This window comes from Panthera onca, chromosome X (assembly GCF_046562875.1).
Source record: "Panthera onca isolate mPanOnc1 chromosome X, mPanOnc1 haplotype 2, whole genome shotgun sequence".
Classification (NCBI taxonomy): Eukaryota; Metazoa; Chordata; class Mammalia; order Carnivora; family Felidae; genus Panthera; species Panthera onca.
The window spans coordinates 95,418,329-95,706,686 of record NC_138357.1 but is presented as its reverse complement, the minus strand read 5'-3'; the positions used below and the strand labels follow the sequence as shown (position 1 = coordinate 95,706,686).

The 288,358-nt window shown below is 45.6% G+C and overlaps 1 protein-coding gene and 2 long non-coding RNA genes across 7 annotated transcripts in view; all 3 read left to right on the top strand.

The window, feature by feature from the left end:
* The first annotated feature begins 47,710 nt into the window (after nucleotides 1-47,710).
* MID1IP1 (MID1 interacting protein 1) lies at nucleotides 47,711-50,046 on the top strand. Its single transcript, XM_081794316.1, has 2 exons — nucleotides 47,711-47,983; nucleotides 48,239-50,046. The coding sequence occupies exon 2, from the start codon at nucleotides 48,507-48,509 to the stop codon at nucleotides 49,056-49,058; it is 552 nt and encodes a 183-aa protein (XP_081650442.1). The 5' UTR covers nucleotides 47,711-47,983; nucleotides 48,239-48,506; the 3' UTR covers nucleotides 49,059-50,046.
* A 4,467-nt stretch (nucleotides 50,047-54,513) lies between these two features.
* LOC145714257 (uncharacterized) lies at nucleotides 54,514-276,320 on the top strand. 4 transcript variants are annotated; one of them, XR_014136816.1, is made up of 9 exons: nucleotides 54,514-54,580; nucleotides 55,100-55,182; nucleotides 133,406-133,531; nucleotides 146,371-146,421; nucleotides 190,879-190,963; nucleotides 242,928-243,034; nucleotides 244,747-245,510; nucleotides 272,432-272,640; nucleotides 272,748-276,320. It is a non-coding gene; the product is annotated as an uncharacterized LOC145714257 (long non-coding RNA). The 4 variants fall into 4 exon arrangements; XR_014136818.1 differs by lacking the exons at nucleotides 54,514-54,580; nucleotides 55,100-55,182; nucleotides 133,406-133,531; nucleotides 146,371-146,421 and adding an exon at nucleotides 160,041-160,257; XR_014136819.1 differs by lacking the exons at nucleotides 54,514-54,580; nucleotides 55,100-55,182; nucleotides 133,406-133,531; nucleotides 146,371-146,421; nucleotides 190,879-190,963 and adding an exon at nucleotides 211,596-211,755.
* Nucleotides 276,321-278,368: 2,048 nt separating this feature from the next.
* The window catches only part of LOC145714258 (uncharacterized), a 22,772-nt gene continuing 12,782 nt past the window's right edge, over nucleotides 278,369-288,358 (top strand). Inside the window, exons 1-3 of one of the 2 annotated variants that reach the window (XR_014136821.1) lie at nucleotides 278,369-279,478; nucleotides 285,917-286,005; nucleotides 286,113-286,368. This is a non-coding gene — a long non-coding RNA (uncharacterized LOC145714258). Of the gene's footprint in view, nucleotides 279,479-284,238; nucleotides 286,006-286,112; nucleotides 286,369-288,358 lie in introns of those variants that run through there. The other variant, XR_014136820.1, reaches the window with a different exon arrangement.

The following is a 288,358-nucleotide window of genomic DNA, read 5'->3' as shown; positions in this document are numbered from 1 at the left end:
AGATTGTTTGGACCCATGTTGATAATGATTTTTCAGTCTTTCTTTTTAATACCACTTTTCAGTGCACTTGGTTTCTAGGGTCAGTTGGGTGATAGTCTTATTTGCCAATGAACAGCTCTAGGGCTGCAGAGATAAATAGATGAACAAGTGGCTTCTGAGACCCCAGAAGGTGATTTATTGAGCAATCTAACTTTATGATAGCTTAATGAGGTAAATAATGTAGTGCACGTGAAGGTGCCTAACAAAGTGCTTAATGCATGCCTAAGAACTCAGTAAAAGTTGGATCTAAATGTGGAAGACACTGCTGATTATAAGCACAAAGGCCATTTCCATCTCCTTTCTTGATGGCAGAGAACATCCCATCCCAGAGACAGAAAATGCCAGCTTCTTGCTTTCCATCCTCCCTTGCAGTTCATGGACACGTGACCCAATTCTGGCCAATAAGAACTGAGGAAGGGGCTGCTGGGGAAGCCTCCCTCCCTTACAAGAAATCTCTCCTGTGTAGAAACATCTCCCTTCCTTAGCTGGACACTGTTGTGTTTCCATTCAATGCTTGGGACCCAGACAGCCACTTTGCAACCATGGGAGGTAGAGACAGGCTTAAGTACCTAGCTAATACCCAGAAGAGGACAGAACAGAAAGACGGAGGGGATCTGGGTCCTCAGTGCACTATGGAACCACTGAACCAACATCTAGATTTTTTTGTATATGAAATAAGAAGTATCCTGATATTGAAGCAATTTTAATTGGTTATTTCGTCGTATGCAGCCCCAAGCATTATAACCACTATATTGAGGAGCTCTCTCCTTTTCAAATATTTCAATAGAAACGAAACCCAGTTTTCCTTTAAGGTGCCTGACAAAATGTGCAACAGTAGGTTGCCACTGTGGGGGGGGGGGAGCAGGTCTTCCCCCCACCCCAAGTCCCTTTCTACACTCACCACTACTTGTCCTCAAATCTTCTTCATCCACAAAATGGAGGTGGTTCCTGTTGCTCAACTCACTGAGTGTTTATGGTGACTGGTAACCTAATTGATTTGTGGTCCCCAAATTAAAGGCACTAGAAAAGATTTTCTAAAATGGTAGTTTTCCGTATGAGTTCTGCCCAGGCTGTGCTGTAAATTTATGGATGTGCTAACAGGCTAAAGGACAAAGTGATCTGTAATTCACCAGCGGAGCCCTGAGAGGCTGCATAATGTACGTTCCTTCCCATCATCACACGAGTAATAACCATCAAACACACTGTGGGCAATGAGTGACTCCCTTGCTTCGGAGCTTGTACCCTGCTTTGGATCCGAGCCCGGTGCCCAACAGCCTTTGGTGATGACATCCCAAAGAGACCAGGAGTCCAAGCCTGAGGAGAGCAAATCAGCACAGTGCCTCACACAATCCAGCCCGGATTGAAAAGTAATGAACAATTACAGGGTATCAAATTAATATTTAATGAAGATGTAAATGATGAGAGTCAATACCGAATTGCTCGGTGAAATCTATTCCAGCAAGAGAAAGCCGCAGTGGTCTGTAGAGGAGAACTGTCTTTCTTATGAGCCATTGTTCTTTAACTTCTCTCCAGCTCTAGCTGAGGCCTTGGCCCAGATTCCCCAAACAGCTGACAGTTGCAGCTCGAGTGAAATCAATCTTAGAATCCTCCTAGCCATTTTATTCCTAATTTCCCTCCTTTGTCCACCCTTTCTCTCTGTTCAGACTGTGCACTCAGAAACAAACTCCACGTAGGGTTTCTGATATCAGACTTGCCTATTGCCAACATCCTCTCTGTCCCTCTGTCAGCTGGGGGTCTGCGCCGCCGAGAGGGGCATGATGACAATTCATCACCTCTCGGAGCGCGGATTGCTGCTGAGCTCACTTGTGTCAGAGGAACCTGCCAATTCCTCAGAGTGGGGGGGGGGGGGAGGGGTTGGTTTGAAGGTGCTGGTCCATGAAATAACAAGGGAGAAAGGGAGAAGGTGCCAGAAGCAGGGGAGAGAGGCTCATGGGCTACCAGGGTAATGAAGAATGATGGCTGGTTGCACAGGACAGTAAGCCCCTTAAGGGGCCAAAAGGTTCCAGGGGCTATCTCTGTTGCTCGTTTACTCTTTGGCCCCACCCACAAGAGGCAGTAACAGTGCTGGGGGCTGGAAGCCAAAAGTTTCTGAGAAAAAGAGTTCCCCAGCCAACAGCCTCTGCTCCTGACCAAGGAACAGATCGAAAGATGAGGAGCCAAGCCCAGAGGCTTCTTTTCTATTTTCCCAGGTTGGGCTAGGAAAGAGCAGCTCCTTCGTCCAGCAGGGAAAAGAAAGCATCGCGCTTGCTGGTGCACCACAGCCCTCGAGCAGTCTGTAGAAACTTCTTCACCATGTTAGGGGCTGAACTGCATTCCCAGAGCAGCCAGGCTCTGACCTAAGCAGTGTGGAGCCCTCAGGGAGACTGCCCAAGCCCTAGAGGAGGTGGGCTTGGCTCTCTGCTCATGATCACGTCTGCCCCTCTTGCAGCTGTGGACCAGCCCCCCACCCCCACCCCCTGCCCCGCTGTGGCCCCAGGGAGAGTCTGCAAAGAGGAATCCCAAGTACCCAAGTACGGCCGCTGCCACTGGAGAATACACACTCTTGCTCACACACCCGTTCTCCCTGCTCGCGAATGCTCACCACCGACTGGAATGGTGAGAAGGGCCGCTCAGTCACCCTGTCATCACCTTTCAGAGCTGTTGCTGTGCTATCTGGTAGCTCAGCGGGTGGCTTTCTGTCTTAACCTATTTTATTTGTGAAGACTGATTCTAGGACCTACAAGACTCTTGGTCCCACGCTAATTTTTTTCTTTCTCTAAACAGACTTGTGAAGGCTCAAGTGAGGCTACATGTCATAGAAGATGAACTGCTTTACCCTGCAATGCTAGAAACAGAAACCACTCTAGGTATTTAAAACAAAGGGGGATTAATACCAGCAGCTGGTTACATGGGTCAGAGAAGAGTAAGAAGTCAAGGAAGGGCCCATAGGCAACACGGAGATTAGCCACAGCAGGAAGGTGCTATGCCCCTAGGACTAGGGGGACATGGGAGAAGGTGGTGTTACCAGAAACCAGAAGCTATGTTCATATGGCAGGAGCTAGACCCATGCTGGAAGCTGCCAGCAGGGGTGCTTGTATTTGTAAGTAACAAGTTATCTAACCCCACGCTTAGCAGCTGTAAACAAGTTGATCGCCTTACAGTCTCTGCAGCTCAAGAACTTGGGAGCAGCTTAGCTGGGTGGTTCTGGTTCAGGGTATCTCATGAGGCTGAGATCAAGGCGTCAGCTGGGGCTGCAGTCCTCTCAAGGCTCAACTGGAAAGGATCTGTTCCCAAGCTCATTCATAAGGACATTAACAGATCCCAAGTCTTCACTGGCTACTGGTTGAAGACATCAGTTCCTTGCCACGTGGGCCTCCCCTAGGGCTATTCACAGTATGGCACACTCGCTCCCTGTCGAGCAAGGGCTCTGAGAAAAAGAGCATCTGAGAAAGGGAGAGCTGGATGGAAGAAGTCACAGCCTTTTTGTGACCCAATCTTTTTGTGACAGCGCCCCAACACTTTAGCCACATCCTAGTCATTAGAAGGGGGCCACTTGGTACAGCCGACACTCAAGAAGAAGGCACTACAAAGGCTGTGAATACCAGGAGGCAGGATCACGGGGGCCCTCTTAGAGGCCTCCTGCCACAGGACGGTAGCCACAGAGGCACGGGCAGCTCTAGGTTTTGGGGGGCCCAAAGCTCAGGCAATCTGGAAGACCCTTTTTAAGATAAAGAAAGCAAAGTTACAAATCCAGAATTACACTCAAGACCAGCAACTGGTGAAGGTACAAAGGAAGTGAGGCCTATCCATACAATGAAATACTATCTGGCCATAAAAAGGAATGAAGTACAGACACATGCTATGGCATGGATGAGCCTCAAAGACATAGTGCTCAGTGAAGGAACCCAGTCACCCACTTACTACACGATGCCATTGATATGGAATGTCCAGAACTGGCAAATTCATAGAGACAGAAAGCAGATTCCTGGTTACCAGGCCCTGGGGTAGGAAGCCAGGACTGACTAAAAAGACATGAGGGAACCTTTGGGGGTGATAAGAAATGTTCTAAAATTGGACTGTGGTGATGGTCGTACAACCCGATACGTTTACTAAAAGCCATCGAAGCATACACTCGCAACGGGTGATTTTTATGGTTTGTAAATTATCTTTCAAAAAAGCTGTTACAAAATTATACACACAGGGCCCTGGAAGGGGCTTGCGTAAGTGAGAGGCCCTGGGGGTTAAGCTTCATTAACTTTTCAGGAAACTTGTCTCAGCAGAGGAGACAGAGCCAGGGCGGGCGCTGCCTGAGGCAGGGAGAGAATGGAAATGGCCAGGCTTCTCCCCTCCGGTCTCTGTCTCTGCCTCCTGCTGGCCCAAACCTGCCCAGAAACTGGGGGAATGGAGTGCATCGTCATACAGAGTGGAGGAGGCGTAGGGCTGGGAGTAGATCTGAGAGCCAAGAAGCAAATGACAGGCTCATGGACCAAACCCCGCGGTGGTACCTCCGCACCCTACTGCCAAGACGACTCAGAACAACTCTGCTCTTTTGGTGTTGAGCGATGTCTTGAGGGGAAATCCAGAGAAAACCCACGATTCCAAATGAAGGCCTAAACTGTTGATCGTTTATCATCGGACAACACAGAACACTGGATTTGTTGGTTCCCTTGTCATTCACTACTCACCCGAAGGCTGGAAATCATTTACTTGTGCATATTGGAGGGTGGAGAGCAGGCTTTGGGTTGGTAGGAGGAGGGGAAGGGGGAGATAACTCGAGCAAGAATACTGGATATGTTAAATATTCACTATTGAATGGATTTCCCTGGCAGCCCTTCTCGTTTAACTCTTGCAGGCAATGGGGGCCAAGGGCAGGGTGGGGGGCACGGTGGGCCCCAGGTGCAGGCAAAGAAGGATGCCTTGTTGGTGGAGAAATCAAAAACAATAATAAAACCCACTACAAGTTGGTAGCTTTCATTATCAACATGTACACGTAATTCTTTTTTTTTTAATGTTTGGATTTATTTATTTATTTTGAGAGAGTGATAGAGAGCGAGCAGGGGAGGGGCAGAGAGAGAGGGAGACGGAATCTCAAGGGCTCCGCACCGTCAGCACAGAGCCCGACGCAGGGCTTGAACCCACAAACTATGAGATCATGACTTGAGCCGAAATCAAGTGGAAATTAACCGACTGAGCCACCCAGGGGTCCCCAGGAGCCCCTCAACATGTGCAAGTAATTCTAAACAACGTCAGTGATAATACTCTTCCCTTCACCCCCCAACTCTCTTATCAGGCCCAGTTCTAACATTGCGGAGGTCACTGTTGAATTTGAAATAACGTGTGTGTGAGCTTTGAGTGAGCATGTTTTCATTACTTACCCATTAACAAAGATTGTTTGCGGCATGGAAGATGATGCAGAGAAGCCCCAAGGATACGTAGACAGCCGACCCTTGTGGACTCGGTCACGCGCCTTCAATCCTATGGTAAGTTCGAGCGGGTTGGATACCATTTGCACTCACTTTGGGTGCAGTCTGTGTCTCTAGTCGCGGCAGCACTGCACGTTCCTGCCTTCAGATGGTGGACCAGAAACACACAGGTAGCACGGTGACTGCGAACACAAAGAAATAGCACTTGAGATGCTTCCATCTGCCGTTCTAGGTACAAACCATTCTTTGAACCATGTGGTGTTCACTGCATTAGGGGTGTGTCTTCGTGTGGCATCCCCATCTTTAAAATACATATTAATACAGACAAAAAAATATGAGTCCAGTTTTTTTCCTTTTTGGCATGATGGTATTGATCTCTATTTTATTTTATGGTTACTAGAATGGAAGTCAGATAAAAGAAAATGTTTTCACTGTGTTTCTTTGCTGGCCGTTCTAATCATTCGTTTCATTTCATGATTATTACTGAAAAAGATTTTGTCATATACAGGAAGACAGTGTTAAAAATGATCTGCTCTAGGGCGCCTGGGTGGCTCAGTCAGTTGAGCGTCGGACTTCGGCTCGGGTCATGATCTTGAGGTTCATGGGTCTGAGCCCCGCGTCGGGCTCTGCACTGACGCTCTGTCTCTCTCCCTCTCTCGAAAATAAACATTAAAAAAATTATTTTCAAAAAATGATCTGCTCTGGGCGGCAAATACACTAGGTATGCTACAGCTTGTAACCAAAAGGTGTGACCTCCCCACAAATAACGAAACTGAGGCTCAGAGAAGTTAAGAAATTTGCCTAAATCCACAGAAGTACTAAATCATAGACCAAGGATTCGAACAAATATTGTGCAGTCAATAGCACGCATGCTTTATATTTGTGCCGACAGCCATACGAGTGGGTAGTATCATCATCCCCATTTCGCAGATGAGGGAATTGAGGTACAAAGAGGCCAGATGACTCAGCCAAGGTCCCACGGCTGCAATGACAGCACAAGGATGTGAACCCTGTGGTACTGCTCCGGATGCTGTCTGTGTAAGCTTTAACCTACGCTCTTTCCTCACGAGCCGAGGTTTACTTCTACAACCCTGCTCAATTCTACGGCCGCTGCAGCTGAGCACCTTGGACCCACTTCGGTGGGTGCTGTCGTCTACCGTGCACTCCCACCAAGAAGGAAATCGCCCCGCAGATGCCTATGGGTGCTTTCTAAGGACACAATTGCAGTATGTTCTGAATTTAGCTCAATTCGGTGATTTACCACAAGCCTGGAGAAGGGAAGGATGAAAAGGAAACCCGACTTTTAAGAAATTAGGATCCTTGGGATTCGAAGATCCGTTTAACTGCCCCAGATGTCTTTACAAGCTTTCCTAAAGGTGAAGAAAATTGCATGGTGCTTCCCTCACAGGTAATACTGCCCCGCAACACTAGATGGCAAAATGGTGCTATGTTACTGTCCTGTGAGCCGGAAGAGCCTGGTATAAAAGTCTTCCCCAAAAATCCAAATCCACTGAGCTGTCCTTTAAGAAAAAAAAAGTTTATTTTTGGAAAACGAAGTTCTATATGAAGTTGGTATCTGAATCATTGTTTAGAAATGGACCGTTTTGAATTGCCCAAGTCTCCCAGGCTCTATCAAATAGGTAAATAGATGTCTCTTTGCCTAATGGCCAGCTGGTCAAAAGCTACCTCCTAATTGATCAGATAAAGACGGGAAGATAACAGAAGATAATGGAGATAGTATGAAATGTACTTTCAAAAGCTGCATGTTAACATAAATGTGACATAAATGTGACAAATGTATATGGCACAGATGTCATCTGTCATGGCCTCTTCTGTTTAAATAAACTTAGAAGCAAATAACAAATTGGACGTGCTGCTGTTTCTCATTGCATTCATTCAAGAATAAGCACCTCTCTTATGTACGAGGCAGTCACAGCACAGAATCCAGAGTTCTACTCTGGCATTTTAAGAACCCTGTGTTCTAGAGGGGGACAAAAGACATATGCATGGGTACTGGCAGCCATCGGCCCCCCTGAATCACTCTTTCTCCAGAGCCTCACAGTTAGAGCCGCTGGGCCCCCTCCCCTCCCCCACCCCGCAAGCCTTGGGACCACCCAGGGTCCCGACGGGGGCAGGCAGCACATGAACATACGACGACTGGCCCCATCCAGCAGGGGCTCAGGGCCAGCCCAGTCCGCAGTATTGCTCTCAGAATTGCCTTGGCAGATCAAGTCCAGCGGAGTCCCTGCCTTATCAGAGATGCAGAATACCTAGTAGCAGAAGGGAGAAGAGAATCACGGTGTATAGCCACCGAGGAGGAGAATTGGTCCAGAAAGTTTTCTAGAACCTTGCCTTGGGCAACGGGGAGAAGGTGGTTTTCCGGGCACGCAGTATCATCCACAAAGACGCAGAGGAAGAGAACTCTGTCCTGGACAGGGGAGTCTGCGAGGCTTAAAGCAGCGGTGCTTGAATATGGTCTGGCCAGCAGCAGTTGGAGGCAGGGAACTGTTAGAGATGCAAACTCTCAGGCATCACCCCAAACCCACGGAGTGAGAAGCTTTGGAGGTGGGGCCTGGCCATCTGTGTGTGAAACAAGTCCCCCCAGGTGATTCTGATGCAGGCTCAAGGTCCAGAAGCACTGGGTTACAGCACAGGCCCTGCCAGAGGGGTTCATAGACAAGGTAAGCTACCCAGGGGTTAGAACTTGAAGGGCCTTGCGCTAAGGAGATTGTTTTTTCTGTTTGTTTCATCTTGTGCGGTATGGGAGCCACTGAGGGTTTCCAAGCACAGGAGCGATCACAGATCTGTGCTTCGAACCCGCCAGTCTCATGCCGGTGTGGAGGAGGCGTAGGGGGTGGGGGGAGAAGCCCTCCTTCAGGGAATCTCTAGCTTCTCCTCTGCCTTCACTGCAAAGCTCTGGCCCTGGCTCTCTCCCTTTTCGCTAGCCTTGTCTCCCGGTGAGCCTACCACCCTCCCAGTGTCAGCCACCCCCCATCAGCAGGTGACTTCCAAACCTACCTCTTTAGTCTGTGACTTACACCTAGCGGACCGGCTCCACTTCCTGGATAACCTAGCTGCTTTCTCACACTCAGCACAGCCACATCTGGACTCACCGTCCCCAGATTCATTTCCTCTCCTGCCTTCCAGACTTCTGCCAGTGGCAAGACTGTCTACACTGCCTTTGGGAGCATCCCCAGAGCTTCGTCCACCCCAGACTCATTTAATCACTGCCTATTCAGCATTCCAGAGTCTTGGGCACGTGCTTTTATCCCAACACACAGACATGAGTGTTGGTGTCCGGAGGGGAGCAAAAGTAGGCCTCATTCGTATATGTGTGGAGCAGGTGCCTGGCAGAGAAGCTGGGTCGGGTAGAACACGGGTGTTCGGTGAATGAAGGAGTGAATTCTGCCCCTCAAAGGTGAGGGAGGAAGCAGAGAGATGCATGCAATGCCAATTGGTCTGCGGGCCGCAAAACCCACAGAGGGTCCCTGGTAAAGCTTGAGGTGCGTGCGGCCGGGTGGCACAAGGGGGATTGCTTATGAGGAAGTGGAATTAGGTCATAAGAAATTACAGAGGGAGTGGCACAGGCAGCAGGTACAGGTAGAGCTTTCTAGAAGACCGGAGATGAAGGGAGATGGGTTAGCATCTCATAGGAGTAGGGAGGTAAAGGGAAGGGTATGGAGGGTGATTGTTAAAGGTAGGGGAAACTTGAGTATGCAATTCAAGAAAAAGCAAAAACAAAAACAAAAGACACAAAAAATCAGTGGAGTAGGAAAGACTTAAGATGACAGAGAAGGAGGGGCGCCTGGGTGGCTCAGTCAGTTGAGAATCTGACTTCAGCTCAGGTCGCAGTTTGTGAGTTCAAGGCCGACATTGGTCTCTGTGCTGACAACTCAGAGCCTGGAGCCTGGACCCTGCTTTGGATTTTGTGTCTCCCTTTCTGTCTGCCCCTCTCTCTCTCTCTCTCTCAAAAATGAATAAACATTAAAAAAAAAAAAAGATGACAGAGAAGGATTGAGGCAGCGCTCAAACATCACAAAGACAAGGGGTGGCTGAGGCCATGGACAGAGGAAAGGGCTAGTCTAGGAGATTTGGCTCAGAGGTGTCAGCAGGTGGGCCGAATTTATGGTTTCTGAACCATTTTGGTGCTGAGGAAAAGATGGAAAAAGATCCAGAGGCACAGAGGTGACGAGAAAGAGAAGTCAGCAAGTTCACAGAGGTGTCTGTGATGCCGAGGAGAGGTAAATGGAGGCAGGACAGGGGCGGTGGCCTTGGGGAAAATGGAAAATATTTGGCACATGCAGAATCTGACTGTCCGTCGGCAAACGGCCCCACACACGAGCTTCCAGGCTCTCTCCCCGCTGGGCTCACTGCCTATATTGCTTTTGCTCCTCACCTTGCCTGTTGAAAGCCTTCTGGTCTTCAAGGCCTGGGACAGAAGTCACTTTCTCTGTGAAATCTTCCTTGACCCCCTTCCTCGCCCTTGCCCAGGTACAGCTGTTCCCAACACTAATAGCATCTGGGTAGTGCTTCACAGGTTAAAGGCGATAATACATACCTTCTCTTACATACGTTATCCTAATTAACCACTCTCTCCTCTGTAGCTATATAGCGCTCTGTTCACTACAGGGATGCAGTGCTTTATCAGTTCACGTTCCCCCAAAACTCCATGATAGTTAACGAGAAGCCAGGGTCGTACCTGACTCACCTTTGTAACCCCTGTGCCCAGCATAGCACCTGACCCATATTAGAAATGAAAAGTCACGGGTTGAGTTAAATAAATAAATCTCTATTTCAAATATACACTTCATGGGGCGCCTGAGTGGCTTCAGTTGGTTGACCGTCCCACTTCAGCTCAGATCATGATCTCGCAGTTAGTGAATTGGAGCCCCACGGTGGGCCCTCTGCTGTCAGTGCAGAGCCGCTTCAGATCCTCTGTCTGCCTCTCTCTCTCTCTCTCTCTCTCTCTCTCTCTCTCTCTCACACACACACACACAAATAAGCATTTTTGTTTAAGTTTTAAAATATATCCTTAAAACAAACCTACTGATTCTTCAAGACCCAGCCCGATGGCAATTTATTCTCACCCCCCGTTAGTAGTATCTTCTCCAGGTTAAAGAAACACACTTCCTTCTACCTGATTCCTGAGAAAATGTATCTTCATTCTTTAGGTTTCGACGTAATTTTGTTCTCACTTCTCGAAATTCTTCTGAAACCTTCCAAGTTGTGGGGCCAGAAACGGCCTCAGTGAGTTCTCAACCACCAGTGCTTCATCGCTTCAGGTTTGGCACCGGTTTGGCATTGGCTTTGGAGAGCTTTTCCTTCTAGTTACTCCAAGGTATTAACAGGCACAACGAGGTTTTTGCCCTTAAGTTCCATTAGCATCCCTCTTCGTTGTCAAGCACCAAGGGCTTTTGTCTTAAAAGACATAGTAAAGAACCATTCTTTTGCCTGAGATCAACCAGTGGAAATTCTAAATACGCATTCTGTTTTAGGTACAGCCCAGCGACTTCAGTCTGTCAGCTTAACCTGTGGCATCCACGTGGGGAATGAAACAAACAGAATGACCTCCTGAAAGTCTAAAAGTACGAGGACAGGCTGCCCTAATCTAAACTTCACCTACGATTTCCTAGAGTTTGTGCGATTCCCAACAAAAAGGTGATGGAAGCCATAGGGGATTTTTGGTTAATATTTTTTAAGTTTATTTTTATTTATTTTGAGAGAGAGAAAGAGAGAGAGAGCAAGCAGGGGAGGGGCAGAGAGATAGAGACAGAATCCCAAGCAGGGTCTGCACTGTCAGCACAGAGCCCAATATGGGACTCGATCCCACAAACTGAGATCGTGACCTGAGCCGAGATCGAGAGTGGGACGCTTAACCAACTGAGCCATCCGGGTGCCCCTGGAGGCCATGTTTTAACACTGTGAGTACCACTTCACTGATGGCCACCATGTTCTAGAAGCCATTCTTGCCTCCCCTTCTTACTGTTGAAATCTGCTGGGAGAGAGGGTTTGTGGTGAAAGGGTTCTCAGTGTTTCCCAACCAGCCACACATGAGGCTCACTTGCATATGTTAAAAATCTGCATCTCCTGACCCTCACTCCCCTGAGATGCTGAAGCAATTGATCTGAGGTTGAGCCAGAGAACATGTATTGTTTTTTTAAATCATTTAAAGTTGGATTCTCTCAGAATCGGGCCTTGGGACAAAAGTGTGAGAGCAAGTTTGTTTGGGAGAGAATTCCAGAAAATACTGATAGGAGAGTGAGGAAGGGGAGAAGTCCAATAAGGCATATGTTGTTGAGCAGGCCACCACAGTGGGAAACCACAGTTCAATTCCACTAGAAACTTGTGGGGACAGTGAAGATCACATCTTAGAAATATTTCACTCACAGTGCAGATAAGCTGGGATGTATGTCAACTTCCATTGTTGCCTCCCTGGCACTCCCAGCCTGACTTACAGGTAAACCAAGGGGGGCTCTCTCTGGCAACCAGAGAAAGCCCAAAGGCAAAGAGATGGGGATGTGGTCGGTTGGATGCCATCTGGTTGGCTTGCACAGAGACGGGGAATGTCTAGGGATACAGGTGGGCACTAACAGAAGAGACCAGATTCAGGATATCTCATGAAGATTTTATGCAAAAGCTCAGTAGGTTTGTTTTTTTTTTACCCTTTTTTCCATGATCTTGCTGACCACACTGCCTCCTTTGACGACCATCAACAAAGGTGACAACTCCAACATTTTACACTGAAATGGATTTCAATCCACTCTAAAATTTCAGCTGCAACACTTATTACCAAGCAACTCATGTGAACAATGCTCAGTTGACAAGAAATGGTTAGATTAGAGGGAAAGATAAAAGCACAGTGTCTCATCTACTGCTAGAGGAGAAGGAGAGAAGGGTCATAGTCCACATCGAGGTGTCTCAATTGTCTCAGCGGCTTATGAAGCCAAGGACACTGACATTTTCTATGCATCAGGACTGCCTGGGATGCCTTCCAGCTGCAGCATTGGGACCTTAATAAACGAGCCATATTATGTTTATACTTTACTGTTTAAGTAATGCTATTTCACTCTGTGTAAAGCCACTTAAAACACCAGTGGAAACACATGCATGGACCATGAAACAACTTTAAATGGATAATCAATTTTTATCACATATTGAGGGTTAGACTGGTATATCTGAGTGAATTATGAAAGTCTGTATGTGCTCTGGCTAGGAGTGTTTGCATACCAAATCTTTTTCTTTGTCACAGAACAAATGTATTGTAAAGGATTTGGGAGTTTCCAAAATCTAAGACTGAGAATCTTTCATTCTGAAAGAATTTTCAAAGTTTTAAAAACATGGGTGTATTTTATTTGGGCTAACAGGTAAAGGACTGTACTGAAATGTCTTAATTCCTTTGTACAACGATCTTCCCCTAAAGTAGATGGGATGGGATCAAGAAGTAAGACACCAAGAAGGGACGGCCAGCATGCACATGAGCTTATTGATAAAAAGTCTAGAGTGCACAGTGTGCCCTAAAACTTATGGGCATTGTGTTAGAACAAACATGAAGAATTTGCTTGTACAGTGCTGGGCAGGATGAGAAGATGAATGTGCTCAAGGAGAATTTGGATCGATTCGTGGCTAGCAGAACCTTAGCAGTTCACTAAGGGCAAATTAGGCAGGTTCAAGTTACATCCCTAACTTCTGAAGATGATGTCATGGATGCAAATTGCCAAATTCTTACAAAAGAGTGGTACCGCCTTCCGATCCGAACCCAAGGTTGGGGAACTACTGACAGGTTGTGACATTTCATAGGTTAACTAGTGAATGTCGAAAACGTCCTAAAACCCGAGTGCCCTGAACCACCAAGAAGCTATCAGCTCTTTGATTTCCCAGGTTCCCCGAAGCACTTGTCACCGCTTTTCAGGTCCCAAAAGTAAATGGAATGGAGAAGGTACCCTGTGACTACTGCCCTCCCCACACATCCCACAAAACACACACCAACTGTGACCTAAGACTTTCTGAAGCACTTCCAAAACCAATTTTATCCTCTCTTCGTAAACGAGGACCCAGAATTGTGAAAGGCAACAGGCTAATCTCAATTCTTCAATTAATGATCCATGCCTCATCCAAACATTCATTCATTCACTCATTCACTCAGTATGTTTGACCATTCCAAGTGCTAAGCAAGGTTCAGGATCAGTACTCCTGCCAAAATATCCTAATCACGGTTTGGTTTCACTTTTTTTTTTTTTTTTTTTTTTTTTTTTTTTTGAGAGAGAGAGAGAGAGAGAGTGCATGTGGGCGAGGAGGACAGGGACAGAGAGAATCCTAAGCAGGCTCCACACACAGCGCAGAGTCCAATGCGGGGCTCCAACCCACAAACCGTGAGATCATGACCTGAGCAGAAATCAAGAGTCGGACACTTAACCGACTGAACCAGTCAGGCGCCCCTATAAACCCAATATTACATAAAGTTTGACTACATGGCATATCAAGGGAGACTATTTCAATCCAGTCCCCATTTGATATTTACCATGTGACACATTCACACACTCAGGCAAACCACAGGAGCTACGTGTGTTCCTTAAATCTGAACTTTAACATCATGACACGTTCCTATTAAGAGCTCTGATGCTTTAAGATAGGATTTTGTGACAATTTTAACTTGCATTAATGGATTGCATTAAATTGTGGGATACTTTTTTAATCATAGTCTGACCTGTGTGCTGAGGTGAATAAACATATGTCTTAATGTAAAGCACGCTTACCTGAGAAAGAACATTCTGGTTTTATTTTAGGTCATCATTCACACAGATCTTTTCTAACTCATACTATTTTTCAAAATGTTCATAATCCTCTGATAATTTATTTCTATTACCTCTGCCCCCTTTATGATTTGCAGGTCAAAAAGAGGAGGAGGAGGAGAGGGAAGAGAAAGAAATTTAAAGGGACTGAATTTGTTATCAAAGAAGAAATAATTTGTGCATAACAAATGTGCATTTAGCCAACAAATGACTTAGGTCAAACGTTTATTTTAAGTGACAAGTGTACCGGGTTCATTAAAAAAGTAAATGCCTGTACTATTCATTTAATCTATATAAAATTCATTACCAATAATTTATAGATTGGGCTTTTGAGAACTAAAAACTTCAATTAAAAAAAAGTTGCTCTCAAATGATGAACATTGTGATACTCTATAATGATTTTTGTTAAATCAAGGAGTATTTTGAGTACAAAAGTAATGCATCAGAAGTACTTTTTTAAGGTTTCATTTTCAAGCAGTCTCTACACCCAACATGGGGCTCGAACTTACAACCCCGAGATCAAGCGTTGCACCCTCCACCCACTGAGCCAGCCAGGCACCCCTGCATCAAAATATTTTTAAAATGAACATTGGAATAGCTCATTCCTGCTTAGTAAATGTCATAGAAAAAGAGCAGTTATATTTTCATTTACTTTCAGCCTGAAACTTCGTTTCAGTGCAAAATTGGCATAAAAAATATAAGAAACACAGAAGGATTTTTTTCTTTAATTTGAGAGAGAGAGAGAGAGAGAGAGAGAGAGAGAGAGAGAGAGAGAGAATTTCAAGCAGGCTCCATGCTCAGCACATAGTCTGACACGGGGCTCAATCCCAAAACCCTGGATCATGACCTGAGCCAAGATCAAGAGTCAGATGCTCAATTGACTGAGCCACAGGTGCCCCAGAAACACACAAGGATTTAAAGAAAATACTAAAATACGAAAATGATTACTGTTACTAAAGCCAACAAAGTATAACATTCTAAAGTTGTTTTTAAAAATTTTAAGGTTGTTTATTTATTTGTTTGTTTGTTTGTAATGTTTTATTTATTTTTCAGAGAGAGAGAGAGAGAGCATGAGCATGAGCATGAGTGGGAGAGGAGCATAGAGAGAGGGAGACACAGAATCCGAAGGAGGCTCCAGACTCTGAGCTGTCAGCACAGAGCCCAACTTGGGGCTCGAACTCATGAACATTGAGATCATGACCTGAGCCAAAGTCTGATGCTTAATCAACTGAGCCACCCAGGGACCCCTGAGTTTATATATTATTTATTTTGAGAGAGACAGAGACAGTATGAGTGGGGGAGGGGCAGAGGGAGAGGGAGACAAAGAATCCCAAGCAGGCTCCGCACTGCTAGCACGGAGCCCAGTGTGGGGCTCGAACTCACGAAATCACAAGATCATGACCTGAGCCAAAACCAAGAGTGGGATGCTTAACCAACTGAGCCACCCAGGCACCCCGAAAGTTGTTTTATATCCCACGTCAATTCCTCAAACTCTGAGTCTAATCTCTTAAAATAACTCACTGGTAGATAATGGCAAATAAATAAATTCATTCATTTGTTTAAAAGCAATTTTAAGTACTTCCGTGTCTTGTGTATTAAGCACTTTGTGGGCACAGTTGAAGGGGGGTTACAAAAGAAGTTACAAACCATTTCTAAGTTGCAATTAAAGTGGGAAGCAGTACACAGAAAACAATCAGAAAATTATAAAGTAACACATGGATAAGGACAAATAAAATAATGCGGCATACCCTGCATACATAAAGGCAGAAAGGACATAGATGGAAGTGTCTGATTTGGGGTTAGAAGGAGAATTTACAAACTCTAGTGATTGGCCAAATGACAAAAAGACGAATACACACATACTCTATCCACACATACACACACATACATATCATCAGACATTCCTGTTGCTTCCACATTACACTGTAACCAGGTATTTTTCTAGCAAACACTCTATCCGCTGTTGTTTCTATTTCCGAATTCTCCAGTTGGAGTTGAATAGCAACTCAGCAGTGCTCAACAAATGGTGAACTAAGAGAAAATATCGGAGAGTCTTCCTAATGGGGAGATCCCCATGTACCCCAGAAATCAACTTCAGCCCTTCCAAATTCATGCAAAAGCCCTCAGTATTTGTTTCCAATTATTCCACACTAGGCAAAAATGCACAGTATTGATATGTTCTACCTTAATAGTCTTCTTCCTCGTGTCTCTAAACCCTAACACATCTATAACATTCATTTGATGAATAATAACATTTCAGTGCACTAGGTAATACATATGTTTTTTATTTGCCACAAAGAACTGTATTTCCTCAACTGATTTATGTGCCACCTGGACAAAATTATTTTTATTATGGTTTATTTCATTTTCTCCAGCATCCACAACTGAAAAACACTTGTAAACTTCCAATGACAACGCTAAAGAAAAAAAAAGTCTTGACATTCAAAATCAAAACCCCACATTTCTTCAGAGAACCCCAATGAAAAACGCAGCTGCAGCACTTTTAAACTAGCAAATTCAAGGTAAAACCGAACAGCCGCCTATTTTTTGCTGTGTCTCCTTATGGACAACTGGATAAAGTTCACAGACAGTTCCAAATTTTTCCCAAACATAGATAACTGGGTTTACAGCTTACATAAGGGACTTGTAAAGAAACTATCCAAACCATAAAAAATTATCATGACATAATAACAAAGAAAGTTAATGATATTTTCTAATCACATGACTTCATTTCCTGAGTTCTACTTCATCTAGGACCTGAGGAAAAACACAGGGAGTGTTCTCTGATTTCGAAGTTAAAAGTATTTCTTCACAGATCATTGCGTGGGACATCATTTCAATGCCTTCTACTGAATTTTCTTGATAATTTTTTAACCGACAACATTGCAACATGTTAAAGCTAACAATTCACAGAATGTTTGTAAAATATCAAATGTTGGAGGCCATTAGCCTAATGAATATAACATGGACTCATTTTATTCCTCCTTTCCTGGAATAGCTTTGGATTTCCAACATTTGTTAGCCATTAACTACACTTCGCATCTAATACTTCATATGTGTATAATGCATTTTAGAGTCCACATGCAAAACTAACTTATTTGTGATCCTGTAACTCTACTAATGGCCCTGCCCAATAACCACTAAGGTCAAACCCCTGCTCCCCCCACCACCATTCTGAACAATTACTTCTGACTTGAGCTAAGCAGATTAACAGGACTCCTCACCCAAGGATACTTTCTGTGCCTTTCAAAGTCACCCAAGCAAAGTTCTCCAGAATCTTCTCTCAATGGTTCATTGTTTTGTTTTTTCTGTTTAGCTCCTACCTAAGTCAACATTTGTATTACTATAATCCATCCTTCAAAACCTGGTGACACTTCAGTTATTTTTGCATGATTCTGTGAGGTCAACCAAAATAGAGATGCTCATTTGCTAATGAACAGGCTCCCAAATATAGGCCACAACACAGACACACAAACATGCATACTCACAATGTCGGTGTTTTGTGACTCAGGAATGCCTAACTTATGAATGTCCTTATGCATACAAACAGCTAACCGGTAATGGCATCAATTTGCTTTGTAAGTAGCCCGAAGAGTCTTCTCTATTGCCCAGTCTCGTTCTGTACTCAGACTGACCCACAGACTGTGGGAAGGGGAGAAAGAGTGAGGTATTCTGAATTCCACCAGGTCACACGCCCGTTTGTAAGTTGTGGATTTACAAAGTAACTTACAACGTAATTACACATGCCATTGCCCACTCCCACTGGCACACACACTCATACCCATGCTCACAAAATGGTGGCTATCTGTAGGATCTCCATAAAAGCTCACTTACATGCAGGGTGTCTTCCTATGTACATTATGAATTACCCAGTAGCTTCTAGAGCCTTCCAGATACATTCCACAAACTGATTTGGGTTAAAAACTAGAAACAAACAAAATCTGGGTCACAACTCCAGGACAAGCAGTATCCAGTCACCTGGTGGGGGGCTGCAGGCCAGTTCCCAGTTCCCAGAACGGCACAACCCAACTCTCATAACAGCCAGTAAACTCTACTGCATGGGTTGAGTCATTCCTCAGTGTGCCTCTAACAAACAATGACCCTTTCTTTGCAATCAAGCCTCTGTGAAGGTATTTTAAGTCCCAAACCGCCAAATGGATAATCATTCTCATTCATCTATTGAAGAATGAATTTATTCTACATCTATTAAGCACCTACTGTGCTCAAAACTGTGTTTTGTCTATGGACAAAGAGGACACACACTCACACACACACACACACACACATACAGACACATGACCAGACCACAGAAAATATAATAGTTGCTGTAAGAGAGGCTGAAATGGAAATGAGAATTCAGAGACATAAGATATTGCTTTGATAAGCCGAGGGATGACTTCACGGAAGAAGTCTTGGTTTGGCTATGCCTTGAAAGCTGGGTGTGAATTCAAATGTGTAGAAATGGGGCTGGGAGAAGGGGGGTGGGTGTTTAGGCACCGAAGTGGAGAAAGTACAAAGTCACTCGAAGAGAATAACATGATCAGAACACGGTGTACATGATGGGGCAAAGAGTGAACCAGACAAGACCAGGAGCTGAAAGCAGATGTGGGGAGCACTCATTAACAATATGAGGAAGTTGGGAGGGGCAGTGCAGTCACAAAGCAGGGTTTTCATCATTTCTCTTTAAACTGTTATTGTAACTGTGAAATATACCAGCATTTCTGAGAAGTGTGTAAATCATAAGTGTATATAGCTAAGGGAATTATCATAAAGCAGGCACCTATGGACCCAACCCAACCCCAGGTCAGGAAACAGAACACTGCCAGTGCATCAGAGGCCCACTCTTTATGTGTCCTCCTAAGTCACTATATCACCCCCTCAAGGGCAACCACTAGCCTGACTTTTACGATAATGACATCATTGCTTTTCTTTCTGGTTTTATCACCCAGGCATGCACCCCTTAAACATAGTTCAGTTTTTGCTTGTTTTGTGAGCTTTACATAAACAGGCTAATGTAGTATACGTTCTTTTGTGTATCTGGCTTCTTACATTCAGCGTTGTATTTGTGGGTTTCATCCACGTGCTGTGGTATCTGTATTTTCATTCATTTCCATTGCTCTAGAGTATGCCTTTGTGTGAACATACTATTTACTGTTTATTTATTTACTGTGGATAGATATTTGGATTGTTTCTGGCTTGGGGCTGTCATGAACAGTGCTTCTGGGAAGCTTCTTGAACCTGTCTCTTGATGCATAGGCTATCTCCCAATGTCTACAGGGTCGCAGCAACACATGAAAATGGAATCGCTTACAGAGAGGCTAGTGACAAGGAAACTCTTCTGAAGATCAGGAGACTAGTTGAGCAACTCCTAAGTAGTGTTGAGGAACTGACGGGGGATGTTCCCTCGCTGGTCAAAACATCACTAGGCAGAAAATCTTTGGTTTCCAATACTCAAACCGAAGTAGGAATATTTTCTCACTCTTTTTTTTCTTTTAACATTGGATTGTAGGAGCAAGGAATTGGAGTCATCATAATCCTAGGTCCGTGATAGACTCTATCTTTGGTCCATTCATGGCTTACTTCAATTAATTTTCCACTTTGTTTATTTGGTTAGTTTGAATAATGTAATAATCACCTGCAAGCCCATAGCCACAAACAAAACCTAGGACCTTGGTAATAACTCCAGCTAACTCTATGTTTCCCTTATCATTCCATCCTCTGGATTCTCCCTACCTGGAGTAGAGGTGGGTTTGAGCATTACATAAAGCCCTCAAGAAAGACTATTGACCCCAAGTAAGTAACCATTTGTGCTAGGCAAGTAGAAAAGAATATTGATTTCATTCTCTTTATGTCCTGTTATTTCCAGAGAGGCAGATAAATGATAAAACAATAAGTTGTGTGAATCATGTGAACACACATTCTTCCAGGACAAAGCAAGCAATTGCAAAGGCTTCACAGTTTTGTCGTATGTAACTACTCATTCCTTTTAGAAAGGTTTCTAGCAGAAATATAGCTTACGCCACCACAACAGACTCCGGGGTAAGCCAGAAAATCTGAGAACCCTGCTCCTGGATGATAAAATTGAACAACGCCATGGAGTTCAGATTCCCTTTTACGTGTTGTGCCGCCGAAATCGCTTGGTTTTCACCATGAGTACATAGCTTTGGTGGAATGAGTAAAGCCGGGACAGAGTAAAGGAATCTGAACATTGTGGTTTCAAGAAAAGGACGATAAACCCAATATTACAAAGTTACAGTAGATGGTGCTAGACGGGTGCAAAAGATTCCAACAGTCATTTGGGCCACCTTCAAGATTTCTCCTGAGCTTAGCAGTTTAGAAAATGTGCAATTTAGACTTATCAATTCAGGAGAGGCACTCAGATAAAACAGTTGAATTAGTGAGATCAATGAATGCAGAACCCTATAATTAGACAAATGTTAAGGTTTTTATGGAAATTAACAATGGAGACAACTTTAAAGCCGAGGTCAAATCGTCTATCTTTCTGGGGTATTGGTGCCAATGTTAAATTACTAAAAGAATGATTTCCCATTCATTTAAAATAATGTCATCTGTAAAGTTAATTTTTAAGCTAATTTGTTCTTGGGCTTAGTTATTTAGTATTTATAAAGTATTTGTACACTTTGTAGGTTGGCTTTGAGATTTAAATGTCCTGTATAATGTATGCAAAGTGATCTATGAAGACTTACCTAGTTATAAATTATTCTATACGTGTAAATTATTGTTTTTATTATTACTGGCTAAAAGTGCTTTCTGAATATTTGTGTTCTTTACTTTTTCACAGCTACTTTGTGCTGGGTCTTCTTATTCTTGTAGCTTTGCAGGTGAAATGGTGGAGACGTAGGATAATGAAGTGAAGAGCTTCGAACATGTCTATTTTCCCCTTGCAGCCACCGTACAAGATGACTCAGATCCGTGAGCCAGAGATCAGGCAAACGCCTGCCCTCGATGAGAGGATTATCCAGGGTTAAGAAAAGAGGTTCCAAACCATCTCACTGGGCACATCTCTGTAACAGATGCTTCCCTCCCCTGATGTACTGAGCACTCACTGGACAACTTGGTCCCCGTCTCCCCCTTGAGAAAGGACCAACACGACTGTGCTCACCACCCTCAGGATGTGACTTATCTCAGCATCTGTCGGTGACGGCAGGAAAATGTAGGCTCTAGCGTAAGTCACCCCTTGTCTCTCCCCGGAGCCAGGTTCCGACAAAATTCCTCTTTTGCAAGGTAACCCACATTCTCCAGCTTTCAGTGATATGTCCAGCCTAAATACTCCCTTCAATGCATATGAGCAAATCCTTGGAACTATAAACACTCTGTCAGAAGCTGGGAAGGTCATACTTTTAAGTGAACTCTTTCTCTATTGATGAATCATTATGGCCTATTGATTGAATGTGTGAGATACAGTTCTAATACATCCGTCTGCCTTATCTAAACAGAATATAAAATGTCCTATGAGCAGGGATATCTATCGTGATAGGGTTTTGCTTCTCATAGAACCTGGCACCCACATGCTTGAATAAATATAATATTAGGATTCGTATTAAGTAATTCGAGTAATACGAATATTTCTTTTACTCATTTTCCAATATGTGTTTAGTGATTATTGTCCCTGAAAGAACTCATCCTCGCTGTGATCAATAGTCACAGTGGTCATGGTGGAGAGATGGCTTCTTCAATCGCCCTGACAGTATATCCAGAAACTAATATGCAATAGGCCTGTCCAGTAACAAGGGGGAGAAAAATCCATACTTTTAAATGTCATAGAAGCTATTCCTGCAGTTGCCCCGGAGCCGACTTTCAAATGTTAATAATTAGGCTGTGGGCCAGGCCTATTGCTCAGCAGCTAATGCGCGCCATGCGGGCTACACGCGGGAGACGTCGACCCATCCCCGTCGCTCGCTCGCTCGCGCTCGCTGGAAGCTCCCCTATCTTCCAGCCGAAGCGGGGAGCACCAGAGAGGTGACACTGGGAACCTTTAGAGGAGAGAGCCGCGTGGCGTATGACCAATCACCAGCCCTCGCCGGACACCTGTGTAGAGTGAGATTACAGTCACAGCAGAGCCTCTCTCCTGGTCACGGGGTTACCAAGCACTTTACAACTTGTGCTACGGGAAGGCAGGGAGGGATTTCACTGCGCGGCTGGGAGGGCCCCTACGTAAACCCCAGGCGAGCAGCCCTGATTCACAAGAGGTTCCTGCTTCCTCCGCCCCAGCTGCAGCCAGTTCAACATCTATAGAAAAATGGAAACTTGAGGGGCACCTGGGTGGCTCAGTCGGTTAAGAGTCTGACTTCACCTCAGGTCGTGATCTCACGGTTTGTGAGTTCGAGCCCCAGGTCGGGCTCTGTGCTGACAGCTCAGAGCCTGGAGCCTGCTTCAAATTCTGTGTCTCCCTCTCTCTCTGCCCCTCCCCTGCTTGCACTCTGTCTCTCAACAATAAAAAAATATTAAACAATTTTGTTTTAATTTTAGAAAAATGTAAACTTGAAACATGGAATGGAATGGGAGTTGACCATATTCCATCTGATCACAGATTTCACAGACAATTTGAGAAGCTCTGAAATTCTGGCAAGGAAATGGCTCCTTCTCAGAGTCAAGGTATCTTTACTACTGATCTCTATGGAGCACCTACTAACACTGATGGGGGAACAATCCTAATAAGGTCAATGAAAATGTTCTTGTAATAGTGTTCATTAACAGCGCTGCTCGGTGGCTGTTTAAAATTGTTCCTGCTACAGTCTCTCCCATGGATGAAATCATTTGTTTCATGTTTAACCATTGCTTGGAATTCTGTGATTTCCAAATCTTCACCTTAACTCATTACCTTTAAGCCATGATTTGGCATTATTGTTTGTATTATTTTAAATGGACGATTTCTGGGAATGGTTTCAGTGGTTTTGGAAAGTCAATCTGTCAGAAAATGAACTGGTATTCATTTCTTGAAACTGCTATCAGTACAACCGTCAAGGGGTCCATCAGCTTCCCAACTTCATAACATCATCATTTCCCTTCCCTCCTCTTCTTTGCCTCCTGCATACAATTTACCACAAAGCCCAGCTTTTAATTTTTTTCCTCCACAATATCTCTAATATCTATTTGTTAATTCATGAAATATGTATTAATTGACAGGAGCAATGCTACAAATGAGGATTCTGTACAAGAGCTAGTCCTGGGATCTGCTTATTTACGTAGTCATTATCCTGGACCAAGTCTCTGGTGGATCAAAGATGGCCACCAATTCCTTGACAGTTCTCCCATTGAGAGGTTTTATATATCTCATGAGATTCTAAGTCTATGAAGATATAGACTGTGGGCTCTATACAGGGACTAAATAGGTCACCCAACACAACGAACATTTGTTGACCCACCAAAAATACTCATATCAATTAGAACTTGACAGCATCCCATCAGTGTTGATGTGACCTTTTGGGTCTTCCAAAATATCTAGAAAGACTTTTGTCTCTACAATCAGAGATTTTGTACTATATTGTCTTAATTTTGATAAAATTCCCTTGAGGGAGCTCATGAGGACTCTTTCTGATGATGCTTAATAAAATTTGTCGGGGGGGGTGGTGCGCTTGGGTGGTTCAGTCGGTTGAACATCCAACTTTGGCTCAGGTCATGATATAGCGGTTCCTGGGTTCAACCCAGCATCGGGCTGTGTGCTGACAGCTCAGAGCCTGGAGCCTGCTTTGGATTCTGTGTCTCCCTCGCTCTCTGCCCCTCCCCCACTTGCTCTCTCAAAAAAATGAGTAAACCTCAAAAAATTTTTTTAAAACTTTGGGGGTTTTGTTTCTCTTACAACAGAAAGAAGCAAATCGAATATTTCCAAGGATTTTCTACTGGATTCCAGGAGGTCAGATCTGTACACCTATTAAAGAGGCCCCATGAATGGTTTGAATTTGCCATATCAGTGTCATAGGGCAATGATAATTCGTGTCCTTAAATTTAAACATTGATTTTAAGGTATCAATAAACCCTTTGAACTCTGCAAGTGCTTGGCAGTCGTTCTGAGTAGGACCTAACTAACTTAATTTGAAATTTAGTGTAGTTGGCAAAAAGCTATTAAGAGGAAGGTTGATGTGTCAAGGCATGGTAATTTTAAAACTCCATAAATATGCTGTACAAACACAACAACAACCTTCGGTTGTTCAGAGAATTCTTATTTCTTCAGGACACTCATTTGGCTTTCAAAGCCATAAGCAATGGTGGCCCTAGCTATTATGTGTGCTTTATTTTTACAGACATTTAATAAAAACAAACAATTCAGCGAGTATGTATTGAGCACTTAACCATGTAAAAGCTCTGTGCAGGAATCATTTTTCCATAATCTACTTGGGAGGGGGGAAATGTACATAAATAACCAGAGAACACTGCATGATGTAAATTACAAACATGAAATATAAAAATACAAGCACAATGCTTTGGGAATCCCATGGTGAAGTGATTAATTTCACTTGGGGGAAGGTGTCAATGAGGACAGGACTCAGTGAAGGAGTCCTGGAAAGATCGCTTTTCTTCTAGGAACTGAGCAATAGTTTCAACCAACATGGACACAAGAAGTGGAAAGGGAGAGATAAGAGGAAAGAGTAACTTCAACTGAGGGAACTGCACAAGCATTGCACAGGGTAAATTTGGGGAAATAAAATTGGGGAACAGAGAGGACAGGTTCCACTGTGGCTGCTACACAGGGTACAGGTGGATAGGGGAAAAACAAGTTGCGGAAGGTAGATTGTTACGGACTTTAGAAGACTTCTAAGGGCATCTGGTTTTGCAGGCCACAGAAAACCATAGAGGTTTTTGAGCAGGGGAGCGATGTTGTCGCTAAGATTATTTTTTATTAAATTTGTCACCAGTAAAAGGATTTGAAATAACCCAGGCATTCTATACAGAGACTGGTTGGAAAAAGAATAGTACACCCCCACGATGGAGTATTAAGCCACCATAAAAAGGAATGAGGACAATTTCTATACATAAATACATCTCCCGAGTTTGTCGTTCAGAAAAAAGATACAAAACATTATATTTAGCGTGCTAGCTTATATTTAAGAAAGGGAGAAAACACTAATAAACACATGTATGGACACACATTTTTGCTGTGTTTGCCAAAAAAAGAAATCACTGGAGGGGCAAAGGAAAAACTAATAAACATATTAAACTAGAGAGGAAAGGGATGGGGGTGGGGAGGAGACAGTGATTGGAGTGAAACTTTTCTGAACAGAACTTGTTATACTGACTTTGGAAATACAGATGCATTTTAGTCAATTAAAAGCAATCATAGGGGCACCTGGTGGCTCAGTTGGTTAAGCATCCGACTCTTGATTTTGGCTCAGGTCATGATCTCCCGGTTTGTGAGGTCAAGCCCCGAGTTGGGCTCCAGGCCGACAGCACGGAGCCTGCTTGGGATTCTCTCTCCTTCTTTCTCTGCCCCTCTCCGTGCGTGTGTGCTCTCTCTCTCTCTCAAAATAAATAAATAAATAAATTTTTTAAAAAGATAAAATTTAATGTGTTAAAACTGTCCATGTCTGTTAAAAAAATAAAAGCAAAAGCAATTGGAAAATGAAACAAATTGGCAGCAAATCTGGCAGACAGACAGGGAGCAAGAATGCTGCTTAGACACAAGATATGATAAGGGTCCTGAACCACATCGCCAGGGGCGGTGGGAGGCGGAGAAGAGGCCCAGACAGTGGCGTGGCCAAGTCCACCTCAGCATGCTGCTTTCCTGTGTCTGTTAGAAGCGTCTGTCTGATTGAGGACGATTTGTGCAACTTTTGAGTTTCCCCCTCGGTACAACAGAAAATGGCGGGAGGGCCACCGAAGTTGAACGAAGCAAGTGGTCTGGGCAGTGAAACTTGCGTTTTATTAAATATTGATTAATCCTTACTTGCTCAGCCCACACGAATCAGGAGGGTGGACAGATGAGGGGATGGGTAAGGATGGCTGTAGTCACAAAAAATCCTTTGGCGCTGAGCCCCCTGAATCTCACAGGGTTCCTAAAACCTCAATGTCCTTGGACTTTTCCCAGAATGACTCAGAGTCACCCAATTAGGTAGCGATTCAGGCTGTGTCCTCACCTTAGCTGCTCAAGGTACCTCCTTCCTCCACAGGTGCTGTCGCTGTTACACTGGCTCCTTGCTTTGTCCACCTAGAGTGTTCATTGCGAGCTGATCTTGCAACCAGCAGAGACCCCACTCATCCCCTAGTCACAGCCCACTTTTTTTTTAAGTTTATTTATTTATTTTAAAAGAGAGAGAGAGAGAGAGAGACAGAGTGCAAGAGGGGAAGGGGCAGGGAGAGGGTGAGACAGAATCTCAACCAGGCTCCTCGCCATCGGCACAGAGCCCAACACGGGGCTCGAACTCACGAACTGGGATATCATGACCTGAGCTGAGATCAAGAGTCAGATACTTAACCGACTGGGCACCCCAGTCACTACCCACTTTGATGCCATTGCTCCCAAGGCTGCTCAGTCAATCTCACCCAGGGTGGCCTTGTTCTAAGGGCTCCAGCCCCCCTCAGTGCAGAGGCTAAGGCTAGGGAAGGGAAACCTAAGAAGCATCCACCAGAACTGGACTCACAACAACCAACAGATCTTGATTCTCTCTAGACCGCAAGGGCCTGCTGTATCCCAAGGGATCCCCGTATCCCAAGGGCAGGCATCGTCTCCTTTACGTGGAGGAATTTTCATCCTAGGACCTGTATGTGTGCCAATTCTAATCTTGATCGTTTCATTGAAGGCCACATTGAAGAACTGTCAAAAGCAAGCATATTTGCCTTAAACTGGGTGGTTGGCAACTTTTGTTCCATTGTATCACAGTTCTTTATACTTTACATATAGGCTGTAATTATTCATCAGTATCTATTCAATATTTAATTAATGTTTTTTCTTTTAATTCTGTTAACACCTCAGGAGAGTTTTGAGGTTTTCTTCACCTGCATTGAGGTCCCAGCTCCAACACTGAGCAGCTATGTGACTTTGAGCAAGTTACTTAACCTCACTAAGACTTGATTTCCTGGGATACCTGGGTGGCTCAGTCGGTTAAGCGTCATGATCTCACAGGCTCAGGTCATGATCTCACAGTTCATGGGTTCGAACCCCTCCTTGGGCTCTGCACTGACAGCTCAGAGCCTGGAGCCTGCTTCAGATTCTGTGCTTCCCTCTCGCTCTCTGTCCCTCCCCCGATTGTGCTCTCTCTTTTTCTCTCTCAAAAAAATAAATAAACATTAAAAGAAATAAAGACAGAAAAGACTTGGTTTCCTAATCTGTAAAATGGGACTATCACAGTACCTATCTCATAGATGGTTACAAGGGATTAAATGAGAAAATGCATGTCAGGTGCTTAGCCACGTAGTACTGGGGCATAGTAAGTATTTATTAATATTCACTATATCTTAAAATATGATGGTGAGGTAAGAGAAAATACTCATAATAAAATGTGGAAGGGTAGGAGTCTGAAAGACTAATTGCCTTAAAATTACATATATAAACTATGTAACATATAAAAGTAATATCTGGCTGTTACATAGAGAAATAATACTGGAATAAAAGAAGACAAAAGGGTATCACGGGTTATCTTTTAGGAAGTGTGATAACAGGTGACTTTTTTCTTCCTTTTCTATACTTCTCGCTATTTTCCAATTCTCTATCTCTGAATACAATTACTTTCATAAATTGAAGAACAATAAATGTTATCTTAAAGCATAAGAGAAGGTGAAAATGACTGGGGCATCCCAGATTTGGGGAGCCAGAAGCAAAAGGAGACTGAATTGCTAAATAGAAGGCAGGCTACATAGAGCCTGCTGAGCTACCCCAGGGCTTTGAGACTATCTTTGCAAGGCAGCGGCAGTGGGAGGCCAAAGGCATTAGGCATGGCTGTGGCAGAACCACGTTTGGATCTCTAAAAGCTCACACTAGCATACGATTTCACTCATATGTGGAATTTAAGAAACAAAACAGATGAACACAGGGGAAGGGAAGCAAAACTGAGATAAAAACAGAGAGGGAGACAAACCCTAAGAGACTCTTAAATACAGAGAACAAACTGAGAGTTGCCCAAAGGGCGTTGGGCGGGGGGGATGGGCTAAATGGGGGATGGGCGATAAGGAGGGCCCTTGTTGGGATGAGCACTGGGTGTCATATATAAGTGATGAATCACTAAGTTCGACTCCCGAAATCATTATTACACTATATGTTAACTAACTTGGATTTAAAGAAAAAGAAAAGCTCACACAAGACTCAAGGTTTCCAACAAAAGATGGTGAAATAAAGGTATATTTGTTACACTCTTTCACTCCAAGCCCACAGACCTGAATGAAGGAAAACAAAAGAAGATTCCACCCACAATGAAACTAAGAAATGGCTAGACAACCCACATAGTGAAGCCGATCTGCCAAGTACAGTGGAATTTGGGTAAAGTTCTAGGCTGATGCTGGGAGCTACCAAATAACTCTCCAGATCTCAAGCGGGTACAGATACGTCTGCACGCAGGGCACCTGGGTGGCTCAGTCGGTGAAGCATCCAACTCTTGCCTTTGGCTCACGTCATGATCTTCTGGTTCGTGAGTTCGAGCCCCGCATGGGCTCCACACTGATAGCTCAGGGTCTGCGTGGGGTTCTCTCTCTCCTCTCCATGCCCCCCCCCCAAAATAAATAAATAAATAAACTGAAAAAAAATATGTCTGCATGTAGGTGAGAGGGTTTGGAGGCATCGATAGGCAAGCCTCTTACTGTTGAGGATGGGCTGGGGGAGTGAGCGAGCCATGGTGGAATAGGAGCCATCCCTGTGTAGACTTCTTTCCACCCTGAAGAACTACAGGGAAAGCGACAGCAAGGAAAAGACACGGCGGGTTTGCCATTTTTGTTTCACCAGGCTCAGATAAACTTCCTCTGGAGAAGGCAGAGGTGACAACAGAGCCAGAGAGCAAAGAAAAACAAAACCAATACATGACAAGACAAGATAAACATATATATATATAAAATGTAGAAATATATAAAAATATATAAAAATATAAATTTAATAAATATATTTATAAATAAATATAATAAATATATAAATAATATATATTTCCCTGAAAGTATAAATATACATTTATATATATTATAATATATTAAATATATTATATTTATATAAATAAATAAATATAAATATATAAATATATAAATATATAAATATATAAATATAAATACAGAGGTGATTATATATTTATATAAATATATTAAATATATTATATATTATATATTATATATTATATATTATATATTATATATTATATATTATATATTATATTATATAATATATAATATATTATATATTGTATAAATATATAAATATAATAAATTTAATAAATATAACATATTTATAAATAAATATAATAAATATATATATATATATATGATATACATATATTATATATATATTTCCCTGAAAAAATTCCAGGGAAAAATTAAACAATCAACCTCCCCTGTGAACGAGACCTTCCCCTTAAGGGCTATGCCAAGAGCTGATGAAGATGGGGGCACCCACAGGGAAGAGAGACAGATTTGACCACAGAGTTTTCTAAGCCATCATACCTGATTTAAAGCCACAGGCCACCACAGATTACTTCCTTTCATCTCCCCCACCACAGTGTTCCTTCTAATCACCATCCCCCATCAAGAACAAAAGAGAACATTTCCATCACTCAAGAGAGCTGTCTGTGCCTCATTGCCATTAATCATCTGTTAACCCCTCCCACCCTCCCCCTTAAACAATCACTGTTCTCATCTCTATCACCATAGATTAATTCTGCCCATTCTTGAACTTCCCATCGAGGTGATTACAGAGTCTGTACTCCTTTGTGTTTGGCTTCTTTTGCTCAATGCGTCTTGGAGATTCATTGTTCTGAGTGGAAGCCATTCACTCATTTTCGTTGCCGACTAATATTCCATTGTGCGAATATGGCTCATTTATTTACCCAGGCTGCAGTTAATAGATGTTTGGATGGTTTCCAGTTTTGAGTTGTTATGCATAGAGGTGCTACGAACATTCTTACACAAGTCTTTTTGTAGACGTACATTTTCATTTCTCTTGAATGAATTAGAGTGGGATTAATGGTCATAGCACAGGTGTGTGTTTCACATCACAGGAAACTGAGTTTTCCAAAGCGGATGGACTATTTTATACTCCTGACAGCACGGTTGAGTTTCAATTACTCCACATCTTCACCAAAAGTGAGTTTTATCAGACTTTTAAATGTGAGCCATTTTAGTGGGTGTTGAAGCAGTGCCACACTGTGGTTTTATTTGCATTTTTCTGATTACTGATGATGTTGACTCCCTTTTCATGTGTTTATTGGCCTTCATATGTTTTCTTTTGTGAAGTGTCTTTTGAAGTATTTTATGCATTTTAAAATTGGAGTGCTTATTATTATTGAAGGCCTTTTTTACGAATTCTGGATGAAGCACCTCGTGAGACACATACATTGCGAATATTTCCTTCCAGACTGTGTTTGCCTGTTCATTTTCTTAAATGACCTTGGGTGACTGGAAGCTTTTTACTTTTGGTGAAGCCCAATTTACAATGTGTAATGATACATTTCTTTTGCATCCTGATTGGGAAATCCTTGCTTCCCTGAAGTCAGAAAGAGTCTCCTGATTTTTATTCCAGAAGGTTATAATTTTAGCTTGTGTGCTTAGGTCTGTGATTCATCTAGAAGTAATTTCTGTGTATGGTGTGAGGGAAGGTTGGTTGGTTTGTTTTTAACATAAGGATAACCGCTTGTTTTGGCGGGACTTTTTGAAAAGACTTTCCTTTCTCTCTTTGAATTGTCTTGGCCTCTTTATCATAAATCAATTGATTGTGTATCTATATTAACTTCATGTATTACATGTTGTTTCATCAAACTATTTGTCCTTCTCTATGCCTTGATTTCTGTCTTGATTTTGGTAGCTTTATGGTCATCTTTGAAACTGGGCAGTGTGAGTCCCCCAACTTTTTTTCTTAAATCCTGGTACACTTTCAAAAAATCCCATATGCTCCAGCTACCCCAAACTCTGATATCCTCAGCTCAATGAGACTGGCATATTCTGCTTGGTTGGCACCATGATCCAAAAAGTACCCCAAGGCAGAAAAATGATGTGAATTTAAGGCTCATCTCCTTGGTTTCCAGCCTCTGAATGGTCACACTCTTGTACTGCCTATTGTCCAAAGCCTGAAAGCAGTCGTCTCCTGTGGCTTTTTCCAGTTGTGCAGTATTTTATGGTGGGAGGGTAAGTCCATTTCCAGTTATGCCGTCATGAATGGAAGCAGAAATACTCTTCACGCTATTATCAGGTAGTGGCCTTTTGCAGAAGTGGCACCATTTAAAGATAAGCAAAATGAAGGAAGGATACTACATAGCCTATATGTAGATACTCGTATCACCACCAGTCCCCACCTGCACATGTAGAAGAAGGGAAGTAAATAAACATGTAACAAAAACTGGGGGAAGAATTTACATCAGAAGAATCATCCTCAAAAACAAAAAAAGCCAGATACTTTAGAGTAGCACTGTCCAATGGAAGGTTCTGCAACAATGGGAAGGTTCTCTTTCTGAACTGTTGGATACAGTAACCACCAGCCACATGTGGCTGTGGAGCACTTGAAATGTGACCAGTACAACTGAGGAATTGAAATGGTTTTTAATGTTTATTTATTTATTTATTTATTTATTTATTTAGAGTGAGTCAGGAAAGGGCAGAGAGAGAAAGAGAGAGAAGAGTGAGAAAGAGAATCCCATTCAGGCTCTGAAGCACAGAGCGCAACTGGCTGCTTGATCTCAGGAACCGTGAGATCATGACCTGAGCCGAAATCAAGAGTCAGACCCTTAACAGACTGAGCCACTCAGATGTCCCTGAGGAATCAAATTTTTAACTTTACTTATTTCATTCAGGTTTTGGGTAATTTTAATTTTAATTCACTTTAATTAATTTATTTTTAATTAATTTAATTTTGGCTAGTGGTTACCAAATGTTTAGTGCAGCTGTATACTTTCATTTTGTCCTCTCACATGAACTTTTTGGAGGATAAAAAGAGACACATTCAGCAAATCAAGTCAGTGAGGGAAGTCTTTTCTTACTAAGTATCAGAATATATTGAAAAGCCACTTTTATCAAATCAATATAATATTGACATAGGAAGAGAGAAAGTAATCGGTGTGAAACAAGAGCCAAGAATTATATCCCAATATATCTGAGAAATTAATAAATGGCAAAAGTCATAGTTCAAACCACTTTTTGGGAAAAGGATGGATTTGTTAAAATAGGCAGTACATTACAATAGAATATCCATCTGGAAAAAATTCAAATGGACTCCATCTCCCATGATATGACAAATAAATTTCAGAAGCTCTAAAAAATGTAAACACAAAATTAGACAATTAAAAAGGGGAAACATTTTTAACTCAGATTAAAAACACAGAAGCTGTATGGGGCGCCTGGGTGGCGCAGTCGGTTAAGCGTCCGACTTCAGCCAGGTCACCATCTCGCGGTCCGTGAGTTCAAGCCCCGCTTCGGGCTCTGGACTGATGGCTCGGAGCCTGGAGCCTGTTTCCGATTCTGTGTCTCCCTCTCTCTCTGCCCCTCCCCCGTTCATGCTCTGTCTCTCTCTGTCCCAAAAATAAATAAAAAACGTTGATAAAAACACAGAAGCTGTAAAGGAAAAGATAGATTTGTCTACACATATTTGAAATCGTATCTACTTTGCAAGGACAGTTGTTGAAGGTGGGGCCGACTGAACCACTCTGGGCCAGATACCTCAGCCTCAATGGCGGAGCCTACAGATTCAGGCTCTCCACTGAGGCGATCCTAGATTCTGTGACCACTTTCCCCCTTTTGGGATGGGGATTTCTATCCCATACCTGTCTTGTCGTTGTATTTTGGAAGCAGATAACTTATCTTCTAGTTTCACAGGTCCGCAGATGTGAAGGAAGTTAGCCCCAGGGTGGATCATGCCCCAAATCTTACCCATCCCTGATTTAGATGATTTACGTGATGAGATTTGGAACTTTTTGAGATTGTTAAGCTTTTCGATAACTCGATATTTAGACGAGATTCTGGATTTAAAGCTAATGCGGGGATGAGTCAAGACAGTGGGGATGTATTTTGCACATGGTATTGATGTGATTGGTGGGGGAACAGCAGGCAGAGAGCAGACTGTACCGGGTTGAATAGTGTCCTTAAAAAATTCATATCCACCCGGAACCTCAGAATGTGACTTTATTTAGAAATATGGTCTTTGTAGATGTAATTAGTTAAGTTAATAGGAAGTCATAATGGATTATAGTGGGCCCTAAATCCAACGACTGGTGTCCTTTTAAGAAGGCCATGGGAAAACACAGGGGGAAGAAATCCACGCAATGACGGAGGCAGAGATTGGAGTCAAGTGCCTACAAGCTGAGGAATGCCGAGGATTATCAGCAACCACCAGAAGCTAGGAAAGAGGCATAGGACAGATTCTCCCTCGGAGCCTTTAGAAAAGGACAGCTTTGCTAACACCTTGACTTCACTGTGAGACAATGAATTTCTCCTGCTTGGAACCATCGAGTTTGCTGCAGTTTGTTAGAGCAGTCCTAGGAAATAAACACGGTGGGCTAGCTGAGCTCCTCCTTCGGTTCTAGTTAACCCAAGTGGGTTTTTTTTTCTGTTAAATAACAGTTGTTGGGGCCTCAGTCACATGTCACATGTTCTTTACCTGTGACTTCTCATTTATCTCTCTCCTTTTTCAATTTTGTAAAGGTATAATTGAAATGCCCTATTTCATTTCTCTTTTGCATGCACTGAGGATTTGCAGGAAGCTCCAGGCTGTGTCAAGAGATGATCCCTCTCCCCCCCCCCACCTCCTGATGATTACACCAGCTTAGCTGACATAGCAGTGTTTCTAAAACCATTTAATTTGATAAACATTCAAACAGTAACAACAGCCTTGAACAAAATGTTTGCATGGCAAAGGATACCATAAACAAAGTCAATAAACACACAAAGACCCGGAAAGAGACATAACCCATAAGACAATCAAAGGCATACTTTCTACAATATACAAAGAGCTCTTACAAATTGACAAGAAAATGAGAAGCAGCTCAATAGGAAACTGAGAAAAGGGTATAAACACACTTGTAATTGAAATGCAATCATACAAAAAGATGCCAAAATTCATGAATAGTTCGAGAAATGGAAAGTAAAGAAGCCACGGTCACTTTATGCACAAGTGGCAAAGATTAATAAAGAGCACAGCCAGCACTTCTTGTCAGCAATGTTGGGGGGGGGATGTCATAAATTGCTGGTAAAAGTGAAGTATCACAGCTTCGTTTGAAAAGCCGCCCGGAAGTTTCTACTAAAATTAACAATAAACATATCTTTCGGTCCAGGACATCCATTCCTGGAAAACTACCCCAAAGGGATTTTTTTTTCTGTACTGTTCAAAATGAATGAGCACAAAATAGGAAACTAACTGAATACCCATCAAGAAAGTTATATATATATATATATATATGTATATATATATATATATATATATATATCTGTATATAGTAACTGTATTATAGTTATATATATATAGTTTAAAAATATATCTTATATAGTTAAATAATTATAGATTCACAAGATGGAATAATATGCAGCTAATTAAAATTGAATCAGAGATAAAAAGATGATTTAGAGGTATTTCCATGGTTACATTAAGAAAAACAAGATGCAAACAAATTACATAATATGGTCCTATTTCTGTGAAGCAAACACTCCCCGAATGAAGGCGGATGTGTTTATCATATCCATATATGAGATAGATTGCATTAACGGACCCCATTTTTGCTCCTTCCCGGATCCAGGCCCTTGCCATGTAACTTCAGTTTCTTCCATCAGGAGATGGAATGGATTTCCATGCCCATTGATTATGATTTTAACCCATGGGATGTAAGCTGATGTGACACAAGCAGACACTTGAAAAAGAGCCTGTGTGGTCGGATCTGCCTGCTTGTACTTCCGCTATCTCCATGGGAAGGATACTCTTGGGCTAACCCACTGGTCCCAGGAGGAGGTTGAGAGATAGAGAAGCAGAGCCACTCTCGCAAAACTAAAAGCTACTCCAGACAAACCCAAGCTAGAACAGAGACCTCAGCTGATCCTGAGATACATGAGCAAGCCCAGCCAAAAGTAACCAAATTCCAATTTCATGCTTTATGAACTATAATAAGTAATTGCCATACTAAATCACTGAGTTTGGGAGTAGTTCATTATGCAGAATAGCTAACCCATACTCTGTGTGTGTGTGTGTGTGTGTGTGTGTGTGTATAAATTCTGTCTGTATGGGATTAGATGTCTGTAGTTAAGAACAGAAAGATACACAATACATTAACATGAATTAGGGGTGTAGTATAATGTAGGCTGATGTGGGAAGACAGAAAGAAGAATCAAGTAAAAAAGTACGATATGAATAAATACAAACATAAATAAAAGGACTGCCCTAAAATAAAACTACGTACATACTACCCCATTTATGTGCATACAGGCACACTTAGTGGGTTAAACGGTGCCCCTCCTCAAAGATACATCCACTTGGAATCTCAGCATGTGACCATATTTGGAATAAGAGTCTTTGCAGATGTCAAGAAGATAAGGATCTCTAGATGAGATCATCCTGGATGAAGGTGGGTCCAAAATCCAATGACTGCTGTCCTCACGGGAGACAGAAAAATGACAAGACAAAAAAACAGAGGGGAAGGTCATCAGAAGACCAAAGCGGGGATTAGAGTAATGCACACGCAAGTCAAGGGGTGCCAAGGGTCGCTGGCAGCCAGTAGGCACCAGGAGAGAAACATGGAACAGATTCTCCCTCAGAGCCTCTAGGAGAAAGCAACCCAGCCGATGCCTTGATTTTGGCCTTCTGGACTCGAGGGTAGTGAAAAAAAAAATCAATTTCTGTTGTTTCAAACCACCAAGTCCTTGGTAGTTTGTTATGGCAGGCACAGGAAACTAATAAATACTGTATACACGGTGTTCATCAGTCAAGATGGTGTTCAGCTGCATGTACCAGAAAGCTGACCACAGTAGCTTAAATAGAAATTTATTTTTCTCATGTAACAGGAAATATGTAGGTAGACACTTTATGGCTGATAGAGATGCTCGTAGATGTCATCCACAGCCAGCTTCTTACAGATTCATGCTTTAATACTGGTATATGTGGCCCTCTTCCTTATGGTGATAAACGGAAGCTGTATCTGAAGCACCAGCTGCTTTTCCAACAATACGAAGGGACGAAGGGCAGTGAGAAAAAAGCAAAAGGCACTTGCAAGTGTCGTCTGTCCTCTTTTAAATAAACGTTTTTCCTGGGGCGCCTGGGTGGCTCAGTCGATTAAGCTTCCGGTTTAGGCTTGGGTCATGATCTCATGAGTTCCTGGGTTCCAGCCCCCTGCATCGGGCTCTCTGCTGTCAGCACAGGGTCTGCTTCGGATCCTCTGTCCCCCTCTCTCTCTGCCCCCGCCCCCACTCCTGCTCTCTCAAAATTAAAATAAGCAACAATCACACAAAAGTTTTTCCTGAAAGCCATGGAGAAGTTTCCTCTTTCATGTCATTGACTAGAGCTGACCTCTCCTAGCTGCAAAGAGGGGGTGGGGATGGTGGTAGTAAAATGGGATCATATCTTGGAGATATTTTGAAATTCGAGCCAGTACAACTTATTGATGGGTCCTATGTGAGGGTAAGAGCGATGTAAAGAGGAAAAAAAAAAAATGTGCAACTGGAAAAATGCAGCTGTTCTCAATTAAGAAGAAATGAACAATTATAAATAAGTTCCCCAGAAAGTTTGTTTTTGAAAAAGAAAATGGCTCAAGGAAGAGATAGTAAGGGATGATAAGATGCTGAGAAAAAGATATAAAGTGTGCTGGAGGGACTCAGGAAATAGAGATAATAACAAAACCATTACAGATATAAAGACTATATCTGTAATGTAAATTATGGACTTTGGGTGATGACGATGTGCCAGTGTAGGGTCACGAATTATAACAAATGTACGGCTCTGGTGCTAAGTGTTGATAGTGGAAGAGGCTTCAGATGTTTGGGGGCAGGAGGTATACAGGAGCTCTCTGTATTTTCCTCTCAATTTTGCTGTGAAGCTAAAACTGCTCAAAAACATAAAGTCTATTTTTAAAATACCAAGCTCACAGAAAAATATAGAGAATAATGAACAACCCAATCCAATTTTATCAAATATTGGCATATTCACCATGATTTTTAAAAATCATTTTTGAGGGGCACCTGCGTGGCTCAGTCGGTTAAGTGACCAACTCTTGGTTTTGGCTCAGGTCATGATCTCACAGTTTCGTGAGTTTGAGCCCCGAGTCAGGCTCTGCACTGAGAGTGCAGAGCCTGCTTGGGATTCTCTGAGGCTTACATAGAGTATGTGTTTTCTCTCCCTCTCCCTCCTTCGTTGCCTTTTCCCCCTCTCAAAATAAATAAACATTTTTTTTAAGGTCTTTTTTTTCATGAAGTATTTGAGATTGTTGGAAAAAAACACATATGAAAGACAAAAAGTAGAATAGATATTACTAATACCAGAAGTGAGTAACATGGAGATGGGCTCAGAGAAACTATTCAATACGAACTGAAAAAGGACAAATAAATGAAACTTTTAACAAAGTGACAGCTATGAGAGGCAAAAGCAGACATTAAACTCCAGAAGAAGAGGATAGAGAATCCAGAGGAAACAAAAGACGTTCAGTGATAAAATCACGGGAAACTTACTTGAACGTAAGGAAGACATGAATCTGGAGATTGAGAATACATTCATAATTCTCATATACATCCATGTGATATAGACATGCAATATACAGTGGAGATGTATCACTGTGGGGTGACATACTTACTGCCGACCCTATGCCTGATATTCTGTAAGCTGTGTACTGCATTTTTTTTTTTTTTTTTTTTTTTGAGAAAGAGAGAGAGAGAGAGAGCACTAGCAGGGAGGAGGTGCAGAGGAAGAGATAGAGAGAGAGAAAGAGAATCTTAAGCAGGCTCCACACTGAGCGTGGAGCCCAACATGGGGCTTGATCCCACAACCCTGGGATCTTGACCTGAGCTGAAATCAAGGGTCAGATGCTCAACAGAATGAGCCACCCAAGCACCCCAGGTGTATACCTCATGAGGCTGGTGAGGAAACTGAGGCTTACATAGAGTATGTGTTTTCTCTGAGCTCACAAGGTAGGAAGTGGCAGAGAGGTGATTTACACCCTGGGGTTGAGGGGTGTGTGCGGAGCGGCGGGGGGGGTGGGGGGGGTGGGTGGGGGGGCGGGCAGCAGATAGGGGACGGACGGGTGTGACTCCAGATACTTGGCTCTTTTCACATTATGTGGCCTGCCACCTTCTTGAGTAAGTAGAGAGTTTGTTAGAGAAAACTTTTTTCTACCTGACTTTGGCATTATAACACAAATTTACTTGGATGTTTCTATGGCCTTTATAAGAATGCAGTCATAATTTTAGAATTAATCACTTACTTTGCAATGTTTGGTGGGTTTATTTTTTCTGTTTTGTTAATTTATCTTATCCCCTTACATGGTATCTTGTAGGTGAACTTGACCTCCTAACACAGCTTACATTTTCTGAGTGGGTTCCAGAAGGGTTCCAAAAATGGTTAGGGATTGGGAGAGCATCATCTTCCCATTAAGCATTTCTCTATTTCAATTTCTGGCCCTTTTGAGGGGGAAAGAGAGAAGAGAAGGAAGAAGGGGAGAAGGAGACTGTTTCAGTCTGGGGACATAGGTCAAGGATTGTATTCTAGAAGGAAGGCAAATTAGTGCCTTTGCTTGAATAAATAAAAAATAGAAATTTAAATAAACATGACATTAGGTGGTAATAATACAAGCACTCTATTTTCTGGCCATGGAGGAATTACACAAATGGAACAAAGACGTGTGAAGTACTTGAACCAATTGGATGAACATACAAAAGGCATAGTCCCTACAGTAGGTCAAGAACAACATTTATAAAAGCAGCTGAACTGGCCATTCTTAATGGCATCCAATTTGCTTCAACCTGGATCTAACAAAGGTGATTGTGCTGTGTAAAACTAAATGGAAAAAAAAAAATAGGATGGAATGAACAAACACTAAGCCCACACTCAGAATTTCTTAATTCAGTGTTTCACAGACTCCCAAGAAACTTCAGTTTGGAATATTCTGGATTCTGAATCCAAAGCCAGGTGGTGTGGGTAATCTCCTTCTAGTGAAGGAGACTAAACAGGAAAAAGATGTTTTAACACCCAGCCCTGATGTTTTCTCTTACACTTGTTTTGTTATGTAAATGAAGGTTGTTCTTTCTAAACCCCCCAGATCTAATCATTAAAGTGAACCACTCCAGCATTATCAGTTACATTTGCTACTGTTTTAAAACAGGATTGAAATGATGTTTAAGTCCCCTCAACAGAAACCAAGAAAGTCATTTCTATAGACACTACGTAGCCCAAAATAAACATTTATGACGAATATTGCTGGCTGAACTCTACACCACGAGCACACACTTTATAATTCCAGCCAAGGTAATGACCTGCTTTGCACACAATGCAATGACACAAGACACTGTATCTTAAAGATGGAAAACACGTGTTTCCTTGTTTAATATTTTCCTGGGAAGGCAACAATAATTATAACAAAGTTCAAGGTGGTCATTAATGGTGTACACTGAGTTTATTTCCAAATTTCTCCTAGTTGCGAAGCCGCTTAGGCAAAAAGGAAATTGACCATGTGCCCCAGTTGGATTTTGAACTTCCCAGGAGCAATGGTGACCTGAAGTCCAATCCTGGCAGGCCCAACTGGCAGGGATAATCTTTGCACAGTAGTGTGATAATCAATATATACGCTATAGATAAATACTATGTTCCTCTGGCCAGGGTCAGGGTGTAGATGAGTGCACAGGCGACTCTCAGAACTCCACTAACATGAACTTTTCTATCTTTAGGGTTAAAGAAATGCAGACTTCACAGACAGAATGGTAGATACCATGTTTCCAGTTTTTCAAATCATCTGTCATAGATGGATAACAAAGAACAGCATAACAGAAGCAGATACGCATCCATAAATGGGCTGTGTGACTGCACTTTTAGAAACAGTATTTAAAGGGTTTATAGAAAAATACTGTTTTAAATTTTTTTTAATGTGTATTCATTCTTTGAGAGAGACAGAGTGTGAGCAGGGGAGGGGCAGAAAGAGAGGGAGACACAGAATCCGAAGCAGGCTCCAGGCTCTGAGCTGGCAGCATGGAGCCCAACGTGGGGCTCAAACACACGAGCCTTGAGCTCATGACCTGAGCCAAAGTCAGATGCTTAACTGACTGAGCCACCCAGGTGCTGAGAGAGAGAGAGAGAGAGAGAGAGAGAGAGAGATTCTTAAGCAGGCTCCACATTCAGCATAAGGCAGGATTCAATCTCATGATCCTGGGATCATGACCAGAGGGGTATCAAGAGTCGGACACTCAACCGACCAAGCCACCCCCGTGCCCCTTGAGAACATTTGACTCCAAACCAACTCACCAGATCAGACTGTTGACAATCTCTCTTTCGCTCTCAGAAAATTCTGTATACATGAAATTTCTGAGCAATTATTCAAGTACAACATCTATGAAGAAAGTGTTCAAATGTGTCAGCTTAACAAATTGAACACACCTATGTACATGGCATCTAGCACTCAAATGAATAGAGCATTATTATACATGCTACTTGAAATGAAATGTTACAATTAACTTTACTTGAATTTTGAGGAGTGACTGAAGTGACACAAAAAGAAATACTGAATTTTAGAAAAGAGAGTCTGCAATAGAAAATATTAGTTCCTAAAAGATTCTTCTAAGTCAAGAAAAAACAGCTTGAAAACCATGAAGATGTTGGTGTCTTCCTTTGGTAAACGGCACAGTTTGGTTTTAGACTTCATTGACTAACCTACCGATTAGCTCCATTGTCTCCTGTTGTGGAATGTTTCTGTAAAGCTGGCTTGGTTCTACCCTCCCCGGTAACCACCGTCTTTTTGGCAACTTCCTTTCCTGCTTGGATACTCGAAGACTTTGTTCTTCTTCCTTGAAGTTGAAAAACGTAACTAGCTTGTTTTTCAACGTCAACTTGTCAGAATAATTTTGCCTGGTATGCAGTGTGCCTATTAAACCTACAGATGAACACATTTTACGAAGGACAATTTTCTGTATCACATCTGAATTGTTTTCTATTTTACTTGTTGAGATCTCTACGTCAGTGACATCAGTTATGATCATGTTGTGTTGTCTTTGCCTCCTATTCCCAACATTCCCCCTCTATTTCCTTTAACTCTTTGTGGCTTCTCTCTGTGAGGATCTAAACCCTTCGCTCTATGGCAGTAATTTAACATTCCATCATGCCTGTTTTGTTTCTGGTTCATTTGTTCACTCTCCAGTGGTGTGTTTGGTTGGTATTTTGTTGCTGCTGTTGTTCAAATTTTGCTTTCTTTGCGCTGCAGTTTCCTTTTTTAAAATCTTCCCGGTGGTTTATTAATTTTCCTATTCTTGTTAAGGTCTTCTATGGCTGGAGGGACTTATGGGTTGTATTTGCTTCCAAATGTATCTCTTGCCGACTAATTTTGTGGGGGCTTTAGTTTGCCACACTATTCTTTTCTTCTTGCTCAGGATTATGAGATTAGCCTAAGTGCTCTGTCTAGACCTAATATGATATAGGTGAATTCAGCTCAATGTCAGTGTACCTCATCCAGGTCCAATTTCTTTTATTAGTAGGGTTAGAAGAGTAAACTATGGTGTGAAACTATTGACACATTCTATCAGATAATATTGTATTTATGATATTGTAGCTTCAATAAAAGGGGATGTGTATGTATTTATAAGAATATATAAAAATGTATATATAATGTGTATATATAACTTTTATATATGTTTATATGTAACTTATATAAATGTTTATATGTTTATATAAAATTTATGTAAAAGTTACATATATAAAACAATAAATTGGGATATATATATATATATACACACACACACACACATACACACACATACATCACTCAGGTTAGGACTTGAACTTATGAAATATTGACACTTATATCTTTTTTTTCCTATGTTAATTTAGCATTATAATTTATAAACTTTGAATCTAATTTCATAATTTAAACTCACCAAATGGACACACTTAAACAGGATAGAGTGAAGGAAGAACACTCTTCATGGTTCTTTCTATGTTTTGCAGTCAAATGTTCTACCCCCTTGCCTGTGTCCTCCTATGCTAGTGGTACAAGAAGGTCCTGGAATTCTAAGAGTTCCAAGAATAACCCAATTGAGATGCTCCTAGATGGTAGGCAAGCAAACATAAAATGAGTCATGTACTCTTCTTATGTACCATACTCAAATTAAATGATTCATTTTCTATAGAAAGTTCTCAAAGATAGAAATGCTGAGAATATAACAAAAGGTAGTCTTTAGTATTCTCAACCTTTCTTGTGCTCTACGCTTCCCGGATTCAAAGCTAAAGAGGTTTGTTTTTTTTTTTTTAATGTTTATTTATTTTGAGAGAGAGAGAGAGCAGGAGAGGGGCAGAGACAGAGGGAGAGAGAGAATCCCAAGTAGGCTCTGTGCTGCCAGCAGAGAGCCTGACGTGGGGCTTGGCCCCTCAAGCCACAAGATCATGACTTGAGCCGAAATCAAGAGTTGGACTCTTAACCGATTGAGCCACCCAGGGGCCCCTAAAGAGCTTTTCTGTTTTTTTTTTTTTAAATGAGATGTAACAAAAATGCTAACTCCAACATATTTAGACATGCCAGAACCTGAAAGCTTAAGGCTTACAGCCAACAGACTCATTACTGCCATGTTCCTGGGTTTTAGCACCTTCCTGTCTCTCTTCTCCCAGCTAAATCTTCATAAGGGTGTTTCCTATAATGACAGTTACAATGGGGTTATCCTTTCCTCCCTATTTTAACTCAGAATATTATTATGTTATTTCTGCATTTTTGTACCTTGCGACAGTGGTTCCTCCATGGGCAGATGACAAAAAATACCTTGCTTCTTGACTCTGATCAGAAGAAAACCGGCCATTAACTGGGGACTGTAGCAAGGCCTTTAGCAAAGTCTCTCATAACATTCTGTCGTCAAGAAAAAATATGTAGGCTAGGTGATTGTACAATTAACATGATTCATAGCTGGCTGAAACAACATACAGCAAAAGTTGCTAATTAATGGACTGATATCAAAGCTGAAGGAGCTTTCCAAATATTCTATAGAACTTTGCCCTTTACCGAGTGCTGCCTTTTTCCTATTATCAATAACTTGGATGAATATATAGAATAGTGATCAAGTGTACGGGTACGATCTGAATGCATTAGAGCATAAAATTAGGACCTAAAATATTGAAACAGGCTGAAGTAATGAGCCAAATCTAATGAGATAAAGTTTAAGTAAGATACATATAAAGTTTTGTGCTTTGGTCCAAAAAGAGCTGCACAAAATTTTGTTAACCAGCAGCATATGGGTGTAGCTGTTAAAAGAAGTCCATTAAAGTGGAATTAGGTGGAATTGTAAGGAAATAGATATTTGTTGGGTAGTGTAGAAGGAACATTAATTTTGGCATCAGAAAACTAGGTCAAATCCCAGCGCTGCTACTTTGGCCATGTAAACTCTGTTTCTCACTTCCTCTGTTGTTGTGAAGTTAAATGCATTGACATGTCTAAGTTCCAAGCACTTGTGTGCAATAAATGCAGCATAGAAAGTTACCATTTACAATAAAATAGGTGGCCAGGCCACTCCGTTTAGAAAAGACGGTGCTTGGAATGAATTCAAGATGCCACCCTTACAGGCAAATTGCAGCTACTTCCAAAGACTGACCAGGATGGATGAGCACCTCAAAAGAGAAGGTGAAAAACCACTGGAGGACCTGGGGATAGATGGCCAGAAGAAGAATGGATTTAAGGGAGACCGAATCTACCTTCAGATATGTGATGGTGTGCTGCACGGCCTCCTGGGGAGGCTCCAAGGAGGGACAGCTAATACTGGAGGACAGAAATGACAAGAATGTGGGCCAGGGTGACCACTGGGTGGGGGTGTTGGGAGCGATTTCAGTATAAGTGGGTGGTTGGAGGACATGCCCTTGAATAAGAGACTGACTGTTGTGTTTCTTGGACACTTTGCATTAAGTGGTTCCTTCTAAGGTCTGCCTCAAAGTAATCCAGAATCTCCACTACCTTGACTTGGGCTGCTTCCTAGCCTTAGAATTATACCACCTTCTCTCCAACGTTTGGCTGAACCTCTTATTTCTCCAATCTGCCTACTTTGAGCAGTTGACTCTTGCTCTCTATTTTATTTATGAATTTCTCATCGTTTAAAATGCCATTCCTCCCAACTATCCAAAGGACACAGAAGGAGTAACTGGCGGACACTTTTTGGGAGATGGGCCAGCAACGCATGATTTTCTGATTGCTGAAGTTAGAAGGTAAAGTGCAAATTAGGAAGCAGAACTTAAGAGCTCCAGAGTTGGAGCTGTGGACCAAGAAGCTGGGGTGGGCGCCAGACCCCAGACAAGGTTACTGAGATTTTAGCGTATTGGGAAGGAAGCAGAGACCAGGGGCTGCTAGCCTTGAGCCTGTTGGTGGACTACAAGTACTCAGAAGTTGTCAAGGACGACTTACTCTTCTCCGGAGGCAAAATAAAGCCTGGGCAGGTAGCTCAGCATCTTCAGCCAGTTCCAGATCTCGATTTGGGAAAATGCCTGGGGCAACCAGAGAGGCTGGCCGCCTCCGGCCGGGCCAGGGCCCGCCCGCACCCCTCCCAAGCGACCCCAGGGAACCATCTTTTTTTTTTCCAGCCGCGTGTGAGGGAAAATTGACTGCGCGCCAGTTGCCAGGGACGCGGCCGCCAGTTCGGCGCGGCTGGGGTGAAAGAGGACGCTGGGGGGAGGGGGCTGTGGCTTCTCACTGGCTGGGGCGCGAAGGCTTATTTGCATAACATTCTCAGACGGCATCTGATTGGCTGAAGCTGGAGGGGCGGTGGTGGGGTGATTCTAAGGGCCCGGAGCCCTGGCCCGGGGACTTTTTCGTTCTGGAGTTACTCCGGTGGGCGTGAGTTGTTGCGCTGGCACCGGGGAGCTGAGGAGGCCCGGTTTGGGAAGTTTTGCAGGCAGGTGCATGAGCCATCTTTCTCTTACAGTATTTAAGAAATGTAAAAGAACGGGGACTGGAGTAAAAAACTGGAGGATTAAGAGTGACCTCGAGACTAGAGGAAGGAAGGAAACGGATCGGGGGATGGGTGGAGGCCAAAAGGGCGGCTTTAGAGGCCTTCTTTCAACCCGGGCTTGTTTGCTGCGATCTCTGTGCTAGATCACTTGGATTTCCGTTTTCTGTTAGTTATTATCACACCTTGTTGGAACTGGGACGAAGACAAAAAGAGGCAGGATTCCAGCATTTAATTAACTCAATCTGAAGTTTTCTTCCAGAGGCGTATGTACTTAAAATATCAAGAGGGTCTGTAATGGGGGGACAAATATGTTTTAATTAATGAGAGGATCAGCTACTGCAAACCGGATATGTGTTTTTCTCGAGTTTTCCTCTTGCAATGCTCTTTGTAGCTCACTGGTTGTTAAGGTTTAAAATCAACCTGAACTGTTTTGTTCTCTCCTGCTGCCTAAGCAGTAGGGGAAAGGGTCTGTGGCTCATCATAAACCATTTCCACATTTTTAAAGTTTCTGACTCTTCACATAAACACTTCTTAGCTATGATGAGGTCCTTCAGTAAGTACAATTAATCTTTGGAAAGTAGTTTAAAATTTACATAATTTTTACATCCACTGTCTTATTTAACCTTAACCAAAATTGCCTATAGCTCATGGGAGAAGCTCCATTTTGTTGATAAGGAAACTGACCCTGGAAAAGTTTCTAAGTCTCCATGGTGCAAGTGGGAGGATGAGATTTTCCCAACGCTTCAAATTTATATAGTTATTTTTTGCCCTACATTTTTCTTTCCACTGATTCTCCCAAAGACTGCTAGGTGAGCAGGTGACATTACCTCAGTTTTATCGATAGAAAAACATGGGCTCTGATCTGGCAGAGCTAATAAGCCCTGAAAGTGGAGGTCAGCAGGCTAGGCTCTGTCTCCAGAGGTCACTGACTTGGGTCCTGTTGCCCACAGGTCAGTCCTAGTAGCACCAAGTCTGATTGTTTGCTGTGGAAAAAATTTAAATATACATCTCCAAAGTGAAAGAAAGAGTGGAAGAAATAAACTCCTTTATTAGGTGTCTCCCCCTTGTTTTGGCACTTCTTGTCCTGTGAGAAAACACTCTAGTAAAAGCACCCCTAAAAGATTTTAGAGAAAAGCAATTTAAAATTAGAAACTTGATCGTGCTGAGTTACCTGTAGGACTGTTGGAGATCAGCCAGTGAAGGACATGGCAAGGGAAGCGAGATGGTAAAAAAAACTAAATGAAAACGGGTTGTGGTTTGGAGTCCCAAAGTGTAATTTAAGGTGCAATGCTCTTAAAAGTTAAATTCAAAGATTTAGTACATGGCTTAGGCCCTATTAAATGACCCTGTGTCTTAAGAACTATCTTAGGAAAGGAACATTTCAAGCTCCCCACCCCCTCCACCACCAAAAAATATTGGATACCTGCCTGCTTTTCTGTTAAATGATGAAAGACACCCAACACCGGACCTAACTACTGTCACCCTCTTCTAGCCCTTTGGCAGCCAAAAAGCCACGTGGCCAGGGCTCTCCACCATCTCCGAGTAGAGGGACTTGGAAAAAAGTAGGTATTTGGCCACTGCTCCCCATTGCCACATCTGATCTCTTGGGAAAATGTGCAAATGGGATGGTGAGTTGCTCTTCATCCCTGGCAGCAGCTGTTACAGAAAAGATTGGGAAAGACCCGGCTTGGAGGGAGGCAAAAGCCTCCGAGGCTCCCCTCCCCCAGCAGTTGGCCAAGGCCAGAGCCACCGCGGGAACACCACGCGTCCACGTGCACCAGGCATGCCCAGCCACCCTTCTTACATAAGAGCCCGGAGATGGAGTTGCCGCCGCTGCTGCTGCTGGTCCCTCTTCCCCGACGGCTAATAATAAACCAGGATCGTAGTTTCTGGGCCGTGGCCACTATCGATTCAGGGTTGGGGGCTCTGTTTGCAACCAGGGCTGTGCGTTTCAGTCATCCCACTTTGGGAGCATGTGCAAGGCCCACCCAAACCAACACGCCATCCCGCCCCCTGACCGGTCCGGACGCCTGCATCTTCACCCGAGCAGTGTCCGGCCCTCCTTCAGCTGTCCTGCTTGGGGCTGGCGGGGTGCGGCTGCCCCATCCCTCCTCTGCCCTGCCCTGCCCTGCCCTGCCCGACCCGGCCCGTCCCGGCCTGGCCACTGCGCCCTCCCTCCGCCCGGGTATCAGGCGAGAGGCGGAGCTGGCCCGGAGCGCCCCGCCCCCACTCTAGAAGGGGCCAGGAGAGTGTTACTCGCGGTCATCCCGGCCCGGGCCTTTTATCTTGGCGCTGCCGGGAGGCGGGAGGAGGAGACACCGGGGGTGGCCCTTGAGCGCCGGCGACACCTTTCCGGGGCTCTATAAATTGAGCACCTGGAATGGGCAGGGGGCCGACGCCACTACCGCCGCCCGCAGTCACAGTCCGGCCACTGACCGCAGCAGCACCCGCAGGCCGCCGCCGCCAGCAGCGGGAACGCTGAGCTACCCAGCAGCAGGGGATCTCGAGGAGCAGCAGGAGGTGGGTGCCCCTGCCCCATCTCTGCCCGGTCGGCGTGGGTGCTGGGACTCAGGCGGCTTTTCCGAGGGCGAGGGGGGTGGGGAGGCAGCCCCTTTCTTCTCTCCGCGGCTTAGGCGGGCTAGTAGGTGGGACCGCCGGGCTGTGAGGGGAGCTCCCGGTGCCCGGGTGAGCAGGCACCGGGGAGGGCGCTGTGCGCGGGCGGGGCCGCCGGGCACCCTAGCCGGGTGAGTAATCTCTTTCGTCCCCGTCCCCCAGCCAGGCCTGGGCTCGACCCGCGGACCACGCGCCGCCATCGCGAGCTTCCGGGAGTCTAAGCTCCGAGCAGCTGCGTGTCCCGCAGGGCCGGGTTGCGAGCGAGACGAGAGTTGGAGAGGGCGGAGCAGGAGCCGGGAATCCCCGCGCACCGGCTCTAGCCAGGCCCCCGGCGCGGGCCGCGGAAAGCGCGTGAAGGCGGGCAGCCCGTCGCCCCAGCCGGCCACCCCGTGCCCCTGCGTCCCTGTGCCTCGGCGCTCGCCCGGCCACCATGATGCAGATCTGCGACACCTACAACCAGAAGCACTCGCTCTTTAATGCCATGAACCGCTTCATCGGCGCGGTGAACAACATGGACCAGACGGTGATGGTTCCCAGCCTGCTGCGCGACGTGCCCCTGGCCGAGCCCGGGCTGGACAACGATGTCGGCGTGGAGGTGGGCGGCAGCGGCGAATGCCTGGAGGAGCGCACGCCCCCGGCCCCCGGCCCGGGCAGCGCCAACGGCAGCTTTTTCGCGCCCTCCCGGGACATGTACAGCCACTACGTGCTGCTCAAGTCCATCCGCAACGATATCGAGTGGGGGGTCCTGCACCAGCCGCCACCGCCGGCAGGGAGTGAAGAGAGCAACGCCTGGAAGTCCAAGGACATCCTGGTGGACCTGAGCCACCTAGAGGGCGCGGAAGCCGGCGAGGAGGACCTGGAACAGCAGTTCCACTACCACCTGCGCGGGCTGCACACTGTGCTCTCCAAACTCACGCGCAAAGCCAACATCCTCACCAACAGATACAAGCAGGAGATCGGCTTCGGCAATTGGGGCCACTGAGCCGGGACGCCCCCGCCTGTCCAGCACCCTTACCGGCCCCATCTCTCACCCTCTTTCCCTCAAAGCTATTTTCTTTCTGGCTGTAGGGCGCGAAGGGCGATGGGCGGACTGCAAAGTTAGGCTTGGGGGGGGAGGGGTGCTGCGTACTTGCAGGGGGCGCGGCGGGGCCGCCGAGAGGAAGGGGCCTCTTTGGGAAGTGGGGAAGAGAGTGGTGATGGGAGGCAGGAGTGGGGGGCTCAAAGACCGCCCCTCCCGCCAGTGGGTGGTGGGGGGGCTTGTGTTCTACGTTAGTGGGGATGGGACTGGGCTGACGCCCTGCATTCAGCCTGTGCCTTTCTTGGAGTTTCTTTTCTGTTCTTTCTGGAGGAGAGGAGTGGAGAAGGGGCCATGCCGGGTGCGGCGCGGGGTTGCCACACTTGGGAGCGCCCGCCCGGAGCCGGGCGCTGGGGAAGGCGGGGCGCGCAGCCTCGTACCGCCCTGCCGTTGGGCTGGTGGAGGCCGCAGCGTTGCTAGGATTGCATCAGTTTTCCTGTTTGCACTATTTCTTTCTGTAACAGTGGCCCTGTCTTAAAGTATTTCAAATCTCCTCCTTATTCTGAGACTTCGGCGATTCCATTGTGATAAGCGCACAAACAGCACTGTCTGTCGGTAACCGGTACTACGAGATTAATGATTTTCTGTTACACTGTATAGTTGTCCTGTGGCACCCCTACCCCATCCATTCCACGCCCTCCCCGCCCCCACCCCAGTGTGTGTAAGCTGGCACCGTGCCAGCTTGTACGAAGCTTGCCGCTCAGCCAGTGAAAATAATAATGTTATTATGAGAAAGTGGACTTATCCGAAATGGAACCATCTGACATTCTATCGTGCTGTACGTAGAATGATGAAGCGTTCCACTGTTGTTATATGTCTTAAATTTATTTAAAACTTTTTTTAATCCAGATGTAGACTATATTCTAAAATAAAGAAAGCAAATGTGTTAACGAAACTCGACAAAAGTTTGTTGCTTTTTCATCTGCCCGTGAATGGCCTAGTAGTGAAATAAAAATAAATTCAATTGATTCTTTTTTTTTTTGTTTGTTTTTTGGCAAAAGTCAATTTTATTTCCTCTCTGGTATTTCAGACTGGTGGATAATTGGCTCTGTAAGTACTCAGTTTGGTTTGGGAAGTAGCTACCACAAGATTCACTTCCAAGCTTTTTATTTGTAATTCAGTGCCCCGGAGAGGCCCGTACACCTCAAGAAGTTTATAGATACTCAAAGTATCTGGGAAGGGACATACATTTTTCAACCACCTCGACCAGCTTTTTGCAGTGCTTAATTAGCATTCTAAACGTTTTAAGAAGCCCAAGCACTGACTGAAGTGTTTAGAGGCATATAAACTAATTTCAAAGGCAGAAATTTCACTTGGCTACTGAGAAGTGAAAACTCAGAAAAGAGACACCAGCTAATATTAGTGCACGCACCTTGCAGGTCTTTATTTACAAGACTTTTCATGTGGGTCTTAAGAGATACTGAAATGTGTTCTAACGTGCACTGTGGCCTCTTTTCACTAGTTCCCAGGGCAGTGCTAAGTTTTGCTAAGCGGTGCCCAGCAAGGCTTCCAGGTTTTCAGTGAGCTAGCCTGCAGCTGTGGACAGCAGATCCGATCTTTCTTTCTTTGTTTAGGGGGAGTAAGTGTCCGGTCAACTTCAGGTTTTAATCTTGAAGTCGGGAGACATCTCCAAGCTCATAGAGCTTGAATTTAAAATACACAGAATTTTGCAGCACAAAAAAAGCAAAATGTTTTCTGTGGTGGGGGCAGCTCAAGTCTATTATCAGCTTTCAGCAGCCGTGAAAAAATGGGGAAGTGTCAAGACCCTGTCAAGACCGGGGTGCTTGCCTTTGCCAGAGAAAGTCAATCATTAATATGTACAGATAAGGGGAACAGCACCCAAGGCAAGGCATACAGCCTCTCGCTTTGTATTCCCTTTAAAATATCAAAGTGCAAGCAGCAAATAACAAAGGAAGGAAACTACAGAAGCCATGTGGTGGAAGGAAACACCAAGACTTTGGAACCAGAGAGTGGTGTGTTCAAATCCTCTTGTTACTACTTATTAACTAGGAGTATTTAACCATCCATGCTCGTTGCCATGTTTGAAATTAGGGAGAATAGTAACTACAATGCTTATTTTGTGGGATTGCAGTGAGGATCACATAAGATGATCTGTTGAATGCCTGACGCCTCGAAGTGTCTTTAGGCACTGCTGAAGGGGGGCTTCCAGGTTTCTCTCTTGCTCTAAATGTTGGTTCATGTCTCCCTTGTCTCCCTTGCCTCTCTCCAGCAGTATGGGAAGAAGGGAGAGCATAATTTGCGTTACATCCCTAAAACAGCAGGTCAACTCTTTCCTTTCTCAAAGTCTCAAGGGAGAACCTGAAATCGAAGCAAAAAGGCATAGCTTGGGCAGATAATTCGCAGGAATTTTAGGAGATGCTAACTGCAGGTTGTTTCAGAATGTTCTTGTGGTATATAGAACACAGATAACAAAACCAAAGAGGATTGGGTTTTTTTGTGTGAACCCGTAAGGTTTCTCAGGCCCAATAACTACCAGCCCACTGATAATAACTACTGTTTCATTCAAGATTAGTTGATGAGACAGAACAAGGCCAAATCTCCCACAGATTGACCCGGTAAAACTCAAGAAATTTAACATTAAAAAAATTTTTTTTTAATGTTTACTTTTTGAGAGGGAGAGAGAGACAGAGAGAGACAGAGAGAGAGACAGAGAGAAAAGACAGAACACGAAGCGGGGGAGGGGCAGAGAGAGAGAGAGAGCGGGTGCGCGTCTGCGCACGCACGCACGCACTCACGCAAGTGGGGCGAGGCGTAGAGAGGGAGGGAGACAGGATCCGAAGCAGGTTCCACGCTCTGAGCTGTCAGCGCAGAGCCCGACAGGGGGCTCAAACCCACCAACTGTGAGATCACGACCTGAGCTGAAGCCAGAGGCTTAACCGACCGACCGTGGCACCCGGGCGCCCCAATTTCTCGCGCTATTTAAATTCGGCTTACGTTCGGAGGTAAACTGAGAGAGTGACTTGATTTTCAGAAGGTCTTTCCTGAGGAAGCTCAAAGGACTTGATAGATTTTTCAAGTCGCAGATACCGCGGGGCAGCGCCCTCAGAGAGATCACGGGTGTGTGACGGCGCCCTTCTCCGTGGCAGTTGGTGGCCAAAGGGAAGGCACAGGTAGATGAAGCAGGCAAAATGGAACAGCTCAGATTACAATCGATTACCCTCCAGATGGTTACATTTGATGAGATGTTCTACATCAAAACTGCACACCAAAGCCTTTGAGAAGGCCTGCTTTTGCTGCTGAGAAACAGCTTTCTGCTTTGCTCACGTGGGGTCTGTCGTGTTTTACGTTTACACGGTGTTCCTTAGGGGTCTGGCCTAATCTACTCTTTTCTCTGAGCCTGAACCCGATTGTGAGACAGCAGCTGGGGTTATGATTGTTGGGACCAGCTTGAAAATTCGCCCCGGGGTCAACAATTTTTTCAAAAACAAAAGTTGTTGTCGTTTGTGCATGCCTCATAGTCTCCCCTTAGTTTTACTTGCGGAGCAAAATTCATGTGGGCAATAGGGTCTCCCCTCCTCCTCCCCCCGCCTTCTCCCCGTACCCTCTAGTTCTTGTTGCAAATTGGACACAGTGCTGGTGGATTGAGGGCTCAAATCTTACATACCTTTATTTTTTATTTTTATTTGTAATTTTTTAATGCTTTATTTTTGTGAGAGAGAGACACACACACACACACACAGAGTGGGAGTGGGGGAGAGGCAGAGAGAGAGAGAGAGAGGGAGACAGAGAATCTGAAGCTGGCTCCAGGCTCTGAGCCATCCGCAGGGCCCCATGTGGGGCTCCAAGCCACAAACCATGAGATCATAACCTGAGCAAAGTCGGATGCTCAACCGACCCAGCCCCTACGTACTGTTTTTTTTTTTTTAAAGGTAACTATCTTTTTATGGGACATCTAGTACATGGATGCCAATCATTACGTCCTTGTGTAATTTATTTTGAAGAGTTTTGAATGAAATAGTGACAGAAGGGATGTCTTCCCTAAATTTTAGGGATAATTTTTACCCCCAACAGATTAAAAAAAAAAAAAAAAAAAAACTGGACCAGAAGCTCATGAAGACTTGAAACATGTGGACTATTGGATTGGTCTCTTAAAATTAATGATTAATCTTTTTAAAATTTCAAACGTTATGTAGTTTCTGATCAAGGCTAAATTGCTTTAATAAGCAAAATAATTTAAACTTAAAGTTATTTGCTTTTGCTTTTAAGATTGGGTCTGATTTTTTTGTTGTTGTTTTTAGTAACTCAGGGAAATTTAGAGGTTGTTCTTGAGTTACTGTAAACACCTTATTATGTCTCTACTTAGTTCATTTGGAACTGTGTAGAACTTTCTGGTGAGTGGCGGAGATAATGATAGTGTATTACCAGTAACCATTTCTGTATCTAGAAGCCAATACCATCCTTTGTCTCATGCAACCGGGGCTCCTTCCCTGGGTCCCCCCATGCTGATCTCTGTAAGGCCTTGTGACTCCCCTTAGAGCCAAGGAATGCCCAGAGCTTGTGTGCCCCTGTATCTAGACCACACTTGGGTACCTGGGTCCCCAGAGTTCCTCGTCCAAATGGCCCTGAGCCCAATCCAGGGACTTCCTAGACACTTGCCCTGAGTTTATTCTCCTGATGGTGGACATGCTTAGATGGTGGATGGGGCTTGGATGCAAACTGGGTGGTCCAAGGATGGAGCTGGAGGGGGGGAAAGATAAGGGGATGGAGTGGAGATTGGAGGTCCCCCCTGGGTTTCAGGATGGACAAAGGGTTTGAAAGCCTACAGAAAGGAAATAAGACGTGAAAGCAGCTCAAGCCTTAAAATCTCCTCCAGTATTGGCAACTGAGGATTCTAGGGTTTTTCTCCATGTTTCCCACATTCCTCAGGAGTCTCCCTGCTCCACTGAAAGAATGTTATTTAATTAATGAAATGTTGGTTAAGGAAAAGGAAAACCACATCTGTACACAGAGCTTTTCCAGCTGCTTGCTATTCAGGGCTTGAATGGCGCTGATTATAGCAAATACCCAAACTGATACGCCTTCCATACAAACCATGAAGATTTCGCCTCCTCAAATTTTCTTTCATCTGTTGTTGTTGTTGTTGTTGTTGTTAATTACTGCGTTAGCTGTTTTCTCCTTAATGTCAAAAGTCTTGGTCAAGTTAAAGCAGAAAACTAATAGTTGCGCATCTGTCTAAACAAGGCCCACTGAAACCACAACTGTCTCATCAGCCCTTCCTGTTCTGGCATTCTCTGTATTAAGGAGAATGTTTTGTTTTGTTTTGTTTTGTTTTGTTTTGTTTTGTTTTTTGTACCTTCCCATTCTTTTTCTTTTATTTGATTACTTCTTTGTCTATTGTTTCAGAATGCTTTGCCTAGCAGTTCTAAAATACATCTGCCGGTGTGCCCTACTTCAGTAAGCCCAAACTGGTAAGAATTTTGATTGCAGAAAGTTTTTTTTTTTTATCATTTAGTTAAGACCAGGGTGATAGAAGGCAACTTTCTGTCTGACCTTGAATTGTCTGGAGAAAGTGCTTTCCAGCATAGGAGATAAGACTGCAAAAATACTCGCAAAACATGGAGCCCAGTTCTTTATTTTAGCTAAATAAACAATGTTGGGGGTGGGGTGTTTTCTACCCTCTGTTTTACTCTTCAATACCCGCCTTACTAGTGTTGATATGTGCACTTTTATCAACGAACGTTCGGTTAACAGGATGAAACCGAACATGATTCATTTGATGTTTTCAAAGGTAGAAACTAACTTTGTAGTTTTTTTTTTTTTTTTTTTACCTTTTGAATACCACACTGCTGAGGTAAAGAATGTTGTAGCTTGTGGGTGAGCTCAATAGGGCCAATTAAAACCTCACTACTCTTCCACCATGTTGAAATACCTGACAGAACTTGCTGTGTCCTTGGATAATGGCATTTTTTTTTTTTTTTCCTTCTTAGCAGACATCTAATTGAGGAGATTTCCTGTTTGGTAGTCAAGCAAAGATGAAAACGAAAGTGCCACATTGTTGGTTGTGACCAAAGTATTTAAAATGTTCCAGTTGTTCACAATGGGATAATCATTTTAAGCCCTGCTTTTTTTTTTTTAATGAAACATATGCGTTGTGAAAGAACTCGTGTGTATACGATAGCAGCCAAGCTATGTGTAGAATGCGCAGTGTAGTTAGCATACTGTGGTCATTCAAAACAAGCTGTAGTATTTCGTGACATCTAATTGACATTGCAGCTTGTAACTCATCGATGCTTTGAGGGTATAATTTAGTTTCTGTTGTGATAAGTACTTGCTGACAGTTCCTTCATAGCTTAAATGTTTGGAGGGAGAGTGCCAGAAATTTCGATGTTTCACCCAAGTGTTGGGGGCTGGGAGGGATCTCAACACCAGCCGCCCTTTCCAACCAGTGGGTTTGAAAGCAGAGGAAAAGGCCTACTCCCTGGAGCCAGTTTAGTCTCGAGTAGAAACAGGGAGGTGCCAAGACAAGCCTGCCGAATTGCGTCTTTCCAAATTTACCAGATGTCACCGCACCGTCCCTGGGTCAACATGATAAGGGCAGTGATGGAGAAAGGCAGTGTGTGTTTTGGGACACTCCCACCCATTGGAAGCCTGAGGAGTGGGGAAACAATCCTCCTTTTTAAATTTATTTTTATTTTTTATTTTTATTTGTTTTTATTTATTTATTGTTTTTAAAGATTTTTTAAAATTTTATTTATTCATTTTGAGAGAGAGAGAGAGAGAGAATGCGAGCAGGGAAGGGGCAGAGAGAGAGAGAGAGAGAGAGAGAGGGAGAGAATCAGAATTGTAAGCATGATCTGCAGGGTCCACGCAGAGCCCAATGTGGGACTCGAACTCACGAACCATGAGATCATGACCTGAGCCGAAATCAAGAGTCAGACACTTAACCGACTGAACCACCCAGGTGCCCCTCGTTTTCTTTTGATAGCAGATTGGTACCTTTTTCGCTGACTAGAAAGGCAGCAAATATTAGGTTGAAGCATATGAAATTGTCATTTTTGCCGGCGCAAAATGGTCAGATGATCCCCAATTTGAGCAATGAGATGTCCCTCTGTGGATGTTCTGTAGCCCTTTCCTATCACCTTAGGAAACTATTGTTTGCAAACTCAGGGTTGGCCTGATTTCTATCTAGAAGGAGTGGGTGACCAAAAAAAAGGGGGGCCAAGGGGGACAATTGTATAAGGGAGACAAATAGAATAAAAGAAAAAGGAGACTTAAAATGAAGAGAAGAAATGAAAAAGTGGCAGAGAAGCTGTGGCACACTGTGTTTTCTAAAAAAGGTTGCGAAGTTATTTCTGGCCCTGAATACTCTTCCACAGCCTTGCCACCTTCCAGCAAGAGGTAGAATCTCCCTTTCCTCACCCTGAATTTAGGGGGAGCTCTGCCGCTGCCTTGATCAAATAGACGTGGCTGTCACCTCCAAGGCCAGGCCATAAAGGGTGATACATACTCCTCTTGTGTGAGATCCATGGCTGTCTCTTAGACGCTCGCCCTTGGAGCCTAGCTGCAGTGCTGTGAGGAAGCCCAGGCCACATGGAGAGGTCACCTGTAGGTGTTCCAGCTGACAGCCTCACCGAGGTCACAGCCAGCAGCCGGCATTTCACTGCCGACCATATGAGCAACACTTCGATTGATTCTAGCCCCCAGCCTTCCAGCCACTCCAGCTGATGGCAAGTGGAGCAGAGACAAGCTGTCCCTATCAAGCCCTGTCCAAATGCCAAATTTCAGACTTGCATTGCAAAATATTTTCTTTTTTTAATATGTTTTTATTGATTTTGGAGAGAGAGAGAGAAACAGAGCATGAGCAGGGGAGGAGCAGGGAGAGAGGGAGACACAGAATCTGAAGCAGGCACCAGGCTCTGAGCTGTCAGCACAGAGCCCGACTCAGGGCTTGAACCCGTGAACTGTGAGATCATGACCTGAGCCGAAGTGGGACACTTAACCGACTGAGCCACTCAGGCGCCCCGTGTTGCAAAATATTTTCATTCTCCGAAGCCACTAAATGGTGTGTTACACAGCAATGGATCTCTGGAACTCCAAATTTTAGGACATTGTAGAACTAGGTGCAAACACTTGAAAATAGAATGTAATTCTGTAGGACGGGGTTGATTTTATCACATTTGCCTGCATAACAGCTTCTAACACACCTCGAACCTTTGGAAACATTCACCTGATGGCTGATGTGGAGAAGGATTCAAAGTGACATTTTACAGTGAAAGTTCAGCTTGGTGGGCAGAGTGATGGTCCCCCAAAGATGTTTGTGTCCTAGTCATCCAAACCTGTGAATGGATCTCCTCACATGGCAAGGGGTAATGAAGGCTGCAGCTGGAATGAAGGCTCCTAATCGCCTGATGGAGCGATGGAGAAATTAAACTGGATTATCCAGATGGGCCCAATGTAATCACGAAAGTCTTTAAAAAGGGAAGCAGGAGGGGTCACCTGGGTGGCTCAGTCGGTTAAGCGTCTGACTTCGGCCCAGGTCATGATCTCATGGTTTGTGAGTTTGAGCCCCACACCCAGCTCTGTGCTGACAGCTCGGAGCCCGGACCCTGCTTCGGATCCCATGTCTCCCTCTCTTTGCCCCCCACCCCCCCACCTCTTGCACTCTCTCTCTCAAAAATGAATAAAAAATTAAAAAAAAAATGGAAGTAGGAGGCCAAAGTGTCCAAGGGTCAGAGTGACACAGCACGAGGAAGTCACGATTTGCCCTTGTCAACTTTAAAGATGGACAAAGGGGTCACGAGCCAAAAAGTGTTAGGCAACCTTTAGAAGCTGGAAAAGGCAAGGAAACAGATCATCCCTAGAGCTTCCAGAAAGCACACAACCCTTCAAACACCCCAGTTTTAGCCCAGCGAGCCCTGTAGACTTCTGACTTCCAGAACTGTAACATGATAATTTTGCATTGTCTCAAGCCCCTAAGTTTGTGAGAATTTGTTCCAGGAGCAATAGGAAACGGAAACACCCGGCCTCGAGCATGTGGCCAGAAAACAAACAGGTTAGATTCTTGACACTTAATCCATTCGCTGCCTTGGGCTGGCTGGAATATAGAATTTCGAGCACAACAACTTGTTGAGAACAGTATTGAAAGGTTCTTTTTGCCTTCTTTTGTGAAAGAGACTTTATTTTTCTTTTCAGCTCTAACCTTGGTGACAGTAGCCCTGAATAAATAGACACTAGTTGTGGGCGTGGCCACCATAGAACTAGAAAGGCTTACTTCAAATATAGTGGCGGTCTTTATTATGGATTTTTTGGTTAAGATCCCTCTCTCCCCATTTTTATTTGTTTCTCACTTCTTTCCCTTCTAAAGCTATTTTGTGACATGTCTGTGTAGCATTCATTTCTGCAGCCCCACACGTCTTTATTAGTTTTGTTTTTTATTGAGAGAATTGCATGCGATGAAATCTACCGATCGTAAGCACGTAGTTTGAGTTTGGACAAGTGCACACACTGATGTAACTGGCACCTCACTAAAGGTACACAGAGTTCCCATCACCCTACAATGTTCCCCATGCTCCTTTCTGACCCCATCTCCCCTAAGACCCAAGCAATCACTATGCTAATTTCTATCCTGATATGTAATGTGGCCTGTTTTTGAACTTCATATACATTGAATCACACAATATTATATGATTGGTGATCTTTGGGGCCTGGCTTCTCTCATTCAATGTAATATTTCTGAGATTCACCCACGCTCCTGCATAAGTCAGTAAGTGGTTCACTCCTTTTTATGGCTGAGTAGTGTTCTATCTTATAAATGTCCACACTATGTTCATCTGTTTTCCTGTGAATGGATATTTAGGTTGGTTCCATTTTTTAACTTATTTAATTTAGCTTTTATTAATAAAGTTATAAAGAACATTCTAGTTGAAGCCCTTTTTTTGATAAATGCATAGGAATGGGATTACTAGTTCATAAGATAGGTATATGTTTAACTTTATTTTTTTAATGTTTATTCATTTTTGAGAGAGAGAGAGAGAGAGACAGAGTGTGAGTGGGGTAGGGGCAGAGAGAGAGGGAGACACAGATTCCGAAGTAGGCTCCAGGCTCCGGGCTGTCAGCAGAGTCCGACATGGGCTAGAACTCATGAACTGTGAGATCATGACCTGAGCTGAAGTTGGACGCTTAACTAACTGAGCCACCCAGGCCCCCCAATTTTTTTTCAAGTTTCCTTATTTACTTTGAGAGAAAGAGACAGAGAGTGAGGTAGAGGCAGAGAGAGAGAAGGAGACTGAGAATTCCCAGCAGGTTCTGCGCCGTCAGTGTAGAGCCCGATGCGGCGCTCGAACTCATGAACCGTGAGATCGTGACCTGAGCTGAGATCAAGAGTCCAACACTTAACTGACGGAGCCATCCAGGCGCCCCCAGTATATGGTTAACTTCATAAGAAACTGCCAAAGAGTTTTCCGCAGTGGTTCTACCATTTACCTCCTCACCAGCAATGAATGAGAGATCCTGTTGTGCGGCCCCTTTTGATTAGCCGTGTCTTCACACTGGCTCCTAGTACTCCCAGTTCTGACTGAAGGATGACAAGTTAGTGCCGGGGTAGAGTATAAAAGATTCCCGAAGGAGAGAAGCATATTAAATGGTGTCTTGGTGAACATGAGGGTCATAGTAAGAGACATGGTATGGTTAGGTGAGGCAGAAAGAGAGGTGGTACCAGGAGTGAAAGAAAACCAGGATTCAGAGTCCCAAGAATCTGGATTTAGCCCCAGTTCCACCAGTTCATTCTGTCTTTCCTGGGGGTGGGGGGACGGGGCTTAATTAGCTTCTTGGAGTCTTGGAGTCCTTCTCCTTTTGCAAACTGGGGTTAATATCTCACTGGATTAATAGTAATAGCAACGGATTACCACTCGGTGCACACTTAGTGCACACTTCTTTCTTCGAAGGAACTTCAAAGGAAGAAGGAAGTCATTACTACTATCACTAGTGCAAACCTCATGCATTATCTCATGTTTCTCCTCACAAGGGCCCTAGGAAGTAGGTATTACTATTATTCTCATTTTACAGAAGAGTAGATTGTCTTCAAGACTGCTTATTGTTTCCCAGTATCTGTTCTCTCCTTATTCCCCCAATTTTACCTGGGAACATGGTCACCCCAAATGAAGCTGTAATTTTCTGCTTCCCTCGCAGCTAGGGGTAACCACGTGACAGAGTTCTAACCGATAAGCTAAAAGCCTAAGTTTCACCTCTGACTTCCAGGAGGTATCATTAAAGGATGGGAGCGGACCTCCATTCCTTTCATCTTGCTGTGAAATAGACCAACCTGGGCTGGCAGGAGCTCCAGCAGCCACGTTGGATATATAAGGTGGCAGCACTGTGTTTAGAACAGCAGGACAGGAGAGATAGGATCTGAGTTTCTGATGGTCATGGATGGCCTACCTCTGAACTTTGATCTCAAAAGCCAGAAATACACTGTCTCGTTTAAGCCACTGTCATTTATGTTGCTCATGGCCAAATCTAATCCTCACTAATACTGAAATAAGGGCTTGAAGAATTTGTTATAAGGAAAACCAAGTCTTCAAGATATTACAGTGATTAAATCATATCTTGTAAAAATCTTGAAGTAAGTGTTAGTTTGTTAATTAAATGTGATGGCCAGGGAAAGTATAAAAAGGAAACCTTTGAGGAAGGAGAATCTTTTCTTTTACCTGATTTGTTCCTTAAGGCTTTATAAGACAATGCAATCAAATTCTAGACTATTCTGACTATTTAATCTGTGAATTTTCTTGTCCTCTTTTTCTTTTGTTTCTTTTTTCTTCCTTCATTGACTTCATTGCTTATTAGTATATGCACTGATGAGAATTCACACTAGAAGCTTTAGGTTCTTGTTAATAACTCTCATAAAGACTGTGAAAGAGCATAAACTCAACCTCAAAGCAATCATTCCTGAATTGGGACCTACAGGGAGTGAGAAGGCGGATAAAGGAACTGGAATGGTTCCCACCCCCACCCCTCCCCAGTGTGATGTTGGAAGGCAGAATAAACAGGAAGTGGGGTGTGGGGGGAGGACTAGCTGGGAGAGAGACTCCAAAACAGTCTGCACCTGCTCAACCCAAACTCGGAAGGATCAAAGTTCTAAAACAAAAGGCCCAATCTCTCCCTCTCTCCCTCCCCTCTTTCTTTCCTTCCTTCTGTGTTAAGGTGTACTGGAATCAAATGCAAGAGCTCGGATGTGGCTCCAGGAATTTCCAGTCTAACAGGAAAGACCAAATGTAGTAAACAATCCAGCAACACCAAGAGAGAGAAAATGGTGTTAGGCAGGGCTCTGGGAACACTCAGGAGGAAGTTTGCATGGAAGTGATGCTTCATTCAGTAAATATTTATTGGGGACCTACTGTGTGCCAGACACTGGGCTGTGTGCTAAGTGATGATAGGGAACATTCCACAGTCCCCGCCATCAAATAAACAGACAAATAAACAGGCAGTTACAGTGCAGCTTAACGTGCTATGATAGGTGGGTGCAGGGTGCTACGCGAGCTCAGAAGAGAGGCTCTTACCCAGATCTGGGGTTGAGGACCAGTCCCTTAGACAAAGTGACCTCTATGATGGGATCTGATGGAAGAGTGTGGATTCGCCAAGGGAAGAAGGGGTTGGGATGGATTCTCTGGGGCTGTCTGAGAGCCTTGGAGCAAGGATGGGGGGAGGGTGACACATAAGCAGAAGCAATGCTATGAAGACATTGTTTATTTTTTTAATGTTTATTTTTGAGAGAGAGAGAGAGAGAGAGAGAGAGAGAGAATGAGTGGGGGAGGGGCAGAGAGAATCCCAAGCAGGCTCTGTGCTCAGTGTGGAGCCTGACTCGGGGCTTGATCCCATGACTCTGAGATCATGACCTGAGGCGAAATCAGATGCTTAACCAACTGAGCCACCCAGGTGCCCCTGTGAAGAGATTTTTAAAGCATGCTGAGGATCTGCCTCCTGATGTGATACACTGAGAAGGAAACCTCACTTCCGTGATCATCTTGCCCAACATACACAAGTTCTGTCCAACCATGAGCAAGCCCCAGACACATCTAGATTGAGGGGCATTCTACACGATAGCTGGTCTATACTCTTCACAAGTGTCAAGGTCATAAAAGGCAAAGACTAAGGAACTGCTCCACAATAAAAGAGATTAAAGAGACAGGATAAGTGAATGCTACATATGATCCTGGACTAGCTCCTGGCCCAGTAATGTTGACAACATCTATATCTACGACTATATCCCTTTTGCTATAAAGGGCATAATCTGTTCAACCAGGAAAATTTAAATGAAGTCTGTATATTGTAGAAATGTTCACTTTAGGATTCTGATTATTGTATTGCAGTTATATGTTGTTAGTCTCATTCCTAGAAAAATATACCCTGAAGTATTTAATGGGAGGGGGGTGTGTTTTCAATTTACTCTCAAATGATTCAGAAAAAACAGAGATATAAAATGAGATATCTGGAGGAGGGGTATATGGAAAGCTTTTGAACTATGCTTGCAACCTTTCTGTAAGTTAGAAATTATTTCAGGAGTGCCTGAGTGGCTCAGTTGGTTAAGTGTCTGACTCTTGACTCGGCTCAGGTCATGATCTTGTGTGTTTGTCAGATCAAGCCCTGTGCTGGGCTCTGCACTGACAGTGTGGGACCTGCTTCGGATTGTCTCTCTCCCTCTCTTTCTACCCCTCCCTCTCTCAAAATAAATAAATATATTTTTTTAAAAGAAATGATTCCAAAACAAGGAGTTAAAAAAAACCCCACATGTTAGCATTTGGACTTTATCTGAGGACAATAAAAAATGGTGGTCCCTGGGAGGGTTTTGTGCTTTCAGATGAAGCCTGCGCTGCAGTCCAGTGAATGGTTCGATCCAGGGTGCACTCATGGCCGGTTCAGAGGCTCTTGTGATAATTCAGATGACCAATGACGGTGGCCTCCGATAAAGCGTTGGCCAAGGAGGCGAGAAGTGGGTAGATAGAGGAGGTATCTAGGAAGTAAAAATCAGAGGGTGTAGTTGGATGTTGTGGAGGTTATGGAGAAGGAGGGGTCAGTGGTGACCTTTGGGATTTTTTTCTGCAGTGTTTAAGTGGTTCCGTGTGGAATTTGTAAGATAAGCACCAGAGGCAAAGGAGCAGATTGTAGGCAGAAGACTGATGTGAATTTTAGACCTACCTACCAAGCCGGCTACGGCTACTGCATTCCCCACCTCAGCTGATGGCAACTCCAGCGGTTGCTCAGGCCCAGACTTTGGGGGGACTCTTGACTCTTCTCTTTCTCTCACACGTCACATCCAAACTGTCTGGTAGGCTTGTTGGTTCTGTCTTCAGAAAATACCGACTACCTGACCGCTTCTCACCACCTCCATTGATACCGTGCTGGTTCAAGCCACTGTGATATCCCATCTGGATTTGTTTGTCGCTTCTTGACGGGTCTCTGCGCCTACCCTTCCTCTCCACGGTAGCCAGATGGATGTTATTGAAACATGCCACTCTTCTGCTCCAACTTTGCAAGGAGTCCTAATGACTCTCAGTGTAAAAGCCAGTGTCCTTCCAAAGGCCTTTAACACTCTGCACGGAATGCTCTGTAGCACTACTCTGATCTCCCATCACACCCTTCTCCTTGTGCGCTCTGTCCCAGTCACGCCAGCCACTTGGATTCTCCTTCACCTTGCAAGACATGCTCTAGCCTTGGGACCCTTGCTCTTGCAGTCTTCTCTTCTGGAATGCTCTTTCCCCAGATATCAGTGTTAACAGAACATCCCGAAATGACAAGATCTTAAGTAAGAGACTCATTTCTCAGTCTTGCATAAAGGAAATATGAAGGCGAGGTGTTCCAGGATGCTATTGTGACCCCGTTGTAGGCGTTCTGCTGGGCCTCGGTGTGAAATGCAGCCACATTCAGAGTTTCTCATATTTCCCATTTTCATTTTTATTTCAGCATAGGGCACTGGTAATGCATTTTAGCCGCATGCTATTATCTAACGCGACCCGTACCAAGAGCCCCAAGTGTGAGTGAAGCTTTGCTACAGATGGAAAGGACTTAAAATGACAATAAATAACAGTGATATACTCTCTGACGTGTAAACTTCTTTGTGAAAGGAATGTATATATCAATTTATCTGGTTTAATAAGCCAGCAGGATCGAAGGGTTGCAAGAGTTAAAAAAGAATTTAAACAGCAGGAGATCACTTCCCAGAATTTGACATGTTCACAAACGCCTTTTAAGAATCAAGGTAAGCAAAATATATGTATTATAATATCTCCCATAGAGAAAAGGCCTTTAGGGATATGCAATATTCTGTGACTACTGGTTGTCTCTGCATGAGCGATAGGGGAAAGTTTATTTTTTATGATCTCTTTTTAAAATGATTGGTTTGCTTATTTTTTTTTTAGTGTACATAAAACCCTACCCTCAAACCCAAGGCAGAACAGAGACCCAAGGGGTGATGTGTATTACTCAGTGAGGAGGCTGCTAACGCATGAATAGTCCCATGTGCCCTGAGTGACGCAGCCGTGGCACCACAGTGGTGGCACATGTGTCAGAGGTGGGGGGAGCCCCTACTTACGCCAACTCCTGAGTTACCAAGAAATTCTGTTCTAACTTCCTACAAACAAAAGTTCCTTTGGGGGAAGTGCGGTATGGTTGAGTAGTTTCCTATTCATTTGTAAGAGTCTTGGCTAAGCAGGAGTTTGCTTCATTTAGAAACCCAGGACACAATAATGAAACCATAGTGAACACAAATGATTTGTTGTGACATTTCCAACTCCTATCAAGATGTACCATGTCAATTTGGGGGAAAGGTTGGGGAAAGGATAGGCATCCTTTAGTTGCAGAACACTGGGAAATCGGGATTATTCCAAACCTTTCACCCAGCAGTGATATGGACATTTGGCAAAACATTTAAATGCGTGTTGTATATGTAGCAAAAGAGAAAGGTAGGGGGTGGGGGCTTGGATACTTAACAGTAGAGAAATGGAACCAAAGAAGATGAGATCATAACCGGTGTGGAAGGCACCTCTGTTGATGGTAAGGAGACCGAAAGGAGCACGGCACAGCTGGGCAGGACAAGCGTGCTGTTGAGAGGGTGGCAGTCCACGTGCAAGGTCAGAGCCAAGGTCTATGAGAAGAGAGGTCAGGAGGAGTTAATCTCAACATTTTCCCTCTGGAAAATGAGTCTCAGAAAGGTAGAAATAAACATTTTGGTATCAGTGCTTTGTAAGACCAGATGCATTCCCGCCTCAGCAATCTAATTCCTTCTCCAAAGACGTCTTTGTAAATCTGTAAATCTAACTCTGTAATATAACGCCTGGTAGGAATTCTAGCCCTTTCTCCACAAAGGTCAATTTCTTACTAATGACTCTTCTCTCCTGGAAACACCCTATTGTCTGAAGTGGGTTACAGAAATTTGATGATTATTCCAAGATAAAATAATTATCTACATTTGTTGATTTACATGTTTTTGCCAAAAGAAACCATTTGTTCATTCAATGGAGACAATAATCCTATCTGAGAAGGTATGTTCTTATTTATGTTGGAAATTCCCTTTTCAAGGCAAGCTTATGGCTCTGTGCAATCATGGACACCATGTTTTGACAGTTCACAGCATCAGGGGCATCACTGTTATCAGAAAGCAGCCCTGTGGGTAAGTTTTACTTCTTAGCTCAAGTGATGTTAGTTACCTTTATATCAGTGGCAGGGCAATCTATTAATTTTGGTCTTCACCCGTACAATGCCCTGTGCTCATTCTGAACATTATGGTTTGCAAAATACGGTTCATTCATATGTGTTTGCAGCTATTATATTTTAATTCTACTCAACTTGAAAAGACCGTGTCTTTTGTTCTTAAATCATGTAAATTAAAGTGCAGAGGAATAGCCACTGTGATATTCAAATCTGATTTTTGAATCACCTAAGTCAAAGAAGTCAAGTTTCCATTTTCTTGGCAAATGCAGCTTGTAGACCTTATTGTTTCTTTGCTTTTTTCCCTAAGGTGAATTAGGGGTCTTACAGAATCTTCTCACCAAGAGAGCTTCTAAAGTTCATACTATCAGGCTGACATCAGAAATGTGCCCTCCATCGGGTTTTTCCACAGTAGAAAAGCAGATAGTTTTATAACCTTAAAACGATCGCCTGAATAAGGGCTGTACCTCATGGAGGGATAGAGTGGGAAGAGATGTGTAAAATACTGAAAACCCAGGTAAAAAGAATGACATGATGCATGGATGGTAATCCTGAGTATATGAAAGGGAAGCACCCAGGAGATAACCTTATTTGCTCCTTAAAACAGTGGTGAGATGTCCTGCTAGAAACCTGCTTGGACTTCATGCTTCTCATGATACTCACAGAATAAGGTGGCATCTCTTCCCTTCCAGGTTAACTCCATTTGTACATAGTGTTTTTCCCAAAGCGGTTTCTTTCCGTTTAAATAACCCACGCTGCCTTTAAAAAGTCTTGCATGAGAATTAACTTGCATATGATCCTTAACCACTCAGTAAACATTAAAGTGTCATGTGAATGCTTAATCTTACAACAGGGGGACATAAATCTACCTGACAATAAAGATGTAAAAGGCAATGCTAAATTTCCATCATATTGTAACTAAAAAGAAATTAATGAAGACGTTTTAGTATTATAATTCTTGTAAGGCAAGTAGTAACTCTACAAAAGACTTTAACAAATGCTTCTAGTCTAATCCTCCCCCCACCCGATTACTTTGAGGTGAGTGAAAACATTCCGATGAAACAGTTGTTTATACAAATATCTGTGGTCTATTATTTATGTGTATATTGAAAACCAGATAATGGGATTCCTGAAAGATTAGAGCTGAAAAGAATCTTTGAAATCTATCTAGTATATTTCCCATTAACTAGTCTGTGACACAGGCAAGATTTGAGTTTAGGTCTCTCAACTTCTAGATCGTTGTTCCTTTCATCAGGCTGAGTTCTTTATTGTTCTTTAAATTATTTAATTTTTGAGAAAATTAATAATTTTACCAATACCCTTTTAAGGTTTTATCTTTGGATACGAATTTCTAAAATTTCGGCAATATCGCTTACCAGCCTCTATGGGAAAGCTGGGGAAAGGATTATTTCATAATGCATATTAGAAATAATTTTTAAGTCTAAGAAATAGCTCTCTGTGCCTCAAACATGGGTCAAGAATGCTTATTAGCAAAGTAAGTCTTTACTTTGAACATTGAAAAGATTTCGTTTTCACTTATGAATTCTGTAAACTTTTTCTTCTGTGATGGTCACGTTGAGTCCCTGTTTAAATCAAAGATTAAATGCCCAAACTCACTGTAGGAAAATAAACGTTCCAAGTTTTGGTTGTACAACTTTAAGGAAAATCTAAAGTCCTTTTTTGTTGTTGTCTCATTCAGATCATAATAAATATTTCATTTCCAACCTAATGGATTTGGCTTGGAGGTACCTTACATAGCCATATTGTGATGTTAGGGTTTGGTTTGTTTTAAAAATTTATAGCAATTCCAAGCAGAAGTTAGATCTGTTCTCACAACTGCCAATACCGCAGGCCATTTTCTATAAACATCTTCTCAAAAAAAAAAAAAAAAAAATCAAACACACATTACCCAAAGAACCAGAGACATGGCTGTTTCTGGTTCTGATCTTAAGAGACATCAACTTTTGCTTGGCCAAATGCAAGTGAGAAGAGAAGTGATGAAAGCTGATCACCTATTCCAAGGAATTCTGCCTGGGGATGGAAAAAATTGAGGAGGATGTCTCTGACATCACTTACTTATTTAATTTAAAGCTTATTTCTGAGCTGAGATAAGAAAGCAGAAGTAGTGAGAGAATCCATATAGTCCAAAAGAAGTTGAAGAACTATTTATTTTGTCTTTCTTACTTTAAAAATATAAGCCCTTTGAGTTAAATGCGTACTTACCATATGACCTAGCAATTCCTTTCTTAGGTATTCATCCAAGAGAACTAAAAACATAGGTCCACACAATGACTTCTACACAGTTTTCCTTTCACTCCTGAAACCTCCAAGCTGGAACCAACCCAAGTGCCCGTTAATATGGTATAGCCATTCAATGGAATACTATTTGCTAAAAAGGAACAAACTACTGAGACATAAAACAACATGGATGAATCTCAACGTTCTGCTGAGTGAAAGAAGCCAGGCACAAAGGAGAAATAAAGTATTATTCTATCCTTACGAAGTTCCAGAATAAGCAAAACTACTTTATGGTAGAAAAACATCAGGAAAATTGTTTCCAGGGACAGGTCGTGGGATATTGACTGCAAAGAAGCCCAAGAGACTTTGGGGGTACTGCTAGGTCTTGATTGGGAGCAGTGGTTACATGAATGTATATCAGGCTTTCTGAGTCTTGTTGCTACTTATCCAGCCCTATTTTGGGCTGGATAATTCTCTCCTAAGGAGATGTGTTATGCACTGTAAAATATTTAGCCATGTCCTTGGCCTTCATCCACTAGATGCCAGTAACACCTCCCCTTATCTCAGAGGTGACAACCAAAAATGTCTCCAGACATTGCCAAACGTTTTCTGGGTGCCAAAGTCACTCCTGTTTGAGAACCACTGGTATGGTTCATCTGTCCTTATCCTCATTTTATTGTGTACAAATTATACCTCAATAAGGTAACTAAAAACAAGCCCATTGGGGGAAAACAAAGAGTAACTTGATGATGGAGAACCCTGACAAGCTCTACCTCAGCCAGGCGATCAAGGTCAACATCAACAATGATAAGTCATGCTGACAGCATGTACCCTGGATAGGATGTGTGAGAATTGCACTTTACCTCTGTGGTCTTCCTTCCACAAACATATAACACTAGTCTAATAATGAGAAAAACATTGGACAAATTCCAGTAGAGGGGCAATCTATAAAATACCTGACCAGGACTCCTCAAAACTGTCAAAAACAAGACAGTTCTGATAAACTATCACAGCCAAAAGGAACCTAAGGAGGCAGGACAACTGACATAATGTAGGATCCTGGATGAGAACCCGCAACTGAGAAAGGACAGTAAGTAAAAAGGAAGTCTGAATGAAGTTGGGACTTCAGTTAATGATAATAACATATTGATCTTGGTTCATCAGTTGTGACAAATGTGCCACACTAATGTAAAATGTTAATAATAAGGGAATCTGTGTGTGAGGTGTATGGGAGCTCTCTACCATCTCTGCAGTTTTTTCTATAAACCTAAAACTTTTCTAAAATAAAGTGTCTATTAAAAAATAAGCCCTTTTGGGCCACCTGGGTGGCTCAGGCGGTTAAGTGTCCAATTCTTGGTTTTGGTTCAGGTCATGATCTCACGGTTCTTGAGTTCGAGCCCATCGTCAGGCTCTGTGCTGCCGGTGCAGAGCTTGCTTGGGATTATCTCTGTCTCTGTCTCCCTGCCCCTCCCCTGCTCTCTCTCTCTCTCTCTCAAAATAAATAAACTTAAAAAAAAAATAAGCCCTTTTCGTATCAGCACTGACTTTATAGAGCATTCAGAAATCTACTGTTTTTTATTGTTTGTTTTCTTGGTTTAGTTTGTTGCCCAAGACATTTTACTGTCATTGTCAGCTACCTCTAGATCTCTGATCTCATAGATGACCTTAAAATCTGTTCAGGGCATGTTGGAGCTAAATACGATTCAATTAAATTCGATAACAAATTTTTTGAGCACTTACTATATGCCACACATTGAATTAGTTACCAGGGACACGAAGATGAATGGGATCTTGGTCCCTGCTCTCCAGGAGCTCCGTGTCTCGAAGGAGGGCACCATCGGGTGTAATGGTGGAGTTCTTTACTACAGGAACATCAAGGTGCAAAATATTTTATGTGAGAGCCTTTTCCTCTTCCACAAAACAGATTGTAGTGATTCTGGCCTAGGGAGGGCCCAAGCCTGGGTTAAGGTTGTAAAGGGCTATTTTGAAGAAGAGAGAAATGCAGGTCGATGGGAGGTAGGAATATGTTATCAACATGCCCCCACTGTCATCATTACTCTTGCAGTGTTGGCCAGTGGGGGCAGGTGGGAGAGTTTTGTGAGCTATGATACTTGCTTTATGTATTAATAGCAGAAGAACAATTGTGTTTTGCCAGATGGGCTTTGCTGCCTGATCGTGGGCTGACCTCCAAGTGTTCCTATGGCTGTGTTTATACCCAAGTCTCTGCATCTGGACAGATCTGTGGAAAGTTCAGGCCAGATGTTGGATAATTCACTGAAACTTCCTGAATCTCCATTTCCTTATCTGCAAAAAAAAGGAAACCTCAAGCCTCATGGAGTGGTTGGGGTAGGGCAAAGGAAAATTTTTTAATATAAAAAAAAAATTTGTTGGTGGTTTTTACCATCCAGATCTCTATCTTGACCTGACACTAACATGGACACTTTTATCCTGGGCTCCTTGGCAGTTTTAGAAAATTGCCTATAGGGTGAGGGAGATGGTGTAGCTTGGTGAATAAGAACATGGACTTTAGGGGTGCCTGGGTGGCTCAGTTGGTTGAATGTCCGACTCTTGATTTCGGCTCAGGTCATGATCCCAGGGTCATGGGATCAAGCCCCTGCGTCAGGCTCCATGCTGAGCTCCATGCTCTCTCTCTCTCAAAAAAAAAAAAAACCAAAAAAAAACAAAAACAAAACAAAACAAAAAGACTTTGGAGTCAGTGAGACCCTGGATTTAAATCTCAACTTGGCGGTTTGCCAGCTGCGTGGATACTTCCGTTTCACATTCCAGTGAGGATTAGATGAAATCATGTACAGTTACGTGCTGAGTATCATGCCTGGTGGGCAACAGCCCCACGTGATAATGAAAATTATTTGAACCTGTTTCTTCATTGACTTTCTGAATATAAACTCCATGAAGGCAGAAATTTTTATTTCATTCACAGATGTGTTCTAAGCACCTGGAACAGTGGCTAGCATATGGAAGGTGCTTATTAAATAGTTGTTAAATGAATGAATGAGACTGTGGGCTTTACTTCAAGGCCCTGTCTGCCACACACACTATGGAAGACACGCTGGTGGGGACAGAAACCTCTGGGTTCCCGGGTATCTGTGCAATTTGTTAATGTCCCAATAGTCCCATTGCCTCAGGCAGGCAGATAAGCCATTCAAGCTCCCCAGGGGTGGTGGGCCAAACATGGCCACAAGTCTTTGACATCCTCCCATAGAGAGATGGGGTCCGTGTCCCCTCCCCTTGAATCTCGGCAGGCTCCGCGACTGCTTTGACCAATAGAATATAGCGTCAGTGAGGTTGTGCCAGTTTTCAGGCCCATACTATGTGAAGAGGTAGCCTCCACTTTGTGTCTCTTGGAAGCTAGCCACCATGTAAGAAGTGTGACTACCTTGAACCACCATGCTGTGAAAAGCTAAATATACATGGAAAGGCCTTGAAGAATAATGCAAATGATACCATGTGGAGATAATAGATAACTGGAATGCTAGCCTTGGAGAAAATTTCCAGCTATGGAGAAAGAAACTCTAAACTGTGTGAATGAAACTTGGAGTCAGAGGAGCCAGTGACTGGTTTTCATCTTCCCCTCCCCTTTGTTCCCAGAAACGAAACCAGTGACCTGCTCACTTTGGGCAGAGAAGAGAAAGAGGCAATTTGCCACATCAGTGAACCCCACAGTCTTGGGGGGGGCATTATGAAAATGGTGTGCCCACAAGATTACCATAATACCTTTAATGGCCAGTGTGGTAGTCAGCCACCAAGATACCCCGATGATTCTCATCTCCTGGTGTTCACATCCTTGTGTAGTCTTTTCCCAAGTGAATAGGGCTGACCTGAGTAACTAATAAGATAGTGTGGGAATGATGGAGTGTGATTTCTGAGGCTAGGCCATTATTGACATCACAGCTTTCATCTTGATTCTCTTGGATCGCTTGCTGGGGGGGGGGGGGGGAGGGAAGGGGTAGTGAGCTGCCGTGTTGTGAAGACACTCAAGCAGCCCTATAGAGAAGTCCATGTGGTGAAGAACCGAGGTTTCCTACCATCAACCAGATGCCTCTGTGTAAGTGAGCCGTGTGAGTGAGTCACCTTGGCAGTGGATCGATCCTCCACCCTTTTCGAGTCTATGGACGAATGCAGCCTGACTGCCGACATCCCAGTTGCAATTCCATAAAAGACCATGCATGACCCTGAATAACTTAGTCGAGCTGCTTCCAGATTTCTAACCCACGGAAACTGTTAGATAATAAATGTTAATTTAAAGTTTTGGGGGTAATGTGATAGACAGCAATAAATAACATAGCCACTATCCTAGTCCATAGTGTATTTATTTTTGTTTCTTTGCTAGGTTGTTGCTACATTTACTCAGGTGTAGCTTGTATTTGGAACTGAAAGCTTTAACAACAAAATTGTTTTCTAGCCCTGTAGTGTCTCATGAAACTAGACCCTGCTTTCTCGATATTCTGTACTTCCTTTAATGGTAAGTAGACCCCACCTTGTCATGTGCCTTACAAAAGCCAGGCTCTTAGAGGTGGTGATGCTTATAAACCAGCCCAAAGTTGTCTACTGGACCCATTGTTCAGAACCATATTACTAATACTCCTTTTTCAGCCTTATGCAACTCTTATTTATTTACTTTTTTAAAAAATACCACTGTTTGTATGGGGAAATTCATGCTGAGGTCCAACTAGGGCCATATCATCAGGGCATATATCTCCCAAGATCATGCATGCGCAGACCTACAAAGAAAAGGGATGATGGAGGAATGAGATAGGCAGAGGCTCTTATCTTTAGCCAATAGAAGAAGAAACTCCCAAGACTGTGACTTGGACCCTCCTTTTCCTGCCCTCTTCCCAAACAGTGTGTTGACAGTCATACCAGGAACTTCTCACCCAGGCTTTCTAGAAGTTGCTTTTCGAGATGAGTGCTTCTTCAAGATTCGGAATTAATTAATCCGAGCATGAGGTAGTTGTCTACACTGTAGGGAGGAGGCTTTTTACGTGTCCTTCCTTACTCCCATCAGTCTGTCCGACTGCTTTCAGAAGTTGGTGACTGCCTCAGTATGAAGCGATTAGGGAGTGGTGAATAGGACCCCCGAAAAGTTCTGCTCTCCTCAGCAGGGGGAGACAAGAAAGAATAGACTTTGATAAGGCAGAGAATAATTTCAGCAGGTCTCAAGACTTTTTGTCAGCTGGGGCCGGAGAACCCAAGAATGGGTTTCTGAGCTCGGAGTGTGTTATTACCGCTCCATGGGAATTTTAAGAGGAGAGTTAGCAATGGTCTCACCTGACTGGTTTATATTTCTTGTCCTATAAGTAGGACACTGGATCATATGACCTCAAAAATATTTTGGTCCACCATGAAGAGTCTACCCGGTGTAGTTTGTTATCTAGAGAACATACTGTTTTCTCATTTGGATGAGAAACTGGGAGTCTTTATTTTTGTCCTGTGTGGATGTTGTTCTAGTAATGCAAGTCAATTCTGTTGTTCTACATCTTCTTTCTCATCGTACAATTTCATAAAGCAGGTTTATTCCTAATTTGAATATCTCATGAATATGTAGGGAAAAGTAGTTAATTATGTTTGCATCAAATAAGTTCAATAAAGCTGAGCGGGAACAGCAGTAGAGGTTAAAAGTTACTCCAATTCATGGACTAGGAACAGGATGAGGAGGGAGATAATTTATAGCCAACTGGCAGCTGGAAGGGTAGTGAATTGATAAGGCCACAGTCGCAGACCTTTAATTGATGGCTCTACCATCTGTATAGAAACCATGTGTAAATAAGAACGAGTAGTTAGGGCACAGAGCTCAACGTGACTCTGCGATTGAGTCACAGAAAAAGTAATAGCCAAAAAAAAAAAAAAATCAATTTAATCCTCATAGTTTATGTTGCTCAGTCTCCTACTAGTTGAGAATGTTTTCTCTGCCACGGCTTAATGAATACCTTATTTTTATGATTCAACTAGAGAAGCTTCTACAACTCGATAACAACAGGACCGCAAACCTTTACCTAACAATTATCCTTTGCTGTCATGTTCTGGTCAAGTCTCTCAAGCAAGCAAGGAAACAACAACCATAAAAATGATCTGTACGCATTTGTGTGAACTTGACTTCTGCCCATGTGTCCACACTTCTTTAGCTCGGGCTGTATTCAGGGTGCAGGTGCCAAAGGCCCTGTATTTTCAGAAGTCTCCCATGTGGTGTGTCTGCAGTGATTCAGACTGAGGATTATTGTCTGCTTAATTTGGCCCTGTGGGTAAGGTCACCACGTGGATCTCTGACACGTGATGATTGCAGAGGGTTGAGCATTTTCACAAGCACCTGCAGGTGTATGACACTTGCCAGTTGAAAGGAATGGAGATGAGGCATATCTGGTCGCCTCTTGCACTCCGTGCCGCAAGGCAGGGTCATATAGAAAATCCCACCTTGACCCATCCATCTGATGCTGCGCTCATAGATAAAGATAGAGAAATGAAAACAAAGAAACCTGCGTTACTTTGGGACCCCCGCAAAGCAAGTTGTGTTCCTATGACCAGACTCCAGAGTAAGCAAAGGGTCTTTACTGTTGTATAAACCTATGTTGATCTGTGTGACATGGATGCCTGTCCCATGTTTTTTCTTAGTGACATTTCTGTTTTTCTCTTTTTAAAAAGGAACTTATTAATCATAGTAGAAAAGTAGGAAATATACCTCAGTTATAAACTAGAAAATAATAGTTCCTCATAGCGCATCCCCTCAGAAATAACCACTGCTAATATTTTGTGCATTTCATGACAACTCTTTTCCAGTGTGTGTGTGTGTGTGTGTGTGTGTGTGTGCGCGCGCACGCGTGCGTGCACGCATGTGCGCATTTCACATTAAGATTAAATATGTACAGTTTTCTATCCCGTCTTCACTCAACATTAAATTTTTACCCTCTCACTAAAATTTAATTTGCATAATATTCCATAGTATAGAGATGCTGTGTAAGTGCTGTGGAGTCCAACAGATCCCAATTCTGCTACTCATTCCCTCAGTGTCCAGTTCTGTGAATGGGCAAATGACCTCAGTTTCATCATGTATAAAATGGGGATAATATGAGCTACTTCATCTGGTTTCTGAAAGGATTAAATAAGATAATATCTGCAAAGCCCTGACATAGTCTCTGTAGATAATAAATGTGAAATATATGTCAGCTAGTACAGAATCATTGCTCATTTTTGGAAATGTTGACCGTTCTCAATATTTTTGCTCTTTATAGTGTTGCCACATTTGCCTATGTCCAAAATTATTTCCTTAGGATAAATTCCTAGCCGTGGGATAAAGGGCAGAAACGATTTGAAGGCTTGATCTGAATGCCTTCGTAGACCAGTTGTATCTATCTGTGCCCATACTGACGTTGCCTAACACTGGTCATCTGGCTCCACCCTTGAGATCACTATATACTGCCTTTTGTAACTGTGCTAATGTAATAGTCAAATAGTGATATTTCACTTAAATATGAATTTTGTTGGTTACCTAGTGACATTTAGTATTTTTCATACATTTGTCTTCTTTTATGAATTGTCTGCCCCTCAATCAATACACGTTACCACATGCCACTTTTGTGCCAGACACTGCTGGGTGTATTGTGAGAACACATATGTGTCAAGACAGACGTGATCCAAGCTCTGGTAACACAGCATTTGTTGAAGGTGCTCCTCGTGTCAGGCACTAGACTAAATGCTTACCTTGCTAATGTGAAGCATTGTGGTTTCCTGGCTAATAATTAGCCTCCTTTGGCTAATCCAAAGTCTCTTTGGCACTTCCTGATTTGGGCCACCTTTTCAGAGTCGAGGATGCTATGTTTATATATTCCGGATAAGTAAACTGCTGTGATATGACTAAATTTCATACACATACATGAAACACACATGGGTGGATGGACTCACTACAAAAGGCACAGAGAAGGGATTGTATAGTGATAGGTTAATAACATTTAGCTGGCCAGAAGAAGCTAAAGAATACCACATAAACCAAACGGAACATGTTTTGAATGTGTGAAGCTGGTGCACTTGATTGAATTAAGGTAGTGTTCTTTAAATCCTCGGGTTGAAGAGCCTGTCCTACATTTGGCAACTCAGGTGGAGGCACCCTGTGGCAGCCACCCACCCACACACCCGTACACCCTTTGTCCAGTTATATCCTACAATGGAAGATCAACTTTGCTTTGACAACTGTACAGTAGCAGCTTTCTCACCTGTGGAGGTGAACTTGAAGAGCCCAATGGGAGGCACAGGTGAAAAGGTTTATCCTGGGGTGCGTGGGTGGCTCAGTCGGTTGAGCATCCCACTCTTGATCTTGGCTCAGGTCACAGTCTCACAGTTTGTGGGATTGAGCCCCACATCAGGCTTGGCGCTGACAGCATGGAGCCTGCTTGGGATTGTCTCTCTCCTCCTCTCTCTGTCCCTCCCCCACTCACACTTTCTCTCTCAAAACAAATAAAGAAACTTAAAAGTTTCTCCTTACTTCCAGTGGTAGGAGTAGGAGTCCCCAGCATCTTACAACTTTTTTGGGGTGGTGGGTGTTTACATCATCTTCTGGTATACTGGCGTCTTCCAATTTAGCAGGGTAGTATTAAATTTTTTTTAATGTTTACTTATTATTTTTGAGAGACAGAGTGTGAGTGGGGGAGGGGCGGGGGAGGGGAGCCACAGAATCTGAAGCAGGCTCCAGGCTCTGAGCTGTCAGCACAGATCCCGATGTGGGGCTCGAACCCACGAACCATGAGATCATGACCTGAGCCGAAGTCGGACGCTTAACCGACTGAGCCACCCAGGCGCCCCTAGCAGGGTATTATTTATTGCCCTCTGCTTATGGCCATTCTGCTAAATCATATTTTCGTGGCAATTCACAGCATTCAAATGATGTTCACATATGTTATCACAATGATTCTGGGAGGTGTCGAAAGCCGGCTCCTCAAATATCACCCACGTATGATAAGACAAAGCTGAGCTGCTTGCTTTGGCACTGTCTCAGTGGGATGAGGGGTAGGTCAGAGTTCATTGAGAATGGAAATTTGGTTTAAGGCAAGTCTTTCGATGCAGGGGACTTGGTTAGGATTGGGTGAGAATCACCCATATATATTCAGGATTGGGGAAGACAGCAGGATGAGGACTTTGAGATGAGGGGTTCAGAGAATATCAGGGTGCAAATTGTCCGTTGATAATTTCCACTGAAGAGCTGATATTCTGTTGGCAAGATCCTAGAGTAAACAATCAAACCATTTGCTTGGGCAGAACAGTCCTGGAAAGGTAAAGTAATAGTGATGAAGACAGTGGACTAGCAAAGTCATGTTAGCATAGACACTAAGGTGGGGTTTGGGTTCTCAGTGTCCAGCCTGAATGTGGGGTAGACTGTTTTGGTTCCCGGAGGAGACATATTCACGTGTCAATTTTATAGGTGGGGAAACTGAGGCACGGGAAGGCTAAATGGCTTCCCAAGGTCACATATCTTTTTAGTTCTGGAGCGAGAACTAGCCCTGTGCTTTTTTCCATCTTGTCCATTAAGAACTGCCCCTCAAGTTGTTCACCTTGCCCTTTGTCTCAAGTCTCTCTGGGCATCGATCAGGTGCTATAGCAAAAGGAAGTTTGAAATTGATTTTAGGGATTAAGCCACACAGTCTTACTTGGACAAACGATAAAATGCTTTGCTGAGAATAGGTTTGTCCGATGAGTCTAAATGCATTCCACTCTCCATGTTTCAAAGATAATTTGTGGAAAAAGAAGAGGGAATTGTGTCCTTACCAGAAGTTTGATGTGACATGTTAATCATTAACCAGGCACTGGCTGCTGTGTCAATAGTATATAGGAGGCAGAACTCCTTCATTGTGTGTTCGTAGGGATGTCTTTAAGTGGGAGTGAAGGAAGGAGAGAAAGAGGGAAAAATTGAGAGAATGTCCTATTCTCTTTCCCTCTCTCTCTCTCTGTCTCTCATTCATACTATGTACATATGGATTCCCTTCTGTTCACTTCATCGCCCTGGCTTGTCTGCCCTCTTAACCCCCACTCCACCTCGCCCTCACCTCCTATGTGGTTCAGCTGCTTCTGTGGATCTATCCCATGAAGGGAAAATGTCCCCAAAGCAAAATGACTGGAGGAGAAGAGAGTGCTGAGGAGCCATGGGAAAGCTTACTAGTGGGAATTCGAGTCTGAGTGGAGTAAATGAGATACAGGTTATTTTTCTGTATGTCCACTAGAATGGAAACTTCAGATGTGCAGAGGTATAATCACTTCAAGATTGGGTCACCAGGGCTAAAAGCATTCAATGGGCACTTGAAAACATTTGTTGAGTGAACAAATGAACCAACAAGTGGCCACTTACTGCCATTTTGCTTCCGAGCAAAATTCACAATGCAATTCAAGCTGACGTTTTTGGTTTTTGAACTCTGGTCCTGGACATGAGAGTAAGAACTTATCCTAATGCAAACCCTAAGAGACTCTTAACGATAGAGAACAAACCGAGGGTTGATGGAGAGACATGGGCAGGGGATGGACTAAATAGGCGATGGGGATTAAAGAGGGCACTTGTGATGAGCACTGGGTGTCATATGTAAGTGATGAATCACTAGATTGTACACCTGAAACCAGTTTTACCATATATATTAACTAACTGAAATTGAAATAAAAACTTAAAATTAAAAAAGAGGATCTTATCCAAATGTCAGTGGTGTGTGAATCAGGTCACAGGTAGGCAAGCAGCACAAGGGTTTGATGGGATGTCTGTCCTGCTGCTGCCACCAGGTCCTTACCCATCCTTATGCGGGTGGAGATGGGATTAGGGAACCAGATGCTCAGAGAAGAGGAATCCTGGATGAGCACCAGAATGAAGGCTTCAGCTGAGGCTGGGGGGACACACGTAAGAGGTGGGGTGACACCGGGGAAGCAGAGCTAATTTGATTGGAACCTGAGTGGATTTTTGACAGGTTAGCTGGTTCTAAGGTTTTCGGTGAATCATGCTCTAATGTTATTCTCCATGAAATGACTTGGAATAAATCCCTGAAATCCCAGTGGAGACTCGGGCACCACGGCCCTTCCGACAGCTGATCCGATCTGGAGAGGGGACATTGCCTCTCAGGGAAGTGTGTTATTAACTATGGTAGAACATTTTGAACTATTTTCTGTAATTTTTGCAACTCAGACCAGGGTGGCATGTAGACAGATTTCTCACAAGAGGAACAAATCCTACCCCTTAAAACCATAGGGAGCTCAGTTGTAAGCACAGTACAGCCAAAGCTTTTTGTTTTAAAGCTCACCTGAGCCTGGGTGGCTCAGTCGATTGAGCCTCTGACTTGGGCTCAGGTCATGATCTCATGGCTCATGAGTTCCAGCCCTGCATTGGGCTCTGTGCGGACAGCTCAGAGCCTGGAGCCTGCTTTGGATTCTGTGTGTGTGTCTCTCTCTCTGCCCCTCCCTCACTCGTGCTCTGTGACACACACTCTCTCTCTCTCAAACAGTGAAAAATTTTAAAAAAACTCATCTGAAGATACTTGTAGAAATATTATAGGTTTCATTAAAAATTATGAACCCCTCAAATGATCTAACAAATATTTCAAAATTTTCCAAGTAGGCTGTTGTTACTTTTGATATATATGTTTTGATATCCTTACCTGTGTGTGTGTGTGTGTGTGTGTGTGTGTGTGTATATGTGTGTATATATATATATATATATATATATATATATAGTACTAAAGACAATCCCACTTAATGTGTGTTACATGGAACAACAATTTTCCAGTTGATTGTAAATTCTGTTTATCTGTTGAATTAAATATTTATTAATTGAAGGGCACATTTCTCAGAGTGTTAGTAAGTGAAACTATCTAGTTGAGTCTAGTTAATTTGAATACTTCTGGGGCACCAAATGAAATATTAAATGCAAATATACGCACAATACAAATACACAAAAAAGCTGATAATATTGCTAATTGCTTTGCCTTTTTAAAAAAGCTTCTGTGTGGCAAGTGTATGTAAGAAAATATTGCTACTAGCTATAAAGTTTGTTTCAGACTTGATGCAAGCAAACTAGGGATGTAATCTGTCACATACACACATGAAAAGTTGGATTTTTGCAGGCAATGACTGTGATGAGCTTTTCTTTAACCTGTCTCTCTGGTATTGTGCTTATATATAATTAAAAAGTAAACCCTTTTCATTTCCTTTATAAAAAGAGTCCCGAGGTTGGCAGAATAATGGAACGGCCAGTAGAATAGCATGATTTAAGCCACTATTTGGTAGTCATGATGTCTTTGTGGGCAATATAGAGAAGGAAAGGCCAAATGAGTCTTTGGTTGGGGAGTGTCAAGATAACCAGAACATTAACAAAAATTAGATCAACTTAGAATGAGGTTTTCAGTTGTGGGTGCCAGACCCTTGACCGTGGCCTTTTATTTTGTTCACTTTTATCAGCTATTTGAAGGTTAGATGATGAAATTAATTAGGAAACAAAAGCAACAAGATTAAAAGGGACAGAGACAAATGTAAATTTCTCATTAAGGGTTCATACTTTAATTATGTGGGTATAAGATGGAGGGGGTCTCAGAAGTTCTTATGAAAATGACCCCGGAGATTTAATTGGCCCCCAGCTTAATATGAGCCAGTAGGTCCAGAAAGCTGTTGAAAAGCTATGATTCCTTTGGCTATAGAAGTTACCAAAGGAGCAATGTCCTGTTTTCCGTCCTCCCTTCAATCTACATCTGGGGAGGAGGAGTATTATTTGGATTCATCAGATTCTGGGACACGATTATGCCATATTCGCCTGTGGGCATAGTCACTGTTAACAGGTCAGCGCTAGGATATGGCCTTCTTGCTGCTCTCCTTGAAACATTGCTGGAGTTGAAGGGTCAGAGCCCTGAGCTTTCTCTCTCTGGGAGACTCTCTTCCTCTCTCTTCGTTCTCTGCCATCCATATGGCAGAAGTGATAAGCTGATGCAGGGCCTACTGCTTTGGAGCATATCCAACCAAGTAACTTACTTTTCTTTTTTCTTTATATAGGGCTGGGGCATGGTAGGATCCAAAACTTGGGGGCAGGTGGAACATTAGCAGGCCTCGCTCACAACCTGCTTTGGGCTGAAGGCATTTAGGCTAAGGAATCTAGGATAAGGTTACATGCCACATGGCCTCATGTTCCATTTGGGACCGCCAAATATGGCCCTCAGTATCTTTTGGGGGACTTGATGTCCAAGCCCAGAAAGCAATAAGGATCTACTTAATTTTCTTTGTCTGTGTGTGTCTATGTCTTTCATGAACCTCTCAAGGGAGGATGGCAGTGTCCAGACTAGGATATACATATTCTTTGCTTCTGTGATAGTAATACCACTCAAGAACACAGCACCCTAATCTCTCCACTGTCTCTAACAGCTGGATTAAGAGGACAGTGGAGGAATTAATGTGCCTCTATACTCCAGACATATGGTTTTTAAAAAATTTTTATTTATTTTTGAGAGAAAGAGATAGAGTGAGAATGGGGGAGGAGCAGAGAGAGAGGGAGACACAGAATCTGAAGCAGGCTCCAGGCTCCGAGCTGTCAGCACAGAGCCCTACACGGGGCTCAAACCCACGAACCGTGAAATCATGACTTGAGCCAAAGTCAGACGCTTAACCAACTGAACTACCCAGGCATCCCAGACATATGTTTTTGACTCTCTATATCCCTTTTTGAGTGTCCTATAATCACCTCAAAAATTTAGTTTCAAAATTTAACTGACCTCTTTGCACCCTCCTCTCCTGATTTCCCCCTGCTACCACTGATTTGCGAATGTACTTCTATGGCTATTGGAGCACTTCCTGATTCCCTGAAGATATCACCACCTACCTTGTTGCCTGGATCCTCGACCCTCCATGTTTAGTTGCCCACTGAATTTAAAAACAAGAAAAGCCTTCTGAACATGTGTACTCCTGCCCTTGCCTGGTTTACCTTCACTGTCACTTGGATTATTTTAAGTCATGACCTATGTTTTCATTCCTGCCACAGTGCTTGGCACATAGTTTGTGACTGACTATGGAAAATTAAGCCTGCGTGTTTATCTTCATATATTTGATGGAACATGATATTTGAAGGATAATACATTTATTCTGGGTTGCTCCAGATGTCAGGGAGGCAGATTTTGATTAATATAAGATAGAACGTAAAACAGAATGACTCCAGATAATGGAGTCAACTATTTTGTAAGGCTTTGAGCTCTTCATTATGGGGAGCATTCAAGAAGAAGCAGAAGCAGGGTAAGTGTCAACGTGGCGTGCTGTGGAAAGGGTTTAGACTTTAGTATAATGATGGACAATATGGCTACTAGGGTCCCTCAGAACTCTAAGATCTGATTATTTCTTTAAATTCCTTTTAATGTTCATTTAGTTTTTTTGAGAGAGAAAGAGACAGGGTGCGAGTGGGGGAGGGGCAGAGAGAGAGGGGGACACAGAATCGGAAGCAGGCTCCAGGCTCTGAGCTGTCAGCACAGAGCCCGATGCGGGGCTCGAACCCACAAGCTATGAGATCATGACCTGAGCTGAAGTCGGACGCCCAACTGACGAAGCCACCCAGGCACCCCTAAGATCTGATGATTTCTATATTAATTTTATACGTTTGTGTAAAATCCAAAGTATGAATAGCATTTTTTTCTGATTGATACAAATAGATGTGTAATTTTCCTCTTCCTGCTTTTCTGTATTTAAAAAAATTTCCAGACTAGAAAGGTATTACTTTTATAATCAGAAAAAAAATGTATTATGAGTAAGCACAAAACAGTTTACTTTTTTAAAATGTTTATTTATTTATTTTGAGAGAGAGAGTGTGAGCAGTGGAGGGGCAGAGAAAGAGAGGCAGAGAGAAGGAATCCCAAGCAGGCTCTGTGCTCCCAGCGCAGAGCCTGACTCGGGGCTCAAACTCACGAAGGATGAGATCATGACCTGAGCCAAACTCAAGAGTCATACCTGACTGAGCCACCCAGGCGCCCCCAAATTGTTTACTTTTAAAAAGAATATTTGATCTTTTTCAAATATGAACACAACCTTTTGTTATAGGTATCAAAGAAACATCTTTGTTGTTGTATATATACGCCAATTGTTACCTTGCTCTCGGTTTGGCTGCATATAGCAGAAACTAAAAAATTAACAGTGGCTTAAGCTAGAAGTATAGTTCTCTTTTTTTAAATTAAGCTTTTTATTTTAATTCCAGTATACTTAACATACAGTGTTATATTACTTTGAGGGGTACTATATAGTGATTCAACAATTCGATACATTACTTAGTGCTGATCCTGATAAATGTATTCTTTAATCCCCATCACCTAGTTCTTTTTTATGTGAAAGTATTTAGGATGTAGGCAGCCAGACGTGGGATGGTGGTTCCCCTGTGTCAGGCACCGGCACCCCTTTATCTCGTTCAGCTTTGTATGGTTTCAATTCCCAAGGTAACCTCATGATCCAAAATGGCTGCTGAATATCAGCATTACGTATGTTTTCCAGACAGAGGAAACAGGAAGGAGAAGTAAATGGGCCTGCCTCGTTCATTTTAGAGATCTTCCCAGAAATACCATTCAACACTTATATATAAATTTCATTAGCAAGAACTTAGCTGTAAGGCCAAACCTCACTACAAGGAATTCTGGGGAAGAAAATCAAGCTTTGTTTCTAATGAAGAAGAATAGAATGGATATTGGGAAGCTATTAGCTGTCTCTGTTACACCAAATGACTGAGGGCAATCATTTTTTAAAATGTCCCTGGCTACAGCTTCTTTGCTAACCATTTCAGGAACTTTCTATTGGGTTCCATTTATTTAGATCAGTCAATAATTATTTACTAAAAACTTACTTGCCTCGTTTTTTTTTTTTTTCATTTGTAAAATGGATCTGTACCTTCCCCATGGGGGTGTAGTAAGTATTAAATGAGATGATACGTGTAAAACACTTGGAACAGCATCTTGGAGCAGATATATATTAAGTGCTCAATAAATGTTAGCTGTTACCCTCATTAATATTACTATTTGTGAAAGAATGTAAGTGAAATTAAAGACGTAGTTCCTGCTTTATATTCCTTCTTTTTGGGTTGGGAAGGTAAACATGGACGTGAAATAACTTCAGAATAAGTGTGCAAATAAGAGCCAAATATTATGGAAAAGTCCTTACAGGGTGTGTGGGGTATGTGTGTGTGTGTGAGAGAGAGAGAGAGAGAGAGAGAGAGAGAGCTAGAGAGTCAGACAAAAAGAGGCAGAGAGAGAGAAAGAGATCAGGGAATATTTTTGAAGATGCAGGCTTTAGGTTTCATGATGATGACTTCTTAATTTTCCGCCGTGAATGGTCATATAATTTGGTTATACCTCCCAGAGAAGCGAACCACTGGCCTACAGCATCTCAGGCTGGGAAGGATCTTTCTAATTCTTAAAAGTTCCATGGGAGATGCTACAGGTGCCCCCATTTCCTTTTATGCCCATTTGTGAAATTATTAGCATTAGGTTTTTAGGGCAAAAACTCACGAATTAAAGTAAGAATTTTTTTTCTTAGTCTAAGAATATGCTACCTACTAAAAATTGCATCAATTGAGCAAACAACAAACAAGTATGGGTGAGAATGGAAAACCTATTAGAACAGATTTTGCCTGCTTTTTTTTCCCCCCCGAAGGGAAGTCTTTCCTCGCATTGCATTCTATTTTATGCAGTACATTTGCTAAGAGAATTCAAAAGGAGAGATCGGGCCCATTGTCCTTCATTCCAACAGTATTGAAGGCCCAATTTCATCTTTTGAGGCTCTTAAGGAACATACTACATAAAAAGGAATGGACTGCTTGCTATTCAACCATAGCTGGAATAGCAATACCAATCATTATACTGTTATCTATTTGAAAAATGTGGATTTTACTTGGAGATGGTATTTATTGAAGCTTGCAAGAAATCCATTTTCTGTCTACCTGGCAAGAGCAATTTGAAATGGAAAATTCAAGCTCAGAGATCAGTTGAAATTTGACCTTCTCTATATCGCCTGGATTTTGGTATGATGATGTATGCAGGGGTGGGGGTGAAGGGTGTCCACTGGCTTCCAATCCTGTGCTGGGTTTGTCTCCTGCTGTACAATAGGGCAATCTAAGAGAAACCTTCTCCAGCTGTATTAAAATGGGGGAGGGCGTGGGATGCTGGGCTGATGCACTTAAAATGCACTTTGAAGCATCATGGAAATTTTGCAAAAGACTTTTATGTAGCAATAATTCTATTGATGGAGTCAATGAGAGTTTTGTCTGTATAAGAACGGCGGGATAGGACCCCAAGTCACATGCTTTCAAAATTATTCTCCTTTTGTTGGATATCACAAAGGATATTTTCCCATGAAAACAAGATCTTTTGTTTCTTATGAATTCATTCTAATTTTGAAGCCGCCTGACAGGGTTACTGCGCGTTCTTCTCAAACTGGCAGGTGGCCTGAGGGAGCTGGTGAAATGGGCTCAATCATCTATTAAGGCTTTTCCTGGTCGTAATGTCGTTCACTTCTCATCTAAAACCATAGTCCTTGATGTTCACTTCCAAAGGAGATAACAGTGAGGTCACGGATAGTGATTTGTTCCTCTTTGGATTTTAAAGGCAGCAGGCAAGATACGTCTGCCTTCCTGGTTTCCCTACCTTTTTGCAAATGTGTATGGCTAGCAAAGAAAAATGCATAGAAAATACAGACAGGTAGTGAAAGTTTAGACACGTCAGAGCATCCGTTTTCAAAGGCACTTACTTTGTTGCACGTGCTAAGTTCCATGCAGAAAATAAAACAGATACAGTTCCCTCATCCTGAGGGCTCCTGCTTGATCCAGCCCTCGTGATGTGGGAAAACATTTAACAACAGTTTGGCAAACATTTATGTAAACGATCTGTAGATCAGTGCTAACTACTGAGGATTCAAGACAGGGAGGGCCTAGGCCTGGCCCTCAAGGAAGCCCTGCAGACAAATGTGGCGTAATTATGTGGCAGGTCTACAGCAGAGAGATGAATTTGAAAGGGCTGTAGGAACTCACATGAAAGAAAATTCAGCATACGTGCATGAAAAACCATAGTCAAAAGTTCACAATATACTAGCGTGATAGAAGGAAGATATATTCCTTTTTTAAAACATTTTTTTCATGTTTATTTATTTTGAGAGAGAGAGAGAGAGAGAGAGAGCGCACAAGCAGGGGAGGGGCAGAGAGAGAGGGAGAGAGGATCCCAAGGAGACTCCAAGCTGACTGTAGGAGCTCCTGTGACTCAATCCCGCAAACCACCAGACCATGACCTGAGCCGAAATCAAAAGCTAGACACTTAACCGACTGAGCCACCCAGGTGCCCTGGGAAGATAGATTTCTAAATTTCCTATGCAACCTATTGTGGAAAGCCTTCACTGGGCCTTGGCAGTGAGTTCTTCAGTAAGCCCAACGCTGCAGGGAGAAACGAGAAGGTGGAGGCAGCGCTGTGTTGCAAGAAGGGGGTGCAGTGTGGTGTACACATCTCTAAATAATTCCATGGACTGTGCCTGTGTGACCAGCAGACTTCCAGAGATCTACATGGAGCAAAGGAAGGCGGGGTGAGGGAGTCTCAGCCATTCATTTTGTGTCTTTGATCTTGAGAACATTTATTGTACCTTTTGTGTGCTGGCTCCCTAGGCGGCATGAGTTATCACTTTCATCAATCTTGGAATGTGCACTGGCCTTTAATGCCCAGAAGGGCTTATCCGTAGTGGCTTTTAGGGGACAGGGTGGGACAAGATAGGGTTGGATGCAGAGATGTCTTGGGAATGTCATACATAGACAATACATGGAGTCACTTTGGGATCAAGAAAAGAGGACTTTGGAGTGGGTGGGATGTGAGTTGGTTGGTTGGTTGGTTGGTTGGTTGGTTGGAGAAGGAGAGATTGTCCCCCTTTCTGATGGAGGCAAGTAAGGAAACCCTGGTTAACAGGGATGAGTGGGGGAAGGGGAAGGAATTATTCTTGGCCCAAGCATGGGGGTCAGGTGGAGCACAGAGTTAAAGGTAGCAGGAGCATTTGGGCAGTCGTCGAGCCTGCTTTGACTACAAGTTTTTCAAAGACAGGGATGCACCATTGAGAAGACAGACAGAGGGGTGGTGAGCTGAAAAGGGATGCAGTCCTGTGGTGACCATCGCCTGAACCAGAAATGGGGACACATAGTCTGATGAGAGACTGTATCCAAAGAGGAACAGAAGAGAAACAGGTGGCATAGGCAGGACATAGGATTTTAGTAATGATGGGAATGCAATACCCAGAGAGGGATCGTGTTAAACGTATGGCTTCTAGTGAAGTCTGGATTGCAGAGAGAGAAAACTACTGCTTTATATCCATCAAAGCGGCATGTACCTGAGATGTTCAAGGTCTTTGGATTGCATTAGCTGCTTATCACACTGCTTTATCAGCCTTCAGAAGGCCTTGATCACACACTAACCTCAAAACACAGAAAGGCCAAACTCAGTGATTGGTATGGGGAAAAGAAGGTTTTCTTTTTCACACACACGTGCATTGTTTGGAAGACGGGGTTAATGAACTCCAGTGGTTCTCACATGACCACGTGGCATAAAGGGGCTCCCATCTGAAGGGTGGCCCTGACCAGGATCTTTAAGAATTTGGTTTCTCTATTCCCATTACTTTTCTCTTCCTGACCCTAACTCGAAACATTTTTGAGAAAAGCACTTTGAAAAATATAAAATAAAAGCAACTGGCGGTGGGGAGGGGTGGAGAGGGGGTGGAAGAAGCCTGCCTCGAATGTTGTTTGTCGAAGCAGCGGGAACCAAGTGAGCCAAGGCCACACATAGAGAGCTCTTGCTTGCTCAAGTATCCGAGGACTTCGCTCCAGACCATTTCTTCGAAAATCCCCTTGACATAACCATGATATGTCTTCTTTGTTTCTGTTAGGTGATGTACAGCTGTACCTGACCCTCATTTTGTAACTTGACAGAGGCAGGAGCTGGCACGTGTATTTTCCTAATTTCAGCGGTTTGAATGAATGTCAACATAATGGACTCAAACAGCTTTCATAAAAAACAGAACTCCACAGACTTAAAGTCAAAATTTCAGTAGGCCAAATCTACCCTAATTCCTTATGATAACCCCACCAAGCGCAGAGCAGGACCCTCTTATCGCCTACATTCCAGAGGGGCAAAGCACAGCCAACATCTCATGCATGCATCTAAGTGGTGGTCGTTACAGGATAGGCCCTCAGTGTTTGACCCACTGGATACGCTGTTCTCAGAGGCCTTTTTAGACTGACGACCTTGCAAACCACTTGGTTGCTATGGCACCGTGGAAGACCATGCAACAAGGATTTAACTGGTTTGTTGGTAGACCACCACTGAAGAAAGTTTCTAGCTTGTGCTCCCAGTAGTGTGCTGGAACCTGCTCACACCAGGCCACAAGAGCCATTTATGAACTTTTTGAAAGTAGGGTAAATTGGCAATGTTGGGCGTATTTACACCCCCCAAATTAGCAAATGCTAGAAATTGGGGCTTTCGTTTCGATTCTTTCACAGAGCTTTCTGTTAAGTATTTACCAGCACACCACTGGCTTCACTCCATTCCTGGAAACTGCTAAGCTAATTACCAGGCTAGAGGAACAGCATGGATGAAATCTCACAGACATTATTCTGATTGAGAGAAGCCAGACACAGAAGATGACACACTGTATGAGTCCCTTTGTGTGAAGTTCTAGAACAGGCAAACTAATCTGTGGCAAAAAATATGAGGACTGAGGTACCTCTGGAGGGGGGAGTTTACTGCGAAGGAGCATGAAGAATTTTCTAGGTGGTGAAAATATTCTACATCTTAACGTGGATATGGGTTACACAGGTATACGCATTTATCAAACGCCCATCAGACCGTATGCTTAAAATCTGTGCAGTTCGCCGTATGTCAGTTTTACCTTGAAAGAAAAAAAAACTACAGACAAATATTAAACCCTACTGAATAGGTTTGCTTCGTATAATTGTAAGGGTTTGCGGTTTTGAAATTATTTGTTCATTTTCGTTCTGAGCAGATGAGTAAGTACGTGGAGGATAATGAGAGTCAGGTTTCTCACTGTTGCAGAAAAAAGGTCCCCAGGTGGGGATCTCAGGATAGAATACAGGCTGTGGTTAAAAAGAATGTAACTGTATTCCAAATGCATGAAACCCCTCATGGAAGGGGATGGGAGAGGAGGTGCTGACATATATATATACCTTAGGACGTGATTGGATTCTGTAAGACGGAAAGTGACAGAAACTGCATATAAGCATTGTGCCCATGGGGGTCCAGATTCACAATTCTGATTCTGGTACACATGTATACTGGGTGTGACCAATGTAGTAAGTGGGGGCGCGTGGTGGGAGCTCGGTCTCTTGCTGTTGGAGTGAGAATCTACAGGTAAGCAAGGGAAGGAGCCTAGAATGACCCATGTGGTCATGGATTAGAGTTGGAGATAGGTATGAACTCATGTTTAGTTTCAATGTAGATATAGATGTCACATACAGAAGTATCTGTAGACGTGTGTATACATTCAAGTTCGTGTACACTTATGTTTCTTTATTCTATCAGTGGAGAAGGGCTAGAAGCAGTGAAAGCCCAGTAGCAAAAGCACACCCAGTGCCAAGATCTTGGTTTCTAATACAATACTTGAATAAAAGAAAAGGGGGCAAAGGGTTAATTCTGGGACTGGGGCAGGTAGTATACAAGATGAGCCATTGATGCAAGTATGTCAAAGAAGCCAACTAAAAGAGTTCCCAGTGGCTGAAGCTGGAAAAATTTGAGCAACAAAATAAAGGAATATTGAATTAGGACCCAAATCATAAAATAAATATCCATGAGTCCACATAGATATAAGTAAGTTATTGAGCAAATCAATAAATGGGATAGAAGAGGGGCGCCTGGGTGGCTCAGTTGGTTGAGTGTCCAACTCTTGCTTTCGGCTCAGGTCTTGATCCCAGGGTTGTGGAATCGAGCCCCGCATAGGGCTCTGTGCTGAGCATGGAGTCTGCTTGGAATTCTCTCTTTCTCCCTCTCTTCCTCTCTCCCTCCCTCTGCCCCTCTCCTCCTGCTTGCTCTCTTTCTCTCTTACGTCTTAAAAAAAATAAATGGGGGAGAAGAGATAAGTCTCCAGTGTAAGAGAATTCCAAATAATTCATGTCGACACTCCACCCAAAGAATGTGGTACATAATTTCCCCCATACCTTACATGTGGTAAGGTATTAATGTCCTTCCAAAGAGTGGAGTGATGGAAAGGAGAAAAAAGAGTAGCTTTACAGTAGAGAAACCTGACAAACACTATCTCGGCCAGATGACCAAGGTCAGCATCAACAGTGACAAATCATGCTGATAGCATGTACTCTAGATATGGTGTGATAGGAAAGGCACTTCACTTCTGTGGTCTTCCTCCCCAAAACCCATACCCCCAATCTAATCATGAGAAAAAAACAACAGACAAATTCCCTTTGAGAAACAGTCTACAAAATATATGGCCAGTACTCCTCAAGGTCATTAGAAGCAAGGTCATTAGAAGCAAGGATAGTTCGAGACATTGTCACAGAGGAGGAGCCTAAGAAGTCATGATGACCAAATGGAATGTGGTACCCTGGGTGGGATCTTAGAACAGAAGAGGGATAATAGATAAAAACCAAGGAAATACAAATAAAGTGGGGATGCTTGTTAAGAATAGGGGAAGATGTTAAGAATAGGGGAAGCTAGTGTGGGATATATAGAAATCCTGTGTGCTATTTGTAACTCAATAAGCACAATTTTTCTGTAAATCGAAACTAGTTCTAAAAAATAAAATCTAGGGGCCCCTGGGTGGCTCAGTTGGTTAAGTGTCTGACTCTTGGTTTCCACTCAGGTCATGATCTCACAGTTTGTGTGTTCGAGCCCTGCATCGGGCTCTGTGCTGACAGTGTGGAGCCTGCTTGGGTTCTCTGTCTCCTTTTCTCTCCATGCCTACCCTGCTAATGCGCTCCCTCTCTCTCTCTCTTTCTCTCAAAATAAATAAGTAAACTTAAAAAAAGAATATTTAAAAAAAATAAAAAATAAAGTCTATTAAGAAAAACAAAAGCCCTCAGATACAGATGGCTGGCAATCAGCAGCTTGGGTGTGTAGAGGAGAGTGTGGCCCGGATGTTCACAGGGCACTGCCGGCCTCTGTGCCACCTGATATCTGCAGATAGGAGCCACCAGGACTGTCCTAGGGTGCCGCTCTGGGGGATTTTGAAAGTTCTCCTCTGTCCCAGGAGACAGAGCATTTTCTTGGAGAATTTGGACTGCGCTCTTTCTAATCTTCCGGCAGAATGTGGGCTCTGATTAGAACCTGCAGTGGCCTAAGGAGGGCGGGAAGATTGAGCAGACCTCCAAAACCAGCTGAGGCAGAGACTGGGGCGCTCACCTGTATGAGCTCTTCAGACCCAGCCAGTGGGACAGCATGCCTGTGTGTGTGTTGGCGGCGGGGGGGTGGGGGTGGGGCGACCTTATTCATGGGAAACAGAATGATTCGGCAGCTCTCTGGGCTGTTTTCTTCAGGCTTCATACGGATCTAATTTGGGTGAACCAAGAGGTTCTGCCCTGAGGGTTTCATTGTATTCTCCCTGTACAACATGATCTGGCAAGTTCGGCCAAAAAAGTTCCCAAACTACAGAACCAGGGAAAACACCTTGACTCTGTGGCTCCTTCATCAGACTTGCTGCTGTTTGTGGAATTTGAACATCCAAACAGGAGCTAAGGGTGCTAATGTCTTAGTTTCTGGAAGAATCACAAGTGAATAAGGGTCTGTGTTTGCACTGCACAGGTGGCCAGTTCTCTGCTCAGACCTGTCTGGTGTGCTTGCGTCAAGACTGACTGAATGGTTAGGCAAGCTAACTGACCTCAACTTGGTTATTACACCTCAAAGTAGCCATGTTAAGCACAAGGTCAAGTCCATGCTCCGGGGTACCAGCCACATATAGTCACTAGCCAATACTATTTAAGAGTGGTGTATACATCCTGATTTTTCCAATTTCCCTTTTGAATTTTAAAAGTGGGAGCCTGTTGTCTCACTGCCACAGGGTAAGGTATTAGATGGCAACTAATCTAGACCAAGGGTTCCATCCCTTTTCCACATTAGCTTTGGGAAAAGTACCATTGAGTTATGTGTTGGGCCTACATCAGACCAGCATAAAACCAGAGTAATTCAGATGGAAAGAAACCACTAACAAAACATGAATACATTCTGTCCTGCCCAACAAGGATTCCCTTCACCAACAGAACTGGAGAAAGAGGCTTTGGAAAAGTTTCTCTCTGGAGTGTTTTGTCTAGCCCATCATTGTTGGAAGGTATCATCAATAAAACTTCATTCCTAACTGACCGTGAGGTTCAGGGCTTTCGTATACGCGTAAGTAAGCCCAGAAGACTTGGTAAGGGATGCCTAGCTCTATACATATTGATCTATGATTGGGATTTACTGCTGCCTAGAAAGTTCTACCCAATTTCAGCTTCTGCACTGTACCTGGCAGAGGGAATGATAAATGCCACTGTGCCATTGGGACTGTCACTTTGGAGAGTGGCATAAATGATGATAAAAGACAAACACAAATTCCAGAAAAACTTGGATTGGCTTTCCTGTCAACACCACTGAAATGCAAGATGGGAAACTATTGATAGAAAGCACAGAGTGTCCGTGATAAAATGTTACGTAACAATGACTGTGCTGTGCAAAGGCATGTTTCACTGTCTCTGGAAAAACAGGAATACATCCTCCTGAGAAGCGTCTTGTATTTTCCTTCCAAGGGAAACCAAAACAGAGAGAAAATAAAATGTGAAGAGTTGCAGAGAAAGTGTAGGAACCCATCAGAAATTACAAGATTATGTCTAAAAAAGCCCCTGACATGGGGCGCCTGGGTGGCTCAGTCAGTTAAGTGTTGGACTTCGGCTCAGGTCATGATCTCACGGCTCGTGGGTTCAAGCTCCTAGTCGGCTCTGTGCCAACAGCTCAGAGCCTGGAGTCTGCTTCGGATTCTGTATGTTCCTCTCTCTGCCCTTCCCCCACTCACACTGTATCTCTCTCTCAAAAATAAATAAACATTAAAAAATAAAATAAAATAAAATAAAATAAAATTAAATTAAATTGCCTCTGAAAAAGGGGAACCCTTTTGCCCTGTTGGTGGGAATGCAAACTGGTGCAGCCAACCTGGAAAACAGTATGGAGGTTCCCCCAAAAATCGAACATAGAACTACCCTATGACCCATCAATTGCACTACTAGGATTTATTCAAAGGATACAAAAATGGTGATTTGAAGGGGCAAATGCACTCCAATGTTTGTAGCAGCACTATCAACAGTAGCCAAATTATGGAAAGAGCTCCAATGTCCATTGACTGATGAATGGATAAAGAAGATGTGGTATGTATATATATATATGTATATATATATATATATGTATGTATATATATATGTATATATATATATACAATGGAATACTACTTGGTGGTATAAAAAAGCCTCTGACTACTGTGTCTTTCTCACTACTGAAAAGAAGTGACTTCGTGTAGACTTTGGAAAAGCATCTTGGGCTATTTTGACCCATTTGATGGGTGTTCCCCTGTTGCCTGATAAAGCCAGCAATAGTGAATTGTCTTTGAGGAAGCTAGTGGGCGATGTAAGTGACAAATCCAAAGGCATTTTGAGACATGATACTGAAGCCAAAGCATTCATTTTATTAAACTAGCTAATATATGTAACCAAAAATAGTGCCTAGAACATAGTAAGTGCCCAGTAAACAGTGGTTCTTGTAGTGGATGCTGTTGACATCCTGTCCCCAATTTCCTTGGCCAACCTCTGAGTTTGCCTGCAGCTGCCTCTGAGGTCCTGTGCGCATCCACAGGTTTCTGTCTTGAGTTCTGGGCTTCCTTGGTTTCTCTGCCCAAGGGCTTCCTCAGGCATGCCCACAGCCTTTTCACTTCTTGACAGGAGAGCCCAGAAATACTGGGGAGATCTAAGGGCCCCAGAAAAAACCCTCAACCACTAAGAAATGGGATTGGTGCATACATACCTCAGCTTCCTTGTCCTTTGGTGGGACGATTCTGAGGCACGTTCTACAAGATTGCTCAGAAGGTCCCCGGCAGGACTGAGGTCTGGTTGCCCACAGCAGAAACCCATTCCTTAAAGTACCCTTCTCTTGTCTTCTCTCCCTTTCTCACCCTCTCTGCTGTGCTTCCTGGGATCACCTTCCAAACAAACTGCCTGAACCTTAAGTCCTTTCTCAGAGTCTATTTCTTCGGGTAACCAGAACTAGGAAAAGTATGGTTGGCCTTAACCCCTGCTGAGCACGGGTAGTGGAGTTGTATAGGATCATGGCACAAAACTCATTATTAGTGGCTACTAATACAAACAGATGCGTGCTGATTTTTTGACTTCTAGAAAATGACCACAAATCACCAGAGTCGTAAGAAACAGGCTTTGGGGATAGGGCTATGGGTAGAAACCAAAAGAAAATGCGCATGTGTAATAAAATGTAAGAAATGATGGCTGCATTGTAACATGTAAACAGCTCCTGTGCTCATGGGCCATAGACTGTGTGATTTCCATCATGTTCCAACATGGACAGCAAAACATGTACAGTATGTATTCCAGTGGTCTGCAAAACTGCATTTGCTGCATGAAAAAAAAAAAACAACAAAATAAACAAGCAAAAAAAAAAAAAAAAGCTGTTCAAGGCTTTTAGTTCAGTATAAATTCATTCCTCTAAAGGAAAATGCCATCCTAAACATTTTTTACTTGCAAAACAATCTTCAAGCTATAGAGCAATTTATTTCACATGACATTTACAGAAAATCAACAGAAGTAGCTTTTATAACGTGTGAATCCACAAATCACGTTTCCTCGCTATGGTTATGCATTGAAATCTCTTGAGGTCTCCTCTGGGGTGCTGTCCCTGGGAGAGGGCCTTTAGAGATGATTGTTTCTGTTCACAGAAGTATCCTTTCCTGAACGGAAAATTTATATTATTCCCTACTGGGGCCCTGCTGCTTTCTCCATTCCCAGGGCCCACAAAGACAGTCATTGACAAGGGTTTCTACATTGTGCCTTAATGCGTCCATTGTCTCCAACATTTCATCTGGTGCTTTATTTGAAACAAACAAACCAAAATTTGAAAAGGGAGTAAAAGAAAGCAAACTGAGCTGGTGGACTCAATATGAATGGAATGCAATTTAACTGACACAAAGGTAATTTAAACATGGAAATTTGGGTGAGTTCGGTGAGCGTAATTATAACAAAATCCAATAAGATTTGGTGACAGCGTTAGCACCCAACCTTAGCATATCGTTATTCCAAATGACCTTTTCCCCCGCTTCCCATTCACTCCCTTCAATACTTGGAGGGTGGCTTTCATAACGCCAGCTGAGCTCAGAGGTGGGGTGGGCTCTCACTCGGGGATGGGTAACCACGGCATCTACTCTCCAGCCTTGGTTATTGCTATTTACCATTTAATGCTGGTCAACAGAAGACAGATGGTAAGCAATTACTTTCTGATGGCTTGTTCCGAAATAATCATTATATTTAAAAATTTAATCTATTATGGATTTTTTTCTAATTAAGCCTAGATCCTTGATCAGAAGGATTTACAGGTTTTGAGCAAGGACATGCTAGTTTGCCAAAACAAAGGTACATTAAAACATAATACTGGGCAAGCTCTCAAATGAATAAGGTGGTATTGGAAGGCAGGGGAGGTGCTATCAATGAAATGCAGGGGAGCGTAGGGCTTTGGTTATGATCGGCATAGTTTGTATATGATATCCAAGTCATGTGGGTAATGGTGGATAAGAAAGCAAGCCCCCGTCTTAGTCTGCTCAGGCTGCTATACCAAAATACCATCGACTGGGGGGCTTACACAGCAATTTCTTTCTCACAATTCTGGAGGCTGATAGTCCGAGATCAAGGTGTTGGACTATTCTCATCCTGGTGAGGGCCCCCTTCCTGGCTTGCAAATGGTTGTCTTGTCGGCTCTTCACATGGTGAAGAGAGGGCTCTGGTCTCTTCCTCTTCTTATAAGGGCATGAATGTCATCATGACGCCTCCACCCCCATGACCTCATCTAAACCTAATTATCTTCCAATAGCTCTACCTCCAGACAGCATCGCTTTGGGGATTAGGGTTTCAACACGTGAATTTGCAGGGGTGGGGGACGCAGATATTCAGTCTATAACACCCTCAAAACCAGGTTTTTATTGAGTGTCCACTGGCCCAGAGAAGACAAGGATCTTACCAGATTCCCTCCCATCAGCTAATCTTCCTGGTGCTATGAACAGCCTTGAGCAGACAAAGCCACTCTGTGCAAGTGAACCCAGACTGCTTTGGCTTCCTCTGGAAGAGTTTTGCCTCAAGAATTATGTGGAAACTTCTCAACTCAAGTTACAGGAAAAAAAATGTTTTTCGATAACCACAATGGCCTTCTTAGGAGGGTGGGTCCCACTGAGCCAGAATCAGGGCTGCCACTGCCACTTCTTACTTTTCTTTTATTGTGGCAAAATTCACATAAAATTCTCCATTTTAAACCCAGGCTCCTTCATCTTTTTGGGGGCCATGGATCCCACTGGAAGTCTAGTAAAGCCCATGGATCCCTTCTTAGAACCTTTTTTTAAATGTCTGTGATACAGGCACCTGGGTGACTCAGTCAGTTAAGCATCCAACTCTTAATTTTGGTTCAGATCATGATCTCACGGTTTGTGGGATTGAGCCCCATGTCAGGCTTTGCACTGAAAGGGTGGAGACTGCGTGGGACTTTCTCTCTCCTCTCTCTGCTCCTCCCCTGCTCGCTTTCTCTCTCTCTCTCTCTCTCTCTCTCACACTCTCTCTCTCTCTCTCTCTCTCTCTCTTAAAATAAATAAATAAACATTAAAAAATGAACACCTGAAATAAAATACAACTGATCCTTGAACAATGTGGGGGTTGGGGCACTGACTCCCCAGGCAGTGGAAAAATCCGTGTATGACTTGCGACTCTCCAAAAGGTAATTAGTAAGAGCCTACTGTTGACTGGAAGCCTTTCCAATAATGTAAAAAATTGATGAACACCTATTTTGTATGTTACATGTACTATATAGAGTGTTCTTACAATAAAGTAAATGTTAGAAGAGAGAATACATTTACAGTCCCGTACTATATTTATAAAACTAATCTGTGTATAAGTGGACCCACACAGTTCAAACCTGTGTGACTCAAGGGTTAACTGTACATAGAATGTCAAAGAAAGCCAGTTCCTTTGAAATTTTGTTATCAAATTTTTAAGAATCAAATATGCAAAGCCGTAATATAGGTGTTTCTTAATTAATGCATTAATAGCAAGAGCTAGAGGCAAGACTAATAACTCATGTAATTTTTCTTGGTGGCAACAGTCTCAGGTACAGATTCATAATAGAAGCAAAAAGTGAATGTTAGTTAGAAGTTAGTGAAAGTAAAGAAGTAACATTTTTCTTTAAAAAAATTTTTTTTTAATTTCAGAGAGAGGTTGAGAGAGCACATAGGAGCCGGGGAGAGGGGCAGAGGGAGACAGAGAAAGAGAGAATCCCAAGCAGGCTCCACACCCAGCGGGGCACAGAGCCCTAAGTGGGGCTTGATCCCGTGATGGTGAGATCATGACCCGAGCTGAAACCAAGAATTGGACACTTAGTTGACTGAGCCACCCAGGCACCCCAGAAGTAACATTTTTCCAAGTTTATGGACCCTCTGAAGTTTGAACTCCAGATTAAGAAAACCCATGTGAAATGCAAGCCTCTTGTGTGTGGTTATCTAAGTTTGGAAACAGTTTCTTCCGCTATCTGGGGGAGGGAGATGCAGTTGGAGTCAAGAGGGGACAAGGGCAGGCCGGTGCGGTCATGGTGGTGAGGTGGCCACAGGGCATTTTAAAGACGGCGATGCCTCCTCTAACTCAGAAAGTTGTTTGCGGCATGAGATGCCAACCACTTCTCTGTCTTCCCCAGAACTCTTCATTAAAATCCAGTATGTTCTGGAATGTATTATGGGAGTAGACTTTTGGTGGTCCTTGAAGATGGCTCTGATTTACACACTTGAGAATTGAAGACTGCCCAGCATCAGGACAAATGTAGGAGCCGCAAAATCCTTGGGCCTCTGAGGAAGTTCTGGAGAGGGCTTTGGACTTCGGCTGCACATGGAGCTCGGGTTTACCTAGACTCCCAAGGAACAGAAGGCGCCAGCTGAAATCCAGGTCCTACTTGGTTTTTATACAATAGACAGAACTACAGGAGGCGTGAGTCTGACCTACGGGACACAGCACCCTCTCTCCCTCTTCAGCTGACCTCTGAGGTCTGGAGCTACTCTGCTTTGGTATGGAGCCAAGGAGTAGAAAGTAGGACTCTAACTAACCGAGGAACAACACCTTGCCTGCTCTGACCTTCCGCCGAAGTCACACTGGCCCCAGTGCTTGCACCGCTCCGACTACCATTTGCTTACTGTCCCCTGCCACCATGTTGCAGATGAGAAAGATGGTGACGCCACAAGTACAGCAAAGCACCGCCATGGGTAGGCGGGGCCTGAGTGAGGCGGCGGGGTGGAGGGGGCAAGTGTGTGAGCTCTGGCTCCGCTGCTCACCTTGGGCAAGCCCCTTCACCCCTGCAAGAAACAGTCCCCTCCTACGTTAAGTGAGGAAATCAGCTATAGGTGATTCATGTGCTTTGTGTGAGGATTCAACCCAATACAGCGTGCAAAATTTTTAGCGTAGTTTCTGGTACATTAGCACTTGTAGTTATTATTATTATTATTATTGCTACTATTATATCAAGCTTCCCTTCATAAAAGAGGTCAGCCCTAGTTTTTTTTTTTTTAATTTTAGTAAAAAACAGAGAAAATCTTTACATAAAGGCTTTAACTATCCACAATAATGCCTTCTCTCTATTCCCTATTCATATCCACTCCCGCCACTAGACTTTCTTCTCTTCACCTTCCTTTGAAATGACACAGGTTACATTTTCTTTCAGAAGGATGAAAGATCTCTTGGGAAAGTATCCTCACACTTTGCCCTCTACTTGCTACCACTGTAAACACACACACACAGACACACACACACACACACACACACACACACACACACACTCCTCTCTTTCTTCCTGCAGTAGGAGAATCAAATCCAGGCCTCCTGCCTGGAGCTGCAGAACATTACCATCAGGCTGGTCCATTAAATATCATTTGAAAGTCAATTTTATCCCAGAGTGGTAAGTAGTATGCGTGCTTATGTCTTCATCTACCTTAATTAGGAAAAGCAATTTGCTGCACATTTCTTAAAAAAAGAGAAAAAAAAAAGCTGATCAAATTTGAGCTCCTGATAGATTGAAACACAGCGTATGTTGTGGTAGCGGTACGATGTGAAACCACTTCCCACATCTAAATTATGGCTGGTCTAAAAACAGTCCAGCCGTATGACTCGCATGTTTCCTAAGTAACTTGTACAATTGCCCATAATTATGGAAATAGGGGCTGTCTCCTGAAAGGCAGCCCCTCCTCGTTTTGTTTCTCGACCCAGAATAGAAAACTCCATTTTGAGTCTATCACTGGAGATGTTTCCATCCCATCATATTTTCTGTGATTCTGTACCATTAACAATCTCAAGACCATTTTCGCACATCTACTTTTGCCAAAATGGTTGGAGTGTCTGAGAAACTGCAGCTCTGTTGAATGGAGGTGTCTGCTTTTCGAATTTCTTTTAACTAGGCCAGGCCAATTTTAACTCCCATGGGTGCCTCTGAGTTGAGTCCTCCTGATACACTGGTGGAGCGCCGATGGGACCTGAGCTGGTACCCGGATGCTCTGGAAGTGTCTGGAGGGCTGCAGAGATAAGCCTTTCAGAAGTCTTTGTGTTTGAGGAGCTAAGGAGCCACTTAAGAGGGGACGGTCCTTAAGAGAAGGATGAACCAGGAAAGAAGTAGCCAGGCCTACGGAGCTTGACCCAGTAAGAGAGCTCTGCACTAGGAAGGTATGATTGTGACTATATGCCCTGTGGTTGCTGGCACTCGAAGCTGACCCCTGTGTACCTCTAAACTCATGTTTGGGTCTTGGTAGGAGATGACCTGTCATTTTTGCCCCCCACAATATTCCATTTGCCACACAGCAGCCAGACAACTATTTTCAAATCATATATCAGATCATGCCACTCCCCTGCTTGGAAACCTTCCGTGGCTTTCTACTCTGCATGGTGGTAAATAAAACTCTCCTTCCAAAAGCCTGCAGGATCCTACCCAAGAGTTTCTGCCTGCTCCTTCCATTTCACCTTGTAATTCTCTCCCCTTTGCCATGTTCATTTCAACCACAGGGCCTTCTTTCTCATCCTGAGCCCAGTCTAGTCTCACTCCATTGCCTTTATATCTGCTGTTCCTCCATCCTGAGCACTCGTCCCTGGAGGACATCTTGTCATCCTCCGGCTCCCAATTTAAATATCACCTCCTTGGGGCACCTGGGTAGCTCACTCGGTTAAGCGTCCAGCTTCGGCTCAGGTCACTATCTTGTAGTTCGTGGGTTCAGACCCCGTGTCGGGCTCTGTGCTGACAGCTCAGAGCCTGGAGCCTGCTTCGAATTCTGTGCCTCCCTCTCCCTCTGCCCCTCCTCTGCTCATGCTCTGTTTCTCTCTGTCTCTCAAAATGAATAAACCTTAAAAAAATAAAAAAAATAAATAATGCCTCCTTAAATCATCCTTTTCTGAGCCCCTGTCTAACGTGGATGCCCTTCTCATACCCTGTAACTCTCTCACATCACCCTTTTTGTTTTACTCCTAGCTCTTATCCCAGGCTGACATGATCTTCTTTGGTTGCTAGTTTATTGTCTCTTCCCTCTTATTAAGGACAGGGTCTGTATTAGTTTGGATTCTCTTTCAAAGGCAGAGCCTGAGACAAGGGTTGGGTGCAGGTGCTTTATGTTGGAAGACAGAGCTCTTCCAAGTATTATAGTAATAAAGAAGCTTCATATAGGAATCAGAGCTTTCAAAAATATGAAAAGATGTGAGTGAAGGCCAAGAAGATTGAAACTAGAAGGTCAGGGAAACACTGATAATCTCAGCCTGGAGCAAAGCACTGAAGTGGTTGGTTCTTAAAAGTTCTCTGGAAAATTGTGTCATATCTGGCTCCTATAAATTCTCATAAGGAATAGCCTCTTCTAACTTCTTCCTTTCCGATCTCACATAGTTTCTTCTCATCGGCAAATTCTAACCTGTACCCAGGCAGGTAAAATGGGTTGAAGCCTGTTTGGAACCGTTCGCTGTAGCCGTGGCTGGGGTCGGCGATGAGGCTGAATGGGTAAGAGATGCCTGACACTGGAATGCTCCCTGTCTTTTTATTTCTCTGTCCCAGACCCTGGAACATGCTTGGTATATCAAAGGTACTCAATAAGTGCTTCCTGAGTGACTGATTCACAATAGGGCTGTAAGTAAAAACTAGCAGAGTTGTGAGACTCAATTTGGGAACCCAGCAGCACACCGACTACGTTGTTATGGGATCTGACTAATAGAGGGTACCACAAAAATCTGTGTGGCATTGTCTATCTATTGCTTAGGACAGCTGAGCTCTGCCTGCAACTCAAGGTTCTAGGCTTTAATGGTGGTGCTCTGTGGGAAGTAATAGAAAAATACTCCCCAAGGAGTAGTGGGTAGACACAAGGATATCTGAGCAAACTTGTCCAGGAGCACGTGTGAGACACCCCTGGGGCCTCCTAGAACTACTATGGATAAGGGCAGGGGTGAGCAGAACCTTTGCTACTATTTGTGATATAAATCCATTAGTACTGCTGACTTGGCTGGGGGGAAACTCACATAATAATATCTGCCAGAAAACATGTCATGAACAAAGCACCCAAGGATGGGGCATATCACTTAAATGCTCAGAAACTCCTAGAATAGGTTGGCTACCCTTGGGATTCCATTAGCCAGTGAGAAATTGTACCGGCCAGGAGGAGGAAGGAGGATATGAATTTGTTTTAATGGTGTCATTCCTATGTCTGTTGATAGTGTGGCCATGGCAGTCAGCATGGGTCCACAGGCCTAGGGACTGAAAGAAATTAAGTGGTGGAGAGATGAATTAGAATTTAAATCAAACAAGCAAACCAAAGCACGGGTGGTGTATGGGGCAGTGCATTAAAAACCCCTGTACCTCTATATAGTCTGTATGAGCCTGCTGAGGTCTGGGGATTAGTTGATGAGATAGATGAGTGCTGTTCCATGAATTCAATAATGGAAATAGATGCTATCCCAGAAGGTATTCAGATAAAATTTTTTTATAAACATCTATGTAGCATATAGGTAGTTTAATTCTCCGCTTTTGAGTCTTTCTGGGCATGAAGACTGGTCTTCATGGCTTTGAATGGGCTGCTTTTGTGTTCATTCATTCAACAAATATTTATTGAGCTCTTACTATGTGCCAAGCAATAAGCTAAGCACTAGGAATGTAAGCAAACAAAACAGCCAATGTTACACATTTATCCAAAAGAAATGAAAGCATACATCCATCCAAAGACTGGTATGCAAATGTTCATTGAAGCTTTATTCATAATAGACAAAAATGACCCAAATGCCCATCAACTTGAGAGCGGACCAGTAAGTACTCCATACGATGGAGCAATAAAAGGGAATAAACTATGGATACGTGCAGCCACATGGATGAATCCCAGGAGGTTTTACACTAAGCGAGAGGAGGCAGCCACAAAAGACAACATACTGTATGATTTCACTTACAGCATATCATCCTGGAAAAGGTGTATTATAGGAACAGAAAGCAGATTGGTGGCTGCCAGTGTCCGTAGGGCTCTGACAGCAGGGAGGCACAAGGAGGCCTCGGTGGGGGGGGGGGGGGGGGCGTGTTGGGATGTTTTACATCTTTATTTTTTTAAAGTTTATTTATTTTTGAGAGCAAGAGAGAGACAGAGCATGAGTGGGGGAGGGGCAGAGAGAAAGAGGGAGACACAGAATCTGAAGCAGGCTCCAGGCTCTGAACTGTCAGCACAGAGCTCAATGTCAGGGCTCAAACCCATGGACTGTGAGATCATGACCTGAGCCGAAGTCAGCACTTAACCGACTGAGCTACCCAGGCGCCCTGGCATGTTTTATATCTTCATCGTAGATTGTAGTGGTGGCTATCTGACTGAATACATTTGTCAAACTCATTGGGTGCTACGCTTGAAAAGGCTAGATATTACTAGATTGCACCTTTAAAATCCTGACTTCAAAACACAACAACAGCTTATGTCTTAGTGGGGCAACAGATATTAATGAATAAACTCATAAGAGGGAGCAGGGCTCTTCTGGTGCCCTACAGCATTTCCCCTCAGCCCTCCTCTGATTTCACCTGCTGTTCCGGGGTACAGTTCCCTGCGAATGCATATTCCTCGCATGGCACAGTGTCTCAAGCACACACCCCACATTTTTTTTTGTGACTTTCTTCTCTGGACTGTCTCTAACACCTTGGAACTGTTCGGCCCTCAAGCATGTCATCTGGCTGTGTGGGGGAGTTAACTCTCAGGGGTGAACTCAGTGCTTCAGGTCAAAAATTTTGCGAGCAACTCAGTATACTTTTCAGGGGGGCCCAGTAGAACTGAGCCCAAATGACCCAAGTCCCCAGTGGCCTGAGTGGTGACCTTGATAAAGCACCTTTAGGTTGACTCTTCCTTCTTCCAGGGCTCGCTTTCCCCGCCACCTCACTCCTGCCTCGCGGGATTATTACCTCCCAAATAAACTACTTGTGCTGGAGCCCTTGTCCCAGGCTCTTCTTTGAAGGGAACCAACGTTAAGACATAACATAATGTCAGATGATATGGAGCAAAATCAAGCAAGTAGAGGGCTGAGGAGATAGGAATGCTACTGTAAATACGGTTAGGAAAGATTTCTATGGTGTGGGAATCTCTGAGTAGGACATCTGAACTCAGCAAAGGAATAAGCCATGTGGCTATTTAGGGGAAGAGGATTTGGGGCAGGGGAAACAGCCTAAATATGGAACATTCTAGAAATGGCAAGGAGTTCACTGTAGCTGGAGCTAAGTGAGCAAAATATGAGGGCCTAGAGGTAGTAGGGCAGGCCATGTAGGATCATACAGGCTACAGAAAGGGTTTCATTCTGAACGAGCTAAGAGAGCACTGGAGGATTTTGAGCAGAGGAATAAAACAATTTGATATATGTGTTTAAAAGGACAACTCTGAGGTCACCTGGGTGGCTCAGTCGGTTAAGTGTCCAACTCTTGATTTTGGCTCAGTTCATGATCTCACATTTTGTGAGATCGAGCCCCACGTCAGGCTTTGCACTAACAGCACAGAGCCTGCTTGGGATTCTCTCTGCCCCCCCTCCCTCCCTCTCCCTCCCTCTCCCTCCCTCTCCCTCCTCTCTCTCTCTCTCTCTCTCCCTAAAAAAAAAAAAAAAAAAAACAGGACAGCTCTGGCTGTTATGCTGAATTGAGACTGTAAGGGTCAACAGTGGAAATAGGGAGAACAGCCGGGAGCCTGTTACAACCATGCAGGTAAAAAAGTGATGGTAGATGGATCCCTTGTGGTAGTGGTGATTTCTGCTGAGGGGTGGTTAGATTCTGGGTATATTTAGCAGGTAAAACTAACAGGATTTGCAGATGGATTGAAGGTATGATACAAGAAAAAACAGAAGATTTGGGGTTGACACCAAGATTTTTATCCTGACCTATTTGAAGAATGGTGTTATTTCCTGCCCTAGGGAAGGCCCCTGGAGGAGCAGGTTTGAGTGAGGGGAATAGAGATTCTGGTTTAAGATATGTTAGGTTTGAGGAGCCTAATCGAGCCTAAGCAGTGGGATATCCAAGCCTGGAGTTAGGAAGTTGTCAAGGCTAGAGGTTTAAATTTGGGAGTGGTCAACCAATAAATGATGCTTAAGGTCCTGACATTCAAGATGAGAGGAACTAGGGAGTCAGTGTAGACAAGGAGGAGAAGAAGCCCAAGCACCGAATGCTCATTTACTCCAACATTTAGAGGTCAAGAAGGTAAAGAGTAACCAGCAGAAGAGACAGAAAGAGCATCATGAAAGGTAGGAAGAGATCCAAGAAGGCATGGTATCTTACTTGTGGGGGTCATTGGTGACCCTGAAAAGAGCAGTTGCAGTGGGATGGTGAGGATAAAAGACTTGCTAGAACAAGTTCAAGGACAGAGAGAGAGAGAGAGAGAGAGAGAGAAGGAGGAAGTAGAGAGAAAAAGTAGAAATAACTCAAAGTTTGCTGTAGAAATGGGGCAGCACCTGGAAGGGGGTGTGAGTTCAAAGGAGCCTTCTGGGTTTTGTTTAGATTCCTGACATCTGAGGAAGTTTGTGTGCTCTAGTTGGTTGTGGGCTGACCTAGTGATGCAGGGGAGGACAGGAGGCAAGTCTTGAGGAGGCTGGAGCTGGGGTTTCCAGTGCACACACACGTCATTTTGGCTTTAGACAGGAGCATGGACGGCTCATCTACCGTGACAGGAGAGAAGGTGGAGGATCGGATCATAGTTGCAGAGAGGCTGGGAAGTTGGGTGCGGGTTCTGGAAGTTGTCTTCTGATTATTGCTATTTTCTCAGTGAAATAAGCAAGATCATCAGCCGAGAGTGAAGATGAACAGGGCAGTGCTACAGATCTGAGGAGAGATGAGAACGAGTGGAATCATCATTGCAGAGAGTACAACGGACTGACTAGCAGGATGCCAAAGGATGCTAGCAGCCTTACAGACCTACTCGAAATCTGTGGTCATGAATTAGAAGTGGGAGCATCACAGAGCCGCTTCAACTCCTTGTGCGTGGGTGCCAGGGAAGTGGGGAGGTGGATTTACCCAGCATGGAGGTGTGAAGGCAGGACAGATGGACACAGGACTGGGGCGGCTGACGTGAGAAACAGAGTAGGAGTTATGATAGGATCTAAGCAGGTGAGGAGGGCAGTGAGGCTATAGAGGGTACTGAGGGTAGTGGAGAGCTGGTAGGGTCAGTGGGGAAGGACTCCCAGTGAGATCCAAAAATTGTTGGAGGCGGGGGATCCGAGGGGGTGACGTGGAAGAATAGGAGGAGGTGGTAGTTGGACGGTGGGACGCTTACAGTTGAGATGATGTTGGAGACACAGCCATTGGCAATGACCAGGTCCAGGATGCGACAAGTCTAGGCATCTGAGACAGGACAGAGACACGATTGTGAGAGGAGAAAAGGTCAAGGATCGGAGAAGCTAAGAGTTGGAAGGATCATCTGTGTTGGACACTGAGATCACCATGAAGGAGGCCCATTGCAGTGGTGGAGAGAGAAGGGGGCCAGGTGATAAAATATTCAAGAAACGTGGAGAAGGGGTGACCAGGTGATGTGTAGCTAGGTGACAGCAACAAGGCGGTTTGCATATTCTACCTGTGCTGCTCACTGCTTTGTACATTGTTCTTGTTCAACTTCTCCCCGCCCCACTCCCAGCTAAGGATGGGAAGGAAAAGCCCACATTGTTTGTTTTTGTAGCTAAGCTAGTGCTTGGCCTAAAGGTACTGCTTACTTGATTGACAGAGAGAGCAAGACCTTCTTCCCCAGCCCTCGTCTAGAATTCCTAAGATGCCAGATGGGTGTCCAGATGTGCTACAGGCCCAGTAGCAACTGTGCTTGTGACAAGAGTACAACCAAGTCAACTCCGTGTCCCCGGTTATATTCAGTGTTCAGTCAAGGCAGCTGTCCGAGGTGAGGGGATAGTTTCTTCAACTCTACATAGGCACGGACCAAAGGTCGGGGAACAGTCAGCGCTGTTTCTGATGCTTCCTCATTTCACTACATGCAGATTTTACCACCTGGTTCCCCATGGCCGGGATCTGACCGCTGTGTCACCTTGTTTCATTCCTGCCGAAGCAGTGCGTTTCCAACTGAATTCCATCACAATCACACTGGGGAACGATGGAAACTATTAATTCCGGTCTCCACCCTAACTAAACCAGGCTCATGGGGGTAACACGCAGGGATCAGCATTTCCGATGTTTCTCAGGTGCTTTTCAGTGGCTCAAGTTTGAGAAGCTGTGCACTAAATGGCGGTTGGCAAGGTTGGACCTTTCTCAGGTGTTTTTGTATTGGACTTTTTTTAATGGGAGAATGCTCTCCAGTCCAAGGGAGCAGATTACTAATGGGGGAATTTGGGGCGCCTGTCCGGGTCCTATTAAGAAGCGGAGGGCTAGTCTGCAGCTGTTAAGTGTTGCCAGTAAAGACAAAGAAGGAGATGCTACCAGGTATAGTCCGATGTTAGTGACTTAACAGCTCTCAACATCGTGTGGGCTTCAGGGTGGCCGCAGCAGGATCACCTGGAAACTTGAGAGAAATTCAGATTCTCAGGCCCCACACCAGACCTGTGGCATCAGAAACTCTGGGGGTGGGGCCATCTGTGTTTTCACAAACCTGACAGGCGATTCTGATGCCCGCTCGCATCGGAGAACCCCACTTTTTCCAACTGGTGAGCCCAAGCCGTGGAGTGCCCCTTCCTGTGTGACTGAACTCAGTGTGGGCTGACCTCATTCACTCTCTGGATCCAATGGCTCCCTGTGTCTGGCGCTCTGGGGTGTTTTGAGTGTGCGAGGTGCTTTGCTCTGATGAACTGTTGCCAAAGTACGTGGCAACAATGGTATCTGTGTGTTCTCTGACACCACTCTGATGGCTGTGGGACAAAGATCTTCGCGTGGGGGATTGTTCTTCCTTTCCTGTAGATACCCTAAATTCTCCTCACTGGGTGGTCACCCATGTTTGTTCTCAAAGCAGGTCTGGGATAATACCTTCTTTTTTTTTTTTTTAAATGTTTATTTGTTTTTGAGACACAGATACACAGAGTGCGAGCGGGAGAGGGACACAGAGGGAAACACGGAATCCGAAGCAGGCTCTAGGCTCCGAGCTGTCAGCACAGAGCCCGACGCGGGGCTCGAACTCACGAACCGCAAGATCATGACTTGAGCTGGAGGTGGATGCTTAACCGACTGAGCCCCCCAGGCGCCCCTAGGGTAATACCTTCTGATGTGCCTCTACAGCAAACCGTTCATTTTGACAAGGGGAGGGGTTTGCCTTCTGAGGAGCTTCATGAACACTTATTTACCTCTTGGTTTGGATTTCAGTGCTAAAGGCTACTACCCCCACACTCATCCTTTCCATAAAGAATGTCATTAATTGTTGGGGCGCCTGGGTGGCGCAGTCGGTTAAGCATCTGACTTCAGCCAGGTCACGATCTCGCGGTCCGTGAGTTCGAGCCCCGCGTCAGACTCTGGGCTGATGGCTCGGAGCCTGGAGCCTGTTTCCGATTCTGTGTCTCCCTCTCTCTCTGCCCCTCCCCCGTTCATGCTCTGTCTCTCTCTGTCCCAAAAATAAATAAAAAACGTTGAAAAAAAATTAAAAAAAAAAAAAAGAATGTCATTAATTGAAACACACTTTGAAAGGAATACAGAAGTAGGAGTGTCCATCTTATGCAAAGTCACATACAAATGATTGAGAATTACTTCCCTCACCGCCTCCTTCATTAGCCCAGAAAATAAGGGTTCGATTGAATTATACAGGAGTCTTACATTGGCTGTTGATTATTTTTAAACTTGTTCTATTATTTAAGAGTAATAGAGATTGTACAGTTTTATATGATCTGATTATTATTCAGATTTGAAAGTCATTCACGTCAAATTAAAATTCCTTTGGGCCCTTTAAAATGCCTTAAATTAAAGTTTATGATTTAATAACTAAAGGGTACAGAGGGAATGCGAACTGACTTTCTGAATCTTCAGTGATATGGAAATTTCCAGAAGATTCACAGTCTCTCCAAATTAATGTTTCCTCTATTTAGCAGACACAGTGGCGATGGGGGACGATCCAGGACGTGAGCCAAGATACCCGGGTTTCAGGCTAGGCTTTGCTGAAAGTGAGTTAGTACAGAGAAAAGAGCTAAAATACTTGGTCACTGTCCTTGAAGGACTTCGAAAACCAGAGGGCAAACAGAAGGACAGGAGGAAAAAAATATTGTCGAAAAGGCTGATAGCATCAAGCAAGTCACAGCGAACACAGACTGCTGTATTAATGCAAATGATGTCTAATTCTAGGGGAAACAGCTTCCTCTTTTTCCTTCCTGCTCCTCCCTCCCTTCCTGCCCTCCTCTCTCTTTCCACCCTTCCTCACTCCTTCCTCCCCCACTGTTTTATCAAGTAGCCCATATAACTGAGCAAGAGTTCATTGAACATCTCTTGGTCCCAGACATGTGGGAAGTACCATCCACCCTTAGATCAGCGCTAGGGGGATACCTGTCCTGAGTCCTAGGGCTTTAGAACCCTGCTACTTAAAGTGTGGTCCACGGACCAGCAGCCTCAGTGTCACCTGGGCGCTTGTTAGAAGTGAGAACTCTTGGGCACCACCCCAGACTTAAAGAGCCAGAACCTACACTTTCACCAGCTCCCCAGGTGATTCGGGTGTGCATTAAAGTTTGAGACACACTGTTTTAGAGACTCTCTCCTCTGGCTCCTCCCCTCTCCCCCAAGCAAGATTCTGAAGGGCCAATAGGATGTGCCCACTCAGGACTTGCCCTCCTTCTAGAACACGCTCCCCATTCCCGGACTCCTGAATTCCCTGCTCAAAAGTCCCGAGACTGCTGTTCCCCACTCACGCATGTGCGCTTTCTCTCTCTCTCAAAAATAAGTAAACATTAAAAAAAAAAGTCCTGAGCCTGCTCCCAGGGCCTACCCTGGGCTGACTGCCCAGCCACGATGCCCTGCTCTAGGCTGGAGGGGTCGCCAGGTGTGGCTACTAGGTGGTGGAAACAAGGAAGTCTGTAGAAGAAGTTTGGGGAGGTGGCTGAAACATCCACATTAATGTACCCACATTGTGGGTGGGAAAAGCATGGGTGGGGGGAGACTGAGCGCCAGTGCTCCCTGCACCCCCAGATTCCAGTGTGGAGCTCCAAAGAGCCCCAAATTCTGAATTCACACCGCCATTCCAAGTTGTTATGACAGTTTATTTGTCAAGATAGGAGGAAAGAAGCTTTTCAATGGAAACATTTGTTAGCTTGGTATATAACTCTCAAACATTCAGACATATGGTATGTGGGCCTCCATTCGTGTGCTCGGCTCAGCCCTGCAGATGCGAGGGGCCAGCCTGCTGGTGATGGGGTGAGGGGACATCTGAGCTTTTCCAGAGCCATGTGCCCTCCTCGTATTCCTGAGACAAAGTTAGAGGAGTGCATCTGTTTAGCTCTCTCCCTGAAAGCTGCCTTCCTTTGTGTACTTACAGACTCTTCCTAAACCCAGAGGCCTCCTATTTAGTAGATTTTCTTTAGGATTTCCTTAGGAGCTATTTGCCCGTCATTTAATCAAGCTTTCCTCGGACCTTTCTTCTTCTATTTATCTCTCTCTTTAAAAAAAAATAAATAAATACAGGGGCGCCTGGGTGGCTCAGTTGCTTGAGCGTTGGACTTCAGCTCAGGTCATGATCGTGGTTTTGAGCCCTGCATCGGGCTCTGTGCTGATGGCTCAGAGCCTGGAACCTGCTTCAGATTCACTGTCTTCCTCTCTTTCTGCCCCTCCCCTGCTCACGCTCTGTCTCCCAAAAATAAAAATAAACATTAAAGCATTTTTTAAATAAATAAAAATAAAAAACAAATACAACATTGGGGTGCCTGGGTGGCTCAGTCAATTAAGCATCTGACTCTTGGTATCAGCTCAGGTCATGATCTCACGGTTCATCAGTTCGAGCCCCACGTGAGGCTCTGTGCCGGTGCGTGAAACCTGCCTCCTTCTCTCTCTGGCCTCCTTCTCTCTCTGGCCCTCCCCTGCTTGCTCTCTGTGCCTTTCTCAAAATAAATTTAAAAAAACTTTAAAAAAATAGAAAATAAATACAACACCTTTATTTGGCATTGGATATCCTGACATTGGTTCATTACAGTTCCTTAGAAGACAACCTCCCAAATGAGAACAAATTAATGAAAAATAAAGATCCCGTGGCCCTATTTACCTATAGTAGAGATAGCCCAGGCATCTCCCGTGTGTGCATACCCTCCTACACACGCACCCTGGGAGACAGATAAGGGGCTAATAAAGTTTGGGGAGTGCCGGGGGCAGGTTCCGCATTTCAGCAATTTGAAGACAGCCCTATCTCCACGAAGTAAGGATGTGTCATACAGATAGCAAGAGTCTGGTCGGCAGCTTTATTTTTCCTCTCAGGATGTCTCAGAAAATAACCGTGCATTTGGCATTTGACAGTGTCTTAGGTTCAACGAGATTTGCTCTTTTTAGGTTCAAGCTTGTCACAGAAGTAGCATTTTCTCGAAAGCTCCTGCCCAGTTCAGGGTGTAGAATACAGGCCCTCTGACTTCACACCTGCCATCCCGGGCCCCATCCCCTAAATTCTTACTTCCTAAGGGCAGGGGGCCAGAGGCCTGAATTTTTAGCCAACACCCTGGTGATTCTGAGGCTGTAGTTGGCAGACTATACTTCGAGACATCTTGGTATGGAAAGAAGGTGGCATTACAGTCCCTCTGTGGCCTAGTTCCATTTATATCCTGGGTCAGGCCTGTCAATCAGCTGTGCAGACGCCGGTGACTCACAAGTGGCTTGGAGCCCATGAAATCCCTGCATTTATTAGGCATCAGCCCTGCATGGAGGGATGTAATGGGCACTGGGAACCCACCAAAGTGTAAGACATGACTCTGATCATGAGCGGTTGGACTGCTCTCTACTTACATAAAGTCAGGGCTGTCATTAATATAACTTAGGAATATCTACTTTGTTTCATGAGTAGAGTCCTGTGTTGGAGAGGAAAATAGGCACAGAGCACAATGCCAATGAATGACACAATATCTATTAGTTAAGCACATTGTATTGAGTGTATCTATAGTTACAAAATAAAGCATTCGAACCATCCCAGCTGCAATTACAATAAATCTTCTCTTAATCAAAACCCATCAGTTTAAAGCCTCATGAAAAAAAAAAATTAAGCTACCAAGTATGAACGTTTGAGCTGCTGTGTAAGAGAATTTTTTTCATGGGTAGGAATTTTTAAAAGTCTCTCAAGGAGTCTGGATAGTTACAATTATGTGATAATGGAAAAATATCCATGTAGGCTGTATTTATTTGGATCAAAGAGGAAACCCTTTTTTCTTTCGTTTTAACCTGGAACTACCCAACTCTGTGTCGCCTGTGTTGTCTCCAAAATTCAGGGTAATCATTTGGCCTTGGCTTTCTTTGATCTAGCTGGGGTGTGGAATTAGAAGTGTAAATTCCATGCGGAGTTCTGAGGTCTAGCACACTGGCTGATATCCCTGGACAGAGCGATAAACCCACCTGGACACTGTTGTCAAGGATTGTCTGATACTGTTCACTGTGGAAGCTGCGAGCCTCTGAGGAAGAGTTTGTTAATTAAATGCCTTTTAGTCATAAGGTTTAATGAGAGCACTTGTGAGATATATTTGGGGCATTCCTGGAATATCTATTTTCTTCCCAAACTCTCCCCCCGCCACACACACCCCAGTCCCTGACTTCTAGCTCAGAAAAAACAAAGCTGTGTTTGTGATTTGTTATCAACCTGAAGCTAATGATTAAAAACCCCTCCCGGGGTGGGGGGGGGGGGAAGTCTGTGGAGGAGAGACTCCACCCTTACTCACTAGGAGGGGAGCATAAATTTCTCATTTACACAAATGCACCTAAACTGTGGAAGATCTTTCACCCTTGACTGAGAACAGCCTCAGCCCCCAGTTCTCCCTCCCTACCTCCCCTCCTGCTGCTTTTCTCACCTCTTTTCCCCACTTGCAGGAGACCCAAGTGACCTCAAGTTGCCATTCAGGGCCCCTGAAGCAGATCCCAGAAACGGGCACCATCTTGTTTTCGAGATTGTGAGATAACACTACCCTCGGCCTCTCCTGCACAGAAGGTTTCTCTCTTGAACTCTCTGGGCAATGCGGGCCCTCATCACACCTCTCAGAGTCTCTGGGATTTCAGGGGTGGGGGGCGGGGAGCAAAGGCAGTGCCAAAGCTGGCGTGTCTCAGCTCTTTCCTTGACAGGGAGCACTGTGGCACCCACGCTCTCTGGCCGGGAAGTCCCATCCCCAGGCCGCCTGGCTTGGCGTGTGAGCTCCCTGCGCACAGCCCTCGCCTGACTCAGGGACACAGTGGGGCTGGTCTTCACTGGGTACCACAGGCAGCCCTTTCCAGTTCGCACCTGCCAACAAGGTGGCCCACAGGGTGGTTTAGGGAGTACAGAAGAGGTGAAAACGCAGCAGTGAGCCAGCTGGCCTGTTTCCTACCCTCGATGAGTTGCATTTTTGCCCAGACAGCTGCCATTCTGCTCTACCAGCCACTCATTTGGTTTTGTTTGTTGTTTTTTGAGAGCGAGAGAGAGAGAGAGAGCACGAGTCGGGGAGAGGGAGAGAGGGGGAGAGGGAGAAGGACAGAGAGAATCTTAAGTAGGCTATAGGCCCAGTGGAGAGTCTAATGCAGGGATCCAACCCACGAACCATGAGATCGTGGCCTGAGCAGAAATCAAGAGTCAGATGCTTAACCAACTGAGCCACCCTGGGGCCCCACTCTTACGATTAGATGTGCAGCTTTGGTTAGGGCAACTTCTCTGCATGTCAGAGGTGAGGGGACATGAAAGGGGTGCTTCTCTAAGAAGTCACTCAACCCTGTGGCCTATGAGTGGGGAGGGATGTGGGTGTGGGGGGGAGAGGGTCCAATCAAAATGACCCCAAGTCAGCAAAATCCAGTTTTTCTTCCCTCGACTTTATACTCTCTGGTTTTCCCAGGCTGTGTATTGTCTGCATGCCCATGCACACACACACACACACACACACACACACACACACACATGCACACATGCACACACCTTCCAGTGGAGGAAGTCCTTCCACACTGCCACTTGGTGATGGCCATTCAGACCTTGCCTTAAATATTTCCAGTGATGGACATCTCCTTCTCTTGCGAGCTTGCCTGTTACAGTGCACTGCACAGCACCTGGGGATATTTGTAGACTTGTAGGGAATAGGTTTAGTCGTGAGGTCAGCCAACCCAGTCCCTCTGCGGACCAGAAAGCCTTTGGCCTCTAAGATGAAATAAAGGGTGAGCCCCCTTGCCCTCCAGGTCCACCACTCTCTGGTCTCTGATAGCTAGCTCTTCGTCCTCAGGGAGCCTCACGCTACAGCCTTCGTGTGTTTAACACAAGCAACTCTATTACACTTCACATTCCGTCACAGCCACACTTGCTTCTTGTCTTTGCTAAAAGTCATGTTCTCCTGGTATTTTGGGGGGTCCAACTAGCCTAGGTGGGAAGTCTTTACATGCCTCTGAATAAAGAGGCGCATTTTCAAAGGAAGGCGCATAGAAGCTGCGGTCCTAAGAGAGGATGTTCAAGTTGGATGTTCCCAGAGAGGCTTGGAGACCATAACACCAGGTGCCATGATTTATGTTGAACGTTCCTCAGGCATTTGGTTTGCTCTATTCTCCCCGAGGCTTTCTCACCTATTCTTCACTAATGGTTCTAAGGACATTTCTGTTGCCAGAATTTACCGGCTAGGACTCTTTCCAAGTGGCAAAAAACCCAGCTTCAACTGTCTTACGGGCCACTGAAAGAGAGTGCTGGTTCACGTAACAGAGCAGTTCAGCGTATGGGCTGGCTTTAGGTAAGGCTTGATTCAGAGGCTGCCCTTCATCCTCCATCACAGACACTCATTTCTCTACATCCGGAGACTCCGCCCCACTCTCCTCCAGCCTCTGGCTTGATTCACAGATCTCACACGGTGGTAGGACACTGACAGTGGCTTCTCATTATTTCCTCACTTCCAAATCTTGCTAATCCAATCAGAGGGAAGCTCAAGACTTTGACAGGAACCAGCAGAGAGTGATCCCTTCTCATTTTCTGTTTTCTACATCATGGCGTAAGGGACGGAGCCCCACCCAGACCAAGTGTGCTTAGGCTCAAGGGAGGGATCCATGCCTAAGCAGAAATCTGGGATGCTGCTGGAAGGGGGGAGGTAACAGATACTAGGGGGCAAACTGAATGTGTGTGTAGCATGAACACCTATCACTCTTTCTTCTTGGAGGCTCTCGCCCCATCGGTGGGACTCACACGCACATATACTCAGGAAACAGCATTGTCAGTGGCAGCTTCAAACACAAGAGGGATAAATCAGGAGCTTTCTTGGAATAGAACATCTAGAAGAGTTTTGTGATCAGTGCCAATATAAGGAGGGTGATAGAGGGAATTCTGTTCTGTGTGGTGAGAGAGGAGGAAAATGAGAAGAATCAGAGGGCACAGTGTGAAAGTGGTTTGGCCACAGCACCCTCCAAAACTATATAATAATGATGATGATGATGATGATGATGATGATGATAATGGCAATACTTTGCAATAACGTATATTGAGTATAATGCCAGACATTATCTAGGTACTTTACAAGATTGCAGAGCTAGTAAGTGGCAGAAGTAGGATTTAAACTCTAATAGCGCTTAGCCCCCATATCATAGTGTCCCCAGTGAATACACAGAAAAGTCAATGCCCTCGTGGTTCTATGGACAGGAATATGACTGAGGGAGCGGCCGAGGCATATTCTCTAGAGCTGGCAGCCTAGAGGACATAGAAGGAGGACAGCAGAATGATAGAAGGAAACCTCATTTCTTCAGAACAGAGGTGCAAAGGGGACAACCACCCCCTGTACAACACAATAAGGCGTCAGGGTTGCTGTATCGTAGGGGAAGTACAGGGAGGAGATGAGCTCTGGGTTTTTGCCAGGCTAGCCACTAACTTGCAGTATGACTGGGGACAGGTCACTTCACTTCTATGTGCCTCAGTTTCCCCTTCTGTGAAATAAAGATGACTGTACCTTGTCTCCTCTATTGTATCGTTATGGACATTAGACAAAATAATGTGAGATGAAACTCTTTCTATAGAGAACTCCCCGTCATAATTATGCTTTCTAATAAGCTTAAAAGCTTATTTGCAACAATTTATGGCATCCCCATTGAGGTACTTTCACTAAAGAAAAGCCTGTTTTTCTAAAAAGTATCAGACAGTCTCTTCTAGAAATAACTTACATTTTAAAAATTACAGGTTCAATGTTGATAATTTATAAGACAAAAATGAATCTGAAGAGAAGAAAACAGTAAAATCGTCCAGAAAAATCTCAATATTTTCATTAATATTATTTTCAGTTGGTTTTCTATGCCTCTCTATGTGTTTTTTAAGCTAATAGTGTTTCGATTTAATATTTTATCTGACACACATACACTGTCTTTACTCTTTCACAGCCCACTTTTTTTCCCATCTATTATGAGTATATTTCCTAGTCATTAATCTTGTACAGCGGTGATTTCCAAGTATTTTTACCATGACCCATAGGAAAAAATTTATTTACATAGCTACTGAGTAAACACATATACACACACACGTACATATAACTGCCCAATACTCACCCTTAGTATATGTGGTGCACTCTGACATTTTCTATTCCATATTATAATGAAATAGCATATGATAGAATACACTATTTCATGATTCATTAGTTGATTACATAACCCACATAAAGATCACAATTTGTAGTGTTAAAAACACTAAGCTATGACATCAGTTTTATTCGATAGACGGCAGCCCATTTGTAGAGATATTCCATAATTATTCATAGATCTTCAATTGTTGGATTTTTATATTATTTGTAATGTTTTTCCATTTATTCTTCTGCTTATAAAAATTTTCAAGAAATACGTATTGAGTGTGTACCAGGAATACAGCAGTGAACTAGAGAGATGGCGTCCCCGTGTTATCACTCTTACATTCTATGGGGGCGAGGGAGACGGACAATCCATGCAATCCACGGAGCAGGAAACACCAAGATCACGTCGTGCGGAGTGATGGGATGGGAGCTATCATAGGTGATGGTCAGGGACAGTCTCTCTGAGGGGTGGCATTTAAGCTGGTATTTCAATAACAAGAAGATATGGTTGCAGTACTTATTGAGAAGATTTGGGGTAAGAGAATCTAGGTTGGGAAGACAGTTAACAGAAAGGTCCTGAGGTGGTCAAGAGCTTGGCACATTTGAGGGTCGGAAAGATGCCCAGCGTGACCCTCGTACAGTGAGCAAGGTGGAAGAGTGAGAGTCATAAGAGATGATGTTAAAAAGGTTGGCAGGCGTTAGATCATCCAGAACCTTCTATCGCAAACATGCTCCATCTTTGCTTACACCCACAGGTATGTCTCAAGGGACAAGCTTGAGAAGCCTCTTGAACAGCAGCAGCTGTGAGCTGGGAACATTGGGTTGGTGGAGAGATAAAGAGGCCCATGTATTTTCCTGATAGAAGGCTTCTGTGCCAAAGAAGGTCAGAGATTTGATAGAGGAGCATAACCCTGGCACGACACCTGGTTCTGTGACACATAGCTGCCAGAAGGTAGGGTCTTTGTCTAATCCACTGCCACGTCCCTAAGCACCTAGCACAATGCTTCACTTATAGCAGGCATTCAATAAATGTTTGTGATGCAAACGAACTAATAAATGGACATCAATCCCAGCCTGTAGGTGGAGGACAGATGTAATATGTGACAAATCATTACCACACATTCAGGTTTGCTCAGATGTGACCCTCTATCCCAATGCTAACAGAGGAGAAAGGCCTTCATGTACTGAAGATTTCTTTATCTCCTCTCTGGCCAAGTCATAAATAATCTCTCTGAAGGCATTACTTATTTTCCTCGGTCTTTTTTTTTTTTTTTTAAATGAAATGGCGTGATGGCATGACAACTCACCAGCTGCTTTTTGCAATGAAAAAAGATAACACATCACGATTGCCAGAAACAGATGTTGAAGAGGCCTAGAAATCTGATTTCTCCACATCAGGGACCCTGTTGTGTATTGAAATAAATTGACAGGGTTATTGGAAGCTAGACTGTTGGTTTCTCTGCGGCTGCTCACTCCTTGTGTTGAAGAAGGGGTGATGGGAAACATCGTCGGAATGGACAGGCCCCAGAGGAGGCCCCAAAGGCAGCCCTTGTGTGACAGGGGCTCCTGCTGCTTCAGTGCTGGCTAGTTCCACATAACACAGGCTTCCCCTGCCCTCTTATCTTTCGCCACCATCAACCCATGCCCTGACTAAACATGGATGTGGCCTTACAGTGGCATTTTATTCTGGTAGTTAATGAATGCCTCTGTTGACTGCTTTCTGGTTTCTGAGTAAATAAGCATGAAGGCCCAGTACTTTGGAATATAGAGAACATCCCAAAAACCAGTGCAGGGCAGAAAACGAGGAATAAGGAGCGATCTCTGAAGAGTAACTTAATACCTGTCTCAGGAATTTGAACTTACAAGTGTAATCACTGTGTAAGAAAACTGCTTTGGTCTTCATTGAAATAAGTTTCCTTCTGGAAAAAAAAAAAAAAAGACAGCCTTTCTATGGGAATTGGGTTGGGGGAGGCTTTCTTTCTCTTAACAGCATTGCCTTCTCTCATGTTTTTAGGTTTTTATTGAGCTATATAGTTTTCCTCCAGGAAGTACACAGATAATAAGCATACAGTTTTGTGGATTTGCATAAGGTCAACACACCCACGAAACCGGCACCCGGATCATGAAACAGACCGTGACCAGCACGCTAAAAGACTCCCTCATGCCCTCCCCTGCCAAAGGTAACCACTACTTTGTCTTCTAACACAATAGATCAGTTCTGTGTGGTTTTGAACTTAATATGAACGGAGTCTTGCAGTATACACTCTTTTGTGGCTGTTTTTGTTCAACATCATGTGTGTGAAAAGTCTTCCATATTTCTTAATGTACTTTTTCTTTAATGTTTATTTATTTTGAGAGAGAGAGAGAGAGAGAGAGAGAGACTGAGCATGGGAGGGGCCGGGAAAGAGGGAGACAGAGAATCCCAAGTAAGCTCTGTGCTGTCAGCTCAGAGCCGGATGCAGGCTCAATCCCACGAACATCAAGATCATGACCTGAGCCGAAATCAAGAGTCAGACGCTTAACCAACTGAGCCACCCAGGCGCCCCTCTTCCATATTTTTATGTGTAGTTATAGTTCAGTGATTCCCGCTGCAACATAGGCATCTACTATGTGCATCTACCCCAGTTCATTTTTCCTTTCTACTTTTCATGGGCATTTGGGTGGCTTGCAGGATTTTGCTCTTACCGCAATGATGCTTTAAATATGTCTTTTGGTGGGTCTATGCACCCATTTCTGTTGCTTCGGCCCTCCCTATCCCCCTACGTTGGGTAAGTTTCAGCCGCCACCACTGTGACTATCTGAAAGTGTGCCTTGACAGGATTTTACTTGGAAAAGGCTGTGCTCTGGAGCTGTCTTTCCTACTCTCCCTTAAGTAGGATACTTTTTGTAGCCATAGCCGCGCAGACTGCTCAGCATCTGCTCAAGTATGAAATTAATCTTTACATAATGCTGGCTGGGATTGGAGCGTTTGGAGGGGGGCAACTAGGGGAAACCATTCAGGTTATTGAGATTTGTTTTTCAGGATGATAGTTTCAAAATGTCCCCGGTTCCCTGGATAGTAAAACTTCCAGAAGGAACGAGGGAGAGCCGAGCTTGCTTTCTGAGAAGGAACATAAGCAGGTGTGTTAAAGAGAGTTTTGAGAATCAGTATGAATCGTAATTGTGGTTGGACTGTGTGGGCTCGAATCTGAATCTGGCTCTGTCGCTTACTGTGTGATATTGCGCAGATTACACAACATCTTTGTGCCTCGCTTGCCTCGACTGCCAAGTGGAGATAATTGGTAACATTGACCTCATAGGGGTAGATTTGGGAGGAGTCAGTGAGGTAATACCCTTAGGACTCTTGGCATGCAGGGAGCGCTATGTGCGTGGTGGCTGTATTGGTGCCTATCTTAAAAGAAATTTTTTTTAATGTTTATTTATTTTTTAGGGAGAGAGAGAGACAGAGCATGAGCAGAGGAGGGGCAGAGAGAGAGGGAGACACAGAATCTGAAGCAGGCTCCAGGCTCTGAGCTGACAGCACAGAGCCCGACGTGGGGCTTGAACTCATGGACAGTGAGATCATGACCTGAGCTGAAGTCAGGTGCTTAACCCACTGAGCCACCCACGTGGCTCTGTATTGGTGCCTATCTTGAGTCTTGAACCCCAGAAGCAGTGCCTGAGACAGATTCTTGTTCGAGTTCATTAAGAGAGTATTCTTGGGAGATGGGGAGGGTGGAAAGCTAGACAAGGGCAAAGAAGCTACACAAGGATGTGGTCCAGCTGGAGTCCAGCTTTAGCCTAATTCCGTAGGGGCTCTTGGAGTAGAAATGGCACCAGAGTCGTCCCACCTTGAAGCAAGAGGGTTGGCTTTTTCTTTTTTTAAGTTTATTTATTTATTTTGAGAGAGAGAGAGAGAGCATGCACAAGCAGGGGAGGGGCAGAGAGAGAGAGAGAGAGAGTGAGAGAATATCCCAAGCAGGCTCTGCAGGGTCAGCACAGAGCCTGACGTGGGGCTTGAACCCACGAAACCGTGAGATCACAACCTGAGCCCAAGTCAGATGCTGAACCAACTGAGCTGCCCGGGCGTCCCGTGGTGGGGGTTGGCTTTTTCTGCCCCCATTTCAGTTGGTTATTGACTACGGGCTGCCAAGGATGGTGCACGGTGCTTCAGCTGGCTGGGGCCAATCCTCTCAGCAGCCAGAGGCCCGCAGCAGTGGGGGGTCAGGGTGCATCTGCCAAAAAGGAAATCCTAGTGGGGGCACTGATACTGTCTGTCGCTCCTAACTAGGCTTGTGTTTGTAATCGAATCGGAAAAGCCACGAAACCAGTGGCGAAGGGTCTTTCAGAGGTAAGGCGGGTAGCTTCCTGGACATCGTTTGGCAGGAACAACGATGGCCACGAGCACCCACAAGCTCTAGAAGTCTGTATCCGCATGAGTGATGACCGTGTGCATGTACCCGCTCCCACACTACCAGTTGCCTGGGTACAGGCTTAAATCGTGAAGGCTCCCCTTGTAATCCTGTCCCTTCCACTCATCCGGCCCCTCCCTTAGCCCCGCTTCTTGGGACACTTAACCATTCCAGACCACCACTTTGAATCTGAGTTTTTCTCTGCCTTCTGGCCATGTCTATCCCTGTGGGAGAAATGAAAAGAAATGTACAGAAGGCATCCCCTCTTTGAGGCTCACTGGATCCGTGGTACTTCAGAGTGAAATGTCTCCATACCAACAGCTCATGACTTAATCAGCGTTTAGATAATCTGCCCCTCTCTGCGGAAGATGGAAACAAGTGAGCTCTGCCAGATGTGTGTTTGGTTTCTAGGAGGTGGCTCTGCCGGCCGTGCCTCTCTAGTAGCCAGATTTCCACTCACACAGGACGAGGCAACATTAAAGTGAGATGAGTCACCGTGTGTGGACAGATAGGAAGCCGCTTAGTTCCCTGACTGTGCACCCCGGGGAATGTGGGAGATGTGGGAGGAGCCTGTGAACTCCCCGGGGCTGATGGAGGGTGGGGTTTAAAGTACAGGAGGGAGCCAGTCTCTCACTAACGTATGCATTTCCTAATTTCAATCCAACACGCCAGGAGAGGTACCTCTCAGCCTGCCTGGGAGGTAAAAATCCGAGAAAGGGAAAGAGGATGTGCAGTAGCACTAAGCTGAAATTTGTAACACATGCCGTGTCCAAGCATTGGTTTGGTAGCTAGTAAGTAGCTCATTCATTCATTCATTCATTCACTCATTCAACCGGTATCCATCAAGTGTCCTCTCTGTGCCAATTTCTGTGCTCCCTGATACACCTGTCAAGGAAATCAGCCACCAGATGAGTAATCGTAATTGTGATGAGTAGTAAAAGGCCAAACCCAGCAGAAATTGGGAGCTCCAGCGTATTGCTCGCTCCCCGCTACCAGGAGCAGAGTTGGGAAGTTTTTCTAGCATAGGGACTGTTGCTTCTGAAACACGCGAAGCCCGTGGGCCAAGCAGGAGGCCAAAGCTGAAAATAAATTACATTTTGCTTTCCAATGCTTTGGATGTGAGGAATGACTGCACAAATGCCTGCCAGTTCATTCACACGTTCGTTTGACAGACACCTGAACACCTCCGGTATGCAGCGACTGGACTCCTTTCTGATCCTTCCAGATTATTTTCATGGTCTGCGTCGTGGCTGTTCTGCTCAAATATACCAGAAGGCCAGCTGGGTAGGTGAGAATTTAAAAGGAAAGCCTGATGGAAAAATGAAATGATTCCGTCAAGAAAAATTGCTAATTGTGTTTCCTAAACCAACCCCCCCCCAACCCCGCCCCGCCGTCCCTGAGGAGGTTTTAAAGCAAGTAGTGAAATTTCATGGGCTAAACCGGAGGCTTTGTTGGTATCTTTACCCCTGAGGAACAACAGGAGAGCTGGCCGATGTTCCATGTGATTGTTGGTCACTGCATGACTCAGTGGTCAAAACAAAACCCACGGGGCCTGACTGCCGGGGCCTGTGCTGCACCACCAGCTGTTAACTTCCTCATTTCTTTTTATGGCTGGTGAATCGGGCTCTTTCGAATGGCATCAGATGAAGCTAGTGCAGCCATCGGCCCAGCCCCAGAGTTAAATGGAGGCCGATAGACAGCGTGATACACTGGTGTGGCAGTAGCTATAATCAGAGTTACAACAGTGAAAGGAGGGATAGAAGCGGTGCCGTTAGTGCTGGTGTGGATTATCTCATTTAATTCTCTCAGTGGCTCGGCGAGGTAGCTTCTGGCATCATTCTCCAGCAGAGGTCAGCTGACTGGCCCAGGGTCACAACGGTTTCAGTAGCAGCCCCGGTACAGGAATCAAGGTCTGTTTAACTGCAAAGCCCATTCTCTTAATTATTTTGCTTGATCGTTTCTCAAGAAAGGGAGTTTTGGCATGGAAGAAAAATAATACTGCCAGTTAAAGCTCCGTGACTGGGGCGAGGCTATTCAAACACTTTGCCCTTTGATTTTTTTTCTCCGGAAAAATGCACGCAGCAGCCCAGAGGGGTGGTGAGGATTAAGTGGATTAATTAATTTAAAGTCTCTGGCACACAGTAGGCACTCAATAAACGAGAGTTCCCTTTCTCTCTGTGTAAGCCACTTGGAGTCCTTTGCAAGATGAAAATCAAGGAAGCATGAAGTCAAATGGAAGCTTTCCAGAAGTCTGCAACTAACACTGCCTGAGTTTTCTCAGCTCCGGAAGGAGGCTGTCCCAGCCATCGGCTGGTGCCACTCCTGACCCCTGACGGGAAACGGTGGCAGGGGACCACTTCTGTTAACTGGAGTAACCCATGTGAAAACACAAGCCCGTATATCACCATGTGAAGATTTAGTCCATAACCATGTGATACTGTAGTTAATTTTGAGAGAAGAGAGCAGAAAAAACTAAAGCTTGTAGGCCAGTGAAAACGTTCGCTTTTGATAAAAGAGCTCCTGGCAGTTTGAGGGACTCCTTCCTAGATGGTTGAAGCTTCCAGAAAGTGAGCCCAGTGACTTCTCCAGTGCCGTTATTGTTGGGCACTGAGTCACACTCGCACCTCCACCCCCACCCCCCTGTGGCGCTGGTCACAGGCCCAGAGTTGCTGAGGGCCTCCAGTGCCAGAGACCTCTGGAGGAGGCTAGGTCAAAGTTAGGGTTTAGGTCAGGACTCTGCCTCTGGCTACGTGAAACTCCCACCCTTCTTGCCCTTCAAAGAACTGCTTCTGGCTTTGTAGAGTTTCTCTATTGTATGTAAATGTGCTTTTGACTGGCTTTACAATTTCCTTCCTTCCACTGTGGGCTGAATTTACTATGTTTCCCCTTCTTGAGATGAATACTGACTCTCAGTTTTAATTTTCAGTTTATGAATTTGAGACTATAGATTTCCATGTAAGCATGGCTCTAGCTGCATCCCACGAGTTTTGATATGAAATATTTTCATTATTACTCAGTACAAAGTATTTTCTAATTTTTACTGTGATTTCTCCTTTTACCTAAGCCTTATTTAGAAGTATAATATTTAGAGCACTGGGTGTTGTATGGAAACCAATTTGACAATTAATTTCATATTAAAAGAAGTATAATATTTAATGTCCAAATATGTGGTTTTCTAGTTATACCTGTTTTTATTTATTTTATTTTTTAACGTTTATTTATTTTTGAGAGACAGAGACAGAGCACAAGTGGGGAAGGAGGAGAGAGAGAGGGAGACACAGAATCTGAAGCAGGCTTCAGGCTCCGAGCTGCAGCAGAGCCCAATGCAGGGCTCAAACTCACAAACTGTGAGATCATGACCTGAGCCCAAGTCGGATTCTTTTTTAATGTTTGTTTGTTATTTATTTATTTTTGAGGGAGAGAGAGAGAGAGAGAGAGAGAGAGAGATAGAGAGCGCGCACGCAGGGTAGGAACAGAGAGAGAGGGAGACACAGAATCTGAAGCAAGCTCCCGGCTCTGAGCTATCAGCAGAGAGCCCTACGCGGGGCTCAAAGTCACGAACCACAGATCATGACGTGAGCCAGAGTCGGAAGCTTAACCAACTGAGCCACCTAGGCTTCCCCCCTCCCAGACCCCGGCAAGTCGGATTCTTAACGGACCGAGCCACCCAGGCGCCCTGAGTTATACCTATTTTTAGATTGGTTTCTAGCTTAATTGAAATGTGGTCAGGGAACATATTCCAAATGATTTTAATTGTCTGAAATTTGTGTTGATATGTTTTATGGCCCAGGGTATATTTAATTTTGATAAAGATCTCATGCACACTTGTAGTGTGTGTGTGTGTGTGTGTGTGTGTGTGTGTGTGAATTTTGTTATTTGTGCGGTTCAAACCTTCCATATTACTCCTGATTTCTTTTTGCCTGTTTTTTCTCTCTCGGTTATGGAGGAAAGTAACTAACAAGACAGAAATTCTAAAAATGATTTAAGTCTCCGAATGAAGCATCTGTACCCACATTTTTCACTTCTTGGAATCTTTTTCGATATAATCCCTCCTTGCCAGAAACATGTATTTGAGAAAGGGTGGTCCAAAGGCTTGCTGATGGTCTTGGATTCTCAAGAATAAGGGAGTTATATTAAAAGTCCTCACCAAGATTGTGGATTTGTCTGCTTCCTCTTTTTTTCAGTCAGTTTGCATTTTATCAAATGTCCCTTTATCTCTCATAATGCTGCTTATCCTTACATCCGCTTTAGTTGCTGTTATGGTAGCTATACCAGCTTTCTTTTGGTTAATGGTCACATGGTCTACCTTTTCCACCCTTTTGCTTTCTCTTCACACCTTGCTGTATCTTTACACAGGAAGGAAGGGCCTTGTGTCAATTGCCTTAAAACAAGGTCGGGCTCACTTCGGTATGTTTCCCTTCTCTCTGAAATCTTGGCCCCTCAAGTTCTGGCCTCCTGGGTAGCCCCAAACTCTAATTTTTGTCTCCCTGTACTGCGAGACTTCCAGAAACTCCCCTTGGCCCCCCAGTGCCTTAGTTGCCATTTTGTACTTGGCTTCTTAGACTCTTGGCCCCAAGTTTCCTAGGAAATCAGCAGATTTCTCAAGGGGGAGATTGGGTACAGAACGCCAGACTCTCCTCAACGCACTTCCCTTCTCTCTAGGATCCTGGCTGCTATAGACTGAGTGTTTGTCTCCCCCCCTCCCTGCCCCCAAATTCATATGTTGAAGTCCTAATCACCGATGTGATGGCATTAGGAGGTGGGGCCTTTGGGAGGTGATTAGGTCACGAAGGCAGAGCTCTTGGGAATAGGATTAGTGTCTTTGTATTTTTTTTTGTTTATTTATTTGGAGAGAGGGAGACAGAATGAGCAGGGGGAGGGGCAGAGAGAGAGGAGAGAGAGAGGGAGAGAGAGAGAGAGAGAGAGAGAGAGAGAGAGAGAGAATCTCAAGCAGGCTCCGTGCTGCCAACGCAGAACCCAACAATGCGGGGCTCAAACTCACGAACTTTGAGATCGTGACCTGAGCCGAAATCAAGAGTCAGACACTTAACTGACTGAGCCACCCAGGCACCCCGGGATTAGTGTCTTTATAAAAGGGACCCCAGAGAGATCCCTTACCCCTTCCACTATGGGAGGTTGCAACGAAAAGATGGCTGTCTATGAACCAGGAAGTCGGTCAAATACCTCATCAGACACCAAATCTGCTGCCTTGGACTTCCCAGCCTCCAGAACTGTGAGAAATAAATGTTTGTTGTTTAAACCACTTGCCACTATTTTCCGTTAAGGCTGCCCAGGAGGACAAAGATACTGGCCCTTCAAGAACTTGTTGCTCTGGAAGATCCCTGAGGCCTTCAGTCACATTCTTTGTATTTCTGCCCCACTCTTCTGGTAATTCTCTGTGGAAAGGCTAGTCTGCAAAAAACCTCCTCCAACATTATCAGAAGTAGATGTCTAGGTGAACATTTTGGATGGCCATTTAACCTGGGAAGCCTCAGTTTCCTCATGAGTAAAATGGGGGCAATTGAGATATACCTCATGGGGTTGTTTTGAGGCATATATATATATATATATATACATATACATACATACATATATATATATATATATATATACATACATACATATATATATATATACATATATATATACATACATACATATATATATATATACATATATATATATATATTAAATATACTTTGTAAGCCTAAAAGCTATTTGAACACAAGTTGCTATTATTAAGTCTTTACATGATTGAGGTTCCTGATAAAAAACTGGTGGGTGTCCATACAGGGTAGTTTGTTGTTTATGTGGCCAAGTCTATCTGGGGGCATGACTAGAAGTTACTTCTTTATATATATGTGTGTGTATATATATATATATATATATAGTGTTTATGTATTTATTTTGACAGGGAGAAGCGGGGGTGCAGAGAGAGGAGAGAGAGAATCCCAAACTGTGAGAATCTCACAAACTGTGAGATCATGACCTGAGCTGAAATCAAGAGTCAGATGCTTTTAGCCAACTGAACCACCCAGGTGCCCCTAGAATTTATTTCTGTTGGGAAAGTTGGTTGCTATGAGTGCTGAATTTATCATTGTTTGGTGGAACAAGTTACCTCTTCATAGTGGTAGAATGTCCCAGAATGCTATTCCAAGCACTTTCTCTGAGGGCTCACTTGTGGAAACCCAATGCCATCAGCAAGGCTTCTGGAATACTCTCTCCAGGGTCCACATCTTTTTGGCAAGCAGGTGTTTATGTAAAAACATTCAAAGGGTTGTGTGTTAACTACACTTCGATAAAAAAGGAAAATAATTCAAAGGAATAGAAAATACAAGTACATATACTTCATTCTGAGATCCAGCCCCTGTGATTGTTTCTGCCCCGGTAAGTTACAATCTTAGGGTTTATCAACTTCTTCCCCGAGGAGGTTTTGCTCAGATCAGGTAGTAGAAGAGGGTTGCACAATTTGTTGGTCTATTCTGAGTAAATATTTGCACCAGCGACAATCCTTTCTCTTGCTGTGCTGTCAGTTCTACATTTACCCACAAGTTGTGGGATTCTGCGGCTTTTTCTCTCTGTGCAAGGTCAGGAGCAGCCTGGGAACATGAAGATGCATTGGTCCATCCCTTTTCGAGAAGGCCCCTTTGCTGCTTTCCTGCTGAGTGGTGGATGATAAGACTGTTTCCAGTTTATTCTGTTTGGCACTTGAAATATCACCTTTTCATACCCATTATCATGTCCCAGAATCCTGAGGTCTTTTTTTGTCTATAGGAATCCCACTGTAACTTGAATCTGGCATTAAGGGCTATCCGGTGCAGTCACTGATCAGGCCTCAAACACACTTGACCTACAGAAGTTAGCTCAGAGGGGTATCTGTGATTCAGAATCACCCATTAAAACCGGAGCTCCAACCAGCCTTTTGAATTGGCTAACAAGTTCCTTGCCAGCCCTGATGGAGGAGAACACCAGACACTATGGGGGAGAGTGTGAGGGAAAGTTCTAGATGCTAAAGCCATGGTTCCTATTTGGGAGGTGGGGAAAACACTTTCAAAATGCAAATTCCAGGCTATACCTTAGGTCTACTGAATCAGAACCCAGAGTGGAGGCAACCCTTCCCCTCTCCTTCTCCTTTCCCTATCCAAATAAAAGCCATGGTGTCGAAGTACAGAGGGTTGGCGGGCACAGGTGTCCATGGGTGCTGAGTTCAGCATCATTTTGATTGTTCCATGGTTCAACATATAGTCAGGAATGAAATTATTGGGCCACAAAAATCCTACATACGAGAGACCTGCTTCCGCTGTACTATGCCATCTGCATCTGGAACTCACCGACTTGATCTCGTAAACAACAATTTTTCAAATAGGCAATGTGCTAATGAGAGTAGGTGCTTGATAAAAGTTTAGTGCTTGACTGCTTGGTTTTTGTTGTTGCTGCCATTGATGCTATCAGTGAAATGATGAAGAAGTAGGTGTTATTATCTGCCGTCCCTTTGGAGGTTCCAGAGGAAAACTGGCTGGCTGGTTTAAGGTTGATTTATACTGGATGCTTCCTCATGGTGCTATGAATCTCATGGCCAAGTTGGTTCTGCCTTTCCCCATCCTCAAAATTTTAGCAATATATGTTTACAATTTTTTAACTCTCTTGGAAAGTTTTGTAATATATATAAACAGCTTTCAAATATTTATTCCTGGATCAAGTAAATTTTTAGATAGCTGTTCTAAAGAAACAAACTTCTTTTTCTTTTTTTTTAAGTTTATTTATTTATTTTGAGAGAGAGAGAGGTAGAGAGAGAAGGAGAGAGAGAATCCCAAGCAAGCTCCACACTGTCAGGACAGAGCCCTATGTGAGGATCAAACTCACAGACTGTGAGATCATGACTTGAGCCAAAATCGAGTCAGATGCTTAACCGACTGAGCCACCCAGGTACCCCAAAACAGACAAACTTCTAAAAATTTTTTCTGTATCTGGGATAGTTGGTAACACTATAATATTATTTAGATGCAGTCAGGGGTCTTTTGTTGTTCACCATTAAATTCTCAGGACCATGCACAATGCCTGGCACACAAAACATACTCAATAAATATTGTTAAATGAATGCATTGATAATTAAATGTCTGGGGATAAGTCATTAACTTGTCTTGCCCTCAATTTTCTCTTCTGTAAAATGAGACCAATAAAAAATAACCCTTGGAATATTTGAAAGAAAATAGTTAGAGTGGGTGCTGTGATTTGCCTCCTAGATCTCCTTTACAGAATGAAGAACTCATTCCTCCAGCTGTTGATAGCTGACAGCCTTAAGCTGAGTCCCACTTTTTGATTTGTCTTAGTTGCAGAGAGCCACCTAGCCCAAGGTCATGCTCCATCCCCAGGGTGTCCCATACCCAACCACTATCTGGCAAAACATATAAAGGCTCAGCCCCCATGCCCCAACTCAGAACAACAATGATGAGGCATTTTAGCTCTAGAGCTTTCCATAGGATCAACTGGGGCATTCACTGGAACTGCACTGTAATTCAACTTCTTGGTCTGGCCACTTCTGCTTCTCGCCCCTCCCTTCCCCAGGTGTTGGTCCCAAGAGCAAGGCCTAATAAATCTTCTGCATGTTAATTTCTGTCCCAGCATCTGGTTCCCCAGGAATCCAACCAGAGACATCAGAACATAGTATATGCTAAGTAAAACACTGTGTCTGGCAGTCAAAGTGAGGCAAGGATCCCCTGCAACACCTGGTTATTTATTTATTTTGAGAGAGAGTGAGCGTGAGTTGGGGAGGGGCAGAGAGAGAATCCCAAGCAGGCTCCACACTATCCGTGCAGAGCCCGATACGGGGCTCAAACTCTCGAACCATGAGTCTCGAATCAAAGTCAACGCTCAACCAGCTGAGCCACCCAGGTGCCTGGAGCGCTGACAGTCCTAATAAAAGTGTTTTCTGTTACACTGTTGTGGACCATGTCAGGGAAGGAGGTGCAGTTGTGGCCCGTGGACCTGCATCTGTTCTAGTCAGTCTAGAGGTATCCCTCACTTTTCAAAGTTTTGCGTGGAGCCACTTTGCTTTTATGAAATGCCTACATCAGGATTTGCCTTTGCTAACTGAAAGAAATCTGAACAGGACTTTTGCTTTTTTGAAAAAAGTCGGAAAGGAAAAATAGCGTTCACCATTTGTTTTGCAGAGAGCCGTTAGAGGCAGAGCACATCCTGAGAGCAGCGAAAGCGGCCCCGCCAAGCTCCTTCCCCCAGAACTACTCTCAGCATCTCAGCACCAGGCCCCTAGAGCTTTCAGCTACATCTGTGAGCATCTGTGCCTTATCTTGATATATTTTGTGCACCTGTTAGCAAGATGTGTCCTAAGGTATCAGGCCTAAGAGAGGTGATTTGGGGGGTCTGGGAATGCTCAACAATTTCTCTGTGTACATGAATGGTAATTGCTTCTTTGCTTACAAAAGGAGAGAACACCTTACTTGTGGATAGCGGGCCACATCTGTAGTGTCCTAGTTAAGAGAGTGGACTTTGGGATCAGACAGCCCTGAGTGCTGGGAAGTGACCACAGAGGCGTAGGGAGCTGGGCTATGATCACGTGGGGGATGGAAAATCTCTGTGGTGGACACAGAGCTGCATGGTCCAAGGAAGGCCTTTGTACTACAGCCGTCGGCTTGGTTGGGGTTTGCCTCAGCCACAGCGAGTGCCCTCAGCCCAAGAGCACACACACCCTTGCCTTTGCAAAGGCGGAGAGAAAGGGGAATGTGTTCCCAATCATTCCAGCCCAACGCAGGACCACTCCGAGCTCTGCCTGGGAGGGGGGCCACCTGGGACTTTGTCCAGCCTGCATCATGGCTCAGCATGTCCCTGTGTCCAGCCCCACCCCCCCTCCCACCCCCGCCCCCTGCCTTCTTCAGCCGAGGGGTCCATCCCTCCAAAATAGCCTTTACCCTAAACTCCATCTCGGGGGGCTGCTCCTGAGACTGTGGCCCGCGACAAAGTCTGAAAGCAGAATTAAAGGGTACGTCTTCAGGCCCCACCCCTCAGCCCCCCTCCACACTTCCTTTGTTTCATCCTTTTATCTTTCAATCTTATCCCTTTGTCTCTGTTTTGTACTCTCCCTATTCAGAGCCTTTCGTTTTAATGGCCTGTTGTACACAGCTTGTCCACGAGCTGTCAGGTCGTGGCAGAAGCCTATTTAGACAAGTTGTCAGGTTGAACGGGAGAGGAAAAAAAAATCCTAAATCAATGTGTTTTCGCATGCAATCACACGTGGGCTAATTTATCTGCAGCCGCGTTCTACCCCGCCAGTTTGGCATAAGGGTCCTCAGACAAGGGGACTGCGTGTTGGCTGATTAACAGAGCGATTTTTATTGGGAGAAGGACAACAGAATTGTTTTATGGTAATTATCACCATTTGAACCTGCGTACACGCTCATGGGGAAGATTAAAGAAAAGGCTCTGTACGGATGATGAAGCAACTCGCAACACGCGCAGGCTAGAGGGTTAGAACTATTTAGAATATTAACGTCCTCCACCTTGTGAAAAGCCCCTGGGAGGCGCCAGATTGGCTAACTTTGTAAATAGCCCTCGCGCCTTGTCTGTAGGCCTGAACGCAAGTCCACTCCGTTTCGGGAGTTGGGAAAACATCAGGGCAGGTTACTAGGAGCACTTGCCGAGAGGTAACCGCCAAGTCCATTTCAAGGCCCAGGACAGAGCCAGTCTTTCTGAAGGCGCGGAACTAGGTAGGCCACAAAACATCCTCACTTACTCTTCACAGAAACGAAAAAACAAATGCAAAAAACCAAAGGAGAAAACACACACACACACACACACACACACACACACACACACACGCATATACTCATGCTCACACTCACACACAGAGGACAGATTTTTTTAGAGAGTGTTGTGGCTGTGGTGGTTTTAAACTTGAAACGCGCCACAAACTACAAAAATGCTTCCCAGGTGAATTGAAAACTCCAACCGGGGAAAATACAGACTTTGGTTATTTGCTTCTTTGGTACTTGATAATTCTCTTTGCGTTTTTTTAGTCCACTCCCACTGTCATATCTGAGTTCAGGACAAGGACAGAGCGAGATAAGTCTGACACCACAAGGCACAACAGACAAGCACAGAGCTGTAAAAATGGTTTGCTGCCTGGAATATGGCTGCTTGAAAGGTTTGCGCTCTGTGATGAACTTAAAAGAATCTTGCCTAAATTGTTACGAACAAACCCTTTTGGGTCTGTATCCAGCTCTCTTCCTCCCCTCCACTCCCCCCGCTCCCCTGACAAACAGATGAAAAGTCTGGAAACTCCCACCCAATTAAGAAATGCTTGCCCCAGAATGGAACATTAGAAAGTTGAGCTGCTAAGAGCAATTTAGAGCCCGCAGCCAGGCTTCCATTCTGCTGCCATTTCTAGAATGTCTTAGAAAGACAGATTTTATAATTGAGAATTAAAACATTTGACATGCAAATGTAAGAGTTAATTTTTCCCCTTTGTGAGGCCACTGAAAATTTTTGCTAAGGGAGAGAAAATCAATTCTCCATTAAAAAGATGCTCAGATGAAACAAGGCATTGCCATTCGGGTTGTAATTATGGATTCCGAGAGATGAGGCTGGCATTGGGATATGGAACCAGACATCTCTCAGCTGCAGTTTCACACCTGAGCTCTGTGTGTGTGTGTGTGTGTGTGTGTGTGTGTGTGTGTGTGTGTCTTTAATCATCAGCTGATTTCTCTCGATTTGCTGTCGTTTTCTAGAAAACAAATTTTGGTCTCCATTTGATTTCTCTCAAAATCACAACAGATCGTTTCTTGATTTACCAAGTTAGATGGGGGATAGCCAGCAAGTGTCAGGCCCTGGGCTAGACACAGGAAACAGAGCTAAAGGCACAGTCTTTGCTCTCAAATTGCACACAGTCTACTGGAGGAGTGGCCAAATGCTTATCGCTGGGCAGTGTGAGGGTGAGAGCAAACACATTGACAGTGCCAGTAGTCTAGAAGGTCATTTGATCCTCATGACAACCTGGCGAGGTGGGTAACATTACCACCCCCAGTTTTCACATGGGGAAACTAAGAGGCACAGAGAGCTTAAGTTATTTGCCAAAAATGATGGAGCTAGTAAGTGGCAGAGCCAGAATTCAAACCCACACAGACAGGTTCAAAGTGTGTGCTCTTCACCTTGACACTGGGGATGTGGCAGCCAACTGGGGTTGTGTGGGAATGAGGTAGGCTTGGGATGGGGAAGGGTCAAGGAAAGTGCTTCAGAAGAGATGATAGAAAGGCCTTTAAAATGCTTCCACTGGCCATGTCAGGATGAATCTGCATGGAAACCTAATCAAGTCAGAAAGTTACAGTAAAGAGAGAGATACCTTCGAGGACATGGCTTCATGGAAGAAGGGTCCACGGTTTTCTAGGATGACAGTGCTGTAGGGCAGAGTTTCTGTAGGTATTGTCTTGGGACCTTTGTGCTCTCTGAGATGATAATGGGCAGTCTGCCAACAGGGTTCCAGGATCAAGTAAGTTTGGGTTTCTTTACCTCGTATTTGCAAGACCGTTTAGATGCTCGTGGGTCCTGTGAAGCTCCAAGAAGGGAACAGAACTTGAGCACACGTTCTTTCTTCTTAGAAAGCCCTATGGAGATCTCCTGGCACAAGAGGGTCCCGGAGAACACAGTCTGGGAAATGATGTCTTCCAGGAGGCATGGGAGGGCTGAAGCTGGCTGGAACTCTGAGGCCTGCCCTTGGCAGCATGGTAAGCCCTCCACTGGATGGCGGGTGGTGGGTGGTGGTCTCGGTGTTGGGTTCATTCTATCCTGTCGGTGACGCAGCCTTTGTCTGATCACTTGAGCCCTTTCCCTGGATCCTTGCTCCTTTGGTGCCTGGTTTCCTCCTCAAGGTTATGGCCTCCTGCTTCAGTTCACCTTCCAGGACCTATGAAGTCAGCCTGTTACTCCAGCAGGAGCTGACTTTTCTGGACTTGGTCTTTGAACATGGGGAACCTGTTAATCTTAACCTTCAAGTTGACTTAGCTTCTCCTGCTGGTTTCTCTTAACTAAATCTGCCCTTCCCTTCCCTCCTCCTTTTCTTTCTCCCTCCCTCCCTTCACCCTTCCCTCCTTCAACATTTATTATGTAAAGTCTATGGCAGCCACAGAGTTACAGGTTTTAGTGCAGTTGTTCATGACTTCTGGTTCATATCAAAGTTCTGAACCAACTGGTCAATCTCCAGGCATGTGCCTGCCCCCGTCACTGGTGCATTGAGGGGACATAGTTACCGTAAGGGGCATGTGTCTGGGGCCTTGTGGAAGCCTAGATAGGTCTTTCACCTATGCTTTATGTGATGAATAGCATTGTGTGTAGGTACAAACTTGGATTCATAAAATAGGTCTTAATTTATACAGAATTAACATTGCTTTGGCATTATGTATTTTAAAAAGTGTTAAAGACTTGATTTTTAAGTAATCTCCACACCCAACGTGGGGCTCAAACTTACAACTATGAGAGCAAGAGTGTCATACTCTACCGACTGAGCCAGCCAGGTGCCCCCTGTCATTATGTATTTTTAATCAGTACATACTGGAAGTACTATTATCTTACTGGTATCTATGGATTTTTTTAATGTTGAGACGGAGTCCTTTATCCTACCCAAATCTCAGGCTTTGGAATCAGCCAGACTTGGGCTCAAATCCCATTTCTGTTATATATTAGCTGAGTGACTCTGGGCAAGTTGCTTAACTTTTAAAACCTTAATTTCCTTTCCTGAAAATGGGAATCATCATACCTGCTTTGTGGGTTTCCATGGAGATGAAATGACGTGATGAATTTTAATCATCTAACAGATTGCCTAATCGCTCAACAAATGGACATCGTTATGACAAAATAGAAAGGAGTAGAAAGAGGAGGTGAATGGGGAGGGTGACATAAAGACACTAACCATGAGCTGGGCAGGAATAATAGGGGCTGGAAACACCCACCAAGAGAGGTTAAAAACCATCTTCTCTGCCATTACCAATCTCCTGCTAGATCTTGGACTCTACTGGTTTAGCATAAAAACCCATTAATGGAAAGAACAGCCAACATACTGCCAAGGAAATTGGTGGGAGACAGGGATGTGGGCGGCACCCAGTGATCAGCAGTGACCTCCAGGGGCAGAGGCAGTGTTCAGAGGCAGCAGTGGGTGGGATTCTCACACCAGGCTGGTCTGGCACCATGACCCTGTCTGTGCTGGTGGTCACCAGCTTCTTCATCTCCTCGCGTTTTTGTCAGGTTTGTGGGCGAACCGATATCCTACCAACAAATTCTCCCTCACCTTCAGTTAGGTAGGGTCAGTTTCTGGTGTTTGTAACCAAGAGAGTCGCCTAGTACATCCATGATGTAGACTCGATCTCATCTGGCTGGTCTCAGATGCGCAGGCTCCAGATTTGATGACCAACCCAGAAACTTTGACGCAGCCCCATTCACATTGCAGAGACCCTGCGAATGATGTTCTCGCCTGGTTTCACGGTCTGTCTCCCAGGATGCTTGGTGGCAGAAGATCGATCACGCGTCACTTCTCTGTCCCTCCGTGTCCGACTGTTTCTAGCCATCGACGGGGGAAGGCAGTGGAGGAATGGCTGCAAAGGCTGACTAGGGCCATATACAGCGAGGTCTTGGCTGGTGGCTCTGTCCCACTGCTGAGACACCTTTGCAGGGCCACTTCATCCCAGAGATGACAGCAGTTCAACCCACACACAGGGTAGAGGATAACGCTGACTCTTGCTCCTGTCCTCTCCTCCCTCCCCACACATGCTGTACCCCAGCAGTCAGCCCTCCAGGGTGACCTATGGATGTCCCATCCCCTGGCACACACACCATTGTTTGTTGTGGGAAAGGACTGCTTTAAAATCCCAGTCTCCCTGAAAGTGCTCCCCGGATCCCAGACGCCTGCAAAGCGCTCCCGTTTTGTTTTCGCATTTCAGATGTTAATTATAAGGAAGAGAATTAGGCATATAAAACAAATTACATTGGCAGGCGTTTGCTTCACTTGTGCACCACGGGGCCCAGGCGCCCCTAATGAGATGTGACTACAGATCATCGTGCTTCCTGCAAACAGCCAATTGCTTCTAATGTGGCAGAGTCTTCCTTGTGTTGCCTGAGAATTAGCCACAGGTGTAGCATTTGACATCCTCAAGCATCACCCGCCCAGGGAAGTGTGGTTAGGTCAACAGCAGCAAGAAGAAGGCAGGGGGAGAGAGACAGGCAGACACCCAAGGTTTTAGAGCTTCCTCGTGATTTACATTAGGGCTCCTCCTCCAACCACCAAGGCTGCCCCAAATTAATGCACAATCCAAGGAAAAACAGTGTCTCTCTGTCCTTTCCGTAGAAAGCAATTCTGCAGCTGTGACAAGATGCAGGCAACGAGTGCTGTCTTTTATCAGTGCTTGATAATATTAATGTCCCCTGCGAAGAACAAACAGGCATTCTACCATGGGTCGAAAACTGTTTGTGGGCTTAATTGGAAAACATTACTTAATGTTTCCCTTAATTAGAATTAATTACAAGACCCTAGTGAAGAAATAACTCCATATGTAAGATTCTAAGACCTCGCACTGTGATGTGAAATTTCCCTTAGAGAGTTTGCCCCATCAGAAGTACCTCTGCTAACCTATAGAATATGTATACCCAGATATCTGGGTTCCTCGTGAGCACCAATCTTCCAATGGTGCCAAGGTCAGCACAAATAACATTGGCTTATTGGGCAACAAAAGGCAGAAATATGATAATGAGTGCAAGGAGCCCGTGTAGGGATGAGGTGTGACCTCTTGGGCCATTTGCGAATGGAAGGGGTTTGGAGTTTTCTCAAGTTCTTCTAGCTCAAACACTCTGGGTTTCTCATTTCCCAGCCCCAAGATTCTGTCTTAAAGTTGCTAACTGTAAGACACAAAATTGAAACAAAAGGCAGACTTTCCGAACTAAAGAATGAGACAGTCCCGGAGAAGTGATCTTGCCTGGATATTCAGCTCGGTTTAGGGATAGTCAATGTATCTACCTACGGAAGTAGATTTTTTTTTTTTTTACAGAAGCACCAAACAATTCTTGGGGTGCCTGGGTGGCTCAGACAATTATGTGACCTGCTCTTGGTTTTGGCCCAGGTCATGATCTCACTGTTTGTGAGTTCCAGCCCCCCAATGGGCTCCATGCTGATAGTGCAGAGCCTGCTTGGGATTCTCTCTCTCTCTCTCTCTCTCTCTCTCTCTCTCTCTGTGTGTGTGTGTGTGTATCTCTGTCTCTCTCTGTCCTTCCCCTGCTCTCTCTCTCTCTCTTTCTCTCTCTCAAAATAAATGGGAAAAATTAAAAAGAGAAAAGAAGCAACGAAGCAATTCTTAAGCTAAGTCATATGTGCAGTTCCTTTGAAAACAACCAGTTAGCAACTCATGACTACATACTAGTTTGGATGAATCAAGCCGTATTTTGCAAAACTGTACGTGCATGTAGATACAGCCATTGTGTGCTCTAAGAGTCTCCCCAACCATTTTCTGAGGACTAGAAGTGCTCTGTGATCTCTAAGTGTGGGTGCAATGGAGAAGAGGGTAGGTCTACAATTAAGTAAGCTTTGGAAACGCTGAATCGAATAAAGTTACACAAGTTTCTTCATAAGAGGATCCTCAGAGCCTTTGTCATGCCAGGGGGCTTTGTGACTTTTCTGGGACATACAGTTTGCAGTATGATCTCATGTAACTTTGGAATTTCCTTTCCATTGGCATGTCAACGATTCATGAAAGACCAGTGTTCGGCAGAATTAGTTTAACATGCATGTGGAACACTTTATTTTAATATTTTGGCTGTAAGTCCATGCTGAACAAGCTTAGAAGAAAGAATAAGCTAAGAAAATATAGAAAACTGTGGACTTGGATAAATTTCCTTAGTGATAGGATTCAAATCAGTGTATGAAAGAATTTACCATTAAGAATCAGAATAATTGTTAAGTGAGATGAAGTACAATCAATTTCTTATAAGTGGCGAGTGTAAAACCCAATGATATGTTAAATTTGATCTCTTTAAAAGAGGTACAGTTCTTTTTTGCTCTTAGAAGATTTTCAAGTTCTATTATTTAAAGGGTTATAGAAAAGATGGATGATTAACAGGGATTTTATTTTTCCACTTTATTTTTTTAACGTCTATTTTTGAGAGAGCAAGAGATAGAGCACCAGCAGGGGAGGCGCAGAGAGAGAGGGAGACACAGAGTCAAAAGCAAGCTCCAGGCTCCAAGCTGACAGCACAGAACCCAACACGGGGCTAGAACCCGACCCGGGGCTCCAACCCATGAACTGTGAGATCATGACCTGAGCCAAAGTTGGATGCTTAACCGACTAAACCGGCCAGGTGCCCCTATTATTCCACATTAAGAGCTAGGGAATCCAAATCTATTAACATAAACACGAAATTCTAGTTTCGTTGTGGTAAGAAAAGAGTAGTGGGTAAATTTCTAAGTGCACGAAGGGAATTGTGGCTATAACATTCTTGTTATTATTAATGTGTGTTGGGTATGATTTGCCCAAGGAGAATCTGTTTTGTAAATGACCATTAAATAGAGCTTCCTCTAGAGTACAAAGATGACCCTTTAGGATGTAGTTAACAAGGCAGTGAATAAAGGTGTACAAGTCAGAAGTTCCCAGAATAAGGGGATTTCTTTTTTTTTTAATTTTTTTAACATTTTTATTTTATTTTTGAGAGACAGAGTGCAAGCGGAGGAGAGACAGAGAGAGAGATACACACAGAATCCGAAGCAGACTCCAGGCTCTGAGCTGTCAGCACAGAGCCTGCCACGGGGCTAGAACTCACGAACCGTGAGGTCATGACCTGAGCCAAAATCGGACGCTTAACCGAATGAGCCACCCAGGCGCCCCAGAGAATTTCTTATGTGGGTGGTAAATTATTTTTTTCCACAAGTCATGAGATCATGTATATCCATTAACAGAACATATGCCTTAGGAAGAAAGCTTAAAGTGAGTACAAGATTTCACTCTGAGCATAGAGAGTTTTTGTACTTATTTGTTAGCAATCCCATCCCAAACTCAATTTATTTTTTGTGATTTTGGTTAACAATAATGCCTTTGTTCTTCTCTCCCCTTTCCTTTCCCATGTTGCTTAGCGCCTGTTCTCAGTGATGTCAAAAGATGGCGGGGGGAACAAAAAGGGATTACAAAATGGGATGGAATAATTTATCAGGAGTCCTTCCTGAATGCACTGTCATTTTGTTCTCCAGTAGGAATTTTAAACCTTTACTCAGTGAATCTTTGCCTCCTGGGAAAATGAGGTTTCCCTTCCTGGGTTGGCCGGGGCTTCAGTCCGCCTCCTACCAGACCATCCCTCATCGTAACGGTGACTGTTATGCGTCTAGTTGAAAAGGCTCCGGATTTATGCCGTACAGCATGTGCAAATGGGACCCCGGACCGGAAAGGCTGATGGATGGAAGTTGTGGCAGGCCGTTGGGATGCCGCACGAGGCAGGTGGCTGGTGCTTCGCAGGCCCCACAGCAGCCTCAGTGCCCGGGATGGGCTGGGCCCCTTAGGGTGGGCCGCGTTCCTCCACCTCACTCAGATTCCACAGGCCAGGGGCATCTCAAGCTGTTTGGGGCCGTGGACTAACCGCGTCTGACAGACCCCTCTGCCACCAGCTCCTACTTCCCAGCGGTAGAATCTTCACTGGAAACCGTGGGCAAACCACCCTTCTCTTCCAGAGGAGACTCTGCCTAGGTGAGGCCTGACTTGTATTTCATATTCTAATGAAAGGAGAGTTACATGCCAGCAGGATATTAAAACCATAAATACTCTAAAAGATGAGTTTGCAAACACCAATTCCTCAGAGAAATCTTTTCTTACGCCCCAGACTAGGTGAGGACCCTCTGTGATATAATGCCCTGATTTCTCCTTTGTGGCACTCGCTGGTGTTGTTATGAATTCATGCACTCTTCGAGGAAGTCGTTCTTATTAGTCCTCAAAAATTTAATGTTAATTCTATAAGGGTAGAGACAGTCTGTCTTTCTCCCTAGCACTCGAGGCAAAATGGATTATAGCCCTGCCCAGTCCTCCTTTCTCTTCCCCTCCCCTCCACTTCCCTCCCCTTCTCTTCATGAATAATTTAGTCCTAAAGCCATTACGTTGGGCAGAGCAGAGTAGGTGTCCAGGGTGGAAAGGGGAGGGGGTGTGGAAGCCTAGAGTTGGATGGGCTCATTTCACTTGTGTCCCAGAACAGGAAGCTCTTGGCCTACTCAGCCACTTTGGGAAGGGGGGAGCGGGCCATCAAATTATGAGTGCAATTAGACAAAACATCTGTTAGATTGATTTTTTTCATTGTTTCAACCAGTTCTTGTGGCATTGCAGAGACAGATCACTAGTTAATTTAGTTTGATGGCCAGTAGTGTCTGTGCTAATTGAATTTTTGACTGGATGTTTGGGAGTCATAAAAAGATATGTGTATTTGTGTGTGTGTGCGTGTGTGCACGCGTGCGTATGATGTAGTAGAAAGATCACAGCCTTTGCAATCAGACAGATTCAGCTTTAATCCTCAGTTTCCTCATTCATAATATAGGATTGGTGATAAATCTGCTTTTGAGCTGGTGGTGCTTCTATAAAATAAGCGGTCCATATTCACTCATTATAGACTCTTTACGTAAGATGTTCAAAGACAGGGGTGCTTCATATTTTCTTTGTGCCATGGATCCCCTTGGTGGACTCGTGAAGCCAGTGCATTCCTTCCCAAAAGAGTGTTTTTAGGGGTGCCTGGGTGGCTCAGTTGGTTAAGCGTCCAACTCTTCATTTTGGCTCAGGTCAGGATCTTGTGGTTTGTGAGATCGCGCCGCACATCATCGGGCTCTGAGCTGACGGCACAGAGCCTGCTTGGGATTCTCTGTCTCCCTCTCTGCCCTTCCCCTGCTCACGCTTGCTCTCTGTCTCTCTCAAAATAAATAAATAAACCTAAAATAAAAGAGTGTTTTTCAAATGCATCAAAAATACATAGGTTTAAAAAGGGAGCCAATTATATTGAAATGTAGTTATCAAAATATTAGTAAACACATTTGTGATATAGTAATTGATGTGTTTTATTGATACATTCAACAGCAAGTTCTAGTGACAGGTCTAATAGCTGCCATCATTTTGAAGCACCGATGAGCATAAATGATAAACTGAGATATTCTGATCAACTGTGATGATACAAACGGAAGTGATGTTTATTGGTGACAAAGACGCCATCACCACTAACAAAATGGTGGTCCGTTTCCTACATTGATAAACAATGAAAAGGCTAAATTTGAATTAGAGGTCAGTGAGGCTAAAAATGGCAACCTTTTCTTATCTCAGTTCATAGACCTCTGAGTTCAAATTCCTGCTTGGATCCCAGGTTAAAACCCCTACTCTATGGTAACATTGGCTTACAGCAATCTTTCTATGCCTCTCACCTTCTCCGGAACTTTGTAAATCGAATCTGTATGTGATGGCTGTGGAACTTTCTGCCCTCCAGTTGCCGGTCATAGGCTTGTCTTCACCTGAGGATTCTGGAAGCAATGCTGACTGCCACCCGTAGCCCCCTCAGTGTACATTTGATGTGCCATCATGTGACTGAGAGGAGCATGTGTGTGTTTACACATGGAGAGACCTTTGTTTCTCTTTTCTTTGTCTGTCTTTCTTTCTTTCTTTCTTTCTTTCTTTCTTTCTTTCTTTCTTTCTTTCTTTCTCTCCGAGAGACAGAGACGGTGTGAATGAGGAAGGGCAGAGAAAGAAAAAGAAAATTCCAAGCAGGCTCTGTGGAGTCAGTGCACAGTGCCTGATGCAGGGCTTGAACCCATGGACTGTGAGATCATGACCTGAGCCGAAGTCGGACACTTAACCGACTGAGCTACCCAGGCACCTGTTTCTTTTTTTTTTTTTTTTAAGTTTATTTATTTTTGAGAGAGCACGAGAAGGGGAGGAGCAGAGAGAGACAGAGAGAGAATCCCAAGCAGGCTCTGTGCTGCCAGCACAGAGCTGTACGTGAGGCTCAAACTCATGAACCGCGAGATCATGACCTGAGCTGAAACCAAGAGTCAGACGCTTAGCCGACTGAGCCACCCAGGTGCCCCTCACCTGGAGAGACCTTTGAAATGTCCCAAATAAGTTTCTTCTGCTTACTTATCGAGGATGTCTTTGTGCCCAGTGTCCTTTACACTTTCTAACTGCCATCACTGACCATGCTGGCCACGCTTGCTTCTGAGGAAACTCCAATGTCTCCATAGCCCCTTGTGTTAAAAAATGATCTCCCTTGCCTGTGGCAAGCTATTTGTCCTCTGAACTTTATTTATAAACACCCCCACAGTGAAGGCATCTGCTTCTTCATGTTAATTTCACCGGCTCCTGTCTTCCTAGCCTGGAAGGACAATTCCTGCCCATGGGTTGGCCGGGCCAGAGAAGCACTTAGTGCCAGAGCCGGGCTGGGAGAGAAGGGCCCGCCCCATGCCCCACAGAACAGGCAGATGGAAATGTGCGGTGTGGGGGGACCATCTCCTGACCTGTGAAGCCCTGACACCAAGACCAGCATGATCACGCTCTCTAGTCAGGCTGCAGAAATAGGTGGAGAAACAAAGAATCCGGAAAGAAAAGAAAAGCCCACTTTCTGTGTAGGGGTCAGGGCGGGGGGAGTATAAGCTGCCAAAGCTGGAATAAAAGGTCTTCCTACTTTTGCCACTGATAAGGGCTAAGTCACACATTTGGCTCTCTGTGCTTGGAAACTGGCCTGTGACGTCAGCCCAGAAGAAATCCTTGAGAAACGACATGGACCTTGCAACTTGTTGATCACGATCGCTTCTGTGTCCACCTCGCTGAGCTTTTTGTGAACTCCCTCATGCCTCTTCTAGGGGTGATGTGTGGAGGAAACTAGGTGGCTTGGAGTTGCAAACAAAGAAAGGAGAGAAGAGGTGGAGTTCTGTGCTGGCTTCTGAGGTGAACTAGAAGTCACCAATGAAAATGCCGGAGCAGGGACCATGTGAGGTGGCTCCTTGATGTATCACATAACAGTGGACATTGTCCACCGAGAGGGGGAGGGGCCGTTCGTACGTAGAAGAGGAATAAGACGGTGTGCTAGACTTTGCTGTCTGAGGAAGAGATTTCCCTGCTGAGGCACCAAGAGCTAGCTAGTGGCAGTCGCAGACCCCTGGTTAGGAGAGGACAGCGGGATGACAGCATGATTAATTAAAAACCCAGGTTGACCCTGAAACAATCAAGTGAGTAATAATGAAGCCCCTCAGCCTCCTTGGCAGCAAAGAAATTACACTAAATGCTTCAAACCAGCTTAAGGCCCCTATTCTTCTAGTCTGGCTATAATCTTCTACCTGATTTTCACCACACCTTGTAGTCAGATTGTAGGCCTCTGGCAACGCCGGCGTGTTTATCAGTGAGATAAACTTGCCCTAACAAGAAGTCACAGCTACATTCAGTCAAGGACATGTTATGCAACAAAAGTGTGGGTCTTCGGTGATAGAAGAATGGAGGGCAGCATTCTGTACCCCTTATACAGGGATCCTGCCTCTACTGTCCTTTCGATATTGTCGTCCTACCTCTTTGTGTAGATGGCTAAGTACATAAAGAAGAGAGGATAGGCGATGTAACCTGTAATTCTACTACCCAGACCTTCCCAGGGTTCCCAGCTTCTTTTCTACATTTATTCTCTTTGCTTGTCTTCAGTTTCATCTGTCAAATTATGGATTGGACCGGATTTCTTTCATAGCTATTTGTCAAAGGGAGCAAAGCTGATGGAGGCCAAGCCTTTGGCTCCAAGTTGCTCCCTGTTCAATGGATCACACAATGTGGTCAGTTGGTTGCATCTCCAGCAGATGGACCCTCTTGCTCGATGCCACCTTGCCACTTGGGATGACCCTCTCTTATGGCCAGTTCCCTGAGCTGAGCACCCAGCGCTATGCTTTTCAATGACCATTCTTTTTTTTTTTTTTTTTCCAACGTTTTTTATTTATTTTTGGGACAGAGAGAGACAGAGCATGAACGGGGGAGGGGCAGAGAGAGAGGGAGATACAGAATCGGAAACAGGCTCCAGGCTCCGAGCCATCAGCCCAGAGCCTGACGCGGGGCTCGAACTCACGGATCGCGAGATCGTGACCTGGCTGAAGTCGGACACTTAACCGACTGTGCCACCCAGGCGCCCCATCAATGACCATTCTTTTAACCAAACCTTTCAAATTCATACTTGGCATCGGGCCCAATGCCTGGTGCTTTGACACACCTTTCACTTAGTTCTATTCATTATTAGATTCTTAGGGCAGGGTCAGTCCCTGGCACATGGAAATTTTGGTTAAAAAAAAAAGGGGGGATTTGGGAGGGAATATGAGTGCTGGATTTAGACTAGGTCTGGGTCCTAGGCCTCTTTTCCAGCAGTGTGATCTTGGACCAGGGATTTACCCTCGCTAAACCTGGATGCCCTCATTTGTAAAATGGGTAATAAAATCTTCAAGAGGCTCATCACGAGGTGAAACACTATATTGAAAATTCTGGTATATACTAGGTGTTCCACATATAGAAAACGGATGGACGGACGGACGGATGGATGGATGGATGGTTGGATGATTAGAGTCCAAGAAACAAATGATGAACCAAGACTGAATCTCTGGGCCACAGGCCTTCATTCTCTCCCTTCACATCTGGTCTCAGGAGAGCTCCTGACGTGAGCCGCTGAATTTCAGGTGTGAGTGTAGGTCGACATTCTGGCCCCCTCCCTGAGAAACATTTGCATCTTAAATCAAATTTCTAATCATCTGGTTTAAGTAATGTTTCCTATTATTTCAGAGGGTTTACAGTTTCCCCTGGAGCCCATCTGTGAACCCTGTGCCACCCATTAAGAACCCCTTATGTTTCAACAAGTATTGATTGGGAGGTCACAGAGAAGTAGATAAGAGACTTGTCGGGTAGGATGCATTTTAATTGGAAGCAAATCAGGATACGATTTTAGTAATTGAGGCATGAAGCAATAATCGCCTGAGTGCCGGCGGTGCCAGTATGAGCGGAAAGGAAAAACAGATTCCAGAGGCCTTAAGTGGTGAGAAGTGAACATTGTGAGGCCCAAGCAGATGTGAGGAGAGAGCAAGAAAGAACAGTGCAGAGAGGCTCCAAGCCTTGAACCTGCACGGGGGAGGTAATGGCACTTCCCTTGGGAGCCATAAGACAACATAGAGGGGAGCTGGCTCTCTGGGGGACAGATGCTAAATCTGGCCTTAGCCATAGTGCATTCGGGTGGTTAAGAAGCAGCCGGTGGCGAGGGTGGGGGGCGGTGGGGGATGTCTACCAGGCAGTTGGAGATACAAAATCCTGCAGGAAAATGGTTCCTTCCAGCACCAGCATTGTGATTCTGTGATGATCGGGGGACAAATTGGGGCCGGAGCTTTGATGTGGGGATCTTCACCTTTGATGTAAGGTTGGGGGAGTCATGAAGGTAGATAAAATGTCTGAGGGAAATAATGTAGAAACAAATGCTTTAGGACCAAGTACCGAATCTTGAAATAAGCCCATATTTTATTTTTTTTATTTCACTATTTTTTAAAATATAATTTATTGTCAAATTGGTTTCCATACAACACCCAGTGCCCATCCCAACAAGTGCCCTCCTCCGTGCCCATCACCCACTTTCCCCTCTCCCCCACCCCACCTCAACCCTTAGTTCTCCGTCCTTAAGAGTCTCTTATGGTTTGCCTCCCTCCTTCTCTGTAACTTTTTCCCCCTTCCCCTCCCCCATGGTCTTCTGTTATGTTTCTCAAGATTCACATATGAGTGAAAACATATGATATCTGTCTTTCTCTGCCTGACTTAATTCACTTAGCATAATACCCTCCAGTTCCATCCACATTGCTGCAAATGGCCAGATTTCACTCTTTCTCATTGCCGAGTAGTATTCCATTGTATATATAAACTGCATCTTCTTTATCCATTCATCAGTTGATGGGCATTTGGGCTGTTTCTATAATTTGGTTATTGTCAAAAATGCTGCTATAAACATTGGGGTCCATGTGCCCCTATGCATCAGCACTCCTGTATCCAAAATAAGCCCATACTTAGAGGCTTAGACCAAAAGGAGTCAAGAGAGGGACAGAGAAGGAGAGAGAGAGGGAGAGAGACAGAGAAGAGGTACACTGCCAGATAGGGGAACATCTCAGCAGAGGGTGGACCTCCCAACCAGGAAAAGGATGAGGACGTAGGCACATCTCAAAAGACGTAGACAGATGGCGCCTGAGAGGAAGTTCCTTCTCCCTGCTGATGCTCAGACAACATTTGGGGAACACCTGAGCTGAGCTCAAGCCTAGGAGAAGGAGAGGACACAACACAGGGGATTGTGAGTTACTTTGCGTTTCAATCTGGATGACTGAGAAAACCACCGAAGTGTCTGACAGCCCATTAGTGATCATACTATGTTTTCTGCATCAGACAGATGGGAGCCCCAGATAGAATTTAAGTCCACTTTACGGGAAACTTGAAAAGTTACAATTTTGTATACTTGAGTTAGTGACTATAAAATTCATACCATCCAAACTGTAATAGCTTGAATGCACAAGGGCATTTACTGTCTTCTGTCTCGACAGGTGTATGGATAAGCCCTCCGTTATCTCATTCGATTCTACTCCTGAAGACACGTAAGTCACATATCATAGTTCCCATTTTACAGATGAAGGAACGAGGCTCAGAGAGATAAAAAGAAGATTTCCCAAGTCACAGTCCCAAGTGGCCATGCAAGAACCCTAATCTGGGATTTTGGACTCCCGATTCAGTACTTCTTCCACACCAGACCTTCCTCCAAAGATAGGCTTATTATCCCTTTAGGAGTCCGTTTTGGTTTATATCTTCCACATTATGTAACCCAAGTTACAGACTCCAATGGATCCTTTGGGTTAATGTGCTTTCAATTTCACTTATTAATTATAATGACATAGGCATGTGTTCTGTGTGTGTGTGTGTGTGTGTGTGTGTGTGTGTGTGTGTGTACGCACCTGTGTATACACTTTGGGGAAGGGACAATTCAAAGATAATTTTGAGCCACGAGCCTTCCAACATCCTCAAAATACAAGATCACGTGGCAGCCAAAGCCTGGACTCGCTGGAGCAGTAGAGCCCAGTTCCCTCCCTCCTGCTTGCCTCAGTTCCTTACCTGTACAATGAGGAAGGATGATATCTGTTTTGTAGGGAGGCTGAGAAGATGCAATGAGGTCATTTGTGTAAAGTGCCTGGCCCTCTAATCTTCCTGTTGTATGTGCACAGCACACCATGGCCAGTCACCAACCCAAGCAATACCCTGTGGAGGGCTGCCCAGGATAATGGCAGGGATGCTGGAGCGGCTCAGGTACCATCAGCCGGGGCCTGGGGCCTGGCTGTCCTCTCAGCCCCTTCTCTTTTTTTAATGTGTATTCACTTTTTGAAAGAGAGGGAGAGAGTGTGCACGAGCATGAGCAGGGGAGGGGCACAGCGAGAGGGAGACACAGACTCTGAAGCAGGCTCCAGGCTCTGAGCTGTCAGCACAGAGCCGGAGAGCGCAGGGCTCGAACCCATGAACTGTGAGATCATGAACTGGGCCGAGATCAAGAGTCACTTAAAGGACTGAGCCGCCCAGGCGCCCCTCCCTCCTCTCCACCCCTTCTGCAGCCTGGAGGAAAAAGCTAGGAGGGCCAGATGGGGAGAGGTTGAGACAAAAGCCGGGCTTGTGATGTTGTCCACCTGAAACTAAAGTAACATTGTGTGTCAGATGCTTTTTAAAAACCCCAAGGCCTGGGAAAGTTATGTGACTGGCTCTAATGGAGAGGCTTGCCTCATAAGAGGATTGTTTTAGAAAAGTCTGTTAATCTCTCCTAAGAGAGACAGTAAGCAGGGAGGGTTGGGAGCTCCACCCTTTTGGACCAGCCCTTTTCAAATAGTCTCAAGATCTCTGCTCACGGCTCACGTGGTGAAAGTACAAGTCCAGAGAGCAGCAGGGAGACTCAGGAAGAGATAAGAAGGAGCTTGGGATGCCGACCCCCAGGCCAAGGGGCAGGGAGAGATAGGCCAGACCCCTGAGGGCCCTCTAGGAACTGCAGGTATTTGTAGAAGGAGCTGGAAGGGGTAGAGGTGTGGGAGGGGGGACGTGGGAGTGGAGGGGTATGGGAAGCAGAAAGAAATGGTAGCATTTCCATCAGCTTTAGGTAAAATATAACAGATTTTCCTATGTGATCCTGAATCTGGATCTGGGAGGTAGTTTCCAAAAGATGAGCTTGGAAAATAGTTTGAGGAAAGCAAAGGGTGACCTTCCACGAAGATATACAGAGAAAGAGGTCAGTTCCTGAACTTCAGTCAAGACCACGGCCTCACCACATCCTGGTCCATGGCAGGGGCCCAATAAAAATTGTTGAAGGAGCCAGTGAATTATATCCACACCTCACACTGGCCACTGGCAGATGAAACCTTGGTTTGGGTCATAGGCAGGGTGAAAGGCTGAACCAACCCTGCCAATTCTGCGTGAGCTGAATGCAACCATGTCCCAAGAAAGAAGTGACTTAGAAAAATGTAAATGCTCACCATGCACTTTCTATTACTCTTCGGGTGGATTACATCTCCCAGCTGTGGTGATCTTGCTAGAGGTGGGAAACACAGGAGTTTGGGTGGAGTGGGGCCGAGACCATGATAAGCACCCTTCTCCTATCCAAACCTCCTTTGCAGAGTGACTGAGGTTTCTGATCAAGAATGTTGTCAGTTTACATCTGTGATTCTTCTGGAAGTGTCTGCATTTTAGGCATCTTTTGCCATGACGAGAAAGTGTGTCCCTTTCTAAAAGGACTTCTGACATCAGAAGGCAGGTTGGGAAGGTTTTTGTGAGGAGCATGAGAGCCTTCTGGAATCTTGGAGGATGGGCTGTTGCCACTGACTCATCCTCTCCATTGCAGCTGGTCCTGGTTAGGACCCCTGACATTCCCTAGGCCCTAGCAGCTCCGAGTACAGCACATGGGTCTTTCTGTCACTGGCTTTGGTTGGAGAAGAGAGTTCATCTGCCTTTGAACTGGTTAGCTGGGTGAGAATAACCAACTAGAATGTAATTGAGAAGGTGCCGATTCCCCCAGACCAGTCGCAGGGTACCTGGGTGCCATTAGGAGACCACAGTGCCTGTCCTGCGGTTCACTCAGTGCTGTTCACCCTTCCAAAACCAGCCAGCTGTGTGCCTTCTAGTTTCTTCTTGAGTTCTGGCTTGCCCTGCTCCTCATGAGGATCTCCTGTCTCTCATTTATTTAATGGTGTCTACAGTCCATATCAGCAATTTTCAAACCTGGTTGTATGCCAGAACTACCCAAGAAACTTAGTGCAGGTAATAATAGTTCATGCTTATTACCTGCTGGGCATTGTTATAAGGAGTTTCTAACACTGTCCAGAGTCTGCTTTTCAGAATCCCAACACTGACCTCCCAAATCAGGAGCTCCTTGGGGTAAAGCCAGATGTTCATATTTTTTTTAAAGGTCTACAAGAAACTCTCACATGAACCAAAGAACGAGGTTAATGGTAAATCATGAGAACTAATTCTACACTTGGCCAGGGGAGAATATGTAGAATTTTCCAGAATACTGGCACATGCCCTATATGTGTCAGTTTTTTAGGACAGAGAAGACCCCACCCTCACCTCCTTCTGTGGGACAGGGAATGTACCTTTGTTCATCTATCCATTAACTAATTCAAAAAAATGCTACTGGAAGCCTACTGTATGCCAAGTGCTACTCTAGATGCTAGGAAACATGGAGCATATATTTTATATGAAGGAGGCAGACAATAAATAAGGACGGAAGTGAATATATAACATGCCAGGTAGTGATAAGTGCTATCAAGAAAAAAATAATGCAGGGTCCAATGATAGATGGTGGGATGGGATGGAGTGAGCATGTGTGGATGACTTTAGATAAGGGGTTTGGGAAGATCTCTTTGGTAAACAGACACATGAATGAAATCAGGAAGGAAGAAATGTAGATATAGGGGAAGAGCATTTCTAGGAAGGGAAAATGGCAAGTGCAAAGGTCCTGAGGTGGGAGCAGCTTGGCAGATTTTAAGACCTCCAAGGAGGGGTGGCTCGGTGGCTCAGTTGGTTGAGTGTCCATCTCTTGATTTCAGCTCAGGTCATGATCTCATGGTTCGTGGGATTGAGTCCTATGTCGGACCCTGTGCTGACAGTGTGGAGCCTGCTTGGGATTCTCTCTCTCCCTGCCCCTCCCCTGCTCATGCTTTCTTTGTAAATAAATAAATAAATAAACATTAAAAAAATGAATAAAGACCTCCAAGGAAGCCAGAGTAGCTGGAGCCCAATAGTAAGAAAGAAATTGGTAGGAAATGAGGTCCTAGAAGAAGCCAAGGCAGGTCGTGCAGGGCTTTGCATGTCTAGGTACAGATTTCTATTTTAGCGTTTGTGACATGGGACAACTCGAGATTCTGAGTAGAAAGGCAACACTATCTGACTTGCCTTTTAAAAGGACCAGTTTAGGAGGTGCCTGGGTGGCTCAGTGAAGCATCTGACCTCGGCGCAGGTCATGATCTCGAGGTTCATGAGTTTGAGCCCCACGTCGGGCTCTCTGCTGTCAGGGCAGGGCCCGCTAGGGATCCTCTCTATCCCTGTCTCTCTGCCCCTCCCCCACTTGTGCCCTTGTTCTCTCTCTCAAAAATAAACAAACATAAAAAAAAGACCAATTTAAAAGAGAATAGACTGGTAGGATATTGCAATAGTTTAGGTGAGAGATAATGAGAGCTTGGACCAGGGTGGTAGCAGTGAGGGCAGAGAGAAATGGTTGATTCTGGATATTTTTTGATCTCCTAGTGGATATTTTAAAGCTGTGGGAGTGGATGAGCTCAGTTAGGAATGTGTGGCTAGCTAGAGTAGGCGAGAGACTCAGAGTGCTCTGGAACATCCCACACTTTTGGATAGGGAGAAGTGAGGGGATTCAGGAAGAGACAGAGAAGGAGTGGCCAAGGAGATGAGATGAGAGCAATGTCAGACGCTGCTGACAGGCGGAGCCAGAGAGATGGAGCGTGGGCCACTGGGTTTGACAACGTGGAAGTCTCCGATGACCTGGAGGAGGAGGGTTTCGGGGGGAGTAGGTGAGGCCTGATTGGAAAGGGATCTGGAAAGACTAGGAGCAGAGAAAGCAGAGACCGCAAGCTTAGACTCGTTTCATGTGCCTTTAACCACAGAATGGACCAGGGAAACAGATAGGCAGCTGGCGGTGGCTGTGGGGTCAAGAGAGACTGTTAAAGGTGGGCCACAGTTCCCGAATGTCTGTCTCCGTGCAGGCGGTACTTGCTACCCGGCTGGGAGGGGGGATTGACGGTTGCAGGGGAGCGTCTTTGAAACTGTGAGAGCTGATGGGATTCCAGGACACAGGGGAGGACGCGGCCTTACAGCATTGTGGGAAGGTCCCGCACAAGGGAATGCAGTGTGGAGGGTAGGGAGGTGGGGGACGCGGGGGGCAGTTGGTGGTGGGCTCACGTGGGATTTCACTTCTGATGACTTCAATTTTCTCAGTAAATAAGATGGAAGGCCGTGAGCTGAGAGTAAGGAGGGAGCCTTCTACTTTATTCTTCTATACTGAACAGCCGAGAATTTTAATTTAAAAGCTGTCCTTGCAGGTTTTTCTTCCAGAAACATCAGTTTTTCTTTTATAACATATTTATGTGACTTTTTAAGCACAAGCTTTGGGGGGACTCGGCAATTTCAGGCATGCATGGTCTTTGGGGATGTTCTCTTCAGAATCAAAACACCAGGCACTGGTCCCCACTGACTACAGCCAGTTTTTTCAGCTGAAAACCCACCCCCTATCCCCCAGGGAGACATCAAATAGGGTCTTGTTAACATTAGAACGTTAATTCGAAAAAGTAATTCTTGTTTCGCGGCTGGCCTATGAATCCCCATGTTTCTATCCCATTCTCCTACGTACCTCAAAAATTCTCCTTCACTTGACTCCTCAGTGGACAGCCCTGCCTTGTTTTCCCTAACCCAGTGGTTCTCAAACTTGAACGTGCGCCCGAACCCACCCCCACCCCCACCCCCACCCCCCCGCCCTCGCCCGGGGGCTGGTGAAAACGCAGAGTGCTGGGCCTCAATGCAGAGTTTCTGCCTCAGCAGGGCTCAGGGTGGGGCCCATGAATCTGCATTTCTGCCAAGTCCTCAGGAACCCTGTGGCTGCTACAGTCTGCGGACCACACTTTGAGAACCACTGCCCTAATCGATTTACTCTTTTCCGATAGCATAGCCTCTCTGTGGACCCGCAGGGGCGGTGGGGCGGATGATATAAAGGAGGATGGTTCACAAGCTTGCTCCCCCCTTCTCTCTTTCCCGTGCAAGCGCCTGAACCAGCCCTGACAGAGGAGACCCTGGGATGGGTGGACCTTTGGTCTCCCCTGCAAGCATCTCAGGTAATGCTCGTGTCTGTCCTTGCCCGAAAGCAGTCACGACGGCAACATCCCTAGGGTGCTTTCATCTTTCAAGTCCTGATCCCTAAGTGCCCCTTCCCACCCTCGGCTCACACACATCGCCTTCCCCTGCTCAGATCCCTGATCTCTGACTTTCCCCCCGTCTGCTGCCACTTGCTCCCAGCGAGCTCTGGGTATAGGATGGATGGGCCTTCATAATAACCCTGGCAGGCAGCGGTGGGGCCAGGGCCTCCCCTTTGAGGCTGGTGTGTCTTTGATTCCTTGACAGATTAGCAGCGCACAGAAGCGGAGCCCGTGTGAGAGGCTGCCGCGAAAGGGCCAGCTCTCGGCACGACACACGCCTCTAGTCCACCGTGACTGGCAGGTACGGGGAAAAGCTATTTACAGCTCCCGGCAAGCTAGATGCTTGTTCTGAAGAGCCTGCGTGGCCTAAAAATACCACAAAGGGTGGGAGGGAGAGAAAGGAAACTTCAGCATGGAATATTTTCAAAAAATTAAAAATAGAAAGGCCTTTGGTAAACGAGAGTCGCCAGTTGCTGTCCCGCTCACCTCCTACGGGGCTTTTAGGATTCCCAGCAGACAGCCAGTGGCCGGCATGACAGGAACAGTGACATGATTTCGGGGAACGGAGTCAGGCCACCGATAGATGCATGGCGGAAGCCAGGGCAGAAAAAGGCAAGTGCCACGTGCTGAGCCGCACTGATTGGGATTGACAATGAGGCGGTCCGGGAATTAATGAGACCCAATAGATGTGGGGTTCACCTCCAAGTTGATGAACCACTTTGTCAGGCTTGCTTAACCTCGGTCTCAAATCAGTGAGATTGTCGAGTGTGCCACGGAGTCTGTCTGATTTTACTTCTCTTCTCGTTAGGATGCTAGGATGCGCCTTAGCTCTCTTAGCGGCCTCCCCCCCCCCCCCTCCCCTCCCTACAGCCTCTTCACTCATTCTAAGCTCTGGCAGATAAATGATTCGGTTTGGTTTAGTTTCATTCTTATTGTCTTTCTTAGAAAAGGTCTGGATTGGCGAGGTAAACAAATGTTCCCACCGTGAATGAGTTGCCCTGATCAAGGACCTCATAAGCAGGTAGATCTGGCCCAGCACTAGCGAGATCCTGGGGTGAGGGAAGCTGTGGCATGTTAGAATCCAGAAGGTTTACCTTGTCCCTCTGTCTAGTTCCCGGAGAAAAAGTGGCACCTGAGAAAACACTGGAATTATGCAGAGGAGGAAACTGGATTTCTGCTAAGGAATGCAGCAATTCAACCCGTCAGGGTGGGCCCAGTTGGGAGATGTTGGAAATGGGGCGTGCGTTCTTAAAAAGACATGGCCCTGTGGAGACCCAGGGCAGAAATGTAGACTGGAGGCAATCTGATTTATTTTCCAGTTTCCCTATAACAGATGAAGCAGAGGGAACCCTAGGTCAATGTTTGATGACTTCCAATAAATGGGTGATGGGCTGGGTTGGCATTGGTACCAAACTATAGGCTTACTACCAAGGCTGTTGCATTTGGCTGGAGTTGTTCCAGTGAGAGGCACAGTGAATGTCTTAAGGTACTCCGAGGGCTGGCCGGTTATTACCCCAGCAGTGTCTGGGCCATATATTCCCAGCTGTCAAGTTAGCAACTGCATGTGGGGAGTCAGGGCCCATTGCGCCCAGAAATACAGTTGGCGGGCACTGAGCATGGCCTTAAGCTGCCCTCACAGTCCAGCCCCACCCTGCTCAACTCTTGAGCTCTGTTATCAGGCCTGTGCATACAGGAAAAACCCTCCTCCCAGAGATGAATTAGGTCGATAAGTATTAAAGCTTGCTAGATTTCCATGGAACTCTCTGAGAATTTCAGAAGGCCCCATATCATGGATATTCTTAAGATGTCAAATGTTGTATCATATAAGATGCATCAAAAACCACTAGGGGTAATGGGAGGTACTTTGATATAATCTGGGCAAAAAATTGCCTCTTATGGAGTTGACTTGGAGACAAAAGTCTTGGAGGAAATTCCGGTGTCCTTTGAACAGCTTTGTTGGCATGGATTCAGAAAAATGGTATCTTGGCTATAGGTTTTTTAAATGTATCCGTAAGACCAGGGGAGCATCTAATATGATATATTCAACATCTAAGATTCAGAGATAGGTGTTTACTGACTTTCTCAAGGATCATCACTAGTTTAAGGCCTCACAGTATTAAAATCAGCACCATGGGCTTACGATGGAAGACAGTCTCATAGGTCTTTCCATGGTGCCATATTTCAGTTCCTTTTTGTAACTGGATATCCCTGGTTTCAAGTGCAGCTATGGGAGCAAGATTGGGAAGAGAGGGTCATTGAGCATCTTTTGTGTCCCTTGAGTGATGCCAAGTGCTTCACATACATGAGCGTGTCTAATTCTTTGACATTTCTTTGAGGTGAACATTAAAAGCTAGATTTTGCAGTAAACAAGACCAAGATTCAAAGAAATGTCTAGACCAGCACACTGATTTTTGGCATATTAATTTGCCTACAAAGACCATACTTAGTCTACATTACCACACACCAGACTGCCAGCCAAGTTATTCCAGAGGGCTCAGTGGGATATTCCAGAGGGCCAGATCCTTCTGTGGTCAACTGCCAAAGTACAAGGGCACTGAGTTATGAGAAGGGAGATGTTCCTGTGGCCTTGATACATAATAGAAGGCTGTGCATTCTTTCTTTGATAATCAGTGAAGCCAAAGCAAAATTAAAAATAGGAAGGTTACTAGTAAAGAGTAGCTAAGACACTAAATAGTGTTTGCCTCATCCTAAGTCCCTAGCTGCTGCTTCCACCCTTCTTAAATTCACCTACTGAATGAGGACCGCTTTCTCAAACATGGAAGGGCCTCCTATAATATCTGTGGAATGGCTGAATGAAAAAAATAAACTTCTTTTCAGGGCTCTCAGAGTATAAAACAAGGACTAATAGATGGAAATTAAAAGACGGCAGCTTCAAGCTAAAAGGAAGAACTTTCTAGAAAGTGGTTCCACGTGACTACAGGATGGATTGCTTTAGAGTGAGCTAAGTTTTCTCCCTTGGACATGCTTAAACAGAGGTTTGGAAGTACTTTGGGGATTTGCCATTGGGTAAATGTTGGATTGGATGATCTCCAAGGGCCTTTAGGGATCTGAGAGTCCATGACTTGTGGCACCAACAGTGAGATGATCAATAGTTGACCAGACCCTTTGACTTTTCTAACCTGTCATTGTGCAACACCTCTGCTTAGTTTGCTCATCACCACCATCAATACTGATGGAAGCTGTAGTGAACCTTAATCCATTGTGAATCAGAAACAGATTTCACTCCTGTCTGAGCCAACTCTGGTCTACTGTTCAGTGCCAAAAGGAGGATTTGGGGGTTGAATCCCAAGCCAAAAGAGTATGTACGGTTCCACTTGAGGCACGGGGTTTTAAAGGGATAAGTGGGTGGAAGCCACAGGAGGCAGGACTGTCCAAGTCCTTTGGAGGTAGTGACTTCTGCTTACTTTCAGGTGGCCCAGCTCAGGTCAGCTATGCCTGGAGCTAGGGAAGGACCCAGACATGGCATGGGAGGCAAGGTCATTGCCTCTTTCAGGTCTCTTCCAATCAAAGACCCTGGTTTTTAATGAGGAGCCATTTAGGAACCCAGGCTTTGCCTCCTGCCAGCCTTTCCAGGTGAGGGAAACGCTTCTCACTTTCTCTAAAGTAATGCATCTATTAAAGTGAAATATATGCTAATCCTATGATTTAGCAATCTGCTTCTGGGTGTGTACCCAATAGAAATCAGGGTCTTATCTTCCAAGGGACCCAGTAAGAATGTTGAGGGGCACCTGGATGGCTCAGTCAGAAGAACATGTGACTCTTGATCTCGGGCTTGTGAGTTTGAGCCCCACATTGGGGGTAGAGATTACTAAAAAAATAAAGGAATAAAAACTTGGGGCACCTGGGTGGCTCAGTTAGTTGAGCGTCTGACTTTGGCTCAGGCCATGATCTCACAGTTCTTGAGTTCAAGCCCTACACTGGGCTCTGTGCTGACAGCTCAGAGCCTGGAGCCTGCTTTGAATTCTGTGTCTTCCTCTCTCTCTGCCTCTCCCCTGCTTGCACTCTCTCTCTCCTTCTCTCAAAAATAAAGAAACATTAAAAAAAAAACTTAAAAAAAGAATGTTTGTGGCAGCTTTATTTATAACAGCTGGAAATAGCCTATAATATACATCAACAGTGGAATGAGTAAGGAAGTCGTGATGTATTTATACAATAAAATATCATACAGCAAGGCAAAAGGAGTGAAGACTGATATGTGCAACCTTGATGTATCTCACAGACATAACACTGAGTGTAAGAAGTTAGATGTCAAAAAAATACATATTTTTATGATCCCTCCCATTTATATGAAGTTCCAAAATGGGCAAAAAGTAATCTATGGTGAGAGAAGCAGCAGCAGCAGTTAACTTTGGCAGGTTCAGGATGGGGGTAATGGACTAAGATGGGTCATAAAGACAATTTTGGGACCACCGGAAATGTTCAATCTCTTAATCTGATGTGGAGTAAAAATCCGTGGAAGTGCGATCTTTCCATTTTACCACATGTAACATTGACCATATGTCATATCTCAATTAAAAAAAAAACTGGAAAAGAAAGAAAAAGAGAGTTTCTTTCCCATGGGGACTGGGTTGTATTCTAGATTCTGCTGACATTCCATGTTAATGGAAAATATCCTATCCTGTTACTCTGGTGAGCTGGGCCTTGAACCAGAGAAACTATTGGATGGCTACTACTGTCACCACTAATTCTGGAAGATCATATAACAAATGCTGTCATACAGATTTCAAAATGCCCTGAGTCAAATTGTGGCTCCTTGACCTGGGTTCTACTTCCAGGTCCACCACCACTAATTAGCTGTGTGTCCTTGACCTTTTGGGGCCTCAGTATTCTCATCAGTAAAATGGTGAGTCATTCATTCATTCATTCATTCATTCAGTAAATATTGAATGCCTACTATGTTCAAGGCCCTGAGCTACGTATGTGGGGAGCACAGGTAAATTAGACCCTCACAGTGTTGACTTAACTGAGATTCTATGTGTGAAGTCACATCATGAAGAGAAAGAGCTGTGGTAATACATGACAATTATAGTAAACTCCTGATTCGGTGCAATAAGAGAATCCTTTACCCCAGGAAATGAATACTTTGGCTAAAATACCATTCCCGGTCTTCTGTGTACACAAACATTCACATCTCATTGGAAAATGGACTCTGAGATTTTTCGCAAGTTCAAAAGCACCTTGAGATGTTAATGTGATACGAATTGAGAAAGATTTCACATATACTCTAGTGAGTTGGATGCAATACAGTTGTTCAACATTTGGGAACCAAATGTGTTTTGTGCCTGCTTGCTTTTCCATGTACCAGAAAGCTACAAAATGAGTAAATAAGTCACAAATGCCAAAAGCAAGTTTAGTATGATAGGATTCATATGGAGTGGGGTTTTTTTATTTTTTCATTTATTTTCCTTTATTTTTTTAATATATGAAATTTATTGTCAGATTGGTTTCCATACAACACCCAGTGCTCATCCCAAAAGATGCCCTCTTCAATACTCATCACCCACCCTCCCCTCCCTCCCACCTCCCCTCAAAGAGTGGGTTTTTTTGAGAGAGAGAGAGCGAGCACAAGTGAACAAGGGGCAGAGAGAGAGACAGAGAGAGAGAGAGAAAGAAGTGGGGCTCACCTGAAGCAGGTTCACCTGAAGTGGGGCTCGACCTTACCTAAACTGGGGCTTGTGCTCATCCGATGCGGGACTCGAACTCATGAACCCTGAGATCATGACCTGAGCTGAAGTCAGATGCTTAACGACTCAGCCCCCCAGGTGCCCCATATGGAGTTTTAAAACGTGCCAAAGAATACATTGTCTGTGGATGCATGCAAGCGTACCAGTTATGGAAACATACCTGCCTGTAAGCAGTATAAAATTGCAGGAGGGCCATGAGCAGAGCTCAAGACCAGGACTTGGGTGCAGGGCATTCATTGAGGGGTGGTCGCAAGGAGTAGGAATGAAGGAGCAGACAGAATAAGACAAGGGGAAAATCCAGGAAAGGTTGTTTTCTTGAGGTCACTGCTTTAGAGAAAAGGGCCTCTGGGAAGTGTCCTGCGGGCATTTTCACAAGTCTCTGTCCCCATTGGTCGATGGTTCTCCTGTGGGTGGTCATTCTCCCGTACTTTGCCATGTGCCTGTGAGGACTGAGTGCACTCTTGAGGGTTTTGAGGAAAGCCTTGGAGTTAAGAAGTAGAGAGCTGAGGCGGGCCCTAGGGGTAAGACCCTGCCATATAGCTGAGGGCTAAAACCAGAGGGGAGCTGGGGAGTTGCCCCTGGGGGAAGAGGGACCGGAAGGGGGTGAGAAAGAGATACACCGAGAGCTTCCCCTGGATCTCTGATGTGTTATTTCTTAAGAAAAGGCGTGAAGAAAATATGGTGAAATGTGAATCTGCAAAACAGCTGGATGGTATTTGCACGGGTGTTCGTTATATTATTCTTGATACTTTTCTGTATTCTTCAACTATTTCAAAATAAAAAAAAAATTAGGCTGCATCAGCATTAATTTGTTTCAGGGGAGCTCTGATTGAATAATTATGCAGAGCAGTTATGTGTCAAATAGTAATACAATTTGCCACCAGTTCTTAAATTAAGTTAATGTACCTAAGTGTAATTTCGATGGAATTTGACTAACAAAATATTGAGTTTTATCCAAAATGTCATGGTTTAATTTTTATTCTAGTTGAGAGATCTCACTTGATAAACTTTCGATTATATTTCCAGTTGTCTTGCCGGAGCACTTTGTAAACAGGGGGTGATTTCTCCATTTTCTGGTTGGGAAAACTGTAACTCAGAGGAATTTAGTAATTCATTCAAGATCACTCGACAGTAGAGAGGTAGGAAAACAATGCAGGAGTTCTGCTCTTTCATTTTAATCTGTCTGTCCGATCCCCGTTTGACCAAAACCTTTGCAAAATGGGTAACGGGACCATCTGGGGAGCATGCGGTGGGGTGGGCACTGTGTGGTTGTCCAGAGTAGACATGCGTGTATTCAGTCAACACAGGGGCATGGGGTGGAGAGGGTGGGACAGAGGGATAGCAGTCTCCTCCTTCAAAAGGTTTAGAATCTGGGGAAGATACGAATAAACATATCAGTCGTATCAGTCCGTCCGTCTCTCCCAAGCGCGAGGCAACGGTCACAGTGGGTGTTGCCTACAGAGCAGTGGTGGCAGCTGTCACCAACCCACAACTGTTTCCTGAATGTCCACTGCGCACGGGGACTATTGTTAGCGTTGTTCGTTTCCAGACTATCCCAAGATTTCCGAGTTCCACTTAACCTTTCCTTGGATTTGTATGCGCTGTGTTTCGTCCCCTGAGGTCGAAGGCCCCTTGTCCAAGGGCGATTTTGAGGAGCCACCCAACTCAAACCAGAAACCGCACTAACACCCACAAAACCCACTACAGCCCAACCTTGAGTGAACTCCCCTTTGTGAGGCTGCTTTTGAGACTTCGTGGCTCCACTCAAGTCAAACATTTCAAGTGCTTGAACTTGGAACTTGGACTAGAACTTTGTTTGCCGGAAGGAACTCGATCGGCTGTTTAAATGGTCAACGGGTGATACCGCAGAATAAGAGTAGCAGACTTTCGGCTTTTCACATTTATGACTAATGGCAAATGCCGTTTGCACCCCTTGATTTACATGAAAAAAGCTCAGTGCAAAATTACAGCTGAAGGGTGTGTTTTCCTTTCTGCCTCTTCTAACTGAATGGCATTTTAATTGAGGCATTCTTGTGGCACAAAGGCGAGTGGCTTGGCCTCCTCTATATTCTTTCCAGACCCGTCACTGAACTCCAGAATGATTAAACATCCCCTCCAGTCCTACCCCCACCCCAGGAGCTGCACCCTAATTTCCCAAGCCGCTCTCCAGCAGTTGGCCACACCAGGCTTCCATTTGGTCTGTGAGTTGTCCGAGCAGGCGGCGTCAGAACTGGGGAGCTCAGAGTCACAACACAACAGCCAAGTTCACCTGACAGCAGTAAGTTCTCGAGGAGTCCTCAGCAGCTCCGGTGGGGACTCTCGGAGGAAGCTCGGGACCCTAGACGTCTGTGTCTTGATTGCTTCCCGCTTTTGACGTGACACCACATTGTTTTGCCTTTTTCCCCCCTACTTCTGTGGCTACGCTTTCTGTCATCTTGGTGTTCCTCAGCCCACTCTGGCAAAATTTCTTAACTGGGAATGTATGAGTTCTGTGGGCAAATGTTGTTGGTGCCCTAACTGTGTCTGCTGCACTCTCACCATGGAGCCAGTGTGATGGTTTCCTAGCGTGCCTCTCTGACTGAGGGTGTTCTTTGGCCACTGGGCCATGCTGTTCTTGAGCCCGAAGGGGTTAGGGACGGGGTGGAGAGTGGGTCCTAGGGGAATAGGGAGGCCAGAGAGTTATTGCCCCCAGGGTGACCCTCAACCAATGAGGGATAGGAGGTGGTGTGTGAATTCCCCAGATTCCTTGCTGGGTGGGTGGGACAAATATAGGGTGTGTTCCACAGAGTTTCCCTCTCTGTGTCTTCTGCGATCACCCCCCAGATTAACCTCTTTATCCAAATCTTTGTCCTAGTGTTTGCTTTTAGAGGAACCCATACTAAGACAAGTTTCTGAAGTTTTGTGCAAATTTGTGTGTAGAGTTGTGGGGGTAAAGAGCCTTTATCAACTTTTCAGAAGGGTCTACGACCCCAAAGAGATCAAGAACCAGTACCTAATCCTTTTTCCCAGGGTCGGGGATCTCATACACTCCTGAGATCCAGACACAGAGAACCAGGTGCTTCCTGTTAGTCCCCTACCGCATGCCTCCCGCCCAGAACTACCATTGGGACACAAGGACCTGGAGCTTCTGGGAAGGTGGTTGCCTGATGACTCAGGTGTCAACCCTCTCCAGGTATCACCTTCAGCTGAGGGGAGCCATATCACTCAAGGTTCAGCGCTCTCCCCCAAGGTAATCTGCATCCAATGTCTGGGTGATATGGGTAAACAGAGGCCTGGCTCCCTTGCCCAAAGTCCAGGCAACTCTTGTGGGGACCTCCCAGTTCCAGAGCTCCCCGTGAGTTTGGCTAAAGCCTCCACTGAGACTACACCACAGTCCAACTTCTCCCTTCGCCCCATCTTGCTTCATTCCCTTTTTCCCAGCAAGAGTCAATCCTGGGAGCACTTTGCAATAAACTTCCTGCACTCCAGTTTCCAAATGAGAGTCTGCTTCATGGGGACCTGGACCTGTGACAACCTGGGAATCATCTCTGCCTCTTCTCTTTCCTTAACCATCCCCATACAATTAATCCGTCAATTCATCAGCGCTTGAGTCTTGGCGACTGTCACTTTGGAACATCCCTTGAATGTACCCGTGTTCCCCCACTCCATTCTGATGATCTCAATTATGGCCTGAATGTCTGAGATGGCCCCCAGACTCTCGTGTCGCCTCTCTCAAACCCATTCTTCTCACGGCAGACAGAGTGACATTTTGTAAAGAGTAAACCTGGTTGCATCAGTACCTTGCTTATAACCCTCCAATGGCTCACTGTTGTCCTAAAGATCAAGTTCTTAACGTGACTTAGACTTTTAAGACCTCCGCCCCCTAGGGACCCCTCCAGCATCACGTCTCCCCACTTCCTGGCACGTAGGCATTGTGGCATCAGCCAATCTGGGCAGCTTGCTGTTTCCCCAGTTCACCACAACTTGGGACCCTGGTGCCAGCTCCAGGTACCCCATTTATAGTTTGGTTTTCCACCTCCGCCTAACTCACAGGCATAGGCACATGCCAACACATTGTCCTATTTAGAAGATTTCTCCGACCCCAGCATCCCTGCCAGGGGCCTCCACAGCCCCGCTTTGGTGTTCCACAGTTGGAGCACATCTTAGGTTGGATTTCCCAGAAGAAGACCATTTCCTAGGAAGGAGTTCCAGGAATAACCAGCAGGGAATGGGGGAAACGGGAGATGGAGGGAAGGAAGCCGGGCCGAGGTGTAGTATTAGACTAAGCCCCCCAGAAGGTAGGTAAAATGACCCTGGTGCCAATTTCAACGTGTGGCGTTTTCCCTCACACCAAGCAATTCTCTGCCGCCGGCTGGATATCCTATCATTCAACTCAGTTCTGGCATTGTCGCCTGGAGAGAGAGCATCAGATCCCACAGGGTTAGGACTCTTACTGCCCACCCCACCCCCACCAGCTTCAGACAACAGTTGCACATTCAGCTTGTCACCTGTGCCTCTGACCTGCTAGCCATAAATCAGAGGTTTCCACAGCCCCCTTTACTTAGATTTGGTTAATTTGCTAGAGTGGCACACAGAACTCAGAGAAACGTTTACTCACGAGATCACCGGTTTCTTACAAAAGGGTAGAACTCAGGAAGAGCCACATGGAAGAGATGCATAGGGCGGGGTCTGGGGAAAGGACGAGGAGCTTCCATGCCCTCTCCAGGTGTGCCACCGTCCCCGCATCTCCACATATGCACCACGGAAGCTCTCCCAACCCCATCCTTCTGGGTTTCTATAGAGGCTTCGGTACATAGGCGTGATTGATTAAATCATTAGCCATTGGTGATTGATTCAACCTCCAGCCCCTCTCCCCTCCACAGAGGTCAGGGGGTGGGACTGGAAGTTCCAACCCTCTATTCAGAGTTTGGTTCCCCTGGCAACCAGCCCCCAGAATAAGGTGCTTTCTAGTCACCTCATTAACATAACAAGGGACAAATTCTAAGGGCTTTAGGAGTTTCATGCCTGAAATGGGCACCAAGACCAAATATATACTTCTTATTATAAATCGTAGTATCACAATAGGTAAGCGGCTCAGTCGTGGAGCGGGCTCTGGAGACAGTGAGGGCCACCCTTCAGAACTGTCCCACACAGGGGACAAGGGAGCTGGACTAATTATGCGCTTTTATACTTCGTATTTATGGAGCGTTTGTACACCCATCAGTCACTGGTTAAGGGGACGGTCAAGAAGAGGAAGGACCGCTCCCAGGCACTTCTGGCTTTCTTTGATGCAGGCAAATCCGGCTCCTGCAGCCGGGGGACGGCCACTCACAAAGGGACGCAGGTGATCTCAGTGTGAATGCAAGCCTGTGAGAGCATTTGCGGGGTAAAGAGGTCTAAGGGAATGTGGGCAGAGACTAGCAGTGTCTACAGCGGGGCTCTCGCCACACTGGGCTGTACCCCTGTCCCACCCCACGAGGCAGGGAGCCCTTGCCGACACGGCCTCTGTATTCATCACGGTCGGCCTAGCCCACAACAGGTGCTCACTAGATGTTTGTGACATGGTTGTGAATGAATGAGTGGATGGATGGATGGATAGATGAAGAATGAGTGAATGAAGAATGAGTGAAGGAACAGGTGGTTCAATCACATTCGCCTCTAACAGACTCTGAAACAGGGAACTTCTATAGCGAGGGCACCAGCAGAGGGGCACAACTTTCCCGCATTTGAAAACAATTTGTCCTTCTTGTGAGAGAGATGCGCCGAAATGCTTAGAAAAAGAGGATCTTATTTCGCAAGGACCCAGGAGGAGTGGGGTTTATGCTTCATGCCACCCACATACTTTACAGAAGTCTCGCTTTTTCCTGTCTAGAGAGGCCTGGTGCCCACAGGCAGCAGGAACATTAAGCGTCACGACGAGAAAGCAATAGATAGTTCTGGATGTCTTCAGGTCTGAGGGCAGCCAGGAGCCATGGTCTGCTAGCCCTGGAAGGGACCTTTGGAAGTTAATCCACCGCCCCCTCTGTCACCTTTAACGCTGTGAGTCTATGCCTATCAAATATCTTTGCCCCGTTTGTGGCTTGCTGTCCCATTTTCTTAATGATGGCTTTTGAGAGCCAAAGTTTTACATTTTGATGAAGTCCATCCCCTGTCTTCCTTCATGGTCTTGCTTTTCTGTTTTTGGTGGTTTCTAGGAATTTTTGCCCACCCACTCCGATGTCACGAAGATGTTTTTATTTGTTTCTGGTACTCTTGTTTTTCAGCTTTTATATTTAGGTCTGTGATCTATTGTTGAAACCCTTTACCCTGAGGACTCAGAGGGACTTTCCACGCTGATGGCCAAGGGGCTGATTCCACACACGGACGAGTGACTCTCCTTACCGGTGCTCTGTTCACCTAGGGGCAGCCTCCAGAAATGCAGTTCTGCATTTTCAGGCATGGGACGCTGGTGCGAATGCAGAGTGGTCGTTTGACCTTTCCGAGATTGTGCTTTCTTCTGTAAAATGGGCACAATAAAACCTCTCCTGCAGGGGAGTCACCAGCATGATGTGAGGCAGCTTATACAAGAAAGCACTCGGCAGGTCTGACCCGTGGAGGCGGTCACGGAGCAGGGACTACTGTCACTTCTTCTGTGACAGTGGCTCATTGTTATGTTGCCTCAGCAGTATTTGAATGCCATGCCAATGGCCTGGCCGGAGTGTTTTTTTTTTTTTTTTTTTTTAATAAATCTGTGCTGATGGCATGTGTTGGCCCTCTGCAAGTTCATTTGAACCTTTTTAAAAATAGGGCCCCTGCTATATTTGGCAGGTCACTGCTCTGGTATGAAGGGACTTTTAGGGCCATGCTGATGAAGCAGCTGAGCATGGCCCAGGAGCGGCCACCAGTGAGTGATGAGTCAGGACACCTTGGTCACTGCTTCCTGCAATATTTTAAAAATGAGTCCGTGTGGGAACTTTCCACTTATTCTTGGGAACAAGCACGAACGGGAATTACGGGAAGGTCTTAGTCTTTGCTCTGACAGACGATGTGGTCCACATCATCTCTTCCCCAGCCTTCCACAACATCAGACTGTGCCCCTAAGTGAAATAGAGTAGAGGAAACAGGATGGAAGTGCTTACTTTAAGACTTCGATAGTTTTACACTTTGGGCTTCCTTCCTTCCTCATCTTTACCTGTGCAACGGGGCACACCTTCTTGCCAGAACTGCTTCTGGAAAGGGGTGTGTTCATAGTGGGAATTCTGATGGGGTGCCCGGTTTGGTTAGTCCTGTGTACCTGGCCACGACACACAAACCCATTAGTCAAGTTGTGTCCCCTTCTGAGCCTCAGTTTTCTCATCTGTAAGATGGGAGCAACCACAATGCCTCACAGACTCGTGTGAGGATTTAGTTGGTTACTACAGATACTTTGAAGAGTGCCACGCACATGGTAGTAGGCACTGCAAGTGCCATCTATCGTTATTGTTTTACGTCACTTGACGTCGCCTCGTTCCTCCCCCTGTGAGTATGTGCGCACACACATTGAGTATCTGGGTGAGTGCTTGGGAGGGTCTTATCTATAGTTTCATTTTTCCTTTGATCAACTGAGTGTCTATTTCGGAAGTCCTTAAGTAGTAGGCAGTTAGCAATTAACAATAGCCAAGATTCCTCTTAACCTTTATTTGATGTACTAAAGTTGTCCTTCCTTCAATGACATTTTGTGGCTTCCCTTCCTTACCCCAAGCAATTTCTGGAGGGCTTTCGGAAGTTTCTGCTGAGTATATCACAGGAACGTCAATCCCTTTCATGTCCTGGTGAAAAGTACCTCTTCAGCATTCTCAGTACTGCGCGCCCTCCTACTCCCAGCCCCATTCCCTCCAGCTGCTCACCCGAGCCTAGTCCCTCTCCTCTCTGAATGTTGTGCAAGCCATCAGCCCATCCAAGTAGTTGGAGAAGTGGGAAAGGTTTAAGCTTGCCATGGAGATGGGGTGGGGGGAGGAGGCCGGTGGTTTGGCCAGGGTCCTCTTGCCCTGGGATGGTGAAGGCGGAGGCTACCTGGTTCCGAAGTCCCACATGTCACCAAACAGGTGCCCAGCAGGGCTGGCTTTGAGGGCCAGTAGCACAGAGCTCTGTGCTCCGAAGTGCCACACGCTCAGAGTTCAATGCTCTGTAGTGGCCATCTTGAAATTCTTCACAATTTTATCATGGAATTTGTACTTTGTAAATGAAGTCCAATGGCAATGGAAGACAATGGTGCTGGGGGCTTGGAGTATCCGTTCACTGTGGTGCCACCTCCTGCTGCCTCGATGGATTCCTGGCTGATTGCTGCCCTGCTTCCACCCTGCGGCCACCACCACCACCCTCTGCCCATCTTGGTGTGGGACATAGCTGTGGCCACTTGTGCCCTGGGCTTGCAGTGCCGTGGCTCATTTGGAGGGCGACTAGGTAGGGATAAGCTGTGGGTAGGGGTGACAAGTTCGCGGGCAGAAGGGATGCCTGACTCAACTTCCCAGGCCCTGGCTGGGGCGTAGCATGTTGGTCCCGCATTTGTTAGAAGGAGGACCATGGCGGGGCGCCTGGGTGGCGCAGTCGGTTAAGCGTCCGACTTCAGCCAGGTCACGATCTCACAGTCCGTGGGTTCGAGCCCCGCGTCGGGCTCTGGGCTGATGGCTCGGAGCCTGGAGCCTGTTTCCGATTCTGTGTCTCCCTCTCTCTCTGCCCCTCCCCTGTTCATGCTCTGTCTCTCTCTGTCCCAAAAATAAATTAAAAAAAAAAAAAGAAGGAGGACCATGGCAGCCAGCGGACAGTGTACATGAGCGCGCGCACACTCACGCACACACACACACACACACCAAGATGGGGCCCTCCGGCCACCTGTGAGGGTCTGCACCCCCCACCCCTGTTTAAAAGACAGCATGACATTAAATAGCAAATAAAACCCACCAGGACAGGTCAAGAGAAATATTGCAGAAACAAGAGGAAAGCTTTGTATGTTAGGATCTCTAATGACACTTCCCCCCGCTGCATTTGAGCAAGGACGCTGCATTTTCATTTTGTGCTGGGCCCACAAATTATATGACTAATCCTAGTGCCCAGGTTTAAATCATCTCTGGCTGCTTTGGGGCTCACTCTTTCCCCAAGTCCCAGCTGACGAACAGGGAGGGGAGAGCATGGTGACGTCCCCTCACTGTGTCAAACTGCCAGCTGGGCACGGATGCCCGTCACTTCTATTCACAGCTCATTGACGAGGACCCAGTCTCAAGGTCACATTTAACGGCAAGGGGGAGAAGATCCGGTCAAGTGGGATGTCCAGGGGGAAGAGGTGAATGCCAGCGGCAGGGAGTGCCGGTTGTCTCTGCCACCGCCCCCCCCCCCCCACTTCTCTTGTTGGTAATGATGCCGTCCTCCACCCAGTCGTGAAGGCAGTCACCTCACAGGCCCTTGGCCCCGGTCACTTTATGGCCAATGCCTTCTCAAGCCCTGATAGTTTCATCTTTGCACAGTTATTTGACCTGTCCCCTTCTCCCCATCCCCACCCCCACCATCCTAGCTGAAGCTTCACCGTCTCTCGGGGATTTCCAAACACTTTGACCATGCAGCATTATAATTCACAAATTTGGAACATAGGCCCTAAGTATAAGTACCTTTGTTTAGAAACGACATCCACACACCTTTGTTTCTCTGAATTGCGGGCCCCTCACACTGATGATCACTGGCCTAGAACCCTGCAAAAGACTTTGCCCTACCCAGTTGCTTCTCCCCTTACCTCGTCTCCTTCATCTACTTGTGTCCCCAAAGCCATGCGTTCATTCATCCCCGAATAGTTCTGGAGAGACCAGGGTGTGCTAGCTGCCGTTCCCTGCAATGGGATACACAGGACTGGCAAAGTCCCAGCTCAACTTGGAGCTTATGCTGGTGGCAGTGGTTGGGTGACAGAAATAAACAGAATACATGTGTTAGGTGCTGGTGAGTGCTCTGAAGAAAACTGAAGCAGGGAAAGGGGATTGAGAGTGACTAGGGGCGCGGATGGCAGGGCGCTATTTTAGAAAAGGCTTTGCTGATGAGGTGACATTTGAGTCCCAAATGAATAGAGGTTGAGAGCTGCCCAGCAATCTGGGAAGGCAGAGGGCACAGTAAGTGCAAATGGTCTACCGGGGAAGTGTCCACAGCTTGGGCAGGGGACAGCAAGGAGACCCGTGGGCTGGAGCACAGGGAACAAGGGGAAGCAAGGGGGGAGCCGGGCAAGGGCCAGTTCCTGCAGAACCTTGTAGATGGTGGTACAGACTTTTTATCGTGTTCTGAGGATGGTGGAAAGACCCTGGATGGTTCCAAATAGAGGGAGGGCGTGATCAATTTTACGGTTTAGAAGGATCACTGTGGCTGTTTCATGGAGAACAGACTTTTGAGGTAGGTAGGGGCAGGGGAGGAAACAGGGTGGCCACTTGGAAAGTGATTTCAGGCAGCAGGTGAGAAGTGATAGTGGGTGACAACAGGCTGGTAGCAGCAGGAGTGGGGAAATGGTCAGATTTGAGTTGTTTTTGAGGGCGGGGCTAATTCCGATCGTGTCTCCTTCACACTCCAAACACTTTGATGATGGCTTCCTACTGCCCTTGCTCTTGAGATGAAGTCCCAAATTGCTAACAAGGTCTATAGGGCTCAGCCTACCTACCTCTCCACCTGGTACAGTATTCCCTCTCGATCACCCCTATTTTTATTGCTCAACTCATCTACTGGGTGTTCTTCTTCTTCCCTGACTCCTTAAAAAAAATTTTTTTTAATGTTTTCATTTATTTTTGAGAGAGAGAGAGAGAGAGAGAGAGAGAGAGAGCCAGAGCACAAGCCAGGGAGAGGCAGAGAGAGAGAGAGAGACACAGAATCTGAGGCAGGCTTCAGGCTCTGAGCTGTCAGCACAGAGCCCGAAGCGGGGCTTGAACTCATGGAGTGCAAGATCATGACCTGAGCTGAAGTCGGAAGCTCAACCGACTGAGCCACCCAGGTGCCCCTCCCTGACTTACTTCTTACTCTCTTTTCAGACTCTCCCTCAATCCTCAGTCCCTCAGAGGACAGTCCTGTGACCTCCCTCACCACCGGCTGGCATTGTGCTGGCCTTCCCAGTGCCATCCGCTCACCCATTCTCGGTCTCCCCTAGCGGACTGCAAACTCCAAGCAGACCAGGATTCCATTGCCCTTGTCGTTGTGCCTCTTGCCCCAGTGCAGTGCCCAGTGCATAGTAAACCCAATACCTATTGTTGAACATATATGCAAATGAGGAAGTGTAGATGGAATAGATATGCAGATGAGGAAGTGTAGATGGAAGAAACAGAGGTGCTTCAGGCAGAGCAGTGTGCCTCCCTGCCACGGGGAATACACCGAAGGAGCTCAGGGACGAGGCAGCACTTTCAAGGGCACTCATTCTAGCGATTGGGTTGGTGTAGATCTGTGCCCTGATGTTGAGCATAGGGCGGGGCTGCGATCCCACTTGAAGTCACAAGCTGACAGAGGCCCGTGGCATACATTATAACTTGTGTTTTACTTGTATCGCGGCTCGTGTAGGGAATGGGAGAAGAAAATGATTCATTCTTGCTTCCACTGTCTTACCAAACATGATTTTGCAGATAGCTCTTTCTCGCTTCTGGATGAAATCTCAGGCAGGGCCCACGGGTTTTCAATCCCCTTCAGTCTCAAGTGCAGTCTAATTTCAGTAAGTAAAACATCCCATCCTGTCTAACCTCAAAATTTCAGTCTTTCATTCAATTTCAAGCACCTTCCCTCCCTCTCCCCCTGCTCCAGCCTGTCTCGGACTGGGATGTGTGCAGGGGGAGGGAGGGGTGCAGTGATGTCCTCTGTCTCCCCTTTCCCTCTTGTCCTCGTCTCCCCCAGTCTCTACTGGCCAGCATCAGTCCCCTGGTAGTGCGTGCATAGGAAGGGGCAGAGGACGGGGGAGGGAGCCCCTCCCTGGACTTGTATAGCTGCTACTGGCCAAGGGGCTTCTAGGATGTGAAGATGTTCAAAGCTGACTCAGTATGGCAGCTCTTCTGGTCCCTCAGGGACTTTGCATTACTGTGCAAATTACTTTGCATTACTGGTGACTCTCTCACCAGCAGTCTCTTCTTCGAGTCACTATCCTCTGGCTAGCTTCTACCTCAGGCTCCTCGCTTGAATACAGTCCATACCTTGATGGGGTTAGCTGCCCTACATGTGGTCCTTCCGGGCCGAGCCCTCTTGGGACCATTCAGTCCAGACTCCTTCCAGGGGCCACATGTGGCCTGGAGAAATGCACGTGTACCCCAGATCCCTCCAACAGTGTGATTCTTGGGGCAGTCGCCTCTCCTTACACTATCCCCTGCTTAGTCACAGGTTCTCACTTTGGTACTTCCCCAGGAGGGAGTCCCTTTATGTCCCTCAAGCTTCAGGGGCATAGGTCGGCCTCTCAGTGGTTCTCATAAAGCCCTTACCACTTGGTTGAAGGTCAAGGGAAAGTACCCCATTCCTCTCACTCACAGTGGTCGGGGCACCAGAATTGCACCCGCTCTCTCCCCACCTTCAACTTCGAATGAGTCGCTTGGCTTCTCCAATATGGCCTGGAGTTGGGCAATAGCAGGGTGACCTCATAGTCTATCATCTAGAAAGGGTCAGCTTTCTTTGGTTTGGAGTTGTTTTATTTTTTCACTTCATGTGAACTTTTTATTGAAGTGTAACATTCATTCAGCAAAATGGACAAATCATAAGTGTACAGCTGATGAGTGAATATACCTGTGTAATCAACATATAGATTAAAAAAACCCAGAACATTCCTAGCACCTTAGAAGCCCCTTCATGTTACTGCCAGTCATTACCCTTCCCTCGGGGGGTAACCACTGTCCTGACTTTTAGAACTACAGGTTTACTTTACATACCAGGAAAATTTTGAGAGTGAAGGGGGCCATGTGGCACCTTGTCCCCTACAATGGCTGCCATCAGTTCCTTCTCTTCCTGTAAACACATGCCATGTCTCCCTTAAGAGGAGGTAACCATTCTTTATACTCCCTTGAATCTGGGCTTATCTGTGACTACTTTGACCAGTAGAATATTGGAGGTATGATGTTTTGCCAGTTATGGGTCTAGGCTTTAAGGGGACTGGCAGTTTCTAGTTCTAGCCTTGACCCCAAGAGTCCATAAAAACGTTCAGGCTACTCTGCTGGAGAGAGAGGCCACGTAGAGGAGCACTGAGATGTCAGACATGTGAATGCAGGAGCTGACCTTGAATGTTTAGCCCAGCATAACCTTCAGCTGACTCCTGCCCCAGCTGCCATCTGACTACAAATGCTCAGATTCTCACTCTTGGATCTTTAAGCAGAAAGTCTCTTTGGTTCTCAGTTCCTGTAACCCACCCAGGTGCAGACACTGTGACTCCCCAGAGCAAAATTATTCACTAAATCCTTTTGCCTTTCCCCCAGCTGTCTTCTGCCTCCTCAAATAAGCCTCGACTCTCATTTTCTGCCCAGAGCTTTGGCCTGGAGACCATTCTGTTCTTCTCCCATAAAGCAGAGGCAAGTCTTGTTGACTGATGGCAATTAACTATAACAAGGATGCCTCAATTGTAACGTGGACACCGAACACAGGATTTCATCTGCTCAGAAGCAGACAAAAGTCATCCAAATGACAGACTGTGGTATGAAGCTCAGTGATGCCAGGCTTCTGCACAGAGACTCAGAGCAGCTCTTAGGAGGTTAAGTGTAATGTCATGGGAGAAGGGCAAATAAAGAGTGCCTGCTGGCTCTACTCTGGCCCTATCCTACTTCCCCTCCACCCTCCCTGCCTGGCTGCCAGGCAACTGCCCCCAGAGTACTCCAGGACAGAGGAAACTAAGGAAGACTTAGCCAAGGCTGGATGGGAACCAATGGTAGAATCATTTGTACTCATCCGTTGGAGAAGAGCCATTTCTCCTTTCTGCAAACTATGGGTGTGCCTTTTTTTTTTTTCTTTTTAGGCTCTGATCTGAGGTCACATCTCTAGGTTTTTACCATCAGGCTCTCTCTTGTAATTGAGACTTCTTCTTATGTAGCTTTTCTTCCCCCCAAATTGTGTAAAAACGACAGCTTAACTGTGAGAGAAAGATGCAAATAGAAGCAGGATATCAGCAGTTATCGGGATCTGTCCTTCCATACTGTCAGGTAGGAGATGTCATATCAATCCCTATTCAGTGGTGCTGTTGACATTCTGAATCCATGACCATGTCACTTGGAACTTTCTTTTATTTGAATTGCAGAACTTATCATTTATCAATATTTACATGCCTGCAGAATGCGGCTATAACAAGTCATATCCTAGCAGGGGAGCAATTCACATCCAGAGTTCATTTGGCATTTTATCACCGGTTACACTTTCTACAAAGCAAACACTTTGCCCACACTGCGCCAATGATTTGAAGTATTGTGATTGCTTAAGGTGCCTGTTGTACCACGTGTATTTGTACTCTCGGATGTGTTTCGCCGATTTTCCTACTATCTGAAATAATCCTTCTGAACCTTCTCTGAAAGACATGCCAGTAATGTGAACATGGAATAAAGGAAAGGACAATGACTAAATCGCGTTTCAATGATCTATTGCTATGTAGTAAACCACTATGAAATTTAGTGGCTTAAGACAACAATGACTTACTACATTTTATGATTCTGTGTGTTGGTGGGACTTAGCTGGGCAGTTCTGCTCTCCGTGGTATTGGCTACAGTCACTCATGTGGCAGTGGGAGCTGTCAATTGGGACGCCTCTGTTCTCCCCACGGCCTCCTCATGTTATTCACTTGGACTTTCTTAACAGCAAAGTGGTCTCAGGGTCTCTAGAAAAGGGAAGTAGAAGGTGCTAGGCTCTTAAGGTCTCAGGCCAGTACTGTGACGTGCAACTGTATCAGCTCCACAGCATGTTATTGGTCAAAACAAGTCACAAGGCCAGCATCACATTCGAAGAGACGAGAAATAGGTTTCTCTTCTAAGTGAAAGGAACAGCATGTACATGAAGAATGGGAGAAGCTGTAGATACCCATCTTCAGTGGTAGTTTTCCAACAGCAAGAAAGGGAAGAGGTAAGGAAATGATAAAGGAAATTAAGAAAAAATGAAACCCACAGAAACTGCGGAAAGAAAACGCAAGAATGTAATGGGGATATTCTTCATATGTTCATTCATTCACGTGTAGATGCCCAACATTTCACATCATGTCTGACACATAGAAGGCCCTTCGTTAATGTTTGTTCAGTGAATGAATCTGATGAAGTTTCTGTGGCAGTGATTGGCTAATTATGCACCAAACCAATTCCTTTTCTTCATGGACACATGAACAGACTTTACTTCCCAGCCTCCCTTGTGGTTAGGAATGGCCTGTGAGTCGTAGCTGATGGAAATGGGTGGAAGCACCATTTCCATGTCTGACCCATACAGACTTCTCAGATGGTGTCCTTCATGCTCTCTCCCCCTTCTGGATTCCTGGAATAGAGACAAGCTCCAGGGTGACCTTGAAAGCCATTTTGAAGATAGTTAAGCAACAAGATGGAAGGAGTCTGGTCCCTGCATCTCCACTTTGAGGAGCATTGTCTGATCAGGAACACCCACATTACATGGCAATATTTAAGCAATTACTAACCTGGTCTGTATGAAGCCAGTGACATCTTAGGGTTTGTTGGTTATGGCAACCAGTGTTATCTGAACTAACACATCTTTATCTCTCAACCCTACTACCATTTTGAGGGCTACAATCAATTTCAAATTCCTTAGAACTGGTGTTGTTAAGCTCTAGTTGGTGTAATGAAAAGTATATTTGGAACCACACTGAAGTAGGCAGACTTCTAAATGGCCCCCGATAATTCCTGCCTCTTGGAATTCACATCTTTATATAATTCTCTTCCCTTGAATGTGGATGCACCTAATGACTTGTTTCTAACCAAGAAAATGCGGCAAAGATGATGGGAGGTCACTTCCATGATTAGGTTACAAAAGATCGTGACTTCCCTTTTGCTAGCAGACTCTCTTGGTGCCCTTGATGAAGCAAACTGCCATCTGGGAGAGGTCTATGTGGCAAGGCATTGAGAATGACCTCCATCCAGTGGCCAATAAGCAACTGAGGCCCTCAGTGCAACAGCCCTCAAGGAACTAGAACCTCTCAAGAACTATATAGATGAGTTTGGAAATGGATCCTTCTGCAGTTGAACCTTGAGAGGAGAGCACAACCTAGGCCAGTATCTTGATTGCAGCCTTATAAGAGACTCTGGGACAGAACATAGTCAACTAAGATGTGGCCAGACATACTACTAACGTAGCTGTTTTATAGTTGGATAGTTGTGGCCCGAAATACAACTAACACACTCACGTACCTGCATTTTACTCTGGGGTTTACCCACAATCTGTTGACGCTGCTGGTAACCTTGTAGTTTTTTGGGTTTTTTTTTTAGTTTTTTTTTAACGTTTATTTATTTTTGAGACAGAGAGAGACAGAGCATGAACAGGGGAGGGGCAGAGAGAGAGTGAGACACAGAATCTGAAACAGGCTCCAGGCTCTGAGCTGTCAGCACAGAGCCCGACGCGGGGCTCGAACTCACGGACCGCGAGATCATGACCTGAGCCGAAGTCGGCCGCTTCACCAACGGAGCCACCCAGGCGCCCCTAACCTTGTAGTTTTAAGTAGGTAATCTTAGAGACAAATATATGCCTAAGTCTTTCTGGCTTCCATTTGCATTTTTAAACTCTGAACTTCTGGAAAAATTGCCCTCTCACACAACTCTGGTTACCTAATCCATTATTTACTATGAAGGAACTGCTACATGATTGTTTAAAATCTGTTTGGTTTGGTGTTTGAAATTGTTGTAGGGAAATGTCTGTCAGAAGAGAAACAGGCAGGCAGAACTGAAACATGAGTGTTGTGTTCCAAATGACCTAGGTTAGAGAAATCTGGAACATTCTACATCCATCTGAAACACAGCAAAACAACAGATGCTCAAAAAATAACAGGGTAACTCTAGGCGAGTTATTTGTGCGTTCATCCTGATCAACGGCCTCGTTTCAGGAGATGAGTTAAAGTCTGTGGAAAAAGGCATGGAGCAGCCTATAGGCGAAAGAGAGAAAAAGACAAGTAAATACATTTGGAAGATCTGGCAGTGAGATAACTATTGACTGAAGCTGGGGAGAAGCTGACCCTCTGGACGGAACTTGTCCAGTCAGTTCCCTGACACTGACCCTGACGTGGAAGCCGTATCTGTTACCCTACTTCCAAAGTTTCTTTTCTCTGTAGTTAGAAATATTGTTTTGCTTCCATGTCTCTATTGAATGTGTTGGGGGCAGGGGAGGAGAGCTAGAAATGAGGGCCACGTGATTTCAAGCAAAACAAAAGGGAAGCATTTTTCATATCGGAAGTGAAAATTAGGTGTTTAAAAAGCAAATTCAAGGCCTGCTGTACTCACTGATGCTGCCTACCTGATCCCAGAAGGCATTTGATTAGGAGCCCTTGAATTAACCTTTCTGCCCTTACCTATCTTCATCTAAATAAAGGAATAAAGGTAGTTGAGCCTTGTAGTCTATGGTTTCGCTAAAGTTTTATGACTCAGTGGCTCTTCAGGTGGAAATTTCAGGCCAGAAAAAAATAAAATAAAAACTATGGAGAAGGGTTTCTTTAAAAGGAGGAAGATTTCTAATTGGAAGAAAAAAACCCCTTTCTAATTAATTTGAATGATGATGCTGTAGGGCAAGTCGAAATTACGCTCGATGGTGAGGATCCAACCTAACTGTGCTTTTAATACAATCCTGATATCATTCTTGTTTGGCTAAGCAAAAGGGAACTTTCCCTGTTGTGACAGCTGAGTCTCATCCTAAGAAAAGATCAACTGGAATCAGTCTCTTCCCCAGTGACTTGGCGTTTCTCAAGCGCTGAGTCACTTGGAAGAGACCGAGGGTGCTGCAAATATCCAGTCCACCAGGCTTTGAAATAGCAAAGTATCTCTTCAGTATGACACTAGTCTGTGAGCGGATCCCAGCATGAGTTCTTGCAAAGAGATTTTGTTGAGGTGTCTGTTGGACCTCTTTATATTGCATTACCCATAGTCCTTTAAAAACCAAACTCAAGATCACACTATTGTATTTTTCCTCTCAATTTTTGTTTCGACCTCTCCAAACAGCCCGTATTCCCCAGATATTTAGACGTATAAAGCCTTTGAGTGTCTATAGTCGGTTGGTTACCAAGTATTGAACTGCTGACCTTACTGGAGGATTCATTCTTGTTGCTCTTCTCGCTCCACTCAGCACACTTCCATGCCTTGTTCTAACCTGAGGTTCCATTTACAACCCATATGCAAGTACCTTCTGGATGTAACTCTCCTGTCACTTATGTTAAACCGTCCTTCCGCTTCAATCACCTGCAGGCGCCTCGAACGCAACATGCCTCAGAGCAGAATTCATGATCTCACATTCAAGCTCTTCTTCCTGACTTTGGTATTCTGGTGAATGGCCCCATCTTGGACCAGGATGTCCCCCACGACTCTACACCCAGTTACTATGCTCTGGTGATTTTCCTTTTAACTGTTTCTTGTATCTATCACCTCCCCTCCCACTCTTCCTTCTCTAGTTCAACCCTTGTAATCTCTGGACCTATGCCATTACTGTGGACCCCTGAACTTCCCCATGCCATATAACCCCAGGATGAGGGTAAAAATGAGGGCAAGAACATCTGTTACAAAATTGCCTTTCTCAGGGTACCTGGGTGGCTCAGTTGGTTGAGCATCCAACTCTTGATTTCAGCTCAGGTCATGATCCCAGGGTCAGGGTCGGGCTCCCTGCTGAGCATGGAGCTTGTTTAAGATTCTCTGTCTCTCTCTCTGTCTCTCTGTCTCTCTCTCTCTCTCTCTCTCTCTCTCTCCCCCCTTCCCTTCCGCTCTGCCCCTCCCCTGCTTGCGCAAGGAAAAAAAAATAAAGTTGCCTTTCTCTTGCCCTTCCCCTGACCATCTACCAGAATGCCAGATCTCCTCAAATGAGTTCTAAACTGTTTCAGTATTCTCCAGGGAGTGTTTCACATGCAGTCTGGGCACCAGTTTTCTTGGCTATTCCAAAAGTGTTGCCATTTTCCTGTTCTCCTTGTTCTAGTGATCTGCATTGTCATTATTGCCAAAAACAGCAGATATGTCACTGCTGCTGGTGACTACCAATTCCCAAGGCCTTGCCCACTGAACCCACTGAGGCGTGGCCATTGCTGCCGATGCCAGAACCCAGGGCATTGTTACTCATCCCTGTCTGCTAAAAGCCAAGTTCTTGTTGCCCCATGGGTATTCATGTTAATGAACTGGATACTTTTTAAGATTTTATTTGATCCTTATAGTAGTAGAGTAGTAGTAGTAGAGTAGTCCTCTCTCCTTAGAACTTGTGTATGAATCCATGAGGTCTGAGACAGAAGGTAATCTGAGTGACAAATTGATCGGTCCGTAGAATCATTACCCTTCCCTTACAATTTTATCCTGTTGCCCTTGAATAAACATGGCACACCTATTGTGTTTTCCCTTAAGGATAGTTATTTCCCAGGATGCACTTCAGTCTCTCAGATGTATCCTAGGTTGAGCAGTTTCACAGCCCCTCCCCAAGCTCTGTAAGAAAGCAGGCCTGAACCATAGGAAGAACACATTGTACGCCCAAGAGCGGGCTGCTGAGAGCTAATAAATCAAACCATAATTTTCTATGAAGAGTGGTCAGATGAAGACAATAAACTTAACTGGCCAAGCAGCCAAAAGAAGCCTTTGGGAGGCTTTGGGACACCAGTCCGCTCTTCACAGTCTTGCCAAAGTCAGTGTTCTACAAAGCAAAACAGCCCATGTTTACAACTTGTCTAGTTAAAATCTCCCCTGATTAAAATCTCCAGTGGTTTCCCAATGCCTAAAGGATAGTCTAAAGTCTTCAACAAAGTAGGTAAAACTCATAGAATCCGGTCAGAACCTCCCTCCCCGGCACTGCTCATGGAACCAGTAAAAGTTCCCCAGACTCCATGGAATCCTGATCACTGTGTGTTTGTCCACGAACCACCTATTGTATAGCACAGAGATTAAATACAGAGAACAAACTGGTGGTTGCCGGGAAGGGAAGAAGGTGGAGGCTGGGTGAAATGGGTGATGGGGATTAAGAGGTCCAAATTCTAGTTATAAAACAACTAAGTTGGGGTGTCCAGGGGGCTCAGTCGATTGAGCGTCAGACTTCGGCTCAGGTCATGATCTCGCGGTTCATGAGTTCGAGCCCCGTGTCGGGCTATGTGCTGACAGCTCAGAGCCTGGAGCCTGCTTCAGATTCTGTGTCCCCCTGTCTCTCTGCCGCACGCCTGCTTATGCTCTGTCTCTCTCTGTCTTTCAACAATGAATAAATATAAAAAAAAATTTAAAAAAAACCGAAGTCACTGAGATGAAAGGTACGGCATAGAGAATATAGTCACTCATATTGTTATAATGGTGTTTGATGACGAATGATAACTACCATTAACGCAGTGGGCACTGTGTACTGTATAGACTTCTCAAATCACTATGTTATGCACCTGAAACTAATGTAACATTGTATGTCAATTATATTTTAACAATACTTAAAAAAAAAAAAGCGTGGGCTATAGACCTGACAGGTCAAGATTCAAGTCCTGCCTCTGCCTTTCCCAGCTGTGTGATTTTACGAAAGCTACTTAACCAGTCAAAGCCTCAATTTACATATCTGTAAGATGGGCATAATAATTGTGCCTATTTTGTGGAATTATGATCAGGATTCAATGAATTAGAAGTATTTTCAATTTGCTTCCTCTAGTGTGTCCTAGCAGGGAAGTCTCCTTTGCTTGCTTGGCTGCTGAGGCCTTTTCTGGCTACTCAGGGTCAGGAGGGGCAGAGAAGAGAATAATAGCACTATTTGTGAGCACAGATGAGGTAGGAAGAGGAAGGAGGGGAAATATAGTAAGACGAGCCAGCATGAAGATGGGGGGCTACAAGGCTTGGGGAGAGGAAAAAGATAAAAAGATGAATTTTGGGAAAGCGCGGGGTGTGAATTACACTTTAATTAGTCTTCCTGTATGTTTCATGGTAAAATTTCCCCGTCACCATCATCTCAAGAGAACTTCAGTGCTTTTAAAGGCTTTTTGGTAACGAGATTTTTATTTCTTTTGGATATGCTGAGACAGAGACTGGCTTCAAGGCAACCCAATTTTATTTGGGTTACACTTAAAACAATCAGGTTACTCAGGGCTACAGGGTAAATGACCAGTTTCTCTCCAGGGGATCTAAAATATGATGGAGATGAATATAATTCATAGTCTTCTGAATCAGCAATTTGAGAATTGTCTTTGTCTTTTTTTTTTCATTTTAGAGAAAGAGAGCGTGCACTACCAGGGGAATGGGGCAGAGGGAGAGAGAGAATCTTAAGCAGACTCCACGCTCAGCAAGGAGCCTGACGTGGGGTTTGATCCCATGACCCTGGGATCATGACCTGAGCCAACAAGTGCTGGATGCTCAACTGACTGAGCCACCCAGTCATTCTCAAGAAAATTGTCTTTGTCTTTCAATTGAAGAATTCAGGATTAGAGCCAGGCTACCTGTGTTCAGATCCTCACTGTTCCACTTAGTGGCTGTGAAAACTTGAGCAAAGTATTCAAGCTCTCTGTCTCAGATCCTTCATCTGTGAAATGGAAAAATAATAGCCTACCCCACAAAGGGCTGTTGTGGGAACTGAATGAGCTGAGACATTTAAAGAGCTTAGAGCAGTTCATGGTACATAATGAGCAGGCCACAAAAGTTAGCTTTTATGGTATTTCTAGTTATTTTCCAAAATAGATAACTCCGTTCAGAGCATCAACAGGCATTAGAAGTTAGTATTTACATATTTTTTAATGTTTATTTATTTTTGAGAGAGAGAGAGAGACAGAGAGACAGAGCATAAGTGGGGGAGGAGCAGAGAGTGAGGGAGACACAGACTCCGAAGCAGGCTCCAGGCTCTGAGCTATTAGCACAGAGCCCCACGCGGGGCCTGAACCCACGAACCGTGAGATCATGACCTGAGCCGAAGTCGGACGTCCAACCGACTGAGCCACCCGGGCACCCCAGTATTTATGTATTTTTACTTATAGTTACACATTTATGTATATTTATGTTCGTATATCTGTTGATATGTATATGTAATAGACGCATCTGTATACACACCTGTGATAACACTCACACACACACACACACACACACATGCACATTCGAAGAGAGTGAGGGAGAGAGAGGTGGGTGATACCTTAGTAATTAACCCCAAGAGATATTTCCCACATTTATCTGTTCATTCATTCAACAGGTATTTGTAGCGTCCCTGCTATGATCCCAGCTAAACAGGCAGGACTCTAAGGACATGTGCACCGTGTGTTGCACTTGTACCATGTCAGCCCCTAGACGACACTCAATGTTAACAGAAAAACAAAGAAAGATCTGGGGAGAGGATGAAGTGAGATGATTTGCCCAGAGCCTTGTTTTACCAGCATGGTTTTGCATATAACAGGTCAATCCGTTAGTCCTTCATTCTCTCTGCTTCTCCACCTGTGCAACGGAAACGATCACAGCAGCTTCATAAAGGGATTGGGAGGATTTGTGAGTTAAATATGAACTCTTGCTGGCTCAAGGATCATCCTCTACCTTTCATAAAACAACTGTGATTTTCAGGCAGAGGGATGACGAGAGGGTGCGTTTTTCTATGGGCCTTGCATAGGTGCGACAGGCACGTCTTGTTTTCTGTTGGCACTCATTCAGGAGTGCCCTTGGAACTCCCCCGGCTGGTTCTGTAGCTGAGGCAGTCTCTGTTACGGGGTGGGAAACTACAATTAAATGTCAAGAGTGAGGACAGAAAGGCAGGGCTGAGAGTTCTGCAAGCTATCCGTGTGTTGAGGGCCAGCCCCTCTATTAATGGATGTGTGAGGGCAGCCCAATCCCTTAGTCCTTTGGCACAGGAGTCCTTTCTTTATCAGCATCCTGTCTGTTGGTGTGTCTGTTAAAATAGATGTGAGAGCCATGTGTACACAGAATTCTTGCTTCTGCACAGTGAGATCTATGTCACCTTCCAGCCCTGTTTCACCGTGAATCAGCTTCAACCCTATGATAGCGAAAATGAGAACTGTCTTCACAAAAACTTGACCGTGGCATCCTCCTGGAAAGATTGCATCCAGGACAGCACCACCAATACTGCTTTTGCAATTTCACACCCGTAACAGGTTTGTTATGTGGGGAAGGGTGGTTGAGGCAGTGTTTGCTTTCCAGTCACATTAATAGTAAAATAAACTCATGGCCTCTCCTCACTTTCAATCAACCATCCCACTGTTGTCACTTGTCTGCCTAAAATGAAAATCTCATCTGTGTCATTGCCTTTCACACGAACCTTCGATGGCTCCCTCTTGCTTTTGGAGTTAGGGTTTCTTCCAATGGCTCAGCACAGCCCCCCTTTCAATGTCATCTCCTGGTGTGCCTCTTCACGTTTTCCGTAATCAAAGCAACCAGGACCGTTTGGAATTAAATGCAGAGGTCCCCATGGTGGCTCGGGTGGTACATTTGGACTCTTGTTTTGAATCCAGGATCCCACTATGGGTGTATAGCCTCAGGATATCACTTACCTCTTTGTTCTTCCGTTTCCCCCATCTATACAGCGGGAGAAATAACAGTATCATAGGCTACCGTGTAGAGTAAATGAGCTCGCGCAGATGAAGCGTTTGGAATAGTACCTGACACACAGCAAACATCGTAAAAGACCAAGTGGCATCATTATTATTTACAGTGATCTGAATGTGTATTCTCTTCAACACCTCTGTGCCTTCGCATAGACCGTTTCCATAACCTGGAATGCTTTCCCTCCCTCCTGTGCCTGGACTCACTCTTAACACCTCCCTCAGATGGCATCTCTCTGTGCACATCTCACACTGTCTGGTACTTAGCACAGCAGATTACTGCAGCTTTTCAAAAAGCAAGTGTTTTGTCCCCTACAAGACAGTGACTTCCTTCAGGGCAATGGTTATCTCCATTTTTGTATGTCTAAGATCCCAGAAATTCTGGTGTGAAAACGGCCTCAAAAATTCCTGATGGATCCACAAAATAAACTTGTGTAAAAATGTTCAGAGCAGCATTAGGCACAATAGCCCCAAAGTGGGGACAACCTGAATGTGCATCAACCGATGAACAGATAAACAAATGCAGTCTACCCATACACTGGAATATGATTCACATAAAAAGGAGTGAAATTCTGACACCTGCTGCAACATGGATGAACCTCGAAGACGTTATGTTGAGTGAGAGAAGCTAGACACAGAAGACCTCACATTATATGATTCCACTCACATATTACATGAAATGCCAAGAATAGGCAAATCTGGAGAGATGGAAAGTAGATTAGTGGTTGCTTAGGGCTAAGGGAGGGGGTGGAGGGATTGGCGGGTATACCTAAGGGGTATGCAGCTTCTTCCGGGGGTGATGAAAATGTTCCGAAAATGACCAATGATTGCACAATGGTATTGAAAACCATTGAATTGTACATTTCAAGTGGGTGGGTTGTATGGCACGTGGGTTATATCCCAATAAGCTGTTACCAAAAAAGAAAGAAACAAGGAAAGGAAAGAAAAAGGAAACAAGAAAAAAAGCATTGATTGGATGAATGGACAAATGAGGGGGAGCGCGTTTGGGTTTGTGTTGAATGTAGACACATCCGAGAGCCAAATCTCAAGTCGCCACCTCCCTGAGCAGGGATCAGGGTCAAGGCTCCTGCCCTTCCAGCTTTGTTGCTGCCACGTGCCCCTTCTCAAGCACTTCCTCCTTGCTTGTTCCCCAGACTCCTCACCCCCAGTCAGTCTCCCTCTTCTCTCCTACTTAGATTTTCTTCTCCTTTACATATAGCCAGAACCTTAGTACAGTTTACGAGAGAACTTGAAGGGGCCTGGAACGTGAGAGCCCAAAGGGACCCTTGGAAACATCCGTTTGGAACACTGTCTTCCAGATACAGAAGTGGAGGCCCAGAGGGGTCTAGGATGTTACTTCAGCTCACACGTTGAGTTGGTGCCAGAGCTGAAATGAAGATCCAGGCCCTGTTCACCTGTTCAGTACTGTTCCCAACACACTGCCTTCCTTCTTCACCTCCTCTGTACCCATCTACCTTCCAGAGTGATCTGGAAGCCGAAACAGGTGGGGCCACACCACATATTGAATGGCTCACTGTGTATCAGGTGATTTCTGTTCATTCTCTTCCAAGAGTACTTCAGATGAAGATAACATCCCATCCCACTGAATTCCAAGAGATTTTTAAAATGTCCTTTTCTTCTCTTCAGTTTCATTAGTGTGGAATACACGATGTAGTCGAGAGGACCACAGGATTGGGAGGCTGGAGACTTAGGCCCTGATTCTCACTCTGTTACTAGCTATGTGGCTTGAGTGAGACATTTGCATACTCTGGGCCTCATTAGGGGCTGGATGAGATTACTTCTTTGCTTACTCCTTCTGGCGTCTGTCTATGGCTCTCTAATTTGATAACTATAGGTTGAAATAAAGAGACTATCAGCTAAGACTTAGAGCTCTTCTCAATGTAAAGATGTTCTTCCAGAGATACTTTGTGGTAATTGAATCTGACCTGTCTGAACAGTTTTTCCACAGCACATGAACACAGGAATACTTGAAGAAAGTATTTGTTGTTCAATCTGAGTATCATTCTGCTGTTTCAGGACATGACTGGTATGATAATAAGGTGAAGAGAACCAAGATACACTGAAATGAAGGCCAGAGACATGCTAGGCACTGCCACTTCTCATTTTAACTCCCACATCATCCTTTGTAAGGAAAGGCATAGTCACCCCCTGTACAGATGGGAAAACTGAGGATGGGAGAGATAGCCTAACTTTCCCAGCGTCACAGTGAATTCTGGGTGCCGTGGGGATGTGGTACCAGGTCTGCCTGACTCCCTGAGTTACATTTCCCTCTGCGCCATTGACTTCCAAGAACAGCAACTTTCTAAATAATGGGTCAGGGATAGACAAGCCCTCTATTTTGGGGTCAAGATCCCTGCCATTGTCATTACTTCTAATGCTTCAGTTTTTCTTACGTGATGCTTAATTGATTATGTATGTTCCTTGGTTCCATCTAACTTCTAATTCAAGATAACCTCTCTGTGGCATTGATTGACCCAGTTTGGCTAGGCAGGGTTTGCGGTTTGCATGGGAGCTGGAAGAAAGCTACCAGAGCTAAGCATGAATTAGCGTCTGGAATCCTTCCTGCCACTTGAGGCTCTTGGCAACCGTAGACCTAATATGAGAGCTGCCAGCGGGGGACAGGTCATCTTAATAAGAAGAGACTGTTTCCTGGGGAATTTTCTAAAATTTGAAAGTTTGTTTTTCTGAAAGTGCCCCAAATCACAACATACACAATTTGAGTAGTTCCTGTCACCTTGTAGCTTAAGCTTCTGGTGACTGTGAGGCTCTTAGTGTAATGTGCATTGTTTTGTGCGACAAGTTTGGTTTTAGCAGGGGAAAGAATCCATGGTTTTCACCGCTAATCTTAAAGGGACCCGTCAACCCAGAAAGGCTAGAACCCCTGGCTGGTTTCCTGAAGCCTTCTCTGACCCCTATCCCTTAGGGCCATTACTCTTGCAGAATTTGTGATCTCTTTCCCCTCTGGGAAGGTAAAGCTGGGCCTCCATCAGCCACAGTACCCTGCAGCCCCCCTCCCCTGCCCCCCACCAGAGGCAGCCTGGTGGAGAAGGATGTTTGAGGTGGGCAGACTGTGCATCACACTCTAACGTGTCTGTGGACAGTCTGCTTAACTCGGGGCCAGTGGTCAGCAGGTAAACACAGGTACGACCTTCCTAGCTGTGAAAACATCGAAATCCTTAGGCTGCAGCTGTAAATAGCTGCTTTCCCGTCCTCCTGGGCTCCTTCGGCTCCTTGAAGGATTCTCTCCTCATCCAGAAACTAAGAAGCTTTGGCAACGGAAGTCTGATTCTACGCGTGGTTCGAAAGAGCATACTGGTGGGCTAGGCCAGCGGATGTCTCTGTAAGATCTAACTTAACATGTAACTCTTCTCATTGACACCTGGATCTAAAGTATGCGTTTTATAGCACGCACTGTTGGTGGCTGGCCTAGGTCCCCTTCGCACTCACTGTCCTATGACATCTAGTGGTATCGTATGCTTCTACCCAGCGGCTCTCTGCCTGAAGGTTCTCTCCTCAGGCCCTGCTGGTGGGGCAGACTGGAAAGGCTGCGGTGTTAACCCCCTTGGTAGCATCCCTCAGCCAATATTGGATGGGATTTAACTGTGATACTATGCCTTCCCTTCTCTCGGGTAGAACAATTATCCATATCATCTCCCAGAGGTCCCTAACAGGGCTGAGCCCCGACTTCCCACTGTGATCATTAATGAGCCCTGTATCAACACTTTTCCCTGCCTGTCTCACTCCCAACCAGTGTCCCCACTTCCCAGCCAGTGCTTCCTGGGGTCCCCTCCCAAATAAAGTACCTGCACCCAAATCCTTGTCTTATGGTTGGCTTCCGGGTGAACCCAGCCAAAGACATACTTAAAAATAAATATTTACACATACGTTAACGTACACATATTTCATAAATGTCGGGAGAAGAAAATTTTTTCATATACAATCTCCTCCCCAACATCAATAAAAAAGGCAAATTGAGAAATGTGAGATTTAATATTCCGCAGTGGGCTGTCAGCAGTTTCAAAGCCCAAAGATGTCTGATAAAACATGTAATTTATTCAACCTCATTTCCTATGATCCTCCAATATTTGCTTAACTGTATTAATACTGTGGGACTCATCTGCCTTAGTTGGAAACCCTCTTCTTAAATTCTTTTTTAAATTAACTAACAAAAACTTCTAACAAAAACCTCTGCCTCTAAAATGTGTATCGCCCTATATTGTTCTGTGTTCTGGAGGGAACGTATGGAAGGAATAGTCCTATATTTCTCATAGTGTGAGAAATATATCACTTTTCTTATCACTTTTCTCCCCACCCTGCCCACCCTTTGTGAACCCTCCCCAGCCTCTCCTTAGCATCTATCCACTTGCCAGGAGAGAGAGAGAAGTTCATGTTTTTCATCCATGACTGAAGCTCTGCATTTACCCCTGGTTGCAGGATACTTTCCAAATTGGGCCACAGCTGCCCCAGACCAGCTCATTCCTCCCAGGAAATCCACCTCTAGCTTTTCATGGTTAATGGGCTGCTATGACCTGCATCGTGCGCTTGCTTTTTTTTTTTTTAATTTTTTTAATGTTTATTTATTTCTGAGACAGAGAGATACAGAGCATGAGTGGGGGAGGGGCAGAGAGAGAGGGGGACACAGAATCCGAAGCAGGCTCCAGGTTCCGAGCTGTCAGCACAGAGCCCGATGTGGGGCTCGAACTCACAGACTGTGAGATCATGCCCTGAGCCGAAGCCGGACGCTCAACCGACAGAGCCACCCAGGTGCCCCTGCACTTGCTTTTAAGAAAGAATAAGAAGAAAGGGAGATGCAGATTGGATGAGGTTTGGGACTCTATTCTCCATTCTTTCATCCTGGAAACATTCAGGAGTGGTTAATACAGGGGCCCTGCGTTGCCCTGACACAACCCCAGTGAAAGTCTTGTTTATAGGACCGGCGATGGCAAGAATTCTTATAGCCCTGTTTTGGGATCCATGCTTATTATGTGTTTTGTGGAGGGAGTGTGGGGAGAGAAATGGGTAGTATGTCGGCAGAGAAGAACCACAATGAAGCTCTATTCCTGCCCATCCCTGTTATATCCCCCATGGCCTGTCTCGGACAGCTATTGCCACATGCTGCGTAACAAGTCACCTTAAAACCCAATGGCTTAAAACAAGAATTTACTTCTTACGTAAGTGTCTGCACGTTGGCTAGAGGTTAGCTGATAAAGGCTGAGTTCAGCTGGGTTTGGTTCCAGGATGCAGGTCGGATCCAGCTCCGTTCCCCTTGTCTCTCATCCTCCAGTATGTGCAGAATATATGTGGTATGTTTCCTTCAAGGCAGTGAGAAGTACAAGAGGGAAGGCTCACGTCAAGCCTCTGCTCATGTCACTTCTGTTCATCTCGTTGGTCCAAGTCAGCCATACAGTGAAGCCCAAAGTCAAGGGACAAAGAAGTAGTCCACCCACAACAAAGCCATAGCAATGTTGTATATGTAGGTGTATAATAACAGAGTGGGGAAAAATTGGGGCCAATGATTCAGTCTATCAAATGTCCTCATTTGGGTACTCCAGCCCTTGAGACAGGCCATCTAATGGCACCACTGCAGTGCCCTGGCATTATGTGTGCATATTTCTGAATTGGCTACTAGCCTGAGAGGCCAAGGCTGGGCTTTTTTTTTTTTTTTTTTTAACTTTGGATCCCCGGGACCTAGCAAAGTACTTAGCACACAGGACCAAAGCAGTCCAACATGAGCACATAGATGCTCAATAAATGGGCTCTTTGGAATAGACTAGAATTGAATTGAAATGACTTAAGAAAAGCCTTACAAAATGTGCCTTTTATCCACCCATTAGACATTTTCCCCTTAATATCGTATGCAGAATGTACCTATGAGTTTCATTTGAATCTTCTTACATTCACAGTAAGATGCAATTTTAAATCATCTATCAACTAATCTTTCTTTTAAACATGAGATATTTGAATGGCAACATAAAAGAGTAACTGTGAATGTTGACTTTGCCAGTCTAATCTCATTGTTCAATTTGGACCCCAATTCTCTTTTTGTTCCCCTTTGGTAAGAACTATTATTCCTCACTGTCTACTAGTCAAAATTCTGTAGCTCATCCTTTTTGTTGTTGTTAAATTCTTTTATTTTGTCAATTTTTTTTCTAAACCATTATCTATCCCAGAATGCTTTGGTACCCAGTACCAATGATTACATATAATTCACCCACTCCCATCAACTTTGGTTTGCATCATCTACATGCCATTAAAAGTGTGATGGCTACATTTAACGAGAGCAGACTCTGTGCCAGGCATTGAGGGCCGTCCACACGTGTTATCTCATTGTGTGTCAACAAGGCAGAGGATGGGGTCCACCAGGTACCTCCCCAGTCAGGCTGTCTGATTCCAAGCCCACACACTTAACCACTAGCCTATATTGCCTCTGGATCTTCGATCTCCAGAATATTGGCAACAGCATGGACCACGGGCAAGAGACTTCAGAGACCTCTTCGGAGACCTCTCTTTCTGACTCCCTTTGTAACCGTAGGAAAAGCATTAGACTTTTGTGAGTGTAGGTATCTTCTTTTGTAAGTGGAAGCTCACAATTACCTCATCTGTGGGGCACCTGGATGGCTCAGTCGGTTATCCATCTGACTCTTGATCTCAGCTCAGGTCTTCATCTCAGGGTCGGGAGCTCAAGCCCCACTTTGGGCTCTGCGCTGGGGCTGGGCGGGAAGCCTACTTAGCAAAGAAACAAAAACAACCCCACCAATTACCTCATTTGCTGTGCAAGGGAATTATATGTGGAAATGCTTCAGAAATGTAGCATCCTGCTCAAATTCTAAGGGATAAAGATCCCTTATTCTTGTATTCTTTTCAAGTGTTCCTTAAACTCCTGCCCTGACCATCCTTCCATCAGAAGTAATCTTGCTTCTTTGTTTCCTCGCCACATTTGCTGACAAGGTGCATTTGGTCTTCTGTCTTGAGAAATTTCATTTCCCTTGAGCTTTCCTGTTTGTTTGTTGAACAAATGACACACCACTAGCTATGTCATATTCCCAGGCTTTCTTGATATTTCTTGATTAATTTCCCTCTTGTCCTCATGGCTTCACTGTCTGCCCAGGCTGTCCCCAAAGAAGAGCAGCAGATTGTGTCTGAGTGTGTCCACACTTGCCAAAACCCAAATGGGAATTTGAGGGTTTCAGTTAAAAAAAACTTGATATTTTATCTAATTGGCCCCAACTATTTGACAATTTTAAAAAGATAACAGTCTCATGAAAAAAATTCTTTGACCTAATTATTCAGTCTTATAGTTTCTGTTTGGGGATTTCATCCCTCAATTCCTGGGGATATAATGGTGAGACCAAACAACACAGTCCCCACCCCCTATAGTGAACAGTCTCACAGCAGGTGTGTGTGTGTGTGTGTGTGTGTGTGTGTGTGTGTGTGTGTGTATGATTGAACTGGTGCTAAGTAGTTCCACTTAACTTGTGTTGGCCTAATAGGAAAACCACAAAGGCAGACCTTATATGTTAATGAAGCATTTGTGCCAAATGCACATTGCTCGAGCAAAGGTTTCCTAGTAATTGGAAAATAATTTGCAAAGCACTGGGAAAATGCAGCCATTGTTTGACCTGTGGTTGTGTAGGCATAATGTCCCCTCTCATACTTAATGCCAGTTGCAGCTGAATTTCAGGAAAACAATATTATCCATTATTTTAAATCAATGTTGTTAATTGGAATTGCCCTGCTGTTACAGTTCTAGTTCCACTAATTTGTAAATGTTTAAGGGTTTCCAAGATGCAGACAAGCTAAAATATAAAGAATCTGGGGTCTTGTGTTTGCGTGGAATGAGCACTATTTTCATGAAATACTTTCATTCAAGAGCGAACATCCGAGAGAAAAATTGTTCTTCAAGAAGGTCTGTGTGTTGCTCAAACTTGAAAAACACGAAAGTTTCGTATTCTTCTCTGAACCATCACCAGTGATGGATGTCGGTGAAGATACATCCTTCCTCCACCTCTGCCATCTCTACCTTTTACTGTATAGAATTATATTGTACATAATATAGTGGCCTATTACTATAAGTAATATACACATATATTACTGTATATATAATATATGTGCATCCCCACAAGTTACGGTACAGAATTGCAGACCCCCAAATATGTGTATGGTACTTTGGGGGAATGCCTTTAAGGGACTTTAATGGGAAATTGACTCTGGCTTACAAACTGGATTTAGAATCCCCATATTATGTAGCTCAAATCCATTTGCATTTGTTTTAATATAAATTCTTGCTAGTGGGAATGCAAAATGGTAGAACCATTTTGGAAAAGCTTGGAAGTTTCTCATAAAATTAAGCATAGCCTGGGGCACCTGAGTGGCTCAGTGGTTAAGTGTCTGACTCTTGATCTCAGCTCAGGTCTTGATCTCGAAGTAGTGGGATCGAGCCCCATGTTGGGCTCCATGTTGAGTGTGGAACCTGCTTGGGATTCTCTCTCTCCCTCTATCTCTGCCCTCCCCACCCCTCTCAAAATAAATAAACAAACATTAAAAAAAAAATTAAACATAGCCTTACCTTAAGACCTGGCAACACACAGAGACTTGAACACAAAGGCTTGTAGTGGCTTTATTCATAACAGCCCAAACTCAAAACAACCTAAATGTTCATTAGCAGGAGAATATTCTTAAAAATTTTGCTATGTTTATACAGTGGAATACTATCAATAAAAAGGAATGAACTGATGCATAAAAAAACATGGATGAGGGGCGCCTGGGTGGCTCAGTTGGTTAGGCCTCCGACTTCAGCTCAGATCGTGATCTCACGGTTCGCGAGTTTGAGCCCTGTGCCAGGCCCTGTGCTGACAGCTCAGAGCCTGGAACCTGCTTCATATTCTGTGTCTCCCTCTCTCTCTGTCCCTCCCTTGCTTGCACTCTGTCTCTCTCACACACACACACAAATAAATTTAAAAAAACATAAAAAACCCAACATGGATGAATCTCAAACCATTTTGCTGAGCAAAAGAACAAAGCACATTCTCTATGATTCCATTGATATGAACCTGTAAAAAAGACAAATCTAACTTGTGGTGACAGAAAGCAGATTAGTGGTTTCCTGGGGCTAGAAGGAGTATTAACTGTAGAAGAGCACAAGGAAAATTTGGAAGATGATGAAAATATTCTATTTCTTGATTGTGGTGGCGTTTATATGGATGTATACATTTGCTGAAACTCAGGAACTGTGTGCCTAAAATTTTGTTTTATGTTGCTTCTGTCTCACAGGTTGGTTGTACAACTGGAGAACAGCTTCCAATTTAAAAACAAAAAATATTCAAAGTAATGCCCTCGAGACTGATAGCTTTGAAAGGTATGCTATGCTTACCCCTGCGGTCCATGAGCTGCTGGCATCCCAGTGCCTTCCCTTCTTTCTGAAGCACAGACCTGGTGCTTACCTGTCTTTTCTCAAGGGATAAAACCAGTGGCCAACAACAGTCTAGGACCCTGCCATTTTGCCTCCAGCCTGGTTCCTGATTTCTTGGCACCATCTTGGTAAATGGTTCCCCTGCTTTCCCAACTAATATCAACACAGACCTTCAACTGGCTGCCCTTGGGTCAAAGGTTGAAATGTCCCCCGCCTCAGAGCTGGCCCTCAAAGGGCACTTGTATATGTGGGTATGTGTAAGCCTAGATTTTTCATTAGACTCATGATTTATCTTAATCCATTTCCTGCAATTGTCATTCCATACCTGCTTTGTTTTGTGGGAGTCCTTGGGCCCAGAGTAACTTACTCCAGTGCTCCTTGTTGCTGGGTTTGTCTATGAGCCCAGCCGTAATGGAGGCCGTTCTGGCATTCACGTCCCTTGGTACGGGAAGGTAAGCTGCTCCAAGCGTCGTGGGCCATCTTTTTCCTTGCTTGCTGTCTTCTTCAGCAGGGAGGGCTGCTGACAGCTGAGCAGGCTGCCTCATTAGAATTCACTGGGTAAAAGCTGATTCTCTGTTTAACTGATGAGGGAATTCTTGCGCCAAGGGGGCGGGGGAGAGGTTCATTCTGTCAGCTGCTTTCTTCCGGCCTTGCTGTGGGGGGAGGGGATGGCTGGTAGACAATCTAAAATGGCCTGTAGAGGAGATACCAGGAAACACCAAACCACTCTTTCCCCAAGAAGCAGTGAAAATCATTTCCAAAGATCAGCTCCTTTCAGCATGTCACACACACCACATCTTCCCTTTGAAAAACGGCAACTACACTTTATTCCCCTCAGAGAATAGAAAGTCTATGCCAAGTTGGCGTTCCTTTATTCCGAACGGTTCCTTATGCGCGGGAATTCAGGTCCTTTGCTAAAGGGGATGGCGGAAGGAGAGAATGTCCCGTTAGGTCACACTGAAGCTTTAGCATTCTGCCTGTGATGACGCCACGGAAGACTTCTTTCCACCACTGATTTGTCTGACATGTTTCAGAGCAAGATCCGGGCTTCTGCTTTAGCTTCAAGCATTCAACTTTGCAGCTTCAAGAGGTCTTCAAGGCCATCCTTCCAGGTCACGGGTGGCTGGCTGGCTGAGTGAGTAGAACATGGGACTCTTGAACTCGAGGTTGTAAGTTCAACCCATGTTGGGTGTAGAGCTTACTTACAAAAAATAATAAATAAAAAATTTAAAAAACCCATCCAATTGGACCCCTTTGTTTTATGAAGGCAGAAGCCAAGAGGTGACATGAACACCCTCCGCTCCCCCCTGCTTGCAGAAGAAAAGATTCTCTGAGATCCCTTCTGATCCAAGATCCTAAAGGCCACATCCTTAATAGGGAAGGTTGGCCCTCTCCAAAGTCACACCACGATGGTTCCGGGTTAGACTCTAAAGCAGTTGCTGCTTTGTTCTTAGCTAGGTTTGAGGCGAGTCAGTTAACTATGACGGTATGGCAAAACTGAAGAGGGTGAGGACACATGCAAAACGGCTTATCCATCCTGAAGGAGACTGAGCTCTTGTCTCTGAATCTCTGAAGGGCTTTGCCCTGTGTTTGCAGATGTTTAGAACAGGACCTGTTTTCTATAAGATGACAGGAGGCATCAAATGGTGGCTTTCTTCAGAAGAGGGAACCGACTAGCCTATGACAACCCAAGTTGAATGAAGCGTTAACAGACGGTTGTTGGAAAGGCTGGTCAAATGAAATGAGTACAGGAGATGTCCTCTCTCTTTTCAAAAAGACTTTCTTCTTTAACTTTCTCTTTCATTTTTCCCTTTTATTTTCAAACTGGAAAAAGAAACACGTGTTAGTTGTAAAAAGTTCCGAGGATAAAGGAATGCATTTTCTCCCAGTTATGTATTGCTGTGGAATAAACCACTCTACAAGTCAGTGGCTTAGAGAAACAGCACGTACTTTGCTTTTGAATCTGCGATTCAGGCAAACCTGACTCTTAACCTCAAGATGCCTGGGACCTCAGCTGTGAATGGCTGGAAGGCCTAGGGGCTGGCTGGGCATTTCTCTCTCCTTCTTCATGGAGTCTCAAGGCCTCTCTATCGGGTCACTTCACGTGTGGTTTCTAGCGTGGTAGCCGCAAGGCAGGCAGACTCCTTCCGCGGCAACTTGCTTCCCTACAGCAAGCATCTGAAGAGATCTAGCAGAAGCTGTGAGGCTTCTCGTGACTTAGCCTTGGAAGTCCCAGAACATAAGTCACAAAGGTGAGCCCAAAAGCAACAGGTGGGACACGGATGTCGCCTCTTGATGGGAGGGTAGCGAAGAAATTTTGACCGCCTTCAGTCTGCCACGTGATCATACGTACAGATGCTTCATTACGCACCCTAGAGGTAACTTCTGTTGACACACAGGCGTGCATTTGAGCATGTGTATTCTCTGAAAGCATGGTACTATTATTCTCACATGTAGGAGTCTACGCATTGGGGTCTGGGCTAGCTTTTGTTTTTGTTTTGTGGGGATGTGGTGAGCTGCGGGGGGGGGGGGGCACGTGTCACACATTCTGTACTTCTGCTGTGGGCTTTTGCTTCTCTCAAACCCCTGCTTCTCTCAAAGCCCTGCTTCAACAATATTGTCCTCTCTGGAGTTTTATCTATGGCTGAGCACCAAAAAAAAAAAAAAAGAAAAAAAAAATCCGCGATGAATGTTCTGAGTGTTCTTCATGGTACACTGAGTATCTCGGAGAGTTATAATCACACTTATCATTATGGTGCTTTGTCTTCCTGGCTGCACCGTGAGGTCAGTACAGTGGAACTGCATGGTCTCTGATGTTATCAACCGACAATACGTCGAGCCTCACTTTGCTGATGAGTTCAGAGAAGTTAAGTAACTCACTGAGGTCTCATAACTACTACCTGGCAAAGCCCAGCTTCAAACTCTAGTCATCCTGATCCCCACACCAATGCTCCAAACCCCTTCCATTCATCCTAACTGTATAAAAGGAAACGCTAAAGGTCGGAGAGTCATCTGGTGTGATTCACTTCCCAGAGTGGGTGCAGCAGGCACAGAAACGTGACCATCTGATTCCTGTATTCTAGAGTGTTAACCTCTCACGAGATGTGTTTTGCGTTGCCTATAGCAACAGTCTATTGCTGCTTCCACTTGTGGGAACTACTTCCACAGGCTTAGGATCTTGACTTATCTAAGTGCTGTGGGCACATTGCTGAGTGGAAAGAGGGCTGGAAAAAACCCAGTGGATTGTCTAGCAAGCTAAAAGATAAACTGAGAACAACTGGATCCTAAATTTGGAGTGGAACATATATAGAAGAGGAAATTGTTAAATTAAGCCGAGACACCAACACGATTTCAAGCCATCATGACAGGGTGGTGGTTTTCTTTCGTTTGTTTGGGGGTTTTGGGGTACCGATTGCTACATCCCTCCCGTGAAAGCTATGAGAGAGCAATGGATGCAGCATTGGGCTGATTCTGGAACAGGTCCCCTTTATCTTTTGTCACCTGCTTCTTCGTGGTGCTTTGACTCGATTCTACATTCATGTGCCGCTAGGTCCACTCGGACAATAGCCGGACCGGTCATATCTCTCCCGACCAGTCGAACCATTAAGGTCACGGTGCGTTCCGGCCCTTTATTGGCAACTGTGCCACGTTCAGGCCAGAGACCCTCTGCTTTGTGCCGCATGGACTTCCCCAGCTGTGTTTCTTTGCCCTTGTTCCTTCTGTCTGTCTGCACTCTTGCTTCATTCCAGGCAGGACTGGAATAAAGATCTCAGTATGGCCACAGTCTATAAAGTCATGAACTCAGCCAGGCCGTACTGTGAAACGCTTTCCACAGACATGTCTGCTGCCTTTGGACATGTATACACGACCTTGGCCTGTGAATGTCTGCCATTCCCAAGATGGAATGAGTTTGGGTAGATACCTGGGGCTTTAGGAGAGAAAAGAAAAACTTGAGTCCAGAATGCTGCCTGGAAGCCTCTCCTCCATTATTCATCAATCCTTTTACCTATAGCTTGTTCATTTGTTACTGCATTCATTCAACAAGCATTTCTTGAGACCCTCTTCTGTGCCAGGGACTAGCCGAATGGTCGATACTGGGCTAGCCGATAGTCGGACTAGCCAATACTGGGCATGCAAGTTCAAATGCAAGAGTGTGGTCCCTCCACATTCTGTGAGCTCCACGTGTAGCAGCGAGGCTTCTGTAGTCCTGATTTTACATGTTCTATATTCCTCACTCTCTTTCTCTTCTAGTCTCCTCCTGCTGCCCATGTTTACAGGAGTTACCTCCGTCCAGTTCTGCCATTAAATTGTGACGTTCATCCAAAATTTCCATGACTGTTCTCACAAGATTTTCTTATTATTTCAAATCAAGTTGCTCCTTATTTCTATTATCCTTTGCTTTAATTATGATGCCCATTTATTCTTTGTATCTTTTTCATCATTTTCAGGATCTCTATTTTCTATTCGTCTCCAGATTTTTTTCTTATTTCCAGTAGTCAAGCTCTCTTCTTCCCCTTTGTTGTGTCTGCCAACTATCCCTTAAGGTAGTTCATTTCCTTGTGTAGCTAGTCATTTATTTTTATAGTGAGTCTATCTTTAGCTTTTGTTTCCTTCTGTGGAGGTCCTTGCAGTCTTCAGAGTGATTCCACACTTCCTTTTGCCAAGCCTGTAGGGTCTTCCAGGCCCTGGACCAATTAAAAAAAATTTTTTTAATGTTTATTTATTTTTAAGAGAGAGAGAGAGAGAGAGCGCGCACACTCAAGTGTGGGAGGGGCAGAGAGACAAAGACACAGAATCTGAAGCAGGCTCCAGACTCTGAGCTGTCGCCACAGAGCCTAATGCGGAGCTCCAACCCACGAACCATGAGATCATGACCTGAGCCGAAGTTAGATGATTAATCAACTGAGCTACCCAAGTGCCCCTCTTTATTGCTTTAATGAACCAGTGTGATTGTGTAGTCTTGATGGTAAAGATTTCTGAGGCTTCAAGCTCCATGCAGGTGCCTCAGTTTGAGCTCCCACTTTGCAGGGGACTGCAGCCACAGCTTCTGTGTGTGGGAGGGTGTTAGAGCCTCCATCCCAGTCCCCATGGGCCTATGTCTGGGCTGAAGCTTCTGGGGGGTTCCATAGCACCAGCATAAATTTGCTGCTCTGGCTTTTCTTTCCCTCTTCTAATCAGGAATTTGGGGGGTTCTCAATTTTTCAAGACAAGCTTTGTGTTGTTTTCTCAAAAAAAAAAAAAAAACAGGGTATGGGGTGCCTGGGTGGCTCAGTCGCTTGAGCATCCGACTTTGGCTCAGGTCATGATCTCATGGTCCATGAGTTCGAGCCCCGCATCGGGCTCTGTGCTGACAGCTGAGAGCCTGGAGCCTGTTTCCGATTCTGTGTCTTCCTCTCTCTCTGCACTCACGGTCTGTCTCTTTGTCTCTCTGTCTCAAAAATAAACATTAAAAAGATTAAAAAAAACACCAGGGGAGGGATAGTGTTGTATTTTGTCTAGACTTTTTATGCGTTGTACCGGGACGGTTTTTCTTTTATTTAGTTCATGATATTTTAAAACATATTTTGAGTACCTGTAATATTCCAGGCACTGTGCCAAGGGATGTGTCATCCCTTGGAGCCTATGTCCTTTTCCCAACACGTTTCATCAGAAACACCAAATTAGAAGATGGGGCGGCCGGTGCTGCCACCGACAGGTACAATGACACCAGCAAATAGAACCGGTAGCTGACAGTAGCAAAGAGCTGACAAAAGAAGCTGTGAGAAACAAACACAGGAAACATGACGTCCTGGAACCCAGTACGGTAAACAAACCAAGTGCCACGCTTATATCACACGATAGCATCGTACATCGTAACACAATAGCTGATGGGCACAGTGATGTCCCCGTTGAGGAATCTTCCCTTAGTAGAAACTCCAGCTGCTCTTGATATCGTGTGTTGAAGGCATTTCGGTATTGTGTGTGAGCCACGTAAGGACTGTGAGAGCACACACAACTCGGGTGTGGGGATGGGGGTTGTGTGCAGCGGTGGTGGAGAAATGTGATTGGGTCACCAGGGAGAACACGGGTGGTATAGGATCTGTTGAGGATCGTTCAATGCATTTGAGCCATGTTAATCATATCTGTTCTACAAACGAACCGAGAACCAGATGTTTCCCATTACCTGGAAAGTGGAATTGAGTGAGCAACTCGACATGGAGCCTGAAGGTTTTAAAATGCGAAGAGATGGAATTAGGAGTGAATAGGGATAGTGACGTATAAAGGAGGCCAAGGCAGCCTCATGGATTCCAGGGAACGTGGCAAAACTGCCATTAAAGTCTCAGGCTGCCAGCGAAGCCTGGGCTGGGAGCTTAAAATAATAGGCAAGAAGCCCAGCTTCACCTGAGGCCACAAGCAGCCTTGGCAATTTGCAAATGAACTCTCTTCAGGCAAGTGGAACAAGACGGAAGGGGTCAGTAGGGAAGGGAAGAATTCCAGGGGCCAGAGAATCACTGACCTCAGGGGAGCAAAGATGATACCTGTCAAGGCGTTGGCAGCCAGCGAGGACAGTGCCTTCCTTGGCTGGGGCAAGGACCAGAGGAGGACACTCTAGTTCCAGGTTGCTGCAGAAGACACGGGTGATGCTATTCCGAGACTGAGAACGGTCTGGGGAGAGTGCCGAGATTTTCACCCAAACAGAAGTGAAGAGACAGCAGCCCTGAGACCTAAGGTGGTGATCAAACTGGGTTGGCCCTAGATGAACTTTAACGTGGGTGAGGATTGTTTCCAGAAACTTCCTTTCTGTGCCAGCTTCTGTCTCATAGGGCCCTCTCTTCCTAGGCTTTGTTCTCTCAGTTTCTCTCTGGCCATGCTGAACTCCTCCCCATCCCCGACACTTCGCTGAAACTTTCCTCTCTAACATTGCTGATGGATGCCAAGTCCAGTGGAAACTTCTGGATGCACATGTTATTTGACACTGTACTGAGGTTGGCAGTGGAACTGTAGTAGGTTGAGGAGAGAATGGGAGGCAAAGGTATGGAAAAGATAAAGGTGTTTTCTGTATTTTCTTCTGAGAGGGCACAAGAGATTTCTTCCACCAGCATTTGGAGAACCGCGACCTCATGGACACTGGGGTCTTGAGTTTAGCTTGACTTTAGATGCGGCTGCTTGTGTCCTGAAAATCTGTCCTGGTGGGATAAATGAGGAATATAGGCATGGGTAACTCTTCCTTCTGGTGAGGACAGGACTCAGAGACCACAAAGGTAAGTTTACTCCACCTTCCCAGACCCCAGCTGACATAAACTAGTACTGATATTTCTATTTATGTGAATTACTTCTCATTTTTGTCTCTTAGCTTATGAGGCAATGAAATTGATATACGCCGTTGAATGTAAGTCAGACTAAGTTGTAAGTTATTTTGGATTTCAAGTCTAAACTCTGACACTTCACAGGGTAAGCCACAAGGTTAACCAGAGGACAGTTGAAAGTTGTGTATATATATGAGTTGACAGGCCTGTTGGACTTAGACCTTGTAACTCCTGTATTTCCATCAATCCAGAATGATTCAGAATAGTCAGAAAAACTGAAAACAAGCAAAATAACCATCAACAGGTGAATGGATAAACAAAACATGATAATTTGTACAGTGGAATTCTGCTAAGCAATCAAAAGGAATGAGCAACTTATATTCACAACAGCATAGATGGATTCTAAAAACGTGTTGACTGATAGAAACCTTGCACAAGAGTGAATACAGTATGATTCCATCTATAAGACTTTCAAATATACAAAACTAATCTATGGTGGTTAAAAAAATCAGAACAATGGTTGCCCCTGATTGTTAGGGGCGGGGATTTACTGGGAAGGGATATGAGAGAACTTTCTGGATGATGGCCATGTTCTTTATCTTGATAGAAGTTTGGGTCGTACTGTTTTATGCCTTTGTTGGAATTCATCAAATAGTAATTTAAGATGTATATGTGTGTTTCATTATGTATAAATTTAATCTCCGGGGGAAAAAACACCAAATATTGAACAACCATTAATGACATGCATATGGATGTATTTGGGAGGAAGTGAACTGATATCTACAACGCACTTTGAAATGGATTCAAAAATAAGATGGGCAGATGGATGGGTGAAGGGATAGAGGAGAAATAAAGCAATTGTAGCAAAATGTTAATTGTAGAATCTAGGTGGCGGGTGTATGGATGCTCACTGTGAAATTCCTTCTACTTTTCTCTTTTTGAAAACAATTCCATGTTAAAGAGAAACGAGTCAACCAACTGAAAATGAGCCTTGCTCGGGGAGCAGTTTGTGTCTGGAATTCTGAGCCCACCTCTGGCCCAGTTGCCATCATTGCCAGGCTCAGGACTGTATCTTCTGCCTCTCCTTCCCTTTTGTCATCCTTAACAGTCTAGGTAATTCTTTCCAACCGCCCCAGGCAACCTCCTTAAGCCAGTTTTTATCATCTAGCCTGCCTGGGGGGTCATCTGTCTGCCTGTCCTTCCTCCCGTGGAGTTGTAGGTAACTTACAAACATATAATTGTTCAACTGAAAATGTTGGGGCATGCAGTATTTCCCCGGAAGCTGCCTATGATCATTCTTGATTGCGCAAATAGAGATGTGGAGACTTGGAGCCTGATAAATTGGCCAACATTACCCCCACCCCCCTCCTTCCTTGCCCTCTGCTCTGAACTCTATTGAATTTGTAATGACGCGATCTTTCACCTCCCCAAATTGTATTGTAAAACCAGAAAACATACATTCTCTAGAATTGACATTCTCGTCCCATGACCTCATTTGGCCAGAGGTTCAGCTCTGATTTGCCTGGAGGTTCACATCCCCCTGCGTGGACTGAGCTGACACCGCATGACCCATGACCTTCCCACCATTGCAATCTCTTACACATGGACATTACACAGAATGCCAAGTGTAGGTCAAAAGAGGCTGCCAGGAAAACATTTAAAAAAAAAAAAGCTTCCTTCTTCTCCAGGCTTGTCAGCTTGAAAACAGAATGCTGCATTTGATATTTTTCCATTGCTGTCTTAAACCTTTTGTGCAGGGAGATGAGGCATAAATAAATAAACACGTACGTAAATCTTTATTTTGAGGCAGGGAATTGTAAGTTAACCCCTGCCTTAGTGCGTAAAGTTGTTTGCATCGAGCAGTGTAGTTGAGATGGAAGGCACTAATTTATCTGATCTAGTCTGCACCAAAGTCACTAGAAGAGGAAGCTGATGGCCCACATCTCAGTTTCTAAGGTAGTCAGGAAACATTTGTGCCAGCAGTTAAGATGTGGCCTGGTGTAACTCTCGTCCTGAGGGTCAGAGTTGGCCTTGCAAGCAAAGGCAGGTTTCAGCAAAGACGGCCAGATGCATTTGCAGTAAGATCTGAGAACAGACACAGGCTGGGCTGATTTGTATCCTCTCACGCCACACGTATTTATTGAGCACCTACTATGTGTGAGGCGGGTTCTTGGGCACAGGTCCTTGTGCGTTGCCTGCTCCGTGGCTCTGCTATTCCTGTACGCTTTGGCACTTCTGCCAGGCTTCAGCACGTTGGGTTGTGTTTTTGTTCTGTTCATCCCTGCAGGGTTTTTTTTCACCTCTGTTTTCTCACTGGTTGAGTTAGCAGGCCCCTCATGGTTGGTTAATTGCAGATGTTCTGTGACTGCGACCAGAGCATGGCGATGGCCCGAGTGACAGGCCACGGAAGGTGGCAGGAACAGCAGCTGTGGGCTCAGGCTCCTGCCAGTTGGCAGCTGCTAACTCTCCCTTGAAAAGCCAGACAGGACCTGATGGTGCCAATCCAAGAGATGCCAGGCTCTAGAAAGACATGAACTTTCCTTACTGTAACCTTGGACTTTGAATAATTACCTGCAGTTGGGCTAGTCAGCTGATATCCCCACACACATAAATTGTTGGCTTGCTCAGGTCGTGGGTGGTGTCCTTTATGCCAGGTAGCCTGGGTCAGAAGCCTCAAGCTGACTCGTTGAGAGCAGTTTATTGGCAGAGGCCATGAGACTGTGGCCCCGTGATCAACCCTGAGGCCTGCTAATGGCCAGACTCCTGAGATGAGACCCCTCTTCTCCTCATTGTTTCCCCATCTCCTTTCTCTGCTTATCTACTCCAGGCTTCCCCGCCAAAGCCAGCCAACGGTGAGGCAAAGGGCAACCATGGCCTGACTGCAAATTATAACCAGAGGAAGCCAACTTCACGTGCTTAAGAAACATTTAATAAAAGCCGGTGTCCTTTCTTTTACCTGGGTTTGTTGCATCTAAGGATGCGTGAGCATCCGTGTGCACGTGTGTGTGTTCTAGTGTGTGCGTATGTGTTCGCGTGAGGAAGGACTTCGAAGCTGTAAGTGTGAAAAAGAAGGGTAGTTCAGCATAAAATAATAGTAACCACGTAACATCCGAAGCACTGAGGGTGGAATGATCCTATTTGTGTCAGTTGGCTTTTGGTGTGTAACACATCAGCCCCAGATTTAGTGGCTTACATCAACAATCATTTTTCTGCTTAGGATTTTGTGGCTTCTGCTTTGAGTTGGCTCAACTGGGACTGGATGGTCTAGAGTGGTCGCATTCAAATGCCTGGAGCCTCCGTGGGGATGGCTGAGACAGGATTGCTCAAGCCTCTCTGCCCACGTGGTCTCTCATTTTCCAGCGAGCTATCCTGGACTTCTTCACATGGTAATGGAAGACTTCCCAGCAGTGAGAAAGAGCAAGCCTCACTATGCAAGTAGTTTTCAAGCCTTTGCTTACATCATCTTTGCCAATATCCCATTGGCCCAAGCAATTGAAGTGACCAAGTTTAGACTTCAGCAGGTGGATAAAAAGACTCAATTTCTTGACGGGAGGAGCTGCAAGCAATTTGTGGCCATTTCTCGATAGCCTGTCACAGCGTGGACGATGACATGGGGAACAAGCACAGGTTTTAGACATGAAGGACACTGTCAAATCACAGCTCATCTCAACAGCTAAGCGACCTTAGGCAATCAGCTACTTTTTATGAATTGCATCTACGTAAGGGGAAAATAACCACACCTGCCTCACTGGATGAAATGAGAGCCATCATTCATTCATTTTTTACGACAAGCATGTGCTGAGCCTGTGCAGTAAATGTCCTGGTCTCACCCTCATCATGATGCCAATACGACAGATATGATTTGTAAGCATACTTTGCAAACTACAAGTTGTGTATATGTTGTCAGTAGTAAGCGTCACATCCTGGTGACTTGTCTTCCTCTTCCTTCCTTCTTCCTTCATGGCATTTCCTCTGCCACCACTCCTGGTCCGCTATGGGACTATAAAGGCCCACCATGCATGCACAGGCAGTAGCCCGATATTACGAGGTGGTGGACAGGCTGTGGACTGGCTCCATGCTGCTTCTGTGAGCTGGTTCCTCCAACATCGTTGTGTGGGGGAGCTGACCGATTTGTCGATCCTGACTGGGGAAAGCACCATAGATCGCTGAAATTTGAGAAGACACCAGAGATCCTGTAGTCTGGTTTGTTCATCTTACAGGTGAGGAAACTGAGGCCTCAAGAGCGGGCATGACTTACACAAGGTCACACCGCTAGTCGGTGCTGATACTGAGGTTCCTAATGATACTGATTTCAGTGGTTTTCTGTTTGTGTCTGTGCCTCCTTCTTACACTTCTGGCCTCTTTTCTCTTCCAAGTCATCGTACACACACACACACACTCACACACTTTTAATAGAAAAGGATAATGAATGAAACCTCTCTTTGTCTTCCAAGTGAGTGAGAAAAATAGTTTTCATTTACCTCTCCACATCTGAACAACATGAAAGAAGTAAAACAAACATGAGTTGACCAAAATTTATACATGCCTTCGGCTTAGAACTTGTGAATTACTTAAAAAATTTTTTTTAACATTTATGTTTTTGAGACAGAGAGAGACAGAGAATGAACAGGGGAGGGTCAGAGAGAGAGGGAGACACAGAATCTGACATTGAGCTCTGAGCTGTCAGCACAGAGTCGAACGTGGGGCTCGAACTCATGGACCGTGGGATCATAACTTGAGCTGAAGTCGGATGCTTAACTGACTGGGCCACCCAGGCACCCTAGAACTTGTGAATTACTTTCATCTACTCCACTACAAGAGGAAGACGGCGAGGGAGTTGGGCCAACTATCTGAATGATTATTTTAAAGCTGTGGAAACTGAGGCAGGCCCAGAGAGGTTGAGGGAGTTGTGTGAGGTCCCAGAGTAGCTCCAGCAGTCCAGAGTAGGTTCAGGACTGTGTTCTCTCCACATTGGGGGTCCAGTTCAGGAAAGCTGGCCACTCACTGCACATCAGTCAGTCACTTCTGTAGATTGTGAGGGTGTTGTCCTCGTGGCCAACATGAACAAAAATTTGCTTAAGAATCTTACCGATTAGGTGAAGTAATTCGGGAATGGGTGTGCGTGAACTGCTGTTAACACCTTCCCTGGTAAATGTAAACGACTCTAGATGCGATGGTATGTATAATTATAAACAGAAGAAGAAAAGTGTTTAGGGTCACTGTTGGCTCCCGTTTTTGTTTTTAGTAGCCACACACCCTGGATGCATGTTCCTTTTTATCTAAATTTATCACTGACAATTTTGGGGAAAAAAACCACCCAGTATCTTTCAGCATTTTCGGCAATACTATGCAAAATAACTTAATGTACCAATTTCATCAGCTGCCCTCTGGAAAGAACAAGATGAAACAATACAGTGGTAAACACTCAAACTGGCTCTGAATCATCTGGAAGATAAAATGTTCTTAAGTTCTTCTTTCAAAGTGAAAATATTTGTTCTTCAATATATGGTTGTTGTGCAACATTTTTGTTTTTGTTTTTGTTTTTTTGACCTGGGGAAAGATGGGGTCTCTAATGTCAACTGTTTTTATAACAGCTTTTAAACTAATTGTTCATTGTGTCTTGAGATTACATTACACATAGCAAATTCCAGGGCATCTAGAACAATTTGAGTTGAGATTATAAACCTGAGCTAGCATTGTCTCTAATCACCCCTCGTAACAGTTAAGTTTGACTGTACTGAGTATTACCTATGTGTTCCCAGTACTGAGTACTTCACATGGACTATTTTATTTAGTCCTCGTGACAGTCGCATGGGCTGTTCCCATTTTACACACATCCCCATCATACATAGGAAGAAACTGAGTCTAAGACAGGCTGATGAGGTAGAATGAGGCCAACTGATTTTGGAGTCTCATTTTTAACCGCTGTTGCTTTAGAGCTATTGGAAAGAGAAGTAGAAACCAATCAAATATTTTTATATACCAAATTCATAAGCTCTTCCCTTTGGAAAATGATGATTTTTTTTTTTTACAATAGCAAATGCTGGCCATCCTAACCTAACATTTTGCCTTCGGGAATGACAGATATCTCTTCTAGAACATAGAGAGAAAGAATTTAGCTCAGCAGGTGCCTAACTTCAGCACAAGGACAGGCAACCATCTCTTAAAACAAAGGCCACTAATGATGTGGGCTGAATAAGACCTTGTTGTGCCCACTAACCCAGCATTTCCCAGACTCTCATGTGTGAATATCTTTGGCGGGGGAGGGTCTTATTAAAATGAGAGCTCTGATTCAATGGTCCTGGGTGGGGCCAAGTATTCTGCATTTCTTTTTTTTTTTAAATGTTTATTTTTCAGAGAGAGAGAGAGAGTATGAGTGGGAGGGGGGCAGAGAGAGAGGGAGACACAGAAACTGAAGCAGACTCCAGGCTCTGAGCTGTCAGCACAGAGCCCGACACGGGGCTCGAACTCACAAATTGAAATCATGAGCTGAACCAAAGTTGGACACTTAACCGACTGAGCCACCCAGGCACCCCAGATTCTGCATTTCTAGTAAGCTCCCAGGTGGGGCCAATGCTGCTGGTTAGTGGGCCACACTGGGCCTTAGTAAACCTCCACATGCTTCAGTTAAACTATCTGTGCCTCAGTTTCCTCCTCTGTAAAGCAGAGTTCATAACAATATCTGTTTCAAAGGACTCTAGTGTATTAATGCAGGTGAAGTACTTAAAACACGTTTGGCAAATGGTAAGCACTTCGTAAATGCTAGTTATCACTATTATTATTCCTTTATGCCCTCCCACTTGTCCTTTTGAATTTCATACCAGCTTATACCCACAGGCCGTATATTACCAGTAACTCAGATTTCAAAGTGTATTAGCCTGACCCTTCCCCTGTGGTATTGGAAGGTCAGCGAAGCAGGGAAGCAAGGCAGCCGTCCAGCTTCTCACCCCACAGCAGCCCCTCCCCATGTGTTCATGAAATCGTAGAACCTTAGCGTCAGAGGGAGTCGAGGGGGTCAGTTACTCCCACCTAATAGGAGGGTTTTCATGCCATGCCCGTACCTGAGCCAGAGATCTGGGCAGAGGGAGGGGAGAAGAGGATGGAGTCCTCCACAGGGAGAGACACAGAATGGTTCAATGCAAGCCCCTCCCTGCTCTCTACCCATTTCTGCCTACTGTGCTGGGACATCTGTGGGAGAACACTGCGCTCTGGGAACTCTTTTTTATGGCTCACAAAACTGCCTTCCCTCTGGACAGCTCTCAGAGTTATGGGGCAGAGGTCTCCAAAGTGGGGCATAACAATGCCAGGGGGTGCCAAGACAGTCCATTAGGGTGGAAGCAGAAAATAATGACATTTATCTCAGTAGATATTTCTTTACCTAAATAAATGAAGAAATCAAACTGAGTACCTAATACATATGTTGGCTTAAGTGCACGGATATAATTTCTGTATAAACCTACATCTATTAGCTCATGGGCCCGGCAGTTTAGAGGGCATGTCTAGAGATGACAAGGTTTGCCCTTTCATGGATGAGAATAAAAAATATCTCTGGGGGCGTCTGGGAGGCTCAGTCAGTTCAGCGTGTGACTCTTGATTCCAGCTCAGGTCGTGATCGCACAGTTCGTGAGACCGAGCCCCGCGTTGGGCTCTGTGCCGACAGCACAGAGCCTGCTTGGGATTCTCTCTCTCCCCCCCTCTCTCTGCACACTCCCCCCCTCTCTCGAAATAAATAAATAAACATTTTGAAGAAGTCTCTCCGTGGCAATGATAATTCTGGTGCTCACCTGCCTTTCACTCTCTTCCTAGGTACCCAGGTCCTCTGCATTGATGAGGGTCATGTAACTGGTTCTGGCCAGTACAAGGTGGGGGGAGTGGTCCACTTGGTTCCCAGGCTTGGCCCCTCAAGTAACTTGGGAGGTCCTTCCCTGGCTCCCAGTCTTCTCCAGTCAGCCGGTAGGGTGCAGACAGTCTCCCAGGGCTCCAGTGGAGGACGGAGCCAACCATGGAAGGTGCCTGGGTCTGACCTAGGTGGGAGGAGTGCTCCTGAGAAAGCAGCTCAGCTAGGAACATAGGTGACGGATTCTCTGGGGGGCAGGAAACAAGTATTCGTTGTTTTAAGGCACTGAGATGTTGGGGGAGGGTGTGTTGCTGCCTTATATCTTAGCTCACCCTGGCTCATTCAGGTTTCTCCATCACTCACTCCCCTCCCCCAGCTCCACTGTGTGGGCATCTCATGGGCCCCAGCCAAAGGCCTTCGGGATCCTGAACACTTAACATTTAAGCGCTCAGGGTGTTCGGCACCAGGAAGTTGTGGTAGCACAGAGTCAAAATTATGAAATCAAATTCTCAGACCAGACTACCTGGGTTCAAATCCCAGCTCTGGCCCTTATGATCAGCGTGATGTTCTGAGAAGGCGTTTTGCCCCTTTCTCACTTTATTTTCTCAGCTCAAATAGGGTAATATTAGTGATTTTTATAGGGTTCTTGGAAGCACCAAATGAGAAAAATCCTTGCAAAGCAAGTTAGCACTGTGCCTGGCATACAGTAAATGCTTGATAAGTGTTAACTTTTGGGACTTTTCTTATTGCACCTGCAAGGTTACCTTCCTTCTGCAACCAGAAAGTCTTTCTCGAATTAAAAAGACAAATATGGATGCCCTCTTTCTGCCTGTGTCACTTTTGCCCCACCTGACTCCCCCAACCCTCAGGCTCCAGGCGTGTGGCGAGGCGGACCTGGTCTGTCAGGAATGTGCCCCCACCCTAACCATCCTCAGCCCCAATCCTACAAGCCAGAGATCAATGGGAAATTTCTGAAGGGCTTTTGTTACCCCAGTATCTGTCTCCTGGCTGGATCAACAATATCATTATCAAGGCATAAACTTCCAACAGAGAAGGGCGCCTGGTCGGTTAAGCATGCAACTCTTGATTTTGGCTCAGGTCATGGTCTCATGGTTCGTGGGCTCGAGCCCCCGTTGGGCTCTGTGCTGACAGTGCAGAGCCTGCTTGGAATTCTCTGTCTCCCTCTCTCTCTGCCTCTTCCCCACTCATGCATGAAAGCTCATGGGCGCTCTCTCCCCCACCCTCTCTCTCAAAATTAATAAATAAATTTAAAATAATCTCAACAGAGGCCTGATGCGAGGTTACCCTGCCTTTCTGGGACGTATAGAGCTGCAGGGAACTTAGTGAGGCAGCCTCTGCCATTACTGGGTAGACTCATAGAGGAATTTTCTGTGTAATTAAATGGAAAACTGACTCCGTCCTAATCCAGAATAAGCTTACCATTAGTCCAAGGCTTCTCAGACTGTAGCACACATCACAATTCCCTGGAGGACGGTTGAACGTAGCACTGGGTCCCCTCCCAGAATTTCTGATTCGGTGGGTCTGGGGTGGGGCCTGAGAGATAGCACGTCTGAAAAGTTCCCAGGTATTGCAGATGCTGCCGGTCCGTGGACCAGACTTCGAGTAGCTTTATATTAGTCCATTTGTCAGCCTTTCAGATATTGAGAGACAGTGATTGGGTCCCCCCGCCTTCTTTCCCCAGTTAACTCTTCTCCAGGTTAAACATGTTAGGACCTCCATGTTTCCTTATCCTGGCTCAGACTTCGTCCCCAGTCCTGGGTATCCAAAGGTCGAAAATACTGGGACCCTGTCCTCCGGGAGCTTATGGTTATGTGGAAAATAAAAAATGAATCCACTACAATGTGACTGCAGTGAATATTTACTCTGTGCCTGCTGCATGTTGTGATTGTCCCCAAAGTCTGGTGATTCAACAGTGAGCAGGATGGCAGGGTCCTTTCTTGCCTCACAGAATCCCCTGGCCAGGGAGAGAGACTAGGCAATGGACAGGAAATTACAGCCCAGGGTTGTAAGAGTGTGGAGAGGAAGGGCCATGTGGCCAGAGTGTAGGTGAAGGCTTCCTGGGGGAGAGGGTCGCTGGAAGGACAGAAGGACACTGAAACAGGAATGAAGCTGGTATGGGATGGGGTGGGTGATTCAGGAGGAGGGAGAGACATACTGGCGCCTGGTGCGATTCGAGATTGGTGACAAGTGCTGTGTGGCAAAAAGGGGCTGCGCGCGGGGCCCTGTGGGGTGAGGGTGGGCTGGAGCAAGGATGATGAGAAGCGGGGCGGGGTAGAGAGAGACTGCTACCTTCCGGGCGAGAGAAGTCGAAAGAGAGAGAAGCGGTATTCCCAGAGGCAGTGCTGAAGATTTGTCTGTGATGGTTGGGCAGATGACTACTTCACCAGGGTTGGAGACCATCATTTGTTAACAGGAAGTGATGCAGAAGATGGGGAGAATCTGGTAGGGGGAAAGGAGGACACACACGTCCTGTGCCAACAGGCCTGGCTTTGAGTCCCATCTCTGACACCGACTTACTGCATGACTTTGGCCATGTTGCTCAATTTCTCTGTGTCTCAGGGTCCTCATCGACCAGAAGAAATCACAATTCCCAGGGTTGTCGGGAGACTTAACTGTTCAGATGGGTAGCTCCTGGCACATAGTGGGCACTCAGGAAACCCATGTTTCTGTGCTCTGTATGTCCTCCCTCGGGATCAAAAGAGTGGCTCCTGGAGGCCAGGAGGGCCAGCTTGAAGGACTGAAATCCCAAAGCTGAAGGAGCATGGATGGCAGGGACTGTTTCCTGCTTTCAGCTTCCGCCAAGTGTGGAGATGTTCCATTGTTCCATTGTTCTGTGAGCTGACTGGGTGCCGGCTCAAAGAGGCGTGTGGGCACTGGGCGTGCTGCAGGAGAAGAAAGGCTAGCACTCAGAGGGACGAGTTTTGATGGAGAAAGCGTCCCCCTTTGCAGAGCAAAGCACAAAGCTAAGATTCGCTAAGAGGAAGACAGCACCCTGAGACTTGTACTTGACAAGAACGTAAAAGGATTTCTATTGTTCCCTTTGGTAAACGACACCGTAAGCGCTGAGTAGGGTACAATACATCGCAGACTGGAGGTAATGATGAGTGCATCATTTTACAGTTTGAAATTACTTTCACTGACATCATTTGTTCAGCCATTCAACAAACATTTATTGAGAGCTCAGGTTGTGCTGGACACTCATCATCTTGGGTATTCACCCATAGTACTTTTCAATTGACTCCCTTTGGGGATTTTCCTTGGCTTCTATTGATGTGAGTAATCAGAAGTGACCCTAATTTCCTTTCCACTTCAGCCAGGCCTGGGGAAACTTCCATTTGCATTCCTTCCCCTTTGGTGATGCCTGAGTGGTTAGCTAGCTGTGGTTAGTCAATTCTGTTGGTTAATGAACTAAGCAAAGAGGTTAAGGTCACAGTTTTGATCTCCAGGGGCTGATTTACCTCTGCACCTGTGTGCACCATCCTTCTTTCTCTAACCCCCAGTGTATATGCTTCCTCCCACCTCCGTGCAATTTTTTTAAGCTACCAAGAGGCATCTCACTCCGGCCCCCTACTTATTGAGATTCAATGTCATTTCCTCAACAAAGCCTGACTCGCCTCTCAGAGCAGGTCAGGTGTCTCAGATTACATTCCCATGGTGCTCTGTACTTCCCTAGTATGGCATTTATTAGTATTTATAATGATACATTTATTTTTTATATTGATTAATATCTGCCTCCTTGTGTCAGTTAGGGTAGTGTTTAGCTGGAAGTAATAGAAAACTTGACTGGTTGTGGTGTAAACACATGAGGGTTTATTTATCTCTCAAGGCAACATGGGCTACCCAACACCAGTCCAGTGGCGTGACAATGCCACACATGACTCAGATTCCTTTTCTTTTCTTCCTCTGCTATCTGTAGCAAGTATGTTTAGTCCTTATGTTTACAAGATGGCTGCTTGTACTCAGGCATAGCATCTGTATTCCAGCTAGAAAGAAGGGACAAGAGGAAAAGTGAGTGTCCATTGACTACTGTTTACATCCCAGGGCCAGAACTGGGTCACGTGGCAACTTCTAGCTACAAAGAGTCTGAAGAGTTAAGTTGTTGCTGTTGCTTTTGAGCTTTTACAACCTACAGAATAGGGGTAAACCAGAGAGAAAGGGTAAGCCAATTAAAGTGGACCGACCTATAGCACCTTCCACACTCCCTTACTGAGTTTCAATAACTAAGAGGGCGGGGACTGTGTTTCCTTTGTTCGCCATTGTAGGTCTACCTTGTACAATATCTGTCCCATTGTAGGTACCTGGTAAGCATTTTGTTAAATGTCAATAAATGAATTCTTGCAGAGCAAATCTCCCATTTTAGGTCTTAAGAGGGAACAGAAGAAGATAGATGGATCAATGCCATCTTGCTACTACGGGTAAAAGAACTCAAAACAGACATCATCAGGGGCCCCACTAGCCTTTACGTTGCCTCTGCCTGAATTAGGTAGAGGCGCCCACCCCTTCCTCAAGACACATTACTGCCATCTACTGGAAAATTATCTTACCAAAATGATAAATTTACCACCTCAACCATGTAAACGGTGCCTCCACAGATGGGGTGAGGCCGTTCACCAAACAACCTGCGCGGCCATGCGTGGCCACCTTGCAGGAAACACAAGCATGCATTACCAGAAGGGTGGATGTGGTCAGTGAGGAAGCCATCACATCTGTCTCCTGAAGCAGAGGAGGGGAGCCTTCCTGGGGAGCAGGGCTGCCGATTTTACCAGGGCTGATGGGAGCTTGCCGTATGTAAATACTTACTATTCTGAAGCGTCAGGGGGATGGTGAGAACAAGACCAGAAGGTGTGTTTGATTTCTGTTCTTCATTTTCCGCCTCTATAATATTGCGAGGACCACTTAATCCTTCTACATTTTAGTTTCCTCATCTCTACATTGGGGGCAAGATCTTCTGCCTCAAGAGATATGTTTGCATATCCAGTGAGATCATGTACGCGAAAGGGTCTGGGAATCTGCTCAGCATTAGAAAAATGTCAGCTATTGCTAGCACGGAGAGCTCGCAGGAAGGAAATATTGAGCGACCATTCAAATCGCATTTCTACCACTCTCCAGCCACATAACCCTGGGCACGTTGCTTAATTTCTCTGGGGCTCAGTCTTCTCATCTGCAAAATAGGTATAATGATATTAGCATCTACTGCCCAGGAAAGTTGTGAGGATTAAAATCAGTAATAAGTGTTCAGTGAATGTTAACTACGAACTTTAAGATAGTTGTGGCTTGCTTTATGCTGTGCATTTTGTATTTCGTATTTCATTGAAACTCTTAAATAAGTCACCTTTGACTTTTTGAAAAAAAAATAAATAGATGAAACAAAAGGGTTCCAGGGCCTTTTTGCAAAAAGAGCTGAGGCTGTGGGCATGGAATGATTCAGCACATTTCTATGGCTATGGGTCTGTTGTGACGTCTCTGATGTGTGAAAAGGAAACCTCCTGTTCACAGACCTTCTCCTCCCTCTCTACCCCATGCCTCCCCAACCACTCTCGGCCCGATCTGGATGCTGGCCCTGCCAGACTGCAGCTGGAATTTCTCACTAAGCGGTCAGTGAAACTGATTTCATGGATGTTTCATGATTTACAAAGTGAAAAGGAACTGAAGGGAGGGAACGGCCAGCCAGGCAGGCAGGGTGGGTCAGGTCAGCCAAGCAGTATCCTGGTTCCCATATGCTGTGGTTCTCCCCTCCACACCCCTTCTCCCTGCAGCTCCTCTGGGCTGGGGCCCTGTGACGGCTGAGAAAATCTGCTCAGTCGCGGCAGCACAGTGAACCAGAGGGCCAGAGGGTTTTGAAATAGAAAGCCAGCAACAATGTTGCTAATTCAACTGCTGTCTAATGTCTGAGTCTCATATGTATAGCTCCCTGGAGGAGCCGGATTGGCCTGTCCGGTAACAATATTTTATCCCGTCCTCTTTTCCATTTGTCTCCTCTTCACCACTGCCATGTCCCTCTCCACCCCCCAGTCGCTTCAGGGTATGGAGTGTTGGGAGGAAGCAAGATGTTTGTCCTTCGTTTCTCATGTCACATTTCACTGGAGTAAATAGTACTTCATTTTCCTTCCTTCTGCCCCACAGAAGGAAAACTGCTGTGCATCGAGTTCCCGGGCTTGGTTGCTATGTGACCTGAAGCTGACATCTTTTGTGCGTGTCATGGTTTATAGCAGAGTGGTTAAAAATCCGCTCCCATTCTGGTGACTAAATTTTATTGACTTTTCCAGGGCCTGTGGTGGGACTGACATGTCCCCCATTTAATTACTTCCTCCTTTTTGACAGCAGATTGAGTTAACCAGAGGACACGCAGGTGGCTCTGGGGCCGGAGAACTTGGAGTGGCCATGGCTAGGCAGCTGAGAGGGGCTGGGGCGAGTGCGGGCTTGGGGATGTAACAACCTGCTGGCAGTTGTGAGCTGTGGTTTTATGGTTGCGCTGGGGGCAATAACCAAACAGTGGGGCTTTTGGACTAATTTGAAGAATGCTTTGCATAAACCCCAGCTGCTAGCCATATGTCCGACCCTTGTAGAGGGGAGGGTGTGTTTCCCTGAGCTCTTGTTTCCTTCCCCAGAAGTCAAGACTAACCAAGCCTCTAAATGCCCAGCCCGGCTCTTTAGGGGAGGATAGTCGGCCACAAAAGCTTGAGCTGATTTAATCGCAACTTAAATTTATATTATGCTTTACCGGATTTTTCCCTTCCAATAACATCGTGTCATTTTGTCCTCATAAAGCCCCAAAATATAGGCCAGGTAGGAATCCTCCATTTACAGCTAAGAAGAGTGAGGCCCAGGGAGGCTGTGACCAGTGAGAAAAGCAAAGATGTTGAAGCTTACTAGGCATCAGGCACTCTTCTAAACCCTCCAGAGCTCCTAATTCATTTCATGCTTGTGTCAGTCCTCCAAGGCGGGTGCCACTACTACCCCTGCTTCGTGGATGAGGGAACTGAGCCCAGAGAGGTTACTTAACTTGCCCATGGTCACACAGCTAGTAAGTAGTGGAGCTGGGAGTTAAACCCAGGCAGTCTGGCTCCAGAGTCTGTATTTGTAACCAGTGTGCATGCTGCCAGATGGCTTGCCAGGGACAGAGCTGGAATTCTCATGCAGGTATTCACACACCAAGTTCAGGTTCTCCCCTGTGCCATACCGTCTTCTGAATTTTGCTCCTTAAAGATCCTTAATTCCTGGAAGCATTCGCCGCAGCAATTTAGATTTGGACTCTTTTCATCTGGTATCGCAAAGTCTTTCACTTAAATTCATTTAATTAGTCCCTCCGACCCACTTACCATGAAGTCGGAGGCATACCCAGTCCAAAGGAGCTATAACGCGTTGGGAAATTGCTCCCAAACCAACGCTTTGGAAAAATACAGGTATCTAGGTGTTGGGAGTTGTAAAGCTTGGCAGCCTAATGCCCGGAACAGGTATTTTCTCACGGCGTTTCCCCGGGAAGGAGGGGTGTGGTTGTCACAGCGCTGGCCGGGTTTGTGAGCAAGCGCACTTCCCAGTTTCACACACCCAGAGTCAGCCTCTCCCTTCAGGAAAAGATCATTCCAGCCCTGACTTCCCTGACAATTATGGGTTTCTTAGCTAAGGTGTCTCCAACAGCCTGTGGTTACGTGTGAACAAACCAGGTGAAAGGGGAGGGAGCCGTTTTAATGCGATAGTGTCTCCTGCTGTCCCGGGCCGACTCTCTCGCAAGAGAAAACTAATAACACCTTTGTTGCGCGTTCGCTGGTGTTCCCAAGAAAACCTAGGGGTGCGTCCAGATTTTTCTGTTTCATAGCCCGAACCAACCACAGGCCGAATTCAGATTAGAATTCATTCGTGATAATGGCCCCAAAGCAGGGGCGTGACTCCCACTTTCTGTTGGAAATGGCAGTTTTCTCCCCTCATTTGGAAACTTAACTCCGCAGCCAGGCATTAGGTAACATGAAACAAGTAACAACTCAGCTTGGGCTGAGAAACCGCAGAAGGAGACTATTAGAAAGAGAGGAACAAAATGGTTTGGGTTGTAGTAATCATTAGTCATATTTATGTCTTTTTTTTTTTTTTTTTTTTTTTTTGGCAACAGTCCATTTCTCTAGGCAGGATTTCCCCAGAAGCCGGCGTTGCGTCGGTGATTTGGGTGCAGGTAGCTTATTTGGGCGGTGATTCCAGGAGGCATCATGAGGGAGTGGGCACCTGAGGCTTGGCTCCACTGAGGATCTCAGGGAAGCCGTGTGGAATGTGCCTCACGGTCCTACCTGCGGAGAAGAGGAGCTAGGGTATTTATCCACCATCTCCTGTGACTCATTGGCTTAGAGCTGCCCCTGTATGTGTTAACTCCCCCGCACCCTGGCCTCTCCTGTTGGTGGCCTGAGAGCATCTCATTGGCTTACAGTAAGAAGGCATCCAGCTACATGAGGACAGCGAGTGCCAAGGGGATATGAGCAGGACCCTGACATCATCTGCTGCTCTCTGGGGGAAGAGGGGGTGAGGGGAGACAATATAATGTCATTAGGATTCTTCTGGTTGCAAGTGACAAAATCCCAACTCAACCTAGCTTGAGCCAAAAGAAAAAAAAAGTAACATAGCTCTAGGTGCACCAGTAATGCAATCAGGGCCCCCATTTCTGTCCATTTCTTGCTTGTGTTCTCTTCTGTGTTGGCCTTGTTGTCTGGCTGGCTGAGAAGACAGTGGAAAAGATGGCAACTCTAAGCTTCCATGATCTTCATTCTCCTGACATCGGAGAAGAGCAGGTTTCCTAACAGCTCTGGTTAACATGTTAAGGAAGGCTTTGATTGGCCCATTGTGGGTCACGTGCCCTGCCCTGTATCAGATGATGTGACCAAGAGGATGGAGCACTCTGACTGACCAGACTCAGGTCACGTCTTGGGTTGGGGAGGATGGCGTCACCTATGCTAATGTCATGGACCAAGAAGAATCTCTGGGACCTGTGGAACTCATGGTTCTAGCAGTATGTTAAGCCAGCTTTTACACGAATGAACAAGGGCCCTGATGTGTGGCTGATCTCCATGGTATAGATACTCCCACCATGGCTAATGTGAAGCTACCAACATGCTGTCACTAAACATGGAATTGAGGAGAGTTGAGGAGAACAGTCAGCTCTCCCGAGCCAGTATGAGCTGGCTCAGCACCCCACCAAGTGATTCCCATAAAGAGGGACCCTGGGCACGTGGCGTAGCCCTGACAGCTGTCGAAGAGAAGGCCAAGTTCTATCTTGTGGAGCCTCGGTAGCCACAAAGGCCCAAATTAAAAACTGACGAGATAACTTGCTTTGTTTGTCATGTGCGATGCCCGGGACAGATGGGTATATTAAACTAAGTGTTCTTCTTCCCCTATGGTCTTGATCTTGCAAGCACCTCCAGGATGTGCTTAACCGACAGGGTCTAGAAGAGAGCCCAGGAAAACACGTACGCATTCACAAACATGAAGTATTTGTTCGGTGAAGGCAGGAGTGCGTGGTCAGTCCGTGGAGTTAGACGCGTCCCCTGACACCGCAAACGTACCCACCTCATGCATAACCAGCTCTTCACTTGTGATGCCCAAGTGGTGTAGGCCCCACTTTATATCTCTTGGCTGCCACCACAGGCCCTGCAGACTTTCTCATCCTCATCTTGGGAGGGGCCACAGTTGGTCACCGATGCCCTCAATCCACTCACCACACCGCTTCCTGGTGTGAGGAAAGTGCCACTTCGGTCCTTTGTCCTGTGATTGCCACTGTGTTCCCCTTGCTCCTCGACTTCTCTAAGTCGGTGGTGCTGGTCGTTTTAGGCCAGGAGGGGCAGCTCTCCCTTCCTACCTTGGGGCTCAGCCACGTGAGCCCGCTGGGGCTTGTCTGATTCGTCTCCTTACACACTGGCACAGAGAACTTTCTGCCTTTGCAGTTCTTTTGTTTCAAAATAAAAACCATGGCTAGGAAGCTGCGAGGTTGGAAAGTTGTTTTACACACACACACACACACACACACACACACACACACACCAAACCAGATTTGCTGAGAACAGGAGAATGGGAAGGCCTGAAGCTCAGGGAGCGTTTCAAGGTCACAGGCAAGGAGGGGCCAGTGGTGGTGGGGCTGGAAAGGATGAATAGACAACAGTTGAATGCATTATTTAGTGTGTTCCACATCGCAAAGCCAAGAATGGTTCCTTCGCACCAGAAGATTTGATGTATCAGGCTGGCTGTCTCCTCAGAGGACACCCCCCCAGTCTCCTCTTGAGTTCATGGAGACATGGTTGTCTAGGTGACAACTGTCAGGCAAGAAGCTGCAAGCTGAAGAATAAAATCGCCTTAGCTAATAGACCGGCGTGCTATTATGTACCTGAAGGTTTAACTGCTATATTACCCTGAAAGAATCATTTGGAGGGGAGGAAGGAGCTCGCTTTTCCCTGGGCTACATCAGTGAATTCAATTTCTATTGAAGAGAGACTAGCATTTTAAAAACCACGGTGTGTGGAGCTTCGAGTCCTTTTCTTCTTTCGGTGAGAAATGATTTAATAATGAACTTACAACTGCAGGGCCTCCAGTCAGCCCCCTGGAGCCCTGGGAGAGGGAAGAGGCGGCGTAGAGGGGCTGCGGGCTGGCAGGCTCCGTCCTGTTCCATCCCTGCTCAGGCTCAAGCTCTGTGACTGAGGTTACCCCAGAGCAACTCGGTTCAGACACGTGTAGAGTCTGAGCGATAATTTTCCTCCCTCACAAGATTGCCGGGTGCCTCTAATTAACGGTTGTGAATTCCTTAGATGGGGCTGTTATCAGATGGAAAGGGGCTAATTGTACCGGTCACAATAGTTAACCTCTTCCAGAAGGAAGGGGGTGTGTGTGTGTGTGTGTGTGTGTGTGTGTGTGTGAGAGAGAGCCTTGGTTCTTTCTGCAAATGAGGCAGAAAAGCTTGAGAATCATCGAAATTCTTTGGCATCAAGACACCAGCAAATGAAAGATTGTATTCACTCAGATGTTTTCACCATGCAAATATTGGTCGCCATTTCCCAGGCCCTTTCTATGTGCCTGCCAGGGCGCCGAGCGCTTTCTCGGCTTGATCATGTTTAACCCTCAGCATTCCTGGGTCTTACACGTGACTATTGTTATCTTCAGTCTCTAGATAGGGAAACCCCGTCTTGGTGAGCTTAGGGGACTGGACCAAGGCGCCACCCACGCTGGCCACAAGTGAGGCCGTTTACATTCGGAAGATCCCGCCAGAAGTGGAGAGCTCGGTAGGGGAACTTAAGCTTCCTTCATTAAAAGGAAAGGAGAACCTCTCAGGCAAGGATCTGGACAACATGGCCAGTGCCGTCTCACCCTCCACACATCTGGACAACCTCTTGCCTTGCCTTCTGACCCAATGCCTGGCTCTGCCCTGTGTTTTCTTTGGCCCTTTTCCTGGACTACAAAAAATATCTCTGCCCTATGCCCTTGTGGCTCAAGTATCTGGCCTTGAATTTGCCTATACCCTCTCACAGGCAGCCCCACTAAGATACACATATGTTGGTCTCTACCACGTCCTGAGTGGTGCCCTAGTGGTGCCCGGTAGCTGAAGAGGCAAAGATAAATAGCACTAAGGTACTGCCTCGAGGAAGCTCACAGTCTGGAGAGCGAAGGAGGTGTGAAACTACACAATCAACACAGAATGATTAATATAATAATAATAATAATGACAATAATGAACGACTGATATTAACAGCAACAATGACTGTTTTTAGAGTGCTTCCTATGTGCCAGGCCTTGTCCTGAGCACTGGAATCAAGCCTGTGACATAGGTACTGTTACTATTTCCACTCTACAGGTGAGAAATTTGGGGGTCCTGGGTAGCTCAGTTGGTTAAGCATCTGACTTCAGTTCAGGTCATGATCTCATGGTTTGTGAGTTCGAGCCCCACGTCGGGCTCTGTGCTGACAGCTCAGAGCCTGGAGCCTGCTTCGGATTCTGTGTCTCTCTCTCTGCCCCTCCCCCACTCATGCTCTGTCTCTTTGTCTCTCAGAAATAAATAAACACTAAGGGGCACGTGGATGGCTCAGTCAGTTAAGCGTCTGATTTTGGCTCAGGTCATGATCTCACGGTTCACAAGTTTGAGCCCCGCGTCAGGCTCTGTGTTGACAGTTCAGAGCTTGGAGCCTAGCTCAGATTCTGTGTCTCTTTCTCTTCCCCTCCCCTGCTCTCTCTCTCTCTCTCAAAAATAAATAAACATTAAATAATTAAAAAACAAAAGCTTAAAAAAATAAACATAATAAAATAAAATAAAATAAAATAAAATAAATGTGAGAACATTTAGGGACAGGGATATTACATTATTTGCCCAAGGTCATACTGGTAGTAAATGGAGGGGCAGGAATTTAAACTAAGGCACTTTGTTTCCAGAACTATTGGAACCAGAGCTATTGGTGCTATTAACCACCATGCTGTTATTGCACACATATAGACCAGCACAGGAGCACGTACGCATTGTAAAGGAATCCCAGATGAAGCACATAAATTCCTTCTAAGTAGAGTAGTTTACTGGAAGAGAAAGAGAAACTGTGTAAAGAAGAGAGGAAGAAAGGCCATGTATCCAGAACATTTAAGACACAGACCAGACATTGGGCTCCTGGTTTTGGCCTTAGGGCCTGTGTCTAAGGTTGTAAAACAAATCACTCCAGAGCTTCATGGCTTAAAATAAGAATCATTGTTTATTATTTTGCATGCTTTCTATGGGTCAGGGATTCAGGAGCGGCTCAGCTGGGTGGTTTTTGACTAAGGATCCCTCATGAGGTTGTACTTATGTGTCAGTTGGTGCGGCAGCCATCCAATATGACTCACTCCATGGCTGGTAAGTTGGTGCTGGCTGCCGGCCAGGGACCTAGGCTCTTCTCCATATTGGTCATTCCACAGGCTTGCTTGAGTGTCATCAGGACATGGCAGCTGCCTCTCCTAGAGCAAGGAATTCAGCAGATCAAGGCAGAAACTGTACTGCCTTTTTGACCTCCGTGAGAGTCACACGCCTTCATGTCTGCTTATTCTATTTGATCATGCACATCGGGTCTGATGCAATGTGGCAGAGGCATACGGAAGGACACAAATATCCGAAGGCAGAGATCATTGCAAACTCTCTTGTAGTTCACCAATCTGAGTTTAAAGTTCCCATATACTGAATGCAAAAAGACTGGCCTGAGGTTTGCTATTCCAACCTGTAGGATAGAGGCCTTTAGGATAGAGGGGCACTAAATTTTTTAAGTCTTATTTATTTTAAGAGAGAGAGAGAGAGAGAGAATCAGCAGGGGAGGGGCAGAGAGCGGGAGAGAAACAGAGAATCCCAAGCAGGCTCCGCAGTGTCGGTCCAGAGCCCAATGCGGGGCTCGAACTCATGAACTGTGAGATCATAACCTGAGCTTAAAGCAGGAGTCAGATGATTAACTGACTGAGCCACCTAGGTGCCCCCAAAAGGGGTCCAATATTTTATGAGGAGGCATTATGTTTGATATCTTAGAAGCCTTATGGTCAAGGACAAGATGGCAACTTTGATGAGTAAGAAGGAAATGAATGCAAGGCTGATAGGGAACCTGGGTGGCGGGGCTGGAATCAGGGACGACTGTAGGTCTCTTGGTAACTAGGCCAAGGTGACAGGCACACGGGAGAGGTACTATCATTTAGATCATTGGCCAGGCCCATGTTCTGGTCCAAGAACTCCATGCAAATGAAATCCATTCAACTAGATTGTCCTGCTTCCAGGCTGGATGGCTGCTTGTTAACCACATGCAGAAGGAAGCCACCAGCAGTGGTGTTGGTGGAGAACTCCGATCCTGCTTTCTTCTACTTCGGTGCTTTGCACACACCTGGGGAATGTATCTATAAGGGTATTCGAAGCCATTGCGGAATAACTAGATATTCAATGGTAAGTTAAAGTATTTAATTGGAAATGGACATGGATTTAACAGGCTCAGCACTTTATGGCATCCTACTATGTGCTGGGCTAGATGGCATGCTAGATCATGGGGTAAGGAAAGGAAGAAGGTAAGGAACAAAGATGTTCTTGCCCTTATGGTGTTTATGAGAGACATATATTAATCAAATAACAATACATATAAATGTTCCATTATGAACTGAGGTAAGTGCCATAAAGGAAAGGACGTGACATGAGGAGATTAAACATAGGAAACCCTGAGGAAGTAGTGCTTGAGCTGAGATGTGAAAGATAAATAGGTTTAAAAAAATGGGAGGAAGAGCATTCAAGTGTTGGGAACAGCATATGCAACATGTTTTTGTGGAACTGAAAGGGCCCTAGTGTGGTGGGACGGAGAGAGCAAAGTGGGATATGATGTAAGGCGAAGGTGGAGAGGTCATCAAGGACTAGATCATGCAGGACCTTATGGGCATCATCCTAAACAGTGGGTGGCCACTAAAAGATTTTAACACAGTACAATGACACAATCAGATTTGTGCTTTGAAAATATCACTGCCGTATGAAACCTGGATTAGAAAAAAAATAAGACCGGAGGCAGGAAGACCCATTAAGAGGCTATGTGCAGAAGACAGATATTGGGGATTTGGCCCAGGATGCTGGTGATAGAGACAGTGAGAAGAGGGCAGACTTGAAATACATTTAGGAGGCAGAACTGACAAGTCGTTGTGACCTGAAAGGTCAAAACCAGCAGCAAGTCTCAATGGGTGGGTGAGAGCATGAGGGGAGGACGGGAATTCAGAATGGAGGTTCGAAGAGGAAAGAGGAAGAAGTCGATGTGTGAAAGACAGGATGGGTAGAGCAAGCTTGAGCAGTGGCATTTGTCGCTAAGAGGCCCTGGCCATTTATTTCTATATAGTGTCCTTGTGTGTACCTGTGGAGCTGTAAGCGATAAATCTGTAATGATCAATATTACTATTCTATCAAACAGCAGCCATGTTGTGTCACCAAGTGTTCCCTGGAGGCCTTTGATGAATAAAGTAATTCTTCTAGTTGCTTTTTATTGTGTAGCCTGTAAAACAGGACATGTCGTATCAAAGATGGGCGTTCAGGTGGGGGCTTTAAGAGAGACCAGTCCTCGAGAATGATTTTAGTCTGTGCGTCTGAAATTTTAACTGAGCTTAATTTAAAAATGTAGGTAGCTTATAAATAGGAAGACCCAAGACAATGGGGTGGATCAGGAAGTCTAAAGATGGAGCCAAATACATATAGGAATTTAGTTTCAAAGGTGGCATCTCAAACGAGTGTTTGAAATGGTGGACTGACTAATCAATGGCACTGGGACAACTGGTCAGCTATTGAGTTAAAAATGAAGATGAATCCAGTCCTCGTGTCCTGTAACAGGAACATTTCCATATTTTATCCAAGATCCAAATGCAGAAAGATGACATCTTAAAGATTATTATAGAAAAAAGGAGGAAATTCTTGTATAACCTTGGGGCAAGCAAGGCCTTTGTGTGTATGATTTGGAATCTAGAAACCGTAAAAGAAAAGGTTGACAAATTTAGTTACCTGAAAGTCAGACTAAACTCTCTGCATGGCAGAAAGTACAGTTGACAAACTAAAGCAAATAAATGAATAAAGACAAGCTAGAAGAAAAGTTGCCACTCATATGATAAAGTATAGATCTCCCTGAAAAGAAATCAATGAGGATAACAACTTAATAGAAAAATAGACAAAGAATACAAACAGTTCACAGAAAAGGAAATAGAAATGGCTCTAAAAGTTATGAAAAATATCCAGCTGCATTCACAATATGAGAAATATAAAATAAAATTATACTAAGATTCCTTTTCTTTTGAGCTATCAGATGTTGAAAAAATAACAGAATACCAGCTGTTCATTGGCAAAGCTGTGGGGAACAGGCATGTTCATACCTTAATTATGGGAGGGCAAATTTGGCATGACCCCCTACGGCAGAAAATTTGGCAATAGTCATCAAAACTACAAATGCCTGCTCTGTTTTGCCCAGGTGTTCAGTTTTCACACTTTAATCCTATAGCAATCCTTGCCCTCTTGTGCAGTGGTATACACGCAAGGCTGTTCGCTGCAGCGTTATTTGAAATGGCCTGAGACTGGACATGACCCAAACTTCCAACAATAGAGAACTGGTTAAGTGCATTTTATCACATCCATTCACTAGAATATGTTGCAGCCGTGAAAATGAATGAGGGCAATCTTTATGCGCCAACACGATCAGACCTCCGAGATGGACCTCAAAGTGAAAAAAGCAACAGGGAGAGCACTGGGTACTCTTCGCTCTCTTTAGGATGCAGAACTGACATCTGTATTTGCATTTGCTTGTATATGCATAAATAAATTAGGAAATGTGCACAAGGAGACCACCATATTTCATTGATTCTCTCAGAGATATGTTTTTTCTCATTTTGACATCTGTGACATAGAAAGGTATCTTCTATTATATGCCGTTTTAGAATTATAATCAGCCATATTCTTTTCTTTCTCAATAGTACATAAAATGATGCATCTTAAAACGGATTATGTCCAGGGGCACCTGGGTGGCTCAGTTGGTTAAGCGTCTGACTCATGATTCCGGCTCAGGTCGTGATCTCATGGTTTGTGGGATCGAGCCCTGCGTCGGGCTCTGTGCTGACAGCGCAGAGCCTGCTTGGGATTCTCTCTCCCTCTCCCTCTCTTCCCCTCCCACATGTGTGCTTGCTCTCTCTCTCTCTCTCTCTCTCTCTCTCTCTCAAGATAGATAAACATTAAAAAAAAACTGATCATGTCTTAGATTTGCTACAACCCAAATCACAGAGGAGGGGGAGACTGGGGGAAGGGATGAGGTGGAATTTTTAAATGGTTTTTGTTTGAGCCATGTGAGTTTGTTGCCTACTCAAAAATTGAATAAATATTTTTAAAAAGTACATGATATGTATGTATATGTATTATATACCATATTTAAAATAATATTAAGATTGTATATGCATATACACATATACATACATACATACATACATGTGTATGTATATATATACACACACATATATGCAGTAGGTTTGTTTCTGGGGTTTATATCCCCTTATAGGGATGGTCTAAGTAAGAGACCCAGTAGGCAGGACATGTGGTTTTTCTCGGTGCGACCAATACACCTTTAGTTTGGGAATCAGGAAGACACTGCCTCATCATAAAGCTTTATGAGAGGTGGAGGCACGCTGTTAAGGCTTCTCTTATGACCTCGTGGACATTTTCAGAGCTCTCAGACAAAAATCAATGCTTGGGAAAACACATAACTAAACCAGGATCTTGTTTTTTACTTTTTTCTCTCTTCAAAAGGCGAGATAAGCTCTGAATTAAATAGGTTTTTCTTTTTGGCATTTATTTTAGTAATGAAAGCAATTCCTTCTCTTCCCCTCCTCCCCCACTTTCACAGACCGTTACCAGCCTCTTCTGGGTTAAATGTAGTTTCCAGGTAAGACATTGACAAGAAGCAGGGTGACAAATGCCACGGGAAGGACCGGGTGCTGAGCATCCTGAATTGTGTTCCAAACACATATGTTTTAATGACAGATAGAACTGGGAGAAATTCCATCGGGCCTTTTCTTGTGTGAAAGGAAAGGTTCATAACTTTATGGAAAGCAAACAGATGGGTGCGTTCTGGGTATTCTTCTAGTGGCTCTTCCCCCTCAGTTTTCTTATCTGGAAAATGGGTATGGTAGTACCCATTCTGCTTTCCTTAAAGGGCTGTGGCCAGAATAAATGAGATGATGTTTGAGAAGACACTTACACATAACGTCTCTCAAAGTACTAGGCATAGGGGTGAGGTTCTATTTTTGGCATTATATGGAAGGGGCTCGGGGTTTGTGCCAAGAGGTCATTTGACAGGCATGTCTCAGCTAGAGACTCTTCCTTTCCAACTTTCTCTGTGTGACAGTTAGGAAACATCCCTGAACAATGATAGTGGGGAGCAGGGAGGGGCTGGGCTTGTCACCACCTGAATAAGTAACAACAATACTAACTAAATTGTCCTTCCTAAAATACTCACACCCTTCGTGTTACCTCATCTTCCCCAAAGTCCTGTAAAGTAGGCACTAGCATTACCATTCCCCTGTGACCTGTGAAGACCTGAAATTGGGAGCTGAGCTCGAATATGGACCCAGGTTGCTCTGGCTCTAAAATCTGTGCTCCTTCCATAATACTGTCCTACTCCCACCCCTCTCAGCTCTGAACTGATCTCAGCATCATATTGCACAAAGCACAGAAAGCCGGGGGCCTGGGCTGCTCTGGGGACCAGAGATGGAAGCAGGGTGGGGAAATAGAAACTTTCTCTAGCACACGTGTACTAGGACATATGGTGGCCATCTGGAACTGGAGTCACTTAGGTCGCTGCTGAAATTCAGCCTCACAGCAATGTACTTTGGGTACAGTTTGGGTAGCACTGCAGTGCCCTAGTCCCCGAAAATGTTGCCTTCGGGGAGAATGCCCTTGGCAAATGGTGGTCAAGAGTAGCTGTGATCTGTTGACATGCCAAATAAAAGGTCAGTCGATGTATGGGACCACGGTACTAGTTGACCTTACATGTCTTCAGGCAGATTGTGTCCTAACTTAACCATATATGTCACTGTTAATGATCCAGCCAGCCATGCAAGATTATACAAACAAAAGGGACAGCCACAAGGGGATCCAGCTTAGTTCCAAAGGTCAGGTGCCTCTACTGAAGAGCTGGAAAACCCGTTCCAGCTGGTGATGGGTAGTGCCAGAGTAGGGATAGACCGATGACAGCCCTCAGGCCAAATCTGGCCCCTGACTTATTTTTGTAAATAAAGTTTTATTAGAGCACAACCACGTTTATTTGCTAATATATGGTTTGCTTTGTGGTTGGCAGAGACTGTATGGGCCTGCAAAGCCAAAAACATTCACTATCTAGCTCTTTACAGAAAAAGGTTGCCAACTCCTGTTCCAGACAGTGAATATGTGGATGAGTTCAGACTGTGAGTGTGGCCCAAGTCCTGGCCATGGCCCTGCTGATGAAACGCAGAAAGAGAAAGGTAATAGGAATCTCTGGATAACCATGCCCAGAGAGATGTTCCAAGGGGCCTGGTTTCAGCTGAAAGAGGTAATGGTCCTGTGGATTCAAACATCCAGAAGCCATAAACACGTGCATGTAGTATATCTGTTTTAGTTGGGGTCTGCAGAGCATCAGAGACCTGGCTGGCCACTCTGTTGGTTGCCCTCTCCCTCAACTTCGGTGATCTTTGAATTAAACTCAAGCAGAGTGAGCTCTTGTTAGAAGGCTACTGTGAGTGATATCCCTGGGGCATTGGAGGCCTCTGTTGGACAGTTAAGTGACTTGATAGTCTTCAAGGGATAGTAGAGAATGCAGTGACAGCAGTGAATCAGGTTCTCATAGCCCTGGAGGAACCACTTGAACCAGGAACCTCAACCAGTAGATCTTGAGGGAACCTCAGAGATCATCTAAGTCAAAAGAATAGAATGGCTTGTTCAAGGGCTCACCTTGAATTAAGTGGTAAAGTCTTAATCCCATTCAGGGTGTTTCCCACCATTTCATGCACCGTGACTAACACCAATCTGCAGTACATTGTCTCAAGTACCCAGTGGGCTGCAGGAGTTTTATAGATTCAATATGGCCTATCCCTTGTGATCTGGACCTGCTAGAAGGAGGTGATTGGGGGAGGCTACAAATCCATGGTCATCCCTGAAGCTGAGTTTCTTACAGGGCTGAGAGAATGGGAAGGGTTGTGAGAAAGCCTTTGTGGACACATGGGGGAGGAAGGAAGGAGCTATCTGAAGTGACTGATGTATGGCTTTTTCTTAAAGGACTGGAAGAGTAATCCTGGGTCAGAGCCAATGGGGCAGGAGCCAGGACAAGTAGCCAAGAAATTGGAAAGAAAGGAAGCACATCCAAAGAACACTGCCAGGGTCTACACCCTTGGATAAGAAATCAATCAGACCAGGATCAGAATCCAAAGTCAGAGTCACTAAGTAGAAATAAGGACAATCTAGGGAAGGGAAGGAATTCCTTTCTAAATATTGGAGCTGTGTAGACAGGCTGAGGTCAACAACGCAAAGCATGTTAGATTAGAGATTCCACATACCGATAACATACCATCTCTCCTTTAATAATGATTGTAGTGTGGGCTCATGGGGTTCTAGAATGCCAATGTTGTTTTGTAGGATACTCTGTAAAAACCTAGAAAAAATGTGTGTAAAGTCAGTCTACATGATGGCCACTATTGCTACAAATATATAAAAGGAGAACCAATTAGGGGACTCCATGTTTATATTTACAGAGTCCCCTACAAAACAACATTGGCATTCTAGAACTGGCTAGTAGACGGGATGTTTGCAGAATTGATTGCCAAATTCTGTTCAGCAAGAACCGAGTGCCTGCAAATGGACACAAGGCCAGATCAGTGGAAGACTTCAGAAACATGGTGACCAAAATGTAAGAAGGTAGATTAAGAAAGACCTTGAGAAATTGGGTTTGGAGCTTCTCCACTGAATGTGGAGCTCTAACCGCCACTCTCTGGAGGGCTGCTCATCTAGAATATGGGCCTCTGAGTAAAAGAGAAAGAACATGGGTACTTGGAAATGAAATCCTGAAGAAATTGTGAAGCTGGAAATCGGTGTAGTTTGCCTTTGGCCTAGGTTCCAAGCCAGTTGAACAAATTTTGTTGCGTACATGTGGACACTGTATTCTGTGATAGGTACTGGGGGCATGACGATGAATCGACATAGCCACTTCTCTCTGGGGACTTCTTGCTTAATAGGGAAATACACACACACAAACAGATAATTTTGATATAATTTGGTAAGGGCCAGATTGTTAAGGGAGCCCAGAGAAGAGTCGTATAACTCAGCATAGCGTGATATGGAAGTTTCTGGGAGGAGAGGACACTTGGTTCCCTAGGGGGGTCACTGACGGGATAGTCAGTGAGGCAGAAGGAGAACCAGGAAACACAGAGACCAAGGGGATGGAATGGAGAGATTCAAGAAGTAGTGAAATGGCAGTGTGAGTAGTGTGAGATACAGCAGGTAAGGAGGGAAAAGTTTTCACTAGATTTGGAAACCAGGAGGTGATTGGTGATCTTAAAGATAGCATCTTTCTTTCTTTCTTTCTTTCTTTCTTTCTTTCTTTCTTTCTTTCTTAAATGTTTGTTTATTTTTGAGAGAGAGAGAGACAGAGCATGAACAGGGAAGGGGCAGAGAGAGAGGGAGACACAGAATCCGAAGCAGGCTCCAGGCTCTGAGCTGTCAGCACAGAGCCCGACACGGGGCTCAAACTCAGGGACCGTGAGATCATGACCTGAGCCGAAGTTGGACACTCAACCTACTGAGCCACCCAGGAGCCCCTAAGACAGCCTCCATGTTTCAGTGGAGTGAGGGTGGGGGGCAAGAGCCAGTGTTAAGGACTGAATGGAATTGAGGAAATGGATCTTCCAGCAAAGAAGGCTGACTCGTCCTCTGAGGTTAGGGGTGGGACTGAGGAGGAGTGGGTGCCACGGAGTTAAGTCAGCACACAGGAAAGGGTGGTGGAGGGGACAGCCTCCATGGCTCATGTTCTCAGTCTGTGGGAACGCCGGCATCCCCAGAGAGTCCGGGCTGTGCAGGCTGGGCAGGAGGCAGGAAGAAAGGAGCACAGACCTGAGGGAACCCTGAGAGGAATGGACGAGCTGCTGAGCAGCCACCAGCTACTGGAAGGTCACATTTACTGGGACCTCAGCCACCGTGCTGTGGAGGTGGCACTGCCTGGCATGTTTCCCTCTCTCCCTATGACAAATATCTGCATTTTTTTGGTGATAGATTTGACTTTGCGGTTATTAGCCCTGCGTCTCCCTGTGGGAGGAGGACACTCCAAAGGCCTTGGCATTAACCTAGAGTCTGGCCAGCAGGGCAGAGGGCGGAGCTGGAGGAATATCCTGACTTCCCGCAATCAAGGTTGGGCACCTGGTCCATCCTGCCGTTCCTCAGAATGGCTCTGCCTGTCCTCGAAGAGGGCTTACCCTGGAACAGGCCACAAGCCAAGGGAGGAGTCCTGCTCAGAGTAGAAGCCTCTACTGCAGCCACTGTCCCCAACTACAGCTCAATTGTACCCCTCCCCCCCAGGCTTATAGCCCGCTCGAACCGCCCCCCACCTTCCCTGCCCACCCCTGAATGCCCTCCACCGTGACCTCAGGCTCACAGACCTCTTGACCACCCTGCACCCTTCTGCCTCATTCCTGTTAGAATGCCCCTCGCTTCAGCTCAATGCGATGACAATGTCCTTCTTTGTTTTTCCAACTCTCTTGGCATTTTGTATCCACTGCTTCGTTATTGCTAGTTTTCATGGTAGTGTGTCTTATCCGTCCCCACCCCCAACAAAGGTCGAGTGACCTCGAGGGCAGGGATGGAATGTTGCACATTTGGTTTTGGCATTCCCCAGCACCAACTCCGTAATTGCTGCTAAATAAATATTGTTGGTTTATTTGGCTGGCCTGGTGGATAAGGCAGGCAATCGATGCCCTCTGCCTGGGGGCAGGCTGGTCCTTTTCTGACCCATGGAATGCCAGGGTTTAAAGAGCAGCCTCAGTCCCTGGGTGGAGACGGGGGAACGTGGCCAATAAATGTGACTTCCTTATTGAAAAGGGTGAAAAGTGTTCCCTGGTTGTTGGAGACATGCCACCGTAGGACTGCATTTGGAGAAGGGTGTGGAGGGGAGGCCCGAACCTTCCATGGCTCCCGTGGCTCCTGCAATCCCCCAGCCACCTGCTCACCGGCCATCCTGCCCTGATTTCCAGACTTGCTCATTCCTGCGGGCAAGGCCTGCCAGTCACACAGGTGGCCCCACAAAGCAGAGGGCACAGCCACCCAGTGCCCCTTCTGCTCACTGTCCTGTCGCAAAGGCAAAACAAGACTTTTTTTCCCTCATCTGATTTATGGAGCAGGGGGAAGAAATGTGTAAATAAGAAACACAGAGAGAGCTACTATTCCTTCCTGGGCTTCGTTGGAGAGATTTCAAGGTTTGTGTTTGGAGATCTTGGGCTTCGCCCGCTGAGTCCACTTGCACCTGGTTGTAGGGCTGACCCATGAATGTTGGGAGGCCAAACTCTGTTTAAATGTTGGTCTAAAGAAAGCCCTTTCTGGGATTTTCAGAGGAGGAATATTACGGGATGAGTAATGGTCTTGAGCGTCCTTATTAGATAAGATGTTTGGATTTGGTCTTAAAACTGGAACAAATCAAAAGGCCGTTTCATTGCTCCTTACGGTTAGATGTGAATTAAAATCATGGATTTTCTGATTCACCCAAGGCCAGACTATCCTTCATTTTAAGCCTTGATGTTTCCGCATTTATCTTGGTTTCTTGGGTTGTTTCTCACACTAAAAAGGACAATGTAACACTTGGGCAGTGCAAAAAAAAAAAAAAAAAAGGTTTCAAGGCATTTCATTACAAAAACTTCAAATTCCCTTCGTTCATCCTAGTTCCCTTCCAGGCCACACACCAGGGACCCTTTACAGTACACCTGGAGTAGGCTTCTTACACAACCCCTTCTAAAATAGCACTAAATGCCAGGGTAGGGCACGGGGTCATGTACTATAGATAATAATGAGGGAGCAGCTACAGGTTAGGAATGGCGATGTGCTCATCCTAGCTGCCCTAATTACTCCAGCCTTTAACATCGGATTGGCAAGTTCTGGAGCACTGGATCATTGGATTCCAAGGATCAGACTTGCTTTCCTATTCTCTCAGACATCACTGGGTCCTGAGGTACAAGTTCTCTTTGCTTCAGGCTAAACCCAGCTGCTCGACTCAGCACGGGATCACTTGGGTAGCAATTGTTGGTCTTTCTGTAATCACAGGAAACAATTTTGCAGATGGGACGGTCTTAGTGCCAAGTATCCTGTCCTATCATCTTCATAAATACGCTCATACTCGTCGGTTCACATGTCCCACGTTGGGCGGTGAGATCTGGCCATTGATAGCATAAGACAGCAACAAAACAACATTTTTGGTCAACTCTAGCATAGAACACTGACTGTCAAATTCTAATGCACCTGTGAACCACCTGGGGCTCTCCTTCAAATGAAGGTTCTGGTTCAGTAAGTCTGGGGAGGGGCTTGAAGACTCTGCACTTCTTTTTTTTTTTTTAAGTTTATTTATTTTGAGAGAGAGCGAGAAAAAGCATGAGTGGGGGAGGGGCAGAGAGCGAGGAAGAGGGAGAGAATCCCAAGCAGGCTCCACACTGGCAGTGCAGAGCCTGACGCGGGGCTTGAACCGGTGAACTGCAAGATCATGACCTGAGCCAAATTACGGCGCTTAACCGACTGAGCCGCCCAGGTGCCCCGAGACTCTGCATTTCTAACAAGCGCTTAGGGGATGCCCCACAGAAAACCAGTCTCCTTTAAGGTTTAAAACCCAAGATTCCAAGTATGTTTTTCATATTTGGTGGAACAAAACCATCTGAAGGTATTTGGGTTCTGATTTAGTCCCACGGCCCCTCCTCTTGAACTCTGAGTTCACCTGCTTCTGACCCTAGAGGACTTGAGTTATTTGGCTTTTAATTCCAAGAGACAGGAACCTTTGGGACCTGCCTATTATTAGTGCTTGATGAATGCTGTTTGTTCTTATTGGAACTGATTATGAGTGTCCTTTGAATGTTAGGTTCTAAATCAGCCTTGCAAACTTAGTGGCACCTAACTAATTTTGGTCCTGGCTCATCTCCATTGTATCTGGCCCCCAAAGCCTTTCATCAGGTCATGCTCCTTCCTTGGCTTCAGATACAGCTGGTATCTGTATATGCCAAAACTTCATTCTGTAATTCACCGGCTTCCTGAATTCAGACAGGCTGTACCGAATTAACCTAAGGTGGAATCATAGCATATCAGGACCATAAGGGACTTCAGAGGCCAGGGCCTGCACTGACCCTTGGAGATCATTCTTGAGCTTCTTTTGGGCTTCCTAAGGTGAGTAGGAGTGCTCCTGCCTCATAAAGTGGCCTATTTGGTAGCTGTGATGTTCCAAGAGAGGGTCCTTAAATATCCTCAGCTACACATTACCTATCCGTAATTTCTGCTGTGGTGCTGCCTTCTAAAACTAACTCCTCATCTATAGTATGGCTCTTCAACCAATTTAAAGCTACTCTCGTGACTCCCTGTTTCTTATCTCCAGGCACAAATGTCCCCTTTCTTCAACTATTTCTTATATACTAAAGGTTCCAGATCCCTCACCTTCCTGGTCATCAGGCTCTGACATGCTCTAGTTTACCAATGTCCTCCTTTGCCTAGCCTTCTCTGATGTGGCCTGTCCAAGCCTGATTCTGAATGTCTACGTTGGCAGCCATGTCTTGCTGTTGATTCGTATTGAATAAAAAAACTTTTCCAGGGGATTTTCAAGGGGAGATGAATTTCCCGAACTGGGGCATTGACCCCTCGAATCCAGTGCAGATGTTTACATTGATCTTTATTGAATTTCATCTTGTTTCTTTCACCCATTCTGTCCATCCATCCAATTGAGATCTTGCGTCCTGATTCTGTCATCTAGTACGTTACGGATTCCTCCCAGCTCTGGTTGCCACAAATTTGCTATATCCAGCCCTTTTCGCTTCATTGTTGGGGATAAAACTTGAAATAGAGGAGTGCAAATGCTGATCCCTGTGCCCTTTACTAAGTCCATTTGCCCGTTCATTTATTCATTCACTTGCTCATCCTTCCAACAAACTTAGGTTAAGGGCTACTGTGCTCTGGGCACTGTGCTTGCTGCTAGAGCCCCTGCAGCAAATAAGACATGGTTTCTATTCTTGAAGGGCTCAGGATCCAGCAGGATGGCCGTCTCCTTCCAAACCCTTATCCGTGATAGCCTACTTGTTATCAGGATACTCACAGCCTGTGGGACCTTTTAGATTCTATCGCCTCCCAGGCCAGCCTCCTATTCCCCGACTACCTGCTTTCCTTATAAAGTAAGGACCAGGTTCCTGGGATTTGGAGAAGGACCCAGACGCCAAGAGTATCCAAGTGCCGCAGGCTCTACAGAGAGAGGTGAAAAGGGAATAGGAGAGAGAGGGAGAGAGAAGTGAAAAGCGGAAGGAAAGCCCAGAGGACGCTGGGAGGGAAGGAAACCCTTTGCCCCGTTGGTTGGTTGGAAGGCCAGTGTGGTTGGCTGGATGTGACTGAATGCACGTGGGAGGTGAACATGCATGGGGCAGGACATGCCTGTGTAACCAGTGTGCAGACAAGCATGGCCTCTGCCGTGGACAAAGCAGCACTTGATTGCTTGACTTGATTCAGGGAGAGTAATCTTCCCCAAAAGCTGGACGCAAACTGACCAGGTCTTATTTCTATTTATTGCTAGGTAATAGATTGTTACCATCACTTCGATTCACAAGTGAGCAATTTCAATGTCCCATCCACGATGTAAAAGTCAAAACTCCAAGCATGGCTTGACATTACATTTTTCCCCTGCGCACCTCAGGCCTCCTATAGGCAGAGAGGCTGGGGAGTGGAACCTCTCCTCTACCCCTGCTCACTGCCTCCATTTGTTGGAGGCCTTTTCGCCGCAGCTACTGTTGGCAGCGGGAGAGGGAGGAGAGGCCAGGAAGCAGACAGCTCCCTCTTGGCGGTGGCATTGCTCTTCCTGGGTCTCCTTTTCAGATGGTCAGGGCTGGGGTCCTAGCTGGTGTCTCTGGCTGGGCATGGGAGATGAAGAAAGCCAGCTCTTTCCCTCCTGAGGGGTTCTCTTGGGCCCTTCAGACGTTGTCACGGCCGGAGACCTCTCTCCAGTTCTTTTGACCTTGGGCTGCTATGTCACCATTAAGAGCGGTGGCCGAGGCCTGCTCCTGAGCTAGAAATCTGGAGAAATCTGGCGGGATCCCCTCCGGCCTCTTTGAGCTGAGATTGCCTTTTGCACTGCTGCTCAGGACCCATATTGGCTCCACGTCAGCTCTCTCTCGTCTGTGGCTATTTCAGGCCTGTGGGTCACAGTTCTCCATCTCTTGTCCCAGCATACTCTGGGAGTCCAGGATCACCCCAAAGTACTAGTCTCTACGGACTTGGCCATGAAAGCCCTTAAGGGCCTTTTTCTCCCCGCTCCATGGCCCCAGGCTGGAGGCAAAACCCAGCCCACAGCCTGCTTTAGCATTCAGGGCCATAGGTGAAGTGCCCAGGGGCTCCCACCTGCAGGGAACATTTTGCAAAGCATCCTGAAGGCCCCTCACCAGGCTTGGGGATAACAACCCCAACCTCTGCCTTAAAAGGAAGAGAAGGTGGCCTTCACTGTGGAGCTACGGCTCTTCACCCATCTCCTCACATACAATCCTGTCTTCCCACACTCTGACCCTTTTTCGAATCTTAAAATAGGAGATGGGGCTTAAGAATTGAGAGCTGCCATTTAAGAAAGCGGTTTGGTGTTACCCGCTAAGTTGAGATGCTCATACCTAGGTATAGACCCAAGAGAAACCTCGACACGTCCAATGGGAGACATGTACAAAACTGTTCAGAGCAGGGGCACCTGGGTGGCTCAGTCACTTGAGCGTCTGACTTTGGCTCAGGTCACGATCTTGCAGTTAGTGAGTTCCAGCCCCACGTCGGGCTCTGTGCTGACAACTCAGAGCCTGGAGCCTGCTTCAGATTCCGTGTCTCCCTCTCTCTCTGCCCCTTCCCCACTCATGCTTGCGCGCTCTCTCTCTCTCAAAAATAAAAATAAAGATAAAATTAAAAAAAAGAAATGTTCATAGCAGCTTTGTTTCCCAAGTAGGACTGCCAGATAAAATATAGGATACCCAGGTCAATTTGAATTTTGGACAATGAATATGTTGGTGATAAGCATGTCTCAAATATTTCATGGGACATACTTATACTAAAAAAATTATCTAAAAGTCAAATTTAACTGGGCGTTCTGTATTTTTCACTTGCTAAATCTGGAAACCCTATACCAAGCCAAATGCCCACCAAAAGGCAAGTGGAAGAATAAATTGTGGTATACACACACAGTGGAAAATCACACAGGAGTCTAAATGAATGACAGTTATGTAGGAGAATTTGGATGAATCTTAGCCATACAAAATCTGAAAATATAAGCTCCGAAAGATTACACGCAGAATGTTCTTTTTTGTTGAAGTTAGAAACAACTAAAATATTTTAATTTTCAGAGAATGTATATAGCCGCAGTAAAGCTATATAAAAAGGGAAGAATTGGGATACTGGATAAATGATTCAAAAGCGTGAGAAACTATGTCAAATGGGGAGTCAAAGGCCTAGGTTAATGGGGGTGGGGAACGATGCATAGGCCATGATCAGGGTCCTGGCTTTTGTTTTGGGTAGCAGCTTTGCTGGTGCTCATGGAACGTGCATGAACTAATGACAAGAGAAAGTCACTCCCCAGTAATTATGAGTAATCTGATGATGGCACTTGATATCTGAAAATTAAATTTAAAATATAGAAAAGAAAAAAAAACAGAGGTAGGGAGAATGGCATCATGAAAACATACCCCTAGTGCTTTTCCACGCAGGAGGGAAGAGTATTGGCAGGGAAGATGCCTCTGCGTCCGAAGAGGAAACAGCTGAAATGGACCTTGAAAAATGGCTAGAAGTTCACCAGATGGAGGAGGAAGGAGGAGCATTCCAGGAACGGTGTGCCGGAGAGCCAAGCATCACAGTAGAGCCTGGCCTGCTCCCAGGACAGCAGTGAAGCTCAGGGTGGTCCCAGCCAGAGGTGGGTGGCAGCGGTGAGAAGAGAAGGTGGAGGTAGGGGTCGCAGGGGACAAAGTAAGGATGTGGAAAAGCTTATGTCCCCTGCCGAGGAGTGTGGAACTTACCCTTGGGCTTCGGGGCAAGGAAGAGCAGAAAGGGTTACACAGGAAGCTGTGATTATGAGCCTTCAGAAAATTCTTGTACTGAAATGGGGAGTCTCTTGACCTCACGTACGCAAACTATTGATAATAAGGCGGTCACATGTGGCGGAGGGTCGAGAGGGCTGGCAAGGCAAAGGCTAAAAAGACAGGGCCTCGTGAGCTTCGTGGCTGCTGAGTAAAAAATGGTCAAGGGAAGGGTTGTAACTATGGTTTAAGATCATAAATACGGGATGACCCACGGCTCTGAGAACAGAGATGGTCAGCGATTTGGTGGAAAGGGGAGTAGCCGAGAAGGTTGGCTAATTCTCCAGAGGCGATCCTACGAAAAAATATAAAACCATTAATGAAGGAATTGGGAGAGAATCCCTCGAGGGCACCTCTGGACTTCTAGCGTCTCGCCTGCATCGGCCACTCCTCCCCTGCCACACCCATGGGATTTGTTCTCTGAATTTATTCTATTCTAGTAGTAAAGCACACAGGCTACCCCGTGTGGGGTAATGTGTCGAGTGTTACAGATACCCAAACGAATAAGCTATAGCTCATGCCCTTATTGAGGCTACAAGCCAAACACAAACCACCTGCAACTAGTTATACTAATGTTTGGAAAGTGCTAGAACAGAGTGACGTACACTCTGGAATCAACAAGAGGGGGCGATCGGTACTGTCCGAAGTGGGGGTGTCAAAAACAGGGTAGCGTTTGAGCTAGAGGTTGACAGGTGAGGTTGGAAGTTGGACAAGCTCAAGATGGAGGTGGGCGGCACGCGAGCAGAGAGGGCGGCACGGGCACGGGCCCGAAGGTGAGGCTGCCACGGTAGGCTGGCGCCAGGTAGGGACAGGCCTTCGAGATCCTGCTAAGGAGTGTGAACTTTGTTCTACATGTCCTGGCTGTTGAGCAGGGCGGTGTCAGGAGCAGATCTGGGTCATTGGAACAAGCCTCCTGGCCACGTGCAGAAGATGGAATGAAGGGGGCCGAGGTTAAGGTCACAGGGACGAGTTCCTGTGAGTCCTGACGAGACTACAGAGGGGCCGTGGGGCCGGACAGCCAGGGGTTCTGGGGCCAGAAGAGGCCTTGGTTGTGAGGTAAGTCATTCCCGTCTCTGCCAGCCGCATGGGTGGACTGTGTGTGAGAGCTATCGGTGTGCGAGGGACTTTGGCCTGCAGGGAGGCTGGAGCCCGGGCCCCGAGAGGCAGTGGATTTGGGAAGGGCCGCAGCGACAGGAAGGGTGTTTCCTCTGCATACCTGCCAAAAGAAACCTGTGATTCAGTAGATGGCATTGTCTGATTACCCAGAAGGCTTTACAGTCTTGACTTATCTTGACTCCTATCTCCTTCCGTAATTCCACACTGCCTCAGAGGCGGGATGGCGGCCGAGGGGCGGGGTCCACCACAGTGCCTTTTCTCGAATGTGAATGATGTCTATACCAGCTGGGAGCCCATCGGGAGCTTCTCTGTAGAAGGTACACACAACGGGAAGGTTGATAAAGAGAAAGAAAAGCATCTTTTTTAAGGACCGCGATTCTCACCCCGAATTGGAGTGATCTTTGTGTAAGAATTGAGTTCTGTTATCAGTCATTGATAATACCAAGTTACCTCCTATTTAGAAAGCACCCACTACATGCTGAGAGCTGGGCTACCTACATTATCTGATTTACTCTGCAGGGCACCTACCTACATGTGGTAAACATCGCTAGCTCCATTTTACAGGTGGGGAAGTAAGGCCGAGAGAGTTCTAACGCGTTGCTCATCGGGTGCAGTCTAGAGATGTTCTCCCTATTTGAAGGGGTGACGGTATTGCTCCTAATCTGACCCACATATCATTCTTTTTGTTAACGATCAGAACACTGGCCCCATTTTTGATGAAAAAGCTGTCTCTTCCTCCCACACGACAAAGTACTTCTTTCCAGCAGTCGTTCCGAGTGCCGTGTTTATTTAGTCGCAAGGTCTTTAAAAACGCAGCCACCGTGGGAATCACGTTAGTGAAGGGCTCGGGCCGCAATGGCATTCAGCCATGCCTGGTATTCTGTTTGCTTCGGATGATACTTAACAGTCCAGCGGTTAGGAGATAGAAAATAATTAGTCCGTCTAGCCGGGAGATTGGGTGATAAAAGGAAACTGGGCTGCTGATTAAATTGTTTATTTAAGCTCAAGTTTAGCTATGTTTTTCGGCATAATGTGCTGTAGGAAGAAGATAGGGATCTGTCCTCATGGAGAGACACCCCCAGAGTGGCCGTCATCCCCACCCTCGCCCACTCCCACCGCTGCCTCGCCTCGGCTCTGCCATGCCTTCCTTTCCTGCCTGGCTCTAGATTGTGAGGGTTTGGTGACTGGGCAGAATGACAGAAGGGCACACAAGGCCCGGAGCCCGAGTCCCTTGGGCTCTGGTCTTGTGTTCTCTGTTTGTCTTGTGCTCCTCCAAGCGTGTCCTACCCCGGCAAGACGTGTTCTTCCTGTTCCCTCCTCCTGGCTCTTCTCTGCATTCTTCTCCCGCTGGCTTATAAAACAGAAATCGGCTTCCTTTCTTCTCTTTTGTCGCTGTTTTCCTTAATTCCTCCTTCTCTGCGTGAGGACTCGTATGATTGATACGTGATGCATAATGTCAATGCTCGGTTTGCCCATAGTTTGAGCATAGGCAAGCCCAACTTTCTAGGAAAGTGCCAGACCAGAAAATTACGGCCCACAGGGCAAGTCCAGCCTGTGCCTGTTTTTGTAAATAAAGTTTTATTGGGCACATCCACGCTACAGCGGCAGAGCTGAGTAGTTGAAGCAGAGACTGTGTGGCCCGCAAAGCCAAAAATATTTACTATCTGGCCCTTTACAGAAAAAGTTTGCCAACCCCTGCACTAGACAAAGATATTGCAAGCTAAATTCTACTTTGGGTCATTCCTGCCCCTAGAGATCCCTGGGCCCAACTTTTGTACCTGCACAATAATGGGAGACCTGTGCTATGTTTGCACTGAACTGACCAGTGGATGAGAATTCGGGAAGCATGCTGTGATTGACTAACCAAAATGTGATATAGTCTCTAAACTTTCATTTTTAAAAAATGTTTGTTTGTTTGTTTGTTTGTTTGTTTGTTTGTTTAGAGAGACAGTGCAAGCAGGGGAGGGGCAGAGAGAGGGGGAGAGAGAATCCCAAGCCGGCTCCACGTGGTCAGCACAGAGCCCAGTGTGGGGCTCGATCTCACGAACCACGAGATCATGACCTGAGCCAAAATCTAGAGTCAGATGTTCAACCAACTGAGCCACCCAGGTGCCCCTCTAAACTTTCATTTTTGATATGCCAAACATTAAGAAACCCCAGATTCAGTTTCCTCTCTCACATTTTTAAAAAGAGTGTAATTTAAAAAAAATTAATGTTCATTTATTTGAGAGAGAGAGTGGGGCAGGGAGGGGCAGAGAGAGGGAGGCACAGAATCCGAAGCGGGCTCCAGGCTCTGAGCTGTCAGCCCAGAGCCCGACGCGGGGCTCGAACCCGTGAACCGTGAGATCATGACCTGAGCCAAAGTCAGACGCTCAACCGACTGAGCCACCCAGGTGCCCTAAGAGACTGTAGTTTTTTTAGAGCGGTTTTAGATTCACGGCAAAATGGAGAGGAAGCTACAGCAATTTCCCAAATACCCCCTGCCCCAACACCTGGACAGCCTCCTCCTTATCAACATCCCCAGCAGAGTGTGCACTTGTTACAACTGATGACCTACGCAGACACATCATTATTACCTGGAGTCCATAGATTACATAGGGTTCACCCTTGCTGTTGGACATTCTATGGGTTTGGACAAATGTACAGTGACATGTATCCGCCATCATAATATTACGCATTTGTTTTCACTGCCCTAAAAATCTTCTGTATTTCACCTGTGCTTCCCTCCCATACCTCCCCAGCTGTCCAGAACCCACTGATTTTTTTCACTGTGGCCAGAGTTCTGCCTTTCCCAGAATGCCCTGTGGTTGAGATCATGCAGTATGTAGCCTTTTCAGATTGACTTCTTTCACTTAGTAACATGCCTCGAAGGTTCCTACGTGTCTTCTCATGGTTTGATAGCTCATTTCTTTTTAGTGCTGAATCATATTCCATCGTCTGCATGGACCATGGTTGATTTATCCATTCACCTACCAAAGACACCTTGGTTGCTTCCAAGCTTTGGCAAGTGTGAAGAACGCTGCTATAAACATCCACGTGCAGGTTTTTGTGTGGACACAAGTCCTTTGCCACTTTTAAGCCTTCGACGTCTCCTCTTCCGCAGGTCAGACCGTTACAGCCATGCCGGCCCCTCCTGCTGGCCGGCCGCTCCTGCTGGCCGGCCTTTGCACCTTGGAGGCTCCCTGGCTGAGATCCAAACAGCCTTGCTCCACTAGAGACATACACATGCTCCAGCTGAAGGGGAGCCAGAATTTGTCACCCCAAACTACGCCTCTTTGGCATAAGGATTACTTTAGGCTAGTTATCTTTAAGGAACAGCAAAGATGGGAAAAACTCTGAAAACTGAGTAGAAGTTACCCTTTTGGAGGAGAAAATTATACATATAAGGGAACTCTCCGTTTGTAAGGGTATCTCCCTCTCTGTACCAGGAAGTGAAGGATGACACGTTTCTAGAAACCCTGTTCAGTGGAGAAGGCAATGACCTGAATCTGCTTAACAACCTTACTCTTGACTAGTGCGCTTTTCTCGATGATAACCTCCCATGACTGGCCTCCCCCTCCCCCAACATCTTTTGTCTTTAGCTGGAGATGGTATTTAAGGGGGTGGCTTGGGCCATTTTGGAGTTACTCAGTTTTCCTGGGTCTCTCCCATGTCTACAGGAGGCATGCATGTTATTAAACATCTACTTGTCTTTCTCCTGTTAGTCTTTCATTACAGGGAGATCTCGACCAAGAACCTAGAAGGGTAGAGGGAAAGTGACTTTTCCTCTCCCTGCAGACATACATCTCACAAGGCACAAGCCTTCAGGACACTAGCCTCATTCAGTGTTATAGCAACTCTGTCCCACAATAAATAAAAGTTTGTTCTCTTAAGAGGTACTCTGAATTAGGGCATTCCCTCTGGTGTTTTCCTTCCCTTCCTTTCTTTGCACTTCACATGTGCTGACATGGGAGCCTCTAGCTTTACATTTTGTTGATGATCTCCTAAACTCAAGGAATTTCACAGAAGACCCATCCAGCCCCCCTTCTGTTTAACTGCTGTGTTTTTACCCCTCTTCATTTCTTTGGTCACAAACGAGTCTTTCTATACGCTTTATTTTTTTTCAATTTCTTTCCTGCGATTATATCTCTTTGTCTTTCTTGTGTATGGGTCTCCTCCCACTCCCTGCGGTACCTAAGAAGAGAGTCTGCAAAGAGCATATTTTTCAGAGAGCTCTTCGTGGGTTACAGTGCTCACATCTATTTACTGAGAGGGACTTTCATTAGGTTCTGTTGGAGTTTTCTGAAATCACCTGGAAGCTGAACTCCTAGAGAAAATGTTTGGGTCCAGATTGTTAATTGAACTGTGTGCAGCCTAAAAATCTTTCTGCAAGTTTCTGGGACTTCTCAGCCTGATTGCTAGAGACAGAGCGGGGGGCTTTGTCACCTGCTGCCACCACCTCAGCAGGTGACTGGTGTGAGTCCAGCAGCATGTTGGATCTGAGGTTCACTACCTGGGAAGACAGATGATAATGTCTCACTCCTACAGATCTACGATAAGGTGGCAAATGAGACAGTGTGTGCCCATAGACCGTGGAGTTCCTCTGAGGATTGAGGCTGAGACCTCGGCTTGTGAGGGTTTTGTGATTGGGAGAATGACCAAAGGGCACACAAGGCCTGGAGCCCGCGCCTTCCTTTCCTGCCTGTGGGGACTCCCGATGTTGGAATCGCATCCCGGCTCTCTTGGCACCTCGTCCAGTGACGGGAGAAAAGAATCTGATACTGTAACATAGATGCTCCCTAGATGCTGGGAGTGAGGGAGCTGAGGCCAGAGGTCAAAGTCACCGTGGCTGGCTTTGTACTCTAGTAGCTGAGCCGGAACTATGTTTCACCGAATTCTTGTCTTTTCCCTCTGTGGTCAGGATTGGCCACAGGAGACGTTCGTGCGAGATTTGGAAGGCGGAAGCGAAGGAGCCGCCATTTTCATGGTCCGACCATCGGAGTCGGGCAGGGGCCGTCGCAGCTCACGCGTGTCACCGTCCGCTCTCTCGCCACGTTGGTGAGGGTGGCGGCCGGGCCCGCAGCCCCTCCAGCGCCCCCACGGCTCCCCACCCAGCTTCTCAGAGCGCCGGGGCTGTGGGTGTGCCGCCGCGCGCTGGAGGGCACCCACCTGGCCTGCATGTTCCCTGCAACGGTGAAGTTGGAGGCTGCGAGAAACTGAGAAGGCTCCCATCGGTCCAGCTGGACTCCGGTTTGTCCTTGCTCTCCCCCACGTCATGTCCATCTCTCCCTCCAGACTGCCTGCCCTGCTGTCTTCAGGCTCCATACAGCCGCCCCACATGCTGCTTAACAGGTCCCCGAACCGTGGAGCATTCTGCCCCATCACAGGTCCCTCACTCCATAGCCTCGGACCTTCTGACCTGCTCCCTGCTTAGAGGCTCTGACTGCATGTTGCAGGGCCTGTGCTGATAAATGGGGAAAACCAAACAGAGAGGTTCCGACCAAGGAAATCCTCAGGGCGTCGAGCCAAGAATTTGCCATCAGAATGCTTGGGCTACCCCTGAACCACATCGTACCCTGTGGAGGGTAGACCCTGACTGTATCACTGTTTGAGCCAGGACGGAGTACAAAACTATGATAGACACTCAATCAATCCTGGGTGCTTGGGCAAGAGATTCCAAGCGAAATCGGATGAGCCCGGGACACAACTAAGTCTTCCCAGAGGCTTCTCCACTCTTTGTGCAGGAAAGGTGGTGGGGAAGTGTCAGCCACACATTTATGGAATCACTCAGTGTATGGTGACACCTTTTGCAGGGGACCTAGGAAGGTGAGGGACACTTTCAAATCACCCTCCCTCTTTCTACTTGTCTGTCCGCAGGATGTCTCCATCCACAAATGGAAGCGTTGGGAGGTTTGGATTGCAGGAAGTCAGGGGGTGGGGCTTCACCGCTAGTTGGTTGGTAATTAAACAGGACCATATCAGGGACTAGTTGTTAGTTAATGGAGAACCAAGGGATCCCCTAGATCCCCCAGAGGCGGCTATTGAGATTGCAGCCCAGCAGAGCAGGCTGATGAGGTGGCTGGGGCGCTGGCTATCATGTTCTGTGACTCTCTATGGCACTCAGGGTCCGCAGAGACACCCTTCATGTTTCCATTTCAGCTCCACTGACGCCCACGGTGCACTTTGCCTCTGCCAGGCCTGCTCCTACCTCAGGACATTTGTACCCACTGTCCCCTCTACCTGGGTCCCTCTACCCTCAGAGCCCTTCCTGGAAGGGATCACTCCTTCACCCCTTCTCATCTTTGCTCACAAGTCACTTCATCTCTGTGAGGCCTGGCCTGACCACCCCACTATAAAACCGCAGGCCTCCCTCATTCTCCACCCCTCTCCGGGATGTATTCTTGCTCTGGTATGTATCACCTACTCGCATGTGGCTGAACTTACTAATCAGGGTGGAAGCTTCAGGACAGGGACGTGCCCTGTTTGGACAGTGGCATATCCCAAATGGTGGCTCACCGTGGGCACTCATTACAGTGTTCATCTGGCCTCACTCCACAGGGTGCTGTCAGCCTTGGATTGGCACCAACACCTCCCTAAACACAACTCCAGGGACACCGGTGGGAATAGCCACCCCCCCCCCCCCCACCGGGGACGTGCAGTTCAGCGGTATGGAGCCCAGTATTTGTCGAAAGGAGGCCACTGGTGGCTTCCTCTCCCTGTTAACCTTCCCCACCCACTGGCCTCTCTCAAATCTTTCCAGTGGCTTCGAATTCTGCAGCTCTGTTTCAACCTTCCCCGTGTCAGGATGGGGCAGCTGGCATGAAGAAGCGGGCTGATTTTGTTTGTTCATGGTTTATGTTCCAACTTTGACATCTTATTTCAGAGCGATGTGAGAAAGGCACTTGATAAGCTGCCTGCAGCAGCTTCTCCTAAGGGGTCTGCCAAAAACTGCGTGGGATTTCAGGGTCTGGTTTTCTTCGCCTTCTTCAGGTAAGCTTGTTTATAAGGAGGAAACATTTGTGCCACTCAGCAGGTTTGAGAGACCCAGTGGGAATGGCTGTTTATTTGTCTTTTGATCACAAAGCCTGGGGTTTGGCTCCAAGGCTGAAAGATCTTGAGGCCTCTTTATCTCCTCCCCTGGAGACTTGAATCTCTCCTCTGACATTCCTTGGGCCCCGGAGTGGCTGGGGACCGCGGGAGGGGCTGTTGCAGGTGGACAAAGATTCCCCAGCTGGCCTCCTCCCCGTAGCTGTCCTCAGTCTGACCTCCCACCAGGGACTGTGATTCCTTCAGAGACTGGCTGCAGGGCCTAACCTCTCCCTCCCCTTTTGTCTTACAAACAACCACAAGGAAGGGAAAAGAAAGCTGCCCACCCTGCAAAAACAAAAACAAAACAAAACAAAAACAGTAAACATTAATTTTGGGGAGCGCGCCTTTTGTGTATTATGCCACGTCTTGTCACTTGCCTTTATGGAATCTGGGGACCCAAGCGAGGGGAAGGGTAGCAGTGTGCAATTCACTCATCATATACGTGACCTAGAACTCCACAGGGGGTTGGCGGCCTGTCCTTAAAGGTCGACCCAACCAGGCCCGGGTTGTGTGATCCCCCAGGTTTCAGGGCGCCCCACAGACCGGTGCAGCGTGAGCTACCCCTGACTGGCCTGAAACCCCAATGAGCAGACGGAGTTTTGGTGTGTTTTTTTGTTTTTTAATTTTCCTTTTGTTTTTATTTTTGCAATGGAGAGAAAGCACGAGCTGGGGAGGGGCAGAGAGAGAGGGAGACAGGAACCGCAGTGGGCTCGGCGCTGACAGCACAGGGCCCGATGCGGGGCTCGAACTCACGAGTGATGAGATCATGACCTGAGCTGAAGTCAGATGGAGCCACCTAGGCACTGAGAGGGAGGTGCGGGGCGGGGAGAGTTTTCTTTGAATCAGGATGCAGCACCACACAGCATTCCCCACAGGGGCACGTATCGAGAAAATGAAATTCAAATCACCCCTCTGGTACGCTTTCCATTCCCTTTCCTGATAACGCGCAGAGAAGCCGATTCTGTAGGTGAGCAGGCAGGTGTACCGAGGGCCACCGGGGCCTTTCTCCTGTCCCCAGGTGCTTCCGGTGGGCGTGACAGCCAGCAGCCTTGGCTGAGGACACAGCACCTCCAGGATCTTGCTCCTTGCCTCGAGGCTTGCTTCTCTAAGGAGCCGAATGACGTTTTGGGGTCCCTGGCCGTACCCACATCCCACCCCCTCACTTGGCACAAGGCTGAGCGAACACCTGGGTGTCTGGCGACCTCGAGATGGTGAACCGATTTTGAACTTGCTTTCTCAAGTCATCCTACTTCACAGTAGACGGCCTCACGTCTTTCTTTGAAAAAAATAAATAAAAATCAGCGAAACGTTCTTAGCTTGGTGCAGTGATTTTACTCATGCAGAAAAATGTAAAGGTAAAGAGGAAACTACGAGAGCAAACCTTTGTGCTCCCCGGGTCTCCTGGGAAAGCAGGGCAGGCAGGGCTCGTGCGCACGAGGCAAGAGCTGCTTTTGCAGAAATGGAAACGCTCCCCCGTCTTTGCTTCCTCATGAAGCTGCTTCATTATATTTTCAGGCGAGCGAGTCATGGGTTCCTGGTGCGCTGTGCTGTCTTTTTCAATTAATGCTTTTCACAGAAGTTCAGGTTTTAAACATCTCCCCCTCTCTTCCCAGGTCGGTTACATTTCCCAGAATGGTTCCCAGCGCTGGAGATAATTCCTTTTCGGAGAACCTACATTTCTCACCTGCTGATTGCAATTAGCCACTGCCAGCTGGGGCCTGGTGTGCAGCTGAAAAGCTAACAAGAAGTGGAGACCACGCGGAACCCAGACAGGGCAGAGGATGTGAATAAATACGGAATGGTGCCCGTGTTTATGAGTCGCTCCGCTGAATTCCAGGTTTCCCCGACCCTCTGGATGGCCCTCCCTCTTCCGGCTCTGTGCTCCCCGCCCCTCCCCTACCAATTTTTTTTTTTTTTTTTTTTTTTTTTGTCTCTGGGTCTGTAGCCTACGTTTAACATCACAGTCACGAATTTACCACTAAGTACATTTTGTTAGGCAATAAACAGCCTCGGAAGAAAAATGAAATCGGACTAGGGCTTCTGTTCCAATCATGTTTGTGAGCTGTGCTGGAATCAGGCAGGCCCTGCACGCAGGTCTTAGAGCTAACCTTGAATATGAGGACTGGCAGGGCCTGGAGAGGCCTTCAGGATCACCTCATCTGAACCCCTCATTTTATGCATGACAACATGAAGTCCCAGAGGGAGAGCATGACTTTTCCAAAGTCTTAGAGGAAGTCACGGGGCTGGATGAAGTCCATGTCTCCTGATGGCCAGCTCAGGACTCTAACCACTGAACTGTCTTGGCTTTGATCTTCGTGGACAGCCAACTTCTAGAGTTTGTGAGGAAAGCATCAAGGACGTTGCCAAGAGTTGGAAGGTAAGTCTCTGTTGGGCAGTGTGGTCTCCAACCCAAGGACACACTTGTTTCTTTCCTCGTGGGCCGGGCCTGGCCCCAGTACCAAGGTTATGCCCCTGGCCAGTGTCATCCAGGGTGGTACCCACGTTCCCATGGCTCACCTGATGCCCTGCCTGGTCCCTAAGGAGAGAGTGCTCGGCCTTTGTGGCTGTTTTGGGTTTGTACCGCAGGCAACCCAGACAACAGACCATCAACCAGCGGGAGATTAGCCGCTGTCTCTGCTAGCTTCACAGTGTAAATGGAGGAGGCTGGCCTGGTGCAGCTGTATATCTGCTTGGTGGGAGCAAGCCAAGTCCTTCCCGGCCCTCCCCCGCTACTTCCACTCAGGGGGTCAGGCATTCTTGCCCAACTCACTTTCCGCTGTGAGAGGCTGCCTTGTGGGGTTTAGGGCCAGACAGTGAATAGGCTTCCAGGCAGCAGGCAGTAACCAAAAATGCCCGGACTGTGGACTCGAACCCCAGCTCTGGTCTACGGTGGGCACGTCTCCCAGCCTGTTTCATCATCTGAAACTTGGAGAGTCATAACGCGTGGCTCATTGGGCTGGCTGAGAGGATGAGGGAAGGTAATGCAGGTGGAAGTAGCTTCTCCAGAAGCGTTCACTTTCCTTTGCTCTAGCGCTGTCTCTAGTTTACAGAGGAGGAAAACTGAAGTCAAGGAAGGTAAAGTCCCTTCCGTTGCCTCCAGCCACCTACTCTGTCTCCTGTGAGGCACTCGGGGAAGAAACCACGACTTTTACTAACACAAAGTCCATTCCCCGAAGAGAAGTGATTCTCTGTGCTGGTAAATGTTCAACGACTAGCTGGAGAGAACGGGAAGGGGGAGGGAGGAAGTCCTGACTTGCAGGGTGGTTGATTTTTATTTGGAGATAATCGCAGATTCACATGCAGTTGTAAGAAATAATGTAGAAAGATCCCCTGCACCTTTTATCCACTTCCCCCCAACGATAACATCTCGAAAAACTGCCGGACAATATTGCAACCAGGATATTGACATGATATAATCCACCAGTCTTTGTATTTCGCCAGTCTGACTTGCGCTCATTTGCCTGTGTGTGTACTTAGACCTGCTCAGTTTCACCGCACGTGTGGGTGTGTGTATGCATCACTCAGTCAAGACACAGGGCCGCGCTGCCCCCACGGGGTCCCTCTGTTGCCCTCTTTACTCCCTCCTGCTCTACCGCCATCCTTAGCCCCTGACAGCCTCGAGTCCGTCCCCCATTTCTAAAGTTTTGTCATTTCCCAATATTGTATAAATGGAATCCAATGGTATGTAGCCTTTGAGATTGGCTTTTTTCCCCCACTTGACACAATTCTATCAAATTTGATCCAAGTTTTTACATATATCGGTAGTTCATTCTGTTTTACTGCTGAGCAATATTGTATGGTATGCATGTGTGACAGTTTGGTTCGACGAGTCACCTGTTAAGGGACGTCTAGGCCGTTCACCCGTTTTGGCCTTTACGTAGAAAGCTACTATATCCATATTCAGGCACCGGTTTTTGTGTGAACATCACTTTTCCATTTCTTTGGAAATTCTGCACTCTGCCCAAGAGTGCGATTGCTGGCTTGTATGGTAGTTGCATGTTTACTTTTATAAGAAACCGCCAAATCATTTTCCAGAGTAACCGTACCATTTTATATTCTCCGCAGCAATATGTGACTGATTCATTCTCACTGCATCCTGGCCACTGTTTGGTGTTGTCACTATTCTTCATATTAGTCATTCTGCTAGATGTGTCATCATATCTCATTGTGGTTGTTTGTTTGCATTTTCCTAATGGCTAAGGAAGCGGAACATAGACTCACGTGCCTCTTTTCCGTCTGCGTATCCTCTGTAGTGAAATATCTTTGTGTCTTTTTTTTAATTAAATATAATTTATTGTCAAACTGGTTCCCATACAACACTCAGTGCTCATCCCAACAGGTGCCCTCCTCAATGCCCATCACCCGCTTTCCCCTCTCCCCCATCAACCCTCAGTTTGTTCTCAGTATTTAAGAGTCTCTTATAGTTTTCCTCCCTCCCTCTCTGTAACTTTTTTCCCCTTCCTTTACCCCATGGTCTTCTGTTAACTTTCTCAAGATCCACATATGAGTTTTGCTCCTTTTCTAATTGGGACTGTTAGGTTTTGTTACTGTTGAGTTTTGCAAGTTCCTTGTATATTCCACATACTAGTTCTTTGACTATGATACATGGTTTGCAAATATCTCTCCCCAGTATGTACCTTGTCTTTTCATCCTGGTAACAGGCTGTTTTTCAGAGCAAACATTTTTAATTTTGATGAGGTACAATTTGTTAATTTTCTCTTTTACTGATTCTGCATTTAGTGTCAAGCCTAAAATCTCTTTTCCTAGCCCTAGATCACAAAGATTTTTCTTCTTTTTTCCTCCTAAATTTCTCAAAGTTTTATGTTTTACAGTTGATTCATGATCCATTTTGAGTTAATTTTTATATAAATTGTAAGGTCTGGGTTAAGGTTCTTTTTTTTCCCCCCTATGGATGTCTAATTGCTCTGGCACTGTTTGTTGGAAAGGCCATTTTTCTCCATTGAATTACCTTTGGACCTTTGTCAAAAATTAGCTGGGCATATTTATGTAGGACTATTTCTGGGCTCTCTATTCTGTTCCATTAACCAATATGTCTACTTATCCACCAATACCACTGCCTTGATTACTATAGCTAAATAAAAACTTTAATATTCAGTAGAATGATTCCTCCCTCTATCGTTCTTTTTCTAGATTCTTTGCCTATTCAAAGGCTTATGCTTTTCCACATACATTTTGGAATATAATTGTCTGTGTCCACAAAAACCTTGCTGGGATTTTAATAGGAATTGCATTAAACATGTATATCAAATTGGAGAGAATTGATGCTTTTACTACGTTGAGTCTTCAAATCCATTTTTTGGAATGTCTCTCCATTTATTAGAGGTCTTCTTTGACTTCTTTTACCAGTTTTGATTTTTTTAAATGTTTATTTATTTTTGAAGGGGGGAGGAGAGAGAGGGAGAGAGAGAGAGAGAGAGCAAGCCTGAGTGGGGGAGGGATGGAGAGAGAGGGAGACACAGAATCCGAAGCAGGCTCCAGGCTCTGAGCTGTCCCCACAGTGCCTGACGTGGGGCTCCAACTCATGGACCATGAGATCATGACCTGAGCCGAAGTTGGACACTTAACCAACTGAGCCACCCAGGTGCCCCTCTTTTACCAGTGTTTTATAATTTTCAGCATACAAACCTTGTGCATGTTTTGTGAAGTGTATACCAAAATATTTCACTTTCTCTGATGTGAAGGTAAATTGTATTGTGCCTTTTTGAAATTTTCCACATGCTCATGATTAGTATATAAAATGCGATTGATTTTGGTGAGTTGATCTTATATTCCCTAATCTTGCTGAACTCACTTATTGGTTCCAGGAATGTTTTTTTTCTTTTTTCTTAGATTCCTTGGGATTTTTTACATAGACAATCTGAAAGTGGGGACAATTTTATTTCTTTGTTTCTTCTCTTTGTGTCCTTTATTTCTTTTTCTTGCCCAGGGCACTGGCTAGAACTTCCTGTACTCTGGTAAAAATGAGGAGTGTGAGTGACTATCCTCACTTGGTTCCTGATCTTGGGGGAGTGCATCCATTTGCCCACCATTTAAGTACGATGCTGGCTGTGGTTTCTGTATTTTTTTTCTTAAGTTTCTTTATTTATTTTGAGGGGGTGGGGAGAGGGGCACAGTGAGAAGGAATCCCAAGCAGGTTCTGAGCTGGTGGTGCGGTGCCTGATGCAGGGTTCGAACCCAAGAGTTGCTTAACTGACTGAGCCACCCAAGCGCCCCTGGCTGCGGCTTCTCGGAAGGGCTCTTTATGAGGCTGAGGTAGTTCCTTCTATTTCTTATTTGCTGAGAGTTTTTATCACGAAGAGTGTTGCATTTTCAAATGTTTTTTTTTTTTCTGTTTCCGTTGATATGATCATATGATTTTTCTTATTTAACTTGTTAATACGCTGGTTTACATTGAGTAAGTTTTGAATTTGGAACCACCTTTGCATTCTTGGAATAAATCCTACTTCATCGTGGTATAGAATTTTTTGTATACATTGTTGGATGGTGTTTGGTGATGTTTTGTTGAGGACTTTTGTTTTTAAGTTCCTGAGACATCGTAGATACGTAGTTATCTTTTTCTCTTGTACAGTCTTTTCCTGGTTTTGGTATCAATATAATACATGCCTCCCAAAATGAGTTGACATGTGTTACTTCCTCTTCTATTTTCTGGAAGGTATGGGGTAAAATTTGGTGTTAATCTTCTTTTAAGTTTTCGTAAAATTCTCCAGTGAATCCACCTGGACCAGTGAACTTCTTTTTGAGTTTAAGTTATAAATTCTATGTGTTTAATGGTTTAATGGTCTATTTCATCTCCATTGAACTTTGCTAATTCAGGTTTTTTGGGAAATTGGTCTATTTATTCTAAGTTGTCAAACGTATGAGAGTAACGTTGTTTGTTGTATTCCTTTATTATCCTTTTGATGGTTGCAGGATCTATACCAATACCCACTCTTGCATTCCCGATATTAGTGATTTGTGTCATTTTATACGTCAGTCTTGCTGGAGCTTTATTGATTTTTTTTTCAGAGAACTGGCTTTTTGTTTCATTGATTTTTTTTTTTCTGTTGTCCTGTTTCCAATTTTGTTTACGTCTGCCCTTATTTTTATTATTTCCTTCCATCTTCCTGCTTTGGCTCTACTTTGTTCTTTTTCTAGCCTTTCAGAGTAGGAACTTGGATTATTGATTTGAGATCTTTCTTCTTTTTTAATGGAAGCACTTAGTGCTATACATTTCCCTCTCAGTAATGCTTTAGCTGAATCCTACAAACTGTGCTATGTTGTATTTTAATGTGATTTGTTTCTACGTTTTTAAATCATTTGGAGACTTCCCATGGGGCCCATGGGGATTGCTCAATAGTGTGTTGTTTAATTTCTAATTGTTTTATTTTCATTGTTCTGTTATTGATGTCTACTGTGATTCCCTTATGTTTGGAGAACATATTCTAGGTTGAGGTTTATTGCATGGCCCTTTAGCCATTCTTTAAATGTAGGTTTACCAGCAGCTCGTTTTCTTAGTTTTCCCTTGTCTAAGAAATGTCTTTATTTCCTCTTCATTCCTAAGGGATAGTTTCACCAGCTACAGAATTCATGGTTGATAGCTCTTATCTTTCAGCACTTGAAAGGACATGAGCCCCTTCCTTTTGGCGGACCTTGTTTCTGATGAGAAATCCACTATCCCTTGAATTGTCATTCCCTCTAGTTAATGCTTAATTTTCCCTTGGTGGCTTAAGAAAATTGTTTTGGGGGTGCCTGAGTGGCTCAGCTGGTTGAGCATCTGACTCTTGATTTTGGCTCAGGTCATGATCCCAGGGTCGTGGACTGAGCTCTGAATCGAGCTCTGTGCTGAGCATGGAGCCTACTTGGATTCTCTCTCTCTCTGTCTGTCTCTCTTTCTCTCTCTCTCCCTCTCTCTCCCTCTCCCTCTCCCCCTCTCCCTCTCCCTTACCCTCTCCCTCTCCCTCTCCCTCTCCCTCTCCCTCTCCTTCTCCTTCTCCTTTCCTCCCTCTGCCTCTTCTGGATTCTGTAGGTTTAGGTCTTCTGCCAATTTGAGGATTTTTCAGCCATTCTTTCTCCAAAACGTTTTTAGTTCTACATTCTTTTTTCTTTCTGAGATGCTGATGAGACAAATGTAAGATTTTTTTATTATTCATATTGTCCCTGGAGTGTTCTTTTTTTTCAGTCTGTTACTCTGTTGGTCAGATTGAGTAAATGTTATTGATCTTTTATCAAGGTCACCAATTCTCTCTTCTGTCGTCTCCACTCTACCATGAGCCCGTCTAGCAAGCGTTTTGTTCAGCTGTTGTCTTTTTCACTTCTGTAATTTCTATTTAGTACTTTTTTTTTTTAATTTTTAATGTTTATTTATTTTTGAGAGACACAGAGACAGAATGCAAGTGGGTTGGGGCAGAGAGAGAGGGAGGCACAGAATCCGAAGCAGGCTCCAGGCTCTGAGCTGGCAGCACAGAGCCCGACACGGGGCTCGAACTCACAAACTGTGAGATCATGACCTCAGCCAAAGTCGGACGCTCAACCGACTGAGCCACCCAGGCGCCCCTTTGCCTAATTTTTAAATCTATTCTGCCAGATGCTCATCCAAAGTTAGCATTGATTGAAATAATTTCTGGTCAATGCATCTTGATCAAACACATATTTTGTTCATCAAACAAAATATAATAGACCCCAATAGGAGACACAGTGTGAGGTCAGTGAGAGATTCCTTATTTATACCTGGTAGAGCCTTACAATTCAGCTATTTTTGATATTTCAAACCCACAGGAATGTATAAATAATAATATAAAATGAACACCTGTAGACCCACCACACTGAAAAGATTCCTTTTCTGAGCAGTAACTTTAATTTTTTTTTAATTGGTTTCTGGTTCTGAGACAAGATAGCATAGACTCAATTTTCCCTCTTTTTCCTCTAAGTACAACTAAATACCCTGGACATAATTCAACAGACAATAATAAAACAACTCTGAATGTTGGGTAGAAGACAGAATAGTTAGGGACCCCAGGACTTGAAGAACAATATTGTGGTAAATCCCTGGGTTTTCTTCCTTCCTTCCTTCCTTCCTCCCTCCCTCCCTCCCTCCCTCCCTCCCTCCCTCCCTCTCTTTCTTTCTTTCTTTCTTTCTTTCTTTCTTTCTTTCTTTCCAGGAGAAGGGAGGCCCACCAAATACTTAGCTGGGAGACCCACACCCAGAGGCGGTGGCAGGCCCATCTACTCAAAGCAGTGACATCAGCAGAGCTTGGGAGGCTGACCACATCCAACAACAGAAGAGGGCCCATTCTGTCCACCAGAGGGACAAGAGTGGGTCCCTAGCGGACCAATACCGCACCCCATACCAGCCAGCAACAGGGAAACATTTACACAGGTGTCAATGGGGCTAGCATGCTCCATCCATGTTTTCCAGCCATCCACTCAGAGGCAAGGTGATCCAAGGTTAATGACACCTCACCCTCCACCTAATGGTAAAGAGTCACCCAGATGTATGGCTCCTGATCCTCTACTCAGGATCTAAAAGGCTGGCTCTTCACTCCCCCAGAGGCACCTACAAGAATAGAACAGGAAACCAAATGACACAGGTGGCCAGTGAACAGGCCAATGGTAACACTCTCCTTCTCATAGGTCTGGAATCCCTGACATCCCACCTAAGAATACTGAGAGGCCCAGGGAAATGTTGTTCATCATCATGAATGGCCCTAGCAGGGATCTAACAGCAGCTCAAACAGAGCCAGATGAATGAAACATACCAGAATATCATTCATTGCAAGGGCTCAGAAAACTAGACTGTCATTGGACCTAAAAGCCAAAAAAGTAGGACAGAACTAGCAAGCTAAACCCAAACAGGGCAGATGTCTGCTAATATAAAAGATTTAAATACAGTCTCCTAGATAAAACCCCATGTGTCCAAAATAAAGGAAAAAAAAATTACTCATCATACTCATACCCGGGAAAATCACAAGGTGGATTAGAAAGATAATCAACTGATACCAACAAGATGAATCAGATTTTGGAATATCAGACAAAGATTTTAAAGCAGCCACCATAAAATGGTGCCAAGAAATCATTATGAATTCTCTTGAAACAAATAAAAATATAAAACCACAGCAAAGAATCAGTAATTATTTAAAAAGTACTAAAGTACTAAATACAAACCTACAGTTTGTAGGTTCAAGCCCCGCGTCAGGCTCCGTGCTGACAGCTCAGAGCTTGGAGCCTGCTTCAGATTCTGTGTCTCCCTCTCTCTCTTTTTCCCCCTGCCCTGCTTGTTCTCTGTCTGTCTGTCTGTCTCAAAAAATAAATAAACATTAAAAATTATTTTAAATTAGGCAAAGAAACGTAGTCCTCAGGCCTAGGAGCAGGGCTGCACAATCACGAGTTCTATGTAGAAGTAACCACACCTTTTAAGGATCACTTTAAAAAGCAATGCAGTGAGTGGTTACCTTCAGAGATAGTAAACCAAACTTATAGAGTGAATTAAAAAAACAAACAAACAATTGTCCTAATATGAGGATGCAAACTTGATGCTTCCAGTGACACCATTATACATCAACTATCTCAACTTTGAGGGAAATGAGGATAATGTGACCTTAAGAACTACATTCAGGGGCACCTACGTGGCTCAGTCAGTTAAGCGTCCAACTCTTGATTTCTGCTCAGAGCATGATCCCGGGGTTCCTGAGTTCAAGCCCCACATTGGGCTCTGTGCTGACAGTACAGATCCTGCTTGAGATTCTCTCCCTCTCTCCCCCTGCCCCTCCCCCACGAGTGCGCTCTCTCTCTCTCCCTCCCTCTCTCTCTCTCTCTCAAAATTAATAAACTTTAAAAATAAAACTACATTCAATGCCTCAAATGTATCCCTAAGTAATTTCTTTTTTGTAAATGTTTATTTATTTATTTTTGAGAAAGAGAGTGTGAGAGTGAGTGGGAGAGGGGCAGAGAGGGAGAGAGAGAGAGAGAGAGAGAGAGAGAGAGAATCCCAAGCAGGCTCCCCACAGCCAGAACACAGCCCGACTCAGGGCTTGAACTCACAAACTGTGAGATTGTGACCTGAGCCGAAATCCAGAGTTGGATGTTCAATGGAGGAACCCAGGTGCCCCCCTCAGTGATTTATAAGAAAGTCACTGACATCAAAGATGCATGATCAGTATAAATACAATTGTTTCACAGGGAGAAAGGGCAGCGTTTTCAATTAATACTTCATTTTATGTAAAACATGTTTGTCCATATGAATATGTAATGTTATTAGAAAATTAAATAGCGTAAGCAAACCTTTCACTCTTCCATCTGTATCTTTGAAAGTTTGTGTATTCAAGGTGATCAAAACATTGTTTTTAATTTATTTTGAGAGGAAGAGAGAGAGCATGCGAGTAAGTGGGGGAGGGGCAGAGAGAGAGAGAGGGAGAGAGAGAATCCCAAGCAGGCTCTGCACTGTCAGCACAGAGCCCAATGCAGAGCTCGAACTCACAAACCGTGAGATCATGACCTGAGCTGAAGTCAAGAGTCAGATGCTTAACTGACTGAACCACCCAGGCACCTCAATCTTTACAAAAAAAATTTTTTTTAATCTTTATTTTTGAGAGAGAGAGAGAGAGAGAGAGAGAGAGAGAGAGAGAGAATGAGTGGGGGAGGGGCAGAGAGAAGGAGACACAAAATCTGAAGCGAGCTCCAGGCTCTGACCTGTCAGCACAGAGCCCGATGCGGGGCTTGAACTCACAAACCGCAAGATCGTGACCTGAGCTGAAATTGGACGCTTAACCGACTGAGCCACCCAGGTGCCCCAATCAAAAAATCTTTTTAAAAGGTCCTTCCAGGGGCGCCTGGGTGGCGCAGTCGGTTAAGCGTCCGACTTCAGCCAGGTCACGATCTCGCGGTCCGCGAGTTCGAGCCCCGCGTCAGGCTCTGGGCTGATGGCTCGGAGCCTGGAGCCTGTTTCCGATTCTGTGTCTCCCTCTCTCTCTGCCCCTCCCCCGTTCATGCTCTGTCTCTCTCTGTCCCAAAAAATAAAAAAAAAAAATTAAAAAACGTTGAAAAAAAAATTATTAAAAAAAAAAAAATAAAAAAAATAAAAGGTCCTTCCACTTGGAAATTTGGAGGTTACATTGTATTTGGTATAGACTTATATATAATTATTTTGGTATTTCAAATGCTCAGAAAACTACAGTTGTGAGCCCACTACCCAGATTATGAAATATTAACCTCTTGTCATATTCACCACATAATTTTTAAATTTTTTTTTAACGTTTATTTATTTTTGAGACAGAGAGAGACAGAGCATGAACAGGGCAGGGGCAGAGAGAGAGGGAGACACAGAATCTGTAACAGGCTCCAGGCTCCGAGCTGTCAGCACAGAGCCCGGGGCTCGAACTCACGGACCGTGAGATCATGACCTGAGCCGAAGTCGGACGCTTAACTGACCGAGCCACCCAGGTGCCCCCACCACATAATTTTTCAAAAGAAAGTCCACAGTACAAGCCCTCTGTGTGCCGTATTTCTGTCCCATTCCCTCCTTCCTTTCCCCAGAGACAGGTGTTCATTTACATGAATGTCTAATATGATTGCACACGGATATGAATCTGAGAACAACACTTAGAATTGTCTTGTGAATTTTAAAACATTACACAAACAAAATCATGCTGCATATATCATTCTGCAATACTGATATATTTGAAGTTATTTTTATTATCTTACTTTGTGTTTTCTGCTCCCTACACTTTTTTTCTCCTTTCCAACTGTCTAATAGACTGGAAAAAATAATTCTCTGTTTTATTCATTGCCAGTTTGGAAACTATGTGTTGTATTTCTATCTAATTTCGCTAGTTATTCTTACATTTTAAACATGCATATTTAATTATAAATGTTTTTTCAAAGTCCAAAGCTATTTAATGTATCTATTCTTCTCCCCCTACCTTTAACTACCCTCCATAGCCTCCTGAATTTCTGTTATTTTGTCTAAAATCTTAATCCCATCCTTTTTAAAACACAATTCATGGCTCACTCTTTCTTTCTTTCTTTCTTTCTTTCTTTCTTTCTTTCTTTCTTTCTTCTTGAGAGAGACAGAGAGAGAGAATGCAAGCAGGGGAGGGACAGAGAAAGAGGGAGAAAGAATCGTAAGCAGCCTCCATGCCCAGCATGGAGCTAGATGTGGGGCTCAATCTCACGAGCATGAGATCGTGAACTGAGCCGAAATCAAGAGTCAGACACTTAACTGAGCCACCCAGGTGCCCTTATGGCTCTTATTTTTTAAGAGTTAATTAAGGAGTTTAATAGTTAATTAAATTTACTATTCTATATTATTATTATTTTATTTCTTTGTTTACCAGTTTCTGGTAGCCTACTTCTCCTGGTTTCACTTTTCTGCTTATTAAAGGATACACTTTAATTGTTCAGTTAGTAAGTATCTGAGGGTCTTTTATTTTTGAAAATGTCTTTATTTGTCCTCACCTTTAAATGGTATTTTTACTGCAGTTGAAGACCTAGGTTGACAATGATTTTTCCTTAGCAGTTGGAAGATGCCATTGTCTTCTATCATCTGTCACTGTATGTTTAATACTTTTTCTTTTGACAATAGTTTGTCTTTTCATTCTTGTAGCTTTTAACATTTTCTCTTTGCCCTTGATATTCTGAAGTTTCAATGTGGTAAATTTAGATTTGTTTTTATTCCTAGTGTTTAGAATTTGGTGTAAATTTTCATCTGAGTCTTTTCTATCTTTCTCTAAACAGCATAATTCTGGAATATGATGTTCCTTCATTTTGAACTCCAATAAGATGTATATTAGAGCCCCTTGGGGCGCCTGGGTGGCTCAGTCGGTTAAGCGTCCGACTTCAGCTTAGGTCACGATCTCACGGTCCGTGAGTTCGAGCCCCGCGTCGGGCTCTGGGCTGACGGCTCGGAGCCTGGAGCCTGCTTCCGATTCTGTGTCTCCCTCTCTCTCTGCCCCTCCCCCGTTCATGCTCTGTCTCTCTCTGTCTCAAAAATAAATAAAAACGGTAAAAAAAAAAAAATTAAAAAAAAAAAGATGTATATTAGAGCCCCCACTCAGTCTCTCAACCCTTTTCATTATATCCTTTTATCTTTGGGTTGTGTACTTTATAAATTATGCAAGACTATCTTCCAATTCCCTCATTTTCTCTTTGATTAAGTTCATAGTTCATTCAACAACCATTTCCTGGGTGGTTTATTACGTGTCAGGTACTATAGCGGGCGCTGTAGTGTTGTTATAGATGAAGGAGGTAGAACCTTTGATGAACTAGTCTCGTCAGGAAGAGATGCAAGTCAAGAAACAGTATCATGTGATGTCTTAGTGTTATGGCAAAACCATGGTGTTCCCTGAGTACCGAGGGTGGCTACCCAGAAATCAGAAAGGGCCACCTTAGGGAAAAGCTGTCCCTGCTGAAGCTGGCAGGCCAGGTAGAATTTTGCCAGGTGCATAAAGGGATGGAGGCACGTGGCTGTCGAAGAGAACAAGCGTACACAGAAGAGCCGGAACTTCTGTGGCTGTTAGCAGCTGGAGAAGTGGCAGGGAGAGATCTAGGGGAAGGGTGAGAGATTATGCTGGGGAGGGGAGGTAGGCAGGGGGCAGATCAGGAAGCGCCTTGTGCACTCTGTTCTTGACAGTGACTTTGTCCTGAAAGCGGGAGGGAGTAATTGAGACGCGTTAGGCAGAGGAGTGGCGTGGTTAGATTTGGATTTTAGGAATACCACTCCAGATTGCAGGAACTTGGGGCTGGATGCAGGAAATGAGGAGCATACGGATTCGGGCGGTAACTAGAGACACCAGACAGGATGGCATGTGGGGGAGAGATGCTCGGAGAGCAGACGTGATCGAGAGAGAGGTGATGGAGAGGCCGAGGGCTCTGAGGAAAGGCAGGAGGCGACGACAATGGACAAGTGTGGGGATTTTGTGATTTGGGTGGATGGGAAGTGGCCTCCGGAAATATGAAGGAGGAGGAGATATACCGGGAGGATAGTAGGGGGTGATAATAAATAGAGGTTGAACCGCGTTAAATTCTAGGAGCTTGAGGGTTTTGCAGATGAAGGTGTGAACAGTAAGTAGATGTGAAACTCACGAGAGAGCTGTTACAGGTGTATGGAGAAGGCTGTCACTAACACGGGCTTCTTGCATATATGTGTGTTGTTCGAATCGCCCCATCGATAAAAGCAAATGTAGAATGTTTGTCCATTTCCCATATATCCTCCTTCTCACAGAGAAAGGCCCTAGATTGCCACCATTACTGAGGAAAGAAGGTGATAGGACATGGAATCATTGCTTCCAGGAAGAGAAGACTCGAGACGGTCTTCCCCCCACCCTCTCTCTTGGAATGCAGTGTGATTCCATTATTCCACAGTCCCTGTCTATGGTCGCCTGGGGCCCCTCCTCCTTCACACTACCACGTGTGGCAAAATGCCTGCCATCAACCCAGTTAACTTATAGCACAGGGCCCTGCCTTATTCCCCAAGTGCATCCTACTGCATGTGAAAAGCACAGAGAGTGGTAACCAATGTGTTTGAGGTCCACTAAACAACAAAAAAGAAACATACTTTGATTAAGGAATGAGCTTCAGGTTAGGCAACAAGAGAACCTTCCCTGAAGATCTTGGTTAAGTGGCAGACATGCTTTACCTTCAGTGTCAGGGAATCTCCTCCCTCAAATGCTTCCAAGAATGGGACAAACATTTGTTTTATTGGAAACAATTTTAGGATACCTTAGTAAAAGCATCAGAATTGTGTAGTGGTTCTCTCGCTGCCTTCAGCCTGAAACAAAATCCTGACATAGCTCACGCAGCCTGTCATGATCTTGTCTCCACTTGACTCTCGCCTCCTACTCCCCTCCACCTTCAAGCGCGTTGAAGGTGTGCGCTCTCCCCAAAGCCCCCATGCCCTCTCCCTTTGGGGCCCCTCTCCGTTAGAACCCTTTCCCTCCTGCCCTCTGTTGCCTCTGATTCATCCTTCCGGTCTCACCTGAGATGCTTCTTCCTTCAGGAAACCTCTACTGATCCTCTAAATTGTAGCCTTCCCCCCTCGGTGCTCATATTTATTCATTAAAGCATTTAATATGTGTTTTTAAGGGCCTTCGATAGGTCAGGCACTGTGATACATTAGGACAAAATAAGCCTGCCCCGATAGAATCTGCTGGGGAAAAGAGAGAATCAACAAGTCATCCGATGGGATTAGTGTGAAAGGTGAGTGAACTGCTGTACCAAAATATTCAGCAATAATGTAGCATGAAGACCAAAGACGCGTGTTCTCTTTCAACACTCGGAGGTGAGTGTTCCAGGTCAATGAGAAGCCCGGTTACAAGCAGTTGTGCAGGAACCCGGACCAAGAGTGCCTCCGCCATCTCCACTGCATGGCTTCCAAAGTCCCTCTAGTCCAGTGCTCTCCCGATAGAATATTCTCTGACGATGGAAATGTTCTATCAATATCTGTGTTGTCCAGTATAGTAACCACTAGCTACACATGGCTATCGAATACTTGAATTGTGGCTGGTGTAAGCAAGGAACAGAACTGTACATGTTAATAAAAATTTGAATTTAAATAACTACATGTGGCTAATTAGTGGCTACTCTATTGGACAGTGTGGCCATATTGGGCACTCCAGCCAGGGGGATGGGAGAAAAAGTGGAATTCTGAGACCTGGGGTCTCCTCTTAAAGCAGGTGAGGCCGAAGTTGTACCCACAGCTTCAGCTCACATTCCATGGGACCTACTGTGTTTCACCGCATCTAAGTTGACATCAGTTGTAAGATGGATCGTGGTCTTATATGCTGCCAATTAAACGGTTACAAATGCATTTTTAAATTTTTTTTAATGTTTATTTATTTTTGAGACAGAGAGAGACAGAGCATGAACAGGGGAGGGTCAGAGAGAGGGAGACACAGGATCTGAAACAGGCTCCAGGCTCCGAGCTGTCAGCCCAGAGCCCGACGCGGGGCTCGAACTCACGGACTGTGAGATCATGACCTGAGCCGAAGTCGGACGCTCAACTGACCGAGCCACCCAGGCGCCCCTACAAATGCATTTTTAACATCACATACACTTTTAATTTTATATGTATTGAAAGAGCCTTTTAGATAGATGTACTGAGTACACACAGAGAGGAAAATATAATTAAGGTAAGTTCCTAAAACTTCCTCGCATTGAGAATCTAACTCTCCTGAAACACTCTTCAGCTCAGACTTGCTGGTGTCTGTGCTTTTCCACAGACGATTTTTCTCCATGTCCCCAAAACATCAGTGATGTGGCATTTCTTCAAAGTGGGCTCTACCATTGTGTCCAGGATTTCCTCCCGAGAAGCTGACAGCCATTTGGGCAACTTTTGATTCTGGTGCTTTACCTTTTGATCCAATGAATAGTATTATTTTTCCCTTGGCTGAAACACATGGTGTTACAAGCTGACCAATTTGTGACAAGTGGGTATTCATCGTCGTAACAATGATCTTGTTCCACATGCGAATTGGTGAATTGGTCACATCGGCCTCTCATGTCTTTGAAGTTTCTTTTGTTGGTTCTGAAGGATTTGGCAATTTCTTCTGCATTTGATTGCATTACTCGACAGGAGATAGGCAATCCTTTTGCTTGTGTCTCAGAAGCGAAATGTAACACAGCTTCATCTACTTGTAGATGTCTTCCTTACTGAGGTCTTGTAAACACTTGGTTGTTGCTTTTTGCAAAAAAAAAAAAAAAATGAAATTGCTACCATTCCTCCAATGATGAATATTTGCTTCGCTAATATCAAATTTATGCCCCATCGCTCTGTTTACATGCCTTTCTGTGTACACGATACCTTTTCATCTCAATGCTAAATCATAGTATAATCTTTCTGAAGACATTTTAAACAGCAATTCAATTTAGCATGTGTAGCACCAGCAATGCGCAGATCTCAACTGAAGTGATGACAATATGAATAGCTATGACCAGCGTTGCATGTACAAGGGCAATGACAACCATTTCACAATTGCCATCTAGCCTACAGTAATGGTAACATGCCATTGATGGGGGGAGGGAGGGTCGGACAGGAGTGCTCCAGGAGAAACCAAAGTGAAAGTCAAGCCAGTTACGGGTGAGCTAAGAGGATTGTGGCCTGTGGGGAAATAGAAGAAAAACCCACATGTGGGCAGAGAGGGAGGGAGGGAGAGAAGGAAGGAGGGAAGGAGAGCTCCTTTCTGAAGACTCCTTGGCTTGAAGTTAGTGACATATACATGTCTGTATCCATATCCATCTATGTCTACGTCTACGTATATGCGTACACACCCCCACACACACGCTCATACACATGTATATACATACACACACGTTTCTGTTTTTTTCTTACCTGAGCTAGCTCAAGTGCGTTTCTGTACTTACAAAGACTAGAACATTGGCCTTTTAAGGTCTGTTTCAGTTCAAGGGGTGACCTTCAGAAAAAGGCCGAAGAAGCTGATCTGACCACAAAGGGAACTGCACCGGTTGGGTCAGTTTGAGGGATTCTGACTAAAGAAGAAACATGAATTTCATGCAGCTTTAATATGCGCTGACGCTGAAGCACATCCCCTCTATAGGATTTCACCCATGACTAACAAGCCTTTTAATCATGGCAAGAAGACACGGGGATTTTGCAAACACGCTTTCGCAGAACCCACATTTAGTGTTCCTGACCCTGTTTTCTTGCCAGATTGTGAGACGCACCTGCTCCTTTTCAAGCAGTTGTCAGATCAATATTTAATCAATTGCCTTTTGATATTTGGTAGCGCTGAATAAATGGGATGCCGATATTTCTGCTCAGAGCTGTTCCTCCGGTGTGCCTCATTCCGTTTCTGTGAAAGCCTTCAGGAACCTCTGAACACTAAGTGGCATGTCCTCCGAGTTCTCTGATATCCCCCCCACCTCTGCTGCAGAGGGGCTCTGTGGCTCGAGGAGACGGGGGATGCTGGTGCCGGGGCCACTCTTATTAAAGCGACGTCCAAACTGAGTCATGAAAGCGGGAGAGGGGAGCTGCATTCGGGACACTGGGGGGGCTTTGCCAGGTGAGGGCTATTTAATAGACCGGCCACATTAAAGAAAAGCAATGATGTAGTGAAAGGAGCCTAATGAGCAGAAGTGAGGCTACCGTATCTAAAGAGAAAAAATAATGAGCTGCGAAATATCCCCCAAGGCGAGATTGCCAGTGTTCCGCAAGGAGGTCTCAGCCTATAGGTAAAAAAGGCTCATGTGGTCCCTTTTCCTTGCATGGTAAACAGAAGTTCTGTGGGCAATTAGGGGCTGAGCTGAATGTGAGATTTGAAGACCGGGAATTATGTCGCCAACTCTTTGGAGATTTCCACACCCAAGACCCCAGCTTTAATTCCCAAAGGAAACAGGGAACATACATAACCTGTGAATAGAAATTAGGAACATCACATCATCAAAAACAACCCTCACAATGTCTGTGCAGCAGATGGACATCTGGATGTTAGTTCTAGAAATCTCAGGGACTGGCACGACAGGATCTTTCTAAAGCTGTCCTCAGGGGCCATGCCATGGGGCTGCCTTGAGGGCAAAGCCACCTCCTAATGAGACCCTCGTGGTCTTTCAGTAATGACCCCTCCTAAAATGAGATCCAAGCTGGGCATGCCCTACCCATGCACGGTTTTGTTTTACAGTTTTTGTGGGAATGCCAGGCCAGATTTGGTACACATGGGTGGGGAAAAATTATTAGACACAAAGCATTACTACATCACTAATGTGAAGAAACAGAAGATTCTGATCCTGCCCTTAAGAAATGTACAAATGTATGCCACGTAGACAATGGATCATTTACAGAGCAACTTCTCAAGTTCACAAAGTGGGAAAGAGGTTGAAACCTGTGCTTTCCAGACGAAAAAGGAGACAGGATGATGAAAGATACATAATGAAACTGGAAAAAGAATACAGCTTTATGATACCAAATCCTTATTAGTTATAAATGCTTCTCCAGCATTTTCTAAATAGTTGCTCACGGCAACCCTATGAGACAGGCAGGGTTAATATTATTCTGCCACATTACATGTGGGAAACTGAAGCTTCCCGGGGATTGAGTCAGGAATTTCTAATCTTTAAGCTACTGGGGGTTCAAGGACTAGAAGAGTTCACATGCATGATGCACTCTCCAGGTCATGACCAAGTTTAGAAGAAATTCATGTTTCCAGGGTAAATAGTACTATAAACATTTTTTTGAGGGGGGGGGGTGAGGCAGAAATAGGCATTATATTCACCCAAAATTTAGAAATATGTGAATAATGAAATCAACATTAAAAAAATAACAAATTAAAAAAAATTTAGTGTTTAGTTTTGAGAGAGAGAGAGAGAGAGAGCGTGAGCAGGGGAGAGGCACAGAGAGACGGAGGCACAGAATTTGAAGCAGGTTCCAGGCTCTGAGCTGTCAGCACAGGGCCCGATGCAGAGCTCGAACCCATGACCCGAACTGAAGTTGGACGCTTAGCCCACTGAGCCACCCAGGTGCCCCTAAATAATACCAAATTTTATCAAGAAAAAAATCCAGAGAGATGGTCAATCAGGGCTCATAAGAGTACCACATTATTTTGAATCCCTCAAGCAATCCACGGAACCATTCATGGATCAATGGCAATAGTGTATGCTCCATTAACATTGTTCTTTAACAAATTACCCCCAAACTTACTAGCTTGCTACACCAGCGGTTATCATTACTGTTTCTAGGGTGACTCTGGCTTGGGATCTCTCATGTGATTGCAATCAGATAGTGGTTGGGACTAGTGCCAGCTGAGGTCTCGCTCTTCATGCATTCTCAGGACTTCCCCATGTGGTCTCACCCTGGGGGCTAGTTTGGGCTTCCTTACAGCATGGCAGCTCAGGGTTCCAGCTTAGTGTTCCAGAAGGCAGAAGACCTAGCCTACTCTATGGTCACAAACAAGTCACAGGTCCTGCCCAGTTTCAAGGGGAGAGGACAGACAGCTTCCCACTCTGCGGGAGGAGTGTCTAGGTCACATTGTTGATGAGCACGTTGAGAGGGAGGTATGGTGACAGCCATCTTTGGCAAATAAAATCTGGCAAAGCATATGTTGAACTAAGGATTATGATGATGCATCCAATTCTGTGCCTTTGAGGTCCGCACAAGGACAAAAGTGTACCCAATCAAATTTTCCTGAAGGGAACTTATTTTTGAAAACACGAGTCTTAAATTTTTCCAGGCTCCCATTCATTCCATAACTAAATTTAATAAAGCAATGAGCATGCAAATTGAAAGAAAGATATAAATAATTCTTACTTTATTGTTTGAGATCACAAAAGGTGCAACTTACAGAGCCTTAACATCTTATTATAAACATGAAGAGCGTTTACAATTGCACTTGTGTTACCACTCTGTCCTCCTTTTCTTTGGAAGTTGACTGTTGTATCACAGACGAAAATGTTACTAAGTCCCTTCTCAATCGTGTGCAATATAGAAGCCCAAGCACCGCTTTTTCCCCTCTTGTCTTTCCTTGCAGTTTTGTTATTAAAAATTTATCATTGGGTGAAATTTAAAGAGAAATGGAAGCAATTGTAGAATCACAACTCATGGGTACTGTAAAATCTGTAATCATTATAACTAATACTGATGGAACAGTAACTGTCTGGTCTGGCTGAGGCACGGTTTAAGAGTTTCAGAAACCTCCCACCTCAAGACCCATGTTGGCCAAGGAGAAAGAATATATAACCCCAAGTGCCCGGGTACATAGCCCCAAGCAGCCCCAGGTCGATGGGTGATCTTGAGAATTCCTGCACGTTTCACTTTCTCTTTTGGAAGGCATTGGTGTTTTTTTTTAATTTTTTTTTTTAACGTTTATTCATTTTTCAGACAGAGAGAGACAGAGCATGAACAGGGGAGGAGCAGAGAGAGAGGGAGACACAGAATCTGAAACAGGCTCCAGGCTCTGAGCTGTCAGCACAGAGCCCGACGCGGGGCTCGAACTCACGGACCGTGAGATCATGACCTGAGCCGAAGTCGGATGCTTAACCGACCAAGCCACCCAGGCGCCCCGGTGTTTTTATTTTAATATATAAAAGATGTTTTAGATACCATCAGTTAATTCAGATGGCCATGTCTGTCACGGGGCTTCAAGCTCCTCTGTGTATCCCCTACTGGTTTGACAGGCAGTGGAAGGTCATGTTCGGTCCCCATGATGCTGGCTATAATTTCCCTGACGCTTTCTCTCTTCTTTGAGAAGACGCATAATAACCCAGGTAAATTAGAATGATGGAATTATTGGCATTACTTTGGACTCCCTCTTAATACTTTAAGTTGCTTTCAAACCTCACTACTGGGCTATTATTGTTAGCTAATTACTTGAGGTACACCTCACAGTGATAATAACACCCTTGAATGTTTCCAGACACTTCTGCTAAGAATTTCTGGGATTAGTGACTAGCCCAAGGTCATGTGGTTAATTAGTAACAATGCTGGTATTCAGACCCTATCTTTGGACTCCTTATCTTGTGTGTTCTCTGATACGGTTCAGAGTCATAAAAACTACTAACAGAAATTCAGATTCCTAAAGAAGGCTGGGGACCCAAGGTAGATATAAAATAATATTTTGTAAAGTAACATATGCTATATTATTTATACATTCAATGACTTATTTTTTCCTGAGAGGATGAGAGATGAAACGTGCGGTATGGGAGAGTCTCTGTTTTTAAGCCAAGCCAGACTTTCCTAGCTCTGTCCCCCACACTTCTAACAGCAATGTCACTCCATGCTGGCCCTCCCACCCTGTGCTCCAGGGGCAACGCAGGTGCCGGGAATGCTGGGACTCCACTGAGCCTTGAGGTGATGAAGCAGAAATGCCACATCATGGGTCTTGCAAAGTAAAGAGTGTTATCATCAGTTGGGGCAAGGGTCCCATGGCAAGGTTGCTTGAGCCACAGAGTGCTCTAGAGTTGAGTGTTACTGTTGTTTCGGTTGGTCATGGCAGGGGGTCGGGGGCACTCACATCTACAGGGTGGCAGGGTCCTACCACTGTTTGCCCTCATGTTTTATCCAGAAAGCACCGTTTGCCTCGGAGATTTAGGTCCTGTTCTGGAATGGTCTTCACTTCTTTCCTTATGGGGATTTCCCTCCCAGGGGCTCTGTTGCCTTCTAGGAGATCATGTTTCTATCAGAGAGCTTCCAGATAAATATCAGATATTATACATGTGTCTGAACCCCAAGACTCTTTTTACCCAGGAATCTTCTTATCCCCTAAGAAGGGGCTATTCAAACAGTGGAAAGATATATAGTGTGTGTGTGTGTGGGGGGGGGGGTGGAATGTCGCCTGACTTCATTCACTATAAGCATCCAAGTCCCAGCTTTGTACCCTCTAGTAGAGCTCGTTGCACTGGCTGTAGGGAGATGGTTGCTGAAGGGTCTGAGAGAGAGAGAGAGAGAGAGAGAGAGAGAGAGAGAGACTGGCGCTAGTACAGAAGAGCTAAAGTAGCTCATTTGCATGCACTTGAATCCGTCACAAAATACTGAACAAAAAGTGTGGAATACATGCCACTTGGGTATCATAGTTATTGTTTTCTTCCTCCCTCCTCCCTCCCTCCCTTCCTTCCTTCCTTCCCAAATCTTTTTAGGCTTGAGATGCTAGAAAAATCCTAGAAGCCAGCAGGCCTGGATTTCAATCCTCATTCTCCTTTACTGATCTGGCTAATCCCTCCCCCTTCCTGAGCCTCGGTCCCTCGTGTCTCCTGGAGGGTTAGACTAGATGGTCTCAGACTCTGCAGCACTAACGTGCCCTGCTTGCATGTACTTGCGGATTATGCAAAGCGATCAGAGTTGCCAGGTGCCAGCACAGTCACCTCCAGCACAGTCTCCTGTGGACTTCACCGGAGGGGAGTCGTCCAATTGCTGCACTGACTCACATGGCAAGTGCACTAAGTTCCGAGTCCCTAATGGGGGACCCCTGCAGAATCCTGGAACTTGGACCCATTGGTTGCATGCCCCTTCATACCTCGGAATAGATAAAGCCAGAAAGAAAGAGGTAGGTTTGTGCTACCTTTAAAAAAGTCCGAAGCAAAGAGAATGCAGGCAAGCCGTAATAAGGAGGCAAGAGCTCATACACCAGAAACAAAAATCCCTGAAAGTTTGAATTAAATAGTGGGTGATTTGAACCTTCCGCAAAGTTAATAACCTGAGTAAAATGCCTTTGCGGTAGAGGTTTTATTGAAACTGTCAACAAGACAAGAGAGTAACGCAGTGAATTGCTTGGGGGAAGACCCGAATGAGGCAAGTGGCCACTCACCTTGCACCTGGATCCCAAGTGCTCAGAGGGTCAGGGGCAGGGGGTGGAGGTGAAGGCCAAAGGGCTCACTTGGTGTTGAGTGATTCAATTCTGGGTTTAGAGGGCTTCAGAAACACTCTCCGAGCACAATCCAGGGATCGGCTCTTTCTTCAGGAAGTCCAGGGTTTTACATCAGCGAAGGGTCTTGCTCAAGAAAAGGTCTTATTTCCTAACTAGCACCCAAATCACGGGGTCTTCCAGGTCCTACATAAAAAACGTATTGTATTTGTGAGAGCCCTCTGCTTATTCTTCTGCTAGATCACTTCCCGTTCATCCACCGATACCCAGCTCGACGTCACACCCCCTGAAGTTCCCCAGTTCCCCAGAGAGGAGGAGGAAATTCCAAGAGATAGTCTTTTCTCCCAGAGTGCTGAAATTTCACCAGAACCCACCCCTCAGGACAGGTCACGTTATATGGTAATTATTTGCTCCTGTTTTTGTATCAGTTAGGCTGTTTTGACTGCATGTATCCAAAAAAACCCCAAAAAACCCAAATTAAAAACCTGGCTTAAACCACAATGAGAATTTATTGGTTCCTGTCACTAAAAAACCCACCTTCCGTTGCAGCTTAGTTCAGTTGTCTGACAAGGTCTCCAGGATCTTTCTGGGTGAGCTCCATTCTCCTGTGCTCTCTGGCTTTATATGTGGTTCCTCCAGAAGTTCAGATTTAAATAATCTCAGAACTCCCGCCAAAACGAGAAAGAGCCTTCTTTTCCCCGAAGCTACAGTAAAAATCTGAGACATGAGTCTTCTTGATCCTGATTGGCCTGGCTCGTATCATGTGCCCATCTCTCACCAATCACAGTGATCTGGAGGATGGAAGTGTCTAATTGGTTTGAAAGCGATCACGTGTCCTACTCATAGAGTCTAGTAATGGAGGCGAATTTCTTGAGCCTTGTAGGCTGAGAGTGGCAGAGGGATAATTGTTACTACAAATGAAGGATCCCCTGATGCTGGACCACAAAAATAACAAGTGTCCATCCCTGTACCGTGAGCTTCTCAAGGGCATAGCACTGCGTCTGGCACACAGTGAGCACTTAGCAAACACTGGGTTCCTGAATGAGGAAGAGAGTGTATACGTCCTGGCCCTACATCCTTCTCTCCCCCGCCCCAGGCTCATCCATTGCCCACCATGGCCATTGCAAGCCATCAGCCTTTTAGGGATTGGGGTTTAAACAGTTGGCATCTTCCTATACTTTTCTTCCTCCTACAGTTCTAGCCAATATAACTTTCATGGGTCGTGATGGCTTTCGTTCAAGAAGCCACAGAAAGAAATTATTTCTCGAAGGATTTTCCACAATGGGATTAGATGATCGCTAATCTAATAAGACACCATACTAATGGTGATATTAATAATATTATGTGATTGCTGCAAAAATCACATTGCTCACTGAATGAAAATTTTTGAAAATTTTCATGCTGAAAAGTTTGGGATGACCAACATACAGTTGCCTGTGTTACTCTGTAGCTACCTTACAGCACATTCATAAAAACAAGCAAACAAATCAATAACAACTTGATGTTCCTATCAAGGTAGTGGAATTATGAGCGTTTTATTTCCTTCTTTAAGCCCATGTGTATTTTCTCTTTCTCCACAATGAACAGTCTTTGATTCATACTTGGGATGCTTTTTTATTGAGAGGGGGAGCTTTATAGAAGATTCCATTCTCATCTACTTAATTATCACTTTGGGGCAGATTCCTCAAGACCGAGGTAGATTGGATTCATGAGCTCTTTGGTGAGACGCAGAAACACCATCCCCAGGCCCGGGCCTACCCCTAACACGTGCAAAACTCAGAGCAAGTACAAACGGAGGCCTGCCTACCATATGTCTGACTATTTACAAAGTATAATTAAGCTTATAAATTGTTAAGTAAAAGCCATCCGTTCTCCTGCCTTGACAAGTATAACTTCGTAGTGATCTGGAAATTCAGCTTTGATTTTAGAATCTTTGGACTCCTCGGAGTTCACTGGCTCGTGGTGGCATGGAAGGGTGGGCCTGTGTCCTCCTCCTCCCACCCTTGGCCCCAGCCCACATTGCAAGAGGCCCCATGAGCCTCCCTCCGTGTCTGAGCTCCATCACCCCGCTTTGGAAATAGCCATTCCTTGGCCACTTTGGGGGCTAAGGATACACATCAGTGGTCATCCACTCTCAGGGGGAAGGCCATGTGCAAGTCTTAAGTACATTTCCTTGCCCCTCAAAACTCCCCACCCCATGAGGAAGGCCGGAGCAGATCCTCTAAAGCACAGGGCCCAGGGCAGGAGAGGGACTGCCAGTGACGGAGGGTGCTGGGTCACAGGTAAGTTGGGGTGGCCTCTGTCATTATGACTGCTGCTCCAGGGGTCCCCATTCACCACACACACCGTGGTCTGTGTCTTGGAAATAATCTCTATAGTAAAAAGAAATCTGTCCTCACGTGGAGCCATTGTTGAATGTCGAAGCTTCTTGTCAGGAAGCGCCATAGATGTGGGTGCTTTCCGGTCCTGGGCCCCAACTCCTTAAAGGACCTGCTAAGGGGCCAGCCCACGGTGACCAAGACAGGCATCAAGTGAGGCTTCAGAGTTGTTTCAACAGATGTTGTCACCACGCTGCCCAGATTCCTCCAACACTTTCCATTATAGTCTTTGCCACCAATGTCATCTTGTGAGGAACCCAAAGTCCCCGCCTGATGGAATTTCTTCACTGGAGCACGGGCAGGCCAGAAGTGCCGAGGGGTTGATGCCTTCAGGAGCAGCCGCCGAGGGGCGAGCTGCAGGGCGAAAACGCCAGCTTCCTCTTCCCTCTAGTGGAACCATTCTGAGGCATTAGCTCTAGAGCGTCTCCCAGAGGTGCCTGGCAAGACTGAATCTCAGTTGTCTACAATGTTAGCCTGATCATCAATGTCCCCTTTGTCAGTGTCCTTCCATCCTCCCTCACACTTCTCCACTCTGTCACTATTTCCTGGCATATTTTCCTTGGACATTTCCCTAGCGAACTCCCTGTACCCAAATCCTTCTCTTGGGGGTCTGCTGCTGGGGCACCCGCCCTAAGGCAGTTGTCTGTTTCCGATTCTGCTGACTTCAGTTGCTTCTGTCATGTCAGGTGCCGTGCTCTGCATTTGACCCTTACCATCTTCAGTTTAACGGATGAGGAAACCAGTGCTCAGTGAGATCAAACAATCTTCCTGAGCAGTCACAACGATAAAGCAGCAGAGAGAGGATTTGAACCAAGTGCTCAGACTCCAGCATGCAAACGGTTCATTACTGAGCTCTAAATGCTCAGAACGTGGCACAGATGCCCGTGCTTAGCTTGGGCGTGGATTCGAACAGAAGAGCAGTGCAGGGTTTTTGGAATCAGTACGGCGTTTTTGAGACCCCGATGTATCGTTTTCTTGTTGTCTGGCCCTCCGTGCTCTTCCTTATATATTGGCCTTAACATGAGTAGCTCCCTGCCAGACTGGTTGGGGCAATTAAATGACGTGGTGCGTTCATGGTGCTTTGCACCAGGCCAGGCACGCGGGATGTGCCCTGCGCGTGTGTCAGTGAGCTTCCCCGTTGTCCCCTCCTCCTCTCGATCATGCCTGTTGCCTGGGCTGCCGGGAAGGTGGGTAATGGCGGAGGAGAACGCAGCCTCAAAAGCCTGTTGTTTCCAGCAAGTATCTGGCTAATTTATTTCAAAAGGTTTTGCTTCTATGAAGTTTAATAGAGTTGATGAGTATTAAAGGAATCATTTAATCTTTATTTGAATGTGAGCAGTAAATGTGTTTTGGAGATTATATTCATTCCCCAGTGACTCCAAGTGCTTTCCCATTCCAAAGCTGATTTTCATCCATCAGAGCAAAGGGTTTGCAGCTCCGTGGAGTCGTCTGAATGAGAAGCAGGCGTTCCAAACAGAGGGTGCCGCTTGGCCTCATCTCGAGCAAGGTGGCAGAGCTTCCTTCCGGGCGCAGGGACACACCCGCGGGCGTGTGGCCATGTGGCTCCACCCCGGCCACCGTCTATTCCTGTCCTGAGCTGTTCCCGAATCGGAACGAGACTTCGCGTCTCTGTAAAGCAGCCTTCAGAAGCCCAGGACTTAGAGACAGGTCTGTCTCCCCTCCGCAGCCTGCCGGCTCTTCCACTTTACTGCACCAAATGGAAGGTCAGCCACATTCGCTAAAGGTGAAGCTGCTAAGATCTGTCTGGGGAGGCATTTCACCAAATGAATTTTAATAGCTTGGAATCAGGTTAAACTCATGAAGAAGGAAGGAAGGGAAGGCTTACTTGGTATCGAATGTGTAATACTACATTTTTACAGCCTGTAAGCACTTGGGATGTGCATGTTGCTTCGAGGGCGGGAGGAATCTGTGCTTCCTGCCAAGAGCAATTCGGTCTTTGGCCCAGCAGCAGCCAAGGGAAGCCTCTCCGGGTGGGCAAAACATTCCCAAGTCGGGGCAGAACGCTGATGGGCTGGTTACACAATTAAGTATATCTTGAGTCCAATAGCGGGGTGTGAAGGGCAAGTTGAGGAGGAGGAAAGGCCGTCAGAGGTTTCCAAGGGGGTTAGGCGGGCCTCACGCCTTCCCGCACTGGGTCTCTCATGCTCACAGAACCCTCTAAAGTGTGCCCCATGCACACAGTGAGCCTTGTCTTCTCAAATGGGAACACGTAGAGAGGAGAAAAACCTGGCCACATTCCAGTCCCAGTTGGGATCAGAACCCAAACCTTTCTGTTACCCAACATGTGCTCTTTCTCAGACATGGCACCACCTGTTGACCAGAAGTGAGACCTAAATTCAAGGTCAGCTCCAGCACTAGGTGGTCTTGACTCAGTCACTTACTCCGTTGGACACCAGGTCCATCAGTGCAATGGGAACGATAACGCTGCTTTATACACATGGTAAGATTGTCATGAGGAGCAAATACACGTGAACGTGCTTTAAAGGCAACTAAGTGCTATTCAGATATAATTATTTGTCATTTATGGATAATGGTGATCATGAAGACAACCACGATGGTGACCACTGTGTCACCAGAGACACCTAATCTATGAACACTTCCAGGAGGGATGCCAACAGCACAAAGGTCTCTGTGGAGAAAGCCATGGGGCGAAGTATTTGGCAACTGCTGCTGCTAGTCGAGTAGAAGGACGAAGCCAGACGCCAGACAATCAAAGGCAGTGTGGAGCAGGAGGAAACGCAGACATGTTCGAGCATTCTAGCGGTGAATTCGGACCAAGAAGCAAGAAAGAAGGCTGTCGTGGAGGGGTCAGGTGGGTCAGAGGCCAGCAAAGCAGCGAAGGAGGGGGGCAGGGGAGAAGCGGGACGGGCCCCGGGCCCTGAGCAGCAATGAGATCACAGTGTCTTTGTGAACTGTCAGTTGCAGGTCGTATTTCTGAATGACGAGCCAGTAGCTTTCTGCTGAAACCACGGGGGCCTGCTCTGGGACGAGCCCCCGGCTGCCGGAGTACGTGCAGGTGGGGTCTTACAATATTTATGGACTTCAGACGCATGCCCTCTGGAGCTCCAGGAGGCGAAAGCACATTCCAGATGCATAAAGGCTGAGTATCCCTGCGTGAAACGCCACGGGAGGCCCCGGTCTCGGCGGAGGCCGGGTGGGTGCCGGTGGAGAGGAGGAGTCCAGAGCCTGAGGCCAACCGGCTTCGGGGCAGGCACCCTCTGGGGCGACTCCTGTGGCTCTTGGCAGAAAAACCGCAGAGAGACCCTTCCCTGAGGGGGTTAGTTAATTTTCTCATCACATTATTTAACGCGACCACTCTCGCGTACTCCTGTGGGAGCACGAGTGTAGCTGTCTGCTGGCTCTTTCCCTCCCCTGTTAAAGGCTGAACTCCTTCGGGTGACAGAAATAGGTTACCCTTGTTTCGGAAGGTGCTAGAAGTAAATCCAGCACTTCATCGGTGTTCGTTATACAAAAGGCGGCTTGTTCTCCGTGGCTGGGGTGACTGCAGTGCCTTTGGCCCCAGACCTTGGTCCCGGGCCTTTTGGCAAAGAGGGTTTACAAAGGAGTGACTGTAATGAAGGATAAAAGGCCACAGTCTGCTGAAGGTGAAGGGGTAGAGAACAGCAACTTTTGTGTCCTCGGGGCCAGGAAGAACCACCTGGGGCTTCTCGGGTGTGAGTTTAACCTGCCAGTGACTGTGATAAGGCATCCTTTTTCCGGACACATTATCTGTCGCCACACCACACGGACCCTCACCAGCTGACAGGATAGCAGGGGCCATGCAGAGGCCGGGAGGGGGACGCCGGGAGAGCAGAAATCAGGCATTTTGCCAGTTAAGACAACGTCGGCTCCTGGTGGGTAAACCAGAGGTGAAAGCGGGGCACTGGGGCGGCTGGTTCGCCGTGAATGAGGTTCCTGCCCACCTCAGAAGTGGGCAGAACACCCCAGGCGGCACTTCTCATGGAGGAGGGAGGCAAGAGGCAGTCCTAGCAGATGTGAGGACAGCCTTTTTCCTGTGAATTCAAGCTATTTGGCGCTCTCAATGGCAGGCCCCAAAGAAACAAATGATACTTTGAAGCCTCGACACTGAAAATATTTCTTCTGCAACCACGGAACGGAACAACAGGTGATCTTAGGAGGCCCTTAAGAGTCATTGAGCTCAATGTCTGTGTCTGAACAACTTGGAGAGTGAGGGGCAGAGACCCCAGCTCTCAGCTTCTGGAATCCAGGCCATCTTTCCACTGCACCCTTGCGTCTGCTGTACGCTGTAGGGCGCTTTTGAGGATACACGTAGAAAAGCAAACCGCAACCGTGGTTTCATTGTGCAATAATAACCGTATTAGCTGAGTTCTTCCAATGGCTGTGACTTTGAGAAACTCCTGACAATGTTCTGCTCCTCAAGGTCGGGAATCTGTGCATATTTTTTCCTCCCGAGATCTGTTGCTCAGGTCCCATGTATACAATGTGGATCATCCTTCTAGTGAATTCCTCTTTCTGCCCCAGTTCATTCCTGTGGCTTCTACTTGAAGAACCCTAACTGATACCCTCGCGTATGTCGCATTCATTCATTCATTCATTCACTCACCGTTTATTTAGCACCACCGCCTGCCAGGCACAGATATCAGTACCAATGAAACATGACTCCTGTCTTCAAGGACTTCAAGTTTAATGGGGAAGAGATACAAGTAAGAAGAAAGGCAGCAGCGCGGTTTGTAAGTACATGCCAGGGAACAGGAAGTGAAAGCAGCTGAGACTCCATTGGAGTCAGGGAAGGCTTCCAGAAGAGAGGTTGCTTACGTTAGGCTCTGATGGGCAGGTAGAGGTGGCCCAAGCAGAGAGAAGGGCAGAGACGCACTCCCTTTGGAGTGGAAAGCATTGTACGAAGGTCCAAGGGTGTGCAGAAACAGGGCACATCTGAGGCTTAGCTCGCAGGTTAGCGGGACATAGGACAGGCATGGGGATATGGCAGAAGGGGCAGCTGGAGAGGTTGGCAGGCAGCCACCGGGCCAGGATGTCTACTGGTGATTAGCCAACGACACTGAACATTCCCCCGGAGGAGCCGCTGAAAAGTTTTCAACAGGGAATGCTCTGGTCATGCTTGTATGTTAGAAAAACTGCTCCAGCCTCAGCTGCACACTGATTCGGGAGAGCCTCGGTGGAGACCAGTCATCCGAGGGACAAGGACAGGGGTCTGAACCAAGTCACTTGTCATGGGACTCCACGTGCTAAGGCTCAGACTGAGGAGAGAGGCCTCTATTTGGAAAGTAGACTCTTTAGAGCATAGTCATCTAGATGGACGGATGAGAACAAAGAAAAAACCAGAAGATGGAGTCCCACTGTGCCCTTCCTTCTCTGTCGCCTCCTGCATCTAATCGGATCGTGTCATGTTTCTGGCTCAACTCTTTCCATGATTTTCCTTAGCTTTCAGGAAAAAGTTCATACCCTTGGGTTAATCAAATAAAGCCTTTTCTAATCTGGTCCCTGATAACCTTTGTGTTAGGAGCAGGGACAAAGTTTGTTTGCTCATTTCCCCATATTGTACTTTGAAAAATTTTAAACTGCAGAAAAGCTGAAAGAATAGTATGTGAATAACTCTCTACGCTTCATCTAGATGGACCAGTTGTTAACATTTGCTGCATCTGCCTTCTCTCTCCCTCTCCCTCCCTCTCTGGTTTGCAATGTGTCCACATTCACACGCAGAAACGTGTCTTAACTGAACCATTTGTAAGATGCAGACATTGTGATACCTTACAGCTAGATACATCAGCACGTATCTCATAAGAGCAATGACATTCTCCTACAAAACTGCAATTCTCAAGAAATGCAACCTCAAACCAATCATATACTCTAATACACAGCCCATATTTAAATTTCCCCAGATGTCCCCATGTGCTTAATAGCTTTAAAAAAAATCTAGAACTCAAAGATTGTGAATTGCACGCAGTAGTCACATCTCTTTAGTCTCCTGTCGTTTACAACAGTTCTCTCTGCCTTTTTGTGTCTTTCATGCATGACCTTTTCTAAGAGCCTAGGCCAGTTGCCTTGTACAACGAGCCACAGTCTGAGTACGGCTGATTGTTTCCTCAGGGTAGGATTCAGGTTGTGCATTGTGGGCGAGCATTCTACATGGGTAGTGTTATATCTTTCTTGTTGTGTCTCATCAGGAGGCACCTAATAGCTGTTTGTCTCATTATTAATGATGCTATGTTTTTTTTTAGTGATGCTAAGTTTGATCTCTCCCCGAAAAAAGCACCTTTCCCCCTTTGTAATTAATCAGTAATTTGGAGGGGTGATGCTATGTGACTGTGTAAATATCTGGTTGTGAACAATGTCTTACCAGTTGTCACCCGTTAATGATCCTTGCCTGAATCAGTTACCCTGTTGTCAGTTACAACATATTGATTTCCTAAATTTTTCATACCTCATACATTTATTAGCTAGCCTTCATCTATGAAGAAGAGCTTTCCCTCTCTACTTCTCCACCCCCTCACCATTTTTAAAAAAGAATTACTATGGACTCCTTGATTCCTCTAAAAAATATATATATATATATATATGTGTGTGTGTGTGTGTGTGTGTATGTGTACATACATACACATATACATATATATATATATACATACATATACATATATACATATATATATATATATATATATATATATATATATATTTGATGTTCTAGTCATCCCAAATCTGCCTAGTGGGAGCCCCTTTAAGCCAATTATTGTGTCCTTTTGGCATATCTCCCGTAGCCTTTGAGTACTTCTCTGCTTCCTGACATATTATTTTCCAGCATCATCTGGTACTCTCCTGAAGGACAGAGTTTTGGGAAGAAAGATGATGAGTTTAGTTTTGTGCATGCCGCATTTAAATTTGGCGTACCTCTATGATAACAAGTATCTGGTAGGCAATTGTGTATGCCAACTAGTAGTCTATGAGAAGGATGTATAGCAAGATAATCCTTTCGATGGGAGAAGAAATGATTAGAGCTTCTATTTAGATTTATTTGTATCCGTTTCCCACACTTCTATTATAAATGTTTTATAACATACAGAGTAAATAAGTACAAGAATTCATGCATGTCACCTATAAATAAATAGCTATACACACAGAGGGGTCTATGCTGAATACTTAAAATAATAGCATGAACAAAAATATTTGGAGAACCTTGGTATAATTGTAGTTGAAGCTATAGGTTGAAAGAAGTCACTTGGAAGGTGTTTCTAGAATAAGAGGAGCAGAGGGTCTCGAATGGAAGCACAGGAAAGCCTCAACCCTCAGGACACGAGGAAAGGACTAAAGTAGACCCCTAGAAAGGGCACTAAGAGAAAGGCAGCCAAGAAGTAGGAGATAAACTTGGGAGAGTGGTGTTATCAAAACACACAGAGTGGTGGACACGTCAGCAGTTCCAAATACTGAAGAGAAGCTAAGGAAGAGAGGCCCGGAATGTATCCACTTGACTTGGCAATATGGAGACCATCACGCTGCTGACTGATTGCCGTGCAGAAAGTGAGGACGACTCCAGAGCTGTGTCTGTGAAGGCAAGGAGAGAGATCAGAGAGGTCCTGGAAGAGTGTGCGGGACCGGCTGCTGCAATAGTCGTGTCGGCTGCTGCAACAAATAGCCCCAGCTGTGAAGTGAGGATGATGCTAGAATACTGTGTGGACTCTCGAGAGGCGTGTGAAACGGTCTAAAGGGCTCGAGAGAAAGGGGCTGTGGGGGTCTGACTTGACACAGCTGATGGCAGAGGGCACGTATTTTGACAGCACGGTGCCGGGCACAGAGTATGTGCTCCATCAGTGTTCGCTGAATAACGATGGCCTTCAATTTTCCCCCACCGTGGCCGGACCCAGTCTGAAGTATGCCGGTGCTGCCCGAGGTAAGCCCAGACTGGTCTGGAGCAAAGCTGTAATGGACGTGTCTGTCTTTAACACAGCCCGTCATCCATCTGGGGTCCTCTCCAGTCCTGTTGGAGTGTCACTTCCGTTCCAGGGCACACGGTCCCGTTCTGTGCCCCACCTGGCCCTTTCCCCGATTCCCCACCTGAGCAGAACCTGTCACTCTGAACCTCTCCATCTATTTCATCCATCAGCATCAGCTACTCTTGGGAGCCTCATTCTTTGCCAGGTAAAAATAGGAAAATAATCTGTGCTAGGGGGTGAGCGTGCTAATGCGCTCGTGGGAAATCAGCTTTGGTCCCGTCCTGGGTGAGGAGTCAGGAAAAGGGACCGTGTGCAGGGGCCAAAGAGGCTTTACTTGTTATCTGGGCTCTGCTGTCTCCTATAGGTGGGGCCTGGGGCAGGTGCCTAAGTCTGCCGGGCACGGTTTCCTCACCCATAAAACGCTGATAATCATATCTAGCCTGTAGGTCATGATGAGAATTAATTGAAATAATTCTCACAAAGTTCTTAGCATGTAATAGTAAACATGTTAATCAACCTTTTCATTCACTATGTATTGAGCGCGTACTTGGGGCCAGGCATTGTCCCAGGCACTGGGGATCTGGCGGTGGGGGTGGTGGGGGTGGGGAGAAAGAATCCAGTCCTTGCCCCCACGGAGCCCGCACTCTAGTGAGGGAGGGAAGAGCAAACAGATAAGTGTGTGACATACTGTCAGATAATGAGTTCTGTGAAGGGAAAGAAAGGAAGGTGGGGCCTAGGGAATGTGTGGGAGGGTGAATTGAGGTGGGGGCTCGGCAAGACCCCTCTGAGGCCAGACGGTGAGCCCACCGCAATGGGGGTGGAAGCGCTCTAGGCACAGGGACGAGCAAGTTCCGGGGGACCTCGGCTGGGAGCACGCTAGGAGAGCACCGTGAGAGTCTGTGCGCGTGCGTGCGTTTGTCCCCACGCGCGTGCGTATGTATGGGTAAAAGGGGACGAGATCAGAGGGGTGAGCAGAGGCTAGATCATTTGAGTCTTGGCGGCCACAGTAGGAACTTTTGATTCGGTTTTATTCTGAAGCTGTTAGAAACCATTGGACAGTGAGAACAGAGAGAGAGGACTTGTTTTGAAGTGAGCCCTTTGGCCGCTGTACGCAGAGTGGATGGCGGGGTGGGTAAGAATGGAGCAGGGCGACCTATTAGGCGGCTCTCCCAGGGTCAGGCAGGAGAGGCGGGGGCATGTGCCAGGGTGAGAAGCGGTCAGGCTCAGGGTCTGTTTTACAGTTAGAGCTGGCAACATTCGCTGACGGACGGAGAGTAGAACAGAGAGAACAGAATCCAGGATGGCGTGCAGGCTTTCTGCCTGAGCAACTAGGTCTGTGGTGGTATCATTTTGTATATTGGGCATATTAGATATTAGCAGCGGCAGCAGGAGCAGAAGCATCTTGACCTTCGAACCTGTTTAACGACTATCTGGAACACAGCCTGGAGAACAGAAGGGTCGCAAGCCATGATCAGGGTTAGTAGACTAGTGAATGTTGACTGATTTGTAACACCGTGGGCATAGAAGCAGGGCAAGGTGGCTTAAAAACTCAGTAGTGATCAACTTGGGCCTATACCAGCAGCAGCAGCACCTGAGAACTTGTTGGAAATGCAAATTCTTGGGTCCCGCCCCTGACTTACTGAATCAGAAACTTTGCAGCCGGGCTCCGTGCTCTGTTCCAGGGGATTCTCATGCGCGCTGCAGTGTGACAACCACTGGCCTAAGGTATTTCTTTGCTGCTGGGAATCTGAAGAAGGCTGCAGAGGTCCCCAGGAATGGATCATCAAGCCCCAGAGGGTCTGGGTGACAGGAGACCTACACTTGGGAAAGGAAAAGGAAGTCAAGAAGGTGGGAGGGGGGCGGTGCGTGGGGAGGCGAAAGGAGGAATCGAAAAAGGGTACTGTTTGGGGGTGTTGAAGCCCCTGGAAATGGGCCCAAGGGCTGCATGAAGAATCAGCTAGAAGCTTAGTAAACATAGCTTGTTGATACTTGTGTGTATATTCATTTAATTTGGTTGGCCCTTGGCATTTTAGGAGATTTTACTTTGAGAATTTGTAACCTTCCCAGCAGTCTGAATAGTTTAAAAGAAAAGGCCTTTTGAGGTGCCTGGGTGGCTCAGTTGATTAAGCAGCTGCCTCCTGATTTCAGTTCAGGTCAAGACCTCATGGTTTGTGAGTTCGAGCCCCACGTCAGGCTCTGTATTGATGGCGTGGAACCTGCTTAGGATTCTCTCTCTCTCCCTCTCTCTCTGACCCTCCCCTGCTCTCTCTCTCTCCCTCTCTCTCTGACCCTCCCCTGCTCTCTCTCTCTCTCTCTCCCTCTCTCAAAATAAATAAATAAGCATTTAAAAAACAAAGGATAAGGCATTTTTGGCACTCTTATGCACGCCGGGGCCAGAGTTTTAAAGGGAGACCACCTCCAAGACTAGCTGCTGAGGTAAAGATAAAGGATCACTCCCCCATCCCAAAACCTATTCTACAGATGTTCCTCCTAGACGGTGGACTGACTTTGAACTTTGGAGGGGTAGAGGCCTTATTTTTATAAGAGAGGCCTCTTTTCCTCCCCCACCCCCCCGAGACAAAAAGCCACAAAAGGCACCTCTCTAAAAGAAGGTCTTAAAATTGGGAAGTTTGAAGTGTTCCGGGCAACATGCCGGGCCTAGCACTGTCGGCTTCCCCTTCGTGCCACCGCCTCCCGGCCGGGGGGGGGGTGGGGGGGGTGGGGGGGGGCGGGCTCTCTGATCCCTTACCCCGCCTGGGCAGGCAGCTGTGGGCCTTGTGATCGGCTGACCCATTAGTTCCCGTTCCCCGAGAGTGCTCACAAGATGACTGGATACACGCGCGTCCCAAGGTGCCGAGGAACACGTGGGGATGCACGAGGCCCGCGTCGTCTCTTGAACCGGCATTGAGTTCAGTGTCAGGGAAACGGCTTTCCAATCGAAAGCTTCCGGCGTGCGTTGCCGTGGACCGGGTTGCCTTCTGTGCTCTGGTCAGGGTCTCTGTGACTGGCTCGTTGGCCCCCACGGGCCCCTACTTCGCTTCAAGACTTTCTGCCGCTCCCGCCTTTGAGGTTGGCCACATGCCATCGGCACGGCCCCTACCAGGGTCACTCTCCATTTCTCTGCCCATGTGACTTCTCAGCAGCTTTTGGCACCCTCCACGCAGAAAATGATGTTCCCTTTGGCATTCATGACCTCTGATCCACCCCTGACCTCCCTGGCTGCTAGCAGGCTCCTCACACTCTGGCTGTTTTCTTAAGAGTTAACACTCCAGATTCTATCCCCGGGCCCTCTTCTCTCGGTGGTCTTACCCGTTCCCGGGATTTCAACCGCTATCTGCCTCTATTCTCATGTGTCCCGATCTCCACCGCCAGCCCAGGCCTCTTTCCTGAATTTTAGACCCTGTGCTCCCCTGGAGTCCCATGGCCCTTTCCACTGCAGCCTGTTCAAAGTGAGTTCCTCCCCTGCCCCTGGAGGCCTGCTCCCGGCCCTTGTCCCTAATAACAATGAATTGCTCCTGACCTTGAATTGCTGTACCATCCTCCGGTCCCTCAAGCCTGACACCTGCGCATGCGCACCGTCCTTACCTGCCTCTCCCTCCTCCCTCCCCATAGCCAGTCACTTACCGAGTCTGCTTCTGTGAAATGTCTCCAGATTCATGACTTCTCTTGCCTCCAGCTCTAAAATCATTCAGATCACTGTGCCGCCTCCTCTCTTGGTAACCCTTGGATCTTCGCCACCTCACCACCGGCCCCCTGTGTCGGATCACCCGTCAGCCTTCTCGGACAGAGCAGCTCTTCTCAGCAGACCCTTCCACCAGGTCTGGAGCTGGTCTGGGGTTGAGAGCCGGGCGGGTTCACACGGGGCCCCTCAGCAGAAACTCCAGGCGTACCTGCACACTCCCCACCCTGGAGCCGATGACCCCCGCGAGCTGGTGGACTGTACGTCGACCCCCATTACCCAGCATATTAGAAATGAACGTGCACCGATGAGACACGGTCCCGTCTGGCTCGGTAATCTTCAGCCGTGAGCAAAGTGAGAAAATAGCACCTGTTTCCAAACCCTTATCTGTGGAGCCTGGAACCTCCTCCCTCCGTCGAGTCCCTTGGGCAGCATGTCTTGCTGCAGTGGATCAGAGTGTGTCGCAAGGGCCGCTCTGAGACACGGGGCAAGGATGAAGTGGCACGAGTGGACACAGGGAGGATGCCCCTGGCCGGGGTCGAGGGCTTTAAGGCGTGTGTGCTTCGGGGAGTCTATCTCAGTGTTGTGTGGGCGTCCCAAACCTGCGTGTCCTGTCTGGAAAGGAATTCAGACGCGCCACAGTATTGGGACAGTTGTAAAACTGGACTCAACGGATTGTCCCTTCACTTTGCCAGAAGGTAACTGCCTAAGCTGTGGGCATTCGGGAAGGAAATTGTTCCCCGTCCATTGAGCACGGTTCCTTTACTAGGGATGCAGTCTTTCTGGTCGGTCCCTAAAAGAAATGAGGTATCTTAGTTTGGGTTTCCTGGGAGAGACACTTTGAGTCAGAGAGGCGCGTGTGGCAAGTCTATCGGAAGCACCCTTTGCCCTCTGCCCTCAGGAGCAACACCTATAGGGAGGGAGGGAAGCAGGATGAGGCAGAGGGATAGCCTTATAGGCATAGAATAGAGACAAAGGGGCTGGGTCTCTGTACAGCCTCCTGCTCACCCTGCAAGGCCGTGTGACCTTGGCCAAAGAGGCCTCCCCATCAGCCAAGAGCAGTCTCCAGAGTGGGACTCGGCCTCTGCCAGTCCCGGTGGCTGAGGGCCAGAGTGCCTGGGGGGGGGGCGGGCGGGGGGCGGGGAATGTGGGCACCATGGTACCCGCCACGTATGGCTGAAAATGCAAACCCACCCGAGAAAAGCAACAGACTATTTTTCATGGCTACCAAGGAGTAAATGACTGATACCACAGTCTCTTTTGGTAAGGTTTGGATAAGGGTCATGGAAGTGGATTTGAGGTTGAGAGGAACAGGGACCAGGGTCGGGGAAGAGGAGAAGAGATCGTGAGGAAGGACGAGGAAGGGGAATCTGGATGGCTGGGGGCTTCTTGCTCGTGCAGTTCTGCTAGCAGGGAAGCCCCCATCCCCTGCCCAAGGATTGGTGACGACCCAGAGTTTCAGCTTGCCCGGAGAGAGACCCTGGGTGGGAGAAGATCTCTCTGTTCCTGCTCTCCCACTTGGCAAGCGGGGACTAGTGACGGCCACCTAATCTGGGGGCTTCAGTCTTTAGGGGAAAAAAGGGGAAAATACACATCGATGGCTGCTGCGAGGGATGCACCGATAAAAAACGAGCGCTTCAGTAATTGGAAGTGAGATCTAAATTATCATGAGAATCGCGGTGCTCAGGGGTGGGAGAGGTGATTCAACGCACTCCCTTTACAGATGAGGCAACGGGTTCAGGGAGCAGAAGTGACTTGCCCGAGGTCCCCAGCTTGTCAGTGGCAAAATCAAAACTAGGCGCAGGGTCTCTCTGACTTGTGGTTCAGTGCTCATTCAGAACACCCAGCTTCTGTAGTCTTTGTGGGCTGCCTGCCTTCAAAGCAGCCCCAGGGCCCGGCAGACTTGGGGTTTTGGAAGCTCCTGTACTATGCAGAGTTCTGGTGCTGGTGCTCCTGCCAGCCGGAAGGCTGGCCAGCCAGAGAGGCCTCGAAGACATTTGCATTTGGGTGAAAGGGGCCGATGGTCTTGGACTCACAGCTGAAGGTTTTCTGGGGTGGAAATTAAAGTGGCAGCAGGAAGCAGAATGCGACCTAATTAGCAGTTTGGTCTCCGAGGCTGACCTCCTTTCGGGAAAGCTGGCACTCGTAGGAGCATAAAGCAGCTGTCGCCTCTTCCCTGCCTGGCCAGGTGGGCTCAGAGCAGTGCCAGCCCAGCCGTCACCCCACGCCAGATGCCCTCCTGGAAAGAAGTCTCACCTCGCCCCCTAGAGCTCTCCATCCTATGGCTCCAAGGGGCTATGAAAACAAGCCACACTCCCAGCACGAAACCCCTTTAAAAGGCGGGAAGGAAGAGAGGGAACAAAAGCCTTTCATGTCTCCGGGGGCAGGGGGGAGGCTGGAGGACTTGAACTGTGCTCAGGAGGCGAGGGGGCTGGGGCGGGGGGAGGAGAGAGGGGGCAGAGGGCGGCTCCATGCGTTCACCAGCGTCTCGCACCTGTTGTCTGCTGTGACCACACGTGCGGGCGACCCCGGGAGCTGCAGCTAAACAGGCGAGCAGTGTAATTAATCCATTGTTTAGCATTATTGGAGCTCACTGCTGCGCGGATTCTTCCTGGCAGTTCTCCCAGCCCCACACGGGAGGTTGGGAGGTTCGTCAGCCTGACGGTGGTGGTGGCGGTGGAAGGAGCAGCAGGGAGGGAGCAGGGAGGGAGCTTGGAAGGATTGAGACGTCAGGTCCAGGGAAAGAATCCCCCCCCTTCCCCCAAGGAGGGACACTGCGTAGCTCTCCTCACCGCCCCCCCCCCCCCACTTCCGACAGCTAGGAAGTCGGTTGTCTGCCTCCTGCTGAGAAAGCTGGTTTCCACCTTGGTCCTTGGAGGCCGGCTGAGCTGTGGATACTGAGTGGTTGAGGTTTGCCCAGAGGCCGGGCGGCTTCCTGCTGCCTGGCTTTTCCGCTGGTGTGTGGTCAGCGGCTTTCCCTGACATAAGTGCCCCAAGCATCATGACACGATCTTAATGGCCTCACCTGGGGGTAAGAGGCACCATTTTCACAGTTCTGACTAAGCACCAGGCACTGGTGTAGTAAGCACGAGGCGTCTATTATGTCATTGAATCTTTACAACATCCCTACTTAGGCAGGCGCTCTCTGCATCCCTATTTTACAGATGGGGTCAGACACACAGAGACGCTAAGTCACTTCCCCAAAGTAGCACAGCTAATAAGCAGTAGAGGCAGGATTCAAACACAGAGTCTGGCTTCAGAGCCTGTGCACCCAACCTCTACACGTACCATCCCTGCCTGGGGCCGTGGTTCCTGGGTCATACGCCTAGAAGCAGTGGGGCATGAACAGTTTTTCTTGGTATCTTGATCCTTGCATCCACCCGCCAGAGGACATTTCCATTTCTGTCCCATGGATTCAGGTTACCTTTAGAGGGGCCTGGGAGTTTGCATTTTTTTAATGTCTATTTATTTTGAGTGTGTGTGTATGTGTGTGTGTGTGTGTGTGTGCCAGCAGGGGAGAGGCAGAGAGAGGGGGAGAGAAAGAATCCCAAGCAGGCTCTGCACTGAGGGCACAGAACCTGACTCAGGGCTCAAACTCACAAACCGTGAGATCATGACCTGAGCTGAAATCAAGTGTCAGACGCTTAGGCAGCTGAGCCGCCCAGGCAACCCTAAGAGTTTGCATTTTTAACCAGCACTCGGCATACCTTTTAGGAGGTCCTGGAGATACGGGATTACTTCAGCGCAGTGGTTCTCAAACAGGTGTGAAGAATAAACCACCACCATGGAGGTTACTGACGGCACCGATTGCCAACCCCTCCAGCCCCCACATTTCTGGTTTTAGACCCACTGGTTGGGTTTTCTCACCCCCTCACTTTCGTGGATAAAGTAAGACTGCAGACCTCTTCGTTCCATCCTGGTGCCTATCTGTCCTGATGTGCAGCTCTGGGCTGAGGCAGCCCCACAGGGCTCACCGACCCTCAGAGGCACGGGACGGAAGGAGGCGCCCCGAAGTCCTTGCTGACGGAGCAGGGATCACAAAGCAGCTCCAGCGATTACTGCTACTTAATCAGATGGTTATTGCATTGCCGGGGCTGGGTCTTGCTGGCTCTTAGCAGCGTGCAGCCGCCCCAGTCAGTACAGTGAAGGAGGCTTTTTTGCTTCGGTGAACCCATGGGGACAGTGGATGGTGCCTTCCTTTCTCTCCCAACTCCAGCACACTGAGAGGAGGAAAGCACATTCCTGGAACTGGACATCATCAGAGAATAAAACAGATGACCCAAGTGGGAAACCTACATACGGTCAAACCTTGGATTGTGAGTAACTTGTTCTGCGAGGCTTCCGCAAGACGAGCAAACATTTCTAATAAATTTTAACTTGATAAACGAGCGATGTCTTGCAACGCGAGTGGTGCGTGATGACGAATGTCACATGATCACAACTGAGCCAACGTTGTCTCTCTTTCTCTCTCTCTCTCGCTGCAGGAGTGTGGGCGATTGTCTCCTATGCTCGGATGCTCCATCTCAGGCCGTGGCATTTGGCAGAAATCAGTGATTTTTCAGAACGTTGGAAGGTACCCACAACGGCACTAGTATATTTCTTGTCACTTCAAAGCACCTACGGCCAGTCCTTTGCTTTTCCATACAAGAGTGAGCTCAGGAATGCTTTGCTTCATTCCAGTTCAGGCTGCCTGCAGATACAGACCCTTTCCTCGGCTGCCTCATTGCCAGTTACATTAAATACAGTCTGTGACAACAGTTTATTAATACTGTACTGTGGTCAATATCTATGCGAGCGTATACGGTGACCCCATGCAGAAAAGTATTCCATGGAGCCTACAGACAGCAGTGACTCCGTTAGTGATAGTGGAAGTCGTCCTACACATTAACCCTCCACTCCCATGTCTCCCTCACACCAGTCATGAAGGTTTTCAGAGGTAAGTGCAGGTTAATGTGTTCATTTTTCTTTACGTTTTGTATTTTCTTTATAATTCTGTACTATGTTACAGTACTGTACTCATTTTTATATGAATATCTTTGGGTGGTGGAGCACACATCTGAGTCTCCATTATTTCTTATGGGGAAATTCGCTTTGATATACAAGCGCTTTGGATTACAAGCATGTCTTTGGAACAAATTATGCTCTCAAACCAAGTTTTTAACATATGTGTATGTTACCTATATATGCATATATGTATGTATATACTTGCAAAGCCGTGACTCTTAGCTTGGGAGGCCAGGCCGGTGAGTTGTTTTCTGAGTTAAGTGCCAGAAAGGGAAGTCCTTGGTGGTAATGCTAATTAAAACTAGCCCTTGGGATAGGACGGAGGAGCCCAAGCCTCTGTATACAATTGGTTAAAACAAGTCCCATTGTTTGTTGGTTAGGAAGGTGTCTTCAGTTAGGTCCAGTGGCGGGGCTGGCATCCCGGCTTCAGTTCTGATACCTCCTGAGCAAATACAAGTATAGATCAAAAATCATCCTTTGACAACTTGCTGGGGCTGCTGGAACGACCCAAGTCTGCTCCCTGAGGTCACTTTGCACCCCTCCTGGGCTGCGTGGCTCAGCCACCAGCAGCACATTGGAAAGAAGGGCAGCCGATCCCAGGTCTTTGCAGGCCCGGCCTGGTGGTGATCCTTCCCTAGCTACAGGCAGACCAAAGCACACTTTCCGGGTGCAAAATTTAAGGAGGCACACAGTCTCAGGGTTCTGCAAGTACAGGGTCAAGCCTTGAGAATAAGTACCTCCTTAAGTTTTGCACTGGCCTCTGTCTAAGTCCCACTGTCTTCCAGGCTGTAAGGGAGGATGTTTTCAGTGTGTGGGTCCAGCTAGAAACATTCTCACTGGATGAACTATGGTTTTACTCCCTCCGGATCCATGCGATTTCCAGTTGTTCTTGGTTCCTCCGTGGTAGAAATGAATAGGGGGTGTTTCCTGGGACCAAGAAAAGAGAGTGGGAAGGCATGCATCTCAGAGTGTGTCAGATTTTGTTTTTAATTTTTTAAGTTTACTTATTTGTTTTGAGCGGGGGCAGGGAGAAGCAGAGAGAGAATCCCAAACAGGTTTCCCACTGTCAGCACAGAGCTTGACACGGGGCTTGAACTCACAAACTGTGAGATCATGACGTGAGCCAAAGCCGAGAGCTAGACGCTCAACCAGCTGAGCCACCCAGGCACCCCAAGGTGTGTCAGCTTTTGACCACGATCTACCTAGTTCCATGGATTTTACTCATGGCCAGGCCACAGCGGTAGAGGAAGTCTGTCCCATTACAGGGCTGACCTGAGGATTCTCTTGCTGTTCCCTCCAGGCAGAAACATTTTGTTTCAGGAGGTGTTTATTTGAAGTCTCGGGCCACGTGGAAATTAGTCCTATCAGAACTTACCTATAGGATTCTCCTGGCCAGTCATAAAATAGCACCAGCTGGACAAGTGTAGGAAAATAGTTTCCTGACTCCAGTTTCCTCAGTGTGGCTCCTTTTACAGTTTCCAGAAAAGCACTTGAGCCCAATCCCAGGTATGCTAATTCGCAGGTAAACACGGGCCTCTGACGGTCTTCATGAGCCACCGAATCATGCATGCCCCTGACTCTGTGTTGAATTGAGCCCCCATCATCCTGTTCTATTTTTTTTTTTATTTTTTAATGCTTATTTTTGAGAGAGACAGAGCGCAAGCGGGGGAGGGGCAGAGAGAGAGGGAGACACAGAATGCGAAGCAGGCTCCAGGCTCCGAGCTGTCAGCACAGAGGCCGATGTGGGGCTTGAACTCATGAACTGTGAGATCATGACCTGAGCTGAACTCGGATGCTTAACCCGCAGAGAGCCACCCAGGCGCCCCCATCCCGTTCTATTTTGAATGGCCTGTCATGAAGGCCAGCTGGTGTGGACAACCGTCTTGGTCCCAGTGGTTATGCCTCTCACCCAACACATTGAG

Bases quoted from the DNA above. Each gene is read 5' to 3' on its own strand.
- MID1IP1 (XM_081794316.1), top strand. From the start codon at position 48,507: ATGATGCAGATCTGCGACACCTACAACCAGAAGCACTCGCTCTTTAAT.